Source organism: Oenanthe melanoleuca, chromosome 7, assembly GCF_029582105.1.
Source record: "Oenanthe melanoleuca isolate GR-GAL-2019-014 chromosome 7, OMel1.0, whole genome shotgun sequence".
Lineage (NCBI taxonomy): Eukaryota > Metazoa > Chordata > Aves > Passeriformes > Muscicapidae > Oenanthe > Oenanthe melanoleuca.
The window spans coordinates 21,681,796-21,928,656 of record NC_079341.1 but is presented as its reverse complement, the minus strand read 5'-3'; the positions used below and the strand labels follow the sequence as shown (position 1 = coordinate 21,928,656).

Genomic DNA, 246,861 nt, shown 5'->3' with positions numbered 1-246,861 from the left:
TGGAAAGGACAGAGAGGAAAGCTTTGGCTGGTCTGGGAATGGTGGGTAAGCAGGAGCAGAGCTGGTCCACATTCCCTGGCACTTGCCTTCAGGGAGAGGCAAAATACATGTGAGTGCTTTAGGAATCTCTGCCACTGAGGGTCTGCACATGTGTGTCTCTGGTTCCCACGTTTTTGCATCCTTCTGACACAGTGACACAAAGCCCCTACGTTTTAGTGCCCTATGGTGGGTCCTTCTCTTTGGAAGGGAAGTAAGGCAGCTGCTATTGCCCTGTCTAAACGTAATAGTGGCTAAAGGAAATTCCTGACCCTGTATTCCTTCCCCCTTCAGCATTTCCAGCACTGCTCTATTCCCTGAGCAAAAGATGGTTCCACTCCACTGAATCCTGTGTGCCACAGACATGGCAAGCAGATGCTCAGAGAGGAGAAAGGCAGGAGCATATGAGGCTTCCTCAGCTTTCTATGCTTTCCCTGCTCAGTAACCCCAGTGACTTCTCTTCCCAGCACCAGCACAGTCTGGTGTGTTGCCTGCTGATCTCCCTACACAAGCATCACCCTCCTGAAGGGAGCTGCAAAGGTCCAGTGTGTGCAACAACTTCCTCCTTCCATTGCCTGAGCCCAGCACCAAACAGCTTCACTGAGATCCTTCTGTGGGAAGACACACAATATCCCTTTTCCAGATGCCTGCCTGGGAGACAGAATGGCAGAAATTAGCCCCATGGAAAGCTTAGAGCTGGATTTGCTCAGAAGGGGATTTGGGGTGGCTGTCACCCCACAGTGATCCACCTGGCTTGGCCAGAAGGTACTGAGGGTGGGACAGTGTTCCTTTCCACCTCGGCTCAGCTGTGCCTGCTGCTCCAACCTGTCTACCAGGCAGTGGCAGCAGGGCTTGAATGAGGGGGTCTGAATCACAGCAATACTGTCCTCATGGAAGGTTTTCCAAAGATGAGCAACTCTCCCAAGGATCAGCAGCTCATGTTAGTGGCCAATTCACTGATGCCACGATTGATGCAAGTACAACCACCCAAGCTGCAGCCTTTGAATTGCACAAGCAAGAAATCTTTGCTGACAGAGCCATAAAATCTGGCTTATTACTTTATTTGGAAATATCTGAAAAAACATATCTAGAAAAATTATGGAGGGATGATGAGTGGAGATATTTGGACCAGACCCTGAGACCCTGTAAGAGGGTTGTCCAGGGCCACAGCAGCTGGCACACAGCCCACACCATGCAGGGCAGAGAGATGGAGTCCAGGGTTGTGTGCTGTGAGCTGGGCTGGGTGGTGGACAGCAGAAGGGGCAGGATGCAAGGCGGTGATAGATGCCAGGGTGCTGATGAGTTCACAGTCTTCTGGGCCATTAATCAAATCAGAGCTGGATTAAGGTGTCCGAGGCCTGATTAGCTTCATTTCCCGCCTCAGGAAGGAGGGAACTCTCTTTCCCATCCATCAAGTCCTCCAGTGACAGCTCACCTGGTTGCTAACTAAATCAGAGGACTGTAATAAGTGAATGTGACTGTGGCCTGGCCCCTCACCTCTGCCCAGCATCCTTCCTGCACAGGAGGGTCTAAGACAACCCTGAACATCAGCTACAGGTGGCAGACCCCAAGATACCAGCCAGAGAAGGAGCTCATTGCCCCATTTTGAGGGTTCAGGGTACTATGGACAGAAACTCTCCCAGAAACCACGCCAGTTCAGGATGAGGTGGAGTTTAAGCAGATATGTTCCCAGTCAGCATCATATTGCTCCCAGCCCCCCACAGCTCCCCTGTGCTAAAACCTACCCCATCAACATCTCCATTTGTCCCCTGCCTGATGCACCTCATGTTCAGTGTGCCCTAAAGGTACCTCCACTTTTAACCCTTAGACTATTTCTGTCCAGAAAGTGCAGAGCAGTGAGAGGTCCATGCTGCCCAGTCCCTCACCTCTCTGGGGCAGACCCTGATCATAGCATCCCACACTGAGCAATGAGCATCATCAGGAGTGCCCAGAGCTTCCTGGGATTCTTTCATTTGCCTAGTTATTTTGGGGGGAATTTTCTGGATGTGCCTCAGCTGGACATTCAGAGCTCAGGTCTCCTTCAGCCACCTGAAAGCAGCACTCACAGCAGCACCCTGCAGGTGCACGTAAGCCCTGCAAAGTCTTTTACTGCTGATGGGAAGGTACACAGCTAGACAACTGGAGGTCTTTACTGTGTCCATAGCCTCTAGTGAATTGACTCCATTGTGACTCCCATCCATGTAAGGTCAAGCACCAGGAGTAAAATAGAAGGGCAAACCCCCAAACAACCACCACAGAACACAAGTTTTCAGCAGCTCTAGGGTCTCACAACACTACCAACAGCACTTCACATACTTCCCCAGTTTGTTGCCAGGAGTACCTGAGCCCTCAGAAACAAGCCATGAGGATCACAGGTAGTATTTGGGAGCACAGTTCAGTTTTACAGCCCCACTACTTCCTCAGTATCACCTTGGGAAGCAACGTAATGTCCCTCAGCAAATCCAACTGCCCTAGATCAATCCAAGATCAAAGCCAAGGGTGCCGAGGAAAATCCATACCCTGATAAAAAAATTCCTGACTGTGACCAGACTTTCATTTTCCCAGGATCGAGTCTTCATCCTGGACAGAACAGATGACATGGCCCATGCTGATGTCTCCTGATTTTCATCTAATGTTTCATTTTGGACTTTCCTAGATGGACAATTTAGCACCAGGTCCTTCTGTCAGCTTTGGGTGACCTCCTGCCTTGAGTCAACAGAAGTTACCTTTGACACAGAGACTGTGCAGGAATCAGTGCTTAGCCCATCCCAGAGAGGTGACAGAAACCCTGATTTCTAACCAGGCCATTTAGGCTTTTAGGTGTTGAAAGAGCTCCCTGTCTGTCTCCAGGATGGCTGTACCTGTTTGCTAAGCATTAACTACTCACCAGGTCACAACCCCCACAGCTTTCCACCTTTAGAAATTACTTCTCAGTAAGAAACCCACAGTGTGTCAACCTTGTTTAAAACATCTCTGAGGAAGCAGAGACCTCACTGCTCTGGACCTGGTGCTTCAGGTCATCTTGTGCCATTCCAAAGTCTGTAGCCAGCTAATGTAGAAATACAGCCTGGAGTGACCACTAATGCTGGTGACAGGATATAAGCTCAGAAGTGTTTTTCTGGGTCTTCCCCCATGAGAGAGGCTGTAGGAGCATCTCACTCTCATCCCCCAGCAGGCTGAGCCCCTGGGAAGAAATGTTAGGTGCAAGAGCCCCTTTTGGGGTGTCCCAGGTTTTGTGGGAGCCCTGACCATTGCCCACAGCAGGATGTTGCCCTTGCCCTGCCCCTTACAGCCAGGCCACCCGCTATCTCCAGGGTCTGGGAAGCCACAGGAGGCTGGTGGGGAAGGTAAATAAGCTGCCAGCCCAGCAATGATTTGTGGCTAAATGAACAATCTAAGTCACCTGTGAATGGCTGGGAGCCATTAACCAGCCAGATAATAGGTCTTAATCAGCCCTGCAGCGATGGGAGCTGAGTCCACCTTGTGTCAGATCTGGCACAGCCAGCTCCGAGCTCCCAGGTTGCTTGGGGGCTGTCCCCCCTGCAGAAACATTGGTAGAGGCATCCACTCTGCTGCCATGGGAGCAGAGCAGCTGTCTGCAGAAATGCTCATTGGGCTTCCATCTGTCTTTAGAGGACTCCCCCCACTCTGATGGTGACAGTGGACAAGTCAATGAAGCCACCTTCCTGCCTGCTTCCAAGGTCCTGTGCTCAGTCAGTGCCATGCCTGGATCCCCTCTCATGTGGGCTGGCCTAATCCTACCCACCTCAGAGACTTCCAAGCCAGCCACAGGCTCCTGAGGGTTTCTTCATCCCTGGCACATCAGCAGCTCAGTCCAACAGGTGGGGATCTGTCCTGGAGTGCAGAAATCCCCGTGCTTCCATCCCCTTGCCCACCATACCCAATCCACCCTCGCTCCACACGGAGCCCCAGGTACCAGCCCCCAGCGAAGGGGTTAACAGGCAAAGCAAACACGGCTCAGTCCCTCCCAGACAGGCCTCCTGCAGGGATTTCTGGGCAGCTGTTTATTTAGCCAAGCAATTCCTCAAATAAGCAGCCCCATCTCTGATGGGACACGACAAGGCTGAGCAGAAAAATGTGTTAACAGCTCCCACTCTGGAGCAGGGCAATAGCAGCACAGGAAGGCTGGCAGGGCAGGGAGGGTGCCTGACCCAGCAGAAACAGCCAGGGCAGCTCTGGAGTGTCACACCTGATCCCACCACACTGCCAGCACCAGCACCTCTCAGGATCAGCCACAAGGCTGCAGGGGATGCCCCAGGGATGTTAGGTTCCTGTACTTAAGTGTGGAGACAGAGGGCTTGTCCCCTTGTAAACACGTGGGGATGGAGTGATAGGGACATAGGGGAATGGAGTGACACATCTACACGTGGATTGGAATGACAGGGACACAGTCAGCTTGGATCTGTTTCTTCCTGTACCTCCACAATCTTCTGTTTTGGCTTCACTGTGTCTTGTCCCAAAGCCAGAACTGCTGCCTGTGGAGGGACAGAGTCAGGCTTGGGGGTGAAGGAGTGAAGGGAAGGAACCCTCAGACACACCACTTCCCCCCACAAACACAGCCTCACCTCTTCACTGTTAATGGCCTTTCCATGGAGTCAGCACCTACCCTGCTCCCGGGATGACAGGATAAATCAGCTGCTCCTCCCAGGACCTTGGGCTCTAATTAATGTCAGCTCATTAACAAGATAACGGCCATTTTTTACCCTGTCTCCCTGGCTGCTGATTAACCCTTTCCCAAGGTGGGGGCAGGGGATGGTGATGCCATGGGACAGGAATGGTGGGAGATGGTGACATCTCTGCAATGTGACCCAGGGACACCAGGGAGGGGGGAGATGAAGGCATAGGCAAACAAGACAGCAGAAGAACCTGAGTGAGGAGAGGATGGGAAAAGGGAGTATCTCTCCCTAGTAGTATGGCAAAGGTTCACTGGATAAAAGCTTTGAAGGAACTACAAGAGTTGTGGGTTCCCCTTGGATTGGCGTTGTCACCTCTAGCACATCCCTGTGCCTCAGTGTCCCCAAGTGTCCCTATCCCAGATCACAGGGGACAGTGGGGATGAGACCCAGAGCTCAGCACAAAGGCCCTGCACAACTGTGGTCTCCAGCCCCTGTTTTGTGCTGCACAGACCCACAGACACTGGGAAGCCACCAGTGTGTCCATCCTCCAGTGTCAAAAACAGCCGCAGCTCCATGTTCCTGGGTACTATCACTGCCACAGAGCCATGGGGCAGGATAATCTGTCCTGGGCAAGAGGAATCTTTTGACATGCCCTTGACCAAGGCCTGGGTATGGTGTGCAGGAGCAAAGGGGCTGGGGAAGGCACAGAGCTGTGGCCCAGCAGTCCAGCACCAGGCTGGGGAGGGTGATGCTCTCAATGCATCAATCACACTGCTCGGCGGCTCCCTATTAGCGGGAGCAGTGGCTGGTTAATCAGGCTGAGGGCTTCGGCTCGTTAAGCTGACACCTCCGCTGTGAGAGTGAGACATGGGGGCAAGCAAGGTGCCACTTATTTATTTTCTTCTTTCCCAGGGAATATATTAAACAAATTAAATTCCTGGAGTGTTGGGTCAGCACAGGCGGCTCTGCGCCTGCTCCAGCTCCACCTAGCTCAGCCGTGGGGAGGGGACTGTGCTGCCCAGCCTGCAGCAAACCCGGGCACTGCTGCAGGGCCCTGGCTCTGCCGTGCCTCCCCAGCTCTCTGCAGTGAGAACAGCCCCCTTAATCCCCCTGTTTCACTCCCTGGGCTGTGCTGCAGTTGTGACTGCTTGGCAGTGCCAAGGATGGTTGGGAGGGCAGCTATTGCAGGAGATGCAGTCCATGATTTCACATGGAAAGCCCTCCAGGAACCCACAGGCTGTTCCTGAATTGGCTTCCTTGGCCCCACAGGGAAGGGAGCTGTGACACAGCCCTGGCTGCTTTTGGGACAGCATATAATGCTCCAGGCTCCACGTAGAGCCAGGGGCTGATTTCAGCCACAGCACAAAGACTTCTTTCCAATATGGTACTGGGACATCTGGGCTGTGGCAGGTTGACACTGGAAGGTCTCTCTGCAAGATGGAGAAAACTAGGAAGGACTGCACTTGTTCTCTGTAAAACAGGAGAGCTGGGAGGGAGTGCACTTGTTCTGTAAAACAAGTCTCCATCACAGGGCAGCAGAAGCTGGGCATTAAAAAAAATACAGTGCATCCCAAGAACAGCTTTATGCCATGAGAATTAACCTCATTGATGTTGGCCTTAATTATAACAGAGACATGAGAAAAAGAGCCTTTGCTAAAGCAATCCCCTACAACTGGGCCCTTTGCCTGCTTTGGCATCAGTCACTCCTTCACAGTCAAGTGCTGTCCCTGCTCAAACTCCCTGAGGGTTGGGATGCTGTTTCCTTGCTGTTGGGCTGCTCTGCTCCATCCCAGCACAGGCTGTGATTCAGCCCTGCTCCGGGTCTAGTTAGGTGACAGGGATGGATGGAAAACTCACAGCAAATTAGTCATTAGTTCCTGGAGTTGTTTATTTATTGACCATTTGCAACTCTTCCCTCTATCACCACTGTTTCCCTCTCTATTATTCCAGCAAAGTCAATGGCAGCCTGTCCTGCTCCTCTGTTGCACCCCATCCCATCTTGTCATCCCCATCTCTTACATCAGTCCCTTCTACCTAACCTCAGTCCTCCAAGTGCCTCTTCATTTCAGGAATGGACCCATCTTTTGCTGGTGGAAGGGTGACTCCCTGGAGGTTAGTGAAGAATTAGAAATAATTTAATTTACCTCCCTGTTCGGGTGCTTTGATGAGCTGAAAGGCCCCTTGTCAGGAAGCAAATCCATCTTCCTCCAGCCTTACATCAAATTTCATTCACTAATTAGAAACTCCTGCCCTAGACCATGCTGCCCCCACCCCAGCCACCCCTTCTCCCCACCAGCACCATTATGAAAATAAATTGTTCCATTAGCTGCATTGTTGTGGCTGTGGGGCCCAGTGCTGGGAGTTATTAGAGCAGGAGGGAGGGCGTTGGATAAAGACAAATGATTTATTATGGAAAAGGACCCTGATTAGATTCTTACTTGTCCCCAGCGTGTGGCTGCATACTCACACACCCCCCACCCCGGTGCCCCCCGTGGCACCACGCAGCCGCTCGTGGAAGGCAGTGCTGGATGGCAGTCACATTTCTCCTGGGCTGTATCCTGCTGACTGCTCTCACAGCACTGCCAGTCCCCCATCTCGTACTGGGACATGAGGTAGCAATTGATGCTGGCTGCCCTCTGCATTGTCCCCAGCTGCCCCGCTGCCTTTCACTTCTTTGGAGGGTGGGGACCACTGGCATCACCCCCCAGCTCTGCCAGTCTGCAGTACTGTGGGTACTGAGTGTGTCCTGGTGACTGGGGAGGGGGGAAGGGTGGCTTTGAGGTGTTAGCTCTGTACCCCACGCTGTGGGAGTGGGAGCTAAGGGTGCCCCACCAGCAGGAAGGTTGGCAGGGTTCACCCTGTGTGGTGGGAGAGGTTGTCAGGCCCCTCCATGGGTCCAGAGTACTGTGTGCACCTGGCAGATGTGGGATGGGCATGGCTGCAGGGCTGGGTATGGCTGCAGGGATGGGCACTGCCACGGCATGCCCGTGTCCTGTTGTCCTCACCGTGTCTTGCTGTCACTATAGGCCAAGTGTGTGTACCCTCCATCTTATTCCTGGAGGGGACAGAGATCAAGGACACAGGGACACGTGAGTGCTCCTGGGATATAAAGGATACAAGCTGAAAAGGAAGTTATTTGTGGCACTGGATGGCGATTCTGAGAGCGGGTGGGTGTCCAGTGCCATGGTGGACAGGGGTCTGTCCAGGGGATAGAGGTATGTGTAAGGGGCGAGCATCTGTCTGACTATCCGCGGTGTTCGGACGGGCACAGCAGGCTCTGGTTGACACCCAGAGGCTGCTGCCTGCTAAAACACCTCCATCCCTGCCCGGAGAGGGGAGGCAGTACGGGGCAGGCAGAGGGTCTCTGCAGTACCTGTAGTGGGAGGATATTCCCAGCATTGCTCTCACACGGGGGCCACGGTTGAGAGAGGGACAAGAAGTGGGGGCTGGGGACAGAGGGGGAGGAGGAGTTCGGGGTGCAGGATGGGCTCAGCTCACACATCAGCTGCCCCCGGGGCTCCGTGGCTCGGGGACAGTGTATTGGGACACCCCGCCTCCCCATAACAGCGCTGCAGAGAGCGGGGTCCTGCCCCTGCTCCCGGAGCGGCAGCACTCCCAAACCCACGAGGTTTAATTTCGGCAATGCAAGTGAGAGCGGGGGTCTGGTACCGGCTCCGTCTGCGGGCAGCGTGCAGGGCTGGGCCGGGCCGGGCCGGGCTGGAAGGGGGGCTGCAACCTGCTGTCCTCAGGCACAGGTATTTTGGGGTGAACCCCGCTCCTCAATCACGTCACAGCCCAGGCCATGGGGACCTCACTGGACCCAGAGCTCAGGGACGATGCCACACTGCCCCTCTGCAGGGCAGGTTTGGCCTGGGAGGATCCCTCGCTGTCGTCTTTGTGCCACCCAAAACTGCGACAAACCGGGGATGCGCTCAAGGGGCTCCGCTCCCACTCCCGGCTCCCCGGCCGCTCCGTCGCCGGGACCCCAGCATCCAGCTGGGAACCGGGAACGAGCTTGGCTGGTGCTGCCGCGGCAGAAGGCGAGGGACAGACGGGAGAGGCGGGGACGGGGACCATGTCCCCCCTTGTTTAACAGCGCCGGACCCTGTAGCCTTTTCAGGGCTCTGAATGGGGGGTGGTACCTCTCTTGTGCTGAATTAAGGGCCGGGGTTGTTGGAGCTGGTTAAACACGCTCAGACACGGTTGGAAGGATGGGGGGGCGGGACGTGCTACCCCAGATGGGAACATGTGGGGGGTGTCTCCTGTCGCCACATGCCCTTCCTCTCCCTCCCACCCACCATTTATATGGTAATGAGGACAAATTGATGGAGAGACATCCATTGTGGGACCCTCCAGCCCGGCCCTTCTGCCGGCCACCCACCAGCATCGCCATCCATCACCGCCCAGCTGGGACCCTGCTGGGACCGCCCTCGCCTGGCACTGGCACGCTGGGAGATGGGACTGCTTCACGTGCCACGGGCAGCGGGGCAGCTCCCAGGCTGTCCTGGCTCTCCTGGGGCCGAGTGACAAGACAGGATGACATCAGGCAAGAAGACACCCCCATAAGTCCTGTCTGTCAGCCGGACATGATTTTGTTCTCATGGTTCTTTTCATGTGGGGTTATGGAGCTGTGGGGGAGTTAATGGAGCTTCAGAAAGACCCTATTTATGGGTGTTTTCACTTCCTCTCACTGCCCTGAAGCCAGCTCAGAGCCAGGCCCTCCCTGCTTTCCCTGCCTCCGTCCCAAAGCAGCTGCCATATACCCTGAAGCATCCTCCTAATGAGGCAAAGAATTCTTCCTTCCCACTCGCTGATTTTCTAAAAGCCTGGACCTGGAGATGATCTCCCTCAGCGAGCGTCCCAAAAAACATAACCTCTCCTTATGCATCCTCTGCCTCTGGCTCCCCCTGCCTGCGACAACAGCCTGGCTGAAATTTCACTCCATAAAGCACTTCTCGAAAGCCTGACCCCGTGGCCCCCCCGGGGACCAATTTGTCCTTCTCTGTAATAAGAACCTAATTAAATTAGCTCTGCCGCCTAGCAGAGCCTTTAAATTAGCCCGGTGATGAGGGCTCTCGCTGACAGCCTGCTGCCGAATTGCTTCACACTCGCCATGCTGTGGGGAAAGCCCCGGGGAGATCGGGATCCCTGCACAGCCCAGCAAACCATGGCAGGGCAGCTTGGAGATGGGGCAGGGTGTGCACAGAGAGGTGTGGGGGTGGCACAGGTATGGGGAGGCTGTGTGGGGTGCTGGTGGTGGACTTTCCTTCTGCTGGCATGGGGATGGGATAGAGAGGGGAGAGGGCTGGCAACGGGTGAGGGACAGCACTAACACTAGTGACACTGGAAACCTGTCTGCAGGATACAGGTTTCTTCTGGGTTAGTGGGTGTTGTGATTGGGGTAGCACAGAAGGATGGACAGGCACTGAGGTGGTGAGTCCAGACTGGGATGGAGAGGTATCCCTGGCAGTCCCACAGTGGCTGCCCCTACTACATCCTGCCCCATTTGCCCTCGTTTCCAGGTGGCTCTAATGACAGTGTGGTCCCACGTAGACTGGGTCAATCCCACAGCCTCCAGCTGCCCGCCTCCCCTGGTACAGATGAAGTACTGAGGTGAGAGATGTCATCCTTCCTGGTGGAGGGCACGGGAGTGACCAAATCTTGCTCCTAGAGAAGCACCTGCCTGCCCTTTAACAACGGGCACAGTACCTCTGATCCCTGCCTGCCCTCCCTACACCAGAGTTCAGAGCTCCTGCCAGGGAGACAATGGATTTATTGGGCTGTGTCCCCAACCAGGAGAGGTACATCCAGTGAAGAGACAAAAATACACCTGCCATCAGCCACGCTCACGCTCCCTCACTTCATCCTGGACAACAATCACCATAAAAGCTGTGCTTTAAAATAATCTTTAAATAATTTCTGCTTTTTGTTAAAAAAAAAAAAATCAGCCCCCCAACCAAACGATTTCCCACCCCCACCCTGCACTTCTTTCACCCTGCACGCGCCCACACTGCCTCCCATCTGTGGTACATACAAAGAGCAGATAAATAAATAAAGACGCGTGATGCTACAGGGGGACATGGGTCACAGCCTCCCTCAGCCCCCTCCCCTCCACTTATCTAGCTAGGATTTGGAGTGGGGGAACTGTGGCTGCAGCTCTGATGGGACTCTTCCCAGGTCCCAGGAGTGGGTGAGCAGCAACGAATTATCCTGAGGGTTTGGAGTACTGGGGGTTAGGGGAGGTCATGCCAGCCAAGGTCTGAAGCTTGAGGAGCGTTTTTAGCCTTGTGATGGAAAAAGGCTTTTGGGCTGAGCCAGTTCAAATCCAGGTGCTGGGAAGGTTTTCTGCCTCTGCCTTTGATCCTACCAGTGTGTCTATGCCTGGCTGGCATTTGCACCCTTCTGCCCATGCGTCTGCCTCCACAGCCCCTCTTGCCAGCCAGAGCAGCCCCACAGGATGCCCAGCTGGGTGGCTGTGGTGCTGGCTTTGGGCAGAGGTCAGCACCTCACTCCCCAGTCTATCACTACACTGGCCCTTGTGTCACCAAGTCAGAGGTCTCATGCCAGAGCTGTGCTAGACCTCCCACCCCTGCTTGTTTTGGGTGCTCCCTGCACCTGGGCTAAGGACAAGGCACAGTCCCAGTACCTGGGTCACTCTCCTCCCAGCTGCATGTCCCAGAGGTGGAAATAGCATTGCCTGCCTTCCCACCCAGGCTGCCTAGCAAAGGGCTCTGGGCTTCTCCCCCAAAACCTCCCCACTGGGTGCAGACAGGCTGGGAGCCCCGGTGGAGCAGCCAGGGCTCTCTCCTCTTCCACCTCCCGCTCATCTCTCAGACCTCCATCAGCTAATTCAGCACACACACACATTGCACACACACACACACATAGCAGCATGTGGATCCAGCCGGGGGCAACCCCCTGTCCCGGGAGAAAACCCTTCATGCCTCCCTCCTGTCCCCAGGAGCAGGGGATGAGGAGGGGGTGGTGAACATGGAGGAGGCACACCATGGAGCTTCGGTGCTCCCAACCAGGAGGTGGCTGTACCCCAAGCAGGCAGGGCTGGAGGCAGCTCCCCATGGGCACCCAGCTTTGGGAGGGGGTGCTGGCCCCCAGCGAGTCACCCTGCAGCCACCACCTCCACCAGCTGTGCTGGCTGGGGCTGAGCTGCACCCTCAGCTCTCCGCCTGGGACAACCCCACTGGGTGGAAGCTGTCAGGGGGCAGGAGCAGCCTGCCCAGGCGGTAGAGCAGCCCTGAGTACCAGTGCACACCATCCCCCTGCACTCCTGGCCACCCCACCAGGCTGTGGTAGAGCCGGAGTGGCCAGAAGGCCAGCTGTGCCAGCTGCTGCTCCTGCACCAGCGCAAAGCACGAGGCCACCACGCCGTCCACCACCAGCGTCCCGTGGCGCGTCAGCGGGGCGTAGGCTCCCACGTCCTGCCGCTCCCACACCCGCACCACCTCGGCAGGCTGCAAGTTGCCCTCCCCAGCCACCACCAGCACGAAATGTCCCGGCTGCACGAGGCTGGCAAAGATGGGACGGAAGCGGGCGGCGGGCGCCGAGGCGTTCTCTGCCGCAAAGAGCAGGTGGGTAGGTGTCAGGACCAGGCGCCGGGGCGGCTCCCGCGTCTCGATGACGTGGAAGGTGGTGAGGGCACGGGGCTCCTTGTCCAGGAAAGCCAAGAAGTCACTGTAGGTGGGCCTGCCTGCCCCGTCCATCGCCAGCACGCGCTGGCCCGGACGCAGCGCCCACAGCGGCGTCTGGGCACCGTCCTCCAGCGTTGCCAGCGCCCGCCCGGGGAAGCAGCCGCCCGTCTTCGCAGCGGCTGAGTGCTCTGCGCAGGGAGAGAGAGGACAGCAGGGTTACCCGTTAGCCAGACCCTCAGCACCACATCTTCACTGTACATAGACACCTTCCCAGTCTGCCCAGTTTTGCCCACCCAGGTATAACCCGCCCTGGCATCAGCAATGTGAGCTTGTCCCCTGTACACACTCAGCCACCAATCTCCCCTAGACACCTCATCCCTCAGACACCACGTCACTTGAGGTGGCACCTGGGGACTCCAGTATGGTCCCAGGGCATTGAGCCTCCTGTACAGAGCCAGGTCCCAAGCCCCAAAACAGGCAGGGGGAGTGGGACACAACCACAGCCTGAAATGTGCACTTCACTACCTGAAGTTTGAAAAAGCAGAGGCAGAGCCCTGAGACAGTGGCAGGCTGAGGAGCAGAGTGCCTGGTCTCACTCTGTATGCCCTCACAGCATCCTTGCTCCCTGCAGTGCTGATCCTGGGTACTGCTTGGGAGGATGCTGCAAGGAACAGTGCAGGTTGCAGCATCCTTTCCCAGCACTGCAGCACCCCTCCACCCCATGTGGCAGTCCTGCTCCCTTCTCCCACCTGCTCACCCCTGCACCACCAATGCCAGCCAGCTCCTGCTTCTCTGGGTTGTAGGGACTTGTCACAACCTGTGGCCATCATCTTGCAAAAGCAACCAGCCCTCTGGGTAGGGATTCCCTAGTGATTGCCACAGGGTAAATGACCCAAACTCTCTGGGTTTGTCTCCAGGGATGGTGGCACAAAGCTCCTAGCCCTCCCCAGATAAGTGTCACCAGAGGCCCATTCTGGCATTTAGCAGGGGAATCCTGGCTTCACAAAGAATGGTGGTTAGCTACCCCAGCAGCCATGTTCCCCCAAGTCCCAGCAACTCCCATCTTAGTGTCTATATGATACTCTCCCACCCTCTGCCAGTGGCATCTCACCTCAGGGTCCTGCTCATAGCTCTGCACAGTTCCATCCTCTCTCAGGGCCCTCTCCCAGCTCTCTCATCTAATCCCTGAATGTCCCCACCCAGATGGCATTGCCCCCATCACTCCCCAGGTTTGGGCAGAGCCAAATCCCAGCCCCCAAGCCCATGAAGAGAGGCATCCATCTCTGGGACAGAATCCTTTTATTGCTCAGATGAGGTGCAGTGTCTGCCCTGTCCTTGTCCCGGAGGCCAGGTCCCAAATCCTGCACCCTGCATCCCCTGGCAGGCAGCAGAGCCATGGGGAGGGGTTGCAGGAGGGCAAGAGGGGTGCCTGGCAGAAGTGGATGGCATAGGTGCAGGGCATGGAGGGGTAGGTGGGTGCAGGGAAGGACCCGAGGAGACACAACACATACAACAGGCCACGTGGCCATCCATACAAAAATAAAAGCCATTTACTAAGAGGCAGGAGCAGCCCGGCTGCCCTCTGTACACAGTTCTGAGGGGATCAGGATGCGTACCCCACAGCCTCCACCACACATTCTTGGGTTGCTTATGGCCTTGGGGATAAATACTGGGGACCCAGAGCCCCGAGGAGCTGCTGCAGAGTGAGGGGAATATGACCAGCCTCTGGAAGCCCTTCAGGGCCTCAGGGCCCCAGTCTGCTGCTTGGGTTATGGCATCCCTCTTCAGCTGGTCCAAGGGGAGCATCCCAGGATTCAAAAGCCTCTGTCTTTCTCCAGGGGCACAGCCCCACTCCTCTGGCCAGCCTCACGACTGTGGGGTCACGGTCCTTGCTTCGGAGCCTGGCCCCACTCCTCCTGCCAGCCCCACAGGGTGCCCCGGGGCATGGGAGCTCTGGTCCTCCAGCCACGGTTTGTCCCTCTTCTTCGGGGGCGCATCACTCCCTCTCTGCGGCGCGGTCGCCCTGCTTCCATCGCCGGCCGGTGTCGTGCCCGTCCTGGCATCAGCACGGGGAGCGGGTCAGCGAGGGGGGCCGGGCTGCCGTCTGGGGCTGTCGAGCCGCTGGCTGCGGGCTAGGGCAGTAGGACAGGCACAGTGCGGTGGGAACTGAGCCCGGGGACGCGGGGCAGCACGGGCACGCCGGCCCCGGTACCGCCGCGGGGGTGTGCGGCACACGGGAGGGTGGCACACGGGAGAGTGGCGCACGGCTGTGTGGCACACGGGAGGGTGGCACAGGTGAGTGTGGCACACGGGAGGGTGGCACACGGGACGGGGTGTGTGTGTGCGCTAGCTCGGCGCTCTGTCCCTGTGTGTGCCGCACGGGTGCGTGTGCCACAGCCGCCGAGGCTGCCCCCGTGCGCTCGCAAGGCAGGCGCAGGCAGAGCCGCCCCCAGGCTGTCGCACACGGGCGCAGCGCGGCCGCTCCCGGCCGTGCGCGGGGCGCTGCTGCCCTCTGCAGCCTGCAGCCGGCGGGAGCCGCATCCCGGGCACGGCTGCTCTCCCGGGCTGCGCACCACGCAATCCCCTCCGGAACACGGGCAGGGCCTGAGAGCAGCTCCCAACCCCCGTCCTCCACCCCGCCGCTCCCACTGCACCGCACAGGAGAAAGCAAACACCACCAGCGACGGCAGCACCCCTCAAAGCATCACCCAGCTCTGCTCCCCTCTGCAGATCCTGCTGATCCCAGGGTACCCTGGTCTGTCGCTGTCTGGATGTCCCTGACCCCATCCCTGGCTAGGAAGGGATGGACAGATGCTGCTGCGACAGCAGAAGCTCAAAAGCAGCCAGCAGTGGAGCAGGGCAGGGCTGGATGAGGCTGAGCATGGGCACTAAGGGACTGCAAGGGCAGAGACAGGCGTGATGGACATACTGGGGACTCAGGCTGGGAGAGAAACGGATGTGGGCTGAGAAAAGGAGGAAGATAGAGAGGGTGGGTCAAGATGTAGGTCTGTGGGAGCCAGATGGGGAATTTGCCCCATTGCACTGCCTGGCCACAGGTGTGTGACTCACTCCTCACCTGACTGTCTGCCCCAGATAGGGAGATCAGGATGCAAGAGCCAGCACCCCCTGCAGGAGCACCCCACCCAGCCAGCCAGGCTCCCCAGATAAGCTGCAAGAGGGGGTCTGGCCCCCAGCTCCACTCACTGCCCCCCACTCCAGACTTACCTGACTTGACAGAGCAGTGGATGTGTGCCTTGGACTCGTAGTAGACCCAGTCGAAGCCAGCCTCCACAGCCAGGCGAGCCAGCATGCCATACTTGTTGCGGTCCCTGTCCGAGGTTGTGATGTCCACAGCTCGGCCCTCATAATGCAGGGACTCTTCTGAGTGGTGCCCATCCTCATCCCAGCCCTCCGTCACCCTCAGCTTCACCCCTGGCCACTGATTCATGACAGAGATGGCCAGGGAGTTCAAGCGGTCCTTGCAGCGCTGTAGGGCAGAGGGGCAGAGTCAGTAAAAGCTTTTTGGAGGGAGGAATTAGCTGCCTGGTTGGCAGGCTGCATCCCATCATGCTTCCATTAAGTCTCCTTGGGCCCTCAGGCCCTTGAGGGCTGGTCCAGCAGAGGAAGATCTGAGAACATAAGGTGCTTTGTCTATCCCCTGCTCTCCAAACTCCCTGATATCCCACTGTTGGGCAGAGGAGTGTGGACTCAACAGGACACCCTTCTCCTCCCTCTCTCCTCCAATTCCAGGCAATGCAGTCTAGGCTGAAACATCCTCTCTGCTCACCAGACACCTGCCCTGTGCTAACTGTACTCCAGCAGTTCCCATCTGACAGGAGGAAGATACAGGAGCTTCAATTCTGCTGCTTCCCGGCTGGGAGGAGGTCCCAGGGACCCTAGGGCTGTCTCCAGGCACAAAAGAAACAAAATGGCTAGTCCTCAACACAGCTCTTCTTGGTATGGTTCCTCAAGTCCTGTGTTACAAGGACATAGCACTGGGCAGCCCCATAGGTTTACCCAGACTCTGCTCCTATGGGAAGTGCCAAATCTGCCCAAGAGCTCTGTTGTGCTGGAACAGAAAGAATGTGGAGTGAAGCCCTCTTCACCTCTCTGCACCACAAGGGCTGAAAATCCTGGGCTGAGGAACAGCAGCATATCTTAAAAGCCCCAGACCTTGTGGCCAGAGAGGTCCCACATGCAAGTAGGTGCCCATGGCAGTCCTCCCCAGCAAGGGGATGCCAGCCCCAAATGCCTGTTTCACTGTCCTCCCAGCCTTATCCTGCCCTGCCCCACATCCCCCAGCCACAGCTGAGGGTCAGGGAATGACCAAAACTCTGCGTGCTCCACTTGCAAAAGTACAGTCCCAGCTTCTGGTCCCTTGTCCTGCTGCTGAACAGATGGAGGAGAGATAGAAAAGATGTAGAAAAAGGAATATGGGAGCTTCTACAGAAAACCAGATGAATGGACTAGGGCTGTGCAGCCCAGAAAGGAGATTCTGTGAGGTCCTGAAGAATCACAGAATTGAGTGAGTTGGAAGGGACCCATAGGATCCAACTCCTGGCCCTGCACAGCACACTCTAAGGATCACACCAAGTCAAACTGTGTATAAAACTTAAGGCAATTTAAGAGACAAGCTGAGACTGAGGAGTTTTTACACCGGCTCCGAAGGCTGATGTTCACAGCTATTGGTACAGCTGGGCTCTGGGAGAACTCTGGCTCCACAGAAGTAAGACTCCAGGGCTCCTCTCACTGCCATTCCCCAGGAAACAAGGAGTCACATAAAATCAAGGCAGAGCATTCATGGTCATGCACAAGCCAGTCCTAGGAACCATTAAATTAAATGACTGGACAGCAGCTTAAAAAACAGCCACTGATGGGGACATTTTTTCATGATGCCCAGCTCAGTATGTCATGGGTCTTGAGACAGTTACAGCAAGCACCAGTCAGGGCTTTAAAACCTGATGCTGGCTACATCCCCAGGCTCAGAAATGCCACAACACTACTTTTGCAGGCTCCAAAAATGTAGGTCCTCACCCTATCCCCAAGCACCTGCTCCCATGCTAGGAAGGTGGGCACTGCTGCTCTTGAGGAAACCTGCTGTCACTTGGCCGGGTCCAGGCCCTGGGAAGGGCAGTGCCAGGCAGGCCTTTGCCCCACATGAGGTCTGCCGTCATCCCACAGCGCCCTGGGCGTGGGGAGATAAGCCAGGAAGGTGCTGGACAAACAGTTTGCTAGGTGAGGGGAGGAGGAATGGGGAGGAGAGTGACTTTTGTCCCCGTCCAGCACCACCGTGGTGCCACTTGGCACATGTGACAAGCTGTTCCCAAGGTCCCCAGCCCCACCGAACCCCGCAGTAAGGGAGTTCAGCACTGGAAGCAAGAAGGGAATCCCCAAAGCCCCCCCGCATCCCCCAGCCATCACTCCAGGAATTCCCTTGCCAGCATCCCGCTCTGGGCACGCCCCGGCCCTCACTGCCGGCTTTTCTGCTCTCCGGGGGCACCCTGCACGCACAAAAACAAGGAGACTGTGCAAGCCTTTTCCCCCAGGCAGGGACAGCACCAGGCAGACCCCTGGAGCGCCCTGTCCCTGCTCTGCCGGTGCCACCGGTGGCCAGCAGGTGTCAGAGCGCGGGAGGGGACCGGCAGGGACCGGCAGGGAGCAGGTACCGATGGACAAGGACCAGGCAGGCACAGGCAGGTCCGGGAAAAAGCAGGTACTAATGGGTGGGAAACTGGTGAGCAGGGCAGCAGAGGGCGAGGAACAAGCATGGATCGGCAGGGAAGAAGCAACTAGAGGAGGAAACAGGCAGGGATGGGAAAAATTAACAGGAAGCAAGCAGTGATAGGCAAGGCTGAGCAGGTGGGGATGAGCAGGGAGCAGGCACAGGAGGCAGAGGGAAAACAACAAAAGACAGGGATGGACAGGGATGGGTAAGGAGCAGGCAGCAATGGTCAGGGAGCACACATGAACTGCAGCAGGTAGGCAGAGATGGGCATTGCCTGCCCAGGGGCTCTCCTGCCTGCACAAACAGGTAGGCAGGGACCAGAAAACTCATAAACACGGGCTGTCCACGGGGTCTGTGTTTGATGATGATTGCAGGGAGGGCACAGCTTGTCCCTGTAGTGGTACAGATGACCAGGCACCCCCAGCTCATATGCAGAATGGGGCCCCATATGACCACACTAAGCTGGTGGCTCTGCTGTCCCATGCACCTCATAGTGAAGATCATGGGGATGTTGGTCTGGGCTGAGCGAAGAAGTTCTACCCACCTTCTGCCCAACCTCTGCATCTTCCTTTTTGTGTGCATACTGAGAACAGAACCATGTCCTGTGGGGCATGCCAAAGTACTTTAGGGAAGGCAGCAGGGCAGAGGTTCAAGATGGGGTGCAGTCAGCAGGGACCCCAGGATCATCTCAGGGGAAGTATGAAAGACACTCAGGTGTGACCACAATCTCAGCAGAGGTGTCATGAATGGAGTGTGCTTGGCCACAGCTACTCCTATGTCCAGAGCCTGGCCACGAAAAGAGGGGTCTTACTAGCATCTCCTCCTGAAGTGAGTTTTCCCCCAAAGGAAGCCAAAAGTCCTACCCCCCAAGGTCTTCATGAGAGATTCCTCACCACTGCAAGGATGGTCTCTGTGTCAGTTGGACAAGCAGAGGCTACAAGGGATGATGGTTGGGTTAGGGAGAGGCTGGGTTTGGGACTCCATGGGGGCAGGGGACCTATGGCATTCCTGGGCCAGGCTGCTGGGGAGAGGTGAGGCGGGTTCTGCCTCCAGCCTTATCTCAGCACCTCCGAGTGGGACCAGTGAGAGCAAACACACTGGAATTCTTGAGGAAGATGAAACGATAAAGGAAAGGCAGGCAGAGAGCAGCACTACCCACTCCTCTAAGCAGGCGACATCTTCCGGCTGCCTGGGACACCCAGACCCTTGGACTTGGGGAAAGAAAACAGGTTTGAAGTGAGTCAACAGCAGTAAAAGCCAGTGCTCTGGGGGAAGGGACAAGGAGTTGGGTCAATGGCCTTTCCCAACCCATAGCAACACAGAACATGGTGCCAGAGCGAGTTCCCATATCTGGAGGGATCTCCCACAGCCAGGGACCACAGGACAACCTCAGAAATCATGCCACCTCCACAGCAAGAGGAGCAATTCCTTGCAGAGCTGCCCAAGGCACGGTGGTACCCATCTGTGCATGGATGTGTGGCAGCCAGGGACCCTGCTGGAGTAAGAACCCTCATTTTATGCAGTCCAAGAAGATCAGGATGCTTCTAGGTACTCTACCAACAAGGCAGTGGTACTGCATGAAATGTTAGGCTGGCACATGGGACACGGAGATCTCCCTCTCCCAGGTGTGCTGGGGGGCACTGGCTGGGTTACAGAGGGTGGTGGGAGCATTTGGGAGAAAACACATCAGGAGGCACTCTGCTGCCTCCAATGATGTCATCCACTTCCCCGATGCATGGACCAGAGGAGCTCACTGCTTCCTCAAATATTCCTGAAGCTGTTCCCCAGGGGAGAAGGTTACAGCCCAGCCCCAGGGCTCCAGTCACCAGCAACCACAACTTGTGCTACTCCCCAAGCTTGCTGCCTAGCAGGGAATCCCAGTCCCGCTGCTACAGTCCCCAGCCTGAAAAGCAACCTGGACTATGGTCCCTGCCCTAAGGGACCTGTACTCAGGGCACACGGGGTTGCAGAGCTGTCAAGCCAGCACCTACAAAGCTTCTCCTCCCAATGTTATGAACACCTTGATCAGAAACTACGGCCAGGGCCTTGCTCAGTGCCTACCAGCATAACCACTCATGTTCACCCACCTGCCAGCCCCTTGACTGGGGGTTGCAGTGGTCAGAAGGGCAGCCCCAGCTCCCCTCTGCTTCCCCCAGGAGCTCGATCAGGCTGTAACCCTGCTGAGGTTGGTGGCCAGGTTTCTTAGCAAGGCCGTGCGGCTCCTTATCTGCATTCCTGAAACCCTCAGGCATTCTCCTGGCAATATTAAAACACAGAGTAACCTTCGTCCAGTATCACCCCCCCTCCTCTGCTGTCGTCTGTGTCGTCCACCCCCCCATCCTTCCTGCTGGCCCAGAGCACTTGTAAGCTGACTGCAACTGGGCATTTGCAGTTACAGGTTGTCCCCAGCCCCGAGTACAGCAGGTAGTTCCCACTGAGCACCCTTCACCATCCCGCAGGGGACATACAGGAAGAGAGGGCACTGAGGGTTTCAGTGTCACAGTGGGGACAAGGTCAGCAAGAGCACTCCTGGAGCCTGCTCTCCTCCCTGCCAGCACACCAGGCTCTGGTCTGCCCCTCGAATCCAACAGACAGGCTGCCTGCTCTGCCAGTGGGCAGGCAGAGTGGAAGGGCGAGGGCAGGATGGCTGCACGAGGCACGGTGCCGCCTGACCAGGGAAGAGCCGCGGCACAGCCCTGCCGGATCGAGGGGATGTGGGAGGATGCTGCCGGACCGGGGGCAGTGTGGCACAGCTCAGGGGCACCGGGGCCGGCTGATGCCAGCCTGGAGTGCAGGGCTATGCCAGCCTGGGGGCCTGTGGGACGAGAGTTGAGGGGCAGCAACGCAGGGTGCTGCCAGCTCGGGAGTCACAAGGGCGTTCCTCGGGGTGCAGCCAGACACGGGTGCCAGAGGCTCCGAGGAGCAGTGGGGCAGGGTGCTGCCGGTTCCGGGAGCAGGGTGCTGCCGTCCCAAGGCGCAGCGTGCTGTCCGACGCGCACAGCGCAGCCGAAGGGACAGAGCTTTGCAGCGCCCTACGAAGGGAGATGCGCGCTCGCTGCACGCCGGCAGCCCGGTCCCGGCCCCGGGATGCCCGGGATGCCCGGGGCAGGACGGGGAAGCCGCAGCGCGGGGCCCACACGGTCCCCGGAGAGTGGGTGGCAGGGCGCTCTGGGGCAGCCCCGGTGCCCGCAGATGCCCGGCGCAGGGGTAGAACCGGGCAGCAGCGGTGCCGTACCTGGGTCATGAGCCGGTCGGCGCCAGTGTTCTCCTCGTCCTTGAAGATGATGTCGGGGTTGTAGTTGGGCGTCAGCTCCTTGAAGCGCTCCGAGTTACGCGCGATCTTGCCCTCGTAGCGGCCGCTAGCCCCCAGCGTCTTCTCGGGGACGTTGGGGCTGAACTGCTTGTAGGCGAGCGGGATGAGCTTGCGGGGCGGGCGGCGGCGGCTGCCCACCACCCTGCCCGGCCCGCAGCCGCGCACGGCCGGCGCCAGCAGCAGCGCGCACCCGCTCAGCAGCAGCAGCAGCCGCGCCGGCTTCATGGCGCGCCCGGCGGCCCCGGGGCGGCCCGGGGCACCGCTGGCTCCGGGGTCCCCACTAGGCTCGGCCGCCGCTCCCGCCGCCCGGCCCGGGGCTCCCCATGCGGCGCTCCGGCAGCCGGCGGGCAGGTGCCGGTGCCGGCGGCGGCGGCGGGGCGCGGCGGCTGCCCGGCGCGGGTGCGCTCCGGCTGCCCGGTGCGGCGAGCTGGCGTCGGCCCGCTCTGAGCCGCTGTGGCCCGGCGGAGGCAATAAATAGCGAAGGGCCGTTTGTTTTGGCAGGCGAGCGGCCGCTTGCGGGGCGCGGGGCGCGGGGCTCGGCGCTGCCGGAGCCCTCCGCGGTTTGCGCCTCGGCGGTCAGCGCGGCGAGGCTGGAGCCGGAGCCGGAGCCGCCACTGCCTCCGCTCCCCGGGCAGGAGTGAGAGGGGAAATTGAAGAGATCCGGGACCGGGAACCGCCAGGACCGCACCCTGCCCGTGTCCCAGCCTCCCAGCGCCCTCCCTCTCTCGCCTCCTCCCCGTGGAACCTGCCCCGGGCCGCCCGCAGCCTCCTCCCCCCTGCCGAGCCCCGCAGCCCACCCCGCCGGGGGTGCCCGCCGCCACCTGCCCCCCGGGGCAGCCCTGCCGCCGCCCCGAGGCGCGCCCGGTGCCCGCACAGCCTTGCCCCCCTCGCGGGGCGTCCTGCGGGGGTCCCGAGTGGGCGCGGGGTGGCACCCCCGGGGCTCCGGCCCCCGCCGCGCCGCCTGCTCGCCAGGGGCCCGGGCCTGCGGGCGGGGATCAAACAGAGCAGGGAGGCAGCTGGTTGAAATTTAACCACAATATTCTCGCTCCCCATTGTTTCCAGGGAGGCCCGATATTTCCACAACAGGATTATGGCATCTGATTAACTCGCTGAGACAACAATGAGGGGCTGGGATGGGCTTCCCCTTCTAGCTGCCAAAAGGGGAAAGTAAATATAACACCCTGATTTCAGGAGCGAGGGTTTGAAGGGCCTCCCCCCGGTTCTCCCCAGCTGTGTGCTGGGGAGGGGTCCAGCACAGGTCCACTTGCACACCCTCTGGTTCCCTAGGATCTTCCCAGGTGAGGCAGTGCCTTGGGATGCCCACATGCAGACAAACTCTCTCAGGGATGTTCCCTCGCCAGCTCCTCGTGAGCGCAGGGCACAGGTCACTCATAGGGATACACAGTGCCCAGGTTGGAATAGCCCAGCCAGACATCCAGCTCTGGCTGCAGGGCTTTGCTGCTCTCAGCAGGACCAAGCAACCTGGTCAAGAGGGATGCAGGCTGGAGAGTCAGCATCACTCACAGACTTGGGATGCTGCTATCTAATGCTCCCAGCAGAGCTTTTCCTTTGCAGGAGCTGCAAGCAAAGTGCAGCTGGCCAGAAGTGTCTCCATCAGGTCTTCATACTCAGTACTCACGATCCATCAGAGTTTTGTACTGGTTTTCATACTGCATACCTAAAACCAGTGCCCAGAGCCTCTGTGAAGACCTGCCACGGAGCAGGATGGGGAGATTGCTCCTATATATGATGGAGCTAGGGCATCTGGCCAGCAGCCCCAGGCCTCTCCACTTCTACACTTTTTCAGCTGATCCTTCCAGTGGAGCATCCTAAGCAGAGAGAGCAGAGGGGATGTACCACAGCACCATTCTCCACCCCTGCCCTTGGCTTCTCAGGGATGCAGAAAGGACACAACTCTCTGTGCATCACTAGTACAGGAAAATTAGACCCTATGGACCCTGGACTAGATTCACTGGATCCTCCAAGGTGGTTTGTGCCCCCAACAAAAGGAGCCTAGCTTCCCACTTTCCACATCACAAGACTGTGAAGCAGGATGATCTGGGATAGCACTGCATCTGGAGGCTGCAGCACTTCCCCAGGGAGAAGTTCTCTAAGAATGCCAGTGTCCCAAACCCAGACCTCCAAGTAACCTCTGCAGCCTGCCAGCATAAGGTGTGCATGTCACAAGCCGCTGTCCCCCTCCCAGCAGCTCCAGGCTCACAGTAAGCAGTAACCCTGCCCTTGCTGGTAACAGTATTCATGTCCCATGGAAGCCCGGGCTGGAAGACAGGGAGTTGGGCTGTAGCATTGTGCATTGGTTCTGGCCACAGCAAGCAGTGGCAGTGCCCTGTTGTTGGGTGCAGAGTCCATCACCTCTCCACGCAGCATTCCCAACGTCAGCCAGTTCTGCCAGCCAAAGCCTGCGGGCACATAGGGACACCAGGCACAATAGGGTAGCCAAGCTGGAGGCTGAGACAAGGTTGGGATAATCAGCGTTTTAGGGAGAAAATTTGCCTGGGTAGGGGGACTCCTGCTTGGGCTTCCCCCTGATGGGAAGGGACTCTGGCTGCTCCAGCGGAGGTGGGAGAGAGCAGCGTCTGTCCCTGTATCACACGGCATTTCCCTCAACAATCAGCCACTCTCAGACCCCGCCGGGACTTCTGGCCTGGATGCCAGGACGCACTGCTCCTGCCTGCATTCACAGGACACCAGTGCCTCTTCCCTCTGCCTTCGGCTCTTCCCACCGCTGCATCCGCCTGTCCCTGCCCCGTGCGGCAGCGCAGCATCCCGAACATCCCGTGCTGGGCTCCCAGGGCTGCCCGGAGCCGGGCGCTGCGCAGGGAGAGCGGGAGCGGAGCCGAGCCAGGCAGTCTAGGTGGTGCTATTTCTCTATTTTTGCACTGGACGCGTTTGGGATTTTCCTCTCCCTATTCGCTGCCTTGGTCGTCTTCTTCTCTCTCTCTCTCTCTCTCTCTCTCTCTCCCTCTCTCTCTTTTTTTTTTTTTTTTCTTTTCCTTTTCTAAAAATACTTGACAGCGATTGAAAGGTCCCTTTAATCGAGGCCACAGAGCCCTTATTAAGGGCACGGGTCGGGGTGCTGGGCCGTGCCCAGCATAACGGCTTCATTAAACCCTGCGAAAACTAATATTTATGGAATCAAATTTATGGAGGCTGAGGCCGAACTTGTGGCCTTTAATGTGTGTCGGGAGCTCAAATCCAGCTGGCTCCAGGGAGGAGGGGGTGGGGACAGTGAAGGAAACCCCAGCAGGACATGATGGGACAATGTGTAGTGACATTCCCCGGAGCTGGCGGCAACCTGGGCCAGGGAGGAACCAGTGGCCCCACGCTAGAGCCCTGAGGGCCAGGGTCCCTGCGGTTCCCTGGGGGACATTGGCAAAGCTCTTTTTCCTACTGTCTTCACTCTCCTGCTTTTATTTACCCCCCATCCAAGCTCCTGCATTCCCACCTTCTCTTGCCTTGGGAGAGGGGTGAAAGGAAAAGGATCTGTCCGTGCAGCAGGTCTTTAGGGCTGCCAGACACTCCACAGAGACTTTGCAGCAGGACAGGCTCATGAGCAACATCTCTGAAGCATCCCTGGGACTGGCTCCCCTGAGCTGAGTACCCCAGGGAGAAACAGAGACAGTTATTTCACAGGAATGACCCAGGGATGCAGGTGCTGGTTTGCATCACCCACTCCTCCCCTATAGAGCCCCTCAGCCACTAGCACAGCCAGGCTGGGATTGTTTCAGCCCTGCGTCTCCCTGTGATGTCTCCTCAGACCCAAAGGGGATAGACAAGCCAGATGCCCTCACTGGGGTGATAAGCACTTCTCCTAAACGTGCTGGCAGGCATGGGGGAACAGCACAAACCCCAGAGCCAGCACAGAGCTGAGGGACCACCTGGTGACAGAGGATACAGGAAACTGTTAAGCTGCTAAACTCCTGCTGCTCCAGTCCTACCCCTCTGTAGCAGAACCCTCCCTGGGTGCAGGTGCCCAGCAGGCAGACTCAAAGCTGCCAAGATAAGATGCTTGCAGCTGGGAAACTGCAGGATACGTGAGCTACGGCAGTCGGCACAAGCTCCTCATCCCATGGCTTTCCCTCCCACCACCCACCCTTGCCCTGCATGCTGCTCCCTCAGAAAGGAAATATAAAAAGCAACTGGTTGCACTCGCCCTGGGACTGGTGGGCTGTGGCCCAGCAAAGGCCCTTTCATTCCCCTTCCACAGACACAGGAGCTGCTCCGGATGTTTTTGTTTCCCCTTTGCTGCCCAGGAGAACAGGCAGCACAACTGCAGCTGGCCCAGCCCCAGGGACCAGGGCAGCTGGGGGCATGGGTCCCTGTCCCAGGAGAGCAGCACCACTGGCTGCAGCCTGCCTGCTGTTTCAGGACCTGGGAACAGGAATGGGGTCCCAGTCCTGAAGGAAGCATGTGGACCCAGGGGCTAGAAGAGGAGAGCAGGAGTGGATGGATGATGGATGGATGGATGGATGGATGGATGGATGGATGGATGGATGGATGGAGTGTGAAGGGATGGAAATGGTGTTTTGTGTCCAGGGAGCATCTGTAACCTGCTCCAGGGCTGCTCCCAGGCCTGGCAGCATTCAGTGTGTACTAACTTTTGGTTGTCTCCTTCTCCTTGGAGCCAAAGCATGGATCAACCCAGTATCACCTGCCCAATAAGAATGGTGGAGGTGCCTGCAAATGTAGGGTGTCCCATAGCTCATCCAGGTCCATCCAGGGCCTTTGCCAGTACACCAGTACTGTATCCTGGTGTGTATCCTGGTATGGGACAAAAACAGGGGCTCCAGCCCCCTCAGCATGCTGTGCCCCATGATCTGGGCATCCTCTTGTGCACACCCCAAAACACATACTGCTGCTCAGGGTGAGGCACAGCATGGCTGGGAGCAATGAGCTGCTGTCACCTCACTGTCCAGAGTCACTGCAAGCCCCTGGGACATCAGGACTGGCCTGATGCAGCAGCACCAGTGCTTGCATCCCTTCCTATACACTCCAGACCTGGTGGGACAGAGCAGAGAGAGGGAATCTCACCCAGACACAGCCATTTATTGAAAATCTACTCAAGAGCAGCCAAACCCCACAGCTCTGCCAGAGCCCTAGCTGTCCCACACCCACTGGCAGCATCCCTCCCACTTCTCCCAGGTCCAGCACTGGCTCTGCCATGAGAGGAATCCTGGGCAAACTCTGCACCAGGAAAGAGTTAGAAAAGCTGTTTCCTGAAACACTATTGAAGAAAGGAGCTCCATCTCCCCAACTGGAGACATCTTGGGAGGGGACCATGACCTGGGCAGGGTCCACCAGGAAATGCAGAGAAGATGCAGATGATGCATGGTGCTCTGCACTCCCTCTCTTGGATGCTGGGGGAAGCAGAGACCTCAGCAGGGTTGGCAGCACTCTTTCAGCTGAAGAGCCCTTTTGCCTTCTTTGGCTTGGCCTTGGCTGCAGGCAGCCGGGGCTTCTGAGCTGGGGAGGAGGCTGGCTGGAAACAAAGAGGAGCAGTGTCAGTTCCACCTTGCAGAGTCATGCAGGATGTGTGCAAGTGTGCAAGCAGTGACATTCCTGTCATCTATGTTGTGGGAGTCCAAAATTTACACACATGTGCAATCACACACTCCCCAGTCAGGATGCATGGGGTACAATGGACTAGGAACCAAGCTGAGACTCCTAGCCCATCCTGGATGGGCACAGGAGAGGAGGGAAAGCAGATGTGGCCCCATCCTGCCCTTGGTACAGAGAGACTTTCTAGAGCTGCACTCACCGAGGTTCTCTCGCTGGAAGATGTCCTTTCATCCTCCTGGGATGGAGCAGGTGGATGGGGATGCTCTGTGGTTTCTGCAGTGGATGCTGTATCCACGTCGCCCTCTGGTACCAGAAGAAGATGCAATTTGGGATTGAGATAAGGGAGCATGGGGCATTACCCAAACTCACTCCAGGAATTGTGCTTGGATTGGGAGCCCAGCCCATGGCGGGGAAGCAAAGGGAGAGACTGTTGCATGAGGTGAACTGCACCTGGGTCCAGACTTCCCTTACCCCAGGATATGGGGCTCAGCAGCCAGGGGAACAGCTGCATCACATGTTCCCCATGCCAGAGCCAAGGAACTCCTCACCAGGGCAATGCCGTTTCCGAGCCTGCTTGGCCTCCTGCTGTGTCACTGCAGTGTAGAGCTGCTGCAGAGCAGAGGCAAACGCCTGCCCTTCTCCTGCGCCGCAGATCCCGGGCAGGGTCTGTGGGAGGAAGCAGAGGCACCATCACCCTGCCAGGAAATCACCTGCCAGGTCACCCTGCCATGCTGCTGTGGGGCAGAGAAGGGGCAGTGCACCCCTCTGCCTGTCAGGCTGCATCTGTTTCACCCCAGGACTGCAGCACAGCTTGTGGGAACAGGCAGCTCTGGCACTGGGTGGGATGTGGCTGCTCCAGCTGTGCACACACACACACACACACACACACACACACACACACACACAAACACACAAACACACGTGAACACCCCTGCACAACTGCTCCTGACAGTGGGCTGCCTTCCCATTGGGAGGCAGACTGCAGAGGCTTTTGGGTCATTCATGAATTGCTGGAGATAAGATTGCTCTGGAAGGGCTGTGGCTTCCCTGCCTGCAGCAGTATGGGCTGTACTGGTGAAAATGGACAGTGAGCCTTGGGCAGGAACATGACCTAATAAGAGATGGGAACTGGTAGCCCCTGCCTGCCATTACAGCCTCCAGAACAAGGCACCACAGAAAGTGAAAATGATGTGACAGTGAGACGAGGGATGCCCAGGTTTGCTCCCAGTCTGCCAGAACAGCTCCTGCCTCCCCACACACAGTTTAATTCCCTCCAGACTTGACATGGGAAGCCCCTCTACTCCTGCCTGCACCCCTTGCCAGTGGGATGCCACTTTTCCTGCTGGACCATGCTGATGCACATGAGAGATCTTGGCAAGCTGGGGGAGTGCCACACTCCACTGGGAACACAACATAGCTCACAGTGCTCAAACAAACATGAGCAGGGATGGGGAAACACGTATATGTCCTGGAAGGGGTGCTGTGGGGGGTGTGTGGGGCACAGTGTGGGCCTTCAAGTGCAGGTGAGTGTGAGCATGATGACGTGCACAGGGACTGTGAGTGCAGCAGTGTGCACATGAGCATGGCTGCTCATGGGTGCACACACGGCTGTGTGGCTCAGTGTGTGTGTGTGTGTGTGTGTGTGTGTGTGTGTGTGTGTGTGTGTGTCAAAGGTCTGAACACACTAATCTCTGCCCTGCTCCACACCCAGACAGCAGGAGAACAAAGTGTAACAGATAAGGTAGGATCCTCTCCGGGCCAGGAAAGTGGGGAGGGAATGGGGACGCTCAGACCCACTCAAGGCCAGAGTCCAAAGCCTGACCCCAGCTTCCCAGCAGCAGAATAGGTAGGCTGAGCCCTCCTCCCTGCTCCCTGCCAGACAGGGTGGCAGGATAGGGCTGATGCCAGAATGAGTTGGCTGGTGCCCAGAAAGACACTTTCCATGCAGGTCTCATCTATTCTGCTGGAGTCACAGGCAGGAAAGGCCCTTTGGCTGTAGGAAATGCATGGCACTGGCATTTGCTTTTGACCAGCTGCTATACAGGTCACCTCCTCTGTCCCTGCCCACTGCCACCGGAGGGAGTGATGTTCTGCTGCCAGCATCCCACCAGCACCCCACCAGCATCCCTGAGATTGCTTGGTACTGAGCAAGCACATCTCTCATTGCCCAGCCTCCAAGCTGTTAGCTGTGCTGGCCCATCACAAGGTCCCAGAGAGCAGGAGGGATGCTGAGCAACTCAGGCACCTCAAGGATGCTCTTGCTCTGTGTCACCCCACAGAGCCAGGGTTGCACCCAAGGTTGCAAAAGCAGCATCCAAGGCTGGGAAGGTGACTGCACTTCAAAGGCAGAAGAGGGCCTGGTCACGGGTGGCCGGCACAGCCCAGATCAAAGGCACAAGCTGGAGTCATAATTCAGAGAAAAGCAAACAGCAGCTCCCAGGAAAGTCAGGAATGGCAGTGAAGTAAGCAAAGTGTACTAGATAGCACTGCGTGGGTCAGTGCCCCAGGAGGGCAGGAGAGTCCCCTGCAGAGCCAGCCAGCTCTGGGTGCCACTACCATGGTGCTCACCCCTTCTCCCTGCCACCAACGGGTCTCTGGGGAATGCCAGGGCAATGGGGCAGGCTATGCACCCAGGTGCTGCCCAATCCCCTCTGCTCCAACCCATCCAGGATGGCACCTGGGATGTGCCCTGAGCCCCAGGGCTGCTCCACTTCAGAGCATTCAAGCAAGGGTCTGGGCAGGGCAGCTGCTCCCTCAGTGCCCAGCTCCAGCTGCCCAGAGCCAGCACAGTGTCCCCATGGTGCCCCTGGGGATTGGGCAAACCATCCTTGCAGCCACCCAGTGTCCCCAACAGCAGCACACACACCCCCGTGGAGGCGGCACCTTGGGGAAGCACTGGGAGAAGAGTGCCCAGTGCCACTGGGGTGACTGGGCATCCGGGGTGGCACAGGGGTCTGCAGGTGCAGGGCACCTGCTGCCCACGCCTGTGGGAAGGGCTCAGCTCCAGCAAGCCCAGGCTGGAATCTGGGAGTCAGCGGCCACTTCCTGCCGCTGCCCTTCCCGGCGGCTGCAGCCCGCGGGCTCAGGGCCATCGGGTGGCTGGAGCTGGCCCGCGGCGGCACTGGGAGGCTGCGCTTCACAGCCCCGCAGGGAAATGGGTTATAACCAGAGCTGGAAGCGTTTCCCTGCAGAGCTATGACTCAGCAGGGAGCAGAGCGTGCTGTGCCGGCCACCGGCCACCTGATGGCCCCGAAGGCTGAGAGGGACAACGAAGTGTCCCTTAGAGGGCTGGATGGGGGACAAGCCCTGGCTACAACTGATTTTCCCCTTCCTCCTTGCCCCACTGCTCCATTCTGAAGCTGAGCCCTGCTGCAGACAACTTGTCCCCACTGCAACATCAGCCCTGGCCTCTGGTGACTTGTTTTTCCCTGATTACCCATCTCCAGGATAAACATGATGTCTGAGCTCCAGGGAGCCACACAAGCAGAGAGCTTGCAGCTGGGGGAGTGCTGGCCAGGGTGCCCCACACGACTCGCCAGGCACCAGGGAGCGATGCCCCGGGAGCTGTCATGGCTTGTCTGGCCTGTTATGACTACCTGGCCACAAGGCCAAGTGGGATGCCCCAGTATCAGGAGGGATCAAGGCTGCAGCAGCGGCACGGGAGACTCCGCAGCACACCCTGAACTGCGGCTGGAGGGGGGCTGCCCACAAAGGGGGGCAGGTGCCCAATCTCACGCTGAGAGCAAGCTGTGCTCACTGACAGCCCCACGGTGTGGAGGGGCAGCGCAGGGGGAGCTGGGCTGCAGCCTCACTCACTGACCCCCAACCCAAGGGCTCTGCTATGGGGCTGCACCCCAGTGCAGAGATGCAGCAGGGTCAGTGGTGGGCAGGGTACAGAATCTATCTCCAAGGCATTCTGCATCTAGCCACCCCCTGCCCAGGATGGGTTTGCAGGCAGGCTGGATCATGCTGGGCCCCCGCACCACTGCCAAGCACCAGAGTCTAAATTGGTCATGCTCAAAGCTGAGGACTGACCCTTTCATTATCACACCAGACGTTCGAAGCGGTTACCAACATTCTTCACTACAAATCCCACATTCCTATTTTTTAATATATTTTTAACTGGAAAACAGAGCGAATGGGGCCTGTTTGGAAATTACAGCCTGGCTGCTGTGGCTTGTATGTCAGATCTGCCCACATTCCCGTGGCCAGCCTCAGCACATGCTCCACAGGGGCACACTTAATAATTCCTGCCGGGGCTGGAGCCAAGGGGAGCGTGCCAAGGGGGAGGATGGCTTCCCCAGGCTGCCCCCGCCAGCGGGCTCCGTGGAAGCGGCGTGGTGGAGTGACAGACCAGGAATGGCAGACTGGCTCTCTGGCACTCACAGGGCCACTGCCACACTGGCATGGATGAAACCCGGTGCTGCTGTGGCAGTCGAACGTGGGCAGGGGAAGGGCTCCATGGCTGGTGCATTCCTGTGCCTCGTGGCCCGGCTGCCCTTGGCACTCTACCCTGCCACAAGCTTTGTTCATACTGTTGGGATTGGGGCTGGAATGGCTTGCTGGATCTGTGCTGGGAATCTCTGCCCATGGTTATGCCAATGTCAGTCAGGCTAGTGAGAGAACCCCTCTGGCAACCAGATAGATGCTCACCCATCCTCTGTCAGCAGCTGCAACAGAACAGATGGAGAGGGTTGAACTGTCCCCTTTCAGGTGGTATCAAGAGCAGGGAAAGGGGGTGCTTATTCCCTGGGATGAAGCAGGCCTGTCTCCTGTTCCAGCTCCCTTGTGAGGCAATGACCCTCTCCCTGGGGACAGAGCCACCTTCAGGCCCCCCAAGGTGCCCTACACTTACCACTGATGCCCTTTCCCAGCTCCTCCAGCCTTTATATCTATCTGCACCTCACCTGCCTGCAGCAGTCCCTGGGACACTCTATACCCCAGGAGCAGGTGGCTAACGGAGCAGCTCTGAGACTGCACTATCACTGTCTCCATCCCTCCTGTCACGCACTCCCAGGGGATGCACAGCAGCAGCAGCAGGAGCATCAGCTAGGAGAGCTGGCGGTGCTGCCAGCCCGCCCCTGGAGCAGGCACGGGCAGGATGGCCAGGGCTCCTCAGGCAGGCAGCCAGGCTGAGCACACCTGGCAGGAAGCGGCGGTGCCGGCAGGGGAAGGCAGCCGGAGAGCTGCTGAGAGGTGAAGGGGTCACCCCGGGGAAGAGCGGGTGGTGAGGCCGGGCCAGAGGAGCATCCCAGCCCGGCCCAGCCCAGCCCAGCCCGGCACAGCACAGCACTCCTCCCAGCGCCGCTCCGGCCCTGCTGCCGGCAATGTTTTCCTTTCCTCCTGACTTCAGGGGCCTTTCCAGCGAGCAAATGTCAGGCGCATAAAGAGCGGCACTGTGAGCGGAAGATGGAGCGAGAATGCCTGCCCGGTCCCTCCGTAAGTGCTGTCTCACACTTCATCAAGGCAGCCTTTGCAAGCGAGGCACCCGCTTAACAACCAGCAGTCTATGCTGGCCGGCGACCGCAGCAGCCCCGCGCTCAATACCCTTTTCTTTTCTCCTTGTGCTGTTTCTGTGGCTTGGGTTACAGCCTTTCTCGCAGACACTGAGCGGCGGGGCGTGGTGGCAGCGGGGGCTCTGCATTGTGCTGCCGCCACGTCGGGGTAGGTGCTGGTTCCCCCATGCAGGGATGCTGCGGGGGTTCTATACCTGCCCTGCCCGCTCGCTCCTGCATAAAGCACAGGGATAAATCCCAGGGAAAGCAGGGTCAGCGGCAGAGCAGAGGTAGGGCAGGGGTTGCAGCATCTCCTCCCCAGTCCTGTGAGGACCAACCCACCAGGAGCAGCCTGGGGCTTGGCAGAGACCCTGGTGGAGGGTGAGCGGTTCCATCCACAGTGGGCAGTCCCTACCCCATCCCATTTGGAAAGAGGCCTGGCAAGCAAACCCATGGGCATCCAAGCCCTTCCCCTGCCCAAGTGCCAACAAAGTCTCTGAAAAAGAGTTGTGTCCAGTGCTAGCATTGCCTGGCATTGCCTCCCCACCGGGGCAATGCTGCAATATGCTGGGCCTTGCTGTGCAGGGTCTGGTGGCAGCTGTTGGTGGCACTCACAGCTCCAGCTTGACCATGGGCTTTTGTCCCCCTGTCCAGCAGCCCAGGAGGTAACAGCAGAAGAGCCTTTGGGGAAGCTGGCACTGGGCACCAGTTTGGCAAGGGAGATGGACAAGGAGAATGCCCTGAAGTGTAGCAGGTCCCAGCATGCCAGGACTAGTGAGGACCTGCTTCCAGGAAGGCAGAGTCACAGGCTGATAGTATCTATTGCCTTCACCTCCACTAACCTGACCCATCACTGACATAGGCTGCCTTCTCCAGAGACAAGAGCAGAAGACACGAGACCTGGTGGCCAGCATGCCTCCTCTCCAAAGTGACAGCTCAGGGACCTTGCTTATCTGTGAGGAAGTTGGGTGGCTCACACTGCCTTGTTATTTTAGGCTAACTTGGTGAATATGGATGCATCACCCAGGTTTATTATTGTAGGGTTCCTCCACAAAGTGTGCCAGCTCATGCGGGTTTATTATTGTCTGCTCAGGAAAGCTGGACACATTGCACTGGTCTGTTATTGTAGGGCTGCTCAGGAAGGCCAGCCAGCTCATCCCAGCTTGTTATTATTGCACAGAGCTCGTGGGGGGCTGGCCAGGAAACTTCCTGCGAAGTGGGATGATGGAAAGGGAGCCACACCTGGTGAATCACAAGGATGCTGTGTGGTGATAAGGAACAGCAAAGGGTGGGATCCAGCACCTCGGCTCCACCCAGCCAGGACAGGCCACTCATTCATGGGCACAAGCACTCATGGGTCCCCTGGGACCTTTGGGGCACTGAGGCTGGCAGAGGCAGCAGGAGTGTGGGTCAGGGCTGGGAACTGGCAAAGCAGCCCTCATACTCCTTGAGAAACAAAATCTGGGGGTGACAGGGGGACAACCATGGAAATACTGCACCCAGTACATCCCTAAACCTGGCACACAAGGGATTAGCTGAGCTAACAAGGCGCAGAGAGGAAGCTGGTGCTGAGCCAGGTGGGATTAGGGGCTTTTGGGGGGAATCTGGGTGTGTTTAGGACCAAGGTTGAGCAGAAGGCAGCTGCTCCACCCTTGTGGCTTTGCAGTTCCTCCCAAGCAGGGGTGCAGCCATAGGGGCAGTCCCTGGGGATGCTGCCTCATTGTCACCTGAAACTTCAGCAGGAAGCATTTCTGTGTGGGGCAGGGGGGCAGCAGGGCTTACTGCTGAGCTGCCTCAGGCAGGTCCCCAGGCACATGGCCCCAGTAGGGCTGGGTCCAACATGCCCCAGCAGCCCTGGCAGTGCTGCTGGCACAGCCACTGAGTCACCATCATTTCCCCTTGCCCTGTGACAGACCGTGTTTCCCAGGCATGGCAGCCTGCTGCTGTCACCCCAGGCTGTGCCCAGTTGGTACCAGCTGCCCAGACACCCCACGGGCAGTGCCCAGCTGTGCCAGGTGCCCAGGTGTCCCCCCAGGCCGTGCCCAGCTGTTCCAATACCCAGGTGTCCCACGGGCAGTGCCAGCTGTGCTCAGTGCAGATGTTGGTCCCCAGCCAGGCACTAGGATTGAGTGTCAAGAGAGCTCTCCATGCACAGCAGCGGCGGCAGGAGGCCAGCCTGCCCTGTGAGCACACAGCCCTTTCATTCATGGCAAAAAATAGCCCCCCAGGGTGTGGTCCAGGCTGGAAAAGCCCCCTCCATCCCTGGCCAGCCCATGTTTATTCAATAAGGGGGGGACACACTGCCCTCTCCCTGCCCCCCAGCCCTGCACACCATCTCCCTGCCAGAGTGGCTGCTCTTGGACGTGATTCGTCAGGTCCCCCCTGGCCAAAACACACAAGCTGGGGCTGGGGGGAAGGCAAAACCCTAAAAAGCACTGGGTTTGTCTCCAGGAGGAGCAGCCCGTGGTGATGTCATGAGAGTTTGCAAGCGGCCACATGAAAGGGACTTGCTGCCCAGGAAATCCACAGGTCAATGATCCTTCAGACAAGCCAGCGATTCTTCAGTGGGCCAGGAAGGAAATCTCGAGGAGCCCAAGCTGGGCCTGCCCTTGCCCTGGGACATAGCTTGCCCCCAGCCTCATGGCCCCCCAGGACCCTAACTCTGCCCCACAGTCCCTCCATATCCCCTTCCCAGCAGCTGTAATTCACAGCAGCCCAATCCTTCTACAAAATGGTACCAACCCCTGTCCTGCAATCCCTGGGCACCATTCCTCTCCCCACGGACTACCAACATCCTAACCCCAGTTCTGCAGCCTCCAGGGTCTGGATCTCTATCCCACAGACCCCAGGCCCTTTCCCTCTGCTGGTCAGGGGGACAGCACCCCTATTTCCATGGTGATTCATCAGGCTGGGAGTGGCAGGTGATTTTGGGTCAGGCAGCGCTGTGACCTGACAATGGGGATGCAGCAGGGCAGAGGGTTCTCTTTCATGAAGGATTACACTGGGGACAGCTGGGAACACACAGATGCAGCCCCCTCAGCCCCCTCCCCAAGAGTCAGCCAGGTTCTCAGCCCGCTCTGGCAGGCATTGCAAACATGGGCCCTGAAACCAAATCCACTGCCCAGGACTCCCTCCTCATTTTCCATAGGTGCAGGATGCAGTGGAAGATGCAGTGATGAGTAAGATTTGCCTCCCTCCTCTTCCCCCTGTGCAGAAGACAACTCTGGGCTCACATCCAAGCCCAGGGTTCCAGCTCTGCACACCAGTCTGCTCTGCACATCCCAGCCCCTCCATGGATCCTGTGTCACACGGAAACTGGTGATGGAGCTGCCTTTTCTGCCCCATCACAGGCTGCAGCCCAGAAGGAGCTGAGTGGCAAATGAAGCTCCGTGTTTTGACTTTGTGTCCTCAGCACCTCCCATGTATAATTTTAGGAGGCTGGAAGCAACCAGCCTGTCCATCTGCAACTTGCCCATGGAGACACTTTTCTGCTCTTGTTGCTCCATCTCCCCACCCACAGGTACAAGGTGACAAGACCCTCTGCAACCCCAAAGGCACCTGGAGACCAGAATGTGCCCCAAGCTGGAGCCATGGCACATGGGGACACTGGCTGGGAAATCCTTGGTGCAGCAATGGGCATGGGTGTCTCCACAATGTGGTGCTGAGGCTCTCTGAGGCCAGCTGAGTGGTGACTGGAACCCGCTGCCCTCAGCAGAGAGAGGGTCTTTGCAGAAGAGCCAGCTCTGAGAAGATCACAGCCTGGGACTTCTAGGACATGGGGCATCTACATGCTGCTGGTACCCAAACTGGTCCACGACAGCACTGGACTCATGGAGGGGACAGGGACAGTGGAGAGGAGATGGGAGCCCCCACATTCAATGCAAGGCTCTCAGGACTGTTCCCTCTCCCATCTGGGCCCAGGTTGGGATGTTTGCTCCTGCTGTCCTTGTGTCAGCAAAGAGAGGGGACTCAGTCTCTGTGACTGTCAATCAGGCATTTTTCACCAGAGCTAAAAATGCACTCGCAGAAGGAAAACAAAATAAAAACACAAAACAAAACAGAGAGGTGAAAAATTCCTTGATATTTCTCTCCTGCAAATCCCCAGAGCCAGCAGAGAGGCGAGAGCCCCCGGAGTTTGTCAAGCAAACACTTTCACACCCTTGGCCACGCTCGGCACGCTGCCGCTGGAATGCCAAATATATATTTAAGCCCTGCTCATCAAAGGAGTCTGTTCGGAGTCGGTTTCAGGCAACGTGCATGTGGGTTTGGCCTGGAGAGAAAACCAGGGATGCGGAGAACATTTCTTGGGGCTGGGAGGCAGCTCGCGTGCGCACACACACCCGCGGGAGATGGATGGCAACCTCCAAGGCCGTGGGGCTGTAAGGTCGCGGGCTGGGCACGAGATACCTGCCCGCCGTGGCACTCACCCTTATCAGCGCCTGTCGCACTCTGGGGTGGGGATGTTTAGGCTGGAGGGAGGCCAGCAGCCATTCTGCATTCCAGCACTGTAAACTTTGTCAAAGCTAAGCGAGCTCAGCCAACAAAGCCAGGGCCCAGCAAGACAAGCAGGAAGCAGCACTTTGGGAGAGGGCAAGATTGCAGGGACATGAAGGGCTGCTCAGGGCTGTGCACCTCGTCATGAGGTGATAAGAAGCCTCGGCTTGGGCTCAACACTATGCAACTGTGAGACACAGATAGAGTGCTCCTGTAAGTTCAAGGCTGCAGTTTGCCAGGGTGCCACAGATCCTGCTCTGCCTCCCCTACCTGCACTTGGCTGCCAGCCATCCCACGGGACATCACTGCTTTTCTGTTGCCAAACCACCCCCAGTCCTGCTCTTGGAGGCATCGAAGGCAGGGGGCTGCTGCTCCAAAACTCCTCCTCTCAACATGGCTTTGCTGGAACAAGCTGGACACAGCAAGAAGCACATAGGGAGCACACAGCAAACGGGAGACTCTTTCTGCATGTACCATTCCTGTTCCTCTCTCCTTCACAGCCCCTGGTTTGTTCCAGACAGCCCAGGGACCTACACCCATCTCATGGACAACCTCAGCATCAGAAAGATGGGGAAATCTCTGCCTTCCTCCTCCTCTTCTGTGTGGGGCTTGCAAAACCCCAGTGCTGGCTGCAGGGGCTGAAGGCAGCTCTGGGGAATGCCACACATGGGGTGGTGGCAGGGCAGAAGCTCCATCTCTCCATCTGCAGATATGACAGTCTGACCTTTCCCCTCTCTGTCATTGCTCCAGCCAAGAGCAAAGACATTTTAGCCCAAATCATGTACCTAATCCCAACTGACAGAGCTGCAGGTTGGGGTCTGGCCAAGGGCTGGAGCTGGACAGGGCAGGAGAGATCATTGCCACAAGCAAACAGAGCTGTGAAATCAGGGATTACGCGCCTGTCTCCACGGCAGGACCAGCCCATCAGGCTGCAGGGAGACGCTCTGGTTATGGCAGGGGCAATCCCAACACGGCAGGGCCTGACCCTGCACTGCCATGCCTCTCAAGCTGGGTTCATCCCCAGGTGAGGGGAGGGATTGCTGCACCACCACGGTTGGATTTCAGGCACCTGCTGCAAATAAAACACTCTGTCAGGGCACCTTCGCCCTTTCAGCCCTTGGAGCGAGGGACAGGGTCCCTGTGGTGACACCTGGGGGGGCACAGAGGGATGGGGGAGCTGGCAGTTGTGGCCCCAACCCTGCCCCATGCTGTGCCACTCCACCTGGGCAAGCAGATTTCTCCTTGTTGCTGCAGCCTCTTCCATCTCTGTCCTGCCAGGTTCAGGCACTGCAGCCCAAGCTGCTCCTCGCTTTCAAGGGCAGGGATCCCAGCCTGTTCTGGGAGAGATGAGCAGAGCTTCACTGCTCCCCCTTGGGCAATGAGGAGCAAAGACCTTCTCAGCTCTGGCAACTGCTTCTTTTTCCAGCCCCCTGCCCACTCATCACATCACTCTCTCCATTCATGCTTGCCTTCCTCAGAAGGTTTCACCACTTGCCATCTCCAGACAAAGCCATGCCCTTTGGCTAAATACAGTGTTTTTTAAAAGCCTCACCATTTTCATCCCTATTTTTCTACGCATTTTCTTCCATGCAGCACTATCTGTCAGCAGCAGCACTGGAAAACAAGGTACCAAGGACGTCTGATTCCAGCTGCCCTGTGCTCATATAAAATCTCATCTATTTCAAGTTCCTCTCTCCTGGAACACCATCACCCTCCAGTCTAAAAATTCGTCTATCTTCAACCTTATTTATAATAACATGCTCAAATATATTTTTCCTATGTGGTGGCAGGCTACAAAATCCTCCCCAACTTAAACCCCTGACATCACCACGGCCAGGTCTTTCTGCAGGCTTGGGGAAGTAACAAGGGACCTCTGCAGACCCGCCCTGCCCTGCCATCAGCTGCCATCATCTCAAATAGTCAAGGAGATCTTTCTTTGCTCCCTAACAACCCCAGCTCCTCCAGCAGCCCCAAAGTGGGGGAACGGGGTTCCCTCAAATGCTCTGTCTCCGGGAACTGAGGTTGGCAGAGAGCCTCTTCAAACACCTGGAAGCTCCAGAGGCAGCTCTTCAAGTGGACATCAGAGCTGAGGAAAGGACTGGGCTGCTCCTCACTCCGCCCATGCTGCCTCCTGCAGCTGGTGCCCACAGCCCTCTGCCTCCTACCAGGCTACAGATCTGCAGCCTCCACCCGTGCAGGAGAGCAGGAATCAATTACAGGGCTGGCAAAGGCAGGGCTGCTCCAGGGCTGGCACGTGGCACCAGCTCCAGTGGCCACAGAGCACGTGGCACGGCGCTGGAGGCAGCTGGCTGCGTGCAGATGTGCCACTGGCTCATGGGGAAGAGGCAGGGGAACCACTTGAAAGCCATGCTATGAAAGTGCTGGTAAACCAGGGCCACTCCTCTGCTCCTCTGGCTTCCTGTGTATTTATAGTGCTCTGGGTGCCCACCCTGGGGAAGTTCAACCCCTGGGATGCAGAATTTTCCAAGCCAGCCATCTTGTCTGCCATTCAGCTTCCCAAACTCCCAGCAAAGTCCTGGACCCTCCTGCTAGCTAAGATGCTCCAGGGTGGGCTCTGATCCAGCCCATCAGAGCATGGACACAGCAGCACTCACTGGAAGGACCAGCCCTCATGCAGTGCTCTCAGACAACCAGCCTGTACAGCACAAATGTATGGACAAGCCCCACAGGCCAGTCTGGTGACAAGGACAGACCCAGCCAAGCCATGGTCACTCCCTGGAGCCCCACTGTTGGTAACCCCAGGCGGCTGAGGCTGGGGGGTAGGATGTCCCTGCTCTCCCCAGGGCTGGGTGGAAGGACTGTGGGGAGGCTCCCATCAAGCTTACAGGCTGGTTTCCTTGTTGAATGCAAAGGGTCAGGTCTCACCCTGTGTCTCAGCACCCAAGAGCTCCTGGGCACTGCAAGAGTTTCTTGAGTCTTTGTAGGCAGAGGAGAGCTGAGTCTGCAGTAGGGAAATGTGATTCTGCTAACCCAGACCTCACACGGGCTGCTGAAGGGCTTCAGGGAAGGTGGGACGTGAGGAAGAGAAGGAAGAGCAGCAGGGCCATGCCCTCAATGTCTCCTGTACTGCAGGCCCTGCATCCTCTCCTCCTGCCAAGCACTACATCCAGGCATTGCTCTGTGCACAACCCCATCTCTGTGTCTAACCCCGGCTCTGTGTCTAACCCCAGCCCTGTGTCTAACCCCGGCTCTGTGTCTAACCCCGGCTCTGTGTCTAACCCCAGCTCTGTCTGACCCTGGCTCTGTGTCTAACCCCAGCCCTGTGTCTAACCCCGGCTCTGTGTCTAACCCCAGCTCTGTCTAACCCCAGCTCTGTCTAACCCCAGCTCTGTCTAACCCCAGCTCTGTCTAACCTGGGCTCTGTGTCAAACCCCAGCTCTGTCTAACCCCAGCTCTATCTAACCCGGGCTCTGTGTCTAACCCCAGCTCTGTCTAACCCCGGCTCTGTGTCTAACCCCAGCCCTGTGTCTAACCCCGGCTCTGTGTCTAACCCCAGCTCTGTCTAACCCCAGCTCTGTGTCTAACCCGGGCTCTGTGTCTAACCCCAGCTCTGTGTCTAACCCCAGCTCTGTGTCTAACCTGGGCTCTGTGTCTAACCCTGGCTCTGTGTCTAACCCCAGCTCTGTCTAACCCCGGCTCTGTGTCTAACCCCAGCTCTGTCTAACCCCGGCTCTGTGTCTAACCCCAGCTCTGTGTCTAACCCGGGCTCTGTGTCTAACCCCAGCTCTGTGTCTAACCCAGGCTCTGTGTCTAACCCCGGCTCTGTGTCTAACCCCAGCCCTGTGTCTAACCCCGGCTCTGTGTCTAACCCCAGCTCTGTGTCTAACCCGGGCTCTGTGTCTAACCCCGGCTCTGTGTCTAACCCCAGCTCTGTGTCTAACCCGGGCTCTGTGTCTAACCCCAGCTCTGTGTCTAACCCCAGCTCTGTCTAACCCCAGCCCTGTGTCTAACCCCAGCCCTGTGTCTAACCCCGGCTCTGTGTCTAACCCCAACTCTGTGTCTAACCCCGGCTCTGTGTCTAACCCCAACTCTGTGTCTAACCCCGGCTCTGTGTCTAACCCCGGCTCTGTGTCTAACCCGGGCTCTGTGTCTAACCCCAGCTCTGTGTCTAACCCCAGCCCTGTGTCTAACCCCGGCTCTGTGTCTAACCCCAGCTCTGTGTCTAACCCGGGCTCTGTGTCTAACCCCAGCTCTGTGTCTAACCCCAGCTCTGTCTAACCCCAGCTCTGTGTCTAACTCCAGCTCTGTGTCTAACCCGGGCTCTGTGTCTAACCCCGGCTCTGTGTCTAACCCCAGCTCTGTGTCTAACCCGGGCTCTGTGTCTAACCCAGGCTCTGTGTCTAACCCCGGCTCTGTGTCTAACTCCAGCTCTGTGTCTAACCCCAGCTCTGTCTGACCCTGGCTCTGTCTAACACCAGCTCTGTTTAACCCCAGCTCTGTCTAACCCCAGCTCTGTGTCTAACCCGGGCTCTGTGTCTAACCCCAGCTCTGTCTAACCCCAGCTCTGTGTCTAACCCCGGCTCTGTGTCTAACTCCAGCTCTGTGTCTAACCCGGGCTCTGTGTCTAACCCCAGCTCTGTGTCTAACCCGGGCTCTGTGTCTAACCCCAGCTCTGTGTCTAACCCCGGCTCTGTGTCTAACCCCGGCTCTGTGTCTAACCCCGGCTCTGTGTCTAACCCCAGCTCTGCCTAACCCCAGCTCTGTGTATAACCCCAGCTCTGTCTAACCCCAGCTCTGTGTCTAACTCCAGCTCTGTGTCTAACCCGGGCTCTGTGTCTAACCCCGGCTCTGTGTCTAACCCGGGCTCTGTGTCTAACCCCGGCTCTGTGTCTAACCCCAGCTCTGTCTAACCCCAGCTCTGTGTCTAACCCCGGCTCTGTGTCTAACCCCAGCTCTGCTGGCCCCTGCAGGATCAAACGTGGCTGTGGCCCAATGCTCACCCCGGTGAGCTGAGGTTTGTGTGCCCCCGGTGTCTCCCGAGGGCTGCAGGCTGAGAACACTGCCCACACAGCCCAGAGCTGTGCTGGTCCCTGGGGCTGAGGGGCAGCACTGTGCTGATCCGGAGCAGGTGGCAGCTGACGGTGCTTCCCCAGCCAGCGGCGGAGGAGGAGCTAAATTTATTCCCCCAATATGTGGGCAGCGGGAGGGGACCGTGGGGCTCCTGCAGCCTGTCTGCCCCACGCGTGGCCAAGCCTGTCCCGACACCAGTGACGACAGCACGGTCCTTTTGGACTGTCTCCTTGGCACCCGCGCGTCCTGATGACTGGCCCTGAGCGGACCCAAGTCCTTCCTCCTCTGACCACAGAGGGGAAAGTTTCCAAATTAAAAACCTAAATCTGGCAACAAGGTGCCCATGGCAGGAACCTTTTAAACTGGCCATTAAAGTTTATAAGTTAGACGGGCACCAGGAGCAAGCGGCGGAACTGCAGGAAAACAGCCGCCCCTCCTTGAGCAGCCTGACCACGGCTGTCCCCAAAGCCACAGGGCGGACGTCACGGCATGACCTCACCTCCATCACCCACTGCTGCCCGGCCCCAGCCCCGTGTTTACCCCTGCCCATCCCTGCTGCCGTCCCTCGGAGCCTGCTTTTCCCTTTGAGGTCAGGCAGCAGCCCCGGGGCCTGGCGAGGAAGAGGAAAGAGAGAAGGAAACCAAACCTCAGTGCCCACAAGGCAGGCTGCAAAACACGGAGCCTCAGCAGCCACACTGTGGGGATGGTGGGCTCTGTCCTCTCTGTCTCTCCCCCAGCTGCACCCCTGCTCCCTGCCTCTAGGCTGCTGGAAAAACTCCTGCAACCCAAGGCTGTTCCTACTGTTATTCTCCCATTTTACCACAGACAACACATTCTGTACTGTGGGCAAGATGGGCTGGGGGGAGGAATTGGATCCAATTTGTTGACTATCCAGCCCCAGGATGCCAGGATGCACTCCAGGCACCTGAGAGATGCTGGCCTCTATTCCAATGGATGATATGCTATGGAACAAATGAGTGGCACAGTCTTTCCCCAGGCTCAGGTAGGGTACCTGCCCCTGGGGTTTCAGCCAGAGGAGCTTTGGAAGTAGCAGACACAGAAGCCTTGGGTGCCTAGGCACAGACCAGGCCAGAACCTCTCCCCTCTTCCCTGCCAGTGCAGGGGCACTTCAGCTCTAGACCTCTCAGAGGAGCCACCAGCCTCGGTGATGTGTTGCAGGTGCACGTGGGATGGAGATTGGCCTTACCTGGTGGGATGGGAGGGTGGACAGGGGGTATAAAACCCCATGGGCAGCGATACTGGAAGAGCCCTGGAACCAGCCTGAACAATATGCTCAGCTGGGAGACCCATGCTGCCAGAACACAGATGAGAGCCACAAAAGCCACATGGGTTCAGAAGGGACAAGGCTGGGGGCTGTGTGGCTGCAGGGCTGCCTGTAGCAAGCCCAGAGCACTGGTCAGAACAGGCTGGGAAAGCCACTGTCCCCATGGGCTGGTGTTGGGAGCCTTACAGGGTACATGTGGCCCACTGTCACCTCCTGGAGAGGTTTGTGGGTTGCATTTATAGACTCAGCCACAGACCCTGGGCCTTATCTGCTGGACCACACGGTGCTGCCCCTGCATCCGGAGCATCTCCGGGAGCGGGAAGTGTCACCGACCCCCTCTGCACCCCAGTGAGTCAGTGCACACACCCCAGCCACTCACACTGCTCCCCACGGCATCGATCAGTGAGGAAACACACACACACACACACACACACACACACACACACACACACACAAACAGGGCAGCCTCTGCAAACAACTGCTTGTTAAGTTAAAATTAAACTCTGCACAAATATTGACCTTTGGAGGGGACACAAACTCTGCCAATATATTTACCAGCTTTATAAATGGGCCTGACCACAGTGCCCTGTACGCTGAGGTGGAGGAGGTGAGGGCTGCAGAGGTGCCCAAACAAGGCACATCCCCAACTTCCCCAAATGGGGAACAATGCTGCTGTGCCCCCAGCTGCCCCCCACCATCCTCAGTTCCCACTCCAGCCTTTAGGAGGGTGGATGGTGGGCATGAGGATCCATTTTTTCCCCCAACTTGTGGTTTCTTGGGGGAGCAGCCAGCAGCTCGCAGAGGACACAGGGGAAGCTCTTTCCACTTCTGGCCTTGCAAAATTGGTCAGAATAGCAGTCCTGATGCTACTCCTTGTCTTCCAACCCTTCTAGGTTTCTGCACTGACCAAAGCTGTACTGTCTGGCAGGGGTACACACTGCCAAGCACAGCTGCCCAGCACTTGGGCAGGTTGCTCTGCTCACGAGGTCATGCCCCCTCTGTGGAGTGCTCAGCACAGCCTAGGGGGATTCCCATCTCTCAAGGGAGACCCAGAGCTCAGGGCTTGGTTCTTCATCATGCTTCAGGAGCAGAAACACCAGTAGCTTGCTGGAGAGAAGTCACAGCATCACTCTGTAGTGGGAAATCACCCCTCTCAAACGCACCAGAGCTCTCCGAAGGAACCAGCATTCCCAGCTGAGCATGGGCTTTGCAGTGGGAATGGGAAAATACTTAGGACAAGATGATTCCACAAGGAGGATGGCTAAACCAGTTTGGCTGTCATGGGAGAAGATGCAAGCTCTTCTCACAGCCTACCCCTAAGGTGAAACAAAGGAAGCAAACTGGAATAAATGGTGGCAGGCAGAGGGTACAAATGGATGGGATGGGATGGGATGGGATGGGATGGGATGGGATGGGATGGGATGGGATGGGATGGGATGGGATGGGAGGCAAGAGCATTGTCAAGGACATTAATGCAATAAGTTGCTGTTGAATAGTTGGGCGATGAAGGAGAAGTTGGGCAACAGCCCCAGCTACTGTGTTAATGCAAGGGGAACACACTAGTCTGGAACTCAGCAAGGAGAAGACGACCTTGCACATCCCAAGGAGCCCAGGATGGGACCATTGTGCCTGAGGCTGCTGCTGACTCTGAATCCTTGGGCGAAGAGGACAACACAGATGTGAGCACATGGTCTGGCTGAGCATGCACCAAGCAGGCAGTGGAGCTCAGCATGTAAGGATGATGGAGGGTGGATTCAGAAGATGGCCCAAGGAGCTCAGCATGCAGACCCACGCAGAAGAAGGACACCAATAGAGTGTGCCTGCACCCAGAGCAGTGCATGCAGTGGCTGGGCAGCAGGAAGAAGGCTCATGCCCATGCTGGCTGCCTGGTCCCTGGCCCCAGGGATCCAGGGAGGAGAGCACGACACATACAGCAGGGGATGCCCAAGTTCCAGCTCTTGGAAATACTGAATAGAGTCTTATTCAAGCTGATGTAAAACACTGTTAAAACACACAAAAATCCTTTGAGTAATGGGCGAGCGGGAAAGAGGCATCTATAATTAACAGTAACTGTTCGAGACGGTCGCTGCCCAGAGACGTGTACTGTGCAAAACCACTTGAAAAGGCCTCGTCTGAAAGGCGAAGCCTGGGGTTTTTCAAGAAGCCCGTCATGTAACGATCCTGGCCCTTCCAAAATAATTCTGCCATATTAAAAAAACCCAAAACCTCAGCTTAATCACCCTGCAGCACTGGGACTGGAGAGCTCTGAGAGGAGGGGAAGGGAAGCACAACCGGCTTCCAATTAGAGCCTCATTAGAAAGGAAAGCTGGGGAGCTATTAGAGAGCTGGCCAGGAGTGAGCAGAGCCAGATGCCTGGAGACCCACTGCAGGAGGGGTGTCCTCATCACCCCTGCCCCTTCCCCTCTTCCTCCTCAGTGGGTGCTCTGAGACTCCAAGAGTGACATGGTCCCAGCTGTGAGCACTTGACCTGAGCAGAAGAAGAGGTTGCTGTGGTTGCATACCTAAAAGCTGAAAAGCCCTGGTCCTACACGTAGCAGAGTTTGGGGATGTTCATGGAGCTGGGCAGGGAAGGCTAGGGATGGGAGGAAGGGGAACTGGAGCTAGGAGGATACTGCAGATGGAAAGTGAAACATGGTCTGTGGGCTTCACTGCTTCTCCCACCTTCACAGGCACAGAGCCAGGCCAGACACTGCCCCAACCTGGATGTCCCTGTGATACCAGATGAGGCTTCCATTTCTGCCAAAACCAGGGGGGAAGGTGACAGTCCTGCTGTGAGCACATACCTTCTCCTGCCCTGCAAGCACACCCTGCCACCTTCCCTTCCACCTTGGGTCCCTGTCCTCTCCCATGTACACCAGTCCTAGTGCCCAGTGTGCTGCAGCCCCACGATGATGAGTGCAGTGGCCACAGACACTCATCAGAGTGCCAAAGTCCGGACAGGTCAGAGTGAATGCCACAGCATCATCACCCACAGCACAGGTTCATCCACAGCATCCACCCCAGCCTGTTTGCTTCATCACTCTAGCTTTAATTGTGCCCACCAGCTCTGCCTGCCTGGGCCAGGGCAGTGGGCATCTCCTTGCCTGCCTGCAGCCTGCCTCCAGGGCTGTCCAGGCAGGAGGCACACTGCCCAGAGCAGCCTTCCCTTCCCATCCCACAGCCTGGGACCCATCCAACACAAAGTTAATTTCTAACCATGGGTAACCACCAGTGTCCCAGCTGGGATGATTTATCCCCTATCTGCCTGGGTTGGATTTATGAGCCACACATCCCCTAGGCTGTGATAAAGGCCATGTCTGTGCTCCTCCATCCCTGCCTTCCCGTAGCCACTCCTTGAGGACTCACTGCCCACCCCCCCCATTTACAAGCCTTTCCCCAGCGTGGAAACCTGACAGCCCACAGAAGAACAGTAAACAGCACAGAAAATAGAACATGCTGGAGGCCAAGGAAAGACACGCTGGCCGGGAAAGCCACAAATGGTTCCTGCTTTCAGGATCTGTTCAAGAAAAGAGAGAGGGATGTACCCTGGACTCCCACCAGCCCTCAAAAGAGGAGAGGGGAGCTGCTATTAATAGCTGATCCAGGGCACTGATCACATGCAGAGCTGGATTGGATGATGCCACAGCCATGTTTGGGATGGCTGAGCATCAAGGAGCAATCCTTGAGGGAGTGCTGGGTGGGAGTGGGCATTTGCCCTGCAAATGGGAATTCATACACAGCGTGGAAAATTCCTCATCCCATCAGTCCAACATGAGGGAACCTGAAGTGAGGCCAGATGTTGCCACATTTGCCCCTATCAAGCAGCAATAGGCTGTGGGGGTGCTAAGGGATGCTAAGTGCACGCAATGCTGCATGCACTTGTCCCAGTTTATCTTCCCCTGCAGACAGTGCTCAAAGACCAGCACCTAGAGACAATGTCATGGGTGATGCCTTAGATTTGCACTTCAGGCTGCTTTAGGGTTTGGCCACAGTGAAGATGAAGACACATATCACCCAACTTCTTTTTAAACAAGATCTGAGGCTTCTTCCCTTGTCCTGGGAACACCATCATCCCCGGTGCAGTGCTGGGCATTACTGCAGTGCTGGCAGTCTCTGTAGCAGGCCACAATATGTGCAGAGAGCTGCAAGCACCTGGATCTATTTTCTGCCCCTCCACCAGCCAGAAGCCACTGTGCCAGCGGTCGGATGTTCTGCATGCACTGCAGCAGCTGCAGTGCAGAGCTAGGTGTCCCTGCTCCGACAGCTGGGATGGCATCACTCTCTGCACCACAACCAGGGGCTTCCAGTCCCCACAGCCAGCCAGATGTACAGCCCAACAGGCAGGCAAACAGGCTGGATGCTGGCAACCCAGCCGTACAGATTGTGGTCCTGAATTCAAAGCAGTGCCTTGCCAGTGGCATCCATCTGGAAAGGGAGCACAGGGCAGAAGTGACAGCCCTGGGGTTTGCAGCATGAGGCTGCAAGAAGCAGGATGGATGAGGCTGCAGGCAGCATCCTGTCTCTCAAGGCTGGCACGACCAGCCCCAAGCTGTCCCCCAGCCCTCTGCAGTGCTGATAGCGGCAGCCCCTGCAAGGGAGAGAAGAGAGCCTTGTTCTGGGGCCAAGACTAAGGCGATTCAGTGCTCTGCTCCCCTGAGGTTTCTCGGGTGAAACCTGGCTCTGTAATGGCTGTGTCTGTAAAACGTATGGAAATGCCCATAAAACCTGTATCAAATGCTATATGGATATATATGGATATATGGAGAGAACTATGAAACTAGGAGCATGCGGGGAATTGGGGCAGGACGGCTCCCCCTGAGCCGTAAAAACACATAAGTAAAAGGCAGGGGAGGCAGCAGCACCGGGAGTTGCACAGACAGGCTGGTGAGATAAGGAGCCAGGGGAAGGGCACCCTGGCTCACACTGCTGAGACCTGAGCCCATGGAAAACCTCCAGAAGTGAGAGATGGACCTCTCTGTGGAGCTGCATGGGACAGACCACTGTGCAGGTCTTGGGAAGTCTTTCCAGAGCTTCCCAGAAGCTCAAACCCTCAGGGGACCTGGCTGTGGGGAGATCCTGGCCAGTACCCCTGAACTTGGAGGCAGCCTGAAGATAAGCTATCAAAGTGACAAGTGAAAGGCTGGACAGGGGAAATGGACAAAGGTCTCTGCTGTGGATGACAACAGCCCACAGTGCTATTGATGTCTGAGAGAACAACTGCTGATCCCAGCTGGAATGAAAGTGACAGCACTGGTTGAGCATTAGTTAAGCATGGTCATGATGTAGCAGTACCATCACTTCAGGTTTTAGTAAAATTTCTGATTTCTCTATCAACAGATTTTGCAGCAAAATCATAAACAAATAGGCAAACAGAGGCCTTTTCTGAGTAGTAAGTGATAAATGATGAGAAGAGGCGTGCTGTGGCCACTGATGCTGTTTGTTCCCCACACTGTGATGGGCAGCACCCAGTTGTGCCTTGCCCCAGCAGAGGCTGGGCAGCTGGGATCCCAGCTCTCTGCTGTTCCCACCAAAACCTTTCACTGCCTGTAGCCTTCCTAAAGCAAAAAACCAGGCCAAGAACCCTGGTATTTGGAGCCTAACCCCACTTATTTGCCCTGATGCATTTGACCTGAGAAAAGCTAGCATGGAGGGACCTATACAGAGCAAGACCAGCTGCAGGCACATCTGTGCTCCTAAACCACATGGGATGGCACTGTCGTGATGGCGGAAAGCTCCTTGGCTGCACAACTCCTGCTGCACCACTGGCCAGGGTGACAGCACAAGGTGGGTACCAGCCCTGCTGCCTTGAAGCATCTCTCTCATAGAGACCGCAGCCAGGGCAATGCAGCAATGCAATGGCAGGGCTGCAGAGATGCAGTGCTGTGGGTGCAGGATGCGGTGTCTGGGACACAGAGGGATGCAGGATGCGGTGCCCAGGAGACAGAGCACAGCTCATGGGATGCAGGATGCGGTGCCCAGATGCAGAGTGCAGACTGTGGGATGCAGGATGCGGTGCCCAGATGCAGAGAACAGCCCGTGGGATGCAGGATGCAGTGCCCAGATGCAGAGCACAGCCCGTGGGATGCAGGATGCAGTGCCCAGATGCAGAGCGCAGCCCGTGGGATGCAGGATGCGGTGCCCAGATGCAGAGCACAGCCCGTGGGATGCAGGATGCAGTGCCCAGATGCAGAGCACAGCCCGTGGGATGCAGGATGCAGTGCCCAGGAGACAGAGCACAGCCCGTGGGATGCAGGATGCAGTGCCCAGATGCAGAGCACAGCCCGTGGGATGCAGGATGCAGTGCCCAGGAGACAGAGCACAGCCCGTGGGATGCAGGATGCAGTGCCCAGATGCAGAGCACAGCCCGTGGGATGCAGGATGCGGTGCCCAGATGCAGAGCGCAGCCCGTGGGATGCAGGATGCAGTGCCCAGATGCAGAGCACAGCCCGTGGGATGCAGGATGCGGTGCCCAGATGCAGAGCGCAGCCCGTGGGATGCAGGATGCAGTGCCCAGATGCAGAGCACAGCCCGTGGGATGCAGGATGCGGTACCCAGATGCAGAGCACAGCCCGTGGGATGCAGGATGCGGTGCCCAGATGCAGAGCACAGCCCGTGGGATGCAGGATGCGGTGCCCAGATGCAGAGCACAGCCCGTGGGATGCAGGATGCGGTGCCCAGATGCAGAGGGGCAGCGCCGGCTCCGCAGCCCCCCCGCTGCCGCAGCCCATCCGGCAGGCGGTGGCCGGAGCCAGGGCGCCATCTGCCGCGTCCCTGTCACCGCTCCGCGCTGCCAGGCGGGGCTCTGACATCCAGGGCATCCCGTTTGCAGCAGCGTGGCAGTGATGAAGATGAAAAAGCCTCCGGGCTGTTCCTCCTTTGGGCTCCAAGCCCCTAGTGCTGGGGCTGGGGGGAGCAGTTTGAATTGTCTCACAAAATAAATCGGGGAGGTGGGGGGCCATGCAGGGGAACTTCAGCAGCAAAGCAGACAGAGGGGGTGTGAGATGGAGGGGATGGGAGGCACCTGAAATTCTCCTAGCACTCTACTCTGCACCACCAGACGCAGACCCTGCCCAAGCGCTTCCAGAAGCACTGCGCAGCTTTTGTGGGACAAGTTTAGAGGCTACCTCACCAAGGCAGGGGTGCCAAGGCAGGAATGCGGCTGCAGCAGCTGGAGAAATGCCAGGCTGAGCAGGGACACTACAGGTCCCTGTTCCAGGGTGCTACCTGTGGGTCTGCTTATCTTCAAGCTCAACTAGGCAGCCACAAAATAGAGCAGCACCCAGGGAGAGCCAGACCCAAAATTTCTACAGCTCATGCTGCACCAGCAACCATGGCCCTTGCTCAGCTCTGGCTCTGCACGTTGCCACTTTCTGGGGCATTACATTGCCATACAAGTGGAAAACATGCAGGGACCACACTGTCGAGGGATGGTACATGACTACGGATGAGTGGCTTCATGAATATTAATGTCCATTGTGGCTTTCAAGAACATCAACACAGCACAAAGATTACTCCTAATATTACTTTTAGCCATGAAAACACAGCGATATCCTCATGTCAACCAGGTGGCAGAGTGAGGATGCGATGCCCATCCTCTGCCCATGTCCTCACTCTCTGTGCTCCAGCTCTTCAGCTGGCCAGAGGAGTGGGAGGGGAGCCCTGCTTTCTTTGCAACCCCAAGGTCTCAAAACAGGGGACAAGAACCAAGCAGGCTGTGATTGTGGCCTCTGCACTATGACAGGCACTTGTAGTCACAGTGTCCCAGGAGCCAGCCAAGGGATGCTGCCCAGGGAGCTGGGCAGTGTGTGGGGCTGGCACACCCCATGACTGAGGAAAATTGTTTTGTATGTCTGCTTTGGAAAGCATTATTAATGAAGGTTACAGAGCCAGAGGATGGATTCCCCAGACCTGAGTGTGCCTGAGCACCCTTCCAGCCATGCCATCAGCAGGGTCCAGGGGAGGGCAGGCATGACCTCAGGGAAGCACCGGGAACAGCAGGTGGGATGTGATCACACTTGGGATACATACTTAACCCCTGTCCTTGGGCATGATGGGACCTGTGGAGTTGCCCTGTGGCTTCCCAAGGATCCCAGTTTAGAGAGCTACCATGCTGGAATTGAGGAGCAGCCACACTAACAGCCATGAGAATGCAGCGATGCTCCCCCTGCCTGTCCTTCCTCCCTTTTCCCCAGTATCCATCAGTATCTCCCTCCAGCAGTCACAGCTCTCAGGACCACAGAACATGTATCAGCCAAGCACTGCTGCCAGCAGGGACAGCACTGGGAAGGGTTTTAGGGATGTAAGCCTTTTATCTTGGCAGAGCTCTGGGATGGAGGATTCTGCAGGCCACCTGCATCCCCTTGGTGAGGCTGGCAGGTCCCTGGGCACAGCAGTCCCTGGGCATGGCTCCCGTGCTCGGCCAGTGCAGCACAAGGTCAGGCCTGTGAACCCGGGCAGGCACAGGGGGGACCTTCTAGTCACACAATTACTATATTATGTAGCACTAATAAAAAAAAAAAAAAAAAAAAAAGAGGGGGGAGAAAGGGCTTGAAGTTTTCTTAATGCCACATAGTAAAGTATTTATAGAAAGCCAGGCGTGAATGGGCTGCTTACAGGCCACACTCCTCCTCGGCGTCAGGATCTCCAGGAATTATTCTGTGCAGTCACATTGTTGTATTCACCCAGAGATTGAGTTTAATTACAGACACGCGGGTGAACAGGCTGTCAGTGTTCCAGCCTCGCTGGGGAAAGGGCAACTGAGCTCCCTTTAATGAATGTATTTTAAAAAGACCCAAGGTCGAAATAGTGATGGAGGGAGGGGGACTCACAGAGGCAGCACTGGGGGCAACAGGGATGGAGGAAAAGGGGCCATGGGGAGATGTGGGGTGCCAGGGGAGTCACTGAGGCTCTCTGAATTGAGGAATGGGGCTGGAGTGCTGAGGAGAGTCTGGGAACAGCTGGACATTGGGGTGTATGGGGCACAGGGACCTGAAGGCACACGGCCCAGATGTGGCCAGAGCAGCTTGCAGGATGCAGGGCCCCAGCATCCACTGCACACAGGATGGCAGATCCGCTCGGAGACCCAGGGGAACTTCCCAAAGAAAACGGGGGGAGTGGGGAAGACTCCCAACTTATTACAGAGCAGCATACAAACAGAACAAATAAATATAGAGCTACTTTATTACAAGGCTGGCCAACTCTGGTGGCTGACTGATTACAGGGCAGGCTGCTCCAGAGCTACGCAAACCCAGACCTCAATAAAGGCCAGATTGGAGCTGCCTTTCACTCATTGACAGCTCTGGCATGCTCCTGCCGTGCTGCTCAGCCCCAGCACACTGCTGCCTGCCCCTATACCCCAGCACAAGGCAAAGGGGTAAACAAAAGCTTAACAAGTAGTGAGTAAGCGATAAGCAAGGGCAGGCAGCATCAGCAGCCTTGCAGACAGGCACTAAAAATACAGCTCATTTTCCTAAGGAGGCAGCAACTTCCAAAACCGTAGATTTGAACAAAAAAAAATAGAAGCGAAGAATAAAATGCCAAAAGAATTATAGATCCATGGCGGGGGTGGGGGAAAGACCCAAGAACAAGGAAAGAAAAACACAGCGATGAGTAAGATACACACATGACGTATGTAAATACACCGAGACGGAAATGCATGAGCCTCCTGCACACAGGGGCACACGCAGGCACATGCAGAGACACATGTGCAGGGATGGCTCCCAGCTCCCAGCTCCCAGTGGGGACAGAGCCAGCCCATGCTCTCTCCTCTCTTCTCCTCTCCCCAGGGCCAAAGGCATTAACCTCTGCACACACACACACACAGACATCTGTCCAGGGCTTAGGCTGAAAGGGCATTTTGTCTCTTGCTCCATGGCACTCTCCAGGCTCCCAAGCCACCACCAGTGAGGTGGTGGCTCCCATCCCTGGGGACTCCTGCGACCACCTCGGTGCTGAATCCCTGGCGCCGGGTGCAAGCCACGGACCCCGCAGTGGGGTGGAGGGTCAGGGCACAGACCCAGCCAGGCCAGGAGCTTCCTGGCCAGCAGCCAAGGCAGCCCCGTGCCCGGGCAGCTGGCCAGCGCACCAGACCCCAGCGTGCCCACAGGAGATGAGGGAGGGATGGAGACCGGCACGTCCGTGGGGTTGCAGGTCAGGAGGCTTTAAAGGAGTTGATTTAGTATTGTCCTACCTGCCCTGAAACGGGTACTTGAGCAAGGGATGGAGGTTGCTTCAGGTCATCGTTGTGCTGAACAGAGCCGTTATAACACAGGGCAGGATAAAGGGGCTGCTTTGGGATGAGCTGGCTCCCCTGGGCACTGCTGGGTGAGACTGCTGTGGGTCTGCATGTGCCCCTTACACAGCCCTGCCAAGGACATGCTCCCACAAATACGTCCCCACAGTGATAGATGAACGCTACTGTGACTACGAGTCCCATCAAAGTCCCTAGGGCACCTTGGCATCACTGCATCCTCCCCAAGGCAAGAGCTGGAAGGGAAAGCAGGGAGTGCTGGTGCTCGACAGCCTTCCTTGGCAGTTTGCAAGGGTCCTTTCCCTGAAGGCATCACTGTATACCCCAAGGGATCCCTGCCCCCTCCAGCCCTACACACTGCCCATCCTGCTCCACAGCAAAGCCTGGCCACAGTGCTCTCTGGGAATTTGCATGGGACAAAGCAAAATACAGCACAGTCCCAAATCTCCTTCCACGCTGCACATGGGATGGCAGCACCTGGGCCATGCCAAGGCACTTGCCACCTCTGCATTTCCTCTGCCCTCACCATTCATCACCACCTGCAGGGGCAGATCTCCTCCCAGGCACATGGTGAGCCTGGGGCCAGCCAGGGCCATCATGGCAGCCCCCACCACTGTCCCCCCATCCCGGGGAGCGGAAAACGGATCTCTGCAAAGGGCAGCTCATGCGGAAGCTGTTCGCATCCCGTAGTGCAGGCTCCACGGGTGAGGAGCAGGGCAGCTCCCAGGTCGCCAGGTTATCGGATGATAACAAGCCAGCACAGCCCGAGCACGCGACTTCCAGCAATGCAAGGCTGTTTCCTTTGTTTTGGGAAAACAAGAGGGGAACGAGACCTTTTCTGGCACGTTCTTGCCCGGCCTGAAGCTGTCCCCCACTTGCACCGGCTCGCAGAGGAGCCGTACCCTCTGCCCGCTCCTGGCAGGAGGTGGCCAGGGCTACACTCGCCCTTTTCGCCTTTCCCACCTTGGCGAGCAGCAGGGCTGGAGCTGGTGACTTGCCAAGCAGGGCCAGACTTCTCCTTGCACCCCCCACAGCCTGGTGGGGATCCTGGCTGCCTGGCTGTGACATGGGCTCACATCCCCACCAGAGATCCCCTGGTCCTGCCTGCACAATTCAATCTCTAAAGCAGCCTGAGAGGGTGAGGGTAAATATCAGGGAGGTCAAGACACCCACGCTTTAGGCTGCAGGGACCCTACCACACTGGGGTTAGCTCAATATTTCCCCCATCCCCAAACACAGGGCTGAGCCCTGTACTGGGGCAGGAGAGCAGCACATGCTTTGGGCAGTCATTCCCACCTTCCCCTACATCCCTTGATACCCCCTTCTCTCCAGAGAGCTGTGGGTTTGACAGGGGTGTGGGAGACCCCCACCCACCCCTTCCCCAGCAGAGGAGGAGGAGGAAACATAATAAGAAAAATAAAATTTATAAGCGAGGCAGTAATTACAGTGTGGCTACAAAAGGCTGCCTCCTCAGGGCCATCATTATGTGGCTAAATTTAACGCCCTGTGCGGCTGCTCCGGGGCGGGGGGAAGCCGCGTCCCGGGGCTCTGAGCATCCACACAGACGCCGGCTCCTGCTACCTTCCCTCCGTGCCGGCCAGGGCAGCACAGCTGAACGGCAGCCAAGAAAGCCATAAAGCGGGTCAGAATTTTTTAATAGTCTATTTACCAAGATGCTGTTTTTACTGCCGAGGTTTCTCTCGTTTTATCTCTGGCTTTTCCCCCGCCTCCCCGCTCTCTCTTCCCCTGACTCCTGAACAGACTGGGCTGTATTTTCTGTTTTAGGTTCCTCTCTCTCACTTGGTCTAAATACTATTTTCAGAACTCTAATTTTATACGGTATGTCCCTTTTTTTTTTTTTCTCTTTCTCTTTTTTTTTTTTTTTTTTTTTTGGTAAATATTTGCCATGACTAAGCCAGGACACATCCCGTTTAAAAGGTTCCCATCCCACAAAACATCAGCCCTTTAATGACATGAATCTCATTAGCTCTCCCCATGAAAAGAGGTATAGAAAAGGAGCATCACTCAGCCCCTCTGAGTTCCTGTATCTGCACGGACATATATTTAGCTGTGTGTACTGTACAGTCACAGGAGGGGACAGTCTGGGCACACGCACACCACCTCATTCAGCCAGAGGGACCCAGAGTGGGAGCCCCTGGGACCAGTGGGTTTTGGGATATCCGTCTGTCTGAGATAGGGTTGGGAAGGACTCTAGGCCCAGTGGAGCCAGAGCTGGACTGCAAGAGCAGGCAGCTGGGCACAGAGACGCCTCAGAGTCCCTCCAAGTTGGAATTTGGGATCCTCTGAAGGACCTTCTCCAGTGCTGTGCAAAGCCCACCCTTGCAAAGAGCAGTCCTGCCAGAGAGGCCCAGCCATGGACCTCTCCTGGCCCTGACTGCCACTGGTTGGGTTAGGGGCTGGATAGCAGATGTTGGCTACATACTTGGAGATTGATTCAGAAAAACCAGCACAAGGTCCCAGGAAAGGTACTGGGTCCAAATGACCAGAGAGGTTTCTTTACTGAGGTGAGAGTCAGTCTGACCAAGTGGTCTCTGCATCAAGCAGTATTCCTGGGGAACAAGCAGAGTCCCCAAGGGCTCAGGCTATTTCAGCCTTCCTCTCAGCAGAGAAGGAGGCTCTGTCTCCCTCCATCCATAAGAGCATCTTCTGCTGGGAAACCAGTTCATCCACAGTCCCAATGCTGGGCATGGTCATTTCTACTTCAGTATGGTCTTCACCTCTCCAGTACAGCTATCCCTTTCTTGGTGTAGTCTTTCCTTCCTCTGCATGGCCATCCCTTCTTTGGCACTGTCATCCCTTGCTCTGCACAGTCACCCAACCCTCAGGATGGCCAGTCTTTCCCCTTGGTTCACCAGGCATCTGATACCAGAGGGAGAAATCCCAGGAGATGCCACAGGCTTGCCCAGATCTCACTGAGATATTCACAGACCCTGAAGAACAGAGCAGAAGTCTACAGAAAAGAATTTACTCTCTCCTTCCCAGATTGTCTATGCATTTTCCCTCTTATTTCCAGTCCAAGCAGGACACAGTGCTGTTTCTCAGCCTCACTGCACCCTACCATTTTGGCATCAGGTGAGCATGCTAGCATGACCTCCTCATTGTCCTCTAGAGCTGTTCCCAGCAAACCAGCTGTGAAAAATCTGCAAAGGTACTGCTAAGTCCACAGCATGGGGCATGGCTGTGCTCATCACATTCACATGGGTGCTCCTCCACATTTTGGGGAGAAGGAGAAATAACCCCAAGAAGGGCTGCAGATAGACAATGCTGTGCAGAGACCAGTGCTGCTGAAGACATTGCACTGACTGAGCAACACAGGCTTCCAACCCATAAATAAACCTGGGAGGATTCACTCCACTTTAAATTGCTTTAAAGGTTTGGTTTTGGCAGCTGAATAGACCCAGCTTTAAATGGTATCACCAGCTCAGGCAGCAGATGCCCGCAGTGGAAAGGTAGCACACCCACCCTGGCTGTTTCCACACTCCCAGGTGTAGGACCCTCTCCCCCCTGGCAATGTGGCCACACTTCCAAGAGTTTCCACAACCCAGGGAGTGAGACATGACTAGGAGAAACTCACACCTCCCCAAGTGCATGGCTCCCAGAGCTGGGGTTTTCTGCAGCTGTGCCGGAGCCCATGTGCAGGCAGGGCTCCATGTGCTCAGGCTGCACTGAGCCAGGTTCCCCGCTGGCCCCCAGCAGCCAACATTAATTCATTAACAGTCCCATTAACACCCAGCTGTGGTTTCCCCCCAAACTCAGGCAGGGACCCGCTCCCCTGTGAAAGCTGCTGACAGACGAAGTTTCCACCTTCAGCCCTTCTGGAGTTTTGTATAAAAATAAGCAGGGCTTTTTTTTTTTTTCAGAAGGAAAACTATATTTCCCCTATCCGCACGCCCTCGCACACGTGCAGGACTCACAGCAGGAATTTGCTCCAATTTCCCCCACCCACAAACATATCGCCTTTGGCCAGAGACCAAACGTGGGCATTTGCAGCCCAAGATATCAGGTTTTTCAGCATCCAGAAGACAAGAAGCCACCGTGACCCTGAGCTGGGCTAAAAAAAGGGTGCTTGTTTCCTGGCCAAAAGGTGCTGGGAGACCCAGTGGTGCTCCCACCAGGGCCTCATCCAGGATCCATAGCAAGGCAGCTGCAGCACCTCCTGAAGAACTGCCCTCCTGGCATGGCCAAGCATCCTGTTTGGGATCTGGCACCAAATTTCTATTTTCCCTTTTCATTGTCATTCGCAGACAGCCATGAGCACCTGATGCTGCAGCATCCCAAGGAGATGCCCAGCTCAGCACCTACTTGGATCTGTCACCCAGCATTTATTTCCTCCTTCCCCTTGATCTCTCCTCAAGAGCTGTGAGCACAGCTGATATTCAGAAGACAACCCCTGATGCTCCAGAAGCCCTGGGCCACCCCATGCCACAGAGGGGCTGATATCCTTGCCTTACATCATCCAGCACAGGAGTTGGTTCTCTGGGGCACTCACTGAGAAGCTGGAGGCCAGGAAGCAGAGATCTCAATCAAATGTAGGCACCACAGGATCAGAACACTGCTTGGGGCTTGAAGGGCATGATACTTTGGGCATGCCACCAACAGGGTGGCTTCAGGTGCCTGGAGAGGACAAAGTCAGTGCCAGCTATCTTCTAAGATGCCTGGTCACTAGCAGAGCATCCTGCATCCCTTTGATCCAGAGGTGTTTGCCTCGCTGAGAACCCTCTAACTACTCTTTCCTTTAAATAGCAAAGCTCACAAATGCCCTATAGGGCTCCGTGTCTATACGTTGTCTATGTATTTGTGTACACACATGCACACAACACACAGAGATTTATTCGTGTTTTCAGAGTGGTTCAGGATACATTCCAGGACGAAATTCCAGCCGGTGCTGGAGCCAAGAACATCAGTGGCCCCAGCATTCGCTGCCCCCTCTGCCTGCGCACACACTAAATACGGAAAGGGAGAGGTATAAATAGAGAGAGAAATACATGAATGGCCCTGTTTCCTTACACAGATACTGAGAGTGCAAAGGTCTGAGCAGAGTGGGAGCAGGCAGACTCAGCAATCCAATGGCTGTATCCCCTGGGGTGCAGAGCAACCCATTTCCAGGTCTGCCCAGCTGTTCAGTATCACCCCTGCATGGGCTGGCACAACTGGAAGAGGCTACAGAGGTTTTGGCCCATGGGATAGGGAGAGATCAACTTTCACAAACACCAATAAAAGCTGCCAGTGGATGCCACTGGAGAAGGGATGCAGCTGTGGGTATGGAGGAAGCTAGTGAAGGGCTCAGGACACACAGGGACATGGTAAAGAAGCCTGACAGCCCTTTTCAAGCACAGAAGGGGTGCTGGGAGCTGCAGAGGGCAGCACCAGGGGTGCAGGCAGCATTGCTCCTCTGCCCTTGGTGACAGTGGGGATGGCAACACCCCAGTCCAAACCCCATTAGCTGGGGACAGAGATGCTGCCACATCCCTTGCTGACATAGAGCAGTGCTCTCTGTGCTTCATCAAAGTCTCCCCTGTCTTCCTCACCAAAAGGTCCTTTGCTCCCAGGAGCTGCTGCCACATCCTGAGCTGGGACAGGTAGCTGCAAGGCACAGTGGTGAGGGGCAGATCATGCTCCACACTTTCACCCCTGCCAACCATGGCCCCTTTGCCCTCCTCTACCCCAACACAGCCACAGACCCCAGACACCTCTGTGGTCCCTGCTGCCCCTCATGCGCTCCCCAGGGCTGGGCACTGCCTGCAGCCACAGGGCTGATAATGGCCAAGATGTGGGAGCAGAGCTGGGGCTGGTGGCAGGGGGATTGCTGCTCTGCTTTCAGGAGGGGGAAGGGGCTCTTCCCCTTCAATGCTCCCATTTGAGTTGAGGCCTGGCACTGGCTCAAACCACCGCCTGCTGACACGAGATCAATCATTTCCCCAAGCTGAGAGTTCCTCAGCAGTACTGCACAGCCAGTGCCCATGCACAGGCTGGGGCCTCTCCCCCAGGATCAGGGTCTGGCCCCTTCTGCCAGAAGGTCTGTGACGCCCCTCTTCCTGCCTGCAGTGCATGGCATGGCATGGCACAACCAGGCACATCACAGAAGAGCGTGGCACAGCTTTTCATGGTACAGCACAGCATGGCATGGCATGGAGGGGATGAGGAACACTCTGACTGCAAAGGAGGGCTCCCTGCATGTGCCAGACTACATATGCCAGACAAGGGCTGTGCAACACCCCAGAAAGGGTGGCTGTGATGGTGCTTGTCCATCCCTCCATCCCCAAATAAACCGGGCTGGGCGATGCTGGGCTGAAGTGGGCTGGGACCAAGCAGCTGCCTGTACCTAGCCCAGGTGCCACTCTCTCTCTACAGTGGCACAACCACAGTCACAGGCGGTTGGGCTGTGAAACCCCCACATCCCCAGATGGGGCATCCCCTCAGGGCTCCCGGGACAGCATCCACACCCTTGGCAGAGGCAAGGGCTGGAGCAATCACCGCCAGCCTAGTCCTGGTCCAGCAGCCAGGGACTTGCTGCTTGCCCGTGGTCTGGGCAGTCTCAGGCAGACTGCTGCTCTGGGCTGCCTGTGCCAAGCCTGGTTTTAGCAGCATGCAGCTCCACTGACTCACTGCTTGTGCAAGTGGCCTGCGGCTACCAGAGGCAGTCCCAAAAGTGCATCCTGGCTGGGTGCCCCTCACCTGATGGGGCCTCAGCAAATAAATAAATAACACCACAGCACCGACCACCATGAGACTCTATGGCAAACACGGCAGGGTGCTGGTGCCCAGGCAGTGGTCAGCACCCACGCCGTGATGACCACCAGTGCATCTCCCCAAGTGCACCACTGTGGGCACTACATGCTAGCCCTTGTCCCCTCTCCTCTTCAGCAAGCAGATGTGACACTCTGCCCCTCTGTTCTCCCACCAGTTCCCATCAGTGCCAGCATGCACACTCCTAGTCTTGTTCCCACACTCCTGCTCTGCTACATGTGCTCACACAGACTCCAAGCAGCCCTTGCTCCATTCCTGCTTGCAGCAGTGTGCAGCTCCTTCAGTTCAGTGTGTGTCCCACCCTGCTCAGCACAGCCATGGCCCGCTGCATTTCCAGTGTGGGGCTCAGACCCCAGGGCAATGATGGGATGATGTGACCAAAGCTTGCTCAGGAATGAAGCAAGGACCGCAGCACTGTGGCCACCAGCTCCTTCCCCAGTCCCACAGGGGCCAAGGGCCCCAGCCCAGCTGAGCACCCACAGCACGTTGTCCCCGAGCCCTGCGTGCAAGCAGTCCATGTCGCACGCACGCCACCGGCCCCGCTCTGGCCCAGCCGCAGCTGCAAAGCCGCAGCTACCTTGTGCTAATTAAAAACATCCCTCGTTTGAAGGAGCCAAAGGGCTGCTTCCTCTCCACTGCACTAAGCTGGCGTGGGTTTGAGGGATGCCGTCCCCACCCTGCAAAATACGCAGGCCACCACCGCCTTCGTCCTCAGCCAGACCGTGGCCACTGCGCTGCCCTGGGCTTATTTTTAGTTCCTGTTAAAAAGGAGAGGCAGGGTGCTGGAGGCAGGCCGTGAGCAGGCAGGTACCCGGCTGGACCTGGTGGTGGCGATGGCCCGTGGCTCCAGAGCGCGCCCTGGCCATCCTCCACCTGCCCTGCTGGCCTGTGTCCCCAACGGGAGGGGGACGGGTGCCTGGCCCTGGTCCCAGCCCCGGTCCCAGCCCCGGAGGGAAACAATAAGAGGGATGCTGACCCCCGGGCACCCTGACGTCAGCCAGCACCCTGGCCCCGGGGCTCCCACTCGCCCTCGGCCGGGGCTGCACTGGAAGCTGCCTGTTTGTTTATCTTCCTCTCCAGCGTTGCTTGTTTTGATGGCACATCCTCCTCCTCCTCGGCGGGCCCCGGGGTCGAGCCGTGAACCCGCCGCGTCCTGTTTGCCGCGTCCCGCGCTCCGCTTGCGGAGGTGCGGAGCAGCCGCCCCCGCGCCTGCCGCAGCAGATAAAAATACACAGGGCAGAGCATCCTGGGGCGCGGGGCTATATTTGCACTGGTGGGATCCGAGAGCTTGTCCTCGATGTACCTGTCCCTGCCCTCCTCAGAGAGGGGGCACGGCGCTGCAGGAACCTGCTCACCCTTCTCACCCAAAGTCAGACCACAGACTGGCATAAACTGTGTCATGAAACACTGACATAGCCAAGCTGGGGCAGGCTCTCAAAACCCCCCACCCTGCCTTATGGGGTCACTTCTGTAACCCAGAGGGACACCTGAGGACAAATTATCCCCAGCTTGCTGGGTCCTAGACTGCTGGGAATGGTGCTGGGGAAGCCTTGAAGCACTGAGCCCTCTCCAGCCGCCTGCTCCTTCCCCTGGTGGCGTGAACCCCTGGGCTTGCCAATAAAAGCCACCAGCTCTGCCTCGGCTTGTGCAAAGCCACTGCTCTCCTTCCAGCCCTGCTCAAGACCAGGCAGCTGCTCAGCAGTGAACCCTTGCCAAAAACTGTGTGTGTGAAAGCATCATTTCCTAAACGTATAAATATTACCAGGGCTTTGCTGGAAAACTCCCCATGGTTAGTTAAAATGCCCTGGACAGCCAAGTGCACACAAGCCCAGATAAAGGGCATTTCTAAGCTGAGAGGCTCTGCAGCTCTGCCCTGGGGGACTGACAGGTCCTTTCCTCTCCATGCGGGATACAGCAAATATCTGGGAAGTGAGCAAAGCTGTGGAGCACTTGTCCACATCCAGCCCTGTACCACATCATCACAATCCCTTTCCAGCCAAGAGGTGCTTACCACAACCAAACACCCACAATCTGTAGCCCCATTTCACAGATGGAGATATTGGAAGGGCTCTCTTTTTGACCTCCTGCCCACTGATGTTCAACCATGCACATGCCAAGACCAAACCCAGCAATTTGGTTTTCTCCCAGGCAGGCTCCTAGCCCACTTTTGGAGACATTAAGAGATGGAGGATCAACCACTGCCATCGACCATGCAGGAGCAAACCCAAGAGCCTCCGTTCTAACTCAAAATTCCCTGGCTCTATCTCTCAGTGCCTGGCTTGTGAGCCACTGCTCTCTGCAAGATTAAAGAGAGCCCTCCACTGACCAGCATTTTCTCCTTGTAAAGACCCACACATACTGTAATCAAGGCGCTTCTCAATTTTCTCCCTGATAAGCTAGACAGAGCTCTTTCCTTCTAAGTCCCTCAATGCCAGGCTCTATCCCCAGTTCTCAGTTCATTCCTGTGACTCTCTGCTGACTGTCCAGCATCTTTTTGAAAACCTAGACACAGGAGTTGCTCACAGCATTCCCAGCTCCCCGCAGCACGTCCTGAGGGACCCCAGCTCCTTCTGCTTTTAGGAGATGGCAAACAGAATATTAAATTGCCTGGAGGCTCTGAAATAACTGCACAGAGACAATGAGGTCATCCAGACCACCTTTCTGCCACAAGATGAGAGGAGAGGCTGGGATGAAGAGCCAGTTTTGGTGGTAAAGAGCTGAAAAGCCATGTTTGGTGTTTCTCACTAACACAAGACCTAGGAGGCATCAGGAGGAACAATGGGGTACCACATTCAAACCAAAGGCAGCAGCTGTTTGCATCTCACAGCTCATTGCTGCAGGATGGCATCAGCAGCAGGTTTATAAAGAATGGGATGAATGCACAGAGGACACACACCCTCCCAGCAGACCACACAACTGCATCCTTCCACCAGCCTCTCCCCTGCAGCCAGTGCTCAGACCCGGCTACCAGAGGATGCAGAAGGGCAGCACCTCCCAGAGCCTTCCATTCCCTTTCTGGGTCCAAGACACTGCTCCTGGAGTGTTCTTGGGACACACTGCACCAACTGCCATCCCATCTTTTCAGCCTCTGTCAGATGTGCTCCACACCAGCTGCTTTTGCCAGGGTCTCTGCAGGGCTGCCTCACTCCCCCCTTGCCCACTCTGAACCTTCCCCCATGCCCCACATCCTATCAGCTCTTGGAGGACTCTGAATTTCAAGCCTGATGTTCATCTTTAGCAGATGTTCAGAGGCCTCTTCTACAAAGACACTTCATCCCCCTATCCTGGCACATCTGCCTGCACCCTCCCAGTGACAGCACTGAAACATTTACCAACTGCTTCTGCCATGTCTGGTCCAGTATAAATCATTTTACCACCTCTGTCTACTAATAAGCTTATCCTATTGCTGGGAGCTTGGGGTTTTCTCCTACTACACTAAATAAAAGCCTTTCCTTCTATTTGTCGCCATGATTTTTCCCTGATGTCTTTAGCTTCTGTTACCCATTTTCTACACTTCATAATTTCTAATTTATATTGATTGCTATCTACTCCGCTCTCCCATTTGTTATAAACTGCTCTTTTATTTCTAATTGCTGCCTTCATTTTGTCACTGAACCAGAACGGGCTCTGGGCCAGCACTGCCCTTTTTCTTGATTGTGGAATTGTGGCTTTTTGTGGCTTCTGAAATTCTTCTGAAAGAGCTCACCATTTTCATTCACATTTTTCTATCTAAATGTTTCCTCTGAGCTGATTTCACTCATAATTTTCCCCTTGCTTTGGGAAATTAGCTCTTTCAAGGCATGAAGGATATAAATTACTGCTTAGGAATGTCCTTTCTGTGCCCAGGGTGAATGTAATCTGGTCATGATCACCAGTCCCTAGGCAACCTTCAAGTTGCAGTCCAGCAGTGAATTCATCTCTATCCTTCATAATTCCAGGGGAAACAAAAGTTGCCTGCAGTGGATGCAATGTCTCACACATAAAAGAGGGATCATCTCTAATTTTTAGAAACCAGATCATCTATTGCTGGCTGCACAAGAACATCAGCTCATCTCATAAAGCAGCATCCTCCCAAAGCCCATGTGATACCACTGGCACCCTGGCTGACTCCCTGGTCCCCAGCAGGTACCATTGCTCCCCACTCCTGTGCCTTCACAGCGAGCACAGGAACACTGAAAAGTGTCCTGAGTCCTTTTGCATCAATGGCCATCAAGCATTTCTGACCTTGACATATCAGTATGAATTGTTTTTGTGCTTCTGTGATGATTTTCAGTAATGCAAAAGAATCAAAGACTCTCTCCTTCCAGTGCCAGTTTCTCCATAGAATGTGTGATTTTAGAGCTGAGTGTGCCAAGGGGACAGTGATAAGCAGAGCACGGATAACATGTTGAAAAGCTCTTGTCCCCACAATGTGCCACTGCAAAGTCACCTCTAAAAGCAACAAGTGAATTAAAAGGAGATGGGCTTCTCCTCATTCTCCTGATCCCTGCCTGCCATCAGTAGCAAAGTTTAGGTCCAGAGCAAGTGTGGGAGGTGGGTGAATACGCCCCAGTGGTGGCACACTCCTGAGGAGCAGCCCACCTGGCTCGCACCTCTGGCAGCTCCCAGCAACCAGGTAGTTCCCATCCAGCTATGTCAGGCATGTTCCCAGCTCTGCTAGCCTAGAGAGGAGGTGCAAGGATACAGAGGGCCATGGGAGGGCTAAAGGGCATGACCCCTCTTCAGACAAGTCTAGCTATCCCCATCAGTGCTCCCATCCATCCTGGCACACCTCACACTGCTGATGACAGCTCCCAACCAGCCCTCTGGACTTGCACCACTCCTTACCTCAGTCATGAAGTTCTGCTGAAACGTCTCCTCCTGGAAGGTCTCTGTCTGCAGGCGGTCTGCAAGGTACAGAGGGATCAGCCTGGGCAGGTTTGGCCAGACCTCCCACCCCAGCTTCCCCTCTCCCTGACCAAGGGGTGAGGATGCTGCAGGGGAAAAGCTCCAGCACGCTCTTCCCAAAATCAGCAGGGCACACCAGCAGCCTCTGGGGCTAGGGACACATCACCTGGTTAGCAGAAGGTGCAAGGACTACAAGGAAGTTGGAAACACATGGCTGAGCCTGCTGATGCATACAGCAGCCAGGCAGAACCAATAGTCCATCCACACTTGTCCCAGCACTTGTGCACTGAGGAGTAGAGAACGGTGGCAGCACATGCTCAACACCATTCCCAGATCTTACAGCTGGAACAAGCTGTGTGAATCTGTGGGACAGGGCACTGCTTGTCCAGCTGTTCATCTGAAGGGGTGAGCCAGCCTGTGTCCTCCTCTTGCAGGACAGGGACAAACCCCTGTTCTATTGTGCTCTGCACCTTGTCCAAAACACTGTTTTTTCCACATTGTTGCTAGGATGTGGCCTGGAGAAGCAGCTGGCTGGATTTGCTCAGCCACTAGGGTGCAATGCTTCCTCCCAGCTTTCTGCCCTGCACCAAGTAAGGGACAAGAGAGGCCAGCTGCTCACCAGACAGATGACAGGTTGTCCAGGCTGCTCCAAGCCCTGCAGAGATTGCACACAGCAGGACAGAGGGAAGTGCAGCTGATCAATGCAGCTCTAGTGCACCTACAGGGCAGATCGTGTGAAGAGGCACTGCTCATGGGACAGGGTCTGGCCCAGAATATCTTCCTGGACATGACACACAAGCCCGGGCTAACCCCCACTAATCCCTGCAAGCTCAGGATGCAAAGTTCCTGCAGAAGTGCAGGTACACCTGTGGCAGCAGCACAAAGTGTGGCAGTAGCAAGGGATGACCTGAAAAACAGCACCCAGCCAACCCCCACAGGTGGGGAACAAACCACCTCCCAAGGTGGCTCCCCCAGCAGGTCCTGACTCATATCCTACCCAAGAGGGCAACTGTCTGCCCATCACCCCAATGCCAAAGTGGGCTGGGCGCTGGAGGGGGCCCATAAGCACAGCTGCACCTCCCATGTTTGGGAGAGCCGGGAGCTCCTGGTCGCTCTCCAAGCACTCCCTGAGCTACTGCACTTGGGAAGGGAGCCTGACACCACTGCAGGGCCAGCCCTGCTGGCATCCCTGCTGGCTCCTGGGGACCAGCCAGGTGCTCTCACAGTAGTGGAGAGCCCCTTGGCAACTCCCCAACTTCTACAGCTATCGGCCAAGGGCTGTTCCTCCCCCAGTTCTCCCCAGAGGCTGCTCCCAGCCTTCTGGCTACTGCTGTGCTGCTGGCTCAGCTGAACATGACACACAAGCCTGGCTGGGTAATAGCCAGAGGGAGCAAAGCACGCCAGCCCAGTGCTAAGGAGGAAACTTGCTCCCTGCTCCAGGCATCCCTCCTCACCTCTGCTGAGAGTGGCCCCGCTCTCCCTGTAATCTTCAATCTCAGCATCCTTCTGGAGCAGCAGGGAAATCAGCTCTTGTACCTGGCACTGCAGCGCCAGGTTCATCTGAATCAGGGGCCGCACGAGGTGACGGAACACCTGCAATGGAGAAGGGATGCTCTAGGAAAGGTCCAGGTCTAGGGAGGCACACAGCTGTCCACAGAGTGGTCAAAGCAGGGCAGCTGGCAAGGTCTTAGCAAGAGCTGCAGCCCAGGTCACACAGGACTCCACAAAATACCCCACATCTCACCCATATCCAGTGGGGAATGGTCAAAAGATGTGAGCAGGGAGAAGGCAGGCCAGATGCTGTGGGACACATCCCTCCATCCCAGCTCCATCCTTTCACAGCTGGGGATTGTAGCAGGGGAGAGCTTAGGTGGGAGTGCCCGATAGAAACAGAGTGCAGGGATAGGCAGTGTTCCACCCACCACCTGGGGTGCTACAGGAAACAGAGAGCCCCCCCATGTGCCAACCAGACCTTCCCCATGGCTCTGCACACCTCATGGCATGTTCCTATGCAGGAAACAGGCATGACTGGGTGAAAAAACAGAAAGGCACAAGGTGTCAAACTGTGGTTTGACAATCAGGAGAAACACTCAAAGCAAAAGAGATCCCAACATGCAGGACTTGTGCATGCTCCCCATTGCAACCCACCAGGATCCCTCTACGCTTACACCCACACAATCCCCACACAGAGCCCTGGGCATGTCCTCTGTCTTGGAGCACAGCTGGGCCATCCTGGCCCAGCAGGCACACAAAGTAGTGTCTCTCCTATCACCTCCTTCTGCCTCTGGAAGGGTATTTGAGATCTCCCAACCTATCGTGCCCCTTGTTTCTAAGGCCAGGCTGAGCCTACAGCAAGCCCACAGTGGGCTCTGTTCTTAGCTCACCCCCAGAAGTGATGGCCATCACCCACTGGAGCACTTGGAGTGCACCACCTGCAGCAGAAATGGGGTGGGCCAAGCCAGGTAAGCTCTACGCCTTCCTCAAGCCCCTGGCTGGGGCAGAATTGGTCACTATTGCTGCATCCACACCAGCCACACTCAGGACCCCAAGCTGCTTCCCACCTCCACGGTGTCTTGCAGACATCCAACGTAGAGAAGGAGGGGGGAACAGGGCTTTGCACCACCTCAGCTGAGAAGGGACATCAGGTTCCTGGGGTAAGCCAAGCCAGGACTCCGATTACTTGCTCCCCATTTTAACCGTGACAGCGAAGTACAGCGGTTCGGAGCAGAGGAGACGCGCGGCGCGGCGGGGCCCGAACGGAGCGGCGCTCCGGGGCTCCGCCGGGCTCAGCCCGGGTCCGGGGCTCCGCGGGGCCGTTCGCAGGCACCGGGGCTCCGCGGGGCCGTTCGCGGGTGCCGGGCGCCCTCTTGTGCGCGCAGAGCCGCAGAGCCCCGGGGGAGCCGCGGCCGCAGCGCTGCCCCACCGGCAGGGGTCCGGCACAGCGCCTGTCTCTGCAAACGCTGCATGCCGGGCAACCCCGTGAAAGAGCAAACCCGTAAAAGCCGCGAGACTCCGCTACAATTCTGCCTGTCGTGACGGACCATTTGGGGCTGCCCTGTGCCCTGCTTCATGGCTTGCCCCTAAACAGAACAGCATCACTCTGCTCTACAGGGTGCTGGCAGGGCATCACTCCACACTGGACATGGAATTACAGAAAGGTTTGGTTTGGAAGGGACTTTCAATACAACTCTCGAGATCAGGTGGCTCAAAGCCCCATCCAACGTGGTCTTGAGCACTTTCAGGAATGGAATATCCACAGCTTCTCCAGGCAACATGTTCCAGTGCCTCATCACCCTCATAATGAAACATTTTTTCTAGCAGCTAATCTAAAAGTCTCCTCTTTCAGTTAAAAAACATTTCCCCTTGTCCAATCACTATTTGCCCATGTAAAAAGCTGTTCTCCCTTTTTCTAATAAGCCCTCTTCAAGTACTGGAAGGCTGCAATGAGGTCTCTCCCGAGCATTCTCTTCTCCACGCCAAACAATCCCATCTCTCGCAATCTGCCTTTGTAGGAGACAAGCTCCATCCCTCTTATCATATTTGTGGCTCTCCTCTGAACCCTCTCTAACACATCAAGGTTTTTCTTGTGCCAAGCACCCCATATTTGGATGCAGGACTCCAGACGGGCTCTCACAAGGACATTTCACTCATGCCCCAGCAGCAGCATGTGCTGGGCCGTCCCTGTGTCACTGCATGACACAAACCAAAGCCTCAATGAGAAGAAATGGGGACAGTAAGCCTTAGGAGAGGCAGAAGGCAGAGTCAGGCAACCTACAGCCTACTGCAGGCTACTCAAAAGCCTCTAAGCATAAGGAGATAATCCTTAATTTGACCACTTCCCTCCCTGAAATCTCAGCAGCTTTGCTCACCATCTCCAAGGGAGCAGGGCAGCAGTGGAAGTCCCAGTAGAAGGGCAGTCCTGACAGCTCGCTTTTCACGTGCAGCCTGAGGCCACTGGGAGAGCGGTGGCAGGAGAAGGCGGTGGTGGCACCTGGCTGTCCTGCCAGCAAGGGGCACATCAGGTTGCACAAGTGGTTCAGGAAGGAGGACACATGAACGGTCAGCCGCTTGTTCAGCTCCTGGGAAAATGCAGGGTTAGAGGGCACAGCACAGCACTGGGGGAAAAAAAAAGCAGAAATCCCAGCACCAAGGGAGTAAAACTACTGCATGTTCCACAGAAAAAAGCCATCCCCGGGCCTTGGCTTCCAGCTCTCTGACATGATATGCCTCACTGATTCTCCCAAGCCACCCATGCTGGCAAGACTCCCCTATTCTGCCGGTCCAGAATGGGCAGGGTGCAACGGTCTGCACTAGCACATCTGTTCTGCATGCCACCACAAGCACTACAGCCTGGCTGAGAGTCAACAGCAGGACAAACTGCCAGAGCTGGGGGATGGCTGCAGCCATCTGCCCATCCCTCCTGCCACCATCCACTCAGCATTATGTGACACAGGGACATGCCACTCCAATGGCACACGAGGGCCTCGGCACACGGGCTGAGGAGATGAGGCACAGCTCCATGCTGACAGGATGCCCCATGAGAGACTGTACTAGCTATGAATGTGAACAGAATCTCTCTGTCATGAGTAGAAGGCAGCCTTGTTTCAAGCTCCTCTTTAGTACATTGACCCTGGGGAAAGCAGCTGCCCATCCAGCCCACAAGTGAAGAGACTGTGCCAGCCTCTGTATGCAGACCCACATTAGAATGCTAAGTAATGTGGCCCCCTCTCCCAGGAGAAGCGTTTTTGGCCAAGTGGGGTGACAGGGCTTGGGCAGAACCACACAGGGACTTCCCAGGTTGGACATTTGCACTCAAGCCCAGTCAGATCCAACAGCCATTGTGTTACCAATCAATTTATGCTGGTATGTCAGCTGCTGGGAGGAGAAAAGGAGGTCCCTGGCCTGGCTTTTCAGACACTCACCTTGGACCTTTGTCCTACAGCCTCGGCATCCGCACTCTCGTACCAGACACTGCTGAGGTCAGAGATCAGCAGGATATAGCCAGTATCCCTGAAGCACACTTTGGCAAGAAAAGTGGATTCTCCAAAGCAAACAGAAGCCCAGGGCTGGGTCAGGAGGCTGTTTTCCAGCTCCTTGGAGCCCTCCATCTGCAAGAGAGCAGCCAGGTCTCTGCCTCAACCCCCACCCAGGAATAACTGGTCCCTGGGGTGGCCTCACAGGGACCATCCTGGCCCAATTATGATGCAATCCCACCTGACAGCACGGAACTGACGATACTCAGCCAGCTCTAGTCACACACGCAAGCAGCAGAGCTGGGGCATGTGTTCTGGGAGTTTCTGCAGGGCAGCTCCTGCCGCAGCTCACAATAAGCACCCCAGGTGCACCAGCAGGCGCACGGCAGTGGAACTGCTGCTTCCGCGGGGTACCCGCTGCTTGCTGGCGGTAACATGGCAAGACCTCTATGCCCAAATCAGCATTTAGGCTGTCCCGCCGGCAGCGGGCGGGCAGCAGGATGCTGCACCTTTCTGCTGGGGCATCCCACCCCTGCGCCGTCCGCGCCGGCGGCGGCACCGGCACCGGCGGAGCGCCGGCAGCACGCCGCTGCTTCCCGCTCCTCCCCAGGACGGGCCTCCACGCCTCCCAAAACACTCGGGGACCCAGCGCCCGCGGGTGCCGCGGCCTGGGGCTCTGGGAGCCGCAGCATTACCCGAGAACAGGAGGAGCGGGCCGGACGATGCAGTGGCACGGGCTGCGAGCGGCGAGCGGCGCCGGGCCGGGGGCAGCGCGGACTACGGCTCCCGGCATGCTGCTCTCTTCATGCCGGGGCACGCCGGGAGGGGCGGCTCCGGGAGCTGCCGTGCCCTCACGGAGCCCGGGGCACGCTGCCGTTCCCGTGTCTGCTCACGGGGACAGCGAGCCCAGCGGGCGTGTCCCTCTAGAGCCCCCCGGTTGTCGCACGGGGTGCCACGGCCAAGGTGCTGGTGGGGACCGAGATGCCTCAGGAGTTTATTGTGCGCTTGCGCCTGCTACGAAATGTCCCGGCCCAAGTGCCCGGCCGGGGACAGCGCCCGGGGCAGCGGCAGCTGTTCTTGGCCCCGGGTTTGTTCCTCAGCCCCGGGTGCCGGAACGGGCACAGCAGGGCCCGCACTCGCCCCGCTGCTCTCCCCGGGTGTGCAGGGGCTCGGCTGCGGGTGCCTCTGTCCCCGTGCCTGGGCACGGGGCTCGCAGGGCGGTGCAGAGCAGCATTGGGCCAGCTTGGCACCACACACCCCCATTTTCCTTCACACTGAGGCCCGCCGTTATCCCGGGCGCTGATTTCCAAACCTCACCGCCGTTCTCTGACTATGATCCCCCAGCAGCACACCGTGCATTGAGGCCATCCAGACTGGGCCCAGCAAACACACAGTGCCACCTCATCCCTCCCACCCTGCATCCACCTTTGGCTGTTTCACCTTGGGACCAGATGCTCTTCTCCAGGGAAATCCACTATTGGCTAGTGTAGTCACAAGAGCAATGCCTAGAGGATATTTATATGGTGAGCACTACTGGGACTATTTGACTGTAGGTGAAAGGTGTTTGGGGAACTAAGCTGCGTTGCACCCTTAGCCTGCATCATCCTTGAGTGCCAGAGCATTGGTTTATACCTGGAGCCATGGGCATCGAGGGGCCATAGGCACAACTGGGACACATCAGGGAGGAGGTGGAGAGCCAGTCATTCCTGAGCACAGTGCCAGCAGGTGAGCATAGGCAGAGTGACAGTCCTTTGGGGCTGGCCAAGTCACTGAACTCTCCCCTAGCACCATGGTGGATTTTAGAGGTACCAACATCCTCAGCTGCAGTGTCACCAGGTGGCCCTGCCCTATAGTGATAGCTCTCAGGGCAACAGGGAATCCCCCAGGTAAATCCCACCTGGAAATAAAACCCCTGGAAAAGGCAAAAGTGGTTGAAGGTTTTATATCTCGCTCTCAAGAAGAGAAATAAGGCTTGTGTTAGGAGGGTGGAAGCTCAGGTTCCTCCAGTTCTCGAGGGCTTCAGAAATGAGGAGCAAAGTGGCTCACAAGCTGCCTAGAGGGCACAGCCCTGTTTTCATATGAGATGCCCCCAGATGATAGGATCAGGCCATAGTGTGCCATGCAGACACGTCTGTCTGGCTTAGCCTTATTGCTGGCTGCAGCTCTCCAGAGCTGGGTTTGGGGAGCAGGTGTGTCCCTTCCCCCGGGGTAGCAGTCCCCTTATCAGTGGCACAGCTGCCCTCCTCCTCTTCCTCACTCCTTGGGCAGAGGAAGCAACACAGAAAGGCTTTGCAGGAAGATGGCAGCAGCCCCCTTAGCCAAATGGGGAGCCTATATGCTTGGCTGGCTTCCCCTCTCTCTCCATGGAGGTGACAGTCACTAGCTCTGGCTTTCCATGGCTGCTCAGAAAGGAGCCCTCGTTCCTCCAGTGTTCCTGCAAAGAGGGAGGTAAGCAGTGAAATGGGAGCCCCTTCCTCCTAGGTGCATCCTCCTAGCCCACATCAGCCCCAGCACCCTGAGTAGGACTGCCTGGAGGCAGAGCTGGTGGTTTTCCCCATGGACAGATCCCATCCTTGGAGCAGGGCATATGCAGAACAACTAGAGCAGCCCCTCACCTGAGACCGTGTTCTCCAGAAAAAATGACAAGAATCCAGTTAAGAAGACAGGGGCCATTAGCAGGGAGAGGAAGAGGAGGTCCAGTGGCACCCAGCCTGCAGGGACAGTGCTAGAATCAACCAGGAGGTCCCAGTCCAGCCAGGGAAAAGGGGCACGAGTAGCCATGGCAGGATCAGGGATTGAAGAGATGCCTGCTACCATGAGCTGACTCAGCCACCCAGAACACTGGAGATGTGTGGCCACCGTGCCATGGGATTCAAGGCATTGCCTTGCCTGGGGAATGTCCCTCATACCTGTGGCCAGGGGAGTCAGAGCCGTGCCGAACCACCGCGGTACCAACAGCGCCATGAACATGGCGAAGCCAACAATGAAGATGTTCCTCCCTGAGTCAATGTCTGTGTACTGGAAGTAGGAGATCCCCGTGCCCACAGCCACGGCGTAGGTTACACAGAGCACCCCTCCTGCGAGGGGCAGGAGTCAGGCAGTGCCAGGCAGGCTGCAGGTGCCGCAGCAAGGGGCAGGGCAGGGTACCCACCGTGAACTGCCAGTGGGATGTGGGTGAGGAGCCCTGCCAGCCTCGGGGACATGCCCAGCACCATGCACACCAGGGCGCTTACTTGCACTGAGAAGCGAGAGCCAGCCTGGCAGAAAGAAGAGTGGGAAAGTGAGGACGGGTGGCATCACCCCCTGCTCTGTCTCCCAGCCCTTCTGCTGCACACACCTGCCTTTCCCAGCGCTGGCTCAGTGACTGCCTGGCAATTACAAGTCCTGCACACCTGCTTGACTGCCTCCCCATCTATTGCCAACCCATTTCCCCCTACTTTGGCGTACCTGTGTGAGGCCAGTGGCACAGGTGTTTGCGATGCTGGAGGCTGTGCCCCCTGGGGTGCCCAGCAGTCCTGCCAGGAGGCTGCCCAGCCCTTCCATGCAAAGCCCCCGGTTACAGGCATGAGGAGGGAGCCAAGGCACTCGCAGCAGCCTCCCACAAAGCACATAGCAGCCCACAGAGTTCATGCTGCAGCCGATGGCCATGGCGATGCCCACTGCCACTGCCCGGGGGGTGAGTAGGGGCCACCTCCACTCTCCTGCAGCAGAGGGAAAAGGGACAGGTGATAGAAGCCCTGTCCAAATGTGGATGGCTGCACTCAGCCCTGCTGCCCCCCACCTGCATAGGGAATGCGGATCCAAGGGGCATTGAAGGTGCTGTTGGCCCAGGACAGCTGTGCCATGGTCGCATCCAGTGATTCCCAAGGAATGTGGAAGTAGCTGAGGATGGCACAGACAATGCAGACACCAGCAAATGGGAGCAGTACCTGCAAGGCAAAAGGGAACCCTCAGTACAGGATATTCCTCCCATGCCTGCCCTGACCAGCACCCCATCCACCCCATCCTTGTCCTGTCACATCTCCCAAGGAGTCCTGCCACATCTCCCCTTACCCCTGCAAGAAGCATCCCAAGCTGTTCTGCTCCTGGGTCCCCAGCACTTCCCCAGAAGCATCCACATTCTGGGAGCTGCACCAGAGCTTTTCATCCCTGCCTGTGCTCCAGGTCTCCCCTAAACCCACACCAAAGAGCCAGGCTTGGAGAGAGAAGCCTGTGACAGTGAAGAGAGCAGACAAACCACAGTACCGAGAATGTGCCCAGGGTGGGAGCTGAATACTCTGTGGAGCCCTCCCAAGCACGGGGCCAGGCACAGAAGGGTAGGCGGCAGGAGCGCAGGTGTTGGGAGAAGGTGACAGCAAGGAGCATGAGCCTAGGAGAGTGAGCACAGGTCACCACACAGCATCTCAGTCAGTGATGGGGCCCCAAACGTGCACCGTGCACTGTGGGGGTGCCCCATCCTTGTCCCACTGGGGAATGAAAGCCCCAGGAGCTGCCCACCAGTACAATCCCTGGGCTCACATACAGCAGTGCTACACCCCAGTTAGTGGAGCAGAAGAAAGCAGCTTCCTTGTATGCAGACAGCCCGATGATGGAGAGGCTGGGGGCCAGGACCATGGGCCCGCAGTGCCGTGCTGCCCACCCACACACGCCAGACACTCCCAGCACCAACTGAATCAGCCCAGAGATCAGCACTGCTCCAGACACCTGAAAGAGGAAAGGATGGGCCTGTGGGGCAGGATACATGGAGAGAAGTCCAACACCTTCCCTTGGCCACATTCCCACTGCCCCAGCAGCTGGGAACAAGCACTTGTTTCATGTGCTCCGCTCACCCAAAGCACAGAGAAACATACACTTGGATGTGCATCATGATCCCTATTGTCTTCGTACCTCTCTTCATGGCAAATCCCAGGAAAAGGGACTGGGGGTACAGGGATACAGGTGACAAGTGGAAAGCTGATGGAGCAGGACAGGGACACCCGTTCCAGCACCTACCTCTTGCAGTGAGTCAGCCCAGCTCCCTGTGTCTCTGCAATGAGGTACAAGGCATGTACTGGCTATGGCTGTACCTGGAAGGGAATTTTGGAAGGGTGTGATACACATGGATTCTGTGCTCCTGGAGCTGTGTCCAAAAGGATGCACTAAGGAGGCTGCTGGCTGCAGAAGGGGAAGTGTGCCAGCATTCCTGTCCCCATAAGCCCTGGTCCTGGGGAAGTGACCAGATACATTGCAAGTGCACTCAGGAGTGAGTAGGGTGCTGTGCACCATCATCAGAAGGGCCAGCAGGCAGGACCCTTTGCTACCCCTCATTCCCACTCCACCTACCAGGCACCTCATCATTGCTCCAGTGCCAGCATGGCCCAGGCCCCATGGGACACAGGCTCCAGGGCTGTGCTTACCATTCCTGTCTGTGCTGGCACCTGGGGACAGGTGGGAGCTCAGCACCATGGCAGGGACCAAGTACTCAAAGGATGGGATTTGAACCAGTGGCAACCTGAGGAAGGGAACAATAATGGCACATTAGGGAGGAAGGACAAGGAAGGAACAGGGCTGCTCCAAAAGCCCAGGCTGGGTGGGAAGGGAAGCAGATAAGAACCCCAAAGTGGCAGGAGGTTACCCCATATTCTACATGTGCTCTAGTACATCCCAAGCAACAGCACATGGAATGGATGCAGAGGTCAGAGGATCCCATAGCCAGCCTGTGTGGGCAGCACAGGGATCGGATGGTCTGAAGGAGCTGTGTATGACATTGGAGCAAGGCAGTGAGCAGCTAGAGGGAAAGCACAGCAGTTTTTCTAGAGGTTTGTGTGGGAGGGAGAGGACATCTGTGACAACTGTGCAGAGATGCAGTGCAAAGAGTTTTTCCTTGTGCATGTTCCCACTTCCAGCAAAGCTCATATTCCCACATGCCAGGAGGAGACAGACATGCCCTGGTGTGCCACCCTCCTCCTGGTGACAGCTGCTCCCCCTTCATCCCCCTTGCTCACCGGCTCCCCAGGGTGGTCTGCAGCACTGTGGAGATGCCGCAGGCAAAGAGGCTTCGTGCCAGCAGCTTGCTGGTGGTCTGGGCATGAGGTGGCTCCGGGGGCAGGGTAGGCAGCAGAAGGAGGTGGAAGATGCAGAGCAAGGAGGTCTGCACAGCCAGGTGCTGTGCAGGGAAGAGATGAAGCGGTCACAACTCCTTGGAGCACTGAGAGCTGCAGCTCCCCATGCCCAGTCCCCCGGGGAGGGGGATGCCCACTGACACCCCCTGGGCAGCTCTCACTACTGCCCACTCCCCTCCCAGCACACACTGACCAGAGCCCTACACACCCTTTGCCTGGAAGGATGCAGCCCCCGCCCTGCAATCTGAAAGGATCCCAGCCCTCTCCTCATCATCCCATCTCTCTGGTTGCTCACTGTGGTCCCCCCTTACCTGAAGAGCTAAGCAGCAGCTCACCATCCAGGTGCACATCTTCTGGGAGGAGCAGGATGTGAGCATGGGGCTCCCAGCTCCAGGTGCTCTGCCATGGCCCCCATTCATGCTGCTGCCTTCCCCACACTGCTCCTAGTTTTGGGTGCAGAGGGTGAGCAGGCTTCCACCCTCAAGATCTCCTTGCAAATCCTCACATGGCTGAACTTCCACCTTCTGCAGGAGCTGCCCCAAGGTTAGCCATTAACTTGAGTTGGTGAGTAACCTGCCCTTGTGGCCAGGAATGCAAGCGTCACCCTGGTTTGTCACAAGGGCCAGGTGACAGGCAGCCACAAGCAGGCCATCAGACACTATTCCACTGCCAATGACCCACAGCCTGGGTAGCCCATCTCTGCCTCTGTGGGCAAGGACTGGGTAGGCCACAGTCTTGGCACCTCTTCCTCCATGTGCTTAGACCAATCCCACCAGCAGCATCCTCCAGCTTCAGTATGCCCTGCTCATGCTTGTTTCTCCCCAGCATAGCATCCACTGCCTGGGATGGTGCAGCCTGGTCTCTAATGGGGGTTCTATTATATCCCCCATTCTCCTAGAAGAGTACTGAACCTTGCCACTGGACAAGGATGCCAGAGACAAGAACTGCCTGCTTGGCTGGGAAAGATCCCAAGGGCACACAGGCAAGGGATGCTCATGTTTTTGTCAAGGGGCAGAGGTGGTTGTGTCAGTGACTTGGTCAAACCCTTGCTCTTCAAGGCTCACTCATTAACAGGTAAGACTTTGGAGAGCAAAGAGCAGTGGAGAACATGCATTCTCCACATTCCCAAGGATGGGGATCCTCCTTTCTCCTGTTGTCCCTGCCTGCACCAGACCTGATATCCCTCCTGTCACAAGAGAGACTGCAGGACAAGCCTTGGAGGTCTCCTGGGCTCACTGGCAGCACCTAGGATCTGTCTTGCACAGTGGCTCCAGGAGCAGGCACAGCTGCATGGACATGGCTCCACTCTGGGGCAGGCATACTGCCAGTATGGAGCAGCTCAGCAGGACAAGGCAGGCACACAGCAAGAACTACTTTTATTGGAAGAGATTTGCATCTACAAAAGAGTGAAAAACAGGTGTAAAATCCACAGTAAAAAGAAGGGGCATGATGAGCTGGCCTGGTCAGCAAGACAAGGTGCCTTCTTCCCACTCTGAGGAGCAGTCAGGCACTGTTTTCTCACAGACACAGACAGCTGGGGTTTGGGATGGGGGCACAGAGCACCCCAGATTCAAAACACCCAACACAAGCAGGATAAGGAAGTTCAGTCCTAACCACACCTCATCCCCACCAAGCCCAGCAGGGCACAGCCACATCAGGGTACCTGTTTGGTGTCGCTCTTGCAAGTTTCAAGAAGTGGCCTAAACAGCCCCCAAATGTAAAGACTGCTATGACCAGCCAGCTTACCCCCACCTCCTTCCACCTCCTCTCCCCTACCCCAGCACCCCACCTTCTCACTGGGATCACTGCCTTAGCCCCTCCACCCTGCACACACAGTCCCAAGCTCCAACATCCCATATGCCACCTCTGTCCAACACCACTCACTACAGGAAAAGGTATAATACCCACTCTGCACAAGCACCCCAGCCCAAAGGCAACCCACTTTTACCCTCCAGCTATAAAGCTCCCACCCCAGCAAGCCAGCTCTATCCCAACCTGTCCCAGCAGCCCCTAAGTGAAAAATATCCCTGCCCTAGGTGGGAGGACACAAGTGCTGGTTTGAAAGTAATGCAGGGCCTTCAGCCCCATGCAGTTCCATGGATCAGAGGTCCCAGAAGTGCAAGGAAGTGAGTTGTGCCACACTAGAAGGGAAGGGGAAAGGGGCTGCTGTCCTGTCCTAGCTGGGAAAAATGAAGCTCTTGATTCTACTGAGATCCATAGCAGTATGCAAGAAGCACTGCTTCAGCCCCAGGGGGTCCAGCCAGTCCTCACGGTTGGGGGCTGCATCCCACGAGGGGCCCGCAGCGGCTGAGCAGGCGTGGCAGTGCAGCACCGGAGGAGCCGGGAGCACGGTGAGTCCGAAGGGGCCAGGCTGGCTGGGGGCTGCAGCGGGGCTGCTACGGTTGGATCTCTCACAGGCTGTGGGCACTTTCCGGAAAGGACCTGGTGGGAGGCTCCTGTGCTGGGCTAGATCAGGTGCCTTGGAGTAGGACAGAGCCGTCATCACGCTGCCCCACAGGTAGAGTGCAGTTGCTGTGACACCTCCACGACGTGGTTCCTTGGTCAACTCATTCTCCCCCAGGCAACTGGTGCAGCTGGCCGAGGAGACATTGGGAAGCTCGGGCTGGGGTTGGCCAGGGGCTGGGGCTGGCTGGGCATCCAGCTGGCACCTCCCCTCCTCAGGGAACAGGGTAGGCTGGGGAGCTGCAGCGCTGACACTCCTCATGCACACAGACCGGTGCACTACAGTGATGGAGGCGAAGATGGCTGCAAAGCCCGTCAGGTACACCACGCCCAGGAGGCAAGCCAGCTAAGGAGAAGCCAAATATTAGCCCAGACACCCTCAGCAGCACCACCCCCCACCAGCCATGATGTAGCATGACCACAATCAACCCAGCAGCCATGACAGGAAAAAGCATCACCAGCTCCAGGGCTGGATGCTGAGGGCAGGCAGCCACACGGCTAACGATAGGCAGCACACAGCCTGCCCAAAGCTGGGCCTAAATATCACAAACCAAAATGCCCCAGCTAAAAGCCAACAGTTCTTGCTCAAAACCCTAGCTGGTACCCAGTTGCCTCCATGCCACCACCATATGATTGTACCATGACTTGTGGGGCTGAGGTCCAGCACAGGGCACACTACCCAGCACCAGGCTGCAGTGCCTCAGGCAGCGCAGCTGCAAATCAGCATCTTCTGACAGCTTTCCTTTTCAACAGGGAATAAACCAAGGTCCTGCTCTCAGTGGAAAAGAGAGTCCTGCTCCAAATCCACAGCCTGCTGGGTCCCATGGTCTTGCAATTAACTGCTGTCCTATGCCTTTACCTTCACCACTTGCTGGTAGAACTGGCCCAGCACATGCTGCCACATGGACTGCTCCATGAGGACACACAGATCTGTGTAGGTGAACCAGCCACGCCACATGCCCTGTTTTTCAGCCACACTGCAAGGAGGAAAAAAAAAAAAAACAACCAAGGAATGATATGGACCTTCCCCATCAAAGCAACTTCAGCCCAGGCAGGCTTGGAGAAGACCCTGCTTAAGCTCTGTAGAAGAGAGCTGCAGAGCCTAAGGCTCACAAGCATCCCAACCTCTTATTTCACTACAGCAGGGCTATCTCCAAGCAAGGACAGAGCCAGGCTGCAACACAGATCAAGGGATCACCCCCACCTACCGTCCTTCCAGCCAGCTCAGCACTTCAAACAGCTCCCGAGGATCTGTGTAGAGACTCCAGTCCTGCCGGGACAGTGGTTAAAAGTCAGTGCAGTCAGGGCAGGTCACCCAGCATCCAGACACATCTTTCTCTATCCCTTCACGGGAGCATGTTGGGAATCCAGACTCCCCTCAATGTCTCTTTTCCCCTGCTCTGTGAAACAGTTGGCAGCAGTGACAGTTTCACTTACAATGGCACTCAGGAAGTTCATCTCCAGTGTGTTCATGGTCTGGACATCCACCTTCCCTGCTGCTCCCCACTCGTCGTTGAACACCTCCTCCTCCTCACCCTCATCATACAGGTACTTACTTGCAACCATCTAAAAGTAGCACAAAGGACAAGATCTCAGCTTCCACTGCACTCCTAAAGGCTTCCCTCCAGCCCAGTTAGCCTCCTGCCCATCACTCACCATGGAAATCAGAAAGAGGTCTGAAGATGAGATCTGCTGGAGGTATTCAGGGTTCCGGTGCCGGAGTCTTTCAATGTAAACCAGTGCCAACATCATGGAGCAGGGTGAGATGCAAGCTTCCCTGTAGGACAGGACAAGAACCAGTGCTACAAACATCCCAGGCACCAGGGCACAACTTGGCTGCTCCCTTCCCACGCAGACAGTAGAAAGGTGTAGCAAATCGCTAGATAGGTCACAGAGCCTTGCCAGCTCTGTGCCAGCTGTCCTGAGCTGCAGCAACAGAAAGTACAGGGGATGCAGGGTGGAGAGCAGAAAGCCCTGGTTTCTGTTCCTAGGCACAGTCAGCTCCAAACTGAGCAGCCTTGCCTGCAGCAAGGCATGCTGCAAGCACTCAGCTGCCAAGAGGAGACTCCAGGTTCAACCCTGGTTACCCAGGGAGCTGCAGATCCAGCCAGTAAAGACTCCCAGTAACAAGAGCACAGATGCTCCCCAGAGAGCAGGATAAACTCAAAGCTGGCTGCGTCAGCCTGCTGTGTGCCTGCTGTCCGTGCCTCCAGCTTCTCTTTGACACTACTCAGGCCTAGGCACAAAGCCAGTGGCTGGCCCAGAGGACAGAAATGAGTCACAGGTAAGACCAGAGCTCCAAGTTCTAACACAGGACATAAAGGGACAGGTTTTGCTTCTTACCGAGATACGTGAGACACATATTTCTTCTGGAGTCTGCGGATAGGACTGGGAGCCACTTTCTGCAGCAACTCCACAGCAATATCTAGGACAGAAAAGCACCAAAAGAGTTAGTCCCATGTGGCCCAGTCCATGCCCACCCTTCCCCTTCTCCCTACAAGTCCATCAGGTCTTATTGTTTGCTCAGCCCTTCAAGTTTGATTTAAACTATGAGGCCTTATCAGAGGTCAGGGACAAGTGAGGAACAAACAAACATGCAGGGCAGGCAGATCACAGCAGGAAGAGGATGTGAGTGACCAAGGCCCTGCGGCAGTGCCAGATCAGCAGTCTGTATCACAGGGAACCATCAGCAGTCAGCTGCAGAGAAACACCCTGCCCTCACCCTGCAGGGCCTCTGACAGCCCTTCTGGAGGCCTTCTTGCTTCTTGGACCTGATGTCACACCACATCTTTATGGTCCTTTGCTCCCCTTCAACCAGCAGCATCTTCTCCCTCCAGATCTCATTAGCACTAATCCAGCTTCCCCTACAGCAGAGCCCCAGCACTCCTGAGATGAAGTACAAGGTACCCATGAGAGCAGCAGTCCACAGGCACTAACAGGTATCAAAGCAGCGATACAGTGTAACTGCAGCTCAGCCCGCTTTCCCTGCTCTCAAGGACATGCCTCTGCATTGAAGCACTGAGAAGGCCAGACACAGACCTATACTGGTAGATGGCTTCAGTAGTTCCCATCTCACTGGTCCTACACAGTAGGGAGCATCCCAAGCAGCACTACAGTCTGATGCAAGAAGTGCTTTAGATAGGAAACTTCAACTCCATTTTGTTTCTGAGCCCTTGACTGACAGAGTTGAGAGCAGTTTGTCCTAGCAGCCTTGCATTTCCAGCTATCTAGGGAAGCATCACTGCATTCCTTCTTTCCACATCTCTCCAGCAACTGACAGCTGCACTAACACGAGTGATTTACCCAAAGATCAGCCACCAAGGTCAGAAATACACTGCTCTAAGGAACTTCCCTACACCATTCAGGCCACAGCACTACTATGATGGACAGCCAGGCAGGCACAGCTCCAGCCACCCACTGGCTGCTCCCAGTCTCTCCCACTGCTGCTGCTCTCTCTGCCCTTCCTGGCCATCACTGTGCCACCGCAGAGGCAGTACCAAAACCCCAAGTGATCCCTACAGGCTCTGTCCTAACATGAAACCAAATTCTTCAGCCCACAAATCCAACTCACAACAGTGTCCTAGAGAGAATGGAGAGCAGCTGATCAGTTTCCGCATCTCACAGCACTGCACACTGAGCGTGGTTACAATTCTGTTTCCAAAGGAACAAATTCACATTTCAACTTCTCTCCTCAGCCAGCCCCATACTGCCTTCTGCAACCAACCCCCAACACCAAAGATCTTTTCCTGCTATTCCGCTCTCCCAACAAGCTTCTACCTTGTTTGAGAACATGTAGCAATGACACAGCTGTACCAAGAGAGATGCCATGGTCCTGGGCCCCATTTTTTTGAAAGTAGCTGGAGAAGGAAGGCTGTAAAAGCAGATCAGCCCATGGACACATTCTCCACGTGAGACTCTTGCCCCCAGCTGCTGGAGCCATGGCATTTCCTGAGTGCAAGGCAATCCTTAGAGTTAATAGCCCCCAACAGTTTTCCTGCATGACTGTACCCTTTGAACTTTCATCCATGGAACAGTCCCACCTTGCAGCCCAGTGTAATGTCAGCCTCGAGCCTCCCTCACACCGCTTGTGCTGGAACTCGTGACTCCCAGCAGCGCCCAGACAGCTGGCTGCTCTGCCTGGTTCTGCCCTGCACCACATGCTCAGCATCCTCCTCCTTCTCACCAAGGCACATCACACACAGCCTTCTGGCGACTTCAGACCATTTCCCTAGCAAGCAGCTAATGGAGATGCTGAGACAACCACATAGTGAGGGCACTTTTGCACTCCTCTCTACCAGCTCCTCAGCCTTAACCCAGCCATGTCCTACTGCTCCCCAAAACACTGCTGAATCAACAGGGGAAAAAAATGAAATCCAGACAAACATAGCAAGAACTTTTCACCTTGGTGCACACAACTAGAAGTTGAACAAAGCCCTGAGTGTTTTGTAGGGCACAAGCAAATACCTAAGACAGCTCTCATCAGGAACAAGTTCACAACCTGCTCTGCCAAGGAATTCACAAGCAATCTAAAGGACTTTACACAGCAGTGAGATGTCAAAAATGCAGCAACGGGCCAGACGGGGCAACAAAACAGAGAACAGAAGCCATGAGGCTCTGGCATCCTGCCCTGCTGTATTGCACTGAGTGGGAAAGGCTGGGCAGGGGTGGGATTTGGCAATGAGGAGGAAGCAGGTGACCTGTTGGTCTCGGCCCCTTGGGCTACTTCCAACCCCCTTGACTCAGCATTCCCATCTGGGGACAATCAGCAACCCACCTGCCACGGGGCTGGAGAGATTATCCAGGCTGCAGTCTTTGTCCCAGCCATAATAGAGTCGCTTCCGCACTCTCTCGCTCAGCTGCTGGTGCCTGGGCAGGAACTGAAGGCAGACAGAGGAACGTGATGAAGGCCCAGAGCACTCCTCACACGGTGCTTTCCACCCCAACCAGCTCAGGGCCACACCGGCCCGGGTCGTGCGGCCACACGGGGCCCCCCGGGAGCGGGGATACCAGCGATCACCCCGAGGGCCTGCTAAGAGCAGCCTGGGCCGCGGATACTCACCGTGAACTCCTGGAACCCACTGAGGGAGAAGGTGCCCTCCTCGTCCAGCAGCAGCTCGTCCAGCTCCATCCTGCCCGCTCGCAGGGCGAGGGCTGACAGATCCCCTTCGGGATGCGGTGCCGGTCCGCTCCGAGGCCGAGGCCCGGCGCAGCGTCGGGAGCGGAGCCGTCGGAGCCGCTCCCAGCCCGGCCGCTACCGCCCGCCCTGCCGCCCTTCCTGTTCCGGCGCGGGGGCGCGGCCGGGCCCCGCCCCTCCCGCCGCCGGGCGCACGCGCGGCCGGTGGCACCCGGTTCCCCCCCCCGTCCGTCCGTCCCCGGGCGCACGCGCGCGGCGCCAGCGGCCGCCGGTCCCTCAGGCGGTGCCGCCCGCCCGGGCCGGTGACAGCGGCGCCTCCACCCTCTCCCCCCCGCGACCATGGCGAGCGGCCGCGCCGAGGAGGCGGCGGCGGCAGCGGCGGCCGAGGAGGAGGAGGAGGAGGCGGCGGCGGCGGCAGCGGCGCGTCTGGCGGCGGCGCTGCGGCAGCGGCTGCGGGGCTGGGAGGCGGCGCTGGCGACGGCGCAGCGGCTGCTGGTGTGGGAGAGGCCGCTGCACAGCCTGGTCACCGCGGCCGCGCTCGGCGGGGCCCTCTGGTGAGCTGGGGCGGGAAGGGGGACCGGGGGCCGTCGGTGCCGCCCGTCCGGTGCCTGTGCCCGTGCCCGCAGCGTGCGGCGGCTTTGGGGCTCGGCGATGTGCCCGCGTTCCGGCGGTGCGCGCTCCCGCAGCCCGCACCGCCGCGGGCTATGCACGGCCGGGACTAGCCGCGCTGTTTGCCTCTGACAGGCATAAACAGGCCCCTCCCTGAAGGGAGAAAGTGCCGGGAGGATTTGCCTTGTCCCGCGATAATAAAATGCAGATGGGCCCAAATGGAGCCTCGCCCAGGCACGTTTCTGCTTAATGTTTGCATCCGTGTTTTTATCAGTTCGTTTCACTCGGTAACTGCGGTCGGATAGCTCCACGGCGTCCTGCATCGGCAGCTGCCCTGGGGCGTTTTATTTAAGCCCTTCTGCTCGGTAATCTTTTCCGGGAGGTGCTGATTTTTCACTCGGTTTCGCCGTGAGAGCATTCCCCCGTCCTCCTCTCCGGCAGGACAGCAGCTTTAGATGGGAGTGTGAGTGGCAGAGCCCAGCTGTGGATGGGAATGAAAAACATCCTGTTTGTTTGTATAAACAGCGAGTCAGTTTTACTGATGAAAATGCTCTCAGCCAGTGGCCTTCCCAGCAGAAAAGGTCAGAAATGGCCAGGGAAAGAGTTAAATGTTGGCTGCAAATGAAATAGGAAGGGGCAGATTCCGGAGTTAGAGGAGGGAAAAGTAAGTGACCAAACAGCCTTTGAAGTCTCTCTGATGAGGCAGCTTATTTTCTGTTCCCTCATCCGTACGATTGTCAGAAGTGTACGCGGTAGCCAGATAAATAAACTTTTGGACTACTCTGCCAGTCGAAAAGTCTCAGAGCAGGGCTATGAAGTGAGGAGGAGGGGAAGAGGTGCAGGTGGTAGGGGAGAGGCAGGGGTAGTATGCAGTGACAGCCCAGGGACTGTGTGTGAAAAGATCCAGAAGAACAAAGAGTGCCCAGAATGTGGGACAACAGAGAGAGATTTAAATACCACAGAGAAGGAAAAATCATTTGGGGTCCCATGGAGGATTCTGCCAGCATCTTTTAACTGCAATACATAAATGAGACAGAATAGACAATTCTTCCAGAGATGATGTATTAAGCTACAAAATTGCTGTTCAATTGGAAGGAGTACAAACGTTGTTGTTTAGTTCGTTAAAGGTCGTGTAAGCCCATGGAAAGTGCAGCTTTTGTTCTGTGCTGCCCAGTGAGGCACATTTCATTTCCAGTTCTCCACCTGTAACCCCTCCCTCCTCTACACTGTGAAATTCTCCCTGACTCCAGTCATTGTTCAGTATATTCGTCATTAGTTACTGACAAGCAGTCACTGAAGAGGAGCAGCATAAAAGCAAAACCGCTCCTTCTTTCTGGAAAGGAATGTTTGTTTAGAGGTTAAGGTGAATGAATTTCCCTGATATTTTTTTCTGGTGTGACTTAAAAGCAGTTCCTCTGAACTAGAGGAAAGGATGAATGCAGCCAGCCACTGGTGGCATCCTGGCACCTTTGCTGTCAAATCTCTGTGGAGTGGGGAGATGAACTATTTGAGTGGCATTGCACAGCTGTGTGTGATTAGCATTGTGTGAGCTGGCAAGTGGCTTGAGCCAGCGTGTGGATGTGGGACATGAAAGGTTTTATGATAAAGTCAAGAGAGCAGCTAAATTGTTTAAGTGCTAGCTAGACTCTGGTGAAACAGAGAGAGATTTGTGATAAGAGAATGGGCATCTAGACTGGCAAGATGCATTGCTTGCATGTAATTCTGGACCTTGCCATGACAAATGGGATGCATGTTTTCACCAAAGGGGCTGAGTCACAAACAGTTTTCTGCTACAGCAGTTTGTCTTCATATTATCTAGAGCGTCCACCTTGAGGCTTTGGAGGGACTTGTACAAGTGAGCATTAGCTTTGTTTTGCTACCTAGGAAGGAGCTCAGAAGCAGAGGAAGACAGCATTGGAAGATGGCAGGGAGTCAGCTGTCTGGTGGTGGGCAAAGGCACCGTTTGAGAATGTGCTGTGGTGTGGGTGGGTGTCTGCAGAGTACAATGCTTGCTACAGTGGCCCATAGCAGTTGGGTATTTCTGCTTTGAGCTATATCTATTTCCTTACCAGGAGCAGTAATTTGCTGCCTTTTCCCTGCCTAACAATTTCTGTTTCATTTTTAGGTTGTTTTCCTCCACCTCCCTGAGACCCCTCTTTCTCCTCAGCATGACCCTTCTTGGCATCCTCTTGTTGGAGAAGTGGAAACCCAGGTTCCTGTTTGATTTCTCAGGTATGTGATGATTAGCACTGTAGACAGTGACATGGTTCCAGTGTTACCAGGTGCTGGGCTGTGGCTTTGGCCCTTCCTGGGGTCTCTCAGCAGTCATGTCCTTTTCCTACTTTAACTGCAGGCCCAGATACTGGTGCTGCCTCTTAACTGTTTGTGTCAGATGATTGGGATGTATCCTAATATTCTGGGCATGGGGGAGGATTGCTCCCAGTGCTGAGAAATTCTGGGAGTGGCTAATTTTGAGAGTGACTAAGGGGCTCAGCTAGCTTGCCAGGGAAGCTAGTGACAGGGATTATGTGTTTCTACTGTGTCCTTTCTCTCCTGAAAGTGTGACAAAAAGATAATTTCAAGTCTGAGCACTTAGGGCCAGCTGAGCTGAGGGGAGGAAAGGAGGGGAGGGAAGTGTATTAGTTTTAGTTAAGTTCACTGTGGGGTTACACCCTGAAAGAAGCAGAGCAAATGAGAGCCACTTCCTGTGGCAGGTAGCAGAGTGATGATGAGGTCTGACAGCAGCAACAGTCAGTGTATTGTACCTGAGCAACATACAATCTCCAGCTAATCAGTGAGTCTGATCACCTGTCTTATCTTTTCCATTTATTGAAGGGTCTGTGCCAACATTAGATACAAAAGCAGCAAGAGGAATAGCCTCATAAAGATGATAGACATGGATTGGCTGCTGTCTGCTTTGAGTGCCTCCTTCTTTGGAGTTTATTAAATGACAGAACCCAGTCCTGCCTACTGCATCTACTGCTACTGTTCAAAGGCAGCTCAGGGCCCTCCATCCCTGCCTCTCTACTCTAGGGAGAGTTTCTGAATGAAAGCCTGTCTATATGTGTATTTGTAAGGTGTCCTTTATTTGACCTAAAAGGGTACTGACTTAAAGGGTGCTTTCACAGAAATCCTGATAAGATTAGGTATGTTACAGCTGTAGTCTTGAAACTGTTTGCTTTGTGTGGTTCAGGTAACCAGGCAGTTAAACTGGACTGGCCAATTCAATTTCCTGCTTATTCACATTGTTTTTTTAAGGGAATAGTTTAAAGCCAACCCAAACCACCTCGCTTGAAACGTGTCCAGAAATGCAAAAGCCTGGTGTCCAGTACAGAATGGTGTCATTGAGGCAGGTGGGGGTGGAATCATTCCAGCAAGTACTTGGCCTGTAAAAGTTGTGTTGTCATAGAAGAAATAGGAAATTTATACTGAAATAAATTTATATGATTCAGAGCCATGAAGAATAAAAAAGAAAAGCAAACAAAACAGCAACACCAAGGATTAGGCTCATCCTATGCCATCAGCTCTGCTAGAAGTTGGTGCACATCCCACTGCACCTCTTATCAGTGTTCTTCACATATTTCATGCCTTCCTGCTTTTCTGCTGCAGAGAACAGGGACACCTTTCTGATGTGCCTGTTTAGGTCACAGCCCTGATTTTGACATGATCCACTGGACCGTGTTTCCTTTGCTTCCACGAGGAAGGAGTGGTGCTCTGCATTCCTGAGGGGCCTCCTTGAATTGCTACTCCTGAATACTTAGGGGTTCTCGTTTGGCTCCCACTTCCTGCTGAAGCAGAGCTGCACCTTTGTGGCTTCCCTCCTTAGTGCTTCCTGTTAGCCTTTTCTGGAGTTCTGGGAGATGGGTCAGTACCATAACCTTCAAAAGTCAGCACATGCATACACAAACCTCAGCTTTGACAGTTGTGTATGTCTCAGATAACTGCTTATAAGATGACTTCTAAAGGAATGCTAAAACCTCAGCATGTATTTTGCAGTTACACACTGTGATCAGGGTCACACTAATAGCATCAAGATATGCAACTTTTTTAGGCCTTTTTAGAAGGGACTGCATATTTTCAGCTCCCAGGCAGGGTATTTTCTTAATATCTACATGGAGTTGTACTTAAATATTATTTAAGGACTTAGGAAGCATCTCCAGTTTCACTAGAAATGGGTATCAAGTAGGGATGTTTTGGTAGTATCGCTGTTTGGCAGCTGTGTTTTGGTCAGTGCAATAGAGTACAGTGTGGAAGAGCTCTTAGCAGAAGTTCTGTTGCAACTGAATGCTAATACTCCTTAAAAAGGGCCCCTGCTTTCTAGCTTAAATTTACACACAGATGAAAAATGTCTCTTGGAGAAGCATTGAAAACCTGTAAGAGCCAGGGAGTCCATCAGCAATGATTTGTCAGTACCAACATGTAACCTAAACACCTGCATGGCTGTCTGATCTCTCAGAAGAGTCTGGTGTATGTCAAGTGATTTGTATTAATCCACAGTCCGGTGTGAAATGCTGACAGAAAGATTTCAGCCAGTCATTGATAATCTTGAGGCCCACTCTGGGTGTCCTGCTTGCCAACTTAGTTATACTGGTGCTTGACAGTATTTCAGTACAGATTGGAGTTCAGCCTTGACTAAGGGACCATTTCCTGTTGGAAATGCACTATGATTTTTGGGATTGGGCTGTTCTTACAACTGGTCTAAGACTCCAGTGCTTTGAGATGGCCAGCAGGCAGACTGCTCTACTGCAGGAAGCAACACGCTGTTGATCCTAAAGACAGCTTGTGTTTTGCCAGATAGTTAAAATCACGTGAAGACCCTGCAGCCTGCTGAAATGTTCTGCTCCCCAAAGTGTCTCTGAAACCTTCAGGATCAACTGAGAAGAATTGTTTCACTCCCTCTGCTGGTGTATTTTGGATGGCTTGGATGACTGCAGGCAGTCAAGAGGAGTGGGGTTCCTATGCTATCTGACTTACTGTGTTGCTGGCACATCTGTCCAGCAGAGGTGGCGAGCATCCCAGCTCCTCACGTGATACACTGTAGGACTGGTGTAGGCAGCCCTCGTGGACTGGCCGGTGCCAAATGTAATGTATTTGGTGATTTAGCGCAGGTGATAGATGAGGCTTAGGGACAGAGCTGGATTTCTGTGTGCTGCGATTAAGCAGCTTTAGATTCCTGAGCACAACAACAGAACACAGCAATGGCGGCTGCAGCAGAGAAGCAGCTGCCCTGTGGGGGTGGAGCTGCATCCATAATATTCCCACTGCAGCCCAAGCTGCCTCTGTGAGCTGCCCCAGCCGCCATGCCAAGCGCTCGTGGGCAGAGGAGCGAATGGGCAGCCCCATGTGAGAGCAGTCGAGTCCTCCTGTCAGGCCTGATTACTGGAAATCTGGGTCACGCTCTCAAAGAATTGCCTCCTCCCTGGGTGGCTGGCCTGCTGCTCCACTGTGCGAGCCGGCTGGTGCAGTGCCTGCAGCGGGAGGAGGAGTCTGCCAGGCTTGGCCCAACATTCTGTGCCTTGGGAGAGTGGTGGCAGGGCTGCTACAAGCAGTTGGTCTCTGTGGCTTGAGCTGGGTGGATTCTGAAGTCTCACTGTTTGCAGTGATGCTTGTTCACATCTTTGGTGCATTTCCTTAAGGGAGTCACTGCCACTCTTGGGCTTTATACCTGGCTGGTGACTCCAGGGAGTATTCAAACCCCTTTTTGCATATGTTGCATTTCTTTAGCACATTTCTAGCTATAAACTTGGTCTCTGAAGTTAAACTCTCCTCCTTTATTTTAGTTCTGTTGACATGGTGACATGCAGTGTAGGGGTTAGGGTTATAACCTCACGTACCAAGTTTGCTGCTGGTCAGACAGCAACAAAGATATAGCAGTCCCTGCCACCTCTAGGACAGTTGGTGGACTGGTACAGGAGGATAGACCTCAATGAGCTATCACAGCATGAACAGGGCATTGTTAAACACAGGAGACTTACAAAGACTGTGTTGCTAGAAGAGCTTTGGTTGAGACCTGTACATCCTGAGACACCAGTCAGCTTGCCAGGATCCAAATCTGTGAGCAACCAGGCATATGAATTTCAGATTTTTTTTTTCTCAGTGTATCTAAAAGCAGGGCATAACCATACATGACCTCAGCTATTGAAACAACACTCCTCTCTTCAGTACTGCATGAACTAAGTCCCTGTTTGATCATCACTGGGTTCAGTGCAGAGAGGAATGGGAGAGCCTTTCCCTTGTGTTTATCCAGAGCGATGGACCTTAGGAGTATAGTTATATTTGTGCCTGGCACAAAAGGCTGTCAGAGGACATAAAAGAGTCCTAAAATTAGAAAATTATACAGAAGACTGCTATTTGCTAGTTAATTCCATGGGAGATGATGGAGACAGCAGGGACATCTCTGGTATTTGTACATAGCATCTTGCCAAGGACTGGGCTGGTCAGTGGGAAATGCAGCTCAGACCTCCTGGTGCCATGTTTAGCTCCAAGATGGAAGCTGAAGATTTGCCCAGCTCCAAAACAATGCTGGCAGCCCCCTTTGAATGACAAGTGCTGGCACCCACTATGGGAATGGCACTGCCCAGACATGTGGGACACCAGGAAAAGCTGCATGATCCCTGGAGCAGAGAGCCCCATGTAAGCCCTAGGGTAAACCTCAGATATGAGTGCCCTGCTGTATGTGTGTTGGATTGCAAGGTGTGCTGGGGTGCCCAGAGACCAGTGCTCTGCTGCTCCAGGTCTCCAGGCACGCTTCACTAGAGCCTTCGCAGCTCAGGCTCCAAGCCAGTGATCCCTGCTTGCATGAGAGCACAAAGAAGGTCCCCAGGGTGCATCCCCAGCTAAGGATGATACATCTCCAGCTCTTCTCTGTTCAGCTGGTAAAAATATCGGGTTGTATTTTTTACTTGGCTGACTAATCTGCTGTGTTCTCTCTACAGCACAGCCATCAGAGGAGCCAGGAGGAGAGAGGTAAGCTCACAGATGTGTTCCTTGGTGAGTGGGGAAGCCTTAATTTAGTATGGTGATGTCACTTGTCCTTTTTTTCTGTTGTCAATAAACTGCATGGCTCCTGCTGTGAAACATTGCTAGTAACTTCTGCACTGGTAGCTGCTTATCAGCTCAGGAGCCACCGTCTGAGACTCTGGGGAAAGCTAGTGTTCTTTCAATAGCAATAAAGCTCAAGTACTTCCAATGTTAAGAGCTCTTAGGTTTCTTCCCTGGATCTGTCCCAAACTATTTTAAGAGTCCTCCAGAGAAAAGGAGATCACTGAGACTGACTTCCACAGGCTGAACGTGCTCTCTCTGGTGGCGTGGCTTGCATCCTTGACCATGGTTGTAGGTCTGAGCACCACATTCTGTCTGCCTTGGACTTAATGTCAGAGGAGGCCACATAACTAGTTCTACCTCCAGTGCTTCTTCCTGTGTTGTTTTGAGTAAACTGCTTTGTATCTTGGGCTTGTGGCATGGGGAGCCTATGGCATGGTATCTGCTGCTGCTTTGCTCAGGTGTCTCTTGACTTTCTTCCTGATTGAAGGGAAAAACTGCCTCTAAATCAAGCATCTCCTGTAGTTCAGTTGAAAATGCAGTATTGTCAAGACTTTGGTAGGGACCTGTGCTTCCTGGTGCAGCTGTTCCTCTCCCCCAGGAAAATAGACCATGTTCAAAGATTGTCTTCTTGCTCTTGTCTGTCTCTAGTGAGGGGGTGACTTCAGGGGCACAACCTCACCTGCTCAGTGTCCCTGAGCTGTGCCACTGTCTGGCAGAGAGCTGGGTCACCTTCAGGCTGTACCTGCAGGAACTGCTACAGTACAAGAGGCAAAATCCTGCCAAGGTAAGCTGGAGATACCTACTCTTCTGTGCAGGGGATTTTATTTCCATTACTAGTGCCTTAAGAGATGGAAGAATGTAAATTCAGTATTTTTACAATTGCTATCCCTGTCCAATATTTGCTGTTCATTCCTTGCAGATTCTATGTCATGGGAAGTTTAAATGATGACTTCCAATATTTGTAAACTGGATCTGAACTTAACCCCTCCGTGAATAGCTTGCTGTACTTGATTTCATTTCTCAGTGTGCAAAGGAAGCTCTTAGATTGCAGCTGGGGAGAAAAGAAGGGGAAGCCTGCAGTCTCTGGCCCTTTTATGAGTTCCATTCTTAGGCTGGTCCTATTTTACTAGCCAGAGTTGTTACTAGCAGAGTCCAATTGCAGTGCTGTTTCTGAGTGCATGGAAACTTGTCATTAAACATGTTCTAATGGCTGTGATGTATGTTGTTTGGGAAGGGCTTGTAGACATGAACTGCCTTAGCATCACAAAAAGTAGGACAGACCAACCACTAGGATTATTATTCAGCACACTTCCTGGCTTCAGTGTGCCAAAAGGAGTGGGTTTCTAACACTGCTTATTACTCCTTTTCTGTCCCAGCCACAGGGAGTAGAAGACCAGGTCCAAAGATGCCCATAAAGAATGAATTCATTGGAAGCAAAGCCCATAGAGGAACCTTAGCTTTTGCAGACCCTCTCAGTTATGAATTAAACTCTTAATTGTGGGATATAGTCCATATCTGAACCCATGCCCTGGTTCGCAGATTGTGTATTCTCACTATCCCCCCCTGCCCCAGGAGAATGTAAGACAAGCCATCAGGGCTGCACCATTGTATTTCACTTTTTCCAGAGGAGAAAGGTCCTAGTCTGATGGGAGCATGGGCTCTGCCAATGCTTCTGCCAGCTGGTTTATGGCACAGCAGTGGCACAGCATTTGGTGACTCTGTAACAGGTTCCTGTCTGTGTCAGGACAGTACAGTTTTCTCCTGAAGTGCTGAGCTCTACAGAGAGATGTACAAGTGGCAATTTGCAATATCCCATCATATCCTCAAGGAGTGTAATTTACTTCATAAAAAGCTGTCTGATAAAGTTTTGGTTTGTTTTATTGGGGCGTTGGGTTACCTTGGTCATCCTGCGCTTGAACCTCTAATGCTTACAGCTTAACCCAACCAAGCTGTCCGAGTTGTGACTGTCAGCACCTGAATGTACTTGGTGCAGAGCTGGCTGACTTGGTTAGGACCATCCCTCATGTTGCACTAAATGGGTTTCTGGCATGGGTTGCATAGATATATCTCTGCCTCTTGTCACTTCTGTTTATTCCTCTCTCTTCCTTCAGTTCTGCATGAGTGTCTGTTCAGGCTGCCTGATTCTGGCTGTAGTTGGACACTATGTTCCAGGCATAATGATCTCCTACATCATTTGTGAGTATAAGCAGCTCTCTTGTCTGACCTAAACTGAGACATGACCTAACTGTGCCGTTGATAGGCTGGTAAAAGAAGATTTGTAGTTTACTCAAGGGGATCTGTGCTAGATGATGAATCAATTTACAGGGAATGTGTTCCAGGAAGTTTCTGTAAGTGCATGCATGCAGTACGACTGCAAAGGCAGGAGAGGGAGCTGTGACTAAAACATTAGTGCCCTATGTTCCCCACTCCTGAGGCTGTGCTGGCCGAGGCTCCAGGGAAACAGGAAGTTACAGTCTCTCAGTTCCTAACATGTGCAAATCCATATCAAGAGTGTTGTTAACAAAGCTGCATGTTGGATAAATAGACCTTTTTCACTGCATCATAAGTCCTTAATAACTCTGTTCTTATGCTCTGCTGCAAGTGCATCTACACATGAGCTTTATGCAGCTACCCATATAAAAGTTTTGATCATACTTAGTTTTAATTATCTTTTAAACTTATTTAGGTCTTCTGTTGCATGTTGGGTCTGGGATGCAATGGCTAAAGAGAAGGGCTTATGCTTCATTGTAACATAAATCTATATTCTATCTAAGATCTGGCAGTAAAACTTGGTTAATCAAGCAGCTTTGCAATGAGTAAGAGCCATGGATGAGGATTTTTAGGCAGTCATATGGGAAATCACATACTATTGAAATGTGTTTCCCTTGAAGACTTTCTCAGTGCACCACAGGAAGAGTCAGGTTGTGCTTGATCTGTCTCTCACACTCCCTACATTCCATGTCCACAGTGCTCAGCATTCTGCTCTGGCCTCTGGTGGTCTACCATGAGCTGATCCAGAGGATGTACACACGTTTGGAGCCTGTCCTGATGAAACTGGATTACAGTATGAAGGCAGAGACGCTGCACCACAAGCATGAGAAGAAGAGTAAGGAAACCACCTTTTCTCAAGGTTTTTTTGGTGCTGTATTTGTAGGGTGGATCTGTAGCAAAAGGACAATAGGAGGCCATGTCTGCCAACACTATGACAGTGCTGCAGAGGAGCAGGGGAGGAGAGATGGAAACTTAAGGGTTATGCAGAGAGCAACTGTGTGCTCCCAAGTGATCCTGAGAACAGCACGTGAGAGCAACAGATTATGCTTGTCTCCAGAAACCCTGTGCACTTTCACAGGGGAAGTAGGGAAAGTGATGTATAAAGAAAATTCCTTCAGTGTCATGTAAAGCCTTTCTTCTCTTTCTCACAGAGCGACAAGGGAAGAGCGAGCCTGCAGCAGGTGATGAGCCAACAGCAGAGACAGAGAGTGAGAGTGAAGCAGAGCTGTCAGGCTTTTCCCCAGTGGTAAGAGCCCAAAGAGCTTAGCAGGACCCAGTCTCTCCTCTCTGGTCTACAGCAGCTTGAGAGCCAAGGGGTGATCTGAGTACAGCAATGATGATAACACACACAGCAGAGCAGTAAATAACTTCTTTGCAGAATTCTAAGGGGAGAAGGGCGTGTGTTTGATGAAGGCTATCGTCTCCAATATGGGTATTGAGAATTCGGTGCCACAGAGCTGGTGACACCACAGCAGGGCAGGGCCAGCCATATCCCAGCCTCCTGCTGACCTCAGAATTATTTAGATGGTTATGCTTCATGCTCAGAGAATGTGAGTGTCTCCTGAAGAAATTAACTCCTCCCTTGCTGTAATGTGCAGGGGCTCCTCTAAACCAGAAAAGGGAGTTGAGCAGCTCTAGTGTCTCTTACACAGTTCTCTGTTTTCAGACAGATTGGGTGTGACTTTTCTATATTCGCACTGCAGAAACAAACCAAGCAGCAGCTCTGGTCATGTAGCTGGGCTGTGAGGTGGGAAGCTTGTTTCCAAGGGAATGTAGATACTTGACCACTGCTACCTGTAGAAGGCTTCAGTGCGCTCTGCGTGAATTCAAAAGGCAAAGGGTGTTCTCCTTGGTGATCCCAGGAAAGCAAGAAGGATCAAAGCCTTCTAAGACCCTATAGTCTCATCCCATCTTGTGCTGCCTCTTTTATGCTCATCACTGAGAGCTGGCAAACCTTTGGGCAGTGATTTATTGTAGGAAAGCCAGTGAGCTGAGATTGCCCTTCCCTCCAGTGCAGGGCGCACTTTGCCAACATACTGTCCCTCCAGCAGGGACACACAGGAATTTGTTTCTCTGCCTTCATCCCATGCAGGTGGATGTGAAGAAAACTGCCCTGGCACTGTCAATCACAGATTCTGAGCTCTCTGATGAGGAGGCTTCTATCCTGGAGAGTGGGGGCTTTTCTGTTTCAAGGGCTACCACCCCACAGCTGACGGACGTTTCTGAAGGTACATGATGGGACACCTTGCTGTCCCCTTATCCTCAGTGTTTTGGCCCAGAACAATGGGTCATATGAATGGGGGGACAGGAAGAAAACCCAGCTGTTTGCATGGGAAGAGCATTGAAAGGAGGAAGGAAAAGCAGTGCAGAAAACCCTGACTTCATGGCTGATCATAAGCTGGTCCTGAGTGGACATAGCCTCTAATTACTGCCCCACAAAGCAATGCTGTCTTTTGACTCCAGCAAGGGAGCAAGGCCACCCACAAGGTCCCACAGAAATAACTGAATGGCATAGTCACACCCCCTATAGATGATGCTAGGTGAAACAGGTCAGACTTACTAGCTCAGAGAGGGACTGGTTAGTGGTGAGGAACATGGAGGTAACCACTCAGTAGCCACTTGAGTGTCTAGGAAGGAGCAGGTAGGTGATGTAAGTGCAATTTCCCTGACCTTGGAAGTTTTAATGAGGGGCTCTAAATGCAGGGAGCATGAGCTGGAGCAGGAAGTCCTCTCTGAGCACAGAGAACATAGAACAGGATCACAAAAAAAAAACATTCCATGTGAATTATACCACTGGCAGAAGGAGTAACTGCAGACCTCTTCCTGCTGTGCTCCAAGAATGGGGAAGGTACCTGAAAGTCAGCTGTGGTGTGTCAGCTGGGGGAAGGTGGGTGGGAGGTCAGGGTGAGGGAACCCGTACCTTAATGCTGGTGCCTTTCAGACCTGGATCAGCAGAGCCTGCACAGTGAGCCAGAGGAGTCATTTTCCAAGGACCTGGCAGAGTTTCCATCCGTGGAAGAGTATCATTCCAGAGACCTGGGACCACAGAGTGATGAAGATGCATTTGATGTGCCTCTGGGTCCTGAGCTTGCCCACGCTGCCTGTGAGCTGGACTCAGCAGACAAAGAGGCCACGGACTCTGACCTCTCCATCCTTCGCCTCGCGTCTCCTCTCCATTTTGTAAATACGCACTTCAATGGGAGCGGGCAAGCGGCAGGAGGCAACGCAGAGCCAAAGACTGTCCCTGCCCCAGGCCTGGGCATCTGCATTAACACGCTGAGCGAGGAGATCGTCACCACTGCCATCACCACAGCGGTGCAGAACACCCTCTCTGCCCTCCTGCGCTCCTCAGAGGCCAGTGAGGGACCCCCTCTCTCTGAGTTCCTCCCCACAGAGCCTGAAGAGAAACTGAGCTTCCAAGCACACCTGTCAGAGAGTGAAGTGGTGGAGACAGAGACAGAAGCTTCACCAGAGGATGAGGAGGAAGCAGATGACTTTGAGCTACTGGATCAGGGGGAGCTGGAGCAAATGGATGTAGAGCTGGGGTTTAGAGAGGAGCAGGAGACACAAGAGGCTGCTCCATCTCTCTCCTCTCCCATGCTTGCTGAGCTGCCAAAGCAAGGAGATGAGGAGGAGGCAGTGATGACAGCAGCATCTATGTCTTAGGTCTTACCTGTGCTCCCCCTTTTCCTCCATCATCACTGGAAAGAAGGAAAAACTCACACAGTGAATGTGCAGTGGGTTTTTAGATGTTTGTGTTGACTGGGATGGAAACGCATCAGTGTTAATGTGCTGTGTCTGGAATAATGAATCCTTTCCATCCTTCTAGAGCCTGGCCTTCACTGGCTGAGCAGGAGGCCCTGCAGCTGGGGAGGAGCCGGCTCCTAGAAGCCTTATGCCACAATTGAAACACCAACCCCAGCAAACGCTTCCTAGTAATGGTGCAGTATTTCGGTCTGTCTTCTGTTTGTCTTTTGCACGCTGAGTACCGAGCTAGCTGTAGCTGCTGCTAATACCCACATCCCCAGTAGGACATATGCAATCTTATTTTATTGGGTTTTTAAATGGCTAAAAGTGTAAATAATTTTAACTTTCGTTGGTTTTGTCTGGGGGGGAGGGGTGGGGTCCACAGTCAAATGTGGCTCTCAGGGGCAAGCAAAGGGAAAGGGGTCTTTGGAGCAAAGGGTAGCAGTAACGGGACAAGGGCAGATGGGTGTTGTGCAAGGAGACTTCTTCTGCGGACTGTTACTGACTTCTCTGTCACTGCTGGAACAGGGTGTTAGGTGATACCTGCTTTTTTTCCCTGTTTCATTTGGGTTTGTTACTGGGTGGCTGCGGAGTTGATTTTTTTGCAATCAATGAATTTCACTCCTGGCCCTGTTCAGTACTCCAGTTTGTTGCTGCCGTGGCATCTCTTGCCTTCCGCACCACTGACCCTTCTAGCACCCCATCTGTGCTCCGCTGGGCATGGTAGCATGGCACCTGGAGACTCCGAGGTGACTGGAATAGAGCCAGGAGCTCTGTTACACAGCAGGATCCGTGGTTTATGTCCCTTGGGGCAGGGGAGGAAGGATGGAGGGAAAAGTTCAAGCTGTCCCATGGGGCCAGAGACACTTCTTGCTGGCCTGGCAGGGCAGGATGGTTCTGGCGCTGGCCGTCGCGAACTCCGCCTTGCCCGGAGCCTTCCCCCAGCGCCGGGGCCGGTCTGCGGAGCTGGTGCTGGCAGGGGTCCCGGCGGCGCTCCCGGAGAAGGGAACACGGAGGGGCGCGGCGCCGCCCGGAGCCGGGGGCGGGGCGAGGCCCGCGGGGCGGCGCTGTGCCCGGTCCCGCCCCGTGACGCCCCGCCGGAAGCGGGCGCGGCGGGGCCGCCGGTGCCGGTGGCGACCGTGCCGCCATGGAGTTCCCGGACCTGGGCGCGCACTGCTCCTGGCCCGCCTGCCAGCGCCTGGGTGAGCGCCGGGGGTACCGGGGAGGGGGCACGGCGAGCCGGCCGCGGGCCTGGGCGGCACGGGCCGGGCGGCTCGGCCTGCGGGGAGGGGGGGCGGCGGGGCGGCCGCTCGGTAGCGGGGCTGAAGGGCGGGCCGTGTCGCCCGTGCTGCCCTTGGCGGAGGGGTCCCTGGCCCTCCCCGCTGCCCGCGGGCACCCCGCTGGCCGGGGCTGGCTGTCCGTACCGCTGTCCGGGTTCGCGGCGCTACCCGGGCGGGCAGCGGCTCTTGCCCGGGGATGGCGGGCAGGGCCCGGGCAGCACCCCCGCTGCCGGGCCTCCGTGCTGCAGGCTGGGGCGCCGCACGCGGCGGGGCCGCTGGGACCCGGCCGTACCCCGGCTATCCCGGTGGGCGAAACCCCTGGCGGCTGTGGCAGCATCACTTCCCACCGGTTTGAGGCCGGCAGTCCTTGGGGAGCTCGGAGTGATTCAGGGTGCCGCTCCTGATCTCGGGGCGGCTCGTTTTGAGGAGGAGCCCTGGGTATTTCTGAAGACGTGGCTATGGACCTGCAGCCCTTTTGCTTTTGTGCTGGGGGATAAGAAGTGCGGCTTTGCCACGGTCACTGCTGTGCCTTCGGGAAGTCTGGGAGGCCCCCAGACTGCGGGTGAGCAATGCTGATCTCCATGCTTTCTGCCCATGCCATATCCTGCTCCTAGACTTCCTTCCCCTGAAGTGCGATGCCTGCGAGCAGATCTTTTGCACAGACCACATCGCTTATGCCCAGCACGATTGCACCTCTGCCTACAAGAAGGTAAGTGTGGAGAGCAGATCTTATCCATCGATCCTCCTGCATGGAGCTGCTGAGCTTTTCTAGCCACCAATTATAATAATCTCTGGTGACTTTGGTTGCTTGAGCAGTGCCCCTTGGGATGTGTACTGAGTCTGAAGATGTACCTAAAAGCCAGGATCTGCATCTCAGTGCCACAAACATCTAGTCCCCCTTGGGATTTGTACTAAGTGTGAAGATGTACCTGAAAGCCAGTATCTGCATCTCAGTGCCACAAACATCCAGCCCTCTCTCTCCCACTGGGTGAAGTGGTTTGGGCATCTCCCAGCCATATCATCTTCCCAGAGTGTATCTGTGCCTCTGCTGTACAAGCTGGTTGGAGGGTCATGAGCAGGATCTCAAACTGCAGCTGAAGTTGTGGAAGTCATGGTAGGCAGGTCCTGAAAGGGAGAGAGGTGACTGTGCAGCACTCAAGGTTGCCCAGCTCCCTTTTGTTGTCTCTGCAGGATGTGCAGGTCCCAGTATGTCCCCTCTGCAACACCCCAGTCCCTGTGAGGCGGGGGGAGATGCCTGATGTTGTGGTGGGTGAGCACATTGACCGTGACTGCAAGTCTGACCCTGCACAACGCAAGCGCAAGGTAGGTACTGTGTGGCTCTGCCAGCTCTCTGAGCCTGGGCATGGGATGAAAACAACACAGATTCAGCCCTGCCTGGTGCTCACTGTGGCACAGGCTGAAGGCAGGGAGGGTTGGTGAGCTGGAGGTGTGCACATCTGCATGGCTTTGTGGAGGTAGTCTGGGAGCAAGGTGGTAATGGAGTGGGGCTGGGCAGCCACCTGGGACATAAGGATGGGAAACTGCATGCTGCTATCATGAAAATGCAATCTCAATTAGCTACCCCATCTTGCCAGGAGATAAAATTGCTGCAGGGAGTTAGCCATACAGGAACCCAGCCCAGCAGCAGCTGGAATCCCCTGGGCTTTCCCCATTGCACTGGCATGGAAGGCAGGAGTTCCTGGGCAAGGCACTTTCTCCTGCTGTGTATTCTGTGGTTTTGAAGACTCTTGTATATGGATACTAAAGCACCAGTGAATTACGAATGAACTATCTAAAGAAATTATTCAGAGACATCTAAAGAAAGTAGTTAGAGACAAATTTCAGAGCATTGCACAAGATACACTGGTGGGGAAGGCTGGTCAACGCCCAGGGCCTGGCATGGAGAGAAGGGACAGCTCTAGCCCCACAGCTGGGGCTCCTTTTCACCACTGTTGTGTCATCTTTCAGATCTTCACCAACAAGTGTTTGAAGCCTGGCTGCAAGCAGAAGGAGATGATGAAGGTGATCTGTGACCAGTGCCACAAGAACTACTGCCTCAAGCACCGGCACCCCCTGGACCATGACTGCAGTGGTGCAGGGCATCCCCTTTCCAAAGCAGGGTGAGGGTCTGAAAACAGACAGGCTGGGAAGGGTGGGGCTGTGTTTGCCATATGGGTGACAGGGAAGAAGCCCAGCTCCTCCTGACTTATTGTCTGGTATTGCTGCATTCTCATACTCCCTGCCCTGTGTGCCAGGGTGTCAACCTGTAGCACCAAGCACACCAGTATGCACAGTCTCTCCTGCAGCAAGAGCTGTCAGTACAGCCTGCTGACTGCTTTGCTCTTGCTTCTTTCCCCAGCCCCTTATTCTGTAAGCCAGTGGTTTCTGCCTGTCCTGGTACAGGGTTTCAGGGAGAGAAACTCTTGGGAATAACAGCCACAACATGGGAGGAAGAGGAGCCAAGGAGGTGTCTTGCTTATCCAGCTTGTTATCCCAAGGTGTTCAATGCCTAGGAATTGCTCATGCTGGTAAAACAGTTTCTCACAGGTGTCCTATATATCCTAGGCATGCTGCAGTTACCAGAGCCCAGGCATCCTCCTCCAAAATAGTCACTGCATCAAGCAGCGGAGCTGCTCGGCCAGCAGACAGCTCCTCTTCTCCAGCCTGTGCCAGGTAAGGTGATGGACTGACTTGTAATTCTGAGGTGGGCATGACCAGGCTCAGCTTGGCTCTCTGTGGAATGCCAGAGTAACAGCTCCCTTCTTCTTGTGCCTCAGCAGGACTGATAGGGCTCCATGCCTTGACAATAATGCAGCTTTTCTTCTGCTTGCAGGGGAGGCAGAGCAGCTGCATCACAGGCTCGCAGCACCTCCCCTCCAGCTGTCATGCTGCAGAATGGGCTGGTGAGTGGCTTGGCCTGGCATTTGGGGTGGTTTCTGTGCCCTCTAGGCAAGTGACTGTAACAATGCAAAATGCTTTCTAACCCATGCTCTGTAGGTGACTGTGCTCCTAGCTGGGCCTTCCCTGGCAGACAGTGATCCTGAATGTTCTGTGGGAAATCAGAGCTTGCTCTGGTGCCTGCGAATGACAGCTTAGCTTTCCCCAAAGAGACAAAGTGCACCGGCCATTTTCTTTGGGTATTGTACAAGCAAAGTCTGGAGGAGACTGGAAGTTGCTTTCCACTGGTATTCTTGGCATACTTCTGCATTAGCAAGCATGAATGTGTCCCCTTGGGCAGGGGGAGAGCACTGCCAGTCTGTCCAGAGCACCCAGAGCCTTGGGTGTGTCTGGCCTCCTGGGGAGAGATTTACCCACCCTTGGCCAGGAAAGACTGTACCTGCCACTTGTGCTTCAGGGCTGCTTCCTGCCCCCCCACCCTGGCCCAGCTGGTGACGAGGTGCTTTGTTTCAGAGTGAGGAAGAGGCACTGCAGCGAGCTCTGGAGATGTCCCTGGCAGAGTCAGCACGCAGCTCAGCACAGCCACCCAGGTACAGCCCCAAAACACGTGGTGTGATGTGGTACTCAGTGTGAAAGGTGCCTGAGGAAACATCATGTGACTCTGGGATAACATTCCTCTCAGCACGTGTTTCCATATGATGCCTATCTGTGACTGTCAGGGGAAAATAGGAAGAGTCCAGAGCCAAAAGGGAACTCTGATTTGCTGAACATGCCCTCAGCCCTAGGGGTGCTGGTAGGGGACAGTGACTGACACACAGAGTAGGGCAAACCATTGTCTGACCACTTGTCAGCTAATGGATTTGGCTGGAGAGTGATAGGTGGAGTAAGAGTGCTAATGGAGGACACCCAGGAGCTCATGTCCCCAGGCCCAGTGCCCAGTGCTGCTAAAAGCACAGTTTTACAGACTGGACTTAACATGGCTCTCCTTTGCCCAGATTTCTGGCTGCCAGCCCCAGCTGGATCCTTTGCTCCCTCCCCAGCCCCATGCCTGTTATCCTCCCTGCCCTAAGATATGCTGGGGGGTTGCAGTGAGATGCTGAAAGCCAGAAGGGCTTTGAGCACTCAGCCTGTGAGCCTGAGGGAGGCTGAGGCACACAATGCACCACTGTCCCAGCAGCACGCAGGAGGAGGAGGATCTGGCACTGGCCCAGGCACTGTCAGCGAGCGAAGCCGAGTACCAGAAGTCACAGCGGCAGGTGAGTGAGGTTGGCTATGGGCTCTGCTTTGTCTCATGGGATTGATCCCCTTCATGGGGTTAAGCCCCCTCATGTGTGAGGGAGGGGGCTTCCCTGGGTTCTGCTTACTCTGGCCTCTCACCAGGAGGGCAGCCCAGCCTGGGGCAGTGGCATCATCACTGCTTTGGGAACTTGAGCACTGGGTGTGCCCTCTTGTAGAAGAGAGGAAGAAGCCTGCTTGCCCTTGCTCACTGTGCTTCTTTCTGTTCCAGGCACATGGTTCAAAGCCATCAAACTGCAGCATGTCGTAGGCACGTGAGGCGGCGTGTACCAGTGGACATAGGATCCTGCTTGTGACCCAAGGAGTGGCTCTGGCCTCCGATGTGGATGCCATGGAGCTCTGGCCTGGACACTGGTACCAAGAGCCCCTTGCCAAGGACAGTTCATCTCCCTAGGAGCTGTAAGCCACCAAATATACACTGACACCTCAGCCCTAGTACCTATATAAAATTAGTGCAGCAAATTGCTGATGGTCCTGGGAAGGTTAAGACTGGACAGGACGGGGCTGAGTACACACTGACCAAAGCAAGCAGCAGCCCAGGATCTGCACTTACCCACAGTTGCCACAGCCATGTCCCAACACTACTGGGACTGTGGGGTGAGGGCAGGGCTGTGTGGGGACATCTCCGCATGCTCAGACATACAGCTGGGATGTGTCTGTCTTCTCTAGTGGGGGGCTGGATTCCATGCTCTGGGGAGGGCCATGCCAGCCCCTCAGCAAAGAGCAAATGTGGCTGGGATGGTCTTTTGCCTGGGCATGGCACAGCTGAATGTGCAGCCTCCCAGCAGCATGAAGGCAGCCCCTTCCCCACTCCCCACACCCTCCCTGCTGTTTGCATGCACAAGAGCATGTTAGGCCTTACCCTGCTCGGCTGGGGCATAAGGCCTCTCTGAGACTGAATGGAGCTGCATTTCCTGGTTTAATATAATAAGTAACTTCGGCAGTGACTTGATTGCCAGCGTCACTCACATGGGATGGTTGCAGCTGCCTTCCTGCTGTTGGGCTGCTCTTTGCTGCCCTAAACTTAAACAGGGCCCTGTTTAAATGCTGCTGGGGTAGGAATGCCTCGCTTCTTCCAGTTGTGTTGCTGAGGATCCCCTCCTGCATAGCAATAGCACAGAACCTCTCCTTACAAACAAAGCCCTGAGCCTAGAGCCTGGTTGAATGGGGGGGATTTGTCCTGATGGCTTCTTGCAGGGGGTCTGCAGCCATACAGGATGGACTGTCCTCTGAGCAGCTGAGGGAGGGGGGTTCAGGCTGGGTCTGGGGAATGCTGAGACTTATAAAAGTGCTGCTTGGCAGAAAATAAAAGCATAGCACTAGGTACAGAGGTACCTGAGGGAGCAGTCACTTGGTGTCTAGCTGAAAGTGCACATCTCTGTGGATAGTAGTTGAAGTGGGGGAGGGTACATAGAGGTGAGGGGATACCAGTTGCCCTGCTCTTCCATTGCTGTTGGAGTGCAGCCCCCTGCCAAGCTTAGCCCTTTGTGTGGGGATTGGGCAGGTGCTGACAGCCTGCTCAACCCCTTGCCCACCTAAGCCTAAGGAGCTCAGCCTTGTGGCAGAGCTTCCAGTTTACGCAAGGGCACAGGCACTAACCCTGCCTGCCCCTGCCAAGAGGCGTGTACCCTGCCCAGAGCACACAGGCAGGAAAGGACCTGGTTTAAGAAACTACACAACAGCAAAATGTACAACATATACAAATTTAGTGGAGTGTCCATCCAAGCCCCTGCAGCTCTAGGGCAGGCAGGGCCTCTGCCTGCAGCCAGCAAAAGACTCCCAGGCAGTGTGGGGGCCTGGGCCCAAGTCAGTGTCACAGCAGAACTCCTGGTCATGTTCATGATATTTTCTTGCTTCTCTGGGGCTTCTCAGCGTGGTGCTCTTTGCTCTCGCCCTCCTCTCCGGTCTGCTGCTGCAGCCACATGCCAGCATACACGCCACCCTTCTGCAGCAGCTCCTCATGCCTGGGAGGAGAGTGGAGGCATGCTGGTCCCAGAGCCAGGGAGGGGTTCCCCTCCCCCAGCCCTCCCCTTGTGCTCACCTCCCTCGCTCCACAATGTGCCCATCCTTAAGCACCAAGATCTGGTCTGCACCTACCACAGTGGAGAGCCTGCAGGGAAAACCAGGTGTTACCTTGACATGGGGGGAGAGGCTTCCTGAGGGTTTGCATGGTGTCAGAAGATTCAATCCCAGGAATTCTCACCTCCTGAGTAGGGTGCAGGTCTGTGTGCCCCTCTGTGGGGGATCTGGCCAGCACCTCCCAGATGAGCCCTTTTCCCTTATCCCTACCTGTGTGCAACAACGATGGTGGTGCGGTGGGCGCAGACCTTGGCCAGAGAAGCCTGGATGTTCCTCTCAGTCTCTGTGTCAAGTGAAGATGTGGCCTGCAAGGGCAGACACAGCATGGGGAAGGGACAGAGGTAGTATGGCAGCTGCTGGGCATGGGACTGCTGCAGAGCTGGTTAAGGCTGGGCTGGGGCCACTGCTGTTACCTCATCCAGCAGGATGATGTGGGGACCCTTCAGGATGGTGCGTGCGATGGCGACGCGCTGCTTCTCACCCCCGCTCAGCTTCAGCCCCCGCTCTCCCACCTGGGTGTTGTATCCTGCAGGCACCAGAGCAGAAACATGATGTGCTGGTGCCCTCTGAAATGGAGATGGGGACCTGCTGCCCTGGGAGGCCCTGCTGTGACCACACAGCCACGTGGTGGAGCCACAGCTCATCCCTGTCCAGGGACTGATCTAGCCCTGGAAAGAAGGCAGGGAAAGGCAAAGCAAGACAGAGAGTCATGCAGGTCTCCCTGTGGGAGATGTCACCCTAGGATACCTGTGAGGGCAGCTAGAAGATCTTAGGGGACCATGGAATGGCGGGAACTGCAGGGGTCTCACCATCAGGAAAAGAAAGGATGCGGTCGTGGATGTCAGCAGCCCGGGCTGCCTCCTGTATCTCTTGGTCAGTGGCTGGGATCCGTCCATAGCGGATATTGTTGGCGATGGTGTCATTGAAGAGCACCGTGTCCTGGGGCACCACCCCAATGTGAGCACGCAGCGAAGCCTGCTTCACCTGGGAGGGAGAGGAGAGAGCTCAGGTAGACCCATACCCAATGCAAAGATCCCTCCAAAACCTGATCTGACCCTCAGCCATGAGCCCCGTTCCTTGCAAGCTATGTGCTGTAGGCTCACCCTGCACCACAGGTATCTCCACTCTGCAGGGGGGGCTCTGACTAGTGCCCTAGTCCTTCCCAGGGAGCCTTGGTCAGTACCCAGCATTTCAGCCTGGGGTCCCAGAGTCACACCATTCTGCCATTTCTAGCACAGCCATTGGCCTGCAAAGGGGCTGTGGGGGCTGTGAGCTCACCCCTGCCCTGGGGAGGTGCTGGTGCCTGCACTGAGCCGTGCTGCGAGGCCCAGATAAACTGGCGTGTCCCCCCTGGTCCTTGGAGGCCCTCCCCCCTCACCTGGGAGATGTCCTGCCCATCAATGCGGATGCAGCCACCCTGTACATCGTAGAAGCGGAAGAGCAGACGGATGATGGTGCTCTTTCCAGAGCCTGAAGGTCCCACCTGCACACAAAGGAAAAGGAACTTGGAGACGACAAATTCCCAGCTGCTGGTGATTAGGGGCTGGACAGGAAAGAACTGGCCCTGCTGGGGGGCTGTCCTTCCCACCTTCATATTTTCCAGCCTCTCTAACCCCATCCTTCCCTCCCACAGTGAACTCACACTCCAAGTCCCACTCTCACCAGAGCCAGCGTCTGCCCAGGCATCACAGAGAAAGAGATGTCCTGCAGGATTTCCTTCCTGGAAGAGGGATATGGAGAGGGGCTCAGGGCCACTCCATGGCCCCACATTCCTGTGCCAGGTCCTATAGCAGGTCCCACCCTGTGCCCAGTACCCCATACCCATCCACGTAGCTGAAGTGCACGTTCTCAAACTCAATCTGCCCACCCTCCAAGCGCAGGTCACTGGCATTCACCACATCCTTCACCTGTCAAAGTAGAGGTGCAGGCTCAGAGCCTGCCTATCCCTAGGGCAGGACCATGGGTCAAACAAGGGAACGAGGTCCAGAAAAGGTGGTACCCACCTCCTGCTCCTCATGGAAGAGCTCAAACATGTTTTCCATGTCCACAAAGGAATTCTGGATAATCCTGTAGAGGGCAAAGACCAGAGAAAAGGGTTTGGAGGAACACATACCAAACCAGTCACCCACGGACAGGAGGACCCAGGAACCTCACAGCTCCCCAGCATTACCTATAGTAAGTGCCGAACCAGTTGAGTGGTGTGTAGAGCTGGATTATGTAGGTGCCAAAGAGAACAAAATCCCCCACCTAGAAGGGATAGGGTGTAGAGATTTGTAGCCACCAGCCCCAGGGCCCCACCTCAGCAGGGGTCTGCACAGGCTGGCACCAGCCTTACCTGCAGCTTGTTTTCAGTGACAAAGTAGGCACAGAGCAGGGACCCGGCCAGCAGCCCTAGGCCAATGACCAGGTTCTGGGTCTGGTTGAGGAGGCCCAGCGAGGCACTGACCTTCCACTCTGAGACCTGGAAGAGACAAAGTCCTGTGGGATGCTGCTGCCTTCAAACCATACCCATGATCATCTCCATCATCGTTTGGCTTCTTCCCCCTTGAGCACCCGAAGGTGCTCAGCACCCCATACCTGGTACTTGACAATGGCATCGTTAAAGCGGTTCACCTCATAGCTCTCTGCATTGTAGTACTTCACCTACAGGAGCAGAGCTGGTATCAGCACCCAAGCAGTCCTCAGTGAGCCCCCCCAGCTCCTACAGTACCGTCTCAAAATTCAGGAGCGAGTCCACAGCCCTGGACTTGGCCTCGTTGTCCCGTGTGTTCATGTCCCGACGGAACTTGGTTCTCCATTCAGTGATGAAGATGGTCAGAGCTGTGGACAGGAGGAAGCTGCATTGGGAGGCTCCTGCCACCCCACAGCCTGGCAGCCCTGCACCCTGACTCCCCCCACTCACTCAGGTACAGGCTCATACACACGAAGATGATGAGGCCAAACCAAGCGCTGAAGACCGAGGTGAAGTAAACCATGCTGATGACAATATCCGCAATGGTGGGGACAATGCTGAAGACGATGTAGCTGGGGGGTGGGAGGGGAGAAGGGGCATCAGTCCAGCTCCGTGGGGCTGCCTGGCCAACCCCCACCCACCACAGGCACACTCTGACCTGAGCAGGCTGTTGATGCTGCTGGTGCCCCGGTCCACACTACGCAGCACATCACCAGTGCGACGGCCCAGGTGCCAGCGCAGGGACAGCCCGTGCAGGTGGGCAAAGAGCTGCACCTGCACCTCCCGGTTGGTGAACTGCTGCACCCACACCCACAGGAAGGTGCGCAGGTTGCTCACAAAGCCAGTGGAGCCTGCAGGGCAACATGGAAAGGTCAACTGAGATCAGCCCACTGGGGCATGCAGAAGACTTCCAAAAGTCCAGCTGGGAAAGAGGGTTTTGGGATGAAGCCCACTCATTCTCCCTAACCTGGGACCAGCCCTGGTTGCTGATTCCAAGAGAGCAGCAGTGATGGGGCATACGGGCTTCCCTGGCTACCCCAGCACTGGTAAGATGTGCCCAATGTCATCTCTCGTCAAGTACCCCATCCTTCCCAATGGTCCTTACCAGCACCTCCACCTTGCAGGAACTTCAATCCCACATAGCTGCAGACAGTCCAGGCCAGGGTGTGCCAGGGAGCGCCCGCTGTCAGCTCATTCACTGTGGGAAGTGTGCCAAGGGTCAGGATGGAGGAACGAGGAGCATCCCAGGGTACCTGTGGGAACCAGCCCCAGCAGCCAGTGCTGGACCCTAACCCCAGGACTCTGCTCCTGCCAAACCCCTGCAGTCTTCCAGGTCACTTCAACCCCCCCCAACATTTGGTGAGACTGTGGCAAGCCTCACACACCAAGCCCCAGGTGCCTCACCAATGTTCTTGTAGTAGATAGGGACGAAGACATTGATGGCCCGCTCCAGCCCCATGAGTGCCATGCAGAACAGCACTAGCCCCTGCAGCAGGTGGTTGCCCCTCGGCCACATGTATGGCACCAGCAGATTCAGCTTCCTCCAGAAATCCTTCCAGGTGGAGGTGGTCCTGCTGGTATCAGTCAGGAGTGGCTGGTGGAGAGCACACCAAGGAGTCATTGCCCTGGTACCCCAATCCAGATGGCAATGACCCTGGGCAACACCCCAAGAAAATCAGCCCCACTCCAGAGTGCCCACTCCATCCTCCAAATAGGGCTGCATCCTAGTGACAGCAAGCAGGGAGCTTGGACAGCCCTAAACCTTGTTCCTCCCACATCTCCTGGAGATGCTGATCCCAGGGCAGCTGTATTCCCATTTTATTCCCAGCTCCTTCCTGACTATATCATAAGATTGCTTCAGTCCCAGGACTCACCTGGCTGTTTTCCACATCCCGTTCCTCCTCATTGATAAGCAGCATGTAGGGCTTGTGGGGCAGCCCCGGGGCCTTCATGCCCAGGATGAAGAGCATGAATGTGCAGATGTAACGCAACAGCCAGAAGCCAAACTGCACCTAAATGGAGAGTGAGAGTTCAGCATCTCAGCTGGCCCTCAGCACAACCTTGAGCATGGGATGGATATGATCTGAGAGAGACAATGAGCAGAGGGTGATGAGGTGCAGTGTGCCAGGGGACACCCCCATGCAGCTCAGTGCGAGTCCCTGGTTGAGCACAGCACCTCCAGCACCACCCCCACCTCATCTGGCTCCATGCCCTCTGGCTCAAGGTGCACCTACCCTAAGGGGTGCACGGGAGCAAAGGGCTGTGGGAAGCAGGGAAACACTCCTACTTATGCACCTGGGTCTGGGCTGGGCAGAAGAAGGACCTGAGCTGGGTGGGGGAACAGAGAGATGTGTGATAGCTGGGCTTGGGACTGGAATATCTGGCAGATGTGTGGGTGCAACCCAGGACTGTTTACACCCTGGGCATGGCAGGTCATTACATGAATACTCCATCCCTACACCATGATGATGCTGTCCCTACCACCCCCAAAAGTGCCTCGTCCCCTTTCCCTGGCCACAGACCCCCAGCCTACCTTCTGGTTGGTGTCCTCCAGTGCCCACCACCACAGAGGGCTCCTCCAGCACACGAGGGTCAGGTTCTCAGCAGCAAAGGCCAGTGCCCAAAAGAGGAGGAGAACAGTGCCATGGCCCCGTGTTCGGTCATAGGCCAGCACCCGGGTATGCTCCAGCTGCAGGAGGGCAATGGCACAGCCCCAGCTGAGGGCCCAGAGGCAGGCATGCAGCAACATATACCCATAGAGCTGTCTCAGCCCCACTCCTTGCCACAGCAGCCCACCAAAGGGCTGCAGGGCCAGGAACAGGGACAGCAGAACTTGGCCACGGTAGAGGCGAGAGCGGGGAATGTACTTGGGCTCCATGGCACGGCTGAAGCGGGCATAGCAGGCATACTGCAGGGCACCCAGCAACAGGCAGACACTCAGCAGCACGGATGGCACCAGCGTGAAGAAGAAGCAGGGCTGGAAGCCCTGCTGGACCCAGGCCTGGGTGATGGAGTTGTTGCCCTCACAGAAGCTCCCCAGCACGGCCATCCTGCAGGTCACCCACTGTGGAGAGAAGAGAGCCCAAGGCAAGGTTTCAGGACGGGCTGTGGTACCAGCTGCACACAGGGACTCACAGTGCGGGTATGGCCAAGCAGTAAGGGCCCTAACAGGGCAGGGGCAAGTACTGCTGGACATAGACACACAGGAGCCACTGCATGCAGCACACACAGAGCAGTGCTTGCAAGCAGGGCCAGCTTTGCAAGGGGATGGCCATGAGCAGCACATTGTGCTCCGTGTTCTGGACGGGGGCACATTAGACTGGGCCCCCAGAGTCACCCGGGCCCCTGAGGATACCCTCGGACATGAGCGGGAGCCGCAGGGACAGGAAGGCAGAGTGAAGCTGGGACCGGTTAGTGGGAGGGAGCAACGGGGGTGATGCGGCGGGAGAGGCGGGGGTGGGAGAGCGGGCGGGGATACGGAGGATGCTCGGGGAACCGCGGGGCCGTGCGGAGGAGAGGCAAGGGCAAAGATAGGGACACGCCGGGGAAACAGCCGTAGAGGGCAAGGCAGAGGCCGCGCCGGGTGAACGGCCGGGCGGTGCCGGCGCCGCCGGGCCCGGGACAGGCGGCCGTGCCCCGCCGCCGCGGTGCCTGCCCTGCCGCCCGCCGCTCGGCCCCGCCGCGCCGCTCACCTGCCCCGGGCCGCCGGCCTTGGCCCGCTCCGGGCTCCGCGCCGCCGCTGCCAGCCGGGCCCCAGCGCCGCTCCGCCCCGCCCCGCCCCGCTCCCCGCCCCGCGCCGGCACCGCCGGCTCTGCCCGCCCGCCTCCCTCCCGGCACCGGCACTGCAGCCCCGCCGTGTGCCGCCTCCCCGGGCTCCGTTGCCCAGCCCCGGGCGGCACGGACCTCCCCCGGCGCCGGGGATGGGCAGGGGTCGGTGCCGGGGGACGCGCTCCCGGCCCGGTGGCCTCGGAGGGTCTCCGCCCCGCTGTCGCTTATCGCCGCCGGCAGTCCGGCCCTGCGGAGCCGCGATAGCCGCTGCAGCCCCTGCGGGGCCTCCCGCCAGAGGTCAGGCAGGACGGGGCACTGCCTTCACAGGGATAAATATAGCCCCTGCCTCCTCCCGCGCTGCTGCTGGGAGCTGAGTGCCGCAGGTGCAGCCGGCAGGCTCCTCCCAGCCTGATGCTGCCATCGCAGGCCAGGCCCCGGTGGGCTGCACGGTACCACAGAGCGAAGGGAGACTCAGACGCAGGCAGGGATGATACACCCCATCTTTATTAGACGGCTATACAGCTGTACAGCGGGGGGAAGGGGGTATGATACCGCACTCCCCAGGGACCCCCGTGCCCGCACATCTCAGGAGGAGATGAGAAAGTGGCTCGCCATGCACATGGGACACTGACGACACAAGCAAAACATGCGGCAAAGACTTGGGCCTGCTATGCCTGGCCTCTCCCTCCTGCCAGCCCAGGGAAAGATCCCGAGTTTCCCCTCGCCCCAGGGCAGTCTCCAGTCGTTCAGCTGTACAGACCAGCAGCAACTCCATTACGAAGTCCAGATGCAGTGTCCCATAGGCCCAGAGAGGGGAGGCAGCAGCCTGGGCACCAAGAGAAGCCATCGGAATATCTGGATTTCAAGGAGATTTGCTTTCTGCTTTCTTTCACCAAGCCATGACAGCCCCAAGCTGAAGCTGCTGTGGAGAGGTTGCAGCCACTTCTCCATGGAAGGACCCCCGCAGCACCCAGGTCCACAGAATCCTGACCCCAGCACCAAAGAGCTGATCCCCACCCTGAGCTCTCCTGTTTGATCTCATACAGACCCCAGAGCAGTCGTAGCTCCAGCCCTGCCCAGCCCTCCCTGTGGCAACAAGGAGCCTGCTACCCAAAGAGCCTGCCCCTGTGCAAGCCTCCTGGCCCTGCTCATGCCCAGGCTACCTGCATGCAGAAGTGCTGGCAGCAGGCTCAAAGGGCAGAGGGCAATAACCTTGGCAGAAGAGGGATAGCCCTGGACTCCAGAGAGAGCAGAGGATGTGCAGTGCTCGCAGAAGGCATGGGAAAAGCAAGCAGCCCCTGCCAGAGGCAAGGGGAATGGAAAGTAAGTCGTGGGTAGGAGTTAGCTGGGATGCAATTCCCCAGATGCTGCAAAGAGAAAAGAGGGAAAACAGAAGGATGGTGGGAAGGTCTTGTGTGAGGCCATATTGCACAGCTGGGATCCTGATTCCACACCACCATCCCAATCCTGGGCTGAGGTGTCCCTCTCCCTTCTGGGTTTAGGATGACCCTCCTTGCTCTGCCAGGCACGAGACAGCTGCATGGTATATGGTCTCCAGAGCAGCTGAAACCATGTTGTAAGTGAAAGGAGGGTTTCAGGAGGAAAGGAGGAGCTGGGAACCTCTGGGCAAGATTCGAGATGAACCAAAGCCTTTGCTGGGGAAGAGGAAACAGTTCCACAGGAACAGCTGCATTTCAGGTTGAGCTCTGAGGGGGCTGTGAGCACTCCTGTAAGATGCTGGGCTGCTCCACTCTGAGGTCCCTTTAGCACTGCAGGAGGGCCCACTAGTAGCCCACATTCCATGGGTGCCATACATGGGGAGGATGCTGGTGTCCCAGCACAGAGGCATCACTCCAATGATTCTTTCTTGCATGCAGAGAATAAGCCAGCTGTCATGAGGCAGGGAAGAGCTGCAGCATCCCTGGATCAAACCAGAGCTGTTCCCAAGAGCTCTATATCCCACCTGTACTCACACCAGCAGTTGCCACCAGGGCCCATCCCTCCTCAGGGTGCTAGGACAGAGGGGCGGGTGACTGCCCCACTGTTGTCCTGCTCTGGGCTGAGAGGCATGACACTGATCCTCTCTGGGAGGACTAACATGGTCCTAGGCACGTTCTCAGGGTTGCAGGCAGGGCAGTGTGGTGCTACAGGCTGAGCTAGACCACCCTGAACAACTCCTGCCCTCATTTTGGTGGCAGATCCCAGCTTCAGGTGCACATTTGGATGGAGCTGATGCCATCTCACATCCCTCTGAAGAACAGCTGCTGCTGCCACCTCCAAACCAGTCCACCAGCAGCTCCTCACTGCTAGTCCTGTCATGTCAGCTTCCACAGGCTCTGCAGAGATCCTCTGACACGGACGACACAGATGTGAACACAGACACAGGTATGTACTCACACACGCATTCACCCCACAAGTCAGAGTGGCATTGACTTGACACATGGCTGGACACAATGTGCCACAGCAAAGACGCTGGCCTGGCAGTTTTGTCTCTTCGGCAATTGATGGCAACAAAATGTCCACTCAGGACAGGAGAAGAATCAAGCCGATGCCACATCCTGCTGTCCAGGTGGCTCCCAATCTACAAGCCCCATGAGATCCCCAGTCTACCAGGCTATACCTGCAAGACAGAGAGAGAATGTGGCACCTACTGCGACCAGCTGCCAGCACCCTAACCTAGGAACAGGTTGCCCCTCTCAGCCACAGCCATCACCCTTACCTTGTGGATCTGTGGCGGAAGCTCATCCTCCGAGCTCTCCTCTGGCACGGGCTCTGGGTGCCTCGCCGACTGCCCGTCCTCGGCCCAGCCTCCCAGAGGAAGGCGTGAGAAATGTGATGGGGCTCTGTGCACTGTGCCTGGGTCTGCAAGAGAGGCTGCAAGTTAGATTAGCTGCTTGGGGGACTGCCAGCGTCTAGCAGCAGGCAGGCTGCCTGTGCCAGTCCATAAAGGGCATGAGTTACAGAGCTCTGACCTGAACTCAGAGCTCTGCCCTGGCTCCCGTACCTGTGATGCCACCGTATCGCCGCTGGAAACCAGTCTGCAGCGTGGCTGTCTCCTCGGCAGGCTGCCGTGGTGAGGAGAAGGGGTAGCTGGCAGAGCGGGGAATGGGGACAGGGCCACCCCGCTGAGCATCCAGCTCCTCATGGGCACTCTCCCCACTCTCGTCACTCTCTCGCCGGTGCCAAGTGTGCCGCTCGGGCTCCAGCTGGGCATGCTGCTTGTGCAACTGCGGGCCAAAACATGAGTGACTCAGCTGTGTGGAAGAAACCAGATGCCCAAACACACCCTCTCCACAGCACTACGTACACACTGGTTTTCTCATCACAACGGACAGGGCAGACCAGTCCTGCCTGCCTTGCTCCATCCCCCCGTGGCCAGCCCCACTCTGGGTTGCTCACCTCGTGCATGTAGAGTGCATGAAGACTCATCTCAGTCGAGGCATACTCTGACAGGATCATGCTCTGCAGTTGACCCTCCCAGGCGCTGCTCCCCGAACTCACGGTCCTTGCATCAGCACTGCCATGGAACACACCAGTAATGTTTGCTGCCCAGGTGCCCTCACACTGCCCAGCCCCTCTCCACCCTACAGTCAGGCTCACAGAGATCTGCTCCTGGACTGGGTAATGAAGAGGCCCTCTGCAGTATCTCCTAAAATACACAAGCCCTGCTATGCCACTGCCTCTTCCCTACATGGGGATCTCTCCCCACTGTGGTAACCGCAGGAGAACAATAGGATCTTGACGCTATCCTTTGGGGCCAGCCTTAGCACCTAGTACCTAGACCTGAATCTAACTCTGCTTGTGAATGTCCCTTGCTGTCCAGGCTGCAGAGATAAATGCCACCATGCATCTAGGACAACAGGACAGCATTTGGGCAAAGAGCAAAGGAATGTCCAAGGTGTCTGGCTGCCCTTCTCCGGCCAGCAGCTTACCCAGAGGCTGTCATGGCAGTGGCACCACGAGGCTGGGCTCCTTCTCCATCCCTTCCTGATGTCTGAAAGCCACTGGAAGGCTGCTGGGCAGACTGGAGTGGGGAGAAGGAACGCAGAGCAGAGGCCACTTCTGAGAGATGCCGGGAAGCCTGTCCGTCCCGGCTCATGTGGAAGCCCAGTGCTGAAGAGCCTGCTATCACATTGGCAATCAGGCTGTGAGGCTGCAGAGTTGAAAGAGAAAGAGTCACTGTCCTGTGAAGAGCTGGAGGACTGATCCCACCAGACACACAGAGCAGGGCTATATTGACCCCTCTTTCACCTCACAAGGCTCTAGGGCAGCCTGTTACCTTCTCTAGAAAGCCAGAAGTGTCCCAGATAGAGCAGATCTACCACATTTTCATCCCCAGATACATCCCATGCAAGGGCAAAATTACCCAGAGGGCCTGATGATGAATTTGCCAGCATGTAGCAAGCACCCAAAGAACAACCCATAAGCCCTGAGCCTGGGCACCTCTGACTCCGACTGCAGGGACTGGATGGAGCTGAAGAGGGCGTTTTCAGGGAGCACAGCCTGCTGAGCCAGGGCCACACTGCTGTCCCGGTGCACCCGCTCCTTCAGGAAGCCGATGAAGGCTGTGCTCTCACGGGGTGGCTGCCACTTGGGGTTGGTGATGGCAAAGTGCATGAGGGATAGCTCCGTCTTGCCATCCTCAGCCTGCTGGTAAATGGAGGCCTCCGTCTTTCCTGCTGACATCCACTGTGGACAACAGAGAGATAATGAGAGACAAGATCTGCTTTACAACCCTGCCAGCCCTGGGAGTCAGGGCAAAGCATGCAACACACAGCCCATGCGTGGCCATGGCTCCCTATGTAGCAGGTGCTACACCTAAAGTCCCCATGCTCATTCAGTCATCTCAGCCTGGAGAAGAAGCAGCAAGCAGTGTGTTCCATTTCCATCCCAGAACACGAACTGCTGCAGGGGAACTGGGGAGCTGGGAACAGTCACAGACAGGAACAATTACAGTCAATAAATGACTCTTCTTAAAAGCTTCCCGCTACAATGAGTTCACTTCCTTCCTAGTTCATGACTGTGTCACTAGGAAGGCTTTCTCTAGACAAGTAACCTAAATTCCCAGGTACACAAAACAGATGAACCCCTCTTCCCTCCATTGTAGATTTGGCATAATGGAAAATGCTTCCCATTTCTTCACAAGCAGGTCAGCTTCTAAGTGGTCACTTTCTAAATGTCCTCATTCCACTCTCCTGAGGACAGAATCCTTGGCTGTAAAAAAAGGCAATGCCACAGCCTGATTCCCAAAGCATCTGATCAATAATCACAGCTGGGCCACAAGAGCCTTCTGGAGCTGGTGACCTGTGTTGCTAAACCCAGAAACCCTACCAAGAGGTGGGTGGCTGGGCTGTGGGCTGCCAGGAGTGGTGAGTTCAGGTATCTCACGGGTCTAAAGGACCAGACAGGCTGGTGGGCAGCCCAGTACCTACCGCAGGGTGGCCGTGCTGGCGCACGTCCATCTGGGCAAAGGAGCAGGTGTCACCCACACCCACCACCTCCACAGTGAAGTTACGGAAGAAGTCAACAATGTCCAAGGACTTGGGCCGCAGGCAGATGATGAGGATCAAGGGGGTAATGATGGGACTCAGGAGCTCTTCCAGGATGAAGACCTGAGCACAAAAATGATAGGTTCAGCACAAACTTGAGTGTCAAAAAGCCCACAGTCCTAAAACAGAACCCAGAGGTAGCCCTCCATTTCTGGGGCAGGGTGTCTCTGAGGATGCCTTGTTCCTCTACGAGCCCAGGAGCTGTTGAGCTCTCAAGCACCTTCTCCCTCCTGCAGGGATGGGGGCAAGTCCCCAGCCCCACAGTTAAGCCAAGCTCACCGCTTTGTACTGGAAGAGCTGGGCAAACTCATCCCTGGTCTCATAGCGGTGGGCGTTGCCCTGCCAGTGGTCGGGCATGTAGTGGATGTGTGCCAGGATGACTCGTAGCAGCTGCTCTGGGCAGAACACCAGGTGCTGGTCAGGGATGAAAGACCTGTAGGACAGGACAGGGAAACATCACAGCAATACACCTCAGTTCCTGGTAGATGTCATTTTGAGAGGGCAGGATGACTGACCCATATCACAGCTCCACCTGTAACCTTCCGACCAGACCAGCCCCTCATACCATACAACCACTGCAGCCAGGATCACTACTACCCCTTTCTCTAGCCTGGTCTTGCCTCTCCCCAGCCGTGCCCCTCATTTATGCAGATTCACATCCATTTGCAAGCAAAGAGCACTTTTTACATGGATTGCTGCCAGCCCCACTGCTCCCTACAGCGCTGGGAGGAGCACAGGGGCAGCACAGACCCACCTCACCTGCACACCGTGATGCCCACCCCGAGCAGGGTGACCGTGGTCAGGACGTGCTCGACCGCAAGCACGTCCTCATCATAGATGGTGAGAGCGATGAGCACAGCCAGGATGGAGCCAGCAAAGAAAGCCACGTTCTTGGCCACGATGGTGAGAAGCGGGGAGATGAAGCAGTTCATGTACTTGGAAGCTGGCTTGTACCCCTTGCTGAGGCGCGAGTGCAGTTCGTGATCCAGCTCGTTGAAGTGACGGAGGTAACAGCGGCCGTAGAGAGACCAGCAGCGGGCACCCAGGCTGCCCGGCTCCCGCTTCAGGATCTCCGTGTAGCTGAAGAAAGCATAGAGGATCTGCCAGATGAGGATGAGGGGGCAGAGGAGGAAGTTAGCAATGCCAATCCAGAGGATGCGAGTGCTGAGCTTCTCGGCCAGCTCCAGGCGGTTCCCGGCCCGCTTGTATTCAGCCTTCAGGCTCCACTCGTTCTCAAAGAGGGAGCCAGGACCCCAGAAGAAGATGAGCTCAAAGTTGTACTTGAGCCCACGCGTGTAGAAGACGGTGTCTCCCAGCAGGGGCAGGCGGAAGCGGATGGGCAGCAGTGACTTGTTCACCATGGCCACCATATAGTTCTTGAAGCGGAGGATGCGGTGATAGATGTCCAGCTCTGTCAGCTCCTTCTTGTGGATGCAGATCTGGTGCTCCTTCTGGATCTGCACAATGCGGGCCTGCACCTCCTGCCAGGTGTAGTAGGGCAGGGTAGACTGGAAGGTGGACAAGCAGCAAGATTAGGAGCAAGAAGTATCCGGGGACAGAAGCCAGGCTGAGCCCATTGAAGTAGCTGGTCCCTGCACACACCTTGGGGTGCTGACAAAGTGCAGCAACACCAGGGCATGAGGCACCTTCTGGCACCACTTCAGCCTGCAGCAGGCAAACCCCACACCTTGCCTTGGTGCCCTTTACCCCTTAGATTAGCACAGATGACTGTTTCCCAGCCACTCATGCAGCAGCCTCCTTGGAGGCATAAACACAGGTCCAGGCTTCCATGGGTCCTCCCAGAGCTGCCCTTTGGAGTCAGAGGGAGAAACTAACACGGAAGGGACTCAAGCAATGACTCCAGTAGGAAAAACAGGGGACAAACCATATTTGGTTCACTCCACCTTTCTCAAGACACTTTCTCCCTCCGAAGGATGTGCACATGCCTTTTCATGCTGTTCATCAGAGCAAGGAATCTGGACTAGGATGTATATGCAAGCTCAAACCCCATCTGTGACACACTGATCTCCTGTGTGACCTCCACAACTAAGTAGCTCCAAGCCTCCAAGTAAACAAGGAAGCTGAGGTTGTCCACATCCCAAGGAGGTATGAGGATATCCTCTTTATGCCTTCTCTGTGAAAGGCATCACAGAAAATGCCACCACTGAAGAATACACATATTGGGTGGCATATGGCAGAGGCATGTGGCAGCAGATGGAGAGGCAGACTGGGCAGAGAGGGGTTAACATGGAATAAACTGGCTGCTGGAGAAGAGGCTGAAAGAAGATCATGTGGTTATGGAGCAGAAGGAAGAGCTCAGTCTGACTGAGAAGAGGAGAGGCGTGAAGGCAAGTTGCAACCACCCAGCAAATGCTTCCCACGACCCTCGGCAGCCCCACGTGCAGCCCCTGACTCAGCGCCTTACCATGGGGATCTTCAGGGCATTGATGTAGAAAGAGTGAATCTCCCAGTAGCAGCAAATGTTGTAGATAAATTTGACAAGTCGGTGGATCCAGAAAACCCCAGCTATCACCAGGATGCAGATGAGGAAGCTGTTTGCCTGGATTCTGCAAGCAAGAAGAGGCAAGTAGTGGGATACAGGCCCAGACAGGAACCCTGAGCACTTAAGAAAACAAGAGCAGTGGCTAACATGCCCTCCGCTGCCCTTACCTTGCACTGCAGACATTTGGAGGCAGGAAGGCGTCTGGCAGAGTCACCTTAATGGGCTCACTGGGATGCTGGCTGTGATTTAATGCTTTGTTGGCAAAGAGGATGTCATAATCAACACAGCTGATAAGAAAGGTGGTGAATGCCACCACAAAGATGAACTGCCTGTGAAAAAAGAGAAGTGTTGTGAGGGAATCACCCTTCTACACCACCACAAAACATGAAGCAGCCAGAGTCATATGTCATGGAGATGCAATCCCACAGCCATGGAAGTGGCTGTGAGGCAACTGTTCCTCAAAGTGAAATGCAGGTCTGGGGCATGGAAAACCCTGAGGAAGGGGAGACAGGACAATTATGAAAGGAGCCCTTCCACCTATAGAGTTGCACGTGCTTGGCAAGTGCCTGTGGCTGTTCCCCAGCAGCTGTCACAGCCACAACAGAGGGGTACCTGCACTTACATGAGCTCAAAGATCTCTCCAATGAGCATGCAAGTGAAGCCATTCTTCTGATGCAGGTTATAGACGTGAAAGCTACAGTCAAGGAAAACAGCATGGAGACTCCTCTCTGATGAAGAGGTTTCTGTCCCACTAGTACTCCACAGCTCCTCAGCCAAGTCTCCCTTCACTACCACGAGAAAATCTCTCCTACTCATCAGCAAAGTGGTCTCCCCACTGCAGGAAAACACACACTGCCCAGGTAAAGCACAGCTGGGCCAGAAGGACTTGGCTTTATTTGTGCTCCTTTCTGCACTCAACACCAATAGTGGGGGTCTGTTCAGCACAGAGCAGAAACTCAGCCTGTGCTCAGGATGCACAATGGTGCATAGGGGAGGGCAGGGTACGGCAGGACAAGACACAGACAGACAAAAATGCATTTAGTGGCACCTGCTCCTGACCCCAGCAATGTGGTCAGCATAACTAACAGCATTTTACAAGGCAAGCAGCCCTTCTCTGTCACCAAGGAGGTCACTTATTAGTGGGTCACCCTTTCCCTAGTTACCAGGCACTGAACCAAGTAGATAAATCAAATGGGTTTCTGCTTTCCCTCCCCATGGGCCTCCAAGATTCCTTGGCACTAGGCTGATTACTCTCTTCCGTGCTGTCCTTGAAGGTCCCAGGCAGCTGGCCAGCCCAACAGAGATGATGACCCATCACAGAGGAGGGAAGTATTAACAGCACCCAGAGCACTATCAACAAAATCAAGGAGTTACAAATCCTAAGTGGGAACTTGTATCACAGCTGCTAGTGGACAGTGAGACCCAGGACCCCTCAGTAGCCAGGGATACCCCCATTGTCATGTGTTTCCTCTGAAGACTAAGTGAATGACTCAAATTCTTTTATGTGATTTTTGCGTCTACATTATAACCATTATACTGATATAACAGGCTATATATTAAAATATGACCAGATCTGTAAAGAGTCCAGATGATTAGAAACCACAAGCTAAGAGATACTATAAAATTATATTCTATGTTACTTATAAAATTGTACTACGCTGATTCTGCCTACAGAAATCCTGTGCTACACTGATTGTAAATGCCACGCTAGCAATAAAATTCTGTTAAGAATATAATGCATTAACTGTAACCACAACAGTACCATCGTCACTTTCCCAGGAATTCCTAGAAGCACCTGTATGACCCTGTGTCAAGTGACAGGATCTCAAGGTGTGGGGGCTCTGTCAGCCCCTCCGGAGCTGTGTAGTACCCTACAGGAATGAGCTGACACTGCCCAAGCTCCAAGTTACACAGAGCTTCATGATTTCCCTGTACTTAGAGCCAGGAAGAGGGAAATACATCCTCTTCCTGCGAAAGGATATGCGAGAGAAGAAAAGGTCGAGGTTCTCGATGTGATGCCACGGAGCTGAAGGAAGAAGCAGCACACGGTGAGGGGCCCTCAGCACACCCATCCCGGGTGCTGTGACCAGCACAACCTACCCCTTCCCCCGCTGCCCCTGGCACCCGAGGTCCCAAACCAGCCCCGCAGCCGCCACCTCGGCTCCCCTTGGTGTCCAGCCTCTCCTCTGCGCCCCCGGCCTCTTCCGCACCCCGCCGCCGGCCAGGCCCCAACCCCCGGTCCCGGTGCCATCGCTCACACTTGGCGCCCTCGGGGACGTGGACGAGCAGGTCGCCGCCACCGGGTGGAGACTCGGTGGAGGAGCTCTCCAGGCGCTGGTACTGCGTCTCGAAGTGGGCCATGGCGGGGCCCCGCGCCGCTGCCGCTGCCGCTGCCGCCGCCGCCGCCGCCACCGGCCCGGCGCGGCCCGGCCCGGCCCGCTCGGCCCCGCCCGCGACTGGCGGCCACGGCGGCCAATGGCGAGCGGGAGGTGGGACGGCAGCGACCAATGGGCTCGGGGGCGGGCCCGTGGCGGCGCACCGGATGTGACGAGCGGCGCTTCCGGGCCGGGCTGCGGGGCGGCGTGTGAGCGGCGGGGCGGGCACCGGGAGCGGTGTGAGGGGACGTGGGGGTGAGCGGCTGGGACGGTGATGGGGTACAGCACTGGGACGGGGATGGGGGTGCACAGCTGGGACGGGGATGGGGGTGAGCGGCTGGGACGGTGATGGGGTACAGCACTGGGACGGGGATGGGGGTACACAGCTGGGACGGGGATGGGGGTGCACAGCTGGGACGGGGATGGGGGTGAGCGGCTGGGCCCTGGGCGCGGTGCGGGAGGGTTCCGGGCGCAGTGAGAGCTCGGACAGGGCAGAGTGGTGGGCCCGTGGGGCGGTGTCGGGGCGGTCACTGGCGGGTGGTTCCCGACGGGCCCATCACTCAGGCACTGTCCCATCTGCTGGGAGCAGTAGCGATGCCGGAGAGCAGGTCCGTGTTTGAGGCCGCTCAGGACCCTGAGCTCCTGCGTGGGCTGACTCTTGTCACCGGAGCTGCTGCGGATACGGGTGCTGCCGAGCTGGCACTTGTGAGCCACGGTGCGTGGGGCTCCACGGGAACAGCGGGAGGGAAGGTATTTGACTAAGCTTGTGTCCACCACAGATTTGGTGTTCTGTCCCCAACCCAGCTTGGGTGATCACTCCAGAGCTTGGCCATGGGAGCTACCCAGTGGGTGGGTAAATAGGTTTTTTTTGGTGTCACTCCAAGGTCCCCAAAGCTCCTTCAATCGTAGGTTTCTTTGGGTTGGTTGAGGAAGGACTGAGGAGGCTCCACTCCGTGTGGGGCTGCCTGTGCACAGCTCTTCCTTGTTCTTCCAGAGAAACCTGCAGCACCCAGCTGTGAGAAGGCCCATGGGGTCGCCGAGGTGCCAGAGAGGATGTGTTGCTTGACCTGTGGGCAGGTGTTTGGGAGCCGGGAGGAGCAGGTGAGCAGCGTGAAGCAGGAGTGGGGCTGGCATGACTGGTGGGATCCTGCTCTGGAAGCTCAGCCCCAGCATGGTGCAGCCCAGTGCTGTCTGTTTGCCCACTGCTCACAACCTACTGCATCTGGCACTCATACTTTGTATGTTATCAGTTAAAGTATCATTTACTGGGAGGAAAGGGTAAGTGCAGCACAGGCTATACTTCTCCAGGTTAACTGTTTCATGGGTAACTCCTTAATATACTGTGATTTTCCAGTCAGGACCACTGAAGTAGCCCAGCATCAGTTTAGCCCTTGGGGTCTGTCACCTCATGCCCTTTGGTGGTGGTGGCTTTCATGGACCACCAAGATGCTGCCAGCTCATGCTTTTTTGCTCCACAGACTGAGCACTACCGTCTTGATTGGCACCGCTTCAACCTGAAGCAGCGACTCCTGGGGCGCCGGACGCTCCCTGCAGAGGTGTTTGAGGAGAAAACCCGCACAGGTGAGGAGTTGGGTTGTCTGCATCGGAGCCCAGGGGCTGTCAGCAACCTCACTGGGGCTTTTCTGTACAGGGATGAAGCCTCTGCAAGCACAGGGTTCCTTTAGTCCCCATGGAGTCTTCTCAGGGTCTGGCACTGCTTCCGAGCTGTTAGGATTTGTGTAGGGAGAAGGGGGTGTTTTAACTGAACACCTGGCTAAGCATGTCTGGGGATCCAGAGCCACAAACTCATTTGTCCCCAGGTCGCTGCTTGTTTGTGATCTATAGGGTTATTTGATGGAACATTTCTGGGGTTGGGGTTGTGGGCACTCTGCAAGTGCCCTTGAAGTCGCCTACCGAGTTTTGGGGAGGCTATTGATTAATCTTGTTTTTGTTTCACTGCATCTTTTCCTTGCAGGTGATGTTTCCAGCATCTCAGGATCTGACTCAGATAGCTCTGATGTGAGCAGTGAGTCGGAGTTGCTGCCCTCTGGCAGTGACACTCCCCAGACCCCCCAGATTCCCCGCTCCCACAAGGTGCTGCTCCGCAATGCGAAGGGCCAGCTCATCTCCGCGTACCGCTGCGTGCTGGTCACCGGGAAGGCAAGTCACAGCCCAATTTCTGGGAGAGGGACTCCAGAAAAGGTGGGTGGTACTGGACTCTCTGACAGTCTCCTACCTCCTGGGATAGGAGAGGTGGACTCTGGTGCCAGACTTGTTGGTGGCCTATTGTTTGGTTCTGGGGTGCTCCCAGAAACCTGCTTCTGCTGCTAGCAGAGGGGCTGGTCTCTGTCCTGGGGACAGCAAGAGGTAAGGAGGTAATGCCATGGGTGTCTGTGTATCAGGGTGACTCTGAGGAGCCAGTGGAGCTGACAGCATCCCTGCAGAGCCTCAGTGCAAGCACGTGCTGGGTTGTGCTGATGATGGGTGGCGGGCACTTCGCAGGAGCAGTGTTCCGGGGGTGAGTACAGGGATACAGCAGGATTGTCCCTCTGGGCACAGTCAGCTGGTGCTACCTTTACATGTTAATACCACGCACACTAAGCTCTGTTGCTCATGCCTCTCCCTCCCCACAGCCTGCAGATGCAGGAGCACAAGACCTTCCACCGCTACACGGTGCGAGCACGGCGGGGCACAGCCCAGGGCCTCCGTGATGCCCAGACCCCAGGGTCAGCACCCAGGTCGGCTGGGGCCTCCCTGCGCCGCTACAATGAGGCTGCGCTGCTCAAGGTGAGCAGGCACCACAGCTGGGCTCCTGGCAGGGACAGTGGCTGCCTCTGGCAGGTGGTACCACACTGCTGCTGGAGCGCTCTGGAAAAGGGGCAGGGCCCAACGGAGTCTACTCTGTTCTGGATTTGTCCCTGCTCCAGAGCTACATTTGCCCACACAGTGTGCTCAGGATCCCATAAAGCTTTCCCTTTCTCCCCAGGATATTCAGGAGCTCCTGGCAGCCTGGGCACAGCACCTGAATGAAGCTCAGCGCATCTTCCTCCGCGCCCCTCGTCAAAACCGTGTGCTGCTCTTTGGTGGCAGGAACCCACCCCTCACCCGAGGGGACCCTCGCATCTGCCACATCCCCCTCAGCACCCGCAGGGCCACCCTGCGAGAGGTGCTGCGAGTCCACGCCGCGCTGGCCAGCCTGCAGGTGTATGGTGAGTTGGACAGCCCTTGTGCCTGTGGGTCAGGGCAGGTGGGCTGACATGCTCCCTCGTGCATTAGGGGATGCTACCCTGTGGGTTGGAGGGGCTGTCTCTTCAGCCCTCAGTCCCTGGAGACATGGGGTGCTCCCTGTTCCCAGGCAGTGACGGGAGCACCCTTGCTGCCCAGGGAAGGACACACCACTGGAGGACATCACTGGATCTCCCCGGAAGGTTTGGCAGAAGAGGCAGCAGAAGGCAGAGGTGGATCAGGAGGACACAACTGGTGAGTTAAACCATGGAGGGAGACATGACTCTGAGCAAGCAGGAAGGGTCTGATCTTATGGCATAGGGCAAATTTGTAGCTGTGGAGTGTGGCTGGACAGGAGAAAAACAGGGTGTTCTTGGCTGAGAGCCCCGAGTGATTACATCTGTGTGTGGGGCCCTAGCCCCAGTCTTATCACCCCCCTCAGCCCCAGAGGAGGAGGAGGAGGAGGAAGAAAGCCCTGCAGGGGAACTGGAGACTGTGGAAATTACACTGGGGACCTTGGACCTCCGGGAGTTTGAAGTAATGCCCAAGCGAAACCGCAAAAGGAGGAAGAAGAGGGACAAGAAAGTGGAGAAAGGTAAGGGGAAAGAACTGGCAAGGGCAGTATATGAAGGCCATGGCTGGGATGCAGGCTGATCCTGACCTTCTTCCTCACCATGTGTTGCCTGGGCAGGGCCTTGCACTGAAGAGACTGGATACCAGTGTGGGCAGCCTGGCTTGGAGCCAGTGACAGAGCTGCAGGGGGAGGCTGAGCTGCTTCCCTGGAGCAATGCAGGTAAGTGGGGTCAGGAGCTGCATTGGCTGGATGCCTGCCCCATTTATTGGTGGCTTTTCAGTAGGGTGAAGAGCATATTGTCATGCAGGTGCCCAGAACAGCTGGGTGTGAGAAGTTTTTAATGCAGTCATGTGCCTTTGAGTAAGTTGTGTGTTTGGAGCCAAGGGCCCAGGCAGCACCAGGCTAAGCCAGGTGTGTTGGGGGGATTGAAGTGGGTCTTCAGGAGAAGACTTGGCTGCTGCCAGCAGTGCCTAGCAATCCTGTAGCACATTGCCACAGACTCTGAAGGTGCTGGATATCCTGCAGTGCCCAAATCCAGCCAGCAAGCTGATACATTGTGTGTTCCCTAGTCACACCTGAGTGCTGCTCTGCCCAGTCTTCCCATTAGACTCCTCTCCTGTTGTTCCCTCGCAGGAGACCCTCAGACCCAGCTCTGTGATGCTCTGTTCACTGCATGCAAGACGGGGGATATGCGGACACTGCGGCACCTCTTGGGTGTGCCAGAGAACGGGGACGTGCCGGGGGACAGTGAGGATGGGGAATCTGTGGACATGGCCCACTCCCTGCTGAACCAGCCCGTGGACGAGCGTGGCAGCACCCTGCTTCATGTGGCAGCACGGGCTGGCAAGGCTGAGGCTGTGTGTCTGCTGCTGGAGGCAGGGGCAGACCCTGCCCTCAGGTATGGCTGCAGGGCACCCAGTGCTTCACAACCCCTGCTGTGGGAGTCTAGCAACTCACTCCTGTCTCAGCCACAGGAAACTGGTGCCACTCTTGTCCTGGGACAGCCAGTATTGGTCTTTATGACCTGGGACATCTCAGGTTTTTAAGAGAGGCCTAGGAGCTGAACCACTGCTCTCTCTGCCTGTCTGGTCTGGCATGGCAGCAGGTGGGCAGTGCCACAGAGTGCACCCAGGCTTATTGGTAGGCAGTTCCAAGGGCCAGGATGAGACAAAAGCCCCATGCAGGGGCTTTGAGAGGCAAGAAGGAATTGCAGGATCCTGGTATAGGAATAAGGAACTTTCCCCTCCTTGTCTGTGATTCTGTGGCCTGCAGTACACTCTGCTCATCTCTGGGGAGTCTCTGGGCTCACAGCCCAGCGGGATGCAAACAGCAAGATGGCAGTGGGAGTGAACTGGTCTCCCTTGTCTCACAGGGACAGGCAGGAGAGGACCCCATACTGCGTTTCTGCTGACAGACTGACCCGCAACACCTTCCGCAGGTTCATGGTGGACCATCCAGACAAGTACGACTACAGCCGTGCCAAGGTGGGTGCCCTCTGTCCTCACTGCAGGGACCCCAGAGCAAAGCTCTCCTTTCCCTCTTGTGCCATTGCCCCAGGCTCTAGTGGGAGATGCTGCTCTCTGCCCTCAGGTGCCAGGGCCCCTGACACAGGAGATGGAGGCCAAGAAGCTGGAGAAGAAGCGGGCACAGAAAGCCCAGAGGAAGCAACGGGAGCAAGCCCAGCGGGAGGAGCAGCAGCGCTGGGAGCAGGAGCAGGAAAAGAAGCGGTGGTTTGCAGCCCTGTCTGACCGGGAGAAGGTGAGGACTGGGAAGGGGATCCAGCCCAGGTAGGGCAGTGCTGATGTGGTGGGCTCTGGGCATAGCAGCTCCCAGGGGCTGAGCTGTCTTTGCTCCCCAGAGGGCACTGGCTGCTGAGCGGAGGTTGGCTGCACAGCTGCAGGACACCAGCACGACTCTTACCAACATCAGGTAACCATCCCAGCAACATGGCTCTGAAGACAAATTCTGCCATGTCAGCACAGCTGTTCCCTGCCTTTCTTGCTCCAGTTTTCATTTCCAGTGCAAAGCTATTCCTGTCCACTCAATTCCCAGTAGTGCTTGTGTAAAAGTTTCCTCCCTCTCTTGGCCTGCTCCCCTGAAATATTTTGCTAATGATAACTTGGTCCACTTGCAGCCAGATTTACCAACACCCCAGCCACTCCTGTGTCCCTGTTTACTTTCCTGTGCCATCCCACTAGGTTTGTTGGCAGCCAGCACTCCCCATGCTTATCTGGGCAGGAGCTTAAAAACCTTCTTAGGGGCCAAGTCCCTCAATATTCATTCTGTCTCAGAGTACGTCCAACAGAGCATCTCCCCCAGGGAGGATGTCATGGACAGGCTGTTGGTTGAGCACATCAGCCCTGTGAGACCAGAGGAGCCCCAGCTCCTTCATGCTGCTGGTGTCTTGTGTCACACTCCAGGCAGGGAATCCTTTACTCTTCTAACTCTTTTCAAGTGTCCCCTTTGCTGAGGGCCAGCTCTGTTCTTTCCTGCAGCCGCTGCTGGCATTGTGGAGAGTCCCTGCTGGGACGGATCCCTTTCCATTACCTCGACTTCTCCTTCTGTTCCACGGCCTGTCTGCAAACCCACCGCCGGGCCCAGGCTGGGCGCACCTAACGCTGGGGACTGCTGCCACCTGCCAAGGACCAGCGTGCTGGGGACATGGCTGAGCACTGGCTGTGCAGCCAGAGAGCCTGTGGAGCAGCAATGGTCAGAGGGACTGAGCTGGCTATGTCAGTCTCCAGGGCAGCTCTGGCAAGTCTGTGGGCATGCATATCACTCTGGGTGGTGACTCTGGGAAAGTTAATAACTGGGAGGTCTCCAGGTGCTAGTGTGAGGGGCTGGGACTGTTGGGTGGCCTGGCTCCAGCCAGGGGTCCTGCTGCCAACTTTTCTCATGGCTACCTTGTAAGTTGCTGTCCATAGATGTAAGGACAGATCCTGACACATACAGATCTTGCAGCCCTTGAGCTACCTGCAGCCATGCCTGTGGTTACCCTCAAGGCTGTGCTTTTACCTCTTCTCTCCTGGCTGCCATCAGCACCTCAGCAGTCATGTTAGCAACTACTACTTCTGCCTACATTGTCAATAAAGAGGTGCCTTGACCCCTTGGCCATGGGGCTCAGCATGGTCACTGGAACTATTTGGGATGAGTGTGGGATTGACATGCAAATCAAGCTCAGTCCTGGGTCCCTTACTCGTTAGCACGGGCCCTGCCTGTCCCCAGAGGTCTGTGCCAGGACCAGTGCCACTTTGCTTAGCCCCAGTGCTTCATCAGCCCCCTGCCGTCTCCCCAGCCCCAGTGAGAGGCAAGGCCAGTGCCCAGCAGTGTTTATTCTGTGGCTGTGGTGCTGCAGCCAAGTGTCCTGTTGTAAAGGGGTTGGTCAAGGAAGAGCAGGAGAGGAGTGGGAGGTGCCTCTTCCAGCTCCAGCACTGTAATGTTGTTGGGGTGGCCAACGTGCAGCACCGAGCCAGGCACAAAGAGGGTCTGCTGGGGCCCACGACGGCTCCAGTACCGGCCCAAGTTGAAGCCATTTATCCACAGCAGTCCCTGGAAGATGATGGAAATGGGACTGAGCTGTATCCTGGTGCACTCTTATCCCCTTTCCTGGTTAGGCACTGCCTTACCTTGCTCCAGCCTGGGAACTTCACGAAGGTGTCCCAGGCAATGCCAGGTGTCTCAAAGGTCCCAGTGTAGAAGGCTGGTCCCACTCTGCCCCCACTGCTTGATTTTGGCAGCACAGCCTGGGGCCAGCCCTGTTGGACTGCAGTGTCTATGGCCAGGGGATAGATCAGCCAGTTGCTGAGAGGCCTAGAGTTCAATGAGAGGTTTCCCAGCAAGCCCTGGGATGGAACAGGGTGGGGAAATGAAGCAGCAGTATCTGCCAGAGTCAGGACACTTGCCAACCCCAGGGCATGTCCCCCTTGCAGCAGTGAAGGTGGGATGGGATCCCCTGTAAGGTGTGAAGGGCCCTGGCTGCTGTGGCAGCATAAGTGGGAGAGGGGTGCCAGTCTCTGAGCCCTGTCCTGGCAGGTTTGAGATGAAGGAAGGGACTTGAGATGAAGGACTGGGATTGACCCCACCAAGGCTGGGCTCTGTCTCAGGTGGCAGTAGAGGAGGTGTTTGGTCACATGGGTTGCCAGGCCATCCCTTCTGGAGCCTCAGGGCCCTCTCCACTTACCTTGAAGTCACTGGTGTTGGCCCCAAAGCTGATCCTGCCCATGTTCTCCAGGAGTATGTCCAGGGTGTTCCCTGCCCTGCCCGTTACCTGCAGTGTTGTCTGCCCGTCCCGCTCCAGTGTTCCCTGGTACTTCTGAAGCCACAAGGTCAGTGCTGCTGGCCCATGTTCAGATCCCATCACTCCCAACACTGCCAGCAGGCACATAGCATCCTGCTGCCAGTCCCACCAGAGCCAGAGCAGCTCTGTCACTAAAGGGGGTAAATTTGGGCCCAAGAGCCACCCTGCAAAGGCTCAGTATGGCTTTTGGTACCCTGGCTGTCCCCAAGGCCCTGGCATGGAACAGCCCCACTGCCAGCAGGTTCCACAGCCCTCTGGAGCACTGTCCCAGGGACTGGTGTGCTCCCACAGCCTCACCTTCTGCAGCATCACGTAGCCACGGTCACAGATGCTGTGGGGAGGAGCACCCAGTGTGGCTGGGTCCGGGACATCCCAGGGCAGCTGTGTGTGGTACACCATAAAGCCATAGGCCTGCAGGACACAGTGCAGTGACACAGGAAGGGAAATGGAGCTGGAAGTGAGCTCTGCTCCTCTCCCTCAGAGGCAGGGCCAGGCAGACAGGGGTGTCTCCTCAAGTGTCCACCACTACACCCAGCCTCTCACCTGCTTTAGGGCCTCAAAGGTGAGAGGGAACTGGCTCTGGATGGGTCCAGAGGGGCACAGCACATCCAAGACATCCAGGAGGTCAGCATACTGCAAAGAGAGGGTGCTGGGCAGTTGAGCAGTGCCATGCTGGGGCAGTACAGCCTTCAGGATAGGCACTCACCTTCTGCAGGGCCACCCTGCCATAGGCATATTTGGGGGTGGCAGGTGGCATTGGACCAACTGGCAGGGGCTGGAACTGAACAGCAGACTGTCAGCTGCCCCCATGGCAAGCAGGGAGGTGTCCCTTGCCCTGCTGGTACACAAGCAGCAGTCCTCAGCACTGTCCCCTCTTTCCAGGTTCATTACCTTGCTGATGACCGTGCGAATGGCAAACAGCTTCTCTGTGGGGTCTCCTGCCTCTGAGAGGGGGGCATCATAGTCATAGCTGGTAGTCACTGGTTTGTACTGGTCCTTGTAGTCAGCACCTGGCCAAGGAAGTGATGTGAGCTGGAGGAAGGGGCTCTGGCACAAACACAGGGCTTGGAACCCAGCCCCAGGCTGGCTGCAGGGCAATATGGGGGGGCATGACCCAGAACTGTGAGCCCCCACATAGGCATGAAAGGAGTCCCCAGGAGAAAACAAGCTTGGGTTCAAGGGCCCTTGGCTATGTGTCAACCTGCCCCATGGGACAGAACAAGAGCCTGAAGCAGGTTTTTCAGGGATGGCCGAGGAAAGCTCCCCAGCTCTGCAGTGTGCCACTCCCTCCCTAGGGCAAGGCTCTACTCACCACTCCAGTAGGCAAAATTCGTCCCTCCATGGAACATGTACCTATGAAACACACCAGAGAGCCTGGTCAGCAACCCCACAGACCCAGCAGGAGCTCACCAGGCACTGCCCCTTCCCTCCAGCACCCACAGTCCCTGCTGGCCCACTCCCTTTGTGGCAGTGCATGGCTACTTGCATGTTGATGCTGGCTCCCAGCTGCAGCATGTCCTCCAGCCCCCGGGCCACCTGCGCTGCGCTGGTGCTGGCGTGTGCCTCGCCCCAGTAGTCCAGCCAACCTGTATAGTACTCAGAGTTTACCTGGAGGAGAAAGGGACTGTCACCTGCAGCCTGGGCCCAGCAGCCCTCTTTGCCTCACTGCCTGGTGCCTCTGCCTCCCCAAAGCTGTCACGGGTCATTCCCCACAGAGCACCCATGCCAAGCTCACCAGGGGCCCCTTTGGTTCCACGCGGCGCTGGGCGCCAAATGCCTCTGTCACATTGGATCCTGTGGAGGCACAGAGAGGGAGGTTTGAGCAGGACACAGAAGGGACCTCCCCTTCTCCTCCCCCATAGGGGTACCTGGGCCAAAGTCGACGGTGGCGTAGAGCCCCTGCAGCGTGCCACAGCGCAGCTCCTCTGCTCCCGTGCTGTCAGTGGTGAAGAGCAGCACCTCGCTCCCCAGCAGTGCCCGAAAGGAGCCCAGCAGATGCTGTAGGTATCCATAGTCACAGGCATAGTAGCTCCCGTATTCATTCTCCACCTGTGAGCAGGACAGGTGCTGGTACCCTGTATGCACATGGCAGGGCTGCACACAGCTCCCACTGCCCACTGGGATGAGCACCACCCTTCCCCCTTTCCTCTGGACATCATCAGATGTCCTGACAATCCCCAGGGTTCCACCATGAGCTCCAGCTCTGTCAGTGTCCTTCAAACCACAGCTGTGATGATGGCAGGTACCTCAGATTCCCAGCCCTTGGATTTAGACCCAGGTCCAGGGATTTCTCTGAGCTTTGCTGGATAATATCATTTTGTAGGGGATACCAGTGGCTTTTTGGGACATATCCAGAGATCACCCAGAGCAGGATATGGGAATGGGCCTCACGGCACCTCACCTGCACACTGATGATGTTCCCTCCCTGCTGGTACAGGCGTGGCTTGATCTTGGGCAGCAGGATATGGAGCCAAGAGTCCACAGCTGCCAGGTAGGCTGGAGGAACAGAGGCAGGGCAGGGGCTGGCTGCAGCACCCACCCCAGCCCACCTGCAGCCAGCCTGCCAGGAGGAAGACAGAGCAGATGAGGGTCAAGCGAGATGGGGAAGTGGTGATGGAGTACAAACTACGGGGCTCTCAAAGGATGGAGAAGATGATGGGAAAGACCACACAGGCAAAGCTGGCAGGTATGTGGAGATGATGCCAGGACTAGTACCAGGCTATAAGGACATTGTGGCCAGAGCCCTGTGCTGAGCCTCACCAGGGTTGGAAGTGCGCAGGATGATGTCTGGTTTCCACAGCAGCCAGGCAGGCAAGCCACCCTGGAGAAACACACAGCAGAGAGGGAGGCAGAGAAACTGCTCAGCAGCCTGGGCCTGCACAGAGCTGAAACTGGCCAGTGCAATGCTAGCGCTTGGCACCAGCATGGTATGTGGGGCAGCAGCCTGGGCACAGTGGGCACAGCACCAGAGTCAGTGCAGCAGCCAGAGGGGCCAACCCTGCTGTGCCCTTCCCACACCAGCAGTCACCCACCCCCTGTGCCAGGCTGGGGGCTGGGGCTCACCATCTCCCACTCTGCACAGATGTAGGGCCCTGGCCGCAGGATCACCAGCAGTCCCAGCTCAGCTGTCAGGTCCAGGAAGGCTTCCACATCCCGGTTCCCAGAGAAGTCATAAACTCCTGGCTGTGTCTCATGGTAGTTCCAGGGGACGTAGCTGGGGTGAGAGAGGAGATCAGCATGCAGGGGCTAAGGATACCCCAGCATGACAGGAAACCATCCCACCAGCTGGTCCCTCTGCCTCTGGGAGTTGGCCTGCAGTCTGAGCAGAGTATGGCAACCTGGGCTGGACTGGAACTAGCCCACACTCATGCTTGTGTCTGGCAAGGGTGACCTGGGGGGTCATAGCCAAGTGCAAGCGCTGGTCCTTGCTCCCTGTGGTCAGACAACACCCTTGTCTCTGTTCCTGCTGATCGCAGAAAGCCGGTGGTGCTGTGGGTGTGCACCGTCAGGGCTGTGGCCATGGCTTACACCTGCACAGTGCTGAGCCCGCTCATGTACATCTTGATCAGCCGGTCCCTCCAGGCGGGGCGCGGGACGCGGGCGTAGTGGATGCTGCCGGAGATGTAGCGGAAAGGGGCACCGTCCTTGCGGAAGCAGTTGTGTTCGTAATCCAGCTGGAAGGAGCGTGCCGAGGGGGAGGCCTACAGCAAAGGGGCAGGGTTGGAGAGCTGCAGAGCCTCTCCGAGCCCAGCCGCCCCTTCCATGCTTCCTGGGACAGGCACTGCTGGGGCTGGCTCTTGGAGGAGCCCTCCCCCGAAGTGAGTACCAAACTGTCCTTCTGGGAGAGCGGGAGGGACGAGCTGAGCCTCCCGCTAATCAAACACCCGCCGGCTGAGCTGGTGGCGTTTGCGGGAGCGGGTGCTGCTGGGGTGGGTGCTGCGAGGGCAGAGAAGGAGCTGAGAATGCAAGCTGGGACACTGGGGAGGAACACGGGCTGCTGCATGACGAGCAGGGGAGATGGATCGGGAAGTAAGGCAGATTCCGGAGGCGTCCCACCGGCTCCTTCACAGCTCAGTCATACGCACTCCTCCCAGACATTGTTTGCTAACCTGCGTGTGCAGAAGCCCCGCTGCCAGCAGCAGGGCGAGGGCCGGCAGCCCCATCCTCGCCAGGTGCTCGGCAGGCCCGGGATAGGGGACGAAGCTGGACGTGGCCACCACCATCATGTGATCCGAGAAGGATCTTGGCCAGCGCCGAGCGCTTCCTTCTCCCGGTCCCAAGTGCAGGCAGCTGGAACAGCTGGGGCGGGACCATGGGAAAGGGGTGGGAGGCTCCGACCCTCTGGCCAGCCGGGCAGCAGCTCCCGCAAAGCCCACCCCAGCAGGGATGCGGGCGGCACAGCGCGCACCGAGCGCTCCCCGGTGCGCCGTGGGGTGCTGAGTGACAATCAAAGTGAGGGGACGAGGAGCCTCATAAAAGTGTCACCATCAGGTAGAACTCTTTCATTGAGCTCAGCCCGCTTGTTCCATCAGAGAGGTGGCGATGGAAAACTCGGCTGTAGCTCTGATTGGAGTGCTGCTGCTGGACGAGGGAAAGGAAAACGTCCCCTATAGCTGGAGCTGGTGGCAGAGCTGGTGACAGGGGTGTCGGGAGGTGCTGCAGGACTGGAGGAGCCCGCAGCAAGGGGAGGGATGGCAGCTCCCGGGCAGCGGGAGGCGGTGCCGCCCCGCCCGGCGGTGACGCGGCGGGTGGCGGTGACGCGGCGGGTGACGCGCGGCGGCGGGCGATGACGCGGACGGGCGATGGGGCAGACGCTGTGCGTCTGCTCCCGGGGCACCGTCAGCCTGGGGGGAGCGCGGTACCTCCTGCTCCACCGCCTGGCAGAGGGGTGCGCGGCGGGCCGGGGCGCGAGGGGCTCGGGCGGGGCTCCCCGTGGTCCGGGAGGGATGCTCGGGCAAGGGGGGTCCTCGGGCCCAGGGCGTGCTCGGCCATGGGGAGGGATGCTTGAGCATGGGCGAGCTTGTGTTTGGGGGATGCTCGGGCATGAGAGGTGCGCGGGCTTGGGGGTGTTGTACAGGGGGAATGGTTGGGTATAGGGGACGTGGTTGGGCGCGGGGGTGCTTGTGCATGGGAGATGATTGGCATGGGAGTGACACTCAGGCATGGGATGGTCGGGCAGGATGGGGAGATGCCTGATCTCAGGTCACCTTGGGGTTTGGGGGAGTACTTGGGCTTGGTGAGGGATGATGTTTCAGCATAGGAGGTGCTTGTGCATGACAGATGATTCTCATGCTGGGTGACAGGGAGGGGTTGGTCATTCCCAGAACTGAGTGCCTGGAGCCATGGGAGTGGGGATGATTGGGCCAGTGGGGTTTTTGGGTTCCTGGCAGGTGCCTGCAAGGCGGGGGGTGTGCGTGCCTGGGGGATTCATGCTGCCCTCTGTTCCCCTCGGGTGCTCATGGGCACAGTGCCCCAACATGGATGTCACAGCCCCCAGCCCACGCTATTCTTGACTCCTTGCAGAGGTTTCAGCTATGTGGACCTGGTGGAGGGGCTGCGGGATGGGCGCTTCTATGCCCTGAAGCGCATCCTGTGCCACGACAAGGAGGACAGGCAGGCCGCCCTGCACGAGGTGGAGATGCACGGCCTCTTCGACCACCCCAACATCCTGCGCCTGGTGGCCCACTGCATGGTGGAGAAGGGTGCCAAGCACGAAGCCTGGCTTCTCCTGCCCTATGTGAAGGTGAGAGGGGTGTTCCTGGCTGCCCCACTACCCCAGGAGCAGCAGTGGTGACCAGCTGCTTGTGTTTGCCAGGGGGGAACTCTCTGGAGAGAAGTGGAAGCACTGCGAGAGAAAGGCACCTTCATGCCAGAGCAGCGGATCCTCCTCATCCTCCATGGGATCTGCCGTGGGCTGCAAGCCATCCACAGCAAGGGCTATGCACACAGGTGAGGAGTGGCAGCACGGGCTGGGAGGATTGGCAGGGGCCCCAGTGGGCATTCAGTGATGTCCATCCCCACAGGGACCTCAAGCCCACCAATGTGCTGCTGGATGAGGATGACCAGCCTGTCCTGATGGACCTGGGCTCCATGAACCAAGCTCGCATTGAAGTCAGCAACTCTCGGGAGGCCATGGCTGTGCAGGTGGGTGGCCTGGGACGTCACCCCATGGTCCTGTCCCTGCTCCAGTCCCTTCATGCCCATCCTCCTCTCTGCAGGACTGGGCTGCCCAGCGCTGCACCATCTCCTACCGTGCCCCCGAGCTCTTCACAGTGCCGAGCCAGTGCGTCATAGATGAGCGTACGGATATCTGGGTAAGGATCCAGCCCTCTGGCCTCCCCCGTCCCACTGCTGCAGGGCTGCACTGACCCCACCACACTCCAGTCCTTAGGCTGTGTGCTGTACTGCATGATGTTTGGAGAGGGCCCCTATGATGCCATCTTTCAGAAGGGTGACAGTGTGGCCCTGGCAGTTCAGAACCCCCTCACACTGCCCTCCACAACCAGGTGAGGGGCTGGAGAGGGTGACCCCGTTCCTGGGTGGCCCCCTGTCCTGTGCACCACACGGATCCTCCCCTTGCCATCTTTTTTCCAGATACTCGGCTGCCTTGCAGCGCCTGCTCTTCTCCATGATGACAGTGAACCCCCAGGAGAGACCCAGCATAAACGAAATCCTCCACCAACTGGAGGGGCTGCAGCCAGCACCAGTGGGACAGGACACCACACAGATCTGAGCCCATCCCCTTCCAGTGGTGACATGTCCTGAGGCTGAGCCAGGGGAAAAGCAGCTGCCCTTATGCCTGCTGCCCTGCAGACCTGTTGCAGAGGGGATTGATGCCCTGGGGGAGAGCTGCTGCTCTGTGCCAGAGGTGTGTTGGGTTTGGAGTGTTCTGTGCCCTGGATGCTGCTGCCTGGGCCTTGGTCTGTGCCCCTGAGCTGTGGATGTGATCTGCTGCTAAACATGGGTCCCTTGCCAGCTGCTGCCTTCCCTGGGGGTGGCAGAAGAGGATGTTGTGGGACCCCTCCTGGGGATGGGAGCTGCTGTCCTGCGGCTCTGTGTCCCAGGAAGGTTGCTCCTGCCCGGGGCAGAGCTGCAGGCCGGATCCCGGTGCTGTGCTGGAGGGAGGCAGAGGGAGTGCCCACTCTGCCACTGCTCTTGGCACCGATGCTGCCTTGTGTTTGAAGTAAAGTATGTTCTTGCGGAGGTGTGGCTGTGTCCCTGTCTGCAGGGAGGGGTCCTGCTGGGACATGGGGAGAGCAGGGCACACTGTCTGGGTTAAGCAGCCAAGCGTTGCTGGAGGGGAAGGGCAGCGGAGGCCAGCCGGGGCGGCACAGCCAGAGCATTAGCAGTAAGCAGGGAAAGTTAATCCCTGGCCCCAGAATGCTGCTATTGGGAGCTAACACAACTCTGCAGCTGGAACCAGACACTGCTGTTCAGAGCGTCCGGAGCTGGGCACTGCGGGGCAGGGATCAGCACAGGCAGGCAGGCAGGGGCAGGGCTACAGGCAGAACTTTTATGCTGCCCATGAAGAGGGAGGTGGATGCCCAGCCTGGGAATCTGCCAGACCTTGGGAGGCAGGAGCAGCAGCTCTGCTCTGGTGGGGGTATGCAGAGATTGGGGACAGCACAATCACCCCAGCACTGAGGACACCCCCAGACCAGCAGGCAGCCTTGGCTGGAGGGGCTCACTGGGGCTCCAGCAGCTGGGCTACCCATGGAAAGGGGGTAAAAAAAAAGATGCAGACAAGCAGTTTCACAGGGAGCATTCCCCTCCTTTAATCCTCTCACCGCACACAGCAGTACAGCAGCCGTGGGGGTTCGTGCAATGCTGGGTGCTATTGCAGGGTGCACCGACTGCACCAGAGAGCTGGGCATACCCCTTGCCCTGTACGGTGACCACAGGGGCAGGGGTGCCAGACTGCTCCCACTGCTTCAACCACTACCTTTCCAGACAAGCCCACCTACTCTTGGGCTGCAGATGAGGAGAAGACCCAACACCTGCCATTCTTTTCTTGCTCAGACTAAATCTGCTCTCCTGAGCTCCAGGATACAACATAGGGCCACATATCACATGAGGAAGCGGTACCCACCCCTGGCTGGAGCAACCAGTGGGGTGGGATGTGGGCCATGGCACCAGGGACTAGACCCCAGGGGTCTTACCTGCACAGGTAGCAAGCTGGAGCTGGAGCAGAGCACTGGGAGGAAGCATAGCAGCACCAGTAGCAGGGCTGAAGCACTCACCACACACCTGACCTGGCAAGAAACCGATACAGCTGGGGGGATACTGGGAGACACGGAGGCTCTGAAACGGTTTATTGCAAAGGGATTGCAGGTAACACAGGGAAGGAGCGTGGTCCTTTTTTGGCTGAGACTTCTCTACTCCTCACCCTCTTCTTCATCCTCATAGGAGTCCAGGCCCACTTCCTCATAATCCTTCTCCAGAGCAGCCATGTCTTCCCGTGCCTCGGAGAACTCCCCTTCCTCCATGCCCTCACCCACGTACCAGTGCACGAAGGCGCGCTTGGCGTACATCAGGTCAAACTTGTGGTCCAGGCGAGCCCAGGCCTCGGCGATGGCCGTGGTGTTGCTCAGCATGCAGACGGCGCGCTGCACCTTGGCCAGGTCCCCCCCCGGCACCACCGTGGGCGGCTGGTAGTTGATGCCCACCTTGAAGCCCGTGGGGCACCAGTCCACAAACTGGATGCTGCGTTTGGTCTTGATGGTGGCGATGGCGGCATTGACGTCCTTGGGCACCACGTCCCCACGGTACAGCAGGCAGCAGGCCATGTACTTGCCATGGCGAGGGTCACACTTCACCATCTGGTTGGCCGGCTCGAAGCAGGAGTTGGTGATTTCGGCCACCGACAGCTGCTCATGATAAGCCTTCTCTGCAGAGATGACAGGGGCATAGGTGGCCAGGGGGAAGTGAATGCGAGGGTAGGGCACCAGGTTGGTCTGGAACTCAGTCAGATCCACATTCAGGGCTCCATCAAACCTCAGTGATGCTGTGATGGATGAGACAATCTGACTGATGAGTCTATTCAAGTTGGTGTATGTTGGGCGCTCGATGTCCAGGTTCCGGCGACAGATGTCATAGATGGCCTCGTTATCTACCATGAAAGCACAATCTGAGTGCTCCAGTGTAGTGTGGGTGGTGAGAATGGAGTTGTAGGGCTCTACCACAGCGGTGGAGACTTGTGGTGCGGGGTAGATGGAGAATTCCAGCTTGGACTTCTTGCCATAATCAACAGAGAGTCGCTCCATCAGCAGCGAGGTGAATCCAGAGCCAGTGCCACCTCCAAAACTATGAAACACCAGGAATCCCTGGAGACCTGTGCACTGGTCAGCCTGTGAGGAGAGATGAGGAGAGATTGCACTGAGTTATATTTTTTTGTTACTGGCTGTCCACAAGTGCTTTCAGGACATGGTTTATCCCTGCCATGCTCAGCTGCATATCCCTCCCAGGGCTCAGCACGGGTTACAGCGTGTTGTGTGCCCCAGCAGGATGCTGGACCCCAGTCCAGGGAGACACATCTGCAGTCACTTACCAGCTTACGGATCCTGTCCAGCACTTGATCAATGATCTCTTTGCCGATGGTGTAATGTCCACGCGCGTAGTTGTTGGCAGCATCCTCCTTGCCAGTGATCAGCTGCTCGGGGTGGAAGAGCTGGCGGTAGACACCTCCCCGAACCTCATCTAGGAGAGAACAGGGGCAGGTTGAGCCCAGTGGAGACTGTTGGTTTGAGCTGGCCGCCAAGCAGACACGTGGGTGCTAGCAGCCATCCCTCACCCTGGCTCCGCCTGCAGGTGGCATGGCCAGGGACCCACACGTCAGCAAAGTCACTACCAGCATCAGGTTTCTCTGGCATGAGGAGGTGGCTGCCACCTCCCTGCACAGCTCAGCTTCTCCCACCCTGCAGGAGCCGTGCCTGCCCACAGCGCAGCAGGAGCTGCTGTGCCGGTTGGGCTGGTTTCTCTCTGTGCACATGTGGTACAAGCACAGATGACTCTAGGACACTTCAAGAACAAAAGCAGGTGCTCATGTTTATGGCTTCTCCTGGCAGAAAAAAAAAGGGCCCTCAGGTCGAATCCAGTGCAGGATATTGAATCCAGTGCATGAACACCAGCTGCCTGCTACCCGTCCATGGGGGCACCTCAGGCTGTGTGAGCTCCCGGGAGCGTCCTGCAATGGGTTGTTCACTGAAATAATGACCACTATCACTGCCCAACTAGGGTGCACTCACCAATCACCGTGGGCTCCAGGTCCACGAAGATGGCCCGTGGGACGTGCTTCCCAGCCCCAGTCTCACAGAAGAAGGTGGTGAAGGAATCATCCCCGCCGCCAATGGTTTTGTCGCTGGGCATCTGCCCGTCGGGCTGGATGCCGTGCTCCAGGCAGTACAGCTCCCAGCAGGTGTTGCCCATCTGGACGCCGGCCTGGCCGACGTGGACGGAGATGCACTCGCGCTGGGGAGGGGGAGGCAGGGTCAGATCCTGGCACAGCTCTGCCCTGCCTGCTCCAGGGAGGGCTCTACCTGCTGCCAGTACCACACGGTCACCCACACTGGACCTGCTCTGGTCAGTGGTCCGGGAGAGCACATTTTCCTTTGGGTGACTTCCTGTATCACCCTGAGAGGCTCCCCAGCTGCCCTCAGCACAGGCACCATGCTGGATCAAGAGCCAGGTTTGGCATCCCTCTTGCCCCTGCCCTCACTGGGGGCCACCAGCACAATGGACTCTGGCTGGGCCTGTCCTCCAGAAGTAAAGGGAGCAGAGCCTGGGCCAACTACTCTGCCAGGGTCCCTGGCAGCCTCAGCCCCTTCCCCATGCAACAGCCATCCAGTGAGGAGCTGAGCTGTCAGAGGCACACATTTAACCCTCGAGGGGGAATCAGCATGGGGAAACCTCTCTGCCCGCTGCTCCAGAGCCAGATAAGCAGTATTGTGGGTAGAGTGGGCTTGGGGATGCACGGGGGGTGGGAGGCAGTCAGGTTAGGGCTGGCAATGAAGACCATCAGTTTCTGAGGAACATAGATTCCCTGGGCTACACAATCCCAATCCTGTGCTGCAAAACCCGTGTTGGCAGAAGTGCTGAGGAGCAGGCTGAGAGCTGAAGTAGTCCCTCATGCACTCCTATTCAGGAGGTGCAGGCCTGTTCCTCTACTCCAGCATCCCTTCCCTGCTGTCCCTGGCACCCTGCCTCTGCTAGTCCTAGCATCCCTGTTTCACTGCTCCCGGCATCCCTACCTCCCCGAGCAGGACGCCCCGACTCAGCATCGAGGTCCCGGAGCAATTTGCTCCATCATTCCCCGACCGCACAGTGCCCTTAGCCGCGATGGGGTCCGTTCCCCGCTCCAGCGCCCGGGTAGGACAAGGGCTCCTGCTTCCTGCGGGGGGCCAAGAGCATCCCCAGCCGCAGTGAGGAAGGGAGGGCAGCTGGGGCAGGCTCCTCGGCAGGGCCCGGTCAGCGCTGCGGCGGGCAGCTTCGCTGCGCCTTCTGGCACGGCCCCGGCCCGCTCCCGAGCCGCTAAATATAGACAGCTTCGGCCCCGGGGGAGGGCAGCGGCGACTGCCCGCTTCGGAGAGCGTCCCCAGCCCGCGGGACGAGCCTGGAGGGACGGGACCCCCACACCCGCTCCCCGCCGCCGGCCCCGACGGGGCGCGCACCGCCGCGGGGCAGCCCCGCCGAGCGCCCCGCTCCGGCCCCCGGTGCCCGGCGGGCGCTCCACCCTCGGCAGCTGTCCCCGTCCATCCGCGGCCAGCGCTCCCCACCGGAGAGGTCATCCCCCTCTGTCCCCAGCGCCCCCCCGCGCCGCGCCGGCGGTGGCGGGGGGGGCAGCGCCCCGGTGCCGGTGGCGGCGGGCGGGGTGCGGGGCACGGGGCGATGGGGGCGCGCTGCCCCGGGCAGGGGCCGGGAGGGCTGCCCAAGGTCACGGCGGGGATGGAGGGGGCGCGTGGCGGCGGCTCCGCCGGGCACGGTGCCGGGGGGCACCGGCGGGGCGCTGCCGGGCGCCGTGCCCATCGCCGTGCCCGCCTCCCGGCCCGCACTCACCATGCTGCGGCGGGGCTGCGGGCTGTCCCGGCGGCTCGGTGCGGCGGGGCTCGGCGCGGAGCTGCGGCTGCGGCAATCCCCGCCGCAGCGCTCTCTTATAGGTGGGAGGGGCTCGGTGCCGCCACGCCCCCTTATTTGGGTACACTCGCATGCGGGAGCGAGTACCCCCTTCGGGGGCCGCGGGAGCTCGGCGGCGTCCTGCCGGCTGCGGAGGAACCCCGAGGTGTGGGGCACGAAGCTGCTTCCCCTTCTCTGCCGGGAGGGACGCGGGGGATCTGGGGACCAGCCCAGGGGTGACAGGCAGTGCTGAGCCACCAGCACCGAGGGCAGAGCAGGTCGAGCAGTCCCTAACGTGCTCTGTTACCAGCTCCCCCAGGGATGTGGGGAGACACCGAGTCCACCGGGGCCTCCAGAACAGGAAGAAGGAGGAGAAATACGACAGAGACACAAACCAGACTCAGGAGCCCATTTTGCCCCCTAAACCTCCTTTCACCATCGATGCTCTGGGAGGCTCCAGCCAAGGTTTGCCCTTCTCTCCCGGTGGGGACAGACAGGCAGTGCTGCACAACCCTGTGAGGCTGCAGATCTGCATGACAAATCTGGGCTGCCAAAAAAGGGTCATTGCAGCCTGCTTGCTGTTAATAACTTGTGACTACATTCAGAGCAGCAGCTCTGTTTGAGCCCTGGCCAGTACAGCCACTTCTGCCAAGGCCAGGCTGATCCTGCTACTGAGGATGCCTGGACCATCAGCCTTGAATGCTGCCTGAGCAGAGAGAGGGCTCTGCCTTTGCTGCCAGGACCTTGGGTCACACAGCTACTCCTCCCTGGCCATGGGGATGGATGGGCCTCTGCTGCTCAGTAGCATGCCACGACAGAGGTGCATGATGACTTTTAGAAAAAGGTATAGGACACAATTCCAACTCCTACATCCTTCTGGTGGCAGTCATGTCTGTGAAGACACAGGGAGATGTCAGCAATGGATTTACTCTGAAGGAACAGATTCCCTCCTTTCCCCAAAATCAGACAAGACATAAGGATTGGATCAGAGCAGCACCTGGTGTGAGGGGCAGTGACTCCTGCCCTGGAATAGCAGCAGCAGGCACAACTCAGTCTGAGCCTGGCACTCCAGTCAAGGCAAGCAGAGCGGTGCCAGCAGCCCTGCGCAGTGGGATGAGTGCCTGGCTGCGCTCCAGCACCCAGGGCTGGCCCCCACTCTCCCCTCCAGCTGACACGGGTGCATGCTGGGAGGAGGGCAGGGGAGGACAGCCCCTCTGGGTCAATATAGCTGGAGCATTAGTGGTAAGCAGGGAAAATTAATCTCTGAAACCAGCACACTGGATAATGGGTAACAGAAATCTCCACTTTGCAGCTGGAGGCAGGAGCTGATTGTGGGGCTATTTACCACCAGGCAGGGCAGTGGGAGGACTCAGAATGGGGACAATGCAGAAGATGACCTGGACAGTAGAGTGGGGCCACGTACCCCAGGAGAAAGGCAGAGCACTGGCACAGCAAGGCAGGCTGAGGGCAGAGGTACTCCCAGATAGGCGACCCAATGCCTAAGCTTGGTACTTCTCCTGTCCCATCAGCAGCACTCCTCTGGATACCTTTGCTGGACATGCTCCAGCACCTTCTCAGAGCCTGCCATGTGTCCTGGACATATCCCTCTGGTATGGGGCTCTCACCTATGTGGGGAAGCAGAGCTGGAGCAGAGCACTGGGAGGAAGCATAGCAGCACCAGTAGCAGGGCTGAAATGCTCACCACAGACGTGACCTGGCAAGAAACCGATACAGCTGGGGGGATACTGGGAGACACGGAGGCTCTGAAACGGTTTATTGCAAAGGGTTTCTGCAGGTAACATGGGTAAGAAGCATGGTCCTTTTTTGGCTGAGGCTTTTTTATTCCTCACCCTCATCTTCATCCTCATAGGAGTCCAGGCCCACTTCCTCATAATCCTTCTCCAGAGCAGCCATGTCTTCCCGCGCCTCGGAGAACTCCCCTTCCTCCATGCCCTCACCCACGTACCAGTGCACGAAGGCGCGCTTGGCGTACATCAGGTCAAACTTGTGGTCCAGGCGAGCCCAGGCCTCGGCGATGGCCGTGGTGTTGCTCAGCATGCAGACGGCGCGCTGCACCTTGGCCAGGTCCCCCCCCGGCACCACCGTGGGCGGCTGGTAGTTGATGCCCACCTTGAAGCCCGTGGGGCACCAGTCCACAAACTGGATGCTGCGTTTGGTCTTGATGGTGGCGATGGCGGCGTTGACGTCCTTGGGCACCACGTCCCCACGGTACAGCAGGCAGCAGGCCATGTACTTGCCATGGCGAGGGTCACACTTCACCATCTGGTTGGCCGGCTCGAAGCAGGAGTTGGTGATTTCAGATACTGACAGCTGCTCATGATAAGCTCTCTCAGCAGAAACCACAGGGGCATAGGTGGCCAGAGGGAAGTGAATGCGAGGGTAGGGCACCAGGTTGGTCTGGAACTCAGTCAGATCCACATTCAGGGCTCCATCAAACCTCAGTGATGCTGTGATGGATGAAACAACCTGGCTGATGAGTCTATTCAAGTTGGTGTAGGTTGGGCGCTCGATGTCCAGGTTCCGGCGACAGATGTCATAGATGGCCTCGTTATCTACCATGAAAGCACAGTCTGAGTGCTCCAATGTACTGTGGGTGGTGAGAATGGAGTTGTAGGGCTCTACCACAGCGGTGGAGACTTGTGGTGCGGGGTAGATGGAGAATTCCAGCTTGGACTTCTTGCCATAATCAACAGAGAGTCGCTCCATCAGCAGCGAGGTGAATCCAGAGCCAGTGCCACCTCCAAAACTGCGAAACACCAGGAATCCCTGGAGGCCTGTGCACTGGTCAGCCTGTGGAGAGAAACAAGTAAGGTTCACCACAAGCGCTGACTTGGCTGGGGGGAAATTTCAACTTTTGTTCGAGTAGCTTCCTCCCAAGGCGCAGCAGAGTTCACATCATGCTCCCACCCCCTGAATGATGCTTATCCCAGTCCAGGGAGACACATCCCCGCTCTGCAGTCACTTACCAGCTTACGGATCCTGTCCAGCACTTGATCAATGATCTCTTTGCCAATGGTGTAGTGCCCGCGCGCGTAGTTGTTGGCAGCATCCTCCTTGCCAGTGATCATTTGTTCAGGGTGGAAGAGCTGGCGGTAGACACCTCCCCGAACCTCATCTAGGAGAGAACAGGGCCATAATAGATTTGCTAATGGGATATGGGGAAGGGCAGCAGGAGCCACTCTTGGGAGCATCCTGCAATAGGTTGTTCACTGAAATAATGACCACTATCACTGCCCAACTAGGGTGCACTCACCAATCACCGTGGGCTCCAGGTCCACGAAGATGGCCCGTGGGACGTGCTTCCCAGCCCCAGTCTCACAGAAGAAGGTGGTGAAGGAATCATCCCCGCCGCCAATGGTTTTGTCGCTGGGCATCTGCCCGTCGGGCTGGATGCCGTGCTCCAGGCAGTACAGCTCCCAGCAGGTGTTGCCCATCTGGACGCCGGCCTGGCCGACGTGGACGGAGATGCACTCACGCTGGGGAGGGGGAGGCAGGGTCAGATGCCAGCAGAGACCAGAAATGCAATCACTGCACGGTGTGCACCGCCCTCGAAGGGCTGGCCCCTGCCAGCTTGGGAATCCACACTGCTCTTACTCCTGGGTGCCCTGCATCCATTCCAATCTGCTGCTTTCTTCCAAATCGAGTGCTCTGCCTCTCCTCACCGCACTGACCATCTCAGTAGCCCGAGGAGATGGAGACCCATCCGCAGGAGCCCAGGATACCATGCCACCCATCCCCTGGCCTGGCCCCACCCACAGCCATGGACAGCATCCAGTGAGCATCTTCTCCATTGCTCAAACATCTGTATGGCTTAAGGGCTGAGGCCAGGCAGCATCTGGCACAGCTCCTGTTGCAATTCCAACAGCAGAGCTGAAGGCTGAGATGGCAGAGCACCACCAGGGCACTGGGAGCTGAGGGCACTGAGGATGGGTGGCCAGCCATAGGGGGGATTTACAAATGAGTAGTTGCCATGCTCTGAGGCTCAGCTTCCCTAAATTAGCTCTAGAGGAGGAGGAAGCTGTAGCTGCACTTTTTAAGTCAATGGAAAGGCTGAGGTAGGAGGGTCTCTTAGCTCACAGCTTCAAGGCTAGTCTCAGGTCCCTCAGGAGAAGCCAGGTGAAGGTGGGCTCTGCAACCTCACTCCCTTCAGATGAGGCACCCCAGAGCCTCCAGTTCTTTTGGTAAGAATCAAAGTATTCAGTGCCTTAAACCTGCTGTTGCCAAGGACTTGGATGCGTCATCAGGCACAACTGAGGCAGAAGAGCATCCAAATCAAACCGGATTTCCAGAGCCGTGGTGCCCCACTATGAGTCAGCTGGCAGGAAGCCGGTGGAACCAGCCATTTTGCACTCAGGAGCAGGGCAATGACTGCTGTCCCGTGAAGTTGCACAGGATGCAGCATGTCCTGGCTCTCTCCATCTAAAATGCTCTCAGTGCTGCATTTCAGAGGCAGCAGTGTCAGTGAGGGATGGCAAAAAGATAAGCCCTTGACACCCATGGTGAGAGGCAGAAGCCCATCTCCTCACCTTTCCCAAAGCTGAGGTGCAAGAAGAGCAAAGCAATATCCCACCTATCCCTCCCAGCAGGTCCATGAACGTTGTGTAACACAAGGAGACAAGGGTAAGACCCAAGGACTTAAGACCTGAGGTAAGTCTTCCAGGATCCTCTGCAGAAGGGCATAAGAAAACACTTGGCACAGATGCAAGAACCTCAAGGAAGAGGAGATGAGAGAGATCTCCTCCCTGGCAAAGGACCTTGTGAATCAGCGTGGGGGTGGCAGAGGGTTATGCTGCTCACTGCACATCATCCCAACAACAAGAAGCAGCCAGGACTGGCTCTATGAGACCCAGCGCTGACAACAGGCTGGGCAGAGCCCAGCAGCACCAGGATGCAGCAGTGCTGGTCACCAGCCAGCAGACTCTGCTTTCTTCACGGCAAAGTCTGGCACAGGAAGGGCTGGGAGCATGGCTCTGTGGGACAGCAGGCAGGCTGCCCGGGAAACCTTGGGGCTGGGATGCTCTCCAGGGCAGCTGGAGAGCTCATGAGCCAGAGATCGCCGCAGGACCACGGCGGCAGGGCCGCCTGGAAGCCCACCCACAGTGATGCCCACCCTTGGAGCAGGGCAGTGGGTGAAGGAAGCCGCAGCTTACTGCCGGAGCTCAGCTGTGGGGCTGGCAGACGGGTCGAACTCCCCGCAGCCGGGGATGGAGCAGCTGGAACCGGGCAGGCTCCGGGCAGGAACCGACACTATTAAAAGTGGGAGCGATGAGAGGCGACGTGTCCGCCCGAGTGCCGGTGTCCGCAGGGATCGCTGGCGGCCTCCTTGCCGCGGGTAGGAGGGGATGCTCAAAGACGGGAGGCTGCTGAGAGCCGGGGAGGGAGCGGCTCGGGGAGAGGCTGAAGCCAAAGGCAGAGCAAGCACAGCGGGCTGCCCGGGAAGGCACGGGGACCCCAGCCCACTCCGGGGAGCACTCGCGGGAGCGGAGGGAGAGAGCAGCCGGCACTCACCATGATGCCGCCGCTGCCGCACGACCTGCCTGTCCCCGGGTGCCGCAGCTCCGCGCTCCGGGACGGCCCCGCCGCCGCCGCTTATACCGGGGGCGGCACCGCCCCGCCCGGTACTGCCCCGAGCGCTGCCGCGGATTTGCGTGCATTGCGCAGATTTGCATAGATTTGCATAGATGGGGCTGTGCTGCCTGGCGGGGTGCACTGGCAGGGCATTCGGGGAGCAGCGTCCCCTGAGCGCGGCACGGGAGAGCCCGGGGTCCCCTCCAGGAAAGGGGCGTAAGTGTTGTTCCTGCTATGCTTGCCAATCCTGGCAGAGGGGTTCTGCTGAAGAACAGAGATGGCACCTTCCAGCTTGGCGTCCTGCTGGTGAAAGACACCATCCAGGCACTAACCAGGAGAGACTTCGGGGGTTGAAGCAGGAAATCCAGCCAAGAACTTGGCCCAGATCTTCCCTCCTGGTGGGCTTAGGTGATGATGTGATCCTTGAGCAGGCAGTGAGCCAGGTCTCTGGCTGCTACCCAAGGCTTCCTGAAAAACACCTGGGAGATTTTCTGGAGGAAACATTGGTAGAAGAAACCCTTCAGAGATGAGGCCAAACTTTCCTAACCTCTTTGGAGATCACTGGGAAAAAAAAAAAAAAAAAAAAAAAAAAAAAAAAAAAAAAAAAAAAAAAAAAAAAAGAAGCAGGAAAACTCAGTCCTGTCCTTTGTATCAAGCCCCCAAGAAGAGTTATGCCCCAGTGCTGAGTTGAAAGACCTGCCTGCCAAACGGCTGCTTCTCCATCCTGGCTCTGCATTACCTTCACTGGTTTGATCTGATTTCACAAAGCTTTATGAAATGAATAGTGAGGGTGTAGGGAGAGCTTAGAGCACCTTGGAGGGTTTTTATTGGAGTGTACAGTGACTTCACTGATGTCTGGCCTTACTACAATGAATAATGTGTCCTACCCTTCCAAAATACTCAAAGTATTTACTGTGGTGCAGAACCAGTCCTGCATTTGCTTCAGTGCTCTGACTTAATGAGTTTTCACTGAAAAGTGCTGTCATCTCTCAGCTTGATCTGAAAGTTGAAAGCTGGACCTAAATTACCCACCTACAATAGCTTTTCTTTGTGCTTGAGTCACCTGGAAAGTGTCACCTTCACTGATGAGCATGTGTAAAGTGACTGAAAGGAAAAGCACTGCTGCAAAGCCCGTGCTGGTGTCTAAGCAACACATTTCTGAGACCTGCACAAATGGCTGAGCCAGAGGATCAGAGTGGGTTTAATCAAGTTGATGGGAAAATATTGAAGGGTTTTTTTCCCACAGAGATGCCCCAGGTAGTGAGTGCTGCTGAACCTGCACAGGATTCTGTGGTGACTGGATAACTCTGGAAATGCCTCCCTGTGGTATAAATGTCCTTTGAGTGACCTCAGAGATCACTAGATAACACAGACCATGCTGATGCAGACAGTCCATGAGAGTGAGAGAGTAATTGGTAGCACTGAGGCATCAAAATTTGAGCCCCAGAAGTTAATTAGAGTGAAAAGGAGTGATGGTATCATCTTCCCCGTGAAAATCTTCACCAAGGTGTTCACTGTAATGAACAGTGGATGCCAGGGAGTCACTTCTCACTGGGTGTGTCCTAGAACCCTCCTTAATTCCACAGTGCCAATGAATTCTGGGGCATTTATAGCATGAATGCCTTGCAGTGTGGTTGGAAGCAGAGCTAGGCAGCAAGCAGCATTTCAAGCTGTACAGCTCACCCAAATTCTGAAGATTCCCATAACAATCTGGTGGTACCTAGGGGTGCAAAATCATGTAATACTTCAAGAAATTCCTGGATCAGTTTACGTACCGTGGTGGTGGAGAGTTTAGAGTGAAATGTCCCTGATTTGTCATTGCTACAAATGCGTGTTCACAGTGAAAATACTCACTCAGATGCTTTTTTGTTGGATAATCAGACTGACTAGAGAGCCATGAGTCATTCAGAGCTGTGCATCTGATTTGAAATGCCCAAACAGATGTCTAAGCTTTTTTTAAAATGCTTAAGAACATCTGGCTAAATCCAGGGAACACCAATCAGCTGCATCTTCTCAGCGCCTAACTGCTCAGCAGCCTGCCAGATGCTGGTAGCAGCAGCCTGAAAGCACACAGTGGAGGCTGAGCTCACTCTGGCTGCATTTGTCCTGAGGCAACCCCTCTGTTACAGAGATGTTACCCACACATCTAAGAAGACCCTGCAAATGTTTTCAGGCAACATCAGAAATCACAAGACTACAAGAATTGCTCAGGAAATGTTTCATCGATGCTCGGAACATAGTCAGATCCTGCATCAGAGAGATGCAAATAGCTGGCAAGGAAAATTCTAGACTATAGAGTCAGAATTCAACCATCTCTTTATTGAAAGATGGGAAAAACATTGAAGGTACCTGAGGGGCAGAGCCCTGCCCACTGCAGGGGAAGCCCCTACTTGCCGCTGTCGGAAACCAGCCAGCTCTTGGCAGGTACCTGCTGGTACAGGAACACCTGGTGAGCAAAGCTTGCAGTTACCCAAACAAAGCCTCTCTTATAGCTGTCTTACAGAAGTATGTTAAAGACTGCCACACCTAAAACACCCAGAGCTGAAACTGGGGGGGAGATGAGTTCAGAGCCCAGTTTGGTACCTCCCATCCACACCCCAGTTCTCTGCTCTCCTTGAGGAAAGCCCAAACTATTGTTCCCAGTTTTCAGACTCCAGTTCCACCCCAGCTCTTTCAGGCAGAGCAAACAGTGTCACAGGGCAGCTTGGGGACATGGCTTTCCTGGGAAGGTAGAAGAGAGCACAGCTGTGCTGTGGGTTTGGCAAGGAAACCCATTGTGCCCTCCACTTTAAAAGCAAACACCAGATGGTGAGAGGTGTTTCAGGAACAAGGCTCCTCTCTGTGTCTCTAACCTCAGCCAGGAGCTTCCCAAAGAGGTTGTATCTGTACTTGCCCTGCTTACCCCTCACTCTGTCCTTGCCCTGCCCTTAATCCTCTTAGCAGCATGGTCAGGTGGGGAGGTGGAGAAGCCAGGATGTACCTCCAGCCCGTCAGTGCCCTGTGCAGTTTGCTCTCCAGCTGCTGAAACTAATAAGTCTGGTGAAAGCATGGTGCTTGACTGCAGGTTGCAGATGTGAGTACAAGCAAGGCCCTTGTGATGCTAACTGCTTCAGCAGTATCCCACTGAGCCGTTGTGCAGGGTCCCTAAAGCACAGGTGGCTCCTGGTGATGGCCCAGCATCATGAGTGCCACTGTGGTTCTATTATAGCAGCATTTGGGACATACTTTGGCACCCTGAAAAATTCAAGCACAGCATGGAGATGGGCAGAAAATGCTCCCTTTGCCATTCCTTAAAATATGCATGCCTTGTCTAGGTCAGAAAGGGCCCTCTGAGAACCTCATCCTTCATCTGAGTAGGTAGAGTTGATCTAGAGATGAGAAAGAAGGGTGACTGGAAGGTTAGATGTCACAGGCTGCAAGGAAAGAATGGGGAGTATCAAAAGACCAAGCAGAGACTCATTGAACATCTTCAGCAACCCACGTGTGGCATTTACTCCTAGAGACCTGCTGGGATGTAGGGCACGGTAGTGATCTGACAGAAGTTTTCTCTGCTGCAGCTGAGCAACAGCAGCATAATTGCTGGTTCAGATATAATGAAGTCAATTGTGCAATGCCTGCTGCATTGCCCAGAGCGTGTGCCTCGGTACAGAAACAATAAAGCTAATTCCAGATCTCGCTACAGTCCTAAGCCCTGAATCACAGGGCAGTGGCAAGAGCGGGGAGGCACTCCCCGGGACACAGGCAGCCCCACAAGCCGAGCCCCAACCTGCGAGGCTAAAAGGGGCTGTGGGACAAGTTGGAACGAGCTCTTTCTCAGATACGGCAGGCCCTGGGTGAGCAGCCTTCCTGGCTCAGAGCCAGCTGCCCTGGCTGCCGATGTCACCTGCCTTTCTTCATGTCCTGGGAAAGGCAGCTTCACACCCACGGGAGCAAAATAAAACCTCACCTGTCTAATTGCAGTGACTTCATGTCAGAGCTCTGAGCATGCCTGGTGTGAGCAATCTGCCTCCAGGCGGGTGACAGAGAGACTGAGCCTGCTGAGGAGGCCCCATGTTCTCAGGCAATACTGGTGTGCAGTGCTGATGGGCTACTGTGCAGGTGCCAGTGACGCTTTCCCTCTTTTCCATCAGCTCTCAGAGCTGTGATGGCACAAGCAGTGCAGGAATACCTGGAAACAGAAGCGCATTAATTCTGCAAGGTTGTGTGCTGCTGGGAACTCCTGGCGGGGTATGGGTTACCGCATAGGGCTGAAGGGGCTCCCCGTACACCAGACAGAAGTGTAGTTGTGGTGATGTCTTCATGCCCAGCCCTTTTGGCCTTCCTGTCTTACAAGTTCTCAGAATTGCACCAAAGCTGTGGCCAGCTCTGTTGCAATGCTGAAGACATGCCTGTGAGCTGGCAGTGATGGGGCCATCACTTCCCCCGTGATTCCCGGGGAATTCCTTGCTGTGGGACTGCAGCCGAGCCCCTGGGCAGCAGAGGGGACATGGCAGGTTCACATGGGGCTCCCCTCCTTCGAGGCACATAAACCACAGCCAGGCGGGCCAGTCCTGCACGCACTGGGAAAGGAAACAATTCTTGTCACAGAAAGCTTCTTGACGATGGCCCTGCTGTGTCCTGGCCTTTGGATGCAGCTGAGCATCCCAGGGCTGGAGAGATGTCTGCAAGGCGTTTTGCTTTACACGTGGAAGCGAGTTGTTTAGTAATCCAAACAGCTTGTTGGCCCCAGGGCAAGCCAAGGGCAGAGCTGGGCCTGGAGAAGCTAGCCTGGAGTCTTGGGGATTGCTGTAGAGTTGTTAAAAGTGGAAAGGAGGTGCTGGCAGCTGGCCAAGCACTGTTGGATGTCAGAGGGAAACAGTTAATGTGATAAAAGATGCATTTAATGACTCGGCTGGGTAATGGCTCCCAGGGTGCTCCTGCCCGGAGCTGTTTGTGTGCAGAGAGTGTGAGATTGCGAAACAAGGGCTGTTCTCCCTGCTCCTCCCAGAGCTGGGTGCTGGGAGCCAGTAGCCTCAAGTCACTGGGCTGAGACCTTGAGTTCAATGGGCATCTTGAGGATGCCTGGCTCAAACACGTATCTGAGAGCTTCCTAGCAGAGCTAAGTGAGATGATGTGAGGCTGTGAAATAACACAGTGATGTGCATGTGAAATAATTGGCTCCAATATGCTGAATTTTCATGCTTAATGTGGCTCTCCTCATCAGGACAAGCCATCTCCAGGCACCCTGAGCACAACTAGGGCTGCTGTGCCCTGCCCCTGATGGTGTGACCTGGACAGCATGACTCTCATTCTGCCACTTAATAGCCTGGCACTGGACACATTCTGGAGAGCTTTCCCACCTCCCAGGCAGGAGGATGCAGAGTCTGGCAAGAGCTGGGTGCCATGCACTCCTGCATGTGTTGGGGCACGCTCAGCATCCTTATTGGGTGCTGATTAACATGGAAGATCCACTTGCCAAACAATCTTGGTTTCAATTATTGACATGACAGGTCTGCTCAGGAAAAAAGACGGGGATGCAGCTGGCTTGCCCTGAGGAGGGTGTGGTGCCCGGACAGGCAGCCGAGGGAACCCAAGCAACAGTGAATCATCAGCAAAGGGCTGCTGGGATTCTGCAGGGATTCCTGCCAGGCACCACTGGCTTCGGTGGTTTGATCAATGGTCTTGAAACGAATCCCAGACTGCTGCTGATAAAGTGTGAGGGTGGCAAGAGGATGTACAGAGTTACAAGATTGCCCCTTCCTAAAATTTTCAAATTACTTCTAGTAATTTTTCTGTAAGGTGGCCTTTTCATCAGACAATTCTAAACCATGTCTGAGATTTAATTGTCCCCTTCAATAGTTACTACCCTACCAAGCGTAGCATTATCCCAAATTATTCTTACTAAACATTTCTTATCATGATGGGCCTTGCAATCAGCCCTGGGGATCCCCACTGCAAAGGCCTTCAGCAGTACAGCTCTTGGCCAACATGCACACCCTTGCTATTGGTGCCTCTAGTGCAAAACAGGCTGGCTTGGCATGCCAAGATAAATATTCAGGGGTAACATCAAAACTAGATCTGGAAAGACCATCGGTGCCAGCTCTGAGCTTCCTTCATCTGTAGATGCAGAAAACCAATTGTCCCACCCCTCTTTGCAGCAATGTCGTGATTTATGCAAATACTGTTATCATTATCTCCTGCCAGCTTCCAAGTGAGGATGTCATACCAGCGGCATTGATCTGAATCAGCCAGATGTAATCATGCTGAAGATGATGACAAGTTTGCAGAGCAATACCTTTCTTGCCTGAGACAAGCATATCAGTAGTAAATACATTTTTCGGTATTTAATTCTCTGCTGATAGAATCAAAATTATTTCTTCTGTTATTTCTTTCTGGTATAATCAGTAATCTAGAGTTTTCTGGGTCAACCAGTTTATTTTCTTAATGACTGCAGTGATTTCTGCTCTTCAGTCCTTTGGAATTACCCCAGTTTTCCCAGCTCTGTTAAAAATTGCCACCAGTAGCTCAGCAAGACCCTCAGTTAGGCTCACTAATGCTCCCAATGTAGGCCTGAACTGCAAATGTCGATTTCAGCAGGTAATGTGATACTGGTTTGTTACAGATGGCATCCAAACTGCAGTCTTCTCTTTGCATCCACAGCACTCCACAGAACTCACTCTCCAAGGTTCCACTCTTGCACTGCTAGTTAGGCACTGAGGGCAATGGAAAACCACTGAAAGCTGCTTTGTGGCATTCTTATATTTCCTCTTTTTTTGTTTTCTCCTCACACAAATGCATTTGCTTCACGTTCTTTTTTATTTGTCCCTGTTTGGCTCATTGTTTGCCTTTGAGCCATGCCTAAGTGAAGACAATGAGCCAAGGCTGGGCATGTAGCTGGAGGGAACAGTGAGGACCAGACACCCTGTGACCCCAGTCCTACCAAGCACTGCAGAAATCCTGGCCAAGCCAGATGAACACGGGGGTTGTGAAGCTTGGGAGAGTGTGGGCATGGTCAGGTTGGTGTGCATGAGCAAAAACAGGTTTTGCTTCACAATAGAATCCCTTCCTGTCCCATGTCAGCTGCAGCTTCTGCTCCCCTAGCATATGGAGGGGGTGTGTGGCACCAGTTTATTCATTATCTTTCATCTCCCTTCCTTTGGGATCTGATTCAGGCCTTGTAGCTTCACTGTGGATGAGTTTGGTGCTCTCTTCCTGTGCACCACAGGGTTATCCAGCCCAACCTGTCACCAACCACATGCCAGGGATGGAAGCAAAACCCTGCTGCTGTGGGGCTCAGCTGCTCCCTGGCCTGTGTGCCTGCTCATCATGGATAACCTATTTAGTCATGGGCTCCTGCCACCTCTGCCAGCCTCTGACTCTGTTGATTTAAAATCTGCAAGCACCTCAGTTTTGCCTGGGTTTTGGCTGGGGCAGCAGCCCCACTGTCAGCACAGGCAAGCATCCCTGCAAGGCAGAGCTTGGGACGCACAGCCTGGGTCTGTCACATTGCTAAATCTGGCTCAAAGTCATCGCCCTGCTTGAATGAAAGTCACCCTGACTCTGCTGTTTCTCACTTCTCTGTTCTGCTATGCAAACTAAAAGCAGCTGCATGACTTTGCTTCCCTGGATTCTCCCCAGTCTCTAGAAGGCACAATTCTAAAACAGCCAGCTGAGATGAGAACAGAGTGGACAAGGAGGTGATGGCCAGGTGCTCCCCTTTTCTGGGGGCTGCACTGGTGCTGTGCCCAAGCCAAGAGATGGCCACCATTACCATCTGGCCCAGAAGCAGGCAGAGGAAGGTGGCACAGAAATGGCACCCAGGAGCCTGTCTCACTCGGCTCAAACCCTCTCATTCCATCTCAGTGGCTCTGGCTCCTGCTCCTTCCCTGCTGCAGCTCCACTGCAAGGAATGGGGATCTTCTCTTGGGGAATGGGGAGAAGAGGAAGGGAGTCAGCAGCATGTGATGAGGGGAGCAACAGGCACACAACTTGCTGAGCACTTCATAGCTCAAAAACTGCCAAGAATACAATTTTTCAGTACATAATTGCCAGTTTTGTCGAGGCTGTGAAAGGGCTTATTTTTTCTCTGGAAATCAAAAGCTGAAATGTTGTGCAGTGCTGAAAAAAATATATCTCTTAATTTGTGGTTTGCATAATAATATAGCATGGGTTTATGGTGCAATTCTGTTGGCTTCCTGAGAGATTGGGTAACCAGGATAAAAACATTTGGTCTATTGGGATCCTGCTTTGCTCCACTAAAACATCTTTACTCAGAAAGCATTTCATGAGCATTTTTGAGACCCTGGGAAGCTGAAAACAAGCTTGCAACACAGCGATCCCCAGAATTCATTAAGAAATAAGGGTCTTCTTGAGACACACTTAAGCTGCCTGTGCTTGATTTGAAGCTGATGTGACCAGCTTGGTGGACCAGGACTTCAGGCAGACCTAGGAGGAAAGGGCAGGTAAAGAGGGCAGGGTGCTGCAGCTGAAGGTGTGAGGCACCAGGGGCTGCTTTTATTTGGCTGCTGCCAGGTTTGAGGAGGAGAGTGACAGTGTAGGTCCAGGATGAGGTGTGGTTGACACACATCTTCTCTCCTACCAGTGCTGTGGCGGGCTACTGCCCGACTCTCCACTGCCTCTCCTAAGAATACTGGGGAGGTGTCAATCCTCCTCACTCCATATCCTCATCTCAAGGGTGAGGGAAACTTGCCGTGAAGGCATCAGCAATGCGCTCCCCCGGCTCCAGACTCACAGCCAGCATCTGGAGCTCTATCCCAGCACAGAGGCCTCCCCACCAGTGTGCACAGAGTGACCTGAGTGCCATCTCGGAGGCCTCTTTGTCCTTACATCAGCTGGAAAAGCTAAGGAAAGGAAAGCAAGGTGCCAAGACTCGGCTAGGTCTTGGTGGCTCCTCCTCGCCCTCACAGCAGCAGGATGGGATCCCTGTGAAGCAGCCTGTGGCTCCATCTAGTGCCCGTGCCGGCTCTGCACCCATTGCTGGGCAGACGGGCCAAATCAGAGCCCATGGCAGCCAGGGAGGATGCCCTGGCTACAGACAGCCCCCAGGGAGCCCCTCCCTGCTCGTGGGCAAACAGGTACAGGAGGACAGTGCTGCAATGGCATCCTGGAAAAAAATCCCCAGTGGTAGGAAATACTCCAAGCCGTTGCTCAAGGAAATAATCAAGTTACTGTCTGATGGTAGGGGATGGGTCTCCCATCCCTTGGAGAGAGAAATGCCTTTGGCACAAGAGATGATGCCCTTGGCATTTCATCCACCCCAGGCGCACGACTTACGGCTGGGGAAGGTTTTTCTCGAGGATATCTGTCCTGAAACACGTCCCTGAGGAGTACTGGAAATAGCCTGTCTCAGACTCGGGCCTCGTCCTTTTGCCAGGCTTCCCAGCTAGGAATTTATGTGAAGTGAGGAAGATTCCAGCTGTGGTGTAGGTATGGCAGTGCATCGGCAGGGAGATCAAGCTCCCTCTTTCTCCCATCTAGACCACAGGAGGGAATCATAGATCATCATTTTCAGAGGTGCAGGTGAGCGAGACCGCCCAGGACTCTGAGAATGGGTGAGCACAGCCCCTCTGCAGCAGCTGTCGGGGCAGGGGCCATGAACGACAGAAGCCAAGAACGCAGCTCCTAGGGCATGGTCCCGCCTCTCCGGGGGCCTGGGACACCCTGGAGCTCCGGGCTGCCGGTGCCACAGTGGTGCCAGAGCGGTGCCAGAGCGGTGCCAGGCGGCCCCTGTGCCTGCCAGTCCGGCAAGCTGCGCCCCGGCACGTCCCCCGCCCCGACAAAGCGCTGAGTCACCTCAGCTGTCCCCGCGGCTCCTCCTTGCCGGCGGGACCGGCCGGGCAGCTGACTCGGCAGGCAGCCAGCGGCGCCGGCAGCTGCCCCGGGTGCCGCCGTGCCCGATGCGGTGCGGCGTCAGCACCGGCACCGGCGGTGCCGCCACACGCGCACCTTGCTGGGCTGTCCAGGGCCCAGGCGCGGCGACGCAGACCGGGGAGCGGGCAGGGGCTGAGGGGCGCTGCAAGGGGCGAGCGGCGGAGCGGCCACGGGCACGCAGACCGGGCTGAGGGGCGCTGCAAGGGGCGAGCGGCGGAGCGGCCGCGGGCACGAAGAACGGGCTGAGGGGCGCTGCAAGGGGCGAGCGGCGGAGCGGCCGCGGGCACGAAGAACGGGCTGAGGGGCGCTGCAAGGGGCGAGCGGCGGAGCGGCCGCGCTCCGGCCCACCCCGCCTCCATCACGTCACCCGCGAGCGGCACGGCCGTGACGTCAGGCGCCGCGGTTGGGCGCAGCCGCCGCCCGTCACGCAGCGGCGCCGCCTCCAGCCCCGCGGTGGCCCGGCCGCGGGGGACGCGCGACACCGGCCGCGGGCGGCCCGGGCGGGCTCGGCGGCGGCGCTCAGGTGGGCACCGGGGCGGGACTGCGGGAGTGGGGCGCAAGGGGCCGGCGGGGGGCGGCGGCGCACGGGGGGAGCGGGGCCGGTGCTGTCCCTCTCCGCGCTGCCACCGCCGCCCCTCCCGGTGCCCCAGATCCGTTGGCCGCGGGCCACGGCCGCCCGCCGGTGGCGGCGGGGCGGGGTGCGGAAACTTCCAGCAGCAGCGGGTGGCCCCGGGAGCACCGTGTTTACGGCCGGGCCGGGGGGCGGTGCCAGAGCCGCCGTACTGGTGCCGGTGCCAGCGCCAGCACCGCCCTCCCGTCAGCTGGGACTCGCGGCCCGGGGGCGAGTACCGGGGCCGGGACGGTAGCCCGGGGGGTCGCGGGGGGCTGCAGCGGCCGCGTCCTGCTCCACGCGGAGCGGGTCGGCCGGTGGAAGTGTCCCAGCGTGCCCGGGGACGGGGAGGGTCCCCGCTGAATCCTTAATCCGCTCCAGCCGCTAAGCACCTTAGCGGGCTGTGCCCTCCCGCTGCCCCCCCGCCCGGTCTGAGCCCCGGGGGGAGCGGGCACGGAGCGGCGCCGGCAGCGGGGACCCCTTCCCCTGCCTGGGCTAGTTGGGGTCAGCCGGCGGGACGGCGGTGCGCAGCAGCAAGGGGCCCCTGACCGAGGCAGCGGGTGCCCCAGGTGTGGGCAGGGTGCTGGGAGCTGGGCATGGCTGGCACTGAGTTGCTCTCGGGAGGCAGTGCGGTGGCCGGGACGCTGGAGAGGATGAGCAGCCTGCCCTTGCTGTCCCACACCCGGCACTACCAGGCTGTGTCTGTGGACCCCTGACTTTGCCTTCTCGCCCTCTAGTGAGCCCGTGGGACAGCTCACATCATGGTCGACTACTACGAAGCGCTGGGTGTGAGCCGCAATGCCACGGCTGAGGACATCAAGAAGGCGTAAGTGTATGGCAGCGTGCCTCTGCCTGCGGGGGCCAAGCCATCCCCACCTGGTGCCAGCGAGGCAAGGGCTCCCTTCGGGCCGGTGGGGACAGGGCCCAGCTCCAGAGGTGACAATTCAGCCTTTGTTTCCTTTGTATGGATGCCAGAGTGGGATTGGGCTTTGCTGCTGTACAAAGGCATCTTTTGGTGGGGTTTGGTGCCTTTCACCCTGCTGTCAGCCTGGGGCTGGATGTGAGTCTCGGTGTTTGGAGGCTCCCCTCTTTCTCACTGCTAGAGGATGCAGGGATGGCAGATGGCTGGGCATAGGGACTCTATTGGCATCAAAGTCAGGGGACTGGAGGTCACAGGGTGAAGAGCAGCATGTCCCATTTTAGGTATGTGGGCTCTGTGGGCAGGTTAGTGCTGTGCCCCAGGTACTACTGGGCAGCTGACAGAGCCTCCTGAGTCTCTACAACTCCTGCCTGGTGCCCTGCAGAGGTGTTGCTGCTCTCACTGGGGTGAGGCATCACCTGGGGGGAATGCCAGCGGATTGCTGGCTTGCCAAGAGGTGGCAGAGGTCCCCATGAGAGGCTTTCCAAGAGTGAATGGGAGAAGCTGGGAAGCTTGGGTTAACCCTAGCTAGCTGCAGTGGGGAGGAGAGGGCTGCTGGTGCTCTCCTGGCCCCAGGGGGCCCCTAGCAACCCCATGCACACTCACAGTGGAGCCCATGAAGGCTCCAGAACAAACCTGTGAGCATTGTTCAGAACCATTGATGAAGCAGCTGAGGTGGGCACACTGCTGTGGTTGTGCTGCCATTCTGGGGTAATTTCTGTTTTGTTTGTTTAGTCTGTGTGTGTATGCATAAATAAATAAATATTTATCTATGAAAACACATGCTCTTCTCAGGGGGGGCAGAACTAATCCAGGAAGCTCCTGTTCTGTGCCTGAGACTGTAGGGTGCTGGGTGAAGTGGGCTTGCCTGCAGCCTGGGAGGTGCATGCTCAGATGGGGGTTGCTGGCCCAAGAGCCCAATGGCTGCTGTGTGCCCATCACTGCCCCTCTGTGCAGGTACAGGAAGGCTGCACTGAAATGGCACCCAGATAAAAACCCAGACAACAAGGAGTATGCTGAGCAGAGGTTCAAGGAGATCGCCGAGGCGTACGAAGTGCTGTCGGACAGTAAGAGGCCACAGTGATGTCTTGTGTGTGTGTCCTCCCTTGGGTCTGTTCACACTGGGATGTCCTGCTTCTGGGCTCACCCAGGTTGCATCCCTGGCTGTCCCCAGGAGGCAGTGAGTCCCTACAGCTTTACCACACAACTTGTGGGACTTGGTTACTTCTTCTCCCCAGTGGGGCTGAAGCTTTTGCATTCTTGCCCGGTGGTTTACTTGAGATTGGGTGTAGTGCTGAGGTGGCAGAGGCTTGTGCCAACCGCCTCCTCTTGCTCCCTGCTGTTCTGCACCTCCCTTAGTTGGGAGAAGTGCCAGTGCTCCTGTTCCCACCTGGCAGCCAGATTCCCTGCAGCCCTGTTTCTTCTTCCAGAGCAGAAGCGCGATGTGTATGACCGCTATGGCAAGGATGGACTCATGGGAGCAGGTGAGTAGGGCCCTGGGGGTTAGTGCAACTCTGGATACATCCCTGTCTGAAGATCTGGAGTGGGTCAGTGACACCAGGGCTCCCCACCCTTCAGGGGAGATGTCACCCAGGGCTCCATTTAACACTGTCTTCCCTCCAGCAGGACCAGGAGGCTCCAGGGCCAGTGCTGGGGCCCCCGAATTCACCTTCACGTTCCGCAGCGCTCACGACGTTTTCCGGGAGTTCTTTGGTGGACGAGACCCCTTTGCTGAATTCTTTGGTGCGTGTGGGGCAGGAGAGGCTGACTCCTGGGCATCTCTCTGTCTGTGGGGCAGCCGCTGAGCTCGGGGATAGAGCTCACGGCTGGCCCTGGCAGAGGGTCCCCACATCAGTGCCCTGCTTCTGGTTCACCAAGCTGATAGGATAATGCTGATGGGGGGCCCCTGCCTTTCAGATGACATGATGCCCTTCTCTGAGCTGCGCGGACCTGGCCCCCGGCACCATGGGGGAGGCCACTTCTTTTCCCCCTTCCCAGGATCCTCAGGTAGGAGACGCTGCCATTCCTTCCAGCAGGGGAGTCCTACAACACCATGTTCCCCTGTGCAGAGTCTGTCCCCTGCCCTCCTCTTGCCACCCACCCTGGCACAAACTTTGTTGCTCCCTTCTCTAGATTTCTTCGCCTCATCCTTCAGCTCGGGTGCAGATGCAGGACTGGGCTTCCGCTCTGTTTCCACCTCCACCACGTTTGTTAACGGCAGGCGTATAACCACCAAGAGGTGAGGGCAGTGCCAGTTCACATTGCTCCCACAGACTTCCCTCCATCAGCAGGCCTCTGACCCTGCAACTTCCTGCACTGGCTGCATGGCCCTTAACCATGCATTTGTTTGTCTGTCTTGTCTGCAGGATTATTGAGAACGGGCGGGAGCGGGTGGAAGTGGAGGAGGATGGGGAGCTGAAGTCGATCCACATTGATGGTGAGAAGTGGCGCTGCAGTCTGAGTTGTTGAGATCTGCAGCCTTTCCCTTTGGGATGTCCGGGAGGTGCTGCATCCAGGCTTTGTTTTGGACTGAGCCTTGGTTGGCCCTGGTTTGGAGCTCTATTCTGAAGGATTGGTGGGGAGGGTTGGAGGTGCCAGGGGCCCACACCAGCTTTGGGGACCTGGAGTGGATGAGTCCCCCAAGCCCTGCCCCTGTCCCCACAGGTGTTCCTGATGACATGGCGCTGGGGCTGGAGCTGAGCCGGCGGGAGCAGCAAGCCATCTCCAGGCCACGGCCCCCCTCACCACCAGCACCAGCCCCACAGCAGACCTCGAGCTCCTCACCTGTCTGCCTCTACACGGATAGCGAGGATGAGGATGAGGACTTGCAGCTGGCCATGGCCTACAGCCTCTCTGAGATGGAAGCTGCGGGGCACCACCAAGCAGGTGGGCACAGCCCCGGCTCCCTGTCAGCACCGGGGGGCAGCCACAGCAGCCCGTCCTCCACCCGCAGAGCCCGTGGTGCCCGGGGGAGGCTGGAGCAGGAGCCACTGGGGGCCAGCAGTTCTGCTACAGAGGGGCGTGAACCTGCCCCCAAAGTGAAACTGTGGCACTGCCCCCTGCTCTGAGCGTGGGGCAGGGAGAGGAAAGCAGGGGTGGAGTCTCACTGCTTGGAACTCAGCTCCTGCCTCCCCTAGCAAGGGAGGGGGTCTCTTCTACCCTGCCTCCTTGCTCAGGTGAGTGGATGGCTAGTGGCATCCCAGTGTTGGAGGCTCCCAGACTTGGAGGTAGTGGCTTGAAGAGGAGCCCCCTTGATGGGGTCCCGAGGGGCAGCTCCCTGCCCTGGATCTTGGAAGCGTGAGGGGCCTACAGGCAGGCATACTCTGACTGTGCCTGCCCCTCTCTCCCTGCCAGCCCTGCAGGTGGGCAGGGTCTCCAACAGGTGCCTCCCTGGCTGCAGCCTGCCCCTGCCCAGGCTGCTGGGAGTGCTGAGTTGAGCTTCCCTCCTTGCAAGGAGGGCTGTGCACATAGCCTTTGCTTGGTGCCTTGTCTCTTCCCCCTGGATGCTGTTGTTCCTGCCTGTACTCCCTCCTTCTGTGTCTCTTTGCAGACTCTGCCTGGTCAGTCCCTTCCTGTATGCCTTGCACCCCCTCCAGGACACTATCCCTCCTTGCTTCCCACTGCAGCAGTCACCCTCCATGATATTCACAAGTGTTTCTGCCCTCTCCATTGCCCATAGTTCTGCCTTGGCTGTCTTCCTCCTCCACCTGGGACCTTCCTCCCTCCATCCCTGCCTCTCCCCAGCCCTTGGCCGAGGAGGATTTCACAGGTGCTGTTGTGTACCCCCCTCCGCTTGTCTCCCCAGGTGTGTTCTGAGGCTGCTGCGCCCGGCGACTGCGCACGCCCACTCGCCCACGGAAGCTCTCCCAGGCAGGACTCCGCTTTCTCCCTGCACGGCCATCCCCTGCCACCCCCTTCCCCCAGCACCCTCTGGCTCCGTGGGACGCGGTGAGGGGGGGCATGACAGGGCTTATGGCCGAGCAATACCTGGGGCTGGGGGGAGAGCCCTGGGCACCACAGGGTGGTGGAGAGGGGGTGATGGGGGTTGCTGTAGAGTAGGCTGCTGGGGGATGCTGGCTGTACACAGCGAGGGGCAGCATGGCTAGGCTCAGCCAGCAGGGCTGGGCTCTGCCCCCCTCCTCGCTGTAGCCCCCCCTCTCTGACCCCCTTCTGCTAACAGCTGTCAATAAACCTGTTTGCAGTAGCTTCTGCCTGTGGGGTCTTTCTGGGCTGGGGATGCAGGGTTCTCTTGTTTGCCAGCAGGTGAGCTGTACTTGCCTGGCAGTTGCAGAGTGCAGGGATAGAAATGGACAAATGTGACATTTCCTGCCTGTGCCATCCCAATACACACAGTCAGAGGCCAGGCCCAGCTGCAGCTGCACGAACGTGACACGACTTTATTCACATCAAGATACAAAATTATAGTTCTCTAGAAATTTTTCTTCTGCTCAAGTGTCTAGGCAGGGAGCACACAAAGGGGACCTGGAGTGGGGCTGGGCCAGGCCCCCCTGCACCCCATGCTCCCCCAGCTGTGGAGGACCCCTGCCCCCACTTCTGCCCCCCACATGGGTACAGGAAGAGGGCTAACACAGAACTGACAGGCTGGGGACTCTCCCTGCCAGCTCCAGGCAGCACCACCTGGTGTCCCCCTCCACAGGGCTTAGGGGCCACAAGCCCTGTCCCCTCTGAGGTGACAGTGGGCATAATGGAGTTCCTGCACACAGAGGGCCTGAGGTCAGTGTCCTTGGGGAGATGGGAAGGGGTGCCTGGGGGCAGGGGCAACAGAACCAGAAGCACAGACACCATTTTACAGGGAGAGCAGCCCCAGAGGCTGGTGAGGAGAGTGCGAAGCGCAGGGCGGGAGGCAGACAAGAGGGGGGAGGGAGGGCTCCTCGCCATCACTGCGGCAGTGCCTTCAGGATGGCGTTCACTTCCTCAGCCACAGCCGTCAGTGCAAACTCAAACTGGTCCTGCAGGAACACAGCAGGAGGCATGAGGGTCCCTGCCAGCCTGGCCCCAGGGGCTATGCATGCTAATGTGGAGAGAGAAGATCCCCAGTTTGGGGCATACCTTGGTCTGCACCATACCAGGCCGCTGATCTCGGATGTGCTCCAGCGTAGCAGCTATGTCTATCTCCTTCACCCCTGGGGCAGAGGGAGAGAGGGGTGCTAGGAGGGGAGTGCACAGGCCAAGCTCATGGACAGGGCAGAAATGGTGCTTCCCTGCACCTACCTTTGGCCATTCGGTTCAGGACCATGTCTACAAGGATGTATGTCCCAGTCCTGCCTGCACCGTCACTGCAAAACACAGATGCTTAGTCCAGGGGAGCTGGTTCCAGTGGGACTGGTCCTGGGCAGCAGGTCCCAGCCTTCAGTCACCCTGGAGCCCAAATGCCCCTCCATCCCCTGCAGTACCTGCAGTGCACAATGATAGGGCAGGAGCGACCCCGGTAGCACTTGTTGACCTTCCTGCAAGGATAAGAGGGAACAGATCAGTGCCCTGCTGTGCCAGGATCAAGGCTGTGCTAGGTGTCCCTTGCTGTGCTCAGTGGGGCAGGGCAGCAGCACACCATGATGTGGCCCTGGGGGTCCCGCTCATGGCTCCTCCTGCCTCCATAATGGTGCTGGGCATGGGATGGGGACCAGGAGTGGAAAGCGGCTGGGGCAGGGAGAGGAGCTCAGTTCCTCAGGTGCCCAGCCTGGGGAGGGGAGCAGTGGCAGGACCCCCAGGGAGCGGCTCTGGTCCGGTGGGGCGTGAAGCTGGGGGCCAGGCGCCGGTGGGGCTCCTGGCATGCTCCATGCAGCAGGCACGGCTGCCAACGATCACTTTTGTGACTATGCAACTGGAGCCAGATTACTAGCTGCAAATCACAAAAATGACGCCGGCAGCTGCGAGAGAGAGACAGAGACAGACAGAGAGAGAGAGAGAGAGCGTGAGCGGGACTGAGAGGAGGGCGACATGCTCAGAGATCCCCCACACTGCCCTAGGCTGGGTCTCTTGCCCCACACAACCTAGGGACAGTGAGCAGCCTGTGCCTGGCAAGAGCCCACCACCACCCAAGGACCTAAAGACCTGGGCAGGCAAGTGTCCTGGGAGCAGTCCCAGTCCTGAGGCTCTTGCCCTGGGCTAGCTGGGGATCCACCACTGGCTGTAGGACATTGGGAGCAATGCGTCACAGCCAGTTCAAGGCTGGGGATTTCTTCTTGCACCCATGGCTGGGGAAGGTGCCAGTCATTGCTGCCCTCCATGCCAGCTCTGGGGAAGAGCACTTTCCCACCCTCACTGTGAAGGCTGGAGAGCCCTGGCAATCTCAGCCAGAGGTTTCTTGCTCACCAAACCCTATTGAGCCCCATCCCAAGTTGGCCAAAACCTGTTTTTTCTGCTCCCTCCCATCCATGGCAGCTCCTAGCCCTTGCACCTGGTCCATGCCATGGCCCCAACCCTCATCATCGTGGCAGCGATGTCCTCGCCCATCAGTGGCCCACATTTGGGATCACCGCTGGCTCCCCAAGGGCTGGCACAGTGCCAGGGGGAATGCTCACCTGCGGAAGTCAAGGAGGGGCCGGGTGGTGGTGGGGATGCCCTCGGCCGGCCAGCTGAGGAAGTGGAACTGTGTCAGGGTGCGGGTCTCCTGTGACTGCACATTTTTCAGGTAGAAGCTGCGCACCAGGAAATCCTCACACCAGATGTGCTCTGACACCAGGTTCACCTGCCCAAGCGAGGCAGACCATGGGTGTCAGTGCCAGGCAAGGGGGCTGCACGCAGGGGGACAGGGGCTGGACATGGAGCTGCACTCAGGGGGGACATGGACAGCCTGCTCCATGCCACAGGCCACCTGCCACACTTGCCTCATAAATGTGGTAAAGAGAGGAGCCTTCATCCGGCCAGTAGCGGTCACACTGCTTGACACTGTCCTCGGCCAGGGGGCTCAGCATGACAATGACAGTGCAGCCATGTTCCCACACCATCTGTGGGCAAGGCAAGGGGAGTTTCACTGCTGGGGAACAGCCCAGGTGGGAGGGCAGGCCAGCCCCTGTGACCCATTTTGTGGGCAGCACACAAAGGGACCCCAATGGGCTGGCACTGCTGTGTGACACTCACCTGCCAGAAGTCAGCAATAGTGTGGGACAGCGGCCCCTGTGTGGCAATGTACGCTGGCATCCGTGGGTCATGCTCAATCTGGAGCAGGAAAAGGGGTATCTGACTTCATGCTCTTCGGCCAGGGGTTGGTGACACTTGAAGGAGTAGGAGGATACTCCAGGGGTGATAGGAAGGTTGGGAAGGGAGATTCAGGTGCCGCAGCCAGGAGGAAAATGGGATTTAACAATTGTTTGAGCAATGGGACAGGCACAAAGCTCGCATCTATAGCCCTCAGGGATGTAACTTCAGCCCAGCTCTATCCCAGAGTGAAATCCTGGGCACATCAAGGAGCAGGGTGGCAGGGCAGGAGCCCCCAGTGATCACTCACGATTGGGCTGGCATTGATGAAGTCACTGCGGGATGGGTTGCTCTCGGCTTTCAGCTTGATCCGCACATGATCATCTGGGGGAACAGGCCAGGAGGCTTGGTGAATGGCTGGAGGAGCTGCAGGCACACTAATGCTGCAAGGAGCCATGGCCCTGAGGGTCCTCATGGCCCACACCCTGCTCTGCTGGTCACTGGGGCAGGGAGACTGGGATGCTCACAGGGCACATAGTCGGGATTGCGGTTCTTCTTCAGGTTGGCTTCGCTCTGGGCGATGGAGCAGCTGCTGGGCTCAGCTTGGTAGGCACAGAGCGCCTGCCACTCCTTGGCCAGCCGGTCCCGGTTGCGCAGGTGGTCCTCCATGTAGGCCTGGGGCAGAGGGGCAGGAGTCAGCCGAGCGGTAGAGGGGCAGGCGCAGGGCTGGGGAGGGGGCTGGCAGCCCTGCAGGCTGGCTGACCAGGATCATGTGTCCGGTTGAGATGTCCATGTTGGACTGGACGGGCTCCTCGCACCAGGAGGGCGTGCTGCTGTGGGAGCTGGGGCTGGGCTGCGGCGCGTCGCTGAACTGCGACGAGACGCTGCTGACCCTCGAAGTCTCCGCTGGTGCCGCCGGTGCCTCAGCGCGACCAAAGAGAGACTTGGCAGCCATGTGCTGGCGGCACAGCTCCTGGGGAAGCCCAGCAAGAGCCTTGTCCCTTGGCCCCAGCGCTGCCACAGGGCAGCTCCCTGCGCCCCGAGCGATGCTGCCACGTGGCGGTGACGCATCCCGCAGGGTCCCGCATCCCGCAGGGTCCCGCATCCCGCATCCCTACCTGGTACTCGAAGGTGGTGTCAGCAGCACCCTCCGGCCCCAGGGCAGCCAGGCGCTCCTTCTCGCGCTGCCTGGCGTGGCGCCGGAGGCAGAAGGCCGCCGACACGGCGATGGCGATGACCGCCAGGCAGGCCAGCGCGATGAAGGTCAGCAGCACCGAGTGGAAGCCGTAGCCGAAGCGGGATGGGCGCGAGTAGGCGGCAGCCTCGTTTCGCTGGGGACCAAGCCAAGTAAGGGTTAGCTAGCACGGGGCTGGGGGGACAGAGATCCTATTCTGCTGCACTTTGGAGTTGCTGGGGGTTAAAACAGCCGGATTCTGCCAGCACCCTCAGCTGGGGCAGAGCTGGTGTCACTGGGATGAGGCAGAGTGCACCCACCTACGTGTCATGTGGGGCACTGCTACCATGGTGTCCCTGGAGCTGGAGGAGCTTGGCCGAGCCCAGGTAGCAGGGACTTACTCCTTCCCTGCTTCCAGCCCTCAGGGCTGCTGCTGAGGCATACCCAGCCTGGACTGCCCTTCTATGAGACAGGCAGTGCCCCCTAGAACTTTGGTTTCATGATCTCCTTCTGCCCAGCTGGAGATCATCAAGGGCTTAATTCAGCCCAAGGAGTTAATGGTGTAGGATAGGCAACTGCAGCACTGGGTGTGCTATTCCCAGGGGACTTTCCCAACTGAGGCTGGCTCTCCCCTGCTCCACAGTAGAATACTGAGGGAGGCAGCGTGTGGAATATGCCAGCACTGCTGGTACCATCCCAGGTGTAGCAGCTAGGGGACAAGTCCTCTCTGTTGCCCTCCACAGTTACGACACAGAGCAGTCCCTGCCACCTTGCAGGTAGGGCTCCTTCCCTGTGACTGTGGGAGACACCCCAGTACATGCCAGTCCCCTGCTGGAACAGGATGTTGCTCAGGCCTTGCTGGACAAGACCTTCCTGTCAATACCACGACTGCCTAGGTCCAGCTAGAGCAGCACAGGGATGCTGGGGCATCACCAATTCAAACATCCTGTGTCCAATGAACTGCCAGAGCCCTGCATTACCTCATTGCCACAGACTCCCATTGGCTATGAGCCTGATGAGGTTACTGAGGGAACACTGCACCATCATCAACTACATCATCATCATTGCCTGGGGATGTCCCCAGCCGAGGTGTCCCTGCTGCCACCTGCCCCCCAGCACCTGACTGCTGTCAGGGTCCAGCCAGTCCTGCAGCCAGGGGACCCACCCACCCAGCACCTCCCAGATCACTGGGACACCCAAGCAGGAGCAGCCCTGCAGCCTCTGGAGGTTCAGCAGAGCTGGGGGGGGCGGGGCAGAAGGGATTTCTCTCCCAAGGCCTGCCCAGGCCCTGCTGTCTCCCTGCCTCCCTACATCCCTCTTCCTCAAATCTTGCACCAGTTCCACCAAGTCCAGAGCCAGGAGGGAATGAAGGAAAAGCACAAGCTGGTTAGAACTGGGAAGGTCAGTGCAGAAAGGGGCTTGCAAAGCTGCCTCAGCTTCCTCTGAGCTCCATCTCTGTCATCTCTGACATCTCTCCCAGTTCCTGCCACCTGCCTCATCAAAAGGCATTGCCATAGACACACTCTGCATATTGCTGATAGAGACAGGTTGTCTCAGTGGTCAGGCAATCCCTTCTTCATGGCCACCTCCAAAGTTCTCCCTTCCTTCCTTCCTCTCTGCTCACAACTACAGCCACATGACAAGAAGCGAGAAATAGGGACACTGGGCTGGGGATATGCTATACCATTTTTCCTTCTCAGGCTGCAAACATGGGAGCCAGGCTTGGTCCCGATCTCCAACCCCTGCTCCCTGCCCCAGGGGACTGTTCCTGTGGCTCCCCAGAGGAGCACGGGGAGGAGTAACCCCTCTCCAAACAGATGGTGCCTGTTCCATCTCTGCCTCCAGTTGCTTTGCCATTCTCTGGGGACATGATGGCATTTTGCCTAGCTACAGTTTGTGGAGTGCTCTGGGAACATCTCAGTGCTCAGGTGCTCAGGACACAGCTGAGATAGGTGGGCAGGCTGGATGGAGGCAAGGGTGAGGAAGTGCCTTGAGGGATACAGCCCACAGCCACCCAGTCTTGGGGGGAAGAAGAGCCTCTGGGAGTCCCTCTCAAACCACCTTCAAACACTGCAGAGCTTTTGTTTTGGAAAGAGCCAAGAGCCCTGGTCAGGATCATGCTGCCAGGCAGTGGAGGGGGGTGGTGGACAGACAGGACTGGAGCAGTCTACAACACGAGTCCTCCAACACAGGACTGGAGTCTATCTCCAACACAGCATCCCAAACACTGTTCAGTCTCCTCTACTCTTAAGCTGTCCCACATACCTGCAGGGACAACTCACTCACAAAGACCCTTGTACTCCAGGGCGGGGGGCTCCTGGCTTGTACCCAGTGGCAGCATCCCCACTCCCCTATCCCTGGCCACCCCAGCCCCAAGAGACAGAATCCTTGCTTGCTCCTACCTCTCCCACTCCTGTTTGCACAATCTTCAGGCCCAGCTCATGCTCCAGCTCTCCCTTCACTTGCTCTGTGGACAGGGAGGAGATGGTCAGGCATGCTTCCCCTCCACAGAAAGACCCCCCAGAAACAGAGCCAGAGGACAGCTCTGACAGCTCCCCAGTTCAGCCAAAGGCAGAGGGATGTATGGCAGGAACCCTCTCTTCCTGGTCCCTGGCAAGAGGCACCCCACAACTGGGAGGGGAAGAGAGGAACAAGATGGGGGACACTGCCCAACTCACCAGTCTGGCTGGCCACATCTGCCAGTGAGAAGTTCTGGGGGTTCTGTCGGATGCGGAAGGTAAGAGCAGGACCCACAACGCTGCCGGGGAGAGGGGGGACACAGTGTGAGATGTGGAAATGCAGAGTCCCTACCCACCCTCAGCACAGCCCAGTCCCTCCTGTGCCCTCCAGGAGTGCTGAGCATGGCCATGCTGAGGCAGCAGCACCCCATGGCCCCAGTCCCCTCACCTGATGTTGATGAAGCTGGCGGTGGAGAGGTGGAGGTGCTTGGCCAGGAGCTCCAGCAGCCGCACGCCAGCAGCCAGCCCCAGGGGCCTGTGGGGGCAGTGTCACATGAGGAGGGGGTGGCAGGGGTGAGGGGACAGTCCCGTGCTCCCCAAGGTCAGGGAACAGGGACAGATAGGCTCAGGGAGCCCCAAGCACACAGCGAGAGTGCCAGGGGGGACAGGAGTGTTGGGATGTGTGGTGGCAGGGTGAGCTGACCCCCCTTGCACAGGAGTGTGCACACATACTCCCAGCCTTCCATCCTGCAATAGTGAGCTCTGGCCTTGGTGTGGGCTGGGAAAGGAAGGCTTTGGGGTGGAACAATAGCTGTGGGTAGAGAATGGATCAGGGGAGTTGATCCTATAGAAACCCAACCCTATCAAAGACCCAACAGGTTCGGTCAGGGATGTGAAGCCGTGACAGCTGTTGGTGGGGAGATACAGACCCTTCACACATGCAGACCCCCTTGCCTGACCCCTAGCTCTCACTTCTGGTCTGTGATGATGTAGCCATACTCGTCTAGTGGCTGCATGCCCTGCTGTGCCCCACCGTCCTTCATCTCTTTGTAGCTCTTCTTCTCCACCACAATGTGCTTTCCAGGGCTGAGTGCATTCCCACTGTGCCCCTGCTGTGGCTCAGCCCGGGGAGCTGGTGAGGATGCTGCCCTGCTCTTCGTTCTGTCCCCTGGGGAGCTGCTGGCTGGGATTTTGGACGGTGGCACTGTGGAGGAAGGGGGCACTGGCTCCTCTCCATGCTGCATGTTCCCCTCCATCACCTGAAGGTAGAAAAAGGGAGAAGCTGGAATCTCTGAGGAGAGCCTTAGGGAAACGTCTCCTCCCCCTCATCCCACCTGTGGCATGGCACCTCCTCCAGCATCACCCTGCTGCAAACCCACCCGTTTTGCTGTGGGCACTTCAGGGCCAGCAACACCTGGAATGGAGAGAGGGACAGAGGTCCTGCAGCATCCACCCCAAAAGGCAACACTCCCTACCCTGAAACAGGGCATGCTAGCACCTGCTGCTGCCAGTCCCATCCCTGCACCCAGCTCACCAGAGCTCTGGAGCAGCTGGAGAAGGGTGGACAGGCTGCTTATCTGCTGGGGACTCAGTTCTGGCAGTCCCAGGCCATAGCTGGCCAGGAGAGAAGCCAGTCTCTTCAGGGAAGCATCTGCAAGAGAATGTAGCATCAGGTTGGATGCTCAGCATCCACATGGAGACCAGGGGCCAGGGATGAAGCAGATGGAGCGGGGGGGGTTACAGGTATATTTTGCCCAGGGGCATAAACCCAAAGAGGAGGGAAAGTGTGAGCCACGAGGAACTCATGGCTGTGGGTACAGGATAGGGACAAGGGTTGGTGCCTGGCTGGAGAACAAGGTACCCGTCTGTGCAGAGGGTGGCTGGGCAGCCAGGGGTGCTTGCTGCTCCCTCTCCTCCATGTTTCTGTAGTCACTGGGGAGCCGCAAGCTGTGCTGAAGCCTGGGGCTGGCAGAGTCCAGGCGGCCAGCTTTCTCTCTGGGCAGGGAAAGCATGCCCAAGTCCTGGAAAAGATGCCCCCCATCCACTCCTGGCTGCCCGCCATAGGAGGGCACAGGGCCTGCCCCAAAAAGGGCCTGGGCAGGGACCCGGCCCAGCAGCGAGGAGGTCTCAGAGCTCTGCCTGGCTGAGCCGCTGGGATGCTGGTGAGCACCATCCTGATAGCCAAACTGCAACAAAACACATGTCAAACCCCACAGCTCCCTGTCACCCCGTGCTGCAGGCAGGGGGTACCCCAGCACCAGCAGAAAGGTGCTGGGAGTGCAGCAGCTCCCTGCCAATCTCTACTTTTCTGCCCAGGGGAAGGCGTTCAGCACCCAGCTTACCTTGTGGTAGGAGTAGGGATTGAGCAGAGCCTCCTCGTACCCCAGCTGGGGTGGGGCAGGCAGCAGGACGTGCTCCAGGTACCGCTGCACCAGAGGGGAGAGCAGCAGTTGTGGGGGCTGCTCCAAATGCTGAGCTGCTGGCAGAGCAGGGTCTGGGGCTAGCGGGGCTCGCCGGTGCTCGCTGCGGAGAGGCAGGAACCTCGAAGGCAAACAGTGTAAAAACTCAACTGGGTAAAGGGGGAAGACCCTCCCCTAAACCCTGTTTGGGGGACAAAGCCCTTGCTGCTCCACTGAGCTCTCCTGGCACTGTCCTACCTGTCCCTGGCCACCGGCTCCAGCGAGGGTGGCAGGCGGAGGCGGGGGATGCGCTCCATCTCCTGAGAGATCACATACTGGGTGATGCCATCCTGCCACGAGAGCCCTGCCATGGGAGGAGGCTGTGAGACATGGAGGCAGCCTGGGAACCATGCATGGGATGCCATCCTAATATTCTGACCCTGTGTCCCATGGCCTGGGTTTGACCCCACTCCTCCTTAGCCCACCCTGGCCTCTGGGCCAGCAGCACTGCTGCAGACCATTCTAGAGCCACTAGGCAATTCTACCTGACACCCCCTCCCTGCAGGGTCACAGTGACTTCCCCCACGCTTCCCTGTTCACCTTGTGCCATGAGATGCCGCAAGACATCCTGCAGACGCTGGAGCACGGGAGATGTGACCTGGAAGTAGGGTCTGTCCTGCACGGAGCCCACCTGGCACTGCCCAAACAGCCCATCTGCAAGAGAAGGGAGACAGTGGGACCAGCTGAACAAACACCTCGAAGTGAGGATCTGCAGGCACAGCCCCACCTTTCTCCTGCCCTGCCCCCCCTGCACTGCACCCTAGGCTCCCCTGCAAGGCATCCCTGCACCCTTCACACATACTTGGGAAGGGAGAGGGGATCCCTGCACCCCTGTGAGCCGCTTACCCTGCACACACACCTCCTGCGGGGAGCACAGCCTTCGGTCAAACAGGCAGCCTGGGATAGACAGACAGACAGGCAGGCAAGTCAGCACAGCATAAAAGGAGGACTCCAGTGGAATTTGCTCATCACCAGCTGCTTGAGGGACCCCTACACTCCAGAAAAGCAGCACAGGGATGCAATGTGGTGATGGTGGGAGGGGACACAGCTTTGTAGCCCATGGCAGAGGCTCGGTGCCAGTCTTTTCTGCCCCTCAGAGACAAGATGGGGGCTGTATAGTAAGTATGCCCTTAGCTCTGGAGAGTGGGGAAGGCCTGGAGATTTTTGGGGTGCTGGCAGTAAGGAAGGTAAGACTGAAGTAGCAGAATCGTGCAAAACCACATCTGCTGCCCTCCTACATGTGGTACTACGAGGAAGAGATGCAACCCAGTGACACCGGAATCCACTCCCCCTGCGAGGCAGACCCCAAAGCATGGATGTAGTGGTGTTGGGGGTGTGGGGTGTGTACCGCTCCAACCCCTTCGGCGGGCAGCACTTGGGCAGGGGGCGGCTTCCCCCTTTCTCTCCCCCCCCCGTTTCGGTCCAAGACCGTCAGCAGCGAGACGGCAGCAGGCGATGACTCAGCCCCGGATGGCAAGGAAGGAACGAGAAAACAACCGGGGGGAGGGGAGGGAGGGGCCCGTCAAGCCCGCCGCGGGGAAAGGGGGCTAGTGGGGATGAGAGTCCTCGAAACCCCGGGAGCCACGGGCCAGTGTGGCCCGGCCACGCAGGTGCGGCGCACAGGACCCGAGTGCCGGGCAGACCCCAGGGACGGCGGCAGCCAGGAGGGGGCCGGGCCGGCTGGGTCGGCGCTGTCCGCGGTGCTAGAGCGGCGCAGCGCTCTCTGCCGAGCCGCCCCGCTCCGCCGGAGGGGCGGTGGCCGCAGCTCCGGGAGGCTCCCCCGGCCAGCACGGTGCTCGGCCGCAGCCGAACCGGAACCATTCCTTGCTCGCTGGCGGGGGCAGCGGGGCCCCGCGGTGCAGCCGGATCCGTCCCGGCACTCCCGGGCCGCTGGATGACGAGGGGCGCAGCGGACTCGGGAGCCCGGTAGTGAGTCAGCGGAGCCGGGGCCGTGCCGCGCGGTGCCGGGAGGCTGCAGCCCTGCTATCGACAGCGACACTCGGGTCCCCGGGAACCCCAAGCACGGACCACACGGACCGACCTGGAGAAGAGCAGGTGCACCGGCTCGGGCGAGCCGCACTAACAGGCGGAGGACAGCTAAAGGGCGGCATGGTCTTGGAGGAAGCCACGCTTAGGGCCGCTGGTCCGGGCTCCCCATCCCTGCGGCAGCCCCAGGCACCGGCTTTGCCCCGGGCATGAGCAAGCATCGTTCTGCTCCCGTAGCTCTCGGGCCCGGCGGGGCGGCAACTCTACAGCCGGCGGGGTGCCCCGGGGATTAGCACACCCACCGGCCCGGCAGCCCCGGGAGAGGGGCGCCCCGGTGCCAATGGCGTACTAGCGGTGCCGGTCCCGGGCCGCCCAGTCCAGCTATCCGCCAGGGGCCGGACTCGCCGCTGCACGCAGTGACAGCACCCTACAGCGGCGGCGACCGCACCGGCCGCGGAGCCCCGTGCCCCGCCACTCCCCGGTAATCTCCTTCCGGCCCTCGCGCAGCCCGGGGCAAAGCCGCCCCGCCCGGGGTCGCGGTCTCACCATGTGCGGCGGTGGCAGCGGCGGCGCCGTCACGCAGCTGCCCGCGGCCGGCCAGGAGGAGGAGGCAGAAGAGCGCCCGGAGGAGCCGCCGCCCCATGCTCCGCTCACGGCCGCACCATGGCGCACCCGCCGGCCGCGCCCCCGCCGCCGCCGCCAACCCGCGCCCCGCCGCGCCGCGCGCCCCGCCCGCCGCCGCCGCCCCGCCAATGGCGCGCTGCGCGCTGCCGCGGCCAATCGGAGACCCGCGCGGCTGCCCCCCGCTGTCCAGCGGGGCCAATCACGCCTCGCTCCGGGGAGAGGCGGCTCAGAGCCGCGCAAATCGCAGCGTCCCCGGGGGCGAGCCACGCCCCCCGGGGGTGTGCCGCAGCGCCAGCAGAGCCCCCGCCAATCAGCGCCCGGCCCTTCCCAGCCCTGCGGCCGCACTGGCTCCCGCCTGGGACACGCCCCTGAGAGCCGCCCAATGAGCGGCGAGCGTGGAGCCGCACCCTCGTGCCCCGCCCGGCGGCACCGCCCGGGCACCGGCCGCGGGGAGAGGGCGGCACTGGCCGCGGGGAGAGCGCAGCCCCGGCCCGGGCAGGGACCCCCCGTCCCGGCCCCAGCAAGCAGCTTCACGTCTGGTGCCGGCAGATCCCTGCGCACACGGCAGGCGCATTCATGGGGAAAGGCGCGGCCCCAGCGCTGCACGAGACAGGGGACCTCCTCCCGCCAGCTCTCCCTGGGCAGGAGCCGAGCCCTGTTCTGCCCCTTAGCTGGGACCCCCAGCACCCCTCGACAAGGGATTGTCGAGGAATGAATAGGTGTCGCTCACGATTCCAGGGGAGAGCACAGGTGGGAGCCATGGGAGTCCCCAGGGGAAGCCACGTACGTCAGCCCCAGCCACAGTCATGGACTACTCGCTGGTGAGACAGAAATGCTTTAATGGCCCCAGGACTAAACCCACTGCTACTCCCTCCCCGCCATGTTCAGTCGACCACCAGGCTGCTGCTGACTGTCGGCAGGAGCTCGAAGAAGCCCTGTAGGAAGAGAGGCTGTCGGGGTGGGCTGAGCAGAGTGGGGGGACAAGCGGTGGGGGCAGGCAGCAGCTCCCTGTCACAGCGTCACAGCAGGCAGCTCCTTGCAGAGAGCAGGACCACGTCGCCATAGTAACCCATCGCTGACTCAAGGCTAGCACCGGTTGCCATAGGAACTACTTAGGGATGGCAGTCACTGGGGAAGGCTGGGATGAGTGGGGGCACCTCCGGAAGCAGCCAGTACCTGAGCTGTTCTAGAGAGCTGGGGAGTTCTGTGGGACAGCTGGGCTCAGCCCCAAAGCAGGGATTGGATAGGGACACTGGGATGTGGGAGATGCATAGCAGCAGGGAACAGGCTTTAGCCTTCAGGCCTCACCTTGAAGAGGGTGATGCTCTGAAGCACCCCCGAGGTGCAGCACATCTCCCGGATGGAATGCATGGCCAGCTGCGGGCAGCCGATGTCCAGCACACGCAGCCCCAGGCGGGAGGCCAGAATGGGGCCGATGGTGGTGCCGCAGGGTGTGTCATTCCGCACCATGAACTCCTGCATGGGGGCAAGACCTCAGCAGCTCCATGTGCTGCCCCATGGCCTCCCACAAGGGCCCTCAGCCCTGAAGGGAGGTGACCTGGGACAGGGAAGCAGCACTGACCCACACCAGGGTTAAAAAAATGCACCAGAGATAGGATACACTCAGGGCAGGCTCCCATCCTGTTCACCAGCACACCCTGAAGCAGTTCTGGAGCTGGAGCCCCAGAGCAGCAGGCAGCACAGAGACCCCAGTGGGGTCAAACATGCTAACATGGGTGGAGCTTTGGCACAGGCCCCCTCTGATGAAGCCAGGGGCAGGGCTGCAGCCCAAACTCCTGATGTTCAAGGAGCTGAAGCCTAGCCCTGCCCTGCTCACCTGCAGAGGGACACCCACGCGGGTGGCAATGTCCCGGATTACGGCTTCCGTGACAGCTGTGGAGGCGTAGCGCTGGTTGCTGTTCACTTTGATGACAGGGCCCTGCACAGGGGAAGGCACGGCAGGCCCACAATGGGACCCAGGAATAGTCAGTGGCCCTGGAAATCCAGGCAATGCTGTACCACCCCAACATATCTGTCTGTTCTCCCTTTCCTGAGTGAGCCCTTGGGGATGGAGACAGTGTTTCCGTGGGGACAGCCCCAGTTCAGAGCAGGGAGGAGCTCTACAGACACGACTGGGATCCCAAATGATTAACATGAGACATGTGGCATAGTCAAATCCCACTGTGGGAAAAACGTTTCCCATTTGAATGCTCCCAAGTTGTGCCCTGGAAGCAGCTGGACAATCCACAGTGCTGCAGGACAGCCAGACAGCAACCATCCTAGACCAAAGCAGAGGGCTGCCCTCACCTTGTGGAAGGCTGGACGATGATTCTCCTCATGCTTGTCCCTGCAAAAGAGAAGGAAGAGTTTCACACTATAGCCTTCCCTCCCTGCTGCAAAAAGGACTGTTCTGTCTGTAGTACCTGGGGAGTAATGGGGATACATCCCACAGGTGGCAGGGCAGCTGCCCTGGCCTGTGGCACAGATCAGACTACTCACACATAATTGGGGTGCACAGCGTGGGCCATATCAGCACTGATCATGTAGGACTTGGCCACTGCCTCCTCGAAGGCTGTCAGGTTGTGTGGGGATGCCGAGATCCGGCGCAGCACCAGCTCCGTTAGCAGGGACTCTGCGCCCTGTGCACTCTCTGACCCTACCTGCCAAGGATCACCATCAGCACTACCACAGGGGCCAGATGAGTGACAGGGCACTCCCTAAAGCCAGCAAAGCAGCTTCCTACCACACCACTGCTTCCTACCCCTGCCTGGGCCATGCTCCACGTGGGTGTAAGCAAATCCCTGCTTCCTCCACTGGAGTGTGGGATCTCTCTCCTGCTAGGCATGGCTGGGGAAGAGCAGAGAACACAGAGCCCCTTCTGGCACCAGCCCCCCATGTCTGTGCCCCTCGCTCACCTCCTCGTTGTCATAGAGTGCGATGAGACGCACATTGGGCTCCTGGGAGAGGGACGAGGGTGATGCACAGGAGTCAATCAAGGCCTGCAGGGTTGGGGGGAATAGACACCAGCCTGAGTGCCACTCCATTATGGGAATCTCAGAACAGAACCATCAGGAAATCCCCTAGAAGAGCCCAAAGCATGGAGGAAGGGAGCTGTGGGCACACACATTGCCCAGCAACAGCAGGAGTCACCCCTGGGAACTGCTGGGAATCCCACACACCCAGCAAAGGAGGCATCCAACCCCAGGTCCTCCAACAAATTAGACCCATTTACGAGAACAGAACTCCCCACAGAGCCTTTGGCCTGCCCAAAGCTGAACTTGGGTGAATGGAGGACATGCTGCAGCCTCCCCTCTCACCTGCAAGGCGCAATAGCAGCTGTGCAGGTTGTCCAGACGTGGGGAGAAGATGAACTCATCGAAGGCACCACCCAGCGTCTGCAGAGGGCCAAGAAGAATAAGGGACAGACTCTGGGTCACCTGCTACTAGGTCCCCATTCCAGTACCCTTATGTCTGCCCCTCAGGAGCAGCTTCCTCTCGTTCCATTCAGCTCCCAGACCTGGCACACCCCAGGCAGAGGATGTATGCCAGGTAACACCTGTGCAGTGCCAGCCTGTAGCACAGACAGAGGGAGGCTCCTGCCCTTACTCACCGCTGGCTGAGTATCTGCCAGGCATAGCTCTAGCTCCACAATCTGCTCTGGTTTCACCCCCAGCTGGGGGCAGATCAGCGAAAGCAGAACAGGGCTGTGCCGCTCTGCCTGTGAAGAAAGTAGAGCTGCGGGCAGGGCAGGCAGTGGATGGCAGGAGAAACTCCTGGTTTCCCTTTGCAAAGCTGTCCCTGACCCTGCTTATGTTGGTAGAGTCCTCTCTCCTACTAACATGTCTGTTTAAGCCCCCACCTCATCCAGGACACTGTGCTAGCCCCCCTCCTCCCTGCCCGGCCCCCCTCCTCCTCCCTGCCCGGCCTCCTCAGGGGGATGCACCCCTTCCACACTGGCTGCAGGCAACGGTGAGAAGAGAGAGATGGCTGAGCAGATGTGCTGTGTACACAGCTGTGAGGCAGAATGGAAGGTTACCAGCTTCTCCACAGGGAGAAGGGGAACCTGGTGGCAGGTCCCTGAGGACTCAAAAGCAAAGGTGACAAGGATGAGGTCCTTGCAAGCATCCCTGCTGATTCTTGGCACACAGCTCACCTGGGCCGCAGCACTGCAAGGTGTGGACTCCATAAGCACCTCTTTTTCCAGCTCCTCCTGCACTGCAGTGGCCAGAATGGGAACCCTGTGGGGGTCAGCAACATTAGCTCCCAGAGCTTTGCTCACCTCACCTGCTTGGGTCACACACCACCAACCCTTCCTGGGGCGTTTGCCTTGCTCCTCCAGGGAGCGACTGCTATGCTGGATGGAGCAAGAATGTACATTTTAAGCATAAATCTGTTGTGCCACCTCAGAACACCCTAGTGTCCTTTCCCAAGACCTATGCTTGGAAGCATCTCCTGGAAGGACTCTATGGGGCTAAAAGCCACTGCAGCTCTCCCCACTGCAATGAGTGGCTGCCAAAGGGAGAGCTAAGGAGGGGCTTTGCTCTAGCTAGGTCCCAGCCCTCCCAAGGGCTGGCCAAGGGTCAGGGTTCAGCCAGTCCTTACAGGTGGTGCTCAGTGTTGGGTCCAAAGCTCTCATTGATGTTGCGCTGCAGATGGATGGCCAGGTGAGGAATGCGGAGGACGGGCCGCTCCACACGCACCAGACGCTGCTCCAGGCGCCCCGTGGCTGGGTCCTGAAACACAAGGAGCATTTCTGGGCCAGGCCTGCAGAGCTGAGAGGCTGCAGCAGGTTCCACTCTGTGTGGGGGTCACAGACCCAGTGCCAGAGACACACAGCTATCCAACAGTTCATGCCCTAAATCAGACTCACCTTTATGATCACCCTCCCGGCCACGGTGAGGTCACGGTCAAACCAGGTGTTCCAGATGCCCCCTCCATAGGTCTCCACTCCAACTTGCACTATGCCCACCTGTCCCCGCTTAGAGCGACGCTTCACCTGGCCAACAGCAGAGGTGTCACTGCTGGCACCATGAGGCGCTGGGGACCGGGCAGACAGTGGCAACTGGGCAGCACATGCCCAGAGCCTCACTGCTGATTCTGCTAGCACAGGGTGCTTCACAGCACCCTTGGAGAGGCTTTGCAGGACAGGGAACACAGAGGAGACAGCAGCAGGAAGAGCAAAGCAGGGGCTGCTTTGGGTGACAGATTTGGGAGGTGTAGGGAGCCAACAATGGGTGTAGGGAACCAGCAACGATGCTGCAGAGTACAGGGGTATTCAGGATAGTTTTTGCTTGTGCCGTGAAACTGAAGGACCCCAGAGAAGGACTCAGCACCCAGCCGGGAGACCTTACCCTGAGGCAGGGGCTGTCGGTGTGGGCCCCTAGCAGACTGAAGCCATTCCCGGGCTGGAACTGGCCGCCGACGGCAAAGGCGATGAGGGTGGAGTAGTTCCTGGTGATGAAGTACTGGAAGCAGAAGGGCAGAGGTGAGGTGAGGTGAGGCGCCCCGTCCATCCCCGCTCCCGCCGCCCCGTCCGGCCGGGCCCACCTTGTGCGCCGGCCGCACGTCCCAGTGCTCCGTCTCCTTCAGCTCCTGGAAGCCGGCCTGCAGCAGCCGGCTGCGGCATTCGGCCACCACTGCGGGGGGAAGAAGAGCCGTCAGGGCGGCCCGGGGGGAAGAGGAAGCGGGCCGGGGAGGGGAGCGGGCGGCGCTCACCGTGGTACGGCGAGGGACTGCGGTTCACGAACTTCACCAGCTCCTGCGCCGCCGCCTTCGAGCCCTGCGCCGCCGCCTGCGGGCACCGCCATCAGCGCACAGCGCCGGCAACACCCCGCCCCGGGCCGGGACCCCCGCGGCACCGGGGACCCCCGCCCCGGCGGCACTGCCCGACCCCGTCCCGCGCCCGCCGCCCGCCCGGTACCTGCATGGCCGCCACCGCCCGCGCCGCCGCCCGCGCCCCCTGCTGGCGCGGAGGAACGCGCGCCCCGAACTCTGCACCCGGCAACCTGCGCCCGAGTCAGTGCACACCCTGCAATGCACACCCTGCACCCCGAACCCGAACTCTGCACCCGGCAACCTGCGCCCGAGTCAGTGCACACCCTGCAATGCACACCCTGCACCCCGAACCCGAACTCTGCACCCGGCAACCTGCGCCCGAGTCAGTGCACACCCTGCAATGCACACCCTGCACCCCGAACCCGAACTCTGCACCCGGCAACCTGCGCCCGAGTCAGTGCACACCCTGCAATGCACACCCTGCACCCTGCAATCTGCACTCAATCTGCACCCGTCAATCTGCGCCCGGGTCTACACCCCGTGATGCACACCCTGCACTCTGCAATCTGCACTCAATCTGCACCCGTCAATCTGCGCCCGAGTCAGTGCACACCCTGCAATGCACACCTTGCACCCTGCAATCTGCACCCGTCAATCTGCGCCCGGGTCTACACCCCGTGATGCACACCCTGCACCCGGCAATCTGCACCCGAGTGTACACCCCGCAATGCACACCCCACAATGCACACCCTTCACCCAATCCTACACCCCGCAATGCACACCCTACACCCTGCAATCCACACCCTGCACCCCGAACCCCGAACTCTGCACCCTGCAATCTACGCCCGAATCTACACCCGCAATGCACACCCTGCACCCAACCCTACACCCCTTAATGAACACCCAGCAATGCACACCCTACTCCCTGCAATCCACACCCTGCAATGTGCACCCTGTGCCCCGCGACCTGGGACCCACGAGCCGCACCCTGCTCCCCCTGCCAAGCACATCGCACTCTCACCCTGCCCCTCGCACCGTGCACTCCGCACCATGCACCCTGCATCCCACAGCCTGGTCCAGACCAGGTGAACACAGTGCTTGGCAAGGCTAGGGTAGAGCTGAATTAAGGGTGGGTGGAAGAGGGATGCAGCCAGGAGAGGCTGGAGTGGGAAGCAAGGGGCAGGGACAGGCTCCACAGCATACACCCATCCTGCCCTGCTGTGCTCGAATTCTAACTGGGGAGAGCAGGAGCTGCCCCCAAATGGGGCTTGGCCTGCCTGCAGTGGGGTGCAGGAAAACACACTTGCTTCCCCGAGGCTAGGTATATTTGGAGTGGGTCACAGTGAAGCTGCAGCCCCCCCCTGCCTTGGCACTGCCTGGCCCTCATAGGAAACACGGCACAAACCCTTGGTGCCATGCTGGAAACAAATGTCTCTGAGTGACAGCAATGCAATGAGCTGGCACAGTGGCCGGGCAGCACCCAAGCTGCCTGTCAGCCCCAGGAGCGATAGGACCCCTTGGCCTTGCATGGATTAGGGTGCCTCCTGCCCTTGGCTGGGTTCCCTTCATGGGCTGGATGAAGCAATGGGGTTTTGAGTTTCAATCAGTCCTCATGCATCATTTCCCAGCAGAATCCTTTCTTCCTAGCAATGAGTGTGTGGCCCTGGGAGATGGACGTGGCAGCCTGTGAGTGCTGCATGGGGCCCAGGTGTTGGGTGCCAGCTGGATTCCCAGCTCCTGAGTCACCCATGTGGGCACCCTGTTAGTTTGAGACACTGTCCATGTTCTGAGGACTGGAAACTGGTGGTCCTGTTGTCCCTGACCCTGTGACCTGTCGTGCCGAGAGCTCCTGACAGCTCTGGATTTATGCTCCCAGCCCCCAGCACCTGCCTCTCCCCACCAAATAGGAGCGAGTGCTCCCACTGCCTGGCACCCTGCGAACAGACAGCTGGAGGGTCTCCATGTCAACCACAGCACAACACAGGGCCAGGCCCCCCCAGGCTGGGACCAGGCTGGGAGCACCCGGCACTCCAGCCCAGAGCTGGGATACGTGTGTCAAAGGGACCTGTATGCCAGGCAGGCACCCGCACACTCCTCCTGCCAGCATCACCCCCCTGTGCTGCCGGAGTCCAGACAGGGCCAGGTGCTCTTGAATGGTGCCCAGGCTGTGCCTGAGGGACATCTGAGGACATTCAGAGCCCCTGGCTCCCCAGCTGGTGGATGCCCAGAGCGGATGGATGCCCAGTGGGAGCTCAGGGCCGATGGTTCCTGGAGGGTGTGTGAGCAGGAGCAGGGTGTGCCTGGATCTGGGCTGTCAGAGCAGGAGTGAGTGGCAGGGCCGGGTGTGGCCTTCGTCCAGCCCCGCTGCTGTGAGCAAAGGGCAGTGCCTTGGCGTGCCACAGCTATTCCCGGCACAGCAGGACTTCCAGAAAAAGCTCCCGATGGCTATATCCGGGTGGGCTCTGACTCACCCCTGGATGGGTGCCAAGGGCTGCACAGCACCTGCCATGGTTGCCCCCTACCCCATCACCGTGCTCCTGGGAAGACAGTGCTTCTATCCCCATCCTGCACTGCCCCGTGGATCACCCAGTGCAGCAGGGAGCCGCAGGCAGCCCTTCCAAAATGGCATCGGCTCCTCCTCTGCATGTATGCACCCTGCTGCTGGCTTGTGTGTGTGCCCGGGTGCCTGGCAGGGACAGGACCAGAAGGAACAGGGCACCGTGGTCCTTGCTATGTCCCCTGGCAGCTCTGGAGGGCTTCTGGGCAAGCTTTGCTGCAAGAAGTGTTCCCTGCTGGCAGTAGGCTCTGGGGATGGGCAGGCAATGCTCAGCCCTCCCTGCTGGAAGGGGTTAATGGAAAGATGGCCCAGGACAAAGACTGTAAACACAGCAGAGATGCAGGAAGTGCCACCCCCTTCTCCCACTGCCTGCCAGGCTGCCTGGACCCCCCCTTGCCAGGATGAGCAAAGGGATGGCATCCATCAAGGCGGTCCCCCGCATCCCGGCCCACGTGTCTGAGCATGGGAAAGTGAAATCACTGCCCAGGAATTGCTGGAGGCTGGGTGAATGGCCACCATGCCTTACGTGAGCCATCAGCGATGCAGAGGGTAATGCTACCTCATCTCACTGGCATGGGTGATGCTATGGAGGCCTGCAGCATCCTAATGGACCACTCAGCCACTCAGTCATCCCCACGGCCACACGGATGACAAGGGCAGCTGGGCATCTTTAGTGCCTCCACACCACTGGGGCAGCTGGATGTCCCCATGGACCATGAGGGCAAGTGGACACCCTTTAGCCTGCCCCTAGGCAGCAGGGATGGGGAACATCCCCAATATCCCCATGGACCATGGCCAGCTGTGGGTGATGGGGCAGGTGTATGCTTCAAGCATCCTCATGGACATGGAAGTAGTTGATCTCCCCCATCATCTGCATGACTCAGGACAACAGCTCACCCCCAGCACACTCATGAGATGGGGAGACAACAACTCACCCAGAGGACATACAAAGATGGAGGAAGGTGAGCAAATACCTCCCAGCATCTATACAGGTTGCGTCTGGACACCCCTGGCATCCATGCTTGCTGTGGGGACATCCAGGCACCCCCAGCATTCTGTGCCACTCACAGACAGGACAATGTCCTCAGCATCCCCATCACCTGGGGGCATGGGGGTGGGGACCAGACAGTGCACCCCGTACTCCTGAGCTCTGGAGTGGGAAAAGACATGGGGGCAGCTGGGATGAACAGCAGGCATGGGGGGACTGAGACTTTACCCACCAGCTCCTGGGACCCCATGAGGCCAGGATAAACCTTGGTCCAGGCAGGGAGGGAGAGCCACCTCCTATTTAGACAATAGCATGCACCCTGGATCCGTCAGCACTGGGGAATGGACCGCACAGTCCTTCCCTCTTAGGGTAAAGGCGTCTGGGAGGCTCATGGCTGTAAAAGGAGCGCGATGAAGGAAGACAGCCAGGGTCAGGAGGGAGGGGGATAGACACCCCCGCTGCTTCATTCCCATTCCTCAACTCACCCTTGAGCTAAGGCCAGGCATGAGGGGGCACTGAGTCCTGGTGGCAGGGTATAGGGACAAGGAAGGGCCAGCACCCTGTCCCCACATCCTGTCCTAGCTTCAAGCCCCAAGATGCCCACAGCCCAAGGAGGCTGTGCTGGGTTTAAATCCTGGGGGAGCAGCAGGGAGGGAGGGCCAGGAAGGAGGGGCGGCTGCAGGATGCAGCTGGCTTTGCTCACAGGGATGTCATGACCAGAGGGAGTTGTTTGACATTCCAGCTCCAAACGCCTTCCCAGCAGCAGTTTCATCCAAGATTTGATGGAAACTGGGACCAGGCCAGTGCGGGGGTTCAGGAGCCTCTTCCCAGGCTCCGCCAGTCTGGGTCAGCCCGGTCTGGGATGGAGCTGTGGGGAGGCTGCACGGGCCTGGACAGGACAGGAGGCAGCCCTGAACTTCTGGCCTCTGCAGCCTCCTCCCTTTCTGCAGCCTCTGGGTCTTTAGTTGGCACAGAGTGTTTGGAATCTTGTTCCTGGGATGGGACACAGGCAGGGTCTCTGGGTCCTGCACTTCATCCCTCCTTCCTGTCGTGCTGGGTCCTCCAAGCAGACAGGGATTTCCTAAGAGGCTTGTCCACTCTCTGCAAGACGTGGGGCCCCTTCTTGCCCAGAGCCTTACCGGAAGGCTGTCACCACAGCTAAGGAAAGGCCACTTAAAACAGTTTGCCCTAGAGCAGGGTCAAGAGGATGCTCCTGATTAACCCCTCTGAGCTGCTTCCCCTCCAAGCAGCAGTGCCCAAGAGTGCATTTCCCCTCCCGGAGCACCCAACCCCGCAACCCCTGCTCTGTGGGATGAGGATGGGAACAAGGGTGACCCAGGCCTGAGATGGGATTTGCATCAACCACCTGAAACACTGGGGCAGGGTGCCCAGCACTTCTGGACACAGCATCCCTGAGGAGTCCATCCTCCCCACAGTCCCCAGCTGGCACAGCAGTGGGGTGGGGTTATGGAAAGGGATGGCTGAACTCTGTTCCTGGTGGGGTGCTGTCCCAGATACACCCATGGGGCACCCACCTGCCTCTCTGCACACCAGCTAAGGGCCAGCTTGGCTGGTGCTTGCGGCACAGGCAGGGCACACGTGTGGGGCTCTGGGATGTGCAGGGCATACTTGGAATGGGGCCAGAAGGAGGAAGGATGCTGTCTGTTTTTCCATCTACTCTCCCCCCACAAGCCCCCCTTTCTTCCATTCTCTCCCTGGGATGAAACAACCTCATCTGGAAATACCTTCCCTTTTAAAGGCAGGCTCCTCCAGGCAGCTTGTAAAAGACGCTACATCACTCTGCAACTGGGTGGCTGGAAGAGGCTCCAGGGACAGGGGCTCGGAGGAGCAGAAGGGGTGCAGGGCACTGAGTTCTGCCCACCTGCATGTCTATGGAACCCAGACTTTAGCTGGCTCCCCAAGTGACACGGAGAAGGGAGGCAGCAGGGAGGAGTTCCTCCCAGAGCCAAGGCAGTTGAGAATGCTTCCATGAACAAGCCCAAACCTTTGCCTGATGCTCATGCTGCCATGGGTGAGCCATGGCATTGCCTGGCTTCTGTGTTACAGCCAGGACAGAAGGCTGTGAGGTGCAGGCCCAGGCAGGGCTGAGTGCTGTCCTGCTGCTGAGTCACCCTGTCCCCTGTGGCACAGTGGTCCCCTCCACCAGGCCCTTCAGGGACAAAGGGACTGGGGCCGAGCCAGCTGACGTCAGCCAAAACAGCCCAGCTTGGACAGAGCTGGGGGTCACCAGGTGTGCTGGGGAGTCTGGGAAGGAGGGGGTGCTGTCCAGGCAAGGGGAACCCTCATGAGGGGTTCCCTCAGCACAGGTGCCCTCCCTCAGGATGTCCTTTTCAGTTGTCATGGGTTTGTGCAAGGCCCTGAGGGTCCCTGACCTCACCCATGGCTTGTCCAGGAAGCTGTAATGGGGGTTTTTTCAGACAGACTTAGAAATACCCTATTCTGGGAGTTTCTGGGGAGCTGGGCTGGGCTTTCTGATCCCGAGTGTGCTTCCTGGCCAAGGGGGAGACTGAGGAGACAGGGCAGAGCCTGCTGTGCCTCAGGATAACCTGGGGACTACGTTCTGCTCTCAGGGTGATGGGGATCAGAGAGGGGCTAGGGCTGCTCTGGGCAGGGTCACCATCCAGCTGTGCTCTCCACACGCCTGGAGCAAGAAGGGTTAACAGAGTGCCTCCCCCACTATAAATACCACGTATGTATGTCCCACACCCCACGAGTATGAGCTGGGAAGGCTATTTTGGTTGAGTGCCTGCTGCTTTGGGAATGTGCCGGAGGACAGGGGCTGACGTCACCGTCACTGGGGCTCGGACCCAGCACCTGCTCGGGGTCACTCAGCAGCACTCCAGAGGCACCCACACCCTGGCCAGTGCTCAGCCCCCCATGTCAGAAAGAGAGTTTGGGTGGTGGGTCAGTACAAGCACTCTCAGGAGAGGGGTCCCCCCATATCAACCCCTCTCCAGGGCCCTTCCTTGCTCACTTTTAGGACGGGGGGGCTGGAGTCTGGCCCCACATAGAGATCTGAGCCTGGTGTTCTTGCCATGGAGTGAGCCAGGGCATCATCAGGGACTGTTTGGGGTGCTCAAAAGCAACTTGGGGACCACGGCTACATGGCATAGAGTTTGGCTCAAGGGGGTCAAGTGACGCTGTGAAAGTTCCCTTCTTTCCCTTCATGGCGTCAGCCTAGGCTGTCTGTCTGTCTGTCCGGGCCCCCCACGGGTGGCACTACATCCTGATAGGGGGTTCACCACCAGTCTGCCCCACTTCTCCCCCTCGCAGCCCCAGGGACGGGGCAGGGCAGTGGGGGCCGGTGTCGAGGCCTCTCCAGGGAACTCTGGGGGTGCCCAGCGGTCCCAGTGCGGGCAGGTGCGGGGCAGTGGGCGGGGGCTGCCGGCCGTCCCCCCCGGCAGCATCCCGGGCTGCCCGGCAGCAGGAGGGGCGGTGATGTCAGCAGGATACAAATAGCGGCGCGCAGTCCCTGCCCGGCGCCTCTCCGAGCTGTGCCGGCCGCTCGCCAGCCCTCCGCCTGCTCCCTGCTCCGGCCTCGCTCCCCACGCCGCCACCATGAGCCAGTCCTACTCCTCCAGCCAGCGGGTCTCTTCCTACCGCCGCACCTTCGGCGGCTCCCCGGTCTTCTCCCGTGCCTCCTTCGGGGGCAAGGGCAGCAGCGGCAGCTCCGTCACCTCCCGCGTCTACCAGGTGTCGCGCACCTCGGCCGTGCCCAGCGTGTCCACCTTCCGCACCACACGCGTGACGCCCCTGCGCTCCTACCAAAGCGCCTACCAGGGTGCCGGCGAGCTGCTGGACTTCAGCCTGGCCGATGCCATGAACCAGGAGTTCCTCCAGACCCGCACCAACGAGAAGGTGGAGCTGCAGGAGCTCAATGACCGTTTCGCCAACTACATCGAGAAGGTGCGCTTCTTGGAGCAGCAGAACGCCCTGATGGTGGCCGAGGTGAACCGCCTGCGGGGCAAGGAGCCCACCCGCGTGGCCGAGATGTACGAGGAGGAGCTGCGGGAGCTCCGGCGCCAGGTGGACCTGCTCACCAACCAGCGGGCTCGTGTGGAGGTTGAGCGTGACAACCTGCTCGATGACCTGCAGAAGCTCAAGCAGAAGTGAGTGGGGGGGCCCTGGAGAGTCCCTGTGGGCATCCATCCGTGTATCTCCATCTCTAGGGGGTGGGTGGGGGCAGAGCTCGGCCTGGCAGCCCCTCAGGTGCTTACTGCTATCCTTGTGCCTCGTGCTTGGAGCCCATCATGACCGCAGTACCCTGTCTCACTTTCTGGTTGCTCAGGCAGCACCTAGGTTAGAGTGGCTCCCATAGCAGGGGTGTGCCCTATGCCCTCCCTTGCAGTGAGGCTGAGACTGGGCTGTAACACCACAGGACACCCAGAGCTGGGAGATTAGACTGCACCTCACCCCCGGGGTCCCCGTCTGTGCTCACACTGGGGAAGGCTGCTGGGCCCATGGGATAACCCAGGGAGGGTGCTCCATGAACTCCAGACATGAAGCAGGGAGGGGAAGAAGCGGCTGCACTTCCACAGGCCAGCAATGCTCCAGGCCTGCTGTGAGTGTCCATGGTGCCCTGTGAGCAGTGGGACAGCCCAGAGATGCTGTGGACCTGGCTGGTGCTGGGGAAGAGAGGGGGGATTATCCACAAGGGTGGCCAGGCTGAGGGAACCCGCAGGGACAGACGAGCGTGGGGAACCTGGAAGTAGGGGAAGATACTCAAGGGGAGCTGTATGTTCTGATGATGGTCTGCACCTTCCCTCATGGACCCTCTGCTCTGGGGACATCATTCCCTTGGGGTGATAGAGCCTCTTTGTGTAATCTCAGCCACCTCCACAGACGGCCAGTGCTGGGGTCCTCCCTGATGCTGGGGAGCTGGGGGTGGTGGCATGAAGGAGTTCTCAGTGACAGGGGAGGAGCAGGGCCCAGAACAAACAGGTGTTGTGTTTCTGCCGCCCCATGTGCCAACACCACCTGGGCGCCTCCATCTCCTCCCCATTGCCTTTTCACTGACATGCATCCTGTGGTACTGTCCCCTTCCTCCACATAAGCCTGGATCTTCAGCCCTAATTTGAGCCTCCCTCACAGCAGTCCCCACTTCACATCTCACCCCACAGCATTGCTGAAACCTATCTGTGGTCCTGCTCTCCCTGGGATAGCTCAGCTGGTGGCCACCTCTGCACCCTGTCCCCCCAGCTGCTGGTTACTCTGCCCTATAAGGGCTGGGGCAGTGCACATGGCACTGAGCTGACCTCATGTCTTTGTGATCTCTCCGGCGTTGACTATAATAGGGAATGGGAGGAAGAGCCCCTGGCCCCCCGCCAGTCCTCTGCTGCCTGCTGGGAACACAGGACAATCTGTTTTCTTCCTACCGGGCCACGCTGGGCTTAAGGACTGCTTGGGGGGATGTCACCACGGAGGGACGGAGCTTCCCCCAGACCCCCCTAGCCTCTCTTCTCTGCCTACAGGCTGCAAGAGGAGATCCAGCTGAAGGAGGAGGCTGAGAACAACCTCGCTGCATTCAGAGCCGTGAGTACCTGTCCCCTTGGTGTGGCATGGGAACCCTACCCTCCTTCCCATCCCCATTTTCCCCCAGCAGCCTGACCCCAGCACCAGGGCGTGGTCCCAGACACAGCTTTGCACCTTCCAGCCCTCGTGCTCTCCCTGCAACCCCCCACTATCCCTCATTCTGCCCCTCTGTGTCCCTCCCAGGATGTGGATGCAGCCACACTAGCACGCATTGACCTGGAAAGACGTATCGAGTCCCTGCAGGAGGAAATCGCCTTCCTCAAGAAGGTGCATGAAGAGGTAGGTCAGAACTGGCACCCTTTCCCAACGGCACTCGGGGGCAGGGAGAATGGAGCAGGTGCTCAGAGATGTCACCTTGTCCACGCAGGAAATCCGGGAGCTGCAGGCACAGTTGCAGGAGCAGCACATCCAGGTGGAGATGGACATCTCCAAGCCTGATCTGACGGCTGCGCTGCGGGACATCCGTGCTCAGTACGAGAGCATTGCTGCCAAGAACATCGCCGAGGCCGAGGAGTGGTACAAGTCCAAGGTGCGGGAGGCAGCGGGCTCTGGGCTGGCCCTGGCAGCGGGCTCCATCTCGGTGGCCATGGCCACTGACCATGGTCTCTCCGCAGGTGTCTGACCTGACGCAGGCAGCCAACAAGAACAACGACGCGCTAAGGCAGGCCAAGCAGGAGATGCTGGAGTACCGGCACCAGATCCAGTCCTACACCTGCGAGATTGATGCCCTCAAGGGCACGGTGAGCTAAAGGCAGCATTGGGAAAATCCTCAGCTTCCCTGCAGGGTCCTGCTACTCCGAGGCTTCTCAGGGGCCTCTGGGACATCTCTGGGGTGGGGGGCTCTTCCCAGGTCTCTGAGTTGCTGCCTCAGGGGACTTGAACCCCACATGTGGGCTGGACCTCCCCCAGCAGTGGCCTGGGCTCCTGAAAAGTGTTTTGGCAGAGTCCTGGCATCAAAGTGCAGATTGTAAAATGTGACCCAGGCTGAGAGGCTCCAGGCAGGCGGGCACAGGGCTCAGGGTGTCTGGTTGCAGGCTGGCAACGTGGTTGCAAACAAACAAGGCACAACAGTCCCATTCTGGCATAGTCATGGTCACAGGAGTCAACCAGCAGACACCAGTGCCACCCCCAGGCAGCCATCCAGTGCTTCTGCAGCTCTCTGTGCCCTCTTGCTGCAGGACCTAGGCACCAGGGTGCTGGGGTTGCCCAATACATGCCCAGCTTGCCCCCATGAGACCCTGCTACCCTGCTGGGCAGGTGGAGGGTTACAGGCACTCATCATGGTCCCACACCAGCTGAACCCAGCCCAGGGCTGACCACAGCTCTCTCCAGGATGCACTGGGATCCCCAGCTCCCACCCCAGGTGATCCCTGGCTCCTCTGGGTTCCCTCCTCACTGAGCACCCCCGTCTCTCCAGAACGACTCGCTGATGCGCCAGATGCGGGAGATGGAGGAGCGCTTTGCGGGGGAGGCCGGCGGGTACCAGGACACCATTGCCCGCCTGGAGGAGGAGATCCGGCACCTGAAGGATGAGATGGCCCGGCACCTGCGTGAGTACCAGGACCTGCTCAATGTCAAGATGGCCCTGGATGTGGAGATCGCCACATACCGCAAGCTGCTGGAGGGCGAGGAGAACCGGTGAGTGGAAGGGGGGCAGGACAAGCTGGGGGGACCAGCAGGATCAGTGGGTTTTTGGGGGTCCACCTTTGTGAGGACACACCTGAGGGCTGGGGCTGGCTGGCACTAAGCTGTCCCCTCTCTGTTCCCACAGGATCAGCATCCCCATGCACCAGACCTTCGCCTCTGCACTCAATTTCCGAGGTGAGCCTCACTCCATGAGGAGGGGGATGAGTCCCTTGGGTTCCCCACTTATGGGGAAATGTCCCTCCTGGGGGGTTGTAGCCAGGTTGGCAGATTGGGGACACACAGGTGCCACACAGAGCCCCTGGTATGGGGGCACCTGTTTGGGTGTTGCTGTGAGCTGAGGGGGGGTTAAACCAAGGCTGCAGAAGCTCCTCAGTGACCCCAGCCCCACGGCTGTGTCCCCATACCACACGTCCCTGTGATCCCATCCCCTGTCCTCCCCCTGCAGAGACCAGCCCAGAGCAGCGGGGCTCCGAGGTGCACACCAAAAAGACCGTGATGATCAAAACCATCGAAACCCGCGATGGGGAGGTGAGCGCAGGCTGGCCCCGGAGGGTGGCTGGGAGCCCGGGGACCGAGGGCGGCGCCGGTTCCCGCACTCGGGGCTCTGGTGCGGCACGGCACGGCGCTCACGGTGCCTCTCTCCACAGGTAGTGAGCGAGGCGACTCAGCAGCAGCATGAAGTGCTGTAGAGGAGCTGCTCCAGCAGCCCACTGGCACCTTCTGTCCCTGCCTCCGTCCCTCCGCCATGCGCCCCTCCTGCCCCCCAGCTCGCCCCTCGGCGCTCCCCCCGCACTGCCTGAGGAGTCTCCCCCATGCAGATGCCTCTGGGCCCCCCACACCCCCTAGGCTCTCTCCTCCGGCTTCAAAAGACTCGCTCTGCTTTCGCAGCTTCGCAGCAGCAACGCCAGCGTCAGGATCAGGCCGGGGCCGGGGGGCGGCAGGAGGGAGGGACGGGACAGATGGGAAGGGCTGGGGGGAGCAGGTGGTGGCCTGCGCCAGCTCCACGGAGAGCCGGACGGTCCCAGCAGCGGGTTCTGGATCCCCCCACAGGCCCCTTCCCACGCTGGGCACAGGCTTGGGGTTCATCCCACACGAGTGGGGACCCATTCCCTTCCCCAGCACCGCCGGCCCCCCTGGAGCTGGCACTTCTCCGGGTGCGTGGCGGCGATGCTAGGGACGGGGAGCAGCTAGGCATGGCCTGGGCTGAGCCTCCTGTTCTCTGCCCAGCTCAGAGCGAGGGGGCCCAGCCTGCGTGTCCCCCCAGCCCAGGGGGGCTCCCCCCGGCCCCAGAGGCAGCCCCATGGGGCAGAGGAGGGCAGTGCCCGCCCCTCCCCGTGGTGGGGACCCCCAGCAGCAGGAGCTGCACGGGGCCAGGCTCATCAGCCGAGAGGGTACCCGTAGGTGGACACAGGAGAGAGGAGCAGTGAGAGAAAGGGAGAGAGGGGGGAGAGAATGAGAGGAGCCGGAGAGAGGCCCGGGGGGCCAGGGCAGGCATCCCCAACCCTCGCCCCAATGCACCGCCACCCCACCACGTGTATGAGACTCTTCAGGCGGCTGAAATAAACAGCGGAGCATCATCCTGTCGTCTCAGTGCATCTCTGGGGCAGAGAGGGGATGGGGTGGTGGGGAGGCAGCACCAGGGCCAGGTGGATGGATGAGCCAACAACAGTTTGGGCTGTCTCCTCCCTAGGCTGCTGGGGCCCCCTAAAGTCGTGTGTCTTTCACACTGAAGGTTCTTGAGCATTTTGCTGCCTGAGGTGGTGGGTTTCCCAGTTGCACTGGGTGGGAAAGTCTTGCTGGGACAGGGAACAGTGACAGCTAAGCCCTGAGCAGATTTGAAGGGGTGCTGGGTGATGCTCCTGAACCTTCCACACACACCCAGGGTCACATACCATGTCACAGTCCTGGTGGCTCTCAGCTCCACAGCCACCCCCTTTTACCCGCACTTGGGACCAACCCAAACCCACATCTGCTAAGGACTTTTTCAAGCCCCTCCAAGTGTCACCACAACCCACAAGCAAAGCCATCCTCACCTCTAAGCTACCTCCTCCTCTGCACCCTGTGAGCATCAGACCCACCACCCTACGCTTGCATCCTAGGCTCGACCTCTGGCCTCAACCTGCCAACAACATATGCTCTCTTCCTTCCAACACACATGCCCCTCTCCCTATGGTCAGATTGTGGGCATCTTGGCTTCAGCTCCTTCATCCCAGCAATGGGGGATGCTGCACAACCCCCTGGGCTTGACAGGGGGATGATGTTTTAGGGAAAGGCATGTGCTACTGCCGGCAGTGGGGAATGGGCTGGGGGCATCCCTGATGGAGGGGCCAGTGTGGCAAGCCCCAGCTGTGAGGTGCTGGATCTCAAGGGATATCTCCAGCAGGTGGCCCTGTGACATCGAGGACAGTCCCCAGGTTGCCTTGGGTTGGGATGACACCTCCCTCCCTGCCGGCCCAGGCTGGCTGTGCCAGAGTTCAGCCCCTAGGGGCAGGTTGAGGACAAAGCATTCCTTCGCCTTGGGGCAAGGAAGAGGCCCCCAGGCCTCCTTTGGGGCTGGCTCAGCCACAGCTTGGGTCTAGCAAGGCATCCCACTCCACTGTGTCCCGGCCATCCAAGCTGAGAAATCCTAGGATTTCCTCCTGGCTAGTGATGCTCCACTGATGCTGGCACCCTCAGGCTGGTGGCACTGGGCTGTGCCAAAGCCGTCGGGGCTGGCCTGCTGCTGGGAAGCACCGTGTCGTGTCGCTGGCGTCCTGCTCACGCAGATTTACAGCCCCTGGCGAGGGTGGCTGGGGCCAGGTGCCGAGGACTTGCCACGGCTCCAGGAGATGGGGAAGCCCTGCCTTGCCCAGGGATGGCCAGGCAGCATCTGGCACAGACCATCCCTGACTGCTCGCTGCCCGGAGCCCGGTGTGTGGTAGCTCCGAAGCCGAACATCTCCAGCAGGGCTGGCCGGGAGCCGCACTGCCCTGGGCAGAGGCAGGGGCACAGTGAGAGAAATGGAGTCTTGACATGTTTGCAGCCTTCTGGGCAGGGAAGATTTGCGGGGATCAGGGATGCTGGGATCCCCAGCTCCGCTATCGGCTGGGAACGGAGCTGAGGGGCCCTGAAGGGAAGGGCTGGCTCCTGCCCGGGCTCCTGCTCTGCAGGAAGCATGACGGTGTCCTTTCCCTCCACATGCCGCCAGGGTCTCTCGCTGACCCGATCCAATGACACTGCCGGAGAAGGGGAAGCGGGGGAGGAAGGCTGGGTCCCCCCCGAGCCTCTCAGCTAATATGGAAAGGTGCTGGCCCTTTTCTATCTTTGCAAGTGGAGCTGGGCTGCAGGGACGGGGCAGCAGGCGCAAAGAGGGGGAGCCCAGCCAAGGAATGTGACATATCAGAGGCAGCTGCCACTTGAGGAGAGGGGGCAGAGGGAGCGCAGCTCGCCGGGGGCTGCGGGGACGGGACGGGCCGGGTCGGGTGAGGGGGGGGACGCCACGGCCCCGGCGCGGGGAGGCTCGGCGAGCGGCAGCACCCAGGGACTCGCACCGAGCCGGCGAGGAGCAGGTGCCGAGGCGCTGGGCGGGCGCGGGGGTGCAGCAGGGCACGGGGTGTCAGTGCCGCACCGCACCGGGCGCTTGGTGAGCGGCGGCTGGGCGAGCAGGAACCCGAGTCTCAGCCTAAATATAGTCCCCTGCTTGCCCACAGTGCTGCGACCTTTGGGGCTGCATTTGCACTGGGGGGTCGCCACTGCCCCTGCGCCCCAGTCAGGCACCCAGCGCCCCCGGACTGCAGGCAGGGGGAGAAGAACGTGCTGGTTTTGGGGTGACAGGGGTCGCGGGCCGTGGTGGGGGAGCTGCAGACCATGCACCGAGCACAGGGACGCAGCGGCACCAGTAGGGCTGGGGGGGAGCCCCGGGCAGCCCCGCCGAGCCCCGGCATCCCCCCGAAACGCGCCAAGGTCACAGCAGAAGCGGGGCCGGCCCAGGAGGGCTCAGCTCGCCTGGCAGCACCGTGTTTTGTGAGGAAACTGAAGAATGCGGCGATCGGCACCGGCTGTGACATCCGGCTGCGGGTGGTGGTGGTGGGCAACCCCCGGCCCAGCCTCCGCTGGTACCGAAACGAGGAGCAGCTGGCCCAGGGCGGGGACGAGTACGGCACTCTCTGGATCCGGGACAGCAAGAAGGAGGATGCCGGTGTGTACACGTGCGTCGCTGAGAATGAGCAGGGAGAGGCCATGACCAGCGCTGTGCTGGCCATCATTGACATGGAAGGTAAGGGTGAGTGGCCAGCAGCACGGCCGTGCACAGACCTTGGCACGGGTTTGCCGTGCAAAGCAGCGCTTTGCAGACTCTTGCTGGTGCGTGCCCTGGGGCCGGACAGGGCTGCTGAGCTTTGCTGTGCCCGCTCTGCCGCAGGCTGCTGCCCGGGGCCGGCGGCACTGGGGTGGCTGTCCAGCCTGGAGCGAGCATGTGGCCGCAGTACCCGCTGCCAGGCCAGGCTGGGTGCCAGGACTGGGCACAGAGGTGGGAGCATGTGATGCCAAACCTGCTCGGGGCAGGAGGAGAGAGAGAGAGAACTCCTGTAGGCTCACCATCATGGCTTTACCAGGCATTGGAAATGCACGGGGTGAACTGGAACGCCAATGGGGCTAGAAGGAGGAGCCCAACAAGTCAGAGGTGGGGTTGACAAGTAGGTGGAGCCTGTGCCCTGTGGTGGGCGAGACCTGGTGGTTAATTAGCCAAAGCAAATTAACAAGCATTTGCTCATCCCTGTGATGAGCCCCTCTGCTCATCACCCCTGGGTGTAGCAGTGAGAGAGGGAGTGCATGGGGACTGCTGCCCTTGCATGGGTGGGCTCCATCCTACAGGTTTGGGGCCCAGCCTCCTCTGCCCCCTCATAGCGGAATCATGAATCATAGAATCATAGAATTATTTATGTTGGAAAAGGCCTATAAGATCATCAATCCCAAGTCATTAACCCAAGTTTGCTGTTAAACAATTTCCCTACGTGCCACATTTACATATTTTCTGAATGCTTCCAAGGATGGTGACTCCACCACTTCCCTGGCCATTCTGTTCCAGTACTTGACAGCCCTTTTGGTGAACAAATTCTTTCTCATGGAGGATGGATGCCTCCTTACTAGGACATTGAAGGCCTGAGTGTTGGGGAGCATGGAGGCGGGTGGCACTGCTCTGGGATGTGAGATGTGCTGTCTGCATGGGGACAGTGAGGACAGGGAGTGAGGGAAGCAGCACTGAGCCCTGAGGCTCCAGGGAAGGAGTTGCACCTGGGGCTCTGCAGTGCAGGAGGCACACCAGAGGTGCTGCACCTTGAGCAGGGGACTGGATGACTGTGGCAGGTCGGAAGGAGCCTTCACAATGCTGAAGGGGAGCGCTGACCAGGAGTCTGGAGAAGAGGTGTTTAGAGGGTGGAGGAAGGTTTATGTGCAGGTCAGGATCCTGGTGGGGTAGCAGGAGGAGCAGAGAAGTGTGCAGCAGTGGTTCTGCTGTGCAGTGAGTATGTGTGGAGCACTGTGCATCACACTTTTGGGGACCATGGCACAGAGCCGTTGGATTTGGGATGAAGTGTGTGCAGAATGGGAGACGTGCACTGCCCTGGGGAGGGGCAGCCTGTCCTGCCTGGACAGCAGTGGGGTCACCCTGTTTCCATGCCCCAGTGTGCAGCTGCATCTCTCCATGGCCACAGCAGTCTGGCCCCAGTGCTGCTGGCCAGCAGCACAGCACAGTCTGATTTCCCCAGGTGCCCGTTCCCGTTGTGCTGACGCACTCTTCCCTGCTCCCAATTCCCAGCCGCCAGCCCTCACCACCGCCTTTCTGGGGCAGCTGAGGGAGGGACGGAGCAGCCAGGATTGCCTAACCTGCAGTGTGAATGTCACCCTGCCTTGGGCACTCCTCCCTGCAGGCTCCTAACCATGGATGCACCACCATTGAGCAAACAGACACCCATGAAGGCATCCCTGGGCCAGAGACACCTCTGGAGCTGTGCAGGCTCTGGGGCACTGGGTTGAGCAAGGAGCAGGGCAGCCCCTGGTGTGGCTTTGTCACTGTGGCAGTGCCAAGAGAGTGCCACATCCTGCCACTTTACAGATCTCCAGGGATCATGGAAGTTTCACTCATAGCTCTGCCATCCTTGTACTGGGAAGGGACACCCCATCCTTGTTCCCTGGAGCACTCTGTGAGCTAGGTCATCAGCCACTTACAGGGCAAGAGGGATATGAGCAGAGTCCCTAAGCAGGATAAAGTCTTGCTCTGGATTTGAGACCCCAGGCCCCTGTGTCTGGAGGTACTAGAATGCCCTTGCTCCATTGGCAAGATCAGCTCTTTCTCTGGACTTGGGGTCCCAGTCCTCTGTGTCTGGAGGTGTTGTGGTGTCCTTGCCCACCTGCCTCTGACGGGTAGTGGTCTCTGGTGGGCACAGAGCCCCTCTTCTCCCTAGTGCACTGCCAGGCTGAAGATCTCTGTGGGGCCAGTACTGGCCCTCTCCAAGGTGGCTCAGGTCCCTGCTGGTGGCCTGGGGGGGCTCCATGCTGCCCATCTCTGTACTCAGCCTGGGAAGCTCCTCCTGCACCAGCTCAGCAGTCCCCCTTGCTCACACAAGCCCGATTTAGCTCCTCTAATCTCTTGCCCTGAATCTGTCGCTCCACCCCACTAATGATTTTCTCCTGCTCTTCTCCCAGGTTCCCTGAGTGCGTCAGTGCTCACTGTGGGGAGTGGGGAGAGCATGTGTGGGGCTGGGCAGGCAGCCAAGTGCAGGGGCTACCAGGGGCACACCATCTCCACTGTCCCCTCCGTGCCCCACAGCACTCTCCTGCTGCAGGTTCTCCCTAATTCTCCACTTCCCGAGGTGCAGGTGGAGTGCACTGACCCTTCTCACACCAGCACCAGGCTGGTCCAGGGGCTTCCCAGGTCCACCCAGGGAACATCCAGATCCTTTCAGCCAGCCCTGGCCTCCCTCTATCATAGCTCTATTGCTCCTAGACTTTCTAAAGCCTTTATCACCTCTCAGCTGCATCTCCTGAATTTTTTCCCTGTAAACTGGATTAAATCACCTCTTAAGAACCTGAGCTAATCTCCTTTTAGAGTCCAGCCCTCGTTCACTGTGCCAACACTGCCTGATCCTCCCCACCCAGGCTGCCTCTCATTTCAAGGTTGGATGTGCCCATCTTGGGCTCCCAGTGCAGGGTCTTGCTCCATTCGCCTCCACCTGCACTCAGCAATCAAACCGTCTTGGAGCCTTTCCTCTGCCCAGGAAACAGCCAGCACTGCCTGGATTTGGGGGCAGGAAAGGGGGCAGAAACTTCCTATGTGTGATGGCCCTGCAAGAACCCTTCCTGTGCTAGGAGTTACAGTGGGGCAACGCTGGCGTAATTTTTCAGCTGATGGTGCATGACAGTGGCAATGGAGCCCACTGGGGACGGCTGTGCTGACAGTGTCCCTGGCGGCTCAGCATCTCTGGCCATTTATCTCAGTGCCTAATTTTAGTCCCATAATTTGCAGCACCGTGCCCATGTTTAATGCCAGCTGCCCCAGAGTGGCTCCCACCTCTGCCCCCATCCACCTGGGCAGGGGGCTGCTGTGGCGGCCACGTGTGCCAGATTCCCATCCCAGGGTCCGTCAGAGTGAGACGTCTGCTCCCAGTAAGCAGGGTGGTGAGTGCAGCTGTCCAGTCAGTCACCTCCACCCCTGCCCTCTCGCCTGCTGCTGGAGGGTTATTTTTGCTGAGGAATGTGCCATCCCCTCAGATTCTGGCAGGCTGCAGGGTTTGTGTTACAGGCAAGAGGCTGAAACCCAGGCCTGCAGTTGGGTAAATATAGCACCAATATTCGAGACTGCATGAGGGGACAGCAGCTTCTTCCTCCTTTCAGGGCTGCCCATCAGTCCCCTTGCCCTTCCTGCCTCCTGACACCAGGCTTGTGCCATGGCATGGTAGCACTGGGAAGGGGCTGGTTGCTTTCACCCTGCTGCCTGCACTCTTGCCTGCTTTTCCCCACAGCTTGCAGCCCCTTACTCCCAGATGGGGGGTATGCCAGAGGTTGGCAGGGCAGGGATGTAATGCCTCGTGCCCAGAGCCAAGGTCACGTTGTTGTTTTGCATCCCCGTGTTCTCTGCCTGCAGTGAGCACTGTGTGCTCAGGTACCCTTCTTGTGGCAGCAAGGGAGGCGGAGCTGGAGATGGCACTGGGGCATCCCAGCCCTTGAGAGAGCGGGGACAGCACAGCACTGTTCCTCCACAGGGTCAGAAAGATGCTGTGGCGCTGCCCTGCTCGGTGACAAGGGATGTTCTGCTGCTGTATTTATTTTCCCTGGGGACAGAGCTATGGAAGGTCCCCACCTACCCAGGCTCCCAGCACATCCCCACCTCCCGCCGACCATCCCCAGCAGCTCCAGGAGGTGCAAACGCATGAAAGATTCATGCCCAGACCTCCTCCTACTCGAGATGCCGCATGTACACACTGCCATCAATTATTCAAGCACTGAGACAAGGGGCTGCTGGCTGAGACCACGGGCAGGGGCTGGTGCCAGGCCAGAGCTGTGGTACCAGGTCAGGATCTGTGCAGAGCAGCTGGGAGGCCCAGCAAGGTGTGGAGGGCTGTGGTTTTTGGAACAGTGGAATTAATGCTGCATTTTGAGCAAGGGTTTGCTGTCTGGTTTGCTTGGGGCTGAGGTGTGTCCAGCAGGCAAAGCTGGAGCTTGGTGGCAGTGGGGCCACCTGCTCCAGGTCTGCTTCTTGTCCATGCCACAGGTGCACTGGCTGCTGTTCTCTGTCCCTGACCTGCAGAGGAGCAGGACATTGTCAGAGCTGCCCCCGGGCTGGGGCAGGGCAGAGGGGCAGCCCTAGTTACTGATTCACCTCCCGTAGGACACCTTCGGCTGTGACTTCGGCTTTGCCCTGGAGGGGGAATTTGCAGGTGCTGCTTCCCTGAAAAGGACTTTTGGTGCCTACAACAGGCACAGCCTCTTGGAGGTGACCCAGCTATTCCCAGGGGTTCACATCTCTGAGACAGCCCAGAGTCACTCCTGAAGCTTTTGGTGAGGGATGCTACAGAGTCACAGTTGCTGGGAAGAGCTGTGTGCCCCACCAGCCAGGAGCTGTGACCAATGGGCAGCAGATGTAGGGTAATTGGAGGATGCACAAGTGACAGTGTTTTGTCTGGACAAACGTGGTCCTCCCTGGGGCCAATCCTTGTGGGGGCTTTGGTGACAGCACCCTCACTGTGTGACAAGTCCAAGCCTTGGTGCTTCTTCCCAGCATCCCTGATGAGTCTTTTAACCCCACTTGGGCGTGAAAAGAAGGCACAAGCTGTGTGACTGCAGCAGGACCACAGGCAGGCACATACAAGGTGAGTGTGCCTGGCAGGGAAGCCCTGGGTGCAGGTACCCTGACATACATGAGCCCCACAGTTCACCTCTTAACCTAGCTCTGGCTCAAGGGTACCCATTTCTGTCCCCACCCAGGGCTGGGGGAGGGCAGCAGAGACCTCTGTCTGACAGGAGATTCCCTTAATGCCAGCTGTAGCATTTGTAGGACTTGTCTGACGTGCAGGGTCTCCACGGAAACCCCGCAGCATCACTCGAATTGTGGGACTGACAGAAATGTTGTATAAACAGCTCCTTTTGTACTGGGTAATTTGCAAGTTATTATGGAGCCATGAAAAGCCTCACGTTTGGAGTCATGAGCGGGGAGGGGAAGCAGAGAAAAGCTACCAGAGCTGCCAAGCCTCATGGGGAGCGTGATGCCTGTGAGCAGCTCCTTGTGGAGCAGCTGGCTCCCCAGGGGACAGGTGAGCAGCACGGGGACAAGCGCTGGGTGGGGAGGCCTCCAGCAGGGTCCCCATGGATGCTCTGCCGTGGGAAGGGGCAGCTCCAACAGATGGTGAGGCCAGGACCTTGGCAGCCTCTCCAAGGGCCTGGAAAGGGGGCTGATAGATGCTGCAGGGCTTGGTGAGTTGATGAGGCAAGGAATCAAGAGCTATGGGGCACCAAGAGCTATGGGGAGCATGGCATGCAAGACAGCATCTGCTGAGGCCACGGGACTGGGACTGCCCCTCTGGCTTGTAGCATCACCCAGAAAACAGTGACAGGCCAGCAGGGCTTGGGATGGTCAGCTGGGGAAGGTGTGCCTGGGTTGTGCCAGCACCCCAGGAGCACTTAGAGGTCTTAATGTCCCTGACCAGCCTCAGTGGGGACTCCCACCCACAGCTTCTGTCCACATCCCAGGAGCCCCATCACAGCTGAGTCCTGGGCACAGAGTCCTGCTCTGAGCTGTGCTGTGGGCCCTCAGCCCAGCACAAAAGGAGGTCTTATATGTGTCATGCCACATGGACAGGGACAGCAGCCTACCTTGCCAGGTCAAGCTTGTCTCCCCATCAGTCACAGAGCAGTGATGCTATGCCAGGGCTGAGCAGTCCAGCCCTGCAAATCCATGTGGGTCATGAGGCATCTGGGGGCCAGGGTACAAGGTTTGCCTTGGCACCAGCACTGGGACTGGAGGCTGTGTGGTCTGCAAGGGGAATTGATGTGAAGCACTGTGCCCATATTGGCTCCTGTCCATGTACAGCTGTGCTGTGACCCACACCTGTATCTTGGCAAGGGGATCTTTCTCCATTACTAATGGTTGGAGGATGTGGGGGACTGAGAAGAGGCTGCAGAGTGATGGTGAGCCTATATCTCGGATGGGCAGTGCAATGGTGCACTGCAAATGTGCTGCTGGGTGCAGGGTTGTGGCAGATGGTGGCACTGAGGCTGCCCTGTTTGGGAATGCCTTGGGGACAGCACACAGTGCTGTTGTGCTATGTTGTTTCTGTCCCAGTTGGTCTGCATGTGGGGGCTGTAATGGGGGGCTGTGTCCCAACAGAGAAGTGCAACCTCTGTCCTGGGCAGTGGGGCAGGATGGACAGGTGAGAGGGAACAGCGGTACAGCTGCACTGCCTGGCAGGGGGCTCGGACCCCTGGCTGCCGTGTAGACAAAGCCAGAGGTGGAGAGACCATGTACCCGCCTCAGACACGCCCCCTCCCTCCCCTCTACGGCGCTGGCCCTCGCCCCCCACCACCTGTGCCCTGCCTGTCCCCCACCTCTGTTACTGTGTGCCAGGGCTGGCGGGGAGGCGGAGGCGGAGGCAGGCGGGGGAAGGATGGAGGGAGGAGCACTCCAGTGATGCTTCATGCTCACAGCTCAGCCCTCCCGAGAGCCCAACCTGGCGAGCCCCTTCCTCTCCCTCCACCGCTCCCGGCTGCCGGCGGTGAAGGATGCTCGGAGCATCGCTCGCTGCCGCGACGTGCTGACAGCGGGGACCCCGCCGGGAGCGGGCTGCCGTCCTGCCGGGCCTGAGTCCGTGTCACCGGGCCAGCAGGGCTCTGCAGAAGCATGAAGAAGATCTGGGTGAAGAAGCGTTTCCAGGTAAGGGCTCCAGGCTGCCGTGCCGGCGGGTGCCGGGAGAAGGGGGCAGTGCCGAGAGCGGCTGGGGATGGGAATGGATGCTGATGGAGACGGGAATGGGGATGCGAATAAGGATGAGGATGGGAGTGTCCCTCCAGCCCTTCCGCTGCCCCCCGGGGCTCCCCAGGGCTGTGCACAGCACCAGCCTCAGCCCCGCTTGCAGAGCTGCCAGCTGCTTGCCTGGCCTCACCAGCCCGGGCAGGAGGGGCAGAGGGCAGGGGCTCCGCGCCTCCTGTGCCAACACCCGGGCTGCGACCCCCGCCGGAGCTTTCCCCACGCCCCTCTCTGCCCTCTGGAGCCGGGGCAGCAAATGGAGGCTGCTGCATGGCTCCCCCGGCCCCACCGCCGGTGGTCACGGAGCTGGAGAGGAGGCTTTGCATGCGTCATCCCCTCCGCGTCAGGAGCATGCCTGGCACAGGCAAGGCTCCTTCGCGGGCCCGCCGCACGCTCCGCTGCCGAGCAGAGAACAAGGACGTCACTTGGCCCCGGCGGTGGGGGGGAGGATGGGGAGCATCCTTCCAGGAAGCCCCCCGCCCCCAATTCCCGGGGGCATGCGAACCCAATGCGGGCGCATTGCCTCCCCGCTGTCACTGCTGGTGGCACAGAAGGGACTGGGAAGGGGCTGGGAAGCGGCTGTCACGCACAGCACCTTCCCAGGGGTGGAAGATGCAGGATGGGACACAGGTCCCCAGAGAGAGAAGGTGCTGAGGGTCCCTCTGGGGCAGGGTGGAATGCACAGCCTGGCTGCCCCATCTGCGTTTGGGGGCAGCAAGTCCAGGGGCTTGCCCGTGTGGCAGGGCAGGGTCCTGCACTGCTGGCTGAGCACGGGAGGGGTTTCAGAACAGCCACAGTAGCTGTCTCTCTGCACCAGGCAAGTCAGTCACTCCCTCCCCACCTCATTCTATCCCTGCTCCCTGTCTGCCTGTTTCACACAATAGGCAGCAGTGCCATGTAGTGCTGGGCTCCACGTGCTAGGTGGTGGCAAGCTCCATGGTCCCAGGAGATCCTTCACTCCCCGTTGGCCCCATGGCCACGGTGAGGGATGCCCCATGCCTGGGCCAACACAGGACCCCAGCCTGGGCAGGTGGATCCATGGCTGGCTCAGGGGAAGGAAACTACTCCAGGTCTCACCCAGCTGCCTTGTAGTGCAGGGTTGAAGCTAGGTGTGGATCCCAGCCATCTCTTCTCTCTACTTCTGGCTGGGTAGGCACAGAATATGCTCCTGGGGCTCCTCCACCCCTTTTTCCAAGATGCAAATGAAATCCCACGTAGGAGGATTACCCCCACTCTCTGTCTGTCCCCTTCGTGCAGACTCCGACCCCACACCAAGCCCTGAGCTGCTTCTGCCCCCTTCCCATCTCCTGGCCTGGGGCTGGCCCTGCATCACCCAGCACTCACTCCCTAGTGGGCTGCAGGTGGGTGCTGTGCTTGAGGCGGGTCCAGTCTGCAGGGTGCCCTGATCCTACAAGGTGCCTTGATCCTGTAGAGACCTGTTGAGAGGTGAAGGGGAGGGGGCTCAGCCCCTCTGTGGCTCTGGGCAATGGAGCCCAGCCCAGGCCCACTGGGTGCAGTCACCATATTTGATGGGGAGCCGATGGCGCCTGTCCCTGGGGAAGCCACATGAGTACCCGATAATGGCACTCAATTGCATTTTCATTTTTTAATGGGGGAATTATCCGCCGATGGTGCAGTTAATCACTCATCTTTCCCTGGCCTGGAAGACGGGCTGCCAGCCAGAACCAGCACAGTCAGCCGAGAAGGGGAGGTGACGCCTGGCTCAGCCTGAATACAAATATGTCTCGTGCAGCCACTGCCCTCTGGCCAGCACTGCATGCAGGCAGGGGCTTGATGGGAACCCCTGAGTGCTGCCCACGTGCAGGTTATGCCGCTGCAGTGGCATACTGCAGCCTGCTGCCCTTCAAGGGCAACTAGCTGCTCGCCATGCTCGGCTGTCCATCCCTGCTGGCTGGCTGTCCCTGGGGTCTGGCTGTCTGTGACCTGCTTGGCAGCTGGAGGGGTGGTGGGGCAGGAGGGGCTGGTGGAGTGGAGGGCTTCAAGACAGTTGGGTGTCCAGCTCTGGGCTCCACACTGGGGAGACAGGGCCTGGGCCATCAGTGTCCTGGGGAGACCCTGTCACCCAGACTGGCTGGGAAGGATGTTCAGTCCTGGCAGCCCAACCCTGCCTGTCTGCACTTCACATTCCCACTGCTGCCTGTCTTGGAGATCACCCCGTCCCTCTGCTTTCCTTGGATATGGCGTCAGTGCACACTGGGTCTGGCAGACAGGTTGCCCTCAGCTGGTCCCTGCTCTGGCATGCAAGTGCCCAGCCCTGGGCTGCAGCGCAGAGGGCAGCCAAGTTGGCACGGAGCTCCTGATGCTTCCACCCCATGCTTGGGTCCCACCTGCCTGCCCAGACGGCCTGGGTGAGCGCAGCCCCTGTGCCTCCAACTCGGCACCAAGAGGCCAGTCCCGTGCTGCCAGGCAGCCTCTCTCTCAACTGGCATGGCCTCTACAGGGAATGGAGGATGCTGTCCCCGTGCTGGGACTCTGGCCATGGTGGAGTCTGGGCCAGTGCCTGGAAGACATTTTGCTGGCCAAATCCCCAGTGCTGGCTGGGTGGCTTTAAAGGGGCTGCAGAGCACTTGGGCAGCAGCCCAGGCAAAGACTTCGCTGCAGGCTATGCCAGCTGCAGGAAGCAGTTCTGGGGCATCTGGGATACCCAGGACTATCACCCTTGGACTTGGGCTGCAACACAGGGCTGGGGTGCACAGTGCCAGGGTGCACAGTGCCATCACCGAGGGGACTCTGTGCGCGCGTGCGCACAGGTGTGTGAGAGTGTGAGCGGCTGGGCATGCGCCACACGTGCCCACCCACACCCATCCATCTCTGCGTGTGCGGGGGCGTGTGCCTGTGGGTACCCGTGGGTGTGCAGCGAGGGCGCATGTGAGCAGTGCCAGGTGTGCCCTGCCAGGGGGAGGGCGTGAGTGGCACGACGTACGTGAGCAGTTGTGGGTGTGAGCGGTGCTGCGTGTGCTGGGATGGGGTGTGTGTGTGTGTGTGTGTGTGTGTGTGCAGGGCAGGTATGTATCGCCATGCTGTGGGTAATGCTCTGTTCTCTTTTCCTTTGCAGAAGACCGGCCACACGCGGCGCTTCGGGCGCTTCACGCATGGTGCGTTGAGTTACCAGGACCCAACTCCCCCCGCTGCCCCAAATGTGCCGGGATGGGGTCCACCACCATGCTGCAAGGGGCAGTGAGCAGAGGCTGGGCAGGGCTGCATTGCATCTTGCCAGCCACAAAATAGGGTCCCAGCCAGCTCACAGTGTCCCCCATGCAGCTGATCTGCTCCTGGCCCTGCAGCTCTGCTTGCTCAGGGACTGCCAGACTGTTGTGGCCTGGATTGGGAATCTGATGCACTAGCAGTGCAAGGAGCAGCTGGTCGTGTTCTGGGCTGCAGAGGGGTGGCTCGGAATGGAGGGAAGCAGTGTGGCCCCCTGCAGACCTTAAGAGTGCAATGGAGAGGAACGGTGTTGGGGCAGGGGACATGTTCCTCACTGCAGGGGTTGTTGCTGCAGCTTGTGAGGGCTTGTGAGTGGCAAGGAAGAAAGTCAGTCCTTCCCTGGCAGCATGGCACTAGCTTTCCTGGAAATGGAACATTAGGGTGATACTGAAATGGCCTTGCCACATCCTGCCCTGTGGGGGGCAGCTCTTAGTGATGCCCTGCCCTGAGAATTTTGGCTTTATCAACCACAGCACAGCTATATTGTACAGCACTTGCACTGGTGGGGCAGAGGACGGACTTGTACATGCCAGGAGGAGGCTGTGTGCACATGGACACGTGTCTGTGTGCTCTAGCACTCCCAGGAGTGCCCAGCTGGGGCACAGACTGGGAGGGCCCAACCCCAGGCTGAGATGCTCTGCAGAGCACAGAGGGATGTGTGGATACTGCAGTGGTGAGGCCAGCAGCTCCAGGGGTAGGGGGTGGCTGTCCTGCTGAGCAGGATGTGGCTGTGGCACAGGGAGAGAATGGTTCTGTGCGTGGCACAGGTGGGACGGTGTGTGCGAGGTGAGGGTCTGTGCAGCGCTGGAGTGGTGTGCAGTGAATGTGATGCAGAGTGGAGACATGGTGGGGAGGTGCTGGGGACGAGGCCCCCCTGCTGCCCCCGCGTCTCCGCAGGCCGGGCCGATAACCGGGTGTTGATGTCTCTCTCTCTCTTGCTGCCCCTATGGAAGCGAAGTTTTCCGCTCCTGCAGGAAACAAAGCTACGGTATGAAGACCCCTTCCCAATGCCGTCCCTGTCCCCATAGTGGACCCTGTGCCCCAGCCTGCCACCCTGCTCTGTCACTTCCACTGTCCCCTTGCCCTGCTTTTTTGTCCCTGTGCCACCTCTGCGAGCTGCATTCCCGCTGCTGGCACTGCCTCCCTTCTTCCCGACATCTAACACTGTTCCTGCCTGCCCTTGCCCTGCTGGACTTTCCCACTCCCAGTCCTGCCTTTCCATACTGGCAGCTTGTCCCTGCAGGTCACAGTCATGCCTCTTGCTCTGGAGCTGCCTGGGCACTGCTCTCCTGCTCCTGGAGCCAATGGGTCTACAGCAGGCAGTACCAGTGCGTCTGCTGTCTCTTGGTACACTCACTCCCTACCCTTCCCTCCCACCCCAGACTCGGAGACAGGTGAGGATGAATCCAGCGACCCCCAGGTGACACAGCGCAGTGATCTCCAGGATGAGACGGCCTTCAGCACCCCCACGGGTGAGTGGGGACACCTGGCTGGCACTGAGCCCTGACACTGGCTGCTGGCCATGGCTTCTCACAAGGCCTCTGCTGGCCAGGATTTGAGAGTGTCCATGGAGAGGAAGCTGTGATCCACTCATACAAAGGGGAGAGAGCCTGAGGCAGCAGGGTGCTGCTCAGGACATGCTGGGCCACCCTATGGTGGTTCAGCCCTCTCCGAGCAGGGTGCTGAGCTTTTCCCCACAGGCACCCAGTCTTGGCTCATTCCTCTTCTCTCAGGTGGGTCTGACACGCTCGTGGACGCCTCCATGAACACAACACCAACCTCAGTGCTGGCCCTGTCCCAGGCAGAGGAGCGCTCCAGCTGGTCAGGCAGCCAGCAGACCGTGGTGGAGAAGGAGACGGATGCCAGCCTCTCTGCACGGGGACCCTACCTCCGTCCCGCTGCCTGGCTGCAGCCGCAGGGAACCCCAAGGCAAGCAAACACGCCGGCCCCGCGTGGCGCCGAGGTGCGGCACCTGGGCGTGGAGCCGCTGGTGCGGGCATCACGGGCTAATCTGGTGGGCACGAGCTGGGGGTCAGAGGATAGCCTTTCGGTGGCCAGCGACCCGTACGGCAGCGCCTTCAGCCTGTACCGAGGACGGGCGCTCTCTCTCCATGTGTAAGTAGCTAGGGGGAGCACACGGAGGGGACATCGTGCTGGGGCCATCTCCTTCCAACCCCTGCAGCCATCTCCTTCCCTCCACCTGGGCTTTCTTTGCCTTCACCTTCCCAGATGAGGAGTGGGGACTCTGAGCAGTAGGCAGCCTGTTCTCGGTAAGAAGGTGGGAGCAACGCCGCCTGGGGGTGATGTAGAGTGGGGTCCCTTTCTGCTGTGGCCAGATTGAGGCTGGGGGTACGCCCTGTGCCACTGCTTGAGCTGCAGTACCCCACCCACAGATTATACCATGGGCATTTTCCCATTCCGCCCCACCATGGTGCTCTGTGTAGCTCACAGTGTGGGGAACTGGAGGTGCACAGTAGCCTGGGACACACTTGCAAGTATCTGCCCACGGTACAGGGGTGGCAGCAGGGTCCAGGAACATGCTGCCTCCTCAGATCCTGCTGATGTGCTCAGAGCCCTCGTCCTCCCTGCCACCTTTGGTTCCCATACCTGCAGGCCTGCTCCTTTGACCTCCATCTTGCTCTTTCTTTTGTTTAAGGCTGCTTCTTCCACCAGAACCTCATCTCCACCTTATGATTTCCACTCTGCGTTTGCTGAGCCCCTGGGGACAGTGCGATAGGAAGATGTGCCCACAACAGCATGTGCATGGGCAGAGCTTGCAGCCTTGGGGCCCCACTCTGGGCAGGCTGCACTACCTCAGCAGACCAGGACACCCCAGAAAACCGGGGCACCCCCCAGCCCCTGGTCCTGTCTGCATGGTGGCCTGGTGGCCCTGGGGAGGGTACTCACTGGGTATCCCAGCACCACAGCATCACCCTGCTGCTCCACATGAGTAGCCCTGGGCAAGGGATCTCAGCAGCCCAGGACTCTCACCTAATCCAGCCAGGTCCCAGTGGTCTTGGGGTCACCAGATGCCCTTTCTGGGATCCCTTGAGTCTCCCCAGTCACAAGGCTGCCCTGAACTGTTTGACAGCATTGCTATGCCCCATTGGGCACTGTGGTGCAGGCTGGAAGCTGGGATGAGGCCAAGCAGGTACAAGGGTGGTCTCTAAGCTATGCTCCTCTGTCTCTGCCCTTGCAGCAGCATCCCCCAGGGAGGCTACCGGAGAGATGACCTCCACAGAGGCCCTGTCTCTCCAAAGCCTGGTGCAGAGCCCCCAAAGTCCCCCGCCGCCCTGCCGCTGACTGCCAAGCCTCCCATCGTCCGCTCACCATCTCCTCGTGCTGGCACAGGCCTGCAGCCACCCACTGGCACCGCGTCCCAGCCTGCCGCCCGTGGCCCTGGCGTCCCCTCCTTCACACCCGTCACCCCTCGCAAGAAGTCCTCAGTGCCGGTAGAATACCAGGACATCGTTCCTGAGGAGTACGAGGAGAAGATCAAGAAGCCCAAGTCCTCTGGGTACTCACAAGGTAGCACACAAGAGTCCCGTCCGCAGACACCCATGAGCGACGCCTCTGGCCGCATCTCCGTGCGGGCATCCCCCAAGCTGGTGCGTGCTGGCTCCAGGATCTTTGAGAGGCTGCAGTACTTTGAGGAGCGGCAGAGGAGCCTGGAGCAGGACAGTCCCTTTCCCGCGTGCTCCAACCTGCCGCTGCGCAAGACGCGCTCCTTCGACCAGCCTGGCACTGGCTCGCGTCGGGCCAGCACTCCAGGCGGCTCGCGGGAGGACCTGCGGGAAGGCGGCCCCTGGGAGCCGGGCAGCACGGCAGCGTGCCGGCGTCTGGCCTTCCGGCAGAAAGCCGCGTCCTTTGACGAGCGGGGCAAGTTCGCCAACCGCGTCTACGCCATCGAGCACAAATTCGCAGAGGAGCTGACGCGCATCAAGCGGACCGTCTCCAAGCAGCAGCTGCGGCGCTCCCAGGAGCTGTGCAAAGCCGGGTTGCCCCCGGCACCCTCGCCCCCAGCGGCCAGCGAGCCCCCTGCACCCCGTGCCCCCCGCACCTCCTCCTCTCAGGGCGCCGGCGGACGCAAGGCATTGCCAGCCAAGAGTTGCCCGCCAGCAGAGAGCACACACGTCATCCAGCACCTGGCACTTTCCAGCGTGGTGTTGGTGGGACCTGATGGGGAGCCACTGCCAGGAGGGCAGAGGGGGAAGAGAGCCCCAGCGGGGGGAGGTGGGGCGGCTGGACAACCCAGTTCAGCGGAGGATGCAGGTGCCAGGAAGGGTCTGCAGCAAGAAGGCACCGGGGAAGTGAAGAAGAAGGAGCAGTGGCCGTTGGCACAAGCCAGCCCGCAGGGAAGGGTGGCCCTCTCGCAGGCGGGTCCCGCCGAAGGCAGCCCGTTCCCAGATGGAGGCCCCGCCCGTGGCCCTGGGGCAGTGAGCGAAGCTCTGGCTGCCCGACTGGCTGTGCCCCACGGACTGTACCGGCGGCCGGAGACGCCCACAGAAGTGCGGTTCCTGCCTTGGGCAAAGCCAGGGATGGAGCAGGAAGCTCGTCTGGAACGAAGCTGGGCAGGACAGCACGTTGTGGGCAGAGACGTGGAGAGAAAGCAGATGAAAGTGTCCGAGAAGAAAGAAAGTGGCCGGATGGCTCAAGAAGGCAGGAGCACACGGAGTAAGGGGAAGGGACGCCGAGCCAGGCCCACCTCTCCAGAGCTAGGTAGGGGCATGTCTTTCTGCCCACCTGAAGGCACAGAGCTGGTTTGGCCAGTCCCTGGGTGGGTTGGGGGACCTCCAGCCTGCCCCTGGGAGGCATGGGGAGCCCAGGGCTCGAGTGGAGGTACATGACTCTGGAAGCTGGGCTAATTGGCACCAAGCAGTGCTGTAAGACAGGCCAGCCTGGCTGCCAGTTTGCTGGGCCTTGAGGTTACAACACCTGCTATCTTCTCCATACCTCTTGCCTACAGCGTTCTGACCTGTGGCATAGAGCCCTGGTCTGGGGCACAGGGCACCCACTGGAACTTGTCCTATTTGGGCCATGTTCAGTGGTCCAGGCAGGGCATGCAGCCCAAGCTTCCCCAGGGGAAGGTGGCTTGGCTGAGGGAGAGGTATCCTGCCCATCCCAGCATGCAGCAGTCAGACTATACCTGAGCTGGGAGCTTCTTCTAGGCTCTGCTCTAGCCAGAGAAATGTCAGGCCCACATGTCTGAGGCTCCTGGCACAGCCCCAGGACTTCTGTCCGTGCACTGGGGCCATGAGAGGGGAGGGAGCTGGGAGGGGCTTGCTGATGTATTGGGGTGCAGCAGCCAGCATCCCAGAAGGACTGAGGGAAGAAGTTCAGGGAGTAGGGTACAGCAGGCTATGTAGCCCTCCTTCTACACCCCACTGCCACTTCATCTCTTATGTCCTATGGGGATGTACAATAAGCTGTATGCTTCCTGGGCCATGGTCCCCGTCTTGTCCCTGCTGCCTTCTCCATGCCATGGTGGATCCTGATGTGGCCTTTTCCTCCACTGGACGGCCTGAGTACCTGCTAATGCCCCAGCGAGGGTGTGTTGAGGAGTGGGTGGAGAGATCCATGCTCTGCCTGCATGCAGCCCAGCATGGACCCACGCACTTCACCCTGCTGACAGCCACGGGGCCCCTCTCTCCCTGTCCAGAGTCCTCCGATGACTCCTATGTCTCAGCGGGTGAAGACCCTCTGGAAGCCCCCATCTTTGAGATTCCCATCCAGGACATGGCAGTGGTCGTGGGGGCAGAGGTGCTGCTCAAGTGCATTGTCACGGCCAACCCCCACCCAGAAGGTGAGCCAGGGGCTGGGTGTGAGGGGCACGAGCATGGCAGAGGACTCTGTGCATGTCCATGTCCCACCTGTGCAATGAGTGGGACACCCAGTGCTGAGCTGGGTATTTCAGGGGAGAGATACATTCCTTTGCCCTTCCTCACCTCAGACAGGAGTGAACTGCTTGGATACTGCCTGCTAGGACACAGTGCAGAGGACAGGATGCCTGCTGTCACCCAGTGCTGGGCTGGGCTATTGGGAAAGTGGGAGAAGGGCTACTGAGCGCTGCACAAGCAGGGACGGGTGATGCAACCTGATCTATTGGGTGCCGTCCCTGCCCATGGCGGGGGAGGTGTTGTTGGAACTAGATGATCATCAGGGTGCCTTCCAACCCAAACCATTCTATGATAATCTGGCCTTCTGTTGTGACAGCTCAGGTGGTTTCCCGGGGCCAGAAGCTTGGGGCTGATGGCCTCTGGACACACTGTATCTAGGATGTGCACGAGGGCAGCTGGGCATCCAGGGCCGCTGCCAGTCGCCAAAGCCAGGCAGAAACCAAGCCGCTTTAATTCCCTCTTCCAGCCTCCACTGGAGGGCAGGAGGATGTCAGGAAGCAGATAGGGACCAGCCACGGTCTCTCTGTCCGAGGGCCGTGAGATCGCGGGGCTGCTTCCCATAGCAAATGGGTCCTCAGGCCAGGCAAAGGAGCGCCTGGCCTCCCCGGGATCCTGCGCAGACCCCGGGAAAGCTCGGACTCGCCTGCCCACGCGTGACCCTCGCCTCTGCCGGCAGTGTCCTGGAGGAAGGACGGGGTCCCTCTGCGGAGCAGCACGACGCGCCCCATCAAGGCGGAGGGCGAGCGGCACACGCTGCTGGTGCGTAGCGCCCGGGTGGCCGATGCCGGGCTGTACACTGTCACCGCGACCAACGAGGTGGGGGCCACCTGCTGCAGTGCCATCCTCAGCGTGCGGCCCGGTGAGTGCCGGCGGATGGAGGGAGGCCGGGAGGGAAGGAGGGAGGCAAGGAGGGGGGCAGACAGGGAGGGAGCGAGGGCTGGCGCCGCGGCAGGCTGGCTGCCAGCTCTGCCGCTGCTGTCACTGGGAAGAAACCGGCTTCCTTACCCTACAAGGCTCTGTCTGAACCAAAGCAGCTGACGTGCTCCCGGCAGCCATGGAAGGATCCTACCGTGGGGGGAGCGAGGTCAGGCTGTGAGCATCCCCTGACGCACAGCAAGCAGCCCAGTGTCCGGCCCCCACACCTGCCCCGTGTCCCGCTAGACATGGGGGTAACACCAGCCTGCCCTACAACCCGCAGACCATGTGGGTACTCCTGCCCTCAGCGTGAAAACCATGCGGGTACTCCCACCTCCAGCATGTGAACCGTGGGGATAACCCAGCCTGCTCCCCAACCCGCAAATTGTGGGTGAATCCCTGCGCTCCACTCTGCTAGCCGCGGGGAGACCCCCGTCCCACAAATTATTAGCTGTGGGGATACCCTGCCTGCCCACTAAGCTGCTAGCCGGGGAGAACCCCACCGCATCCCCACGCCACTGGCTATGGGGACACCCAAAGCCCTCCCCATTCCCAGAGAGTGTCTCTGGGCAGGGGCAGAGGCTCAGAGCTGCCCCGAGGGCTGGAAGCACCCCAAACCTCCCCGCTCCGTGGTTAGGCGGGACTATACACGCAGGGGCAGCCGCGGCCGGGCAGGGTCGGCCGGGCACGGCGGTGGGGGGCCGGGAAGGGCCCCGGCAGGCCCCAGCCCGCCGCGGGCCCTCCCCCGAGCCGCTGGCCCAGCCCCGGGGGCCGGCCGGCGCTGGGGCGGGCTCAGCGGGCCGGCGGCGCTGCGAGCTGGCGGCGCCCGGCACCGGCAGCGCCACGGGCACCGACGGCGGCTCGGCGGAGTGGCGCGTGTCGATCGCGGGGCTGCCGTGGCCCCGGTGAGTGCGGGGTGTTTGGGGGGCGGTGCGGACAGGGGGAGGTCGGGCTCAGTCTCCCAGCACTCCGCTGGAAGCTACCCGCGGGCATGAAACGCGGAGACACAGCCCTTGCCCAGTAGCGGGCAGGCCGCTCGCCTCCCGCGGCACAGGGCAGGGAGCTTGGAAGTCCGACGGCCGGGCTAAGGGGGCCGGCACCCCCGTGGTGGCGACTGGGCTCTGTCAGTCCCCCGTGCCGCTCGCCGCTCCCCATCCCGTCCCCCGCCGGCCCCTGTATCCCGCACGCCGCGAGTCCCCCAGTCCGGCCCCCGATGGCGCGGACTGGCCGGCGGGCGGGCTGCAGGGGGGAGCGCAGCTGCCAATGTCACCTTCAGCCGTGCCGGCCCGGGCAGGGACAGCCATCCCGGGAATCCGGGCGGCTTAAGGATGGGAGCGCGGGCTGCTGCGTAAGAGCCACTTGAGCCCTGCTGTCGCCTTGCGGAATATCGCGTCCCCTTATCATCCCGCGGCGTGCTGCTCACCCCCTCCCCCGGCACGGCCACGCACCCCTTCGCTGCCGGCCATTGTCGAGCCGGGATGTGCTGCGGGGTGGGTGTCCGTCCACCCCTGTAATGCAGGGTGGTGGAAAGGGGTGCCCTAACCCGCCTGCCCGGCTCCGGTTGCTGCCAGCTCCTTATCCAGCCTCTTCTGTGCTAGCACCCGTTGTGGAGCGGCATGGGAACTCGCCCCCCGCCGTCGGCCAGGCCAGCCCCATCACATCGGACGAGGAGTACCTGAGCCCCCTGGAAGAGTTCCCCGAGTCCGGCACCCCCCAGCACAGACCGGCCATGAAGTTGCAGCCAAGAGCTGAGCATGGGGCTGCCCGCGGCTCTCCAGAGACCACCTTCAAGGCTTCACCCACCTTTGAGGTAAGATAACAAATCCCCCAGGACGTGGTAGAGGGGTGCAGTGCTCTGTGACTGCAGTGCTGTGGTCGTCAGTTCCAGGAGGTGATGGATTAGGTCTTCCTACCCCTTGATCTGATGTGGGGTCCTCCCAGCACCTGGGCAGGCTCCACTCCACCAGCTTCCCTGGTACTCCTGTTGCGATAGGGGACAGCCAGCCTTGGGTGCAGTGGTGGGGGTGCACGGTCCTGTGTGCAGGTGGTTCTTGCTGCTCTCTGACCCCTCTCTCCCCAGGTATCCTTGTCGGACCAGTCGGTGCTGGAGGGGCAGGATGTTAGCATGAGTGTTCGTGTCCGTGGGGAGCCCAAGCCCATCATTTACTGGTGAGTCCTGCTGCTCTCTGGGGTCACAACTGGGCAGAAAAGGAGTGCATAGACACAGTGACCTCTCAGTTTGGGGATGGTTAGCATGCAGCTCTCATCCTCAGCAGGGAGTGTTGGAGAAGGTTTTTTTGGGGACAGCCAGGGTGGGTGTGCAGGGCCAGGTATGACCATGATGTTCTGCCTCTGTCTGGAGCAGGCTGAGAAATAGGCAGCCAGTGAAGTATGGCCGCCGGCACCATGCGGAGGAGGCAGAGGGAGTGCGGGGGCTCTTCACACTGCACATCCTGGCAGCGGAGCACACTGACACCGGCTTCTACACCTGCAAGGCCGTCAATGAATATGGCACCAAGCAGTGTGAGGCCAAGCTGGAGGTCAGAGGTAAAACTCCCTGAATATATCACCCAAGAACCTGAGGGGCCAGCTGGCTCTAGTGCCCTGCATGAGCTGTGGGGAAGGGGCCACTGCAGACCTCCCCAGTGGTGCAACATAAGAAGGGGACAAGCCAGACCACCCTGTGGTGGCCCAGGCAAGGAACAGGAAAGTGGAGCTGCGTGCCTGGGGCTATCCACAGAGGCTGGCCCTGCAGCAGAAGGCAGGCTGCCTTGCTGTCTCATCAGATGTGCAGTCCTGAGTCCCACCTGTTGCCTGCTGTTCCAGAGCCCCACTGATCTGACCCAGACCCAACTGCTTCTCAAAGCCCAACTTTACCCCACATGCCCCCACACACCCACTTATGGGGTGAAGTGCTGCCCCTGGCTTACCAGGGAGGGCTTTTGGCCTTGGGGGCTCTGTAGGAAACATGTCCTTATGCCCTGCAGCTCGCTCCCTCCTTGTCCCAGGCTGTCTGCAAGCTCTGTGCCAGGCACAGGGCAACTTGAAGGGGTCCCTTCCTGTCCATTTCCAGCAATGTCCCATATGCATGGGACTTCACTGTCCAGTCCCCTTTCCTTGCTATTGCTACCTAGCCCTGCTGTGGTCCTCCTAGGACCCCAAAGTAAGTGTGCAGTTTTGAGGGGGTGAGGGGATAGTTGGGACTGATAGCCAGGCTCTGCCTGGTATCCCCAAGGCCACTGAAGGGGCCTGTGGGGATGAGTGATGCTGCCTCCCTCCTCTTGCCCTTTGCTGTGTGTGCCCTGCTCTCCCCAGCCCTCCCTGCTGATGGCTGCCTGAGCCCGCCTGAGCTGTGCCGATCCCACCCAGGCCTTGGCTGCACTGCTTGTACGCTGCCGGGATGATGCTCCCAGCCTACAGCAAAGCGTGGCGGCACGGGGGTGGGAGCGGAAGCTGTCCCAGTGTCCCACGACTGGCAGGAGCTGGGCTGCAGGGGTGACGGCCTTACCCCAGCCCCTCCTGGGAGGCTCAGCAGATGGCTCCGTGCCTTGTAGCCCACTTGCACCCCTCGTGCCGGCACTGGCATGTGTGTCCGTGCCGGTCCCGTCGCTGCTGCACTAACCCTTCTGCTTGCTGACTGCGGTTTTTGTCTGTACGCAGGGGGAGTACGATAAGGGGGTGCATCTCTCAGAGCCGCAGCTGCGGGGCTCTTAGTTGGACACCTCTTAGGCAGTGGACCTCACCTTGTGTTATTACCTCCTTCTCCATCCGCCGCCTCGTCCTGGATGCACCGCGGGGACACGCGGGCCCTCGACTGCGGGCAGGGGCTCGCCAGATGGCTGGGGCAGGCGTCACTGAGGCGGGGCGGGGGAAGCAGCAGGGGAGCAGCAGGCACCCCCTCAGCCGGGCCAGGGTGCCCATATGATGCTGTCTTGTCTCTTGCTCCATCCGTTTGTCCCTGTCTCCGTGTTCTGCTGCCTCTTTCTTGCTGCCCAGGGAAAGGGAGCAGGGAGCTGAGCCCACGGTTGCTGCCGTGCCGGCCAGGACTGTAGGGAAGGGGCTGCAGTGTGGTGGCAGCTCTGTGACAGTCACCTTGGAGCACAGGAGACAGGAGACCCGAGGAGCCCAAAAGGGAACACCCTGAGTGAGGTGCAGGGGGGAGGGAGAGGATTGGCCCCTTTGGCTTCATGATGGCCACTCAGGTCCCAGCTTGGCCACCAAGACATGTCCCTTGTAGCCCCAGGGCTTGGGTCCCTCAGGAGCATCCCCTGGCTGTGGGTCTCTTCTGCCCAGGGAGGGGGCTTGATGGCGGGGGGGCGGGCTGCGAGGCCGTGACCCTTTTTTTTGTAGCTCTAATAAAATCTGTTTGGTAAAGCGCTGTGTGGTGTGTTCCTGGCACGGACACCTCCCTTCACCCCCAGCCCCCTCCCTGGCTCAGCTCTGCTTTCCACATCTCGCCTCCCATCCCACCCTTCCCTGCTGCACTCCCTGCCCGCTGCACCAGGCCCCCTCCCTGCATGAACCACTGCCCTGCATGTCCTCCCATCCATCCCTGCTACCTCTCATGGTTGCTTTTCAGTTGCTGAGATGCGTCTCTCTCTTTCTTTCTCTCTCTCCCCCCTCCCTGGGCAGCTCGCCCCGAGTGCCAGTCCCTGGCCATCGTGGTTCCCCTGCAGGACTTGGTGGTCGGGGCGGGGGAGCTGGCGGTGTTTGAGTGCATGGTGGCCGGCCCGCCAGACATGGACGTAGACTGGCTGTCCCGGGGCCGGCTGCTCCAGCCTGCCCTGCTCAAATGCAAGATGCATTTTGATGGGCGCAAGTGCAAGCTGCTGCTTACCTCTGTGCATGAAGATGACAGCGGAATCTACACCTGCAAGCTCAGCACTGCCAAAGGTAAGCGGTGGCCATGCAGCTCTCCCAGGGGGATTCTCGCTCAGGGCTTGGCCCTTGGGGGGTGGATTGACACCCCTACCCTGGGCTCAGGGCTCTTGTCCCCAGGGATGCAGCTGTGAGTGCTGGAGGTGGGGTACAGGGGGACAGGGGTATCAAGAAGATGAATTTTCTCCATGGCTGCACCATGTGGATGTGGGCCTGGAGTCCAGCTGTCCCTGTTCCCCAGCTTCAGAGCTTCTGGCCATGCTGCTCCAGTACTGATGTGTCTCTGCTGGTTTGCGAGGTGGTGGGGAAATGGGCAGGGAGTCAGGGCTTCCCAGCCTTTTCCACCAAACCATTACTGGCGGTGGCAGCTCAGCAAAATTTGCATAGGTGTCCCTCCCATGGCTCTGACGCACCTGTGCCTGTGCATGCTGCCCACAGCTCTGTCCCACACAGAGTCCACTCTCCTGCCCACCTAGGCAGCAGGGCTGGCAGGGGGGTTGGCAGGGAGAGAAGCATTCCCTGCACCCTGCGGCTGGTGCCTGTGCAATCTGTTATGAAGGAGGCTGTATGCCTGTGGGACTTTGAAGGTGGCAGCAGTTTGGGGCTCAGGGAGGTGAGGGTGTGCCTGAGAACGGTGCTGCCCATCTTTACCCAGGGTGGGTGACAACACTGTCATTGCAAAGTGGTCCCTACTGGAAATCCCATCACCTGGAGCATCCAGCTTGCTTGTGCCCCCATGCTGCTCCTTGGATGCTGCATGTGCTGGCACTACCTGCTTAAGCATCACTGCCCTGTCCCCAAGGGATAGGCCAGCTGTGATCTCTTGCCCTACGGGGAGGACAGGGCATCCTCCCACCCCACCTTGCTGCTGGCACCTGTACTACTGTGCAGAGAGGGAAAGAGGTGCCTGCTGCCATCAGAGTCCCAGCCCTGGGCATGGGACCTCACACACATTTGCACCCTGCTGCCCTGCACAGGGACAGAGCCTGAAACACCACACACCATGTACGGGCTCAGCCCCCGCCATGTATGGGGTATGCTCACCCACAGCCACACTGGTTGCTGGGTTGCAGCTGGGGTGGTGCCACAGGCTGCCTCCTGCCCTGCACAGGCATGTGCTATGGGGACTCACCAGTGCCCGCTCTCCTCGCAGATGAGCTGACCTGCAGTGCCCGGCTGACAGTGCAGCCCTCTGTGCTGCCACTCTTCACCCGCAAGTTGGAGGATGTGGACGTGGTGGAAGGGCGGACAGCGCGTTTTGTCTGCATGATCAGTGGGACTCCCCCTCCAACAGTTACCTGGACTCACTTTGGTAACCCCCAAGCTTAGAGAGCTTGCCAAGAGCCCTGCAGGGAGACCTCATCTCCTTGGGGGCTTCACCCAAAGGCTGCACCTGGCTGGGACTGGAGGGGATGCTGCAGCTGATGCTGGTGTGTGTCTCTGCACAGGCCTGCCAGTGCAGGAGGGGGAAAACGTGCGGATTCAGCAGGATGGAGGGCTGCACTCATTGGTCATCGTGCACGTGGGCAGTGAAGATGAAGGGCAGTACAAGGCAACCGCCAGGAACACACATGGCCAAGTGGAATGCTCCGCTGAGCTCTATGTGGAGGAGCCACGGCCATCTGCAGCCTCCCAGATGTAAGAGTTGGACAGTCACTGAAATCTGCTTCCCCCTGCTTGCTCCCCTCTGGGACTTGGTATACAAAAGGCTTATGCACAGCCTAGGGCTGGGGCTGAGCTGAGGGCACCACACCATGCTCCCATCATGAGCATATGTGGGCTCTTGCAGCTCTAAGCTGGAGAAGATGCCATCCATCCCAGAGGAGCCAGAGCAAGTGGAGACAGAGACAGAGTGCTTCACCATGCCCGATTTCCTGAAGCCACTGCACAACCTGGACGTGGTGGAGTCGAAGGAGGCCGTGCTGGAGTGCCAGGTGGCCGGGATGCCCTACCCCTCCATCACCTGGTACCACAATGGCTCCCGAATTGACAGCACTGATGACCGCAAGATGATGCAATGTAGGACTCCTCGTTGCCTTCCCAACCCCCTGGGGTTCCTCTACATGGGTGGGAGAAAGGGGAACACCCTTGGAAGAGGCATCACCCCCCAGACCTTTACACCCCATGAAGCAGGAAGGGGAGGTCTGTGCTGCTTTTGCTGGTGGGGTCTTACCTGTGTTCCCCTGTTCCCCACCAGATAAAGACATCCATCGTCTGGTATTCACGGCTGTCAGCCACGCACATGCTGGTGTGTACAAAAGTGTCATTGCCAACAAAGTGGGGAAGGCCACGTGCTATGCACACCTCTATGTCACCGGTAAGCAGCAGCAGACACCACTTGAGAGGTGTGGCCATCCACAGCCACCCAGCCAGACTGCCTCAGTATTGTTGCTAGGTCCTAGGGAAATAGGATCACAGGGTAGTTTAGGTTGGAGGGGAACCTTAGGAAGTTGCTAGTCCAACCTGAAAGTGGGGCCAACAGTTCATTTTTCGTCTTGTGGGATGGACCACTAGGTCATGCATGAAGTTTGCTGGCAGCACCCCTCCCACAGGCGCTGGCAGCCTGAGCTCCCACGAGGAAACCAGAACGAATTGCTGGCCTCATCCATCCCCTCAGACAGTATCTCCCAGAGCATGAGGCAGATGCCTTGATAAGCTGGAGCCATGACTATGCTTACATCCCTGCCCACCTCCCCATGCAGATGTGGTGCCAACCCCCCCAGACGGGCCCCCCACTGTGGCCTCCGTGACCGGAAGAGCCATCACACTGACCTGGAACAAGCCCAAGTGGCTGGACGCTGCCATAGGTAAGAGGGCAGGGTATGGGCAGGAAGATGGCAGGAGGTGGGCAACGCCATGGTGGGGCACATGGGGTAGCTCCATGCCAAGGGCTCTGCACTGACCCTCTCCCCTTGCAGACCCCAACTCAGTGACCTATGTGGTGCAAATGCAAGTGCTGGGCACGATGCAGTGGGTGGTGCTGGTGACCGGCGTGCAGGACACCACCTACACAGTGCACAGGCTGACCAAAGGTGCCCAGTACCTCTTCCGTGTCATCACTGCCACTCCCAAGACCAACAGCAAGCCCTCCCCGCCTGTGGGGCCTGTGCAGCTTCTGGACCGGGGTGAGAAGGGGAGTGGGGAGTGATTGGGTAGCTGGGGTAGAGGTCTCCATCCTTTGTTGGGTGGTAAGCTGCCCAGGGCTGGGTGGTATGGATTGGGCAGGGGTTGGTGAAAAGGCATTTTCAGGTCCCTACCTGGAGGAGGCCCCAGTGATCCTGGACAAGCCAGATGTGGTGTATGTGGTAGAAGGCCAGCCAGCCTCCATCACCATCACCATAAACCATGTGGAGGCCACCGTCACCTGGAAGAGGTAGGACATGGCACTGTGCCTTGCTGCCTACCCCTTCTATATGCACCCCACAGGATGCATATAGAAGGACTTCCACCTCTCCATGCAGACCACTGTGTGTGTGTCCGTGGGGCTCCTTGCCTGGGGCTGATCTGGGTGTGCACACAAGGGTGATTGTCCAGGGCTCTGAAGAGTTGTGGAGATGGGTTGTGGGGTGCTATCTGTGGGATATTAAGAAGCAAGAGCCATTGAGGAGGCAGAGCTAGCAATGGGATATAAGCACTTTGTGGGGGCTGCAGGGTGGGAACTTGGGCTGGCTGTGGGTAAGGAGGTGGTCATGGGGCTGTGGGGCACGATCTATCAGTGGGGCAGTGGAGCTGAGATGTGACAGCTGGTGTGCCTGCAGGGCTGGGCAGGTGCTGGGGGAACTGGAGGGCACATGTGAGATGATGATGCCAGACGATGACCAGCACTGCCTGCGGCTGCTGCGTGTGGGCCGGGGGGCTGGGGGGCTGCTGGCCTGTGAGGTGAGCAACCGCCACGGCACTGCCCACTGCACCCTCCGCCTCCGCCTCGCAGGTAGGTGCCCCTGCACTGGGGGCCAATGTCCCTCTGCTGGGGGGTGGCATCACCCTATGGTGCTCCAAGCCTGTATTCTGGGGGGGGGCAGGCATTGCCCTGCAGGGTGACAGTGCCCCATGGTGCCCATGTGCCATGGGGGCACAGCCTGATAGCATGACACCGCTCCTCAGTGCTTCACATGCATATGTTGTGGGGATGCCACTCTATAGGGGGTAATCATGGGGATGAAAAAACACGAACCATGTGTTGGCACTGCTGCCTGGTGTCTCATACCCATATCTGACCTGGGCAGAAGTGTCCCATGAGTCCCATGACTGTGCACATGGGGAGGCAGTGCCTCACGGTGTCCTTTAGCAATATGCCATGAGTGGCACTGCATATGCCATGAGTGGCACTGCTGCAGGGTGCCCCACCCCTGAGTGTAATTGGGAGGCACTGCTCCCAGTGCCCTGTAGCCAAGAACCATAGGGGACACCTGCACAATGCCCCACATCTATATGTAATGGTGAGATGCACTACCACAGTGCCCCATGCCTGTGTGCTGAGAGTGGCACTGTCCCAAAGTGCCAAATGCTGCCGCATTGGTGGTTTGCCCTGTAGAGGTGTGTCACTTCCACGTGCATTGGAGTGACACTGCCCCATGTCACTCCATGTCCCTACCCCTACTTGCAGTGCTTCGCAGCTGTACGCTCCGTGCCAGTGGCAGGGGGCTGACACTGTCCCACAGTGCCCCATGCCCCATCTCTTGGCAGAGGCACCACGTTTTGAGTCCATCATGGAGGACATCGATGCCCAGGAAGGGGAAACACCACGATTCGCTGTGGTGGTGGAGGGGAAACCGCTGCCGGATATCATGTGGTACAAGGTGGGCTGGGAGCCCCCAACCCCTTCCTGAACCATATTCCCACCAGACCCACACACTTCACTGCCTCACCTGGGTTGCTGCACTGGTGGATGTGTCCCATGCCCTACCCATGGGGAAAGGGTTATGGGAGTTGGTCAGGGATGGGACAGGATGCCTCCAACACCCTTTCCACCCCCAGGATGGGGAGCTGCTGGAAGAGAGCAGCCACCTGAGCTTTGTCTATGAGGACAATGAGTGCTCGCTGGTGGTGCTGGGTGCTGCCGAACCTGACAGTGGCGTCTACACCTGCACAGCCAAGAACCTGGCTGGGGAGGTCTCCTGCAAAGCAGAGCTGGTGGTGCGGGCAGGTATGGCTGGCTGGCTTCCCAGCCCCTGAGGGTAGAGCCTGGGATCTAGCTTGCCCCTTGCAAGCACCTTTCCTTCTTCCCAGCCCAACCCAGTGCTGATGCTGCCATGGAGGAGGATGCACTGCACAAGGCACGCCGCCTGACCGACTACTATGATGTGCACGAGGAGATTGGGAGGTAGGTGGCTACTGGCATGATGGGGCATCCCGAGCACTGCAGGGACTGGGAAATGGAGCCAGTCTGCACCCTGGGGCTCTGACATAGGGGACTAAGCTCCATTTTATGCCAGATTCTGGTGTGCTGGGGCTCCTGCCAGCTGTCAATGGATGCTCTCATGCCAGCTTAGGGTGGGGACCTGGCATGGTCAGAGAAAAGCCAGGCTTGGGGTCTCTGTGACCAGTGGATGGTAACAGAGAGCTGTTGAGGCTGGAAGCAGCTCCCAGCAGATTGAATGCCTGTGCCAGCTGCTCAGGGAAGGCAGAGGTCTCCTGCTCACCACCTTCTTATCCTCCCTTACCCCTACTGCTGAAATGCAGGGGAGCTTTCTCCTATCTGCGGAGAGTGACAGAGAAGAGCACCCGACTGGACTTTGCTGCCAAGTTCATCCCTGGGAGGACCAAGGCCAAGCAGTCGGCACGGCGGGAGCTGCACATTCTCTCTCAGCTGGACCACGAGCGCATTGTCTTCTTCCACGATGCCTTTGAGAAGAAGAACGCCGTCATCATGGTCATGGAGCTGTATCCTTTGGGCACTGCTCCATGGAGGCACAGCAAGGGAGGAGGGGAGACTTTTGGGGGGGACAGGTGGGCAGAATGGGCGCAGAGGAGCTGGGTGTGGGGCACAATGGAGCATGGAATTTCTGTGCTCCTTGACTAGGGCCCAGCTGCTCTGAAGAAGAGCTGCTGGACAGAATGGTGAGGAAGCCCTCAGTGTGTGAGTCGGAGGTAAGTGAACACTGTGGGGACAAAGTGATGTGGAAGGGAGGGATCCTAGGGACAGTGGGATCTGTTCCAGCCTAGATATATGCAGTGCTCATTGTATCAGGCTACTAAGGGGGCCACAGCCCACATTGTCTTTTGTACAGGGCCAGTGTGCAGCTGACTCATGCTCGGGCTGCCCATTCTCCTCACTCCATCTCTTGCAGGTCCGGTCGTACATGCGGCAGGTCCTGGAAGGAATCTGCTACCTGCACCAGCACAGTGTCCTGCACCTGGACATCAAAGTGAGTGCAGGTCTTTACAGATTTGTCCTGCCCGGTGCCTCCACTGGAGGGCTTCTGGTGCACTGGGTGGAGAGTGGTCTTGCTGACAGGGAATATTCATTCCCTGAAAAGCCCCTGCCTCCTGCCAAGCTCCCCTCTGCTCTGCACTGTCCTGTAGCCAGAAAACCTCCTGATGGCAGATTTGAGCAGCGAGCAGATCCGGATCTGTGACTTCGGCAATGCACAGGAGCTGATGTCTGAGGAGCCACAGTACTGCAAGTATGGCACCCCTGAGTTCGTGGGCCCTGAGATTGTCAACCAGACCCCTGTCTCCAGCGTCACTGACATCTGGTAAGGGTGGTCCTTGAATGGTCGGTGGGGTCCCACCCATGCCAGGAGAGACTGGGCACCCTGGAGGGCTTGTCAAGTGCAGTAACTGTGTTCTCCTCTCTGCAGGCCTGTGGGGGTTATCGCATACCTCTGGTAAGTGCCCTGGTGTGTCTTCACAGGAGGGACATCCTTTCCATCCCCTCACCAGTTCCAGAGCTGAGGCTGTGACCATGCCCATGACTCCTTACAGACTCAGCCTCCTTCCCAGCTCCTCCTACCTCTGCCCTCCCCATAGCACCAGAGCTGAGGTCTGAGGTCCTGTCCTCAGTCTTCTGTACTTGCCATGCTGTTTCCCATGTCTCCATGACCCCAGAGATGAGGTCTGAGGTCCTGTCCTCAGTTCTCTGTATTTGCCATGCTGTTTTTCATGGCCTCAGGGCCCAGTGACAGTGTCTCCTCCTTGGCAGCCTGACAGGGATCTCCCCCTTTGTGGGGGAGAATGACAAGACAACGCTGATGAACATCCGCAACTACAATGTGGCATTTGAGGAGAGGATGTTCCAGGGGCTCACCCGGGAAGCCAAGGGCTTTGTCATCAAAGTGCTAGTCAATGACAAGCTGTGAGTACTGCAGGGTCCCCTTCCCTATCCTCTGTCCCTTCACCATGAGCTTTGTGCTCAAGGGAGGGTGGAGACCCCCATGCATTGGGGTACCCAAGGGCAAGGCTAGCTGCATGGCTCTGCTGGGATGCAGCCAGAACCTCCTGCCTTTTCTCCCCTGGCCAAAGCCCCTGAGCCTGGGTGGTTCTCACCCAGTGGTGTCGGTTCACAGGAGACCCAATGCAGAACAGACCCTGGAGCATCCCTGGTTCAAGGTGAGCCTGGGCTCAGACCCAATGCCAAGTCACCATGGTGTTCCCTGAGCCTGCTGCAGGCTTCAAGGAACACCATTGTTCCTTCACCCACAGACACTGGCCAAGGGGAAGGTCATCAGCACCGACCACCTCAAGCTCTTCATCTCCCGTCGTAAATGGCAGGTGAAGGCAGGGGCTGGGGATGGAGGGGGCAGGTGGGATTGTCACTTGGGCTTGTGATGGGGGGGAATGTGTAATGGCAGGATGATGCCATGCCATGCACCTGGACCTGATCCAGTCCTCTCTGCTGGCTGCAGCGCTCACAGATCAGCTACAAGTGCAACATGGTGCTGCGGCCGATCCCAGAGCTGCTGGAGGACACATCCAACCACCTTTCCATTGCTGTGCCCCGGCATCTCAAGGAGTCACCAGCTCTGTCATCCTCCTCAGACTCAGACGACCTGGATGAGCTGCCCTTCATCCCCATGCCACACCAGGTGGAGTTCTCTGGCTCCCGCATGTCACTCAATGAGATTCCCACAGATGATGAGACCGTTGGGATATCCGAGGGGCTGCAACCGGAGGGGGATTCTTCAGCCATGGAATGGCAGAGCCAGGGCACTGGGAAGCCCGGGGTGGCCCTGGGGAAGCGGCCAAGGAGTGCTGGGCCACGGAGACCATGTGCAGAGGTGGAGGCGCCTGGCTCCTCTGATGAGGAAGCCCCTGAAGCCCAGAAGCGGCCGGAGTATCCTCGCAAAGCTATGAGGAAGGGTTCCAGCCTGGAGTCCCCAGGGAGTGCTCGTCGGGGAGAGCTGAAGAGGGGCAGCTCTGCTGACAGCGCCCTGCTGCTCCAACAGCTCCCGGGGACTGAGGAGGGCGCTGAGGCGGCCCGGGATCCCCGCCGGGCGCTGGCCAAGGCAGCCTCCATGGAGCTGCCAAGGCGGAAGGTGGTCTGGGGGGAGGACGATCATGCCCAGCGCCTGGAGCTGATGCGCCAGCGGCTGCTGCGAGGCAGCTCTGGGGACAGCAAGGTCAGTGGCCTGCGGGGTCCCCTCCTGGAGACCCTGGGTGTCAGCCCTGACAAGAAAGTCTCATGGTCAGCCCGGCTGGAGGCACCAGCAGTGCCACGGCTGGTGCGGGCAGCGTCCAGTGAAGCCACCTCACCACGCCTCCCCCCCACTGAGAGCCGACTGCAGAAGAGCAGCTCCTTCAGCCATGGGGACGCTGAGCCTGTTGTCCGGCACCGACGCTCTGGTGCACCCCTGGAGATCCCAGTGGCCTGCCTGGAGACACAACGGCTCAAGGAGTCCCCCTCTCTCTCTGCCCTCTCTGATGCTCGGCCCACAGTGTCACCAGACACCCCAAGCACACCAACACCCCCTCCAGTAGAGATCACTGCTCCCCAGGCCTCCCCTGCAAAGGCTGCCTCAGGGAGGAGGCGCATTCCTGAGGAACATGGCCCACCTGGGACCAGTAAGGCTGCCACTGCCACAGGGAAGAAGCCCATGGACAGGGGACAGGAAGAGAAGACACCCACCAAGGCTGCTGGAGCCAGTGGGGAGGGGGCTGCCAGGACAGGAGCTCCCACTCCACCAAAGTCAACAACCCCTGTTCCCCAAACCCATATAAAGTCTTCCTATGCCAAGATGATGCAAGCCATGGGAGCTATTCAAGGTGGGGAGCCAGCCACCGAGGAGTCCTCACCAACCACCAATGAGCCCCCACCAAACATCAAGGAGACCCCACCAGCCAGCCCTGCAAAGCCCCCTACGCCAGCACCAGCATCAAGGAGGGAGGTGAAACCCACCGGCTCCTCCAGCTCCTTGGTCATCCAGGACATCGATTCGGAGGAGGTCTTTGAGGCCAAGTTCAAGCGGGGCCGTGAATCATCCCTCACCCGGGGGCTGAAGCTCCTCACCCGCTCCCGCTCCGAGGACCGGCACCTGGCCGGCCCCCCAGTCTCTGACGAGGGCATCTACCGTCCTACACCAGCCGGCGTGCCCCTGGAGCTGCGCAGGGACCGGCCCACCGGGCTGGCAGCCAAGTCCAAGTCGGTGCAGGACCTGCATGAGGTGGAGAAGGATGGGGGCTTCTTCCGGAGGATGTCCATACTCCTCAAGCGGACACCGCCTGCTGAGAGGAAGAAGAGCATGGGGGAGGAAGGAGGCAGTGAGACTCCATCTGGTGGGCGCCGCTTCTCCTGGAGCATGGCTCTGGCCAACTCCAGGGAGCGGAGGGACTCGGAGAGCCTCAAGTCAGAGCCGGGGGGCGGTGGGGAGAGCGAGTCACCGGCGGTGGCTGTGCGGAGGAAGATCAGTGCTACAATGGAGCGGGTCTCGGCGCGGCTACGCAGCGTGTCGGATGAACGGCCGGAGGGCGAGGGGCCCCGGGAACTCCGTCGCACCAGCTCCGAGGGTGAGAGCTTGCGACCAGGGGCCGCCCCCGCCCCTGCCCCCTCGTCCGAGTCCCTGCGCTCCGAGGCCAGCACAGGCTCCTCTACCAAAGGTGAGCGATGATGGCGGGTTCCCGCAGGGGACTCCTGTTGGCAACTCATGGCCCCGTCGCTTTGGGCATGGCAGGCGTGGCCTCCATGGCCTGGCCCCGCTCTCACCTGCCCTGGGTGCCCACAGGTGCGGGTGACAGTCAGAAGAGGTCCCGCTGGGAGCGCTGGGGGCTCTCTCGGGGCAAGAAGGAGAAGATGTCCTCACAGCCCAGCATCCCCTCCAGCCTTCTGCGGGAGGAGGAACTCGCCGCCGGCCGGCCACACACTCCCAGTGAATCGGGTAGGTGCAGCCCCAGAACGGCATGGTGGGTGTGTATCCTCACCCCAGCCTAACCTCCCACTCTGCTTTCCAGATTTCCCCCCTGTTTTCCACATCAAGCTGAAGGACCAGGTGCTGCTGGAGGGCGAGGCGCTGACCCTCTGCTGCCTTCCTGCTGGCAGCCCAACCCCACGGATCCTCTGGATGAAAGGTGGGGGGCTGCCTGCACAGTGGGTGGGCTCTGACAGGGCACGGTATCATCCCTCTCCTCTTCTCCCTCTACAGACAAGAGGTCCCTGCAGCCAGACAGTGGGCTGAACGTTGTCTCCTGCAAGGACGGACGTCAGATGCTCACCATTGCCAAGGTCTCCAGGAAGGATGCAGGGCTGTACGAGTGTGCAGCCGCCAACATCCTGGGCACAGCCATCAGCTCCTGCACGCTGGCTGTGGCACGTAAGGAGGCTGGGGGGACCTCAGGAGACAGGAAGGGCACAAGTCGGGTGCATGGCTGGGGACCAACTGAGTACTTGAGTACTGCTCTCCACATCTTGCAAGAGACTGAGGCTTTTGAAAGAGGATTGGCTGGTTTTGCATGAGCATTTCCAGCATCTCTGAATCCATGGTTTGTTATGTCCTCTCACTGCAGCAGCCCTGCTCTGGCCCTGGCTGGACACCCAGCCCACCCTGTCTGTACCCTTGCAGGGCTCCCTGGACGGCCAGGCACGCCAGAGATCCCCCAGAAGTACAAGAACACAGTGCTGGTGCTGTGGAAGCCTGCTGAGAGCAAAGCCCCCTGCACCTACACACTGGAGCGCAGACTGGAAGGTATGTGGTGCTGCCTCCCATCCCCTGGAAGCCACAGCCAGGAATATGGGCTCTCAGAGGGGCATCTAGCCAAGACAAAAGTGCCCACTGTCCTGGCTGTTCCCTGTGGCTTGGCAGAATCAAGGACAGGGGACAGTGGGCTGCCCCTGTCCCTGGTCTGCCCTCGCCTTACCTTACTTCTGCTTTGGCAGGGGAGCACGAGTGGAAGATTGTCAGCACTGGTATCACTGACTGCTACTTCAACGTGACTGAGCTGCCTCCCGGCAGCACTGCAAAGTTTCGTGTGGCATGTGTCAACAAGGCTGGACAGGGACCCTACAGCAACCCCTCAGTAAAGGTGCATCTTGAAGCAGCAGGTGAGCAAGCCCTATCCTGTGGGTGTGGGGTGGCCATGGGACCACTTGTGGCCTCTGGGTTGCTTTGGGGATCCTTGAGTCCCACGGCATCTTCCCCCAGAGCTGTGATGCCACTTACAAATGAGGTGCCACTTACAGTCCAGTCCTAGCATACCCCCACCTGGCTCACACCTTCCTTTGCTCCCTGCAGATGCCCAAACTGCCCCAGCCAAGGATGTTGCTGTCCCCATTCCTGAGAAGGTGGCTTCCAGCCGGTCAACCCAGACACCAGAGGAGCAGCCGGAGCCGGTGGCTGCAGGGGCCCCTCCCACCACACCGCCACGGAAGCACAAGGGAGTGGTACACAAGGCAGCCGGAGCAGAACAGGAGAGTGCCCCCACAGAGGTCCTTCCACCCCCTGCACCCCATGAGGAGGGTGTGCCACCAGATCCTGAGCTTCCACCCAACATCACTGTCTATGTGCCCCCTGAGCTGATGTTCACCCCCCCTCGGACTGTTGCCCCTCCTCATACAGACACCCCCACTCGGGGCTCCCCCGTACCCCCTACGGACACTTCCCCTCCACCCCAGACTCCATCTCCTTCCAAGTCCCCCACCACTTCCCCAATGTCAACCACGCCCAGCTCAGCCCCCACACCATCTCCGACCCCCAACACCACACCTGCACGGAAGATGCCTCCCTACATGGTAACCTCCTTCATCTCCATGCCCCCCACATCACCCCCTGTGCTGGAGTCCACCACCACTCCCCCATCCTCCAAGGAGCCCCCAGCTGCTGGTGGAGTCCCAGGGGCAAAAGACAGCACAGCACTGCGGCAGGGTGTCCCCCAGAAGCCATACACCTTCTTGGACGAGAAAGCAAGGTGAGTAGCGGTAGGACAAGATGCTCTGCCAGGGGTGCTCTTGCAGCACCCCACACCAGAGATGCTGAATCCTGCCCTACGCTGCAGAGGCCGTTTCGGGGTGATCCGACTCTGCAAGGAGAATGCCACAGGGAAGCACTTCATGGCCAAGATTGTACCCTACGAGGCAGAGCGGAAGCAGAGTGTGCTGCAGGAGTATGAGATCCTCAAGGCGCTGCACCACGAGCGCATCATGGCCCTGCATGAGGCATACATCACCCCCCGCTACCTGGTGCTCATCTGCGAGAACTGTGCTGGCAAGGAGATCCTCTACAGCATTGTGGACAGGTACAGGTGGGCACAGGGCCACTGGGGACAGTTGCTGGTACGGGGCTACCTGCTGATGTCACTTGCCCCCAGGTTTCGCTACTCGGAGGATGACGTGGTGAGCTACATACTGCAGCTCCTGCAGGGTCTTGAGTACCTGCATGGCCGCCGCATTGTGCACCTCGACATCAAGCCAGACAACATCATCGTCTCAGGCACAAATGCCCTCAAGATTATCGATTTTGGCAGTGCCCAGACCTACAACCCACTTGTACTGCGGCAGCTGGGGCGGCGTGCTGGCACCCTGGAGTACATGTGTGAGTGGGGCACCAGAGATGCAATGGCATGAGGAAGGGGACAGGGACAGAACTGGGCATGCTTATTCCCAAAGGTGTGCATGTATGCCTGTGCTCTGGGGGGCTTGGGAATGGGGAGGAACAGTGTCTTTGGGGAAGATGGGAGGCCTTTGGGGTGCTGGGTGTGTCTGCGAATTTCTATAGCATCATTGGGGTCATCACTGGGAGACTCGGTGCTGTGGGGCAGCTGGGGTATCCTTGGAGGCTGGCTGGGCTCTGTCAGGGTGCTGCAGTGTCAGGGAGGGGTTTTGGAGGGTGCAGTAGTAGAGTGGTGTGGGTGCTTGGCTGCTATAAGTGTTGGAAATGCTGTGGGTGTTTGGTTTCCTGGGATTTCTGTAGGTGCTGGGGATACTGTGGATGCTGTGTGAGCTGGGGCTGCTGCAGATGTTGGGGCTGGTGTCTCTGTGTATATGACATACCTGCTCTCCTGCCCACAGCACCAGAGGTGGTGAAGGGGGACCCGGTGGGCTCCGCAGCAGATGTCTGGGGTGTTGGCGTCCTCACCTACATCATGTAAGAGAAGGGGTCAGGGGGATGAGAACGTTGCAGTGTAGTCAGCCCCACTCAGGGCTCGGTGCCATGGAGGACACTAAGCTGATGGTGGGCTGAGGGATGCTGTAGCCTGGCAGACTCTTCCCAGCTCAGCATGGGGAGATGAAGACACCCTGGGAAGCTGTGGCTTTTCAAACCAGAGATGGGGGAAGGGGGACAGCAAGTACCCTCCCACTGCTGTCCCCTCAGCCCTGCCACCCCTTCCTCCACCACAGGCTCAGCGGGCGGTCACCATTCTTTGAACTGGACCCCATTGAGACAGAGAACCGCATCCTGGCAGGGCGCTTTGATGCCTTCAAGCTGTACCCCAACGTCTCGCAGACTGCTGCCCTCTTCATCCGCAAGGTCCTCACTGTCCATCCCTGGTGAGTGTCCAGCCTAGCTAGGGAGGATGGCCCCAGACTGTGCCTGTGACTGAGCCAGCTCCCTGCCTCATGGGACCTCTCTAGATATCATCAGTGGGAGCCTGGAGTCCATCACTGCTCTTGGAGAGGGCTGGGACCCCCTGGGTCTTGCAGGGCAGTGGTGGTGGCTGGGTTTGGGGGGTGGAGCAGCAGTGGGCACCCCTGGCAGTCCCTGATGCAGCGCTGTCTCTGCCTCAGGAGCCGCCCCACAGTGAAGGACTGCTTCGCCAATGCCTGGCTCCAGGATGCCTATCTGATGAAGCTGCGCCGCCAGACCCTGACTTTCACCACCAACCGCCTCAAGGAATTCCTGGTGGATCACCAGAGGCGCCGCGGCGAGGCTGTCACAAAGCACAAGGTCTTACTCCGCTCCTACCAGGGTGGCCAGCCACCAGGGCCACAGTAACTGGTGCCTTGGCCACGGCCATGAGGGGCCGGGGAGCCAGAGGAACATTCCATGGGCCGCAGTATGGGGCGGCTGAGGAGGAGCTGGGACGCGCCAGGATGAGTCCATGGACCTCAAGTGCTGCTGTCAGGGATGACGGCAGTGCCAATGAAGAGGAGGTTCTGCTGCAGCCAGACAAGCAGTGGAGTCCGGCAGTGGGAGGGTGGTGGGAAGCCTTGCTGCAAGGAACAGAGAATGTGGCAGAGGGTTGGGGGAAGAAAGGGATGCAGTCAGAGGGGCAAGGGAAGCCCATGTGGGAGGCAAAGAGCTGCCAGTTTGCCAGCCAGCCCTGGCCACATGGGTCTCGTCAGCCGTGTGCCTTACACTGCAGCCTGCAGCTGCCCCTGGCCACGGTGTTGCAGTCATTGTGCTCCCCCTGGTTTGCACACCAGCACCAGAAGGCAGAGGTTGCTCCAGTGGTTTCTGCAGAGAGGGTCTTGCTCACAATCCTCTGCCAGCCAGCACAGCCCCAGTCCTTACAGCTGGGAGAGGGGGCTGCCAGCCCCCCACCTTCCGCTCCTCCCAGCCCTGGTCCTGGCAAGTGGGTTTGTGGCTCCAGGACCGATGCCGGTGCCTTTCCTGGGGCTGTCGGTTGCGCCCCGTGCCAGGGTGGGGGACTGGCAGGCACCTCCTCTTTGCAGGGGGGCACCCAGGTGCCATGCACACCTCCTGTGTCTGCTCAGGCTCATGCTGCTCGTGCTCTGCCCACCCAGCTCTGGACCTTGCCCTGTACCCACTACCAGCCTGCCCGCCTGTCCCACACCCCTCATACCACCCACCTGTCCCTGAGGTGCCTTGCCCTGCCCTGTGCCCTCTCCTCAGCCCTCCCCAGCTGGTGGCACGATGCGGGGTGCCCTGAGCAGGGGGACAGGAACAGCGGCTGGACACTCACCTTCCTCATGCTGCTGTAGAGATAGGGCTTTATTTATTGACTTTGAGGAGAAGGCGTCTGCTCATTCCGGTCCCCATTCCTGTTTCCTCCTCTCTGCCGGGCTCTGGAGTTGCCAATGTCCCCATGGTTTGGAGCAAGCAACATGCCAGAGCAGCAATAAAGACCCTGAGCAGCCCTCCAGTTTCAGTGCCTTGCTGGGAAGGGATTGCGTGACTGTGAAGTGCAGCCCCTGGTATCTCGGGAGGGTCCTCGCCCCAAAACTTTGGGACCCGAGTCCAGAAAGGATTCCACGTGAGGCTGGGCTTCCATGTTGGAAACCTGGTAAAAAAGTCAGAGAAGCCGTGAAACACTGGGGCGAGCGCAGCGGGGCTGATTCACATGGCCCTCACGTCATGGAGTGAAAATAAGGAGTGCCAGAGGGCCCGACGGTGGCTGGGACAGCGGGACAGCAGAGCAGGGCTCCTGCTGCGGGCATGGCAGGTGCCGGTGAAGGACCTGATGCCTGGCTATTAATATCCGCTACCCATATGAGGCCGGGCCGTGCCGGCAGGGACCGCTCCGGTTACAGCCTGCTGACACCCCAGCCGCTCGGGGCTGTGCCTGCCCCTGTGGGCAGGGCCACACCGGGCAGTCACACGCTTTCCCGACACACACACGCGTGCTACAGACCTGTGCCTGTCGCCTGCCCGTGTGCCCGGGGCGTGTCAGAGCCCACAGTGCCGCCGCACGGCGCTCTGAAGCGCTAGGGCACACACACAGCCACAGCACCTCCCCTGCACGCTCACGCTGCCCTGCGCAGACCCACGCCGCCACAGCCGCTCCCCGCACACCCAAAGGGACAATCGCACCCCGGTAGTGACCACTGCTGCCCGCACTGACCATCGCCCCCGCACTGACCATCGCCCCCGCACCGCCCCTCACGGCCACAGCCCCCTCAGGCTCCCGGGCCCCGCAGCGCCCCCTGGCGGCGGGCGGCGGCAGGGCGCGCGCGGCGCTGACGTGTCCCAGCCACGTGCGCGGAAGTGGCGGCGGGGCCGGGCCGGGCAGGGCCGGGCCGGGCTGCGGGGCTCGGTGGCGGAGCCGGGGCTCGGTGCGGAACCGCCGCAGCGGAGCCGAGCCGCCATGCCACTCAAGGCCGTCATCCTCATCGGGGGCCCGCAGAAGGGTAAGTGCGCCGCGCCCGCCCGCGGGGTGTCCCGCCGGCGCGGTGCCCCGCCGACCCGCTCTGCTCCACAGGGACCCGGTTCCGGCCGCTGTCCTTCGAGGTGCCTAAGCCGCTCTTCCCCGTGGCCGGAGTGCCCATGGTGCAGCACCACATTGAGGCCTGCGCCAAGGTACGGCAGGCCGGGGGGCTGGGGCCGTGGAGCCAAGGGAGAAGTGCCATTCCTTTCCTTTCTGACCCCTTCCTCCGACCCTCCCCAGGTGCCCGGCATGAAGGAGATCCTGCTGATGGGTTTCTACCAGCCCAACGAGGCCCTCAGCCGCTTTCTCGTATCGGCGCAGCAGGAGTTCAAGGTTCCCATCAGGTGGGCAGGAGTTCTCTCAGCCCTGGGGCACAGCTTGGCTCAGCCCCTCGCCTGGCAGTCCCCAGTCAGCGCTCTGGCACTGGGCAGGTGGGCTCTGTCCCACCGTGGATGGGCACAGCCTGGTTACCCCGTCAGTTCCACCACCTTTCCTTTGCCTTGGCCCCTGCTCTGGATAGTTCCTACTCCAGAGATGCCTCTCTAGCACAGCTCTAAGCTGCCACAGCCTCCTGCTGTGCAGTGCCTGCATGAAAGCCATCACTGTAGGGCAGGATTATGTCTCTCCAGTCCTTCCCAGCCCTGCTGCCAGTTGGTGCCACTAGACACCGGCTTCCCTAAGCCCTCCGTTTTCCTCCTTGGCTTGTAGGTATCTTCAGGAGTATGCAGCCCTGGGCACGGGTGGTGGCATCTATCACTTCCGAGACCAAATCCTGTCGGGTGGTGCTGAGGCCTTCTTTGTCCTCAACGCAGACGTGTGCTCAGAGTTCCCCTTACAGGAGATGCTGGAGTTTCATCAGCAGCATGGGGACATGCACAGCTTTGTCATTCTGGGTACCACAGTGAGTGGCAGTGCTGGGGAGCAGAAGAGCTGCAGTGCTGTGCCGTGGGGTTAGAAGCCAGCAGCTCCTGTGGTGGGTGGGTGCCACACTGTGAGGTGTGGATTTCATGTGCTCTGCCTCCCAGTGCCTACTGCTCCACCATTGCTAACATTGTCCTTGTTTCTTAGGCCAACAGGACACAGGCACTGAATTATGGCTGTATCGTGGCAAATGCAGGGACACAGGAGGTACTGGAGGGCCTTGGGGAGTCAAGCACAGTGTGGGTGCAGGTGGTGTGCTGCCTGCATGGGTCTGTGGTCCCAGTGTGCCACAGAGGGTGTGATGCTGGATGGAGGGGCTGCAGCCCGGGATTCATGTCTCTTCCTTCACCTCCAGGTTCAGCACTATGTGGAGAAGCCCAGTACGTTTGTCAGTGAGATCATTAACTGTGGCATCTACCTCTTCACACCTGCCATCTTCCAGCACATCGGTGAGGTCTTCCAGAGGAACCAACAGGAGCTAGCACTGTGAGTACCTCACTCTGCTCTGTATCCCTTCCACCCCCCTGCTTCCCAGGGCTGCAGCAGCACGCTCATCCTCCATTCTTTCTCTGTCTTTTCTCCTCCTTTGCCATCACTCACTTGTTTCCTGGTCCTGCACCAGCTGCCCTTACCTTGGGTAAGTCTCCCTCTGTGTCTGCACTTGCTTCTTTCTGGGCTGGATTGATCCAAATGGTAATGCATGCATTCCTTCCCTTCTCCAAGCTGCTGTTTCCTCTGCTCTGCTCCTGGTCAGCTTGAGACTTTCTGTCTCCCTCTCTTCCCACCCCATTCTCATTCAGCTCTCAATAAGAGGCTGAGCAAGCCTTTCACCTGGGAATGCTCTCCTCCCCTCTCCAGCTCTTTGCACCACTCAGCCTGTCACCTCACATCTCTGCCACCACCCAAGCTAAAATCCAGCTGTGCAGGCTCTGGCCTGGGGACAGGATCATACACCCACCTGGACTAGGTGGGGCTCTTGCACCATCAACTTCTGGCTCAGAGCTTGTTTTGGCTATCCCTCTGCTGCTCTGGGGCTCAGTGGGGCTGTTCCAACCTAGCCTGACAGCTGGCGCTGTCTCCACTTTTGGGGAGAAGTGCATGGCTAGGTAGGAATCTGGGATTGTCAGAGCCCCTGAATTTGGGGAGGGTAGGTCTGCTGGAGTCCTCGGCTGAGGCCATGACATGAGGGTGGGTGTCTAACAGGACTCTTGCTTGCAGAGAGGAAAGCTCCAATGGCTGGCAGCGTGCAGAAGTGATACGGCTAGAGCAGGATGTTTTCACCGCCCTGGCTGGGAGTGGCAAACTCTATGTCTACAAAACTGATGGCTTCTGGAGCCAGATCAAGTCAGCTGGGTAAGTGCTGGAACTGAAGTTGGTGTAGCAGGAACATCAAGTGATCTGTACCAGGGATAGGAGTGATCTGTATCATGGCTGGGAGTGCAGGGTGCTCAGGCAGAGGCCTGGGGGTGGGTGGCGGTGCTGATTTTGGATCCTCCTCTGCCCTGGTAGTGCCAGAGTGACAATAACAATCCTCTGCTTTTCCTCCTCCAGCTCTGCTATCTATGCCAGCCGCCTTTACCTGAACCAGTACAGCAAAAGCCACCCAGAGAGACTGGCCCAGAACAAACCTGGAGGCCCTGTCATCCGAGGTACTGTTCTGACACCCTAATGCATTTGGGGCTGCCTAGGGAGACAGTGGGACCTCCCCTGTCTGAGAGGCAGGTGCTCCTGTAAGTTGCCTCCCCTGAATCCACTGCCTTGTGTTGCAGGGAATGTGTATATCCACCCGACAGCCTCCATCGACAGCACTGCAGTGGTGAGTGCAGGCTGGGGGGGCTCTGGGGGAGGGACGTGCTCAGGGGTGCTGAGGCCATCACTGTCCCTGTCCTCATCACATCCCTCTGTCCTCACAGCTGGGCCCCAACGTCTCCATTGGGGAGGGTGTGACAGTGGGTGCTGGTGTGCGTGTGCGAGAGTCCATCGTCCTGCACGGCGCCTCACTCCATGTAAGTAGGGCTTGCCTGAGGGAGTAGATGTCAACCTCCACCCCTTGCAGGGGGGCAGCAGCAGCCTGCATTCCCTTCTCCTTCACCCCAGGACCACACCTGTGTGCTCAATACCATTGTGGGCTGGGACAGCACAATTGGGCGCTGGGCCCGGGTTGAAGGAACACCCAGCGACCCCAACCCCAACGATCCCTATGCCAAGATCGACAGCGAGACCCTCTTCCGGGATGGGCGTCTCACACCATCCATCACAATCCTGGGTACGTCTCTGCTGTATGGAAGCACCAGGCCCTGCCCACCAAGGCAGCTTCTCCCCTCCAGCTAAACCCTTTGTGTTCTCCCCTCAGGCTGCAGTGTCACTATTCCTGCTGAGGTCGTTATTCTCAACTCCATTGTCCTTCCTCACAAGGAGCTGAGCCGAAGCTACAAAAACCAGATTATCCTGTGAGTCACGAGCAGCACCTGCCACCTCCCTGCTGTGCCCTACAACAAGAGCCTGCACTGAGACCTCACATCCTGGGAGGTTCTCAGCATCCCCAGAGGGGTAGGTGCAGGCCAGGAGCCTTGCAAGTGCCTGACTACTGCTCCAGACAGACATTAAAGCTGATGAGCATCAGCCTTGTATGCTGCTTCTCTTGCAGCCCAGGGACAGCCCTGGGCCAGGGTGAAGGCTTTGGGGACAGTACGTGGCTCTGGTACCAGCCTGCGGGTGTATGCAGGGAGCACTTGCTGCCTGCAGTGTCTTGAATCCAACTTTGTGTTTCTCCACTAAAGGACACTACCAGCACCACCTTGCCACTCCTCACCAGGCTCTCCCTGCACCATTTTCTATTTTCAACTCCCTGGAAGGTCTTGGCCCATCTCCAAGACCTGGGAGTTTTGAATGTGCCTGTCATGTGTAGGCAGCTCACCCCACAGGAGTAGATTGAGGCTCTTGATTTCAGCATGATTGCAACAGCCTGAGCTGGGCTCCTGCCTACTGCTGGGAAAACAGCAATGCTAGGCTGTCCTAAGGGCACTGGCACACACATGAGGGCTGGTCAGACTAGTGGCCTGCTGGCCCTGGAAGGAGCTACAAGTACACCCCTTCCCCCAGTACCACCTCTGCCCCCTGGGCTCAGTGTGAGCCAGGAGAGCTGCCAGCCCTACCAAGCCTGCTCCTGTCAGGTTGAGACCTGTGCCTGCTCCCTAGGCAGGGCTCAGAGTGAGGGCAGCAAGCCCCTGCTACACTGGTGGGCCAACAGCCTCCTTCACAGCAGCATGGCTGGAGCTTGGGAGGGCTCACTGCATGTCTCCCCCTGTCACCAGCCACATCCACTGGGCACCAGAGCAATCAACTTGCACACGTGCAAGTGGCATTGATTTAGCACCTCACTTTTCCTCAAAAAAACTGATTTTATGGAAGGCAGTTTCCTCCTGAGCCTGGAATAGATTGTCTGCAGTAACAAATGCTGCCCTTTATCCTTTTACCTCCCTGGTTTTAAACTCTGTGCTAAAGCCCTGCACTCCACCATGGGCCTTATCACACCTCTCATTTTCAGCAAGGCACTGTATTAGGTATTCTTCATCCATCCAGTACCATCCCAGTTTGATGGATTTGGAGTAAATCCTTGCTCCCAGCCCTGTGCCAGTTCTCCTGTGGTCCTGGGCAGGGATTAGCTGTTCCCTAGCTTTAAGCACATTAAACTCCTTCAGTTTTGCCTCTGCCTTGGATGTGTTAATTTCCTTGCCCTCTGGTGTACACTCCTGTGCTGGGAAAAACTGAGCCAAAGTACTTGCTTTCAGGATTGCACATGAGTTTTCTCCCATGTGCCCCATCTGGTCTGGCTTTTAGTAGGGACAGAGGTTTATTGGCTGCTCGATGGAGTATAGGGGCAGTTCTTATCCCTGTTGTGTAATGCCTCTTTTCCCTAAATTCCCTCTGCACTGCTTGCCCCTTCTGCAGAGTTATCTGGGGGACAAGCCCTTCCTGGGACATTGCTCCATCACAGCATGATTCTGCTTCCCCCTCTTGGAGGAAAAGAGCTGTACATCTCAGCCCTGCTTGGGCTTTGTGCACCTCTAGCACTGCCTGGGCTGGAGGGGAGGAAGGAGTTAAAGAGGCCTCCACTGAGGTGCCAGGAAGTCTGGAAACACTTTAAGGTTGTCCTGCCCTGACAGCAACAGCTCCAATTACTTCCAACATCTGGGCTCAAAGAGGGGCCTCCCACATCAGAGGCTCCAGAGCAGAAGAATAGAGCTTCAGCTTAGGTGGGAGGGGGCTCTGCCTGCCCTCCCAAAGCAGAGGTTCTGTGGAGCATTGCTCAGCTCCTGTCTGCTGCCCAGCCAGGCTCGAATGAGCCCCAACCCCTGGCAGCAGCAGGGCAGGACAGACAGCAGCCACAGCCAGGTGCGTTTTGCTGCAAACATTTATTACATCTTGTAAACCTGATTCAAAGTACAAGCACTAGGGTACTGTCCCGGCCACCACAGCTGGACAGAGCCAGCTCTGCTCCCCAGTCCCCAGGGAAGCAGAGCAGAGCTTTGAGCTCGGCCCTGTTACTCCACAGGCAGCTGCCTGGTCCTGCAGTCTTTGCTCCTCCTCCAGTGCCAGCTCCTTGTCCCGAGGGAGCCACTGCTGCAGGCTACACAGGAGAAGGGAAGAACCGGCCCACCTTCTTTGGGGCCGGCCCCTGCCTGCGTGGGGAGAGATGAGTCAGGGGTACAAAGCGAGCTCCCCTGGGCCCCCACCCACGCCCGACAGCACTCACGGGGGCCGGGTGGCAGTGCCCACGCAGCTCCGCAGGCTGCTGGGGAGGCAGCAGGTACCAGCCGGGCTCAGCTGGCCTGCCTTGGGCTCCGGAGAGGCAACGGGCTGGAAGAACGATTCTGCAGGACAGAGTGGGGACAGCAATCACCCCCAGCCATGGGCAACCAGGACCCTTCAAAGAAGCCAAAGGGCAGGGTGGGTGGGGGCTGGAGAGCTCCTGTGCTCACCACATTCACGTTTCGGGGCTGGCACTGGCACCAGGTTCTCCTGCTCGGTCTCCACAAAGCCTCTCCAGAAGTCAGGTGGCAGCGAAAGGAGACGAGCCACCACCTGGGTAGTGAGAGGTGTAGGATGGGGACACTGGCAGTGCCCAGGGTACACCCCACACCTCAGGGACCCCTCACCTTGCACTGCCGGGGTGTATCCTCCATGATGGCGAGCGGTGTGGGGTTGGCTGAGCTGTGTCCCACCAGTGTAGGGCCAAACACACGGGACAGGTTGAACACATCCATCTTGCAGTCAGGGCTGTGCGACACCCTGGGAGGGGGCACAGGGGATGTGAGCATGCTGCCCAGCCCAGGGGCTCCTCATCCACAGCTTCCCTGCTCTAGGGCATGAAGCCTGGGTGAGGGGCAGAGAGCCAGGAGATGGTGACAGACCGGTGCTGGGATGAGCCACTCACCTGAGCAGGTGCAGCATGAGGAAGGCCAGGGTATCCCTGTTGGCTGGGGGCAGCTTGCTCACCACATGGCGCAGGGCTGTGTCACTAGCAGCATCATCAGGGATGTCTGTGGCAGTGCCAGGGAGCACTGTTAGGGGAGAAGCAATCCCTTCCCCCTCCCTCACCTTGGGACCCCTGCTCACCAGCAGCCCTCAGGAAGGCAGGGTGGAGGCTGAAGGTGACCAGTGGTTCCTTGAGCCCCCGCAGAAAGTCCTTGAGCACCCCACACACCACATGGATGTCAGCCACGCTGCTAAGGGCAGGCAGCGCACCCCCAGCCCGCAGCAGCTTCCGCTTCCACTCCCGCACAAGCTGCTCCGCGCCTGGCACCCGGTACAGCCCTGTCTGGGGCACAGGGAAAGGGGCTCAGCCCTGTGGGAACCACACCTTTGCCACCTGCACCATCCTGGCCCCTACCTCTGTCAAGCCTCGTGCCTCCACCTCTGTCACACACTGCACCACCAGTGTGGGCACCAGGGGCGGCGTGGAGGGCGCGAAGTCAGCCAGCACACCCTGGGGAGAACAATGCCAACCTGTGTTGTTCCCACTGCCCAGCCCTGCAGCCAGGGTGGGCAGAGGCCCAGCATTCTAGGACCAGTAGCCCTGAAGCCTCATGGGGACATGGAGAGGCCCCCCAAGCACTGCTGTGCCCCCCTCACCTCGCGGGGCCAGGCGTGGTGGTGAGGCCTGGGTGTACAGAGGCTGGGGCACTGCTCCCGGCACTTGGTGTGCAGCAGCAGCTGGCACAGGCAGCACTTGATGGCAGTCTTCCCAAAGCGGATGCGGGAGCCACACACATGACATGGCTCAGGGCGGATAACCTGGAGAGGGGGAACAGGATCAGGGGCCCCCTTTCTTGCAGATATCCAGTACCTTTATCTTTTATCTGGTATCCTTTAACTTCGCCCAGCCAGGTCCCACTGTCTCCATCCATTCCCCTTGCAGAGCTAAGGGGTTGGGGAATGAATGACAGCCTGGCCCCCAACCCCATAACTCTCTCCCCTGCCCAACTCCCCAGGGGAAATAGAGCCGGGGTCACGCACCGTTTTGGAGGTGAACTTGTGCTGGACTGGTGGGAGACTCTGTGGAGGGGAGGGGAAGGGGGCTGGTGCTGGCTGTCCCACTGAGCTGCCCTCAGCATGGCTCTCCTGCCCTGCAGCACAGCAGCCTCGATCTTCACTGGTGCCCCACACCGTGGTTATCTCTGCAGAGGGAGGAGGCCGTGGAGGGGCACCTGAAAGGTAAGCCAGTCCATCATCTGGAGCCTTCCCACCCGCCAGGGAGTCTCTGCACGAGACAGTGGCATTTGGTATGTCCAGAGGGCCCCAGTACCTCCATGGTGGGGACAAGCATCCCCCAACAGATCCCCTCCCTTCCCTGTGACAGCAGCACCTTGAGGCTAGCCCCACACCACCCCTCAACCCCCTTCTCAGCCCGTCCTGGGACCTGCACGTGTGGAGACACGATGTCCCTGGCGAGAGCGGCGTTGAGGCACCAGAACAGCAGGCATGAGGTTGTCAGCAGGGCCTGGGACTTCAGCAGGAGGGGGCAAAGAGGGGACACTCACCTGTCAAAATGAGAGACCGGTAAGATATGTGACTGCAGCCCCACAGTTCTCCAATATCTCCCATATGATCTCTGGTCCACCTGATCGCCATCCCTGTGGTCCTGAACAGCCAGGGATGCTGCCCCATGGGTACAGGGGGGATGCAGGCTTCAGGGCAGTGGTCTGGCATAGCCAGGGATGCTATCCCCACTGGGACCAAGGTGATACAGGCTGAAGGACAGCATCCACACGAGTGAGGGCTGCAGCATTGCCTTCTGGCACTGGGAAAACCCACGCAGCCCATCCCTTCCCAGGGCACGCTGGGTCTCTACTCACAGCATTAAGGGGAACCACAGAAGAACGGTGCCGCTTTGCCATCACCACAGGGCCAACCTGAGGGGCCAGGGACACACGCTGCAAACAGAAGACAGCATGAAGAGCAGGCAGAGACCTCCCTCCCCGACTTTTCCCCACACCCCAGAGGACCCAAGCCAAGTGACCTCAGCCCAACAAAATGTCCCAGTCTCACCCTACTCCCCACACCAGGCATCATGGGGACCCAGGCTTCCCCACTGGGTCAGAGCCAGCCCCTGGGGCTGGGGGAAGCCAGGTCAGGCCTGCAATGCAGAGGTGCAAGCAGAGCGGGGTGCGGGATGCCCACACGTGGTGATGAATTATTGAGGAGCCCAGCTGGGCCACGGTGGAGCGTAATGGAGTTTCTATTGATCGTGGGAGGCTTGCCGAGAGACGATGCTCCCAGCCCAGCATCAATAAATTAAATTCCCTTCCAGGCTCCTTGCAGCCTCCTGTACTGGGATGGAGAAGTATCTGGGTGTCCTCACCTTGCATGGCACGGGGCCACCACCCCAGCCTGGGATGCACACTGGGACCTGGGTGGGCAAAGGGACCCAAAGGGCACATTGAAGGAGTGTGATCAGAGTTGGGGGATCCTCAGCCACACAGAGGCACAGACACCACCTCAACACCAGCCCCCAAAACTGCCACATCCCAGCATTTCCTCATACCTGCCTGTCAGGAACTTTGCGCTTCAGGGTCTGCACCACCATCATATCAACATCCTGAAAGGCAGTAGGGAGTCTGAGGCTACATCAGGCCAGGGGCATCCCCAACATTTATCTCCAGCTCTGACAGCAGCCCACCCCTTACCACAGATATACAAAGGAGGCTGTGCCACTGCAGAAGTGGGGCAAAACTACCCGCTCATTATTGGGGTAAATCCTGAGATTCAGAGCAGAACACTTCTTACCACATCATCCTCAGTGCGGTCATAGCTGATATCGGAGTGGGACAGGAGGGACTGGCACGACTCATCCGCTGCAGATGACCTGCAGAGTGAGCTCAGCTGGAGCAATTTCCCCCTCAGTCAGCACCTACTTGTGCAGCTACTCCTGGGAGCCCACAGCTGATGCTTCTGCACCTCCTTGCTCAGCCAGCCCCTCAAGCCCAGCAGTGATGAAGGGGAGAGGGGAACAGCCGACCCCACCCCAGGGCTGCCCGAGGGCTGGGGTGAGGAACGCCACCCTGCTCACCTCCTGATGGGTGCCAAGGCTGCCCCAAGGCGCCAGCCAGCCAGGTTACTGAGAACAGAGCACTGCTCCCTGCTCAGTGCCTCGCTGCCCCATGGCTCCCGCATCAGCAACTCAAGGACCAGCTGAAGTTTGCGCTCCTGCAAGTGGAACGGGGTGGTGGTGAGCAGGCTGAGGGCCCCGCAGCCAGCCCCGCGGGGTACCCCTGCGGCCAGCCCCCGGACCTGTTTCTCCAGCTCAGCCTCTGCCCGGTGCCGCTTCTTCATCTCCACCTCCACTTGGTTTCGGGCGTGCTTGAGCTTCACCTCCAGTGCTGCCCGCTCGGCCTCCACACGGGCCAGCTGCTCGCGGGCACGACGCCCATCCTGCTCCAGCCTGCAGCATCTCTGGCGCGTCGCCTCAAAGCACCGAGCTATCCGGATGTAGTCTGGGGAAACAGCAGTGGGTGGTCAGCCGGGACGGGGGCCAGCCCCCCGCTTCCCCAGACCATGCCGGCGGCAGAGGCGAGGATGCCGAAGGGTTACACACACCCACCTTCCTCCACGTTGCCGCTGAGCTCCAGGAGCTGCAGCCCCCGCTCCAGCCGGACCAGGAGCCGCCCGCAACGCTGCCGCAGCATCCCGCCGTCCGGGACGGGGACGGGTCGGGCCCCCGCAGCCAGGCACCCCCTTCTCACGTATCCACCCGCAGCTCCTGCCCCACGCTTTCCTCCGACCGCCGGGACACTCCGTGGGGCCCCGGGACGGCGCAGGCTCGGGGGCGAGGGGCCCTCCCGGCCGGCCTATGTGGGCCGGGGGCCGGGGTGGAGCCCGTCCCGGCCCCGCCTCCGCCTCCTGCCGCACCGGGGTCCGGCCCGCCGGCCCGGCGGTGGAGCATTCCCGGGATCCCAGGGCGGTGGAGCATTCCCGGGATCCCAGGGCGTGGGATGCCCCGGGGTGCGGGTGGCAGCACTGGCTGCAAGGATGCGGAGCAGGGTGAAGGGTGCCTTTGGAGACCAGGGATGCCCAGGCACTGGGTGTACCCGATGAGAGCGCTTAAGGGGTGCAGGGACAGTGGGTGCGGGGTGCTCGGGGCGTGCGGGGGCATCGGGGGCACCACCGGGCGTAGGAGGCGCTGCGTGTGCAGGGGTGCTGGAGGGGGCACCACTTTCCCACGGCCGCATCCCGGGAACGGCGCGGGAGGGGCCGGAGGAGCCGATGTCCTTGTCCGCTGTCCCCCAGCGCTGTGTCCCGCATACCGGGCGGGGGCGGCGGGGATGCCCCGCACCGGCTCTCCCGCCTGGTCCGTGTCCTGCAGATGGAGCCACCTCCCCGCCGCAAAGCCCCGCCGCTGCCCGCGTTGCCCGTACTCTGCCCCCGGGTCCCTTGCCCGGAGGGTCCACAGGGCTGCCCCCGGCCCCGTGCCCCCTCCTTGCCGCAGCCCCCGGGTCCTGGCGGCCCTTCTTTCCCTCGGGAGAGTCCGGGCAGGATGCGGAGGGCGCCGGTGAAAGGCAACTCCCCCTCCCCGGTGCCTGTCCCGACCTGCTACAAATACCGGGAATAGCAGCGGGGCTGGCGGCAGGGCTGGGCGTGCAAGTCCCTGCACACACAGACACACACATATAAAAATACACACGAACTCGCAGAATCCTCGCGGGCCTTCACACCTCCCAGGCTGACACTGACCTGGAGAAGAGGTTTTGCACCCTGTGGACACACAGCTCCAAGTCCATCCCAACACCTCGGTGACTCTTGGCTCCCCTCGCTGCGCTAGTTGCCCAGTCAGACCCTAGACAGTGACAAGAAAGGGGTATGGGAGAGTACTACTACATGCCGGGGATGTGTCTCAGGCACTTAATGAGAAAATAGCCAGGATCCATAAAATAGCTGTAAGGTTTCTGTCACTCCAAGGGCTGAACCTAATCAGCACTGGCAACCAAGATTGTGTGGTACCAGGGACACTGGTCAGGATGCTGCCTGATGGGTGCTGCTGCCTGAGCCCCAGACAGTGCCAAGGAACGGTCTCCCTTTGGGAAAGAGACCATCAGAGGCTGTGGCAGGCTGGAAGCACCCTGGCAAGGCTTTGCTCCATCCTGTGTCAGACCATGGGGAACAGAGGGTGTTTCTCAGTGAAGCTCCTTCCTCCCAAGGTTGAATATGAGTCAGGTTTTGGAGCGACTTTAATTACTACTGGATCGATAGGCTCAGCATGGCCAAGCAAAATCCAATTGCAGCCCCGGGGGCCTGCCTGCTCAGCCCTCCCTGCCCACTCAGCCCTCCCTGCCTGCCTCTGGGGGGGCATGTGCTCCCTCTCTGTGGATGCTCCTCAGCCCCACTGACCCAGCACCCAGCCACGGAGGGTGAGACCCCATCCTGCATATGGAGCCAGCACCCCACTTGGTCAGCCCCAGCATGGGACATGCATTTCTGGAGCAGGGCTGCAGATGGAGATGCCCCAGCCTTGCCAATGCTGCCCACGGGAACACACACACCCCTGAATCCCTTTCCACACCCAATGTATGGAGCAGGTCTATGGTCCTGGACCCACCTTGCACACTAGGCACAAGCCTGGCAACCCCCAGGAGGGTAGAGTGGCCTTGGCAACATGCAGGCAGCCCCTTCTCTGCCCAGGGATGGGTGGGAGGCACTTGCCACCCATCCTGTTTCCCTGCTGCTGCCTGCTCCCCCCTCCCAAGCCACCCTGGCTTGGCCAGGTACTGCATAAATAGCTGTTTGTGTCTCCACTCGGCCCCTGCGTGGGAAATAATATCGGCTGATGGAACATAATGCCCTGCTTCACATGTTCAATTTTATCATTTTCCGAGGCAGGCAATCTTCGTTTAAAGCTGAATGGGCTGGGGAATGTTAATGAAGCGCCGGCGCTGCTCTGCACCGCGCTTTATCTCTTCGAGAATAATTTGGGTGAGCTCGGAAATAGAGTTCCCAGTCCCAATTCAAGTGGCGGCAGCACCGCATGCCGATAAAAGTGTAATTCCTGGCCAGCGCATGGCCCTGAATACATGACAATTTAACTCTTGGGGCCCCACTGGGATATGCTGGCTGCAGCTGCCTGCTGCCTGCTGCCTGTTTTGGGCCCCTCTGTCCTGCGTGCCCAGCACTAGCGTGGGTGCTCAGCCCAGGCAGGATGCGGTCTGTCGCTCCCACTCACCACAGCCACCGAGCAAAGTGTATAGACCGGGAAGGAGAGATAAGAGGGCTGGAGCTGAGCTGGAAGAAATCAGTCTCCCTTG

At 58.2% G+C, this 246,861-nt stretch overlaps 20 protein-coding genes across 42 annotated transcripts; 8 read left to right on the top strand and 12 right to left on the bottom strand.

Moving 5' to 3' along the window:
- Positions 1–10,426: 10,426 nt before the first annotated feature.
- Positions 10,427–21,594, bottom strand: IHH (Indian hedgehog signaling molecule). The gene is made up of 3 exons (XM_056496658.1): positions 21,280–21,594; positions 15,545–15,806; positions 10,427–12,507 (listed from the first exon to the last, which is right to left on the bottom strand). The coding sequence occupies exons 1-3, from the start codon at positions 21,580–21,582 to the stop codon at positions 11,846–11,848; spliced, it is 1,227 nt and encodes a 408-aa protein (XP_056352633.1). The 5' UTR covers positions 21,583–21,594; the 3' UTR covers positions 10,427–11,845.
- A 4,809-nt stretch (positions 21,595–26,403) lies between these two features.
- NHEJ1 (non-homologous end joining factor 1) lies at positions 26,404–71,156 on the bottom strand. Of its 2 annotated transcripts, none has more exons than XM_056495886.1 (8): positions 70,815–71,156; positions 70,069–70,254; positions 69,016–69,225; positions 66,601–66,739; positions 65,087–65,145; positions 27,486–27,603; positions 27,137–27,240; positions 26,404–26,857 (listed from the first exon to the last, which is right to left on the bottom strand). In XM_056495886.1, exons 2-8 carry the CDS (start codon positions 70,252–70,254, stop codon positions 26,777–26,779), a joined length of 897 nt encoding a protein of 298 aa, XP_056351861.1. In that variant the 5' UTR covers positions 70,815–71,156; the 3' UTR covers positions 26,404–26,776. The 2 variants fall into 2 exon arrangements, with proteins under 2 accessions (XP_056351861.1, XP_056351860.1); XM_056495885.1 differs by lacking the exon at positions 70,815–71,156 and adding an exon at positions 70,361–70,518.
- An 880-nt stretch (positions 71,157–72,036) lies between these two features.
- On the bottom strand, positions 72,037–77,472 carry SLC23A3 (solute carrier family 23 member 3). The gene is made up of 12 exons (XM_056495881.1): positions 76,532–77,472; positions 76,104–76,264; positions 75,516–75,610; positions 75,112–75,185; positions 74,642–74,823; positions 74,365–74,488; positions 73,901–74,048; positions 73,567–73,820; positions 73,271–73,376; positions 73,029–73,196; positions 72,735–72,830; positions 72,037–72,553 (listed from the first exon to the last, which is right to left on the bottom strand). Exons 1-12 carry the CDS (start codon positions 76,637–76,639, stop codon positions 72,222–72,224), a joined length of 1,848 nt encoding a protein of 615 aa, XP_056351856.1. The 5' UTR covers positions 76,640–77,472; the 3' UTR covers positions 72,037–72,221.
- A 105-nt stretch (positions 77,473–77,577) lies between these two features.
- On the bottom strand, positions 77,578–83,983 carry CNPPD1 (cyclin Pas1/PHO80 domain containing 1). The gene is made up of 8 exons (XM_056495883.1): positions 83,743–83,983; positions 83,458–83,560; positions 81,027–81,108; positions 80,340–80,460; positions 80,121–80,249; positions 79,892–79,953; positions 79,543–79,660; positions 77,578–79,029 (listed from the first exon to the last, which is right to left on the bottom strand). Exons 1-8 carry the CDS (start codon positions 83,809–83,811, stop codon positions 78,397–78,399), a joined length of 1,317 nt encoding a protein of 438 aa, XP_056351858.1. The 5' UTR covers positions 83,812–83,983; the 3' UTR covers positions 77,578–78,396.
- An 81-nt stretch (positions 83,984–84,064) lies between these two features.
- RETREG2 (reticulophagy regulator family member 2) lies at positions 84,065–97,831 on the top strand. Its single transcript, XM_056495882.1, has 9 exons — positions 84,065–84,371; positions 86,552–86,658; positions 91,362–91,392; positions 92,119–92,254; positions 93,582–93,666; positions 94,439–94,576; positions 94,893–94,987; positions 95,834–95,969; positions 96,683–97,831. The coding sequence occupies exons 1-9, from the start codon at positions 84,157–84,159 to the stop codon at positions 97,405–97,407; spliced, it is 1,668 nt and encodes a 555-aa protein (XP_056351857.1). The 5' UTR covers positions 84,065–84,156; the 3' UTR covers positions 97,408–97,831.
- Positions 97,832–98,542: 711 nt separating this feature from the next.
- Positions 98,543–104,312, top strand: ZFAND2B (zinc finger AN1-type containing 2B). 4 transcript variants are annotated; one of them, XM_056495888.1, is made up of 9 exons: positions 98,543–98,690; positions 99,383–99,477; positions 99,960–100,091; positions 100,737–100,888; positions 101,334–101,441; positions 101,602–101,671; positions 102,180–102,256; positions 102,844–102,922; positions 103,174–104,312. In XM_056495888.1, exons 1-9 carry the CDS (start codon positions 98,636–98,638, stop codon positions 103,210–103,212), a joined length of 807 nt encoding a protein of 268 aa, XP_056351863.1. In that variant the 5' UTR covers positions 98,543–98,635; the 3' UTR covers positions 103,213–104,312. The 4 variants fall into 4 exon arrangements, with proteins under 4 accessions (XP_056351863.1, XP_056351865.1, XP_056351862.1 ...); XM_056495887.1 differs by having other exon boundaries at positions 98,557–98,690; positions 102,841–102,922; XM_056495890.1 differs by lacking the exon at positions 101,602–101,671 and having other exon boundaries at positions 98,555–98,690.
- A 339-nt stretch (positions 104,313–104,651) lies between these two features.
- Positions 104,652–111,256, bottom strand: ABCB6 (ATP binding cassette subfamily B member 6 (Langereis blood group)). The gene is made up of 20 exons (XM_056495880.1): positions 111,186–111,256; positions 110,027–110,557; positions 109,368–109,505; positions 108,898–109,087; positions 108,599–108,691; positions 108,152–108,344; positions 107,944–108,065; positions 107,752–107,861; positions 107,619–107,684; positions 107,377–107,502; positions 107,212–107,288; positions 107,045–107,108; positions 106,863–106,948; positions 106,704–106,761; positions 106,420–106,524; positions 105,851–106,025; positions 105,455–105,567; positions 105,252–105,346; positions 105,004–105,072; positions 104,652–104,926 (listed from the first exon to the last, which is right to left on the bottom strand). Exons 2-20 carry the CDS (start codon positions 110,540–110,542, stop codon positions 104,800–104,802), a joined length of 2,523 nt encoding a protein of 840 aa, XP_056351855.1. The 5' UTR covers positions 110,543–110,557; positions 111,186–111,256; the 3' UTR covers positions 104,652–104,799.
- Positions 111,257–111,747: 491 nt separating this feature from the next.
- Positions 111,748–174,420, bottom strand: ATG9A (autophagy related 9A). Its single transcript, XM_056495857.1, has 15 exons — positions 174,415–174,420; positions 121,572–121,703; positions 121,297–121,339; positions 119,936–120,001; positions 119,481–119,642; positions 119,236–119,377; positions 117,570–118,318; positions 117,090–117,243; positions 116,694–116,873; positions 115,705–115,950; positions 115,194–115,414; positions 114,661–114,778; positions 114,266–114,488; positions 113,981–114,123; positions 111,748–113,881 (listed from the first exon to the last, which is right to left on the bottom strand). Exons 2-15 carry the CDS (start codon positions 121,672–121,674, stop codon positions 113,876–113,878), a joined length of 2,556 nt encoding a protein of 851 aa, XP_056351832.1. The 5' UTR covers positions 121,675–121,703; positions 174,415–174,420; the 3' UTR covers positions 111,748–113,875.
- On the top strand, positions 121,864–128,597 carry ANKZF1 (ankyrin repeat and zinc finger peptidyl tRNA hydrolase 1). 11 transcript variants are annotated; one of them, XM_056495864.1, is made up of 16 exons: positions 121,864–121,925; positions 122,278–122,403; positions 122,683–122,789; positions 123,167–123,269; positions 123,664–123,848; positions 124,091–124,206; positions 124,322–124,475; positions 124,675–124,897; positions 125,073–125,168; positions 125,332–125,508; positions 125,605–125,706; positions 126,121–126,385; positions 126,860–126,971; positions 127,078–127,245; positions 127,346–127,416; positions 127,983–128,597. In XM_056495864.1, the coding sequence occupies exons 2-16, from the start codon at positions 122,283–122,285 to the stop codon at positions 128,101–128,103; spliced, it is 2,121 nt and encodes a 706-aa protein (XP_056351839.1). In that variant the 5' UTR covers positions 121,864–121,925; positions 122,278–122,282; the 3' UTR covers positions 128,104–128,597. The 11 variants fall into 11 exon arrangements, with proteins under 11 accessions (XP_056351839.1, XP_056351842.1, XP_056351835.1 ...); XM_056495860.1 differs by having other exon boundaries at positions 121,866–121,925; positions 123,664–123,890; XM_056495863.1 differs by having other exon boundaries at positions 121,872–121,943.
- On the bottom strand, positions 128,802–134,257 carry GLB1L (galactosidase beta 1 like). Its single transcript, XM_056495870.1, has 16 exons — positions 133,894–134,257; positions 133,313–133,485; positions 132,848–132,998; positions 132,545–132,605; positions 132,186–132,280; positions 131,653–131,833; positions 131,520–131,578; positions 131,271–131,392; positions 131,097–131,137; positions 130,676–130,794; positions 130,491–130,565; positions 130,328–130,417; positions 130,082–130,195; positions 129,668–129,799; positions 129,114–129,329; positions 128,802–129,036 (listed from the first exon to the last, which is right to left on the bottom strand). The coding sequence occupies exons 1-16, from the start codon at positions 134,008–134,010 to the stop codon at positions 128,818–128,820; spliced, it is 1,965 nt and encodes a 654-aa protein (XP_056351845.1). The 5' UTR covers positions 134,011–134,257; the 3' UTR covers positions 128,802–128,817.
- On the top strand, positions 133,033–136,987 carry STK16 (serine/threonine kinase 16). Of its 2 annotated transcripts, XM_056495878.1 has the most exons (8): positions 133,033–133,602; positions 134,317–134,672; positions 135,308–135,527; positions 135,600–135,733; positions 135,808–135,928; positions 136,003–136,098; positions 136,169–136,290; positions 136,379–136,987. In XM_056495878.1, the coding sequence occupies exons 2-8, from the start codon at positions 134,587–134,589 to the stop codon at positions 136,515–136,517; spliced, it is 918 nt and encodes a 305-aa protein (XP_056351853.1). In that variant the 5' UTR covers positions 133,033–133,602; positions 134,317–134,586; the 3' UTR covers positions 136,518–136,987. The 2 variants fall into 2 exon arrangements, with proteins under 2 accessions (XP_056351853.1, XP_056351854.1); XM_056495879.1 differs by lacking the exon at positions 134,317–134,672 and having other exon boundaries at positions 133,392–133,602.
- On the bottom strand, positions 138,074–141,941 carry LOC130255332 (tubulin alpha-5 chain). Its single transcript, XM_056495871.1, has 4 exons — positions 141,836–141,941; positions 140,029–140,251; positions 139,332–139,480; positions 138,074–139,131 (listed from the first exon to the last, which is right to left on the bottom strand). Exons 1-4 carry the CDS (start codon positions 141,836–141,838, stop codon positions 138,160–138,162), a joined length of 1,347 nt encoding a protein of 448 aa, XP_056351846.1. The 5' UTR covers positions 141,839–141,941; the 3' UTR covers positions 138,074–138,159.
- LOC130255333 (tubulin alpha-4A chain-like) lies at positions 143,636–147,826 on the bottom strand. Its single transcript, XM_056495873.1, has 4 exons — positions 147,422–147,826; positions 145,167–145,389; positions 144,880–145,028; positions 143,636–144,703 (listed from the first exon to the last, which is right to left on the bottom strand). Exons 1-4 carry the CDS (start codon positions 147,422–147,424, stop codon positions 143,732–143,734), a joined length of 1,347 nt encoding a protein of 448 aa, XP_056351848.1. The 5' UTR covers positions 147,425–147,826; the 3' UTR covers positions 143,636–143,731.
- DNAJB2 (DnaJ heat shock protein family (Hsp40) member B2) lies at positions 156,882–163,084 on the top strand. 4 transcript variants are annotated; one of them, XM_056495877.1, is made up of 10 exons: positions 156,882–157,000; positions 158,699–158,787; positions 159,838–159,947; positions 160,311–160,364; positions 160,507–160,623; positions 160,798–160,887; positions 161,014–161,119; positions 161,247–161,317; positions 161,545–161,766; positions 162,686–163,084. In XM_056495877.1, exons 2-10 carry the CDS (start codon positions 158,723–158,725, stop codon positions 162,694–162,696), a joined length of 846 nt encoding a protein of 281 aa, XP_056351852.1. In that variant the 5' UTR covers positions 156,882–157,000; positions 158,699–158,722; the 3' UTR covers positions 162,697–163,084. The 4 variants fall into 4 exon arrangements, with proteins under 4 accessions (XP_056351852.1, XP_056351849.1, XP_056351851.1 ...); XM_056495876.1 differs by lacking the exon at positions 156,882–157,000 and adding an exon at positions 157,750–157,874; XM_056495875.1 differs by lacking the exon at positions 156,882–157,000 and adding an exon at positions 157,750–157,874 and having other exon boundaries at positions 160,504–160,623.
- PTPRN (protein tyrosine phosphatase receptor type N) lies at positions 163,252–174,825 on the bottom strand. 4 transcript variants are annotated; one of them, XM_056495853.1, is made up of 23 exons: positions 174,663–174,825; positions 172,977–173,027; positions 172,671–172,784; positions 172,329–172,434; positions 172,014–172,212; positions 171,533–171,857; positions 171,206–171,322; positions 171,006–171,085; positions 170,644–170,930; positions 170,120–170,206; positions 169,891–169,970; positions 169,615–169,679; positions 167,157–167,369; positions 166,802–167,011; positions 166,566–166,713; positions 166,349–166,422; positions 165,982–166,059; positions 165,729–165,848; positions 165,423–165,589; positions 164,295–164,348; positions 164,113–164,177; positions 163,951–164,024; positions 163,252–163,850 (listed from the first exon to the last, which is right to left on the bottom strand). In XM_056495853.1, exons 1-23 carry the CDS (start codon positions 174,757–174,759, stop codon positions 163,779–163,781), a joined length of 2,883 nt encoding a protein of 960 aa, XP_056351828.1. In that variant the 5' UTR covers positions 174,760–174,825; the 3' UTR covers positions 163,252–163,778. The 4 variants fall into 4 exon arrangements, with proteins under 4 accessions (XP_056351828.1, XP_056351830.1, XP_056351829.1 ...); XM_056495855.1 differs by having other exon boundaries at positions 171,051–171,085; positions 174,663–174,823; XM_056495854.1 differs by having other exon boundaries at positions 172,014–172,194; positions 174,663–174,823.
- A 734-nt stretch (positions 174,826–175,559) lies between these two features.
- On the bottom strand, positions 175,560–180,975 carry DNPEP (aspartyl aminopeptidase). 2 transcript variants are annotated; one of them, XM_056496399.1, is made up of 15 exons: positions 180,661–180,971; positions 180,456–180,531; positions 180,288–180,376; positions 180,092–180,205; positions 179,611–179,736; positions 179,343–179,473; positions 178,894–178,978; positions 178,351–178,458; positions 178,058–178,135; positions 177,656–177,739; positions 177,240–177,400; positions 177,048–177,087; positions 176,578–176,679; positions 176,049–176,216; positions 175,560–175,675 (listed from the first exon to the last, which is right to left on the bottom strand). In XM_056496399.1, exons 1-15 carry the CDS (start codon positions 180,664–180,666, stop codon positions 175,625–175,627), a joined length of 1,419 nt encoding a protein of 472 aa, XP_056352374.1. In that variant the 5' UTR covers positions 180,667–180,971; the 3' UTR covers positions 175,560–175,624. The 2 variants fall into 2 exon arrangements, with proteins under 2 accessions (XP_056352374.1, XP_056352375.1); XM_056496400.1 differs by lacking the exon at positions 179,611–179,736 and having other exon boundaries at positions 180,661–180,975.
- A 6,576-nt stretch (positions 180,976–187,551) lies between these two features.
- On the top strand, positions 187,552–192,837 carry DES (desmin). Its single transcript, XM_056496541.1, has 9 exons — positions 187,552–188,190; positions 189,553–189,613; positions 189,797–189,892; positions 189,981–190,142; positions 190,228–190,353; positions 191,031–191,251; positions 191,385–191,434; positions 191,706–191,788; positions 191,908–192,837. The coding sequence occupies exons 1-9, from the start codon at positions 187,640–187,642 to the stop codon at positions 191,947–191,949; spliced, it is 1,392 nt and encodes a 463-aa protein (XP_056352516.1). The 5' UTR covers positions 187,552–187,639; the 3' UTR covers positions 191,950–192,837.
- Positions 192,838–195,106: 2,269 nt separating this feature from the next.
- On the top strand, positions 195,107–233,135 carry SPEG (striated muscle enriched protein kinase). Its single transcript, XM_056496569.1, has 41 exons — positions 195,107–195,515; positions 207,362–207,451; positions 207,713–208,094; positions 209,179–210,698; positions 211,639–211,782; positions 212,553–212,735; positions 214,390–214,601; positions 214,872–214,960; positions 215,157–215,338; positions 217,424–217,684; positions 218,823–218,981; positions 219,118–219,307; positions 219,459–219,688; positions 219,867–219,986; positions 220,372–220,476; positions 220,588–220,794; positions 220,919–221,042; positions 221,428–221,600; positions 222,356–222,468; positions 222,647–222,815; positions 222,899–222,992; positions 223,352–223,552; positions 223,699–223,759; positions 223,960–224,037; positions 224,195–224,367; positions 224,473–224,499; positions 224,814–224,966; positions 225,178–225,220; positions 225,314–225,382; positions 225,517–227,704; positions 227,830–227,982; positions 228,056–228,172; positions 228,247–228,414; positions 228,664–228,786; positions 228,978–229,142; positions 229,333–230,005; positions 230,093–230,332; positions 230,405–230,628; positions 231,105–231,180; positions 231,435–231,584; positions 231,822–233,135. The coding sequence occupies exons 1-41, from the start codon at positions 195,107–195,109 to the stop codon at positions 232,027–232,029; spliced, it is 10,446 nt and encodes a 3,481-aa protein (XP_056352544.1). The 3' UTR covers positions 232,030–233,135.
- Positions 233,136–233,980: 845 nt separating this feature from the next.
- Positions 233,981–237,685, top strand: GMPPA (GDP-mannose pyrophosphorylase A). The gene is made up of 12 exons (XM_056496666.1): positions 233,981–234,125; positions 234,197–234,294; positions 234,383–234,486; positions 234,851–235,043; positions 235,211–235,270; positions 235,419–235,549; positions 236,282–236,416; positions 236,615–236,712; positions 236,833–236,879; positions 236,977–237,069; positions 237,161–237,329; positions 237,417–237,685. The coding sequence occupies exons 1-12, from the start codon at positions 234,083–234,085 to the stop codon at positions 237,515–237,517; spliced, it is 1,272 nt and encodes a 423-aa protein (XP_056352641.1). The 5' UTR covers positions 233,981–234,082; the 3' UTR covers positions 237,518–237,685.
- A 1,782-nt stretch (positions 237,686–239,467) lies between these two features.
- LOC130255603 (rac GTPase-activating protein 1-like) lies at positions 239,468–244,354 on the bottom strand. The gene is made up of 16 exons (XM_056496496.1): positions 244,167–244,354; positions 243,857–244,059; positions 243,636–243,772; positions 243,353–243,431; positions 243,111–243,164; positions 242,422–242,499; positions 241,986–242,106; positions 241,583–241,773; positions 241,199–241,360; positions 240,957–241,052; positions 240,683–240,884; positions 240,501–240,606; positions 240,223–240,355; positions 240,046–240,148; positions 239,820–239,937; positions 239,468–239,745 (listed from the first exon to the last, which is right to left on the bottom strand). The coding sequence occupies exons 1-16, from the start codon at positions 244,249–244,251 to the stop codon at positions 239,694–239,696; spliced, it is 1,920 nt and encodes a 639-aa protein (XP_056352471.1). The 5' UTR covers positions 244,252–244,354; the 3' UTR covers positions 239,468–239,693.
- Between the last annotated feature and the right edge of the window lie 2,507 nt (positions 244,355–246,861).

Excerpts from the sequence above, each read along its gene's own strand:
- DNAJB2 (XM_056495874.1), top strand. The coding sequence starts at position 158,723 with ATGGTCGACTACTACGAAGCGCTGGGTGTGAGCCGCAATGCCACGGCT. Across the intron at positions 160,365-160,503 it reads GGATGGACTCATGGGAGCAG|CAGGACCAGGAGGCTCCAGG; the intron begins GTGAGTAGGGCC and ends TCTTCCCTCCAG. Across the intron at positions 161,120-161,246 it reads AGGCGTATAACCACCAAGAG|GATTATTGAGAACGGGCGGG; the intron begins GTGAGGGCAGTG and ends TCTTGTCTGCAG.
- DES (XM_056496541.1), top strand. The coding sequence starts at position 187,640 with ATGAGCCAGTCCTACTCCTCCAGCCAGCGGGTCTCTTCCTACCGCCGC. Across the intron at positions 190,354-191,030 it reads TTGATGCCCTCAAGGGCACG|AACGACTCGCTGATGCGCCA; the intron begins GTGAGCTAAAGG and ends CCGTCTCTCCAG. Across the intron at positions 191,789-191,907 it reads TCGAAACCCGCGATGGGGAG|GTAGTGAGCGAGGCGACTCA; the intron begins GTGAGCGCAGGC and ends CTCTCTCCACAG.
- PTPRN (XM_056495853.1), bottom strand. The coding sequence starts at position 174,759 with ATGGGGCGGCGGCTCCTCCGGGCGCTCTTCTGCCTCCTCCTCCTGGCC. Across the intron at positions 172,435-172,670 it reads GCGGCATCTCATGGCACAAG|GGCTCTCGTGGCAGGATGGC; the intron begins GTGAACAGGGAA and ends CTCCCATGGCAG. Across the intron at positions 167,012-167,156 it reads ACACCACCTTCGAGTACCAG|GAGCTGTGCCGCCAGCACAT; the intron begins GTAGGGATGCGG and ends GGGCTTCCCCAG.
- NHEJ1 (XM_056495886.1), bottom strand. The coding sequence starts at position 70,254 with ATGGAGGGCTCCAAGGAGCTGGAAAACAGCCTCCTGACCCAGCCCTGG. Across the intron at positions 66,740-69,015 it reads GCCCTGCTCCCTTGGAGATG|GTGTTCCGTCACCTCGTGCG; the intron begins GTGAGCAAAGCT and ends TCTCCATTGCAG. Across the intron at positions 26,858-27,136 it reads CTTCCAGCGAGAGAACCTCG|CCAGCCTCCTCCCCAGCTCA; the intron begins GTGAGTGCAGCT and ends CTTTGTTTCCAG.
- CNPPD1 (XM_056495883.1), bottom strand. The coding sequence starts at position 83,811 with ATGGAGCTGGACGAGCTGCTGCTGGACGAGGAGGGCACCTTCTCCCTC. Across the intron at positions 81,109-83,457 it reads TCTCTCCAGCCCCGTGGCAG|ATATTGCTGTGGAGTTGCTG; the intron begins GTGGGTTGCTGA and ends TTTCTGTCCTAG. Across the intron at positions 80,250-80,339 it reads ACCTCTTTCTGATTTCCATG|ATGGTTGCAAGTAAGTACCT; the intron begins GTGAGTGATGGG and ends TGCTACTTTTAG.
- ATG9A (XM_056495857.1), bottom strand. The coding sequence starts at position 121,674 with ATGGCCCACTTCGAGACGCAGTACCAGCGCCTGGAGAGCTCCTCCACC. Across the intron at positions 120,002-121,296 it reads CTCGACCTTTTCTTCTCTCG|CGTCTATAACCTGCATCAGA; the intron begins CATATCCTTTCG and ends CTGTAGCTTTCA. Across the intron at positions 115,415-115,704 it reads CCCTGCAGTCGGAGTCAGAG|CCTCACAGCCTGATTGCCAA; the intron begins GTGCCCAGGCTC and ends TCAACTCTGCAG.
- LOC130255333 (XM_056495873.1), bottom strand. Across the intron at positions 145,029-145,166 it reads CCTGGAGCCCACGGTGATTG|ATGAGGTTCGGGGAGGTGTC; the intron begins GTGAGTGCACCC and ends GTTCTCTCCTAG. Across the intron at positions 144,704-144,879 it reads TGGACAGGATCCGTAAGCTG|GCTGACCAGTGCACAGGCCT; the intron begins GTAAGTGACTGC and ends TTCTCTCCACAG.
- ANKZF1 (XM_056495860.1), top strand. The coding sequence starts at position 122,283 with ATGCCGGAGAGCAGGTCCGTGTTTGAGGCCGCTCAGGACCCTGAGCTC. Across the intron at positions 123,891-124,090 it reads GGAGAGGGACTCCAGAAAAG|GGTGACTCTGAGGAGCCAGT; the intron begins GTGGGTGGTACT and ends TCTGTGTATCAG. Across the intron at positions 127,246-127,345 it reads CCCTGTCTGACCGGGAGAAG|AGGGCACTGGCTGCTGAGCG; the intron begins GTGAGGACTGGG and ends TTTGCTCCCCAG.
- GLB1L (XM_056495870.1), bottom strand. The coding sequence starts at position 134,010 with ATGATGGTGGTGGCCACGTCCAGCTTCGTCCCCTATCCCGGGCCTGCC. Across the intron at positions 129,330-129,667 it reads CCAACACCAGTGACTTCAAG|GGCTTGCTGGGAAACCTCTC; the intron begins GTAAGTGGAGAG and ends GTTCCATCCCAG. Across the intron at positions 129,037-129,113 it reads AGTTCCCAGGCTGGAGCAAG|GGACTGCTGTGGATAAATGG; the intron begins GTAAGGCAGTGC and ends ATCATCTTCCAG.
- IHH (XM_056496658.1), bottom strand. The coding sequence starts at position 21,582 with ATGAAGCCGGCGCGGCTGCTGCTGCTGCTGAGCGGGTGCGCGCTGCTG. Across the intron at positions 15,807-21,279 it reads CCGACCGGCTCATGACCCAG|CGCTGCAAGGACCGCTTGAA; the intron begins GTACGGCACCGC and ends TCTGCCCTACAG. Across the intron at positions 12,508-15,544 it reads CCACTGCTCTGTCAAGTCAG|AGCACTCAGCCGCTGCGAAG; the intron begins GTAAGTCTGGAG and ends CTCCCTGCGCAG.
- SLC23A3 (XM_056495881.1), bottom strand. The coding sequence starts at position 76,639 with ATGAATGGGGGCCATGGCAGAGCACCTGGAGCTGGGAGCCCCATGCTC. Across the intron at positions 76,265-76,531 it reads GCTGCTGCTTAGCTCTTCAG|CACCTGGCTGTGCAGACCTC; the intron begins GTAAGGGGGGAC and ends TTCCCTGCACAG. Across the intron at positions 73,377-73,566 it reads GTGCCACTGGCCTCACACAG|GCTGGCTCTCGCTTCTCAGT; the intron begins GTACGCCAAAGT and ends TCTTTCTGCCAG.
- LOC130255332 (XM_056495871.1), bottom strand. Across the intron at positions 139,481-140,028 it reads CCTGGAGCCCACGGTGATTG|ATGAGGTTCGGGGAGGTGTC; the intron begins GTGAGTGCACCC and ends GTTCTCTCCTAG. Across the intron at positions 139,132-139,331 it reads TGGACAGGATCCGTAAGCTG|GCTGACCAGTGCACAGGTCT; the intron begins GTAAGTGACTGC and ends CTCTCCTCACAG.
- ZFAND2B (XM_056495887.1), top strand. The coding sequence starts at position 98,636 with ATGGAGTTCCCGGACCTGGGCGCGCACTGCTCCTGGCCCGCCTGCCAG. Across the intron at positions 100,092-100,736 it reads CTGCACAACGCAAGCGCAAG|ATCTTCACCAACAAGTGTTT; the intron begins GTAGGTACTGTG and ends GTCATCTTTCAG. Across the intron at positions 102,257-102,840 it reads AGCTCAGCACAGCCACCCAG|CAGCACGCAGGAGGAGGAGG; the intron begins GTACAGCCCCAA and ends CCACTGTCCCAG.
- ABCB6 (XM_056495880.1), bottom strand. The coding sequence starts at position 110,542 with ATGGCCGTGCTGGGGAGCTTCTGTGAGGGCAACAACTCCATCACCCAG. Across the intron at positions 109,506-110,026 it reads TGGAGGACACCAACCAGAAG|GTGCAGTTTGGCTTCTGGCT; the intron begins GTAGGCTGGGGG and ends CTCTCCATTTAG. Across the intron at positions 107,109-107,211 it reads TGGTTCGGCACTTACTATAG|GATTATCCAGAATTCCTTTG; the intron begins GTAATGCTGGGG and ends TGCCCTCTACAG.
- SPEG (XM_056496569.1), top strand. The coding sequence starts at position 195,107 with ATGCACCGAGCACAGGGACGCAGCGGCACCAGTAGGGCTGGGGGGGAG. Across the intron at positions 211,783-212,552 it reads GGCCAACCCCCACCCAGAAG|TGTCCTGGAGGAAGGACGGG; the intron begins GTGAGCCAGGGG and ends CTCTGCCGGCAG. Across the intron at positions 222,469-222,646 it reads CGGATATCATGTGGTACAAG|GATGGGGAGCTGCTGGAAGA; the intron begins GTGGGCTGGGAG and ends TTCCACCCCCAG.
- RETREG2 (XM_056495882.1), top strand. The coding sequence starts at position 84,157 with ATGGCGAGCGGCCGCGCCGAGGAGGCGGCGGCGGCAGCGGCGGCCGAG. Across the intron at positions 92,255-93,581 it reads AGAGGCAAAATCCTGCCAAG|TTCTGCATGAGTGTCTGTTC; the intron begins GTAAGCTGGAGA and ends CTCTTCCTTCAG. Across the intron at positions 93,667-94,438 it reads AATGATCTCCTACATCATTT|TGCTCAGCATTCTGCTCTGG; the intron begins GTGAGTATAAGC and ends CCATGTCCACAG.
- STK16 (XM_056495878.1), top strand. The coding sequence starts at position 134,587 with ATGGGGCAGACGCTGTGCGTCTGCTCCCGGGGCACCGTCAGCCTGGGG. Across the intron at positions 136,099-136,168 it reads ATGAGCGTACGGATATCTGG|TCCTTAGGCTGTGTGCTGTA; the intron begins GTAAGGATCCAG and ends ACCACACTCCAG. Across the intron at positions 136,291-136,378 it reads ACACTGCCCTCCACAACCAG|ATACTCGGCTGCCTTGCAGC; the intron begins GTGAGGGGCTGG and ends TCTTTTTTCCAG.
- GMPPA (XM_056496666.1), top strand. The coding sequence starts at position 234,083 with ATGCCACTCAAGGCCGTCATCCTCATCGGGGGCCCGCAGAAGG. Across the intron at positions 234,126-234,196 it reads CATCGGGGGCCCGCAGAAGG|GGACCCGGTTCCGGCCGCTG; the intron begins GTAAGTGCGCCG and ends TCTGCTCCACAG. Across the intron at positions 234,487-234,850 it reads GAGTTCAAGGTTCCCATCAG|GTATCTTCAGGAGTATGCAG; the intron begins GTGGGCAGGAGT and ends CTTGGCTTGTAG.
- DNPEP (XM_056496399.1), bottom strand. Across the intron at positions 178,136-178,350 it reads TGGCAGATACTCAGCCAGCG|ACGCTGGGTGGTGCCTTCGA; the intron begins GTGAGTAAGGGC and ends GGCCCTCTGCAG. Across the intron at positions 176,680-177,047 it reads ATCGTCCAGCCTTCCACAAG|GGCCCTGTCATCAAAGTGAA; the intron begins GTGAGGGCAGCC and ends TCCCCTGTGCAG.
- LOC130255603 (XM_056496496.1), bottom strand. The coding sequence starts at position 244,251 with ATGCTGCGGCAGCGTTGCGGGCGGCTCCTGGTCCGGCTGGAGCGGGGG. Across the intron at positions 243,432-243,635 it reads GCCTTGGCACCCATCAGGAG|GTCATCTGCAGCGGATGAGT; the intron begins GTGAGCAGGGTG and ends CTCACTCTGCAG. Across the intron at positions 243,165-243,352 it reads ACCGCACTGAGGATGATGTG|GATGTTGATATGATGGTGGT; the intron begins GTAAGAAGTGTT and ends ACTGCCTTTCAG.